The sequence below is a fragment of the Lepus europaeus genome, chromosome 5 (assembly GCF_033115175.1).
Source record: "Lepus europaeus isolate LE1 chromosome 5, mLepTim1.pri, whole genome shotgun sequence".
NCBI classification, from domain to species: Eukaryota; Metazoa; Chordata; class Mammalia; order Lagomorpha; family Leporidae; genus Lepus; species Lepus europaeus.
Window position 1 is genome coordinate 150,079,259 of NC_084831.1, and position 288,358 is coordinate 150,367,616.

Genomic DNA, 288,358 nt, shown 5'->3' on the forward strand with positions numbered 1-288,358 from the left:
CCCAGGTGGCGGCTTAGCCCACTGAGTCCTCACGCCAGCCCCATGGTGAGGAAAATTACCTGAAATTAGATGGCGATGGCAGTCGCACAGTCTTGTAAATTCTAAAAAGCCACCCAATTGTATATTTTAAATGGGCAAATGTTGTGATGTAAAATTGCATCTCAGTAACGCTTTTATTTAAAAATTGATCTGCAGATGTGCCACACTGGGGATCTGGATTGTAATTATCCAAGAGCGGGAGAGGGAGCATGGGGGCAGATGCACGTGACTGCCTGCACAAGTGATGAGACGTGGAAGAGGTTTGCCTAACATCTGGGGCAGCATGAGCCACGCCCCCGGGCAGTGCAGGAGGGAGTTGGGGAGCCTTCGTGAGGGCAGTGATATTTAAACATCATACAGCAGTAGCATCAACCCTTAACACACACTAGAGTAACCAAGTTCCTTATTGCAAACAAAAACCCTAACGTGGACCCTACCCCAGATCAACACAGTCATGACCTGTGGAGGAGGCTGGACAGTTTGAAGTCCTTCAGCACAGTAGGGAATGTTGAGAAGGGCCCTCGTGCATCATGAGGAGGACAGCCACACGGCAGAGTGGGTGTGGGCAGCACAGTCACCAGACCCAGGTGCCAGCGCCCAGGGATCGCACCAGGAGACTGGAGTTAGCCAGTTGAAGGACAGTCTAGCGCGTTTTCAGAACAAGTGTGACACATGTGGGTTCTTTGTCCTCAAGAAAACCCTGGGGTCTACGCAGAGATACCAAGGACAGGTTGGTGCTGACAAAGAGGGACCCCAGCCAGGGGCTGTGGCTTGACTTGAAGGACCCTCTGCCGGGAGCATCTTCTTCAGATACCGCCTTGTTCAGAGAGCTCACACACAGCAGAGTCTTCTAGCTGCTGGGCCAGCTGGTTGAAACAGCCATCAAAAACTGCCTCATATCGGGGAGGCTGGGCATTTGGTACAGTGGATAAAATCCTGCTGGGGATGCCTGGATCCCATATTGGAGTGGCTGGGTTCAAATCCTGGTTTGGCTCTTTTTCCTGCTTCCTGCTAATGTGCTCCTGGGATGCACAATGCGATGGCTCGGGTAGTTGGGTCCTGGCCACCCACATGGGGCATTCTTGGCTCCCAGCCTTGTCCTGACCCAGCCCGGGCTGTTGCAGGCATTTAGGAAATGAGGCAGTGAGTGGGAGAGGTCTCTCTCTCTCTCTCTCTCTGCATATGTATATCTCTCTGCCTTTCAAATAAATAAAATATAAAAAAATTAATGCCTGGTAGTTCTTTAACTTAGGGTTTTAAAAAAAGATTTATTTATTTATTTATTTGAAAGGCAGAGTTACAGAGAGAGAGAGAGAGGGAGGGAGGGAGAAATAGGGAGATTCACTTCCCAAACAGTTGCAATGGCCTGGCTGAAGCCAGGAGCCAAGGAGTTTATCTGGGTCTCCCCAATGGGTGCAGGGGCCCAAGCACTTGGGCCATCCTCTGCTGCTGGTCCAGTCATATTAGCAGGGAGCTGGATCAGAAGAGGAGTAGCCAGGACTCAAACTGGCGCCCTTATGGGATGCCTGCTTTACAGGCGATGGCTTAACTCATTATGCTACAACATTGGCCCCAATTTAGGGTTTTGTTTTGTTTTTGACAGGCAGAATCAGACAGTGAGAAAGAGAGACAGAGAGAAAGGTCTTCCTGCTGTTGGTTCACCCCCCAAATGGCCGCTGTGGCCGGCACTGCGCAGATCCGAAGCCAGGAGCCAGGTGCTTCCTCCTGGTCTCCCATGTGGGTGCAGGGGCCCAAGCACTTGGGCCATCCTCCACTGCCCTCCTGGGCCACAGCAGAGAGCTGGACTGGAAGAGGAGCAACCGGGACAGAACTGGTGCCCCAACCGGGACTAGAACCCAGAGTACCGGCACCACGGGCAGAGGACTGGCCTAGTGAGCTGTGGCGCCAGCGTCAATTTAGGGTTTTAAAATACAACTCATGTGGCCTGCATCGTGGCACAGTGGGTTAAGCCACCATCTGTAACACTGGCAGCACTGGTTTAAGACTCCACTGCTCCATTATCTATCCAACTCCCCAGTAATGTTCCCAGGAACGCAATGGAAGATGGCCCAAGTGCTTGGGCCCCTCCAACCATAAGGGAGATTTGGATGGAGTTCCGGTTTCCAGGCTTTGGCTTTTTTGACCATTTGGGAGTAAACTGGCAAATGGAGACTGTGTGTGTGTGTGTGTGTGTGTGTCTCCTCTCTGGGTTGCTCTGCTTCTCCAATAAATCAGTCTTAAAAGGATGGGAGGCTCTCTGTGCGATGAACCCCTGTACTGTCCTTGAGTCATCGCGTCTCCCATTTTCCATCAGCTGAACCACACCTCCCCCTCTCTGAGGCCCAGCCCCATCTCGGCTCACTTCCTCACATCCTACTCCCTTATCACATCTCAGCTCACTTCCTACTCCCTTGTGTGTGATGCATCAGGCCAGTGTGCAGGAGGCAGAACACACAAACCTGGGAGCAAGTTCCAGCTCCACCATCAGCCAGAGAATCTTGGACATCTTTTTTTTTTTTTTTTAACTTGATTGATTGATTTGAAAGACAAAGTAACCCAGAGAGAGGGTGACCCAGAGAGGAAAAGACATCATCTATCCAGTGCTTCATTTCCCAAATACATGCAACAGCAAGGGCTGGGCCAGGCAAAACCCAGGAGCCAGGAACTCCATCTGGGTCCCTCATGTGGGTGTCAGGAACCCAAATACTTGGGCCATCATCTGCTACCTCTCAGGGTACATACTAGCAGGAAGCTGGATCAGAAGCAGCGGTGGGACTCCATCCCAGGCACTGTGACGTGGGATGAGGGTGTCCCAAGCAGCCGCTTAACCTGCTGCACAGTATCGACCCCTCTGGGCATCTTAACAAAGACCTTCTGTTTCTTTTCATCTTTAAGATAAGGGATTTTTTTTAAAAACCAATATGATGGGACCATTGCAAAGATTAAATGAAATCTGTTTTATCATAAAACTAATAAAGCTTAATGATAGAGCACTCAAGAGGATCCTTACAATGTGTTCCAGGTGGTCATGTTTAAGAAAAATTTGCAAAAGATCATGTCACTGCAATTTCTTGAGGCTTCTGTCTCCTTCTGCTTCAACTTCCTTTCTCCACGCGCCCATCCGGCCAGTGGTGTTGGTACTGGAGGGTTGAGTCAGGAATACATTTAGTATGGGTATACTGGGATACACTTAAATAGTTTGAGGTCACTTCTTTTAAAAAAAAAAAGATTTTATTTATTTATTTGAAAGAGTTACACACACAGAGAGAGAGAAGGAGAGGCAGAGAGAGAAAGAGGTCTTCCATCTGCTGTTTCACTCCCCAAGTGGCTGCAATGGTCAGAGCTGGGCCAATCCGAAGCCAGAAGCCAGACGCTGCTTCTAGAAGGGTCTCCCACGTGGGTGCAGGGGCCCAAGCACTTGGGCCATCTTCCACTACTTTTCCAGGCCATTAGAAAGGAGCTGGATCAGAAGTGGAGCAGCCAGGTCTTAACTGGTGCCCATAAGGGATGCCAGCATCGCCATAGAAACAGGCTTGACCTGCTGTGCCACACTGCCAGCCCTCCTTCCTTCCTGTCATCCCTTTGTTCTGAACAGCGCGCCTGGAAGGACTTGCTCTTCATGTGACCCTCTCATCGTCACCTCTCATTTAAAGCCCATCCCTGCTCTCTGCCTGCTTTTGGCACAAATACAGTGACAGCCACTCGTCCTCCCAGCCCTCCATGCCTGGGCCCTGGGCTTCCACAGCCTCTGCTCGTGCCACTTTGTTCAAGTCTTGAACATCTATCCTCTTCTCTAGGTGAACCTCATGTGCCCTCCAAATGTTGGCTGAAACATCATCTCCTCAGAGACACTGAGTCCCAGATCTCAGAACCCCCCACTGCCACCCACCTGCCCTCTGTGTGCCCAGGAATTCATCAAGACACTTTTTAAAAAAATATATTTGTTTATTTACTTGAAAGGCAGAGAGAGAGAGAGAGAGAGAGAGAGAGAAAAGGAGAGAGAGAGAGAGAGTGTGTGTGTGTCTTCCATCCACTGGTTCAATTCCCAAATGGCCACAGTGGTTGGGGCTGGGCCAGGCAGAAACTAGGAGCCTAGAACTGCATCCAGGTCTCCTGCTTGGGTGGCAGGGTCCCAAGCACTAGGGCCATCTTCCAGTGCTTTCCCAGGTGCAATAACAGGGAACTAGATGGGAAGTAGAACAGCTAGGACTCGAACCAGCAACCGTAAGGGATGCTGGAGTCACAGGTGGTGGTGTAACCTGCCATGCCACAACACTGGCCCCAAGGCTTGTCTTTTTGAGCATCCACAAATATACCATTTATGCTTTATTAAATCTGCTAGCAACGTCTATTAAACATGTGACCCCTGCCCTTTTCATAATATTCTTCTCTCCACTTAAATGTCAGACTTGCCTTCCATAACTTTTTCCAGGACTATTCAAGAGCATCTGTTATACACAGATGCTCAGAGGTTAGTCTTGTTCCACCCGAGTTAACGAATACCACCTATCCTCTGTAACTTTACACCATATGTTAAACCTCTCCTGTATTCTTTTGCCCACTTTTCCATAAGTTCCTTTATGAAATAGTAGAAAAATTATTGTTGGCTGCTACTGAATAACTAAATTCAAGATAAAGTCCAAATGTTTTAGTGTTACTGAGATCCAGTTTAGTAAAATAACTGAAGTCAATGGGCCATCAACCTAATTAACTTTCTTAAGGATGATTTCATGTAACCATTTTGTTGTGTTTAGATTTAGTCATCCAGAGAGTTTAGAAGGAAATTTTTGAAGACATTTTGTCATCCCAGTACATCTGTAAAGCAGGCTGGTGGGATTGTCACACCCAGCTTTACAACCAGCTGGGAGACCTTGGGCCAATCCATTCCTTTAAGAGCCTGGTCCTCACATGGAAAATGGAGCTGGGATAACTGGACAGCACCTTTCAACTCTAGAGTGGCACACTGCTACACAGAAGGCGTGGATGTGGTTCCCGCGGAGCCTGGAAGGTTGCAGAGCCAGTGTCTCAGTTGTGACTGTAGCACCACCTGGTGGAGTGAAGGGTCCTCCTGAGGTGAGGACAAGCTTGTCACCTGCACAGCGAGGTACTCAGGTGACTTCTTACTGGACGCTCTGTCCTCGCACAGACAGGTGTTCAAGACGTGTAGTAGCGCAAGGTGGCCCGAGTGCATGGGCCCCATCACACACCTGGAAGACCTGCATGAAACTCCTGGCTCCTGGCTTTGGCCTGGCCCAGCACGGGCTGTTGTGGCCATTTGGGGAGTGAACCAGCAGATAGAAGATATCTCTTGCTCCTTCTCTCTGTGTGTATTTCTGCCTTTAAAATAAATAAATCTTTTTTTTAAAGTCAGACAGTAAAGAGATTTAAAAAATAAGTCAATATCTATGGAAGATAGATAAACAGAAACCCAAAAAGAAACAGAGCATCCATGGAACAGAAGTGCAGAGAGTACAGTCCTGAGGCTATGGATGCAGCCAGATGGTTTCTCAGGTCCAAGGAAGGGCGTAGTGTGCTCGTGAGGAATGGCGATGGGGATCTGGCTCAGGCCAGCAGCAAGGGCTGGCTGAAGCTGCTTGCTTGGGAGAGGAAACTGAAACTGTCGTCAGCCTGCTGCCTGCAGTACAGTTTTGTAAGAGCGGTTGGTGGGGAGAAGGACCGAGACACACCCTCCTGACCAGCATCCAAGCCCCTCTGGCTTGATCACAGGAACTGCTACATCAAAACCTCGGTGCCACCAGAGAATGGGAGCCTCAAAATGTCCTTTACTAGCTGGCTCTAGACCAGAGGCTAGCAATGCAGTGTGTGTGTGTGTGTGTGTCTGTGGCGGGGCTAGGGAGAGCAAGGACCATCTATGAAAGTCCCTTTTTGGTACTCTCTAGCCAATATTCAAAAACACATGAACAGATAGCATACCAGCACACAAATAGTAAACATCACGTGAGCCAGGAGGCCCCAACAAATAATTTGAATAATTACATTTAGAATATGCTGAGAAGGCAAGAAATTATCCTGCAAAAATAGCCAGGAATAACATGAGAACAGGTAGCTAGGAAATATATCTATAACGAATTTTGAAAATCAAAAATATAGTCTTATAATACAAGGTCAATAATTGAAGTAAACTTTAGATTGGAGAAAAATGGAAGAACAAAGTAATGAATCTAATACTGAAGACTTTGGCCAGAGCTCGCTGCAGAAAAATTTTTTAAAATTATATTTGTAGGGGCCTGTGTGGTGGCGTAGTGGGTAAAGCCACTGCTTGCAGTGCAGGCATCCCATATGGGTGCTGGTTCAAGTCCCGGCTGCGCCACTTCCTATCCAGCTCTCTGCTGTGGCCTGGGAAAGCAGCAGAAGATGGCCTAAGTCCCTGGGCCCTACACCCACATGAGAGACCCAGAGGAAGTTCCTGGCTCCTGACTTTGGATTGCTCAGCTCTGGCTGTTGCGGCCAACTGGGGAGTGAGCCATTGGATGGAAGATCTCTCTCTCTCTCTCTCTCTCTTTCTCTCTCTCTCTCTTTCTCTCTCTCTCTCTCTCTCTCTCTCTCTGCCTCTCCTCTCCCTGTGTAACTCTGACTTTCAAATAAATAAATATATCTTTAAAAATTATATGTGTAAAAGAATATTTAACAGACATGGAAAATAAGTTGAGGAGCTCAGATGTACTCTACAGGAAATTGTACAAAGAGTAAAACAAAAGGCTGCTGAAAAAGATATCAGTGAAATACTGGCTGAAGATTCTCCAGAACTGAAAACGCTGTGCTTTTTAGGGTTGTAAGGATACTCCAAGCAAAGGCAAGAGTTAATTAAGAGAAATTCGTGGCTAAGTACATGGAGGTAGAATTGTAGGACATCAGGATTTTTTTTTTTAAACCTAAAACCTCCCATAGAAAAAAAGATAATGACCTGAAGAGGTGTGAGGTTTAGACAAACAGAATAATCATGAATGGTGAAGACCAAGCGCAGGTTGAACGCTGCTGACATCTCATTTTGGAGGCTGGTTCCAGTCCTCCCTGCTTGGTTCCTGATCCAGCTCCCTGCCAGTGCACCTGGGAAGCACGTGGGTCCCTGCCACCCTGTGGGAGTGCAGGATGCCGTTCTTGGCCGCTGCCTTTGGCCCACAGCTCTGGTTGTTGCGGCAATTTGGGGACCGGGTAAGTGTATGGAAAATCGCTTCTGCCTCTCCATCTCTGGCTGTTGCTTTGCATTCCAAATAAATAAGTAATTTTTAAAAAAAGATTAGTAAAGACTAGAAGGGAAGTGCTAAAGAAAATTAATTGTACAATTATACTTTTATAACCTGCCAACCAATCATTCAAGCAAAAGGGCAAATAAAGACATTTTCAGTCTTAGCAAGACCATGATGGGGCCGGCGCTGTGGCTCACTTGGTTAATCCGCCGCCTACGGTGCCAACATCCCATATGGGCACCAGGTTCTAGTCCCAGTTGCTCCTCTTCCAGTCCAGCTCTCTGCTGTGGCCCTGGAGGGCAGTGGAGGATGGCCCAAGTGCTTGGGCCCTGCACCCCATGGGAGACCAGGAGGAAGCACCTGGCTCCTGGCTTCAGATCGGCGCAGCGCCAGCCATAGCAGCCATTTGGGGGGTGAACCAATGGAAGGAAGACCTTTCTCTCTGTCTCTCTCTCTCTATCTATAACTCTGTCAAAAAAAAAAAAAAAAAAAAAAAGACCATGAGAGTAACCAAAGAACCTCAGTAAAGACTTACTAAAGAAGAAATGTTAACTCAAAGGAAAGTATGGAATTCAGGAAATAAAAATTGACACAGAAATGTTAACATGTATTATAAATATAACTAACAATCATTATAAAAATTGTAATAATGTCCCTTTTTTGCATTGAAAAATAATGATACTAAAATGCTAGAAGAGAGAGATTGAGTTGTTACAGTAAAGTATTTTATGTTTAGAAAGAGGAGGAAAGGGGCCAGCGCTGTGGTGTAGCAGGTAAAGCCACTGCCTGCAGTGCTAGCATCCCAATATGGATGACAGTGCTAGTTCCGGCTGCTCCACTTCCAGTCCAGCTCTCTGCTATGGCCTGGGAAAGCAGTAGAAGATGGCCCACGTCCTTGGGCCCCTGCACCCACATGGGAGCCCTGAAAGAAGCTCCGGTTCCTGGCTTTGGATCAGCACAGCTCCAGCTGTTATGGCCAATTGGGGAGTGAACCAGTGGATGGAAGACCTCTTTCTCTCTCACTCTGTCTCTCCTTCTCTCTGTGTGTAACTCTGACCTTCAAATAAATAAATAAATCTTTAAACATAAATTTTAAAAAAAGAGGACAGATACCGAATAGCTTTAGTGTAATCAATAAAATAACATAGGGTTTTCAAAGCACCAAGAAAAAAATATAATAAACAATCTAAGGAAGGTAGGAAATAAGAACAAAAAAGCAAAGGAAAAAGTTAAATTAAAAAAAAAAATAAGTTCAAAGAAATGGATGTAAATATACCACTAATTATAACTAACAAAAGATTAACCTCTCATTTAATCTTATTACTTTTTAATTTCATGTTTTGTGATTTTATTTTTTTTTTCAAGATTCATTTATTTGGCAGGCAGAGTTACAGAGAGGCAGCGGCAGAGAGACAGAGAGGCCTTCATCCGCTGGTTCACTCCTGAATGGCCACAACAGCCAGAACTGGGCCGATCCGAAGCCAGGAGTCAGGAGCTTCTTTCGGGTCTCCCCAAAAAGTGCATACTGGGGCCCAAAGAGCTTGGGCCATCTTCCACTGCTTTCCCAGGCCATGGCTGAGAGCTGGATTGGAAGAGGAGCAGCCAGGACTGGAACCAGCGCCCATATGGGATGCCGGCACTGCAGGTGGCAGCTTTACCCTCTATGCCGCAGCGCTGGCCCCTACACTCTTATTTTAAACAGAAGGTTGAACTGGGTTTAAAAATAACAAATGCAAGTGTGTGCCTCATATTCATGATACAAACTGCACAGGATGTTTAGAAATAAAGGTGTGAAAAAATTACCATTCAAATACTAACCAAAAGAAAGCTAGTGCAAAAATATTCATGTTAGACAACATAGATTTAAAGCAAAAATATCTACAGGAAATAAAAAAGGGTATCATGTAATAAAAGAAAAGCACCAAGAAGATATGTCAATTCTGAGCCCATATGTCCCCTTCAATCAAATATGAAAATGTACAAAATAAAAAATGAAAAACTCTCAAGAAGAAATAGACGACTCCTTGCTCAACACACTAGTTTTTAACACACTTCAATCAGAAAGTGAACTTTGAAGCCACAAAGATTAGTAAGGCTAAGGAAAAAATGAGTAACACAATTAGCTTGATATACAAAATTGTATAGCCTCTAGCTGGACTAATCAAGAAACAAAGGGCATCACAGTTATTAATATCAGAACTGGAGGAGTAAACATACAGACCCTATGGACATGAAAAGGAATACTTTGAAAAATTCCAGGCCACAGAATTGGTAACCAAAATGACATAATAAGTTAATCTCTTGAAATATACAATCTGTCAAAACTTAAACAAGAATTAGATAATCTGAATATGCATATCTAAAAGTGAAATTAATCAATAATTAACAACCTTTCAAAATAAAAAGTAATAGGTCCAGATGGGTTCACCCACTGATGAAATTGCCAAATGTTTAAAAACGAAATTTTACTTGTTATCTATAACTTATTTCAGAGGCTAGAAGCAAAAGGAATACTTCTTGTTTATTTTTTTGAAACGTTTATTTATTTATTGAAAGGCAGGAGAGAGGGAGAGCGAGAGGGAGGGAGAGGCATAGAGAGATATCTTCCATCTGCTGGTTTACTCTCCAAATGGCCACAAGGACTGAGCCAGGTCGAAATCAGGAGCCAGGCGCTTTTTCCGGGTCTCCCATGCGAGGGCAGGGGATCAAGTACTTGGGCCATCTTCCACTGCTTTCCCAGGCCATTAGCAGGGAGCTGGATCAGAAGTGGAAGAACCAGGACATGAACCAGCACCCAAATGGGATGCCAGCATCACAGGTGGTGGCTTAACCTGCTATACCACAGTGCCAGCCCCAGGCATATTTCTTAACTTATGAAGACAGCATTAAATTAATTAATCTCTCATGAACATAGATATAAAATTTCTCAACAAAATATTACCATATCAACAGGCTAAAGGAGAAAAATCACATGATCATACCAACAGATATAGTGAAAGCAACTGAGATCCATAAAAATTGATAAAAATTATAAAACTTGGGGCTGGCACTGTGCTGTACCAGGTAAACCCACCTCCTGTGATACTGGCATCCCATATGGCCAATTCTAATCCAGTTCCCTACCTTGGAAAAGCAGTGGAAGATGGCCCAAGTACTTGGGGCCCTGCACTGATATGGGAGACCCGGATGAAGCTCCTGGCTCCTGGCTCCCACCTGGCTCAGCCCTGGTCATTGCAGCCACTTGAGGGAGTGAAGAAGCAGATGGTTGACCTCTCTCTCTCGGTCTCTCGCTCTCTCTCTCTCCCTTGCCCTCGCTCTCGCTCTCTTTCTGGAACTTTGACTTTCAAATAAATACATAAGTCTTTTTTAAAAATTGTAAAACTTTCAGTAAAGTAGGAATAAAGAGGAACTTCCTTAACTTGTGCTGTGGCTTAGTGAGTACAGCTGCCGCCTGCAGTGCCGGCCCCATACGGGCACCAGTTTGAATCCCTGGCTGCTCCACTTCCGATCCAGCTGTGTGCTGTGGCCTAGGAAAGCAGTGGAAGATGGTCCAGGTTCTTGGGTGCCTGCATCCACGTGGGAGACCTGGAAAAAGCTCCTGATTCCTGGCTTCGGATCGGCCCAGCTCTGGCAGTTGTGGCCATCCGGGCAGTGAATGGAAGACTTCTCTCTCTGCTTCTGCCTCTCTTTAACTCTGACTTTCAAGTAAATGAATAAATCTTTGTTGTTGTTGTTTATTTGACAGGTAGAGTTGAGAGAGAGAGAGAGACAGAGAGAAAGGTCTTCCTTCCGTTGGCTCACTCCCCAAATGGCCACTATGGCCGGAGCTGCACGATCCAAAGCCAGGAGCCAAGTGCTTCTCCTGGTCTCCCATGCGGGTGCAGGGCCCAAGGACCTGGGCCACCCTCCACTGCCCTCCCGGGCCACAGCAGAGAGCTGGACTGGAAGAGGAGCAGCCAGGATTAGAACTGGCACCCATATGGGATGCCGGTGCCGCAGGCGGAGGATTAACCAAGTGAGCCACGGCGCCAGCCCCAAATAAATCTTTAAAGATTTTAAAAAAGAATATCTACACAAACCCTGCAACCAACAACATACTTAATGGTGAGAAACTCAGAGCTTTCTTAGTAATATCAGGAGCTAGGCAAGGATGTTCTCTTATTCTATTCATGTCATCTGGAAATTGTACTAGAAGTCCTCTTTTAAAAAAAAAAAGATTTATTTTATTTATTTGAAAGAGTTACAGAGAGAGGTAGAGACAAAGAGAGAGATCTTGCATCCACTGGTTCACTCCCTAGATGGCTACAACGGCTGGAGCTGCACCTATCCGATGCCAGGATCCAGGAGCTTCCTCTGGGTCTCCTACGTGGGTGCAGAGGCACAAGGACTTGGGCCATATTCTTTTTTTTTTTTTTAATTTTTTTTTAATTTGATAGATAGAGTTAGACAGTGAGAGAGACAGAGAGAAAGGTCTTCCTTCCATTGGTTCACTCCCCAAATGGCTGCTACAGCTGGCAAGCTGCGCCGATCCGAAGCCAGGAGCCAGGTGTTTCCTCCTGGTCTCCCATGTGGGTGCAGGGCCCAAGGACCTGGGCCATCCTCCCCTGCACTCCCGGGCCACAGCAGAGAGCTGGCCTGGAAGAGGGCAACCGGGACTAGAACCCGGCGCCCCAACTGGGACTAGAACCCGGGGTGCCAGCACCACAGGTGGAGGATTAGCCAAGTGAGCCATGGCGCCGGCCTGGGCCATCTTCTACTGCTTTACAGCAGAGAGCTGGATCAGAAGAGGAGCAGCTGGGACTAGAACCAGCGCCCATATGGGATGCCGGTGCTTCAGGCCAGGGCTTTAACCTGCTGCACGATAGCACCAGCCCCTAGAAGTCCTCTTAATACAATAAAAACAGGCAATAAAAAATATAAGGATTGGAATGAAGAAATAAAACTATTGTGTATGGATGACATGATTATCTATATAGAAAATGCGAATAATCAACAAAATCTGGAACCAAGAAATAATTATAGCAAATTTGCAGGATACAAGATTAATAGACAAAGTCAACTGCTTTCTCATATATAATCAATGAACACATGGAACTGCATTTTTAAAATGTGTTTTTATTTATTTATTTGAGAGTAAGAGAGAGTGCCCCATCTACTGGTTCAGTTTCCACATGCCCACAACAGCTCTAGGCTGGGCTGGGGGCCAAACTGGGAGTGGGGAGCTCTGGCCAGGTCTCCCAAGTGGGTGGTAGAGACTGAATTACTTGAGCCATTGCTGCTGTCTCCAGGATTTACATACCAGGAAGCTGGAGCCAGGAGCTGGAGCTGGGTGTCAAAACCAGGCACTCTGATTTGGGACACTGGGGTCCCAAATAACCAGTGTCTTAACTGTTAGACCACTGACCCACCCAAACAAGTGGAGTTTTAACTTAAAAACACAATACCATTTACATTAGCACACCAAAAATTAAATACTTACATACAAATGTAACAAAATATGTACAAGATCCATATGAAGACTAAAAAACTCTAATGAAGGAAATCAAGTAACTATATAAATGGAGATACAATATATTCATCGCTTCTCGGCCTTTTGGCTAAGATCAAGTGTGAGATACAATATATTCATGGATAGGAAATCAGTATTGCGAAGATATCAATTCTTCCCAACTTGATCATTTAGATTCAATGCAATTCCAATCCAAATCTCAGTAAGTTACCTTGTGGACAAGGACAAGTGGATTCCAAAGTTTCTATGGAGAGGGAAAAGACCCAGAGTAACCAACACAGTTTTGAAGGAGAACAGAGTTGGAAGACTGACCTACTGCAGTACTTACTATATAGCTATAATAATTAAGACATTGAGCCGGCGCCGTGGCTCACTAGGCTAATCCTCCGCCTTGTGGCGCCGGCACACTGGGTTCTAGTCCTGGTCAGGGCACCAATCCTGTCCCGGTTGCCCCTCTTCCAGGCCAGCTCTCTGCTGTGGCCAGGGAGTGCAGTGGAGGATGGCCCAAGTGCTTGGGCCCTGCACCCCATGGGAGACCAGGATAAGCACCTGGCTCCTGCCATCGGATCAGCGCGGTGCGCCAACCGCAGCGCGCCTACCGCGGCGGCCATTGGAGGGTGAACCAACGGCAAAAGGAAGACCTTTCTCTCTGTCTCTCTCTCACTGTCCACTCTGCCTGTCAAAAAAAAAAAATAATAATAATAATAAAGACATTGTTGTATCGGAAAAAAAAAATAGAAACATCAGTGGAACAGAGAGTCCAGATATAGGCCTGCTTAAATATACTCAACTGATCTGACAAAGGGGCAAGACAATGCAATGGAGGAAAGATCATCTTTTCAACAAGTGGTGCTGGCACTGGACAGCCAGATGCCAAAACAACAAAATCCAGACACAGACTGTACACCCTCCACAAAACTAACTCAAAACTGGTCCAGAGCTAGAAACTCCTGAACCTAATATAGAGAAAACCTGGATGACCCTGGGTGTGATGATGAGGTTTTAGACACAGAACCAAGGGCACAAATCCATGAAGGAATACATTGATGAGCTGGACTTCATTAAAATGGAAAACTTCTGTTCTGTGAAAGACAGCATCAAAATGATGAGACAAGACACAGACTGGGAGAAAATACTAACATTATCTGATACAGGACTATTTTCTAAAATATACAAAGAACTATTAAGGCCGGCGCCGCGGCTCACTAGGCTAATCCTCCGCCTTGCGGCGCCGGCACACTGGGTTCTAGTCCCGGTTGGGGCACCGATCCTGTCCCGGTTGCCCCTCTTCCAGGCCAGCTCTCTGCTGTGGCCAGGGAGTGCAGTGGAGGATGGCCCAAGTCCTTGGGCCCTGCACCCCATGGGAGACCAGGATAAGCACCTGGCTCCTGGCTTCGGATCAGCGCGGTGCGCCAGCCGCAGCGCGCCTACCGCGGCGGCCATTGGAGGGTGAACCAACGGCAAAAGGAAGACCTTTCTCTCTGTCTCTTTCTCACTGTCCACTCTGCCTGTCAAAAATAAAAAAAAAAAAAATCCAAAGAACTATTAAAATCCAACTGTAAGGAAACAAACAACCTAATTAAAACATGTGCTAAAAATCTTACCGGACACCACACCAAAGGAGACATACAGATGGCAAAGAAGCATATGAAGAGGTGTTTGGGATCACCATGTTCAGGGAAATACACATTAAAACAACACCGAGTTATACCACTACACACCTGTTAGAATAATGACCAAGTATGGAAAATAACTACACCCAGGGCTGGCGAGGCTGTGGAGCAATAGGAAGTCCCATTCACTGGTGGTGGGAGCGCACCATGGTACAGGCATTCTGGAAGTCAGTTTGTCAGTTTCTTTAAAATATACTTACCATACACTCCAGCAAACAGCCACACTCCTTGGTATGTGCCCAAAACAATTGAAAATGTTGTGTCTACACAATCTGAGCACAAATATTTAAAGCAGCTTTACCCACCGTTGCCCAAACTTGGAAGTAACCAAGATGCCCTTCCATGAAGTGAGTGGAAAAACAAACCGGTTCAATGCAGTATCATTCAGCTCAAAAGAAATGAGCTATCAAGTCATGAAAAGACAAGGAAGAATATCTTTTTTTTTTTTTTTTTTTTTGGACAGGCAGAGTGGACAGTGAGAGAGAGACAGACAGAAAGGTCTTCCTTTGCCGTTGGTTCACCCTCCAATGGCCGCTATGGCCGGCGCACCGCGCTGATCCAAAGGCAGGAGCCAGGTGCTTCTCCTGGTCTCCCATGGGGTGCAGGGCCCAAGCACTTGGGCCATCCTCCACTGCACTCCCGAGCCACAGCAGAGAGCTGGACTGGAAGAGGGGCAACCGGGATAGAATCCGGCACCCCGACTGGGATTAGAACCCGGGGTGCCGGCGCTGCTAGGAGGAGGATTAGCCTAGTGAGCCGCGGCGCCGACCGACACAAGGAAGACTCTTAAACGCATGTTACTAACCAAAAGACATGCATCTGAAAAGACTCCCTACCATACAATTCTAACTATATGACATTCTGGAAAGGGCGATCCTACAGAGACAGTAAAAAAGATCACTAGTTTCTAGTTGTTGAAGGGGGAGGATGAACAGATGGAGTACAGAAGGTTTGGGGGGCAGTGAGACAGAACTCTGAATGGTACAACAATGGTGGATACATGTCCTATGTAGTCTAGTTGTCAAAGCCATAGATGGTGCAACAAGAGTGAACAGAATGTAATTGTGGACTCCAGCGCATTGGACTGGGTCATGGTGGGCTCATCGGTGGTAACAAATGTACCACTCCACCTTGATAATGGGGGAGGGGGTGCATATGAGGGAGCAGGGTAAACCGAGGGAAGTCGCTGTACCTTCCTCTTAATTTTGCTATGAACCTAAAACTCAAAAACGCTTATATTTACCTACATATAAATCTTGCACCCAGCCAATAGAGAAGGTGTAGAAATTACAAAATTCAGACAGATTCTAAAGACTGACCACAATCTATGTCATAAAGGCTCAATCCCCCAGACCCAACAAATCAATACCATGTAGACTGACTGAAAAGTTAGAAGAAAAACATATTCTGAATCGTTTTTTTTTTAAGTTTTATTTATTTGAATGGCAGAGTTACAGAGAAAGAAAGGGACAAAGGGGACTTCCATCTGCTGGTTCACTCCCTAAATGGCCAAAACAGCTGGGGCTGGGCCAGGCGGAAGCCAGGAGCCAGGAGCTTCATCTAAGTCTCCCACAAGGGTGCAGGGGCCCAAGCACTTGGGCTATCCTCTGCTTCGTTCCCAGACACTTTCATAGGGAGCTGCATTGGAAGTGAAGCAGCTGGGATTTGAACCGTTGCCCATATAGGATGCTGGTACTGCAGGTGGTAGCTTAACCCATTGTGCCACAATACTGACCCCATGTTCTGAATCTTTAAACTGTTCTTCTATGTAACTCATGGAATACAGAATTCATCCCAATGGAAATTATAACACACTTAGATCTAATGACGAATGTCATTTCGTACTTTCTAAATGAAAGTACTTATTAAATTTGAAGCATGAGGGCTGGCGCTGTGGCTCACTAGGCTAATCCTCCGCCTGTGGCACCAGCACCCGAGGTTCTAGTCCCGGTTGGGGCACCGGATTCTGACCCGGTTGCTCCTCTTGCAGTCCAGCTCTCTGCTGTGGCCCGGGAGTGCAGTGGAGGATGGCCCAAGTGCTTGGGCCCTGCACCCCATGGGAGACCAGGAGAAGCACCTGGCTTTGGATGGGTGCAGCACGCTGGCTGTAGCGGCCATTTGGGGGATGAACCAACAGAAGGAAGACTTTTCTCTCTGTCTCTTTCTCTCACTGTCTAACTCTGTCAAAAAAAAAAAAATTTGAAGGATGAGACTACAACAATATGTAGGGTAAAACTATAGCCTTCAGTACATTTATCTTAAAAATAAAGATGGAAAACTGAAGAAATTCTGAGAAGAAAAAGAGCATAAATGTAATGTAAATAGGAAAGCAAGAAAAGATTTTAAGTACAATGGAAAAAGAGAAACAATTATCATATCAAATTCCAGTGCCCATATGGGATGCTGGTGTTGCAAGTAGTAGCTTTATCAGTCACACCACGACGCTGGCCCCACGTTTACGTTCTTAAAACCAGGGAATATAAAAATGTGAAACAAAAAATTCCCAAACCTTATTTCCTACACTTGACCAGAAAGAAAGAAAAGACTTGAGGACATATTTTGTCAGTCACTGTTGCTAGTATTTAGGGCATTCACATAGTTAGATACTTATGATGACACATTTTTAGTGTGCTATCTCTGGGCAGGTTTTTGGAAGAATTATTGCATAATAAATGATCCAAGAAGCTTATAGGCGTTATGTTTTAAGTTAAAATATTCATAAATAAGAAGCCTAGCTTAACTGAAAGTTGAAGCAGCTTGCAAAGCCAAGGACAAGAAAAAGGGAATCTTGAGCAAAACAAATAAATTATTTGGTATTAAATATTTGTTATAAAGTTAAAGAGACTTCAACAAAAGAGAAGCAAAATATCCATCACACTGAGGTGGGGTCACCTCCCTAGCAACAGAGAGGGCCACGTGAGGAAGAACATTTCACTTTTTATTTTTAAATAGAAAAACCGCCACCCACGGCTCTACCTTTTACTGTAGAGATTAGAATTCCACTTTGGTACCCTGCCCTTGTCCATATCTTCCTGCCATATTCATGTCCATCAAATGCCTCTTTATTACTGTCAGGTTACCTGAGGCGCTGAAGTAATCCAAGACACAAGAGGACTGATTGACCATCCTCCACTGCACTCCCTGGCCACAGCAGAGAGCTGGCCTGGAAGAAGGGCAACCGGAACAGAATCCGGCGCCCCGACTGGGACTAGAACTCGGTGTGCCGGTGACACAAGGCGGAGGATTAGCCTGTTGAGCCACGGCGCCGGCTGGTTTCTATTCCTGAAAAGTGTGTGTGTGTGTGCACTCATGTGTTGTGTGTGTTGTGCTGTGTCTTGTGAGTGCTATGTGTATATTGCATCCATGAGCTGAGTATATTGTGTTTGCGTGTGGTGGTGTGTGAATGTTGTGTTTCGCGTATGCATCTGGGGCGTGTCGTGTTTATATGAGAGACGGCGCTGACGTCTGATCCAGGTGATCTGCACATGGGGGTGCCGTCATCACACATTGGAGAGAAGCCTGTGATGGAAACCTGGGTTGTGGATGCTGTTGCGTCACCTGGCCTGGTCCAGGTCCTCATATGGAGCGCCTGAAGATGAAATGAGCCGGGGTGCAGGACGTGTGCTTGCCATGGCGACAACAGAGCCTGAGCATACGTGTAGGTTGCTGGTAGAGGCCTCCCCTCTGACGAGGGCTAGTGTTTGAGGTTACTTCTGGGCCAAGGAGAGTTCTCTCTTTAAGCCTAGAAGTCCTTGCATCCATAAGGCTGGATTCTTGGTCAGCGGAAGCCAGATGCCACCTTTTTTTTTTTTTGACAGGCAGAGTGGACAGTGAGAGAGAGAGACAGAGAGAAAGGTCTTCCTTTGCCGTTGGTTCACCCTCTAATGGCCGCTGCGGTAGCGCGCTGCGGCTGGTGCACCGCGCTGTTCCGATGGCAGGAGCCAGGTGCTTCTCCTGGTCTCCCATGGGGTGCAGAGCCCAAACACTTGGGCCATCCTCCACTGCACTCCCGGGCCACAGCAGAGAGCTGGCCTGGAAGAGGGGCAACCGGGACAGGATCGGTGCCCCGACTGGGACTAGAACCCGGTGTGCCGGCGCCGCAAGGCGGAGGATTAGCCTTTTGAGCCACGGCGCCGGCCAGATGCCACCTTTTGACAGTGGGTGTGGACATGGAGATGGGCTGGATGCTGAGCCAGGAGGCGGCCTGATTTGGGCTTCAAGGGTCTCAAAGGAGGCCACTTCAGAATTGATCGTTACCTCTATTTCATGCTTTTTTTTTTTTTGTAATTAATTTATTTGAAATTCAGAGTTACACAGAGAAGGAGAGGCAGAGAGAGAGAGACAGAGAGAGAGGGAGGGAGGAGAGAGACAGAGAGAGAGGTCTTCCATCTGCTGGTTCACTCCCCAGTTGGCCGCAACAGCTGGAGCGGGGATGATCTGAAGCCAGGAGCCAGGAGCCTCCTCCGTGTCTCCCATGTGGGTACAGGGGCCCAATGGCTGGGGCCATCTTCTACTGCTTTCCCAGGCCATAGCAGAGAGCTGGAAGTGGAGCAGCCGGGACTCAAACCGGCGCCCATATGGGATGCTGGCACTGAGGTTGCGACTTTTACCTGCTACACCACAGCGCCGGCCCCTCCAAACTTGCTCTTGATTGGTCCCAGAAAGGCCAGGCTCTACAAACATGAGTTACAATTTACCCTGCACTCTTAAACCCCTCCAGCGCTGGCCGCCATGCTTTTCCTAGGTCCCAGTCTTCAGTCAAACCTTGTTAAAAGGCACTGTGTTCTCTCTCACAAACATATGCTGAGTAAAAGAAGCCAGGACCCAACGTGTGGTTCCATTTATACAGAGCTCAAAATCTGGCAAAGCTCATAAATGGGAATTAGCATTGCTATGAGGACACGGGTTGCTCCTGCAGAGGTGGGGACAGTAAATAGCAGTGGCACACCTGGGGACTCAGGACACTGAGGTTCTACTGCCGAAGTTGACCCTAGCTACACAAGTGCGTTCAGTTGTGGAAATGTATCAAGGCAATAAAGTTAAGATCTGTGCACATTTCTGTATATATTTTATGCCACAATGGGTAAGAGTAATAAACTCTATCGCCTCGCTATACTATGGAGAACAAAGGAAGCCACGTGCCCTCCACAAGGCGAGGTGGATCCCGGTGGAAGTCACCCTCTGAGGAACACATAGGCCCAGTGGATGCAGGACCTCAGCAAGGTGGGGTGGAAGGGGGAAGTCAAGGGGCTCCTTCTTGGACAAATGAATGAGAATACCCAGGAATCTGTGAGGAGATGGGGGGTTGGGGAGGAGGGAGACACCTCCGACAATCTGGCTGGAGGTTCATACTTTAACTTGGGTATAAAAGAAAAGCGTAATACAATATGACTATAGTCCTGAACCGGTGGAGGGGCAGAACAGTCGCCGCAATCTGCTTTGATGTTGAGTAAAGATTTTGGGCAACTTGGTAGCTACCTTTGTCCCAGTACTGTGTGCTAGGTGTTGTCCCAAACAGTCTGCAGGAGTTAATCTCCCAGAACCACTGGGTAGCTGTCTCGCAGCTATTCCTGCTCTGCAGTTGGATGACTTGTCTCAGCGCCCGGCGGGGCAGAAGTGGGTCTGAACACCACTGGATGACACTGCTTCCCCGAATTGAGGCGACCACAAAACAGAAACAGCAGGGGAAGCCTAGGAGATGCTTCTTTTTAGAGATTGGTTATAAATATGTGCAGACAAAAAAGAGATATATATTTCTTAGTATTTCTTGGAGGATGTTAGCTAGCAACCCATTTGCTAAAAAAAAAAAAAAAAAAAAAGAAAGAAAGAAAAGAAAAAAATCTAGGAGGGCCAGCATTGGTGCAGCAGGTTATGCCACTGCCCACAACAATGGCATCACATATGAGCGCCAGTTCGAGTTCCAGCTGCTCTGCTTCTAATCCAGCTCCCTGCTAATGCGCCTGGGAAGGCAGCAGCAGATGACCCAAGTGCTTGGGCCCCTGCACCCATGTGGGAGACCCAGATGGAGTTCCAGGCTACTGGCTTCAACCTGGCCCAGCTCTGGCTGTTGAGGCCATTTGGGAAGTTAAACAGCAAATGGAAGATTACTTTAACTCTGCCTTTCAACTAAATTTTTTTTTTTTTTAATCTGCCAATGCTTTAATTTCCCTTTTAATTTTTGGACAACTGCTGGAGACCGGATTCCTGGCTTGCTTTCAGAACTTGCATCTCTCATCCCTCTGCTAACGGGCTGTGGTTTCTCAGAGGTGTTTGGCTGCTCTCTTACCCAGGAGTATGTAGTCTTTCTCCAACAGCTTCGTCTCTGACTTTGAACAGCCTAGGTTACGCCTGGGTGTGGCCCCCTTTGGCGTGTCCTACTTAGAGTTACTTGAACTTCCTTCATGTGTAACATTTTCCATGCCAGTGTGTGAGGTTTTGCCCATTATTTCATCCCCTTTGCTTTTCTGGAACTCCCATGTGTGCTGGTGCCCGGCCCATTTTCCTTCATTCTTTAAGTTCCTCGGCGTAGATCACCTCCATTGACGTAGTTTGTTGATTCTTTCCTCTGTCAGCTCAAATTTATTGCTGAACTCCCCTAGTGAATTTTGCATTCCATTGACTGTACTTCAAACCCCAAAATTTCTATTTATTATTTTTGTTAATTTTTCTTTATCAATAGCCTCAATTATGGTTAAACATCCTTCTAATTTTCCTTTAATTCTTTATAGTTTTATTTTTTTAAGACTTACATGTAATAGCTGATTTATGATCTTGTTTTGCTTTAACTCCAACATCTGGACTTTTTTTTAAAAAAGATTTATTTATTTGAAAGAGCTACACAGAGAGAGAAGGAGAGGCAGAGAGAGAGAGAGAGAGAGGTCTTCCATTCGCTGGTTCACTCTCCAATTAGCCACAACGGCCAGGGCTGAGCCGATCTGAACTAAGGAGCCAGAAGCTTCTTCCGGGTCTCCCATGTGGGTGCAGGGGACCATGGACTTGGGTCATCTTCTACTGCTTTCTCAGGCCATAGCAGAGAGCTGCATCGGAAGTGGAGCGGCCGGGACTTGAACCGGCACCCATATGGTCTGCTGGCACTGCAGGCAGCGGCTTTATCCGCAAAGCCACAGCACTGGCCCCTATCTGGACTTTCTTAGAGACTGTTTCAGAATGTTCCCACCCCATCCACTCCCTGCAAACCCCTAGCCATGAATGATCTATATTTTATTATTTACTACTTATACCATTTTGCTATTACATATCGTGATTTGGGGGTTGAAAACTAGACAGGTGTTTGGCTAGAGACTAAGATCCCTGCATCCCATTAACATTGGAGCACCTAGGTTTGTTTTCCACCCCTGACTCCTGATTCTAGGTTCCTGGTAACACAAAGCTTGGCAGGCAGTGGTGATGGCTCAAGTAGCTGGGTTACTGCCAACGATGTAGATCTGGGCTGAGTTCCCAGCTACCAGCTTTAGTCTGGCCCAGCCAGACTTGTCATGGGGTAAGGAATCAGTGGGTGAGAGTTCTCTCTCTGCCTCTCAAACAAGTTAAAATTAAAAAAAATTATATATAGTGTGGTAGCTCTGTAAATAAGATCCCTCTTCTTCCTTCTGGGCTTTGTTGTTGGTGAGGTTTGTTGTTGCTGCTTTTTTGTTCAACTTTCATGGATTAATTCTCTAAAAGGTGTATACTTTGCCATAGGCTATCTCTGAGGTTTCACAGATTTGTTTAAATATTCTGACCAGTTAGTTTTCCGTGCTTTACTGAGGGACTCTGTGTGCGTGTCACGGTATGCCTTCAACATTCCAGCAGGCAGCTCGCACCTCTGCCTTAGCCTTTACTTCCTGCTTGCCCAGAATCACCACACCAACCAGTGATGAGACTGGGAGTCCTTATAAAATTCTTATTATTTTACTTATTTGAAAGGCATGCATTCACACATACAATCTTTCACCCACTGGTTCATCCCCAAATGACTGCAACAGCCAAGTGTGGGTCAAGCTGAAGCCAAGAACCTGGAATTCAATCCAGGTCTTTCCTGTAAGTGGCAGGTGTCCAGCCACTTGGACCATCACCTCCTTACCTCTCAGGGTACACATTAGCAAAAGGCTGGTTTGGAAGCATAGGGCCAGGAACTCAATCCGGGTGTCCCAGGTGGGTGGCAGGAGACCAACTCCCTGAGCCATCAGTGCTGCACTAACAGGAAGCTGGAATCACTGGTCAGAGGCGGATACTGAAGTCAGGTGCTGTGTGGTAGGAGATGCAGGCATCCCAACCATCACTCTAAATGCTAGGCCACACGCTTCCCCTTAGCAGTATTCTTTGTTATGCTCACCAGCACCTTTAGTCTTCACTAAAGACTGTCAATAAGCATCTTTGAGAGGAAATCTATTAAAATCAATGAATGGTACTTTTTATGGTCTGCCAAACTTCATGCGTCATTCACTTAACAGATGCTTGGCTCATTAACTATGTGCCAAGAAAAGCCATCAGCAAAAAAAAAAAAAAAAAAAATAACTCTCACATAATCTTTGTGAGTTTATGGCTTAGGCAGGAAAGTTAAAAAAAAAAAAAAAAGTGCAACTACGTGAAGTGTGATGACTCAAAGTCACTGGTGCTGAGAGCTATGGCGGGAAGACCAGATCTGGGTAGTGGTGCTGGTGAAGACACTGAGGAAACCCCTGGAGGCTGGGAGGTGCAGTGGAGTGGAGTGGACGTGAGCCAGCTGATGGGAGCATGGGGGAGTCCGAGGAACGCAGAGGAAGATCCTGGAGCTGAAGCAGAAGGGGGAAGAGGTACAGTGGGAGGAAATATGGCTGGGGAGGTCTCAGGGCCTTGTGACCCCTGTCCTTACTCTAAGAGCCATGGAAGACAGTGGGGTGATGAGTTAGGATCTGCGCACAGAAACGCCGCTGGGAGGCGGGGGAGCAGGGGTAAAGGCTGGAGACCAGGCGCTGACTGCTGGGAAGCAGAGACTTGGACTCAGACAACAGGTGCAGGGGAGATACTGTACTCCCAGAACTCAGAGGCGGCTCAGGCGCTCCCGGCCTCCAGCACACACACAGACAGGGAGTAACCAGTGCTAAAGCTGAGAGGCCAGGAGAAAGCGGACCAAGCGCCGGCTCAGGTCTACCGCGATCACGAGGAATGGACTGAGACAGTGATGAACGCCTCTAGCTTTCCCCCTCCATCTGCTCAAGCTTCGGACCCGGACGGCGGCAGCAGCTTGTCTCCCGACTTCTCCGTGCTCTGGTTACAGTCTCCTTGAAGTCCGGCTGTTGTACTCATCATTGACCCTCCAAGAGCGGTTCTCAAAACCCCAGCCTGAGGGGCTAGGCAGAGTCACACTGAGATGGGAACAAAGGATCTGTATCAAGTGATCTGATGTAGGTGCTCTGAAACATGGGAGAATTCACACACAACAAGTACAAATAGTATACTGTACCTGTTTTCTAAATTATCTGGTTCCACACTAAAAATTTCATTTTTGAAAGACAAAGGAGAAACAAAGCACAATTGAGCTAACATAAAAGTTTTATTGAATAAATACGTGCACTGTCATGTAAAATTAGTTGACCAAAAAAGACATTCTATAATTAAAAAAAAAAACAAAAAACAAAAAACAACCCTCTGCTGTTCTCCATGTGCAGTGGGCGATCCAGCAAGAACTGGATTTAATGTAGCAACCGGAGAATAAACGCACAGCTATACACAATGATTCGCATTTGGCTTAGGTTCTTGAAAAAGGACTGACAGCTTGACAAAGAATATCTGTAAAAGGAATTATAGTACAGAATATAAATTGTGGCAAATAGAGCTACAAGGCTTCTTCTGTTTTAGTCTGACACTTGAAAACAACACCTTTGGACTTTAAGGCACAGGAAAAGCAACCCACACATACGAGCTAACAGAGCTGCCCTTCCGATTTGTCTCAGTTAATTTTCCTCCATTGGTTTGGCTTAAAGTGACAAGTTAAAGTTCTCTTTTCCTAGATAAGTTGGTTATTAAAACTAAAAATCAGCATTTTGAGAACAACTTGAGAGTGTGTTCACCATTAGGATCCTGGAGTGCTGAGAGTATGGCCTTGAAGGTAATTCTAAACCATCCCCACACAATACAAAGGGAGGGCTCATCTGGGAGGGCTCCAGTGCCTTGGAGTCATCCCCTTTCGTTCCTTCTGTTCAGAGAACGGAGAGAGCCACCAGAGGCCTCAGACCTGCAGGTGGGAACCTTGTGTGCAACCCCTGAGAGGCCCTCCCAACCTCGGAGTGTCAGAGGTCAGTGCACTGTGCTACTAAACTGGCTTCCCGTGGGCTTCGTACCTGCAGTTGTATTTGTTTTGCCTGATTGCGTAAGTAAAGCATCCCTGTAAGTAGAATACACACTGAACAGATTAAGTAGAGGGGTGTCAAACCCAGATGTTTGGGATGCTGATAAGTACTGGCATGGTGAAAGTCTAGCAAGTGTTTCTCCGCTTTTATAGATAGTGACTGAAGCCCTTCGAGAGACCTCATTAAAAAAAAAAAAACAAACCTTCAAAAAGTCCAATAGCGTGGGTAAGCAGTTAGATTTGACAAGCTATTACTTGTCTTTCTCATGCTACTGAAATACCTTAAATGTTTTGTGTGCATACAGGTTCATATGTATGTGCAACAAATCCACCAACTTCCCCCTAGAATGATCAACTCTATACACTTATAGGAAATTATTTAGAAAGTGGCCTCAGGATAAAGTGTCATTAAACAGGAGACGGTGAGATTGTACTGGTCTTTATGATTAACATGAAATGTGTTGTGAAGCTATCAACTGCCTATAAATAAACACATGGTTCAAAGTGTAAGCTAGAAACTGACATAAAATGGAAATCTGCTGCCAGGGAGGAGAGTGTAGAAATAACCACCAGCATCCACCATAGGCACTTTGGTATGTTTGGTCATAGGAGTGTCCCTCAGTTACATCTCCAATTTCAGTTACAAAGCTACATGTTCCCCGGGACGTGGATACATAGTTTAGAATGTTCTCATGGCTATTTTCATCACACAGCTTAAAACAGACACGGAAAAACCTTCCTGCATATGTGCACACTTTGTTTATAGACATGCATAGCTCACGACACTGCCAGGCAGCCTCACCTCACAAGAGGTCTGGGGTATTCTTAAGTATACAAAACATGCTGTTAACAGTCTAGAAAGGAAAAACGATCTCAAAATAAAAATTGTATAACCACACCCCATTATTAAAGTCAGTCATGGCTTAAAGTGAGGAATCCCATGAAGGGTTACTTAAAACCCTTGGCCGCTGGGTCAAACCCCTGGGTTCTTGCAGGGGCCCATGCATCGGCAGGATGGCACCACGCTCCACTTCAAAGATGACACATCCTATGTATGATGTACAACTAGGTTCTCCTCACAGTAGCAGGGGAGTGAATGAGCTATTAGTTTGTAGTGCAATATCCTATCCACTCGCCCTGACCCACTTCGCCTTCAGAACAACATCATGCAGCTCTCTTTCTGGGTTGGAAAACACTAGAAATGAACACAGCTCATGACCGACAATAGCTTAATTGCTAACATTGAAAGCCTGTTCCCCTATATTTAAGGAAAAGTATAATGTGTGTATCTGTGCACTATTTCATGAATAAGTTACAATAACCAATTAAAAATAAACTTAAGACATTTCATTGTATGTAAGAAATATCAGATTAGTACATTAAGGTTTATAAACCATGACAACTCTCTTAATACTTTATATTACTCAGTTATTAAACATTTTCCTTAGAAGCCCTTCAACTGATTTCTCAATAATACATCTATATATTTATGAAAATGTTAATATTTTGAATACTTTATCATTCATAATGGGCAGAAATATACGAATATTAATAATCTTGAAGTTTTTCTATTTAGAAAGAAACACCACAAAATAGGTCACTGTCAGAGAACTTTTTGTGCAAAGATGAAAATGATTATTTGTCACAAGAATTTAATAAGTTTTAGAAGAAAATATATATTTCCTTGATCCATTTTCTTCTGAATTCAAATCAGCATGTAGAGATTATAAAAAATAGAGTCTATTTACATGGCATAGTACACCTCAGTGATATACAAAACAAGGCAACAATAAAGCGTGTACATATATACGTTTCCTTAGATACAACGGACACAGTTTACATAACACAAGTAACTACTATCCTATTGCACAATGTCATAACTGGTGAAATCATAAAGGAAATTTAACAAACAAAATTTCATGATAATGTTGGCCAGATTTGCCTCGTATGGCAACAGTTCTATAAAACTATTAAGGTATGTATAACTGAATACATGAAACTATAAAAATAATGTTGGTTTGTCTGTGAGAGGGCTGTGTTCTGAGCAGAGGCGCGCAACACACCAAGGAGGGTGCCTCACGTCCGGTGCGGCTACGTTACCACCTGTGGTCTCCCCCCGTCTTCTGTGAGGTCATACCTGTGGGAGCACAGAAAGATGGTGGCAGACACAGGGCAGGTTTGCAAAGTGGTCCGGCATTCGCCAGGGGGTGTCTGTCTTTATTGCTGCACAGACCTGGGGGGGGGGCACTCACCATCGGGTCCAGCCTTTGGCAAGGTCTTCCGATGCCAGGGCAACCAGCACCTGTGGATTATTAAAACAAACAAAAAGTGGTTTGGGAAAGCAGGCTGAAGTGCTTCCCTTAGATCTTCTACCACTTCCGATCTCTCTGATCTCTTCCTGCTCTACTCTGGCAACGTGGACTCTGCTTTCCTGTGGCTCTCGTGTTTTGAAACTTCTTGCCCTATGATTCAGCTATCAATGATTACATCTAAAAGATCCCTGTCTACGCAGCAATCTGAAAACCCAGCATGAACATCGCTGAGACTGAGGGGCCTGGGCTGAGCTGCACATTCACGGCGGCGTGGCTGCTGACGAGGAGGAGCCTCCGGCTGCTGCCGCCGAGCGTCGTCTGACGTCACAACTCCTCTGCCCTCGCTGAACCTGCGTGCACGCCACTGAGGGAGAAGAAGCCTATGCGAAAGTTAAATGTGAATACGGACTAAGACTAGAAGAAATTCAGAGCAACAAAATCAATGATTTGTCAGAAAAAGAACAGCGTGGTAGGCTGAAGAGGTGGAACTGTAAGAGAATGAGTTTCCTTTCTGTTTTCCTTCAATGTAATATTTGAACAAAAATCTAAAAAAATCTACCTTTTCTCCACTAAGAGTCCATAGCTTTAGTATGATATAGAAGCCAGTAATAGGCCAGCGCCCCGGCTCACTAGGCTAATCCTCCGCCTTGCGGCGCCGGCACACCGGGTTCTAGTCCTGGTCGGGGCACCGGATTCTGTCCCGGTTGCCCCTCTTCCAGGCCAGCTCTCTGCTGTGGCCAGGGAGTGCAGTGGAGGATGGCCCAAGTGCTTGGGCCCTGCACCCCATGGGAGACCAGGATTAGCACCTGGCTCCTGCCATCGGATCAGCGTGGTGCGCCGGCCGCAGCGCGCCTACCGCAGAGGCCATTGGAGGGTGAACCAACGGCAAACGGAAGACCTTTCTCTCTCATCTCTCTCTCACTGTCCACTCTGCCTGTCAAAAAAAAAAAAAAAAAAAAAAAAAAAAAAAAAGCCAGTAATAGGAGTGTGTGAAAACAATGACAACATCTGCAGACTACACCCACGGCTGAGCCGGGCGCCTTCTCAGCCCACTGTCTTACACACACGCAGCCTGCGAGCTCTGCTTTCCACATAGGCAGGTATGATCTAGAGAGCCTGACAGTCAGCACAATGCCTACTTGTTACAAACAGTAGGGTACAGTTAAGGATGTTTTAAAAACTTACTTTGCCAAGAAGCCCTTTGTCTTTGGACAAGAAGCCGCCACTGTTCTTCACAGCCACGTCCAGGGTTCTCCTCTGCACCTCGGGTAACGAGACGCTGAAATCAAAGCTGAAGCAGAAACAGAATCCACTTTACTTCCTCCGTACTTTTCCTGTACTTTTTTTTTTTTTTTTTAAGATTTATTTACTTACTTGAAAGTGAGAGTTACAGAGGAGGAGGGAGGGACAGAGATCTTCCATCTGCTGTTTCCCTCTCCAAATGGCCACAGTGGTCTGGGCTGGGCCAGACCAAACCCAGGAGCCTGGAGCTTCCTCCGGGTCTCCCACACGGGTGCAGGGGCCCAAACACTTGGGGCCCTCCTCTGCTGCTTTCCCAGGCACATTAACAGGGAGCTGGATGAGAAGTGGAGCAGCAGGGACATGAACTGGCACCCACATGGGATGTCAGCCTTGCAGGCTTTACCTGCAACGCCACAGTGCTGGCCCCAAACTTTCTTATAACTAAAAATGGCATTTCTTCTCCTGAGACTATTCCAAATGTTATTTTTATTGTAAAATTGAGCTCTTCTGGTTTTGATCTAGCATTTCATGAAGACTCAAAAGCCATTTTTTGCCTGTTATTTCCAAAACAGAAGAGAAGACTCTGGCATCCTAGAAACGTCTGGATCCCTCTGTGCATGGCTCCCTGACTCTTGAGTGAGGAGTGTTTTTGGAACTTGCGTGTCTGATTCTTCATAGGAGTCACACTGTGGGACGGAATTCTCAAATCCAGAGTAGTTTCCTCACCTAGGCTTTACGATTGCTCTTGCCTAATCTTTTTTTTTTTTTAAGATTTATTTTATTTATTTGAAAGACAGAGTTAGAGAGAGAGGTAGAGACAGAGAGAGAGGTCTTCCATCTGCTGGTTCACTCTCTAGATGGCCACAACGACCGGAGCTGAGCCGATCTGAAGCCGGGAGCCAGGAGTTTCTTCCGGGTCTCCCATGTGGGTACAGGGGCCCAAGGACCTGGGCCATCTTCTGCTGCTTTCCCAGGCCATAGCAGAGAGCTGGATCAGAAGAGGAGCAGCCGGGTCTCGAACTGGCACCCATATGGGATGCCGGCACTTCATCTTGCCTAATCTTTAGGCCATATCCTACTATCTCCAATTCAAAACAATTATCATGTGACAGTAGCTTCACAGAAAGGTAAAGGTCCTCTGAGACCTAATTTTTTCTTGAATTTTTTAGATAGAGAACTTCTATCTGCTGGTTCACTCCCCAGATGCCTGCATTGGTTGGAGCAGGAGGGGCTGGAGCTAGCGCCAAGAACCACAATTCAGGTTCCCCATGAGGGTGATGGGAACCCAAGCATGTGAGCCATCCCCTGCTGTCTTCCAGGGTGCACATTAGCAAGAAGGTGGAATCAGAAGTAGAGCCTCGACGTGAACCCAGGCAAGAAGGTGGAATCAGAAGTAGAGCCTCCACGTGAACCCACACTCTATCTGATGCAGGCATCCCAAGGAGCATTTAACTGCTGCATCAAATGCCCTCCCCAAAATATATGTATCCTTAGATTCTCAGTTTCAATTTATAACAAAGTATCGGCAGCCATAACTCCCTAAAATGAAAGTTCTTCAGGGCGACCAATAATCTGATCTTTATTTAATCACTAGCCTACCTGTCCACAGTTTACATTTGGAATGTTTATTTTTATTACTTTTTTTTTTAAAGATTTTATTTACTTATTTGAAATGCAGAGTTACAGAGAGGCAGAGGCAGAGGCAGAGGCAGAGGCAGAGAGAGAGAGAGACAGAGAGAGAGAGAGAGAGAGAGGTCTTCCATCCGCTGGTTCACTCCCCAGATGGCCACCATGGCTGGAGCTGAGCCGATCAGCTGGGAGCTTCTTCCAGGTGCAGGGCCCAAGGACCTGGGCCATCTTCCACAGCTTTCCCAGGCCACAGCAGAGAGCTGGATCAGAAGTGGAGCAGCCAGGACACGAACTGGCCCCCGCTACGCCAAAGCACGGGCCCCCATTTGGATTTATCATGTTTAGCACTTTGACAAGAAATTCAGAATGCTTACTTATTTATCTTAACGAGTACGTGTTTACTAAATGTGGAGTTTTCCACTTATATTTCTCAACAGCGCATTGATTTACACACTTTAGTCACTCAAAGGTACTGCGTGGAGCTTTCTTAATGTATTTTACCCATGCCACCTCTTCTGCGCGGGATGAAACATCGTACCTTTGATCAAACACTGGGTTTAATGTCTTCTTCGACACGTGCGTTTTCCTCCTGCCTGACCTCCTTTTGTCTGGTAATAAATACATGCGAACATATGGATCAGAGCCATCTTCAGAAAAGGCAATGAGGTTTCTGATAACACAAACCAGAGAAGACAGATGTTAGAGAATTAGCATCACATTCAAATGTACTTTATCAAGTTTGACTTTAGAGTCATCTTAACGCCGAGAAGCCAAAAGGAGTAACAAATGAACAGCAAATACTGTGAAGCATTTTTTAAAAGATTTATTTATTTGAGAGGCAGAGTTAGAGAGAGAGAGAGAGAGAGAGAGGGAGAGGGAGAGGCAGACAGAAAAGTCTTCCATCTACTGGTTCATTCCCCAAATGGCTGCAACTGCTTGAGCTGGGCAGATCCGAAGCCAGGAGCCAGGAGCCTCCTCCGGGTCTCCCATGTGGGTGCAGGGGCCCAAGCACTTGGGCCATCCTATGCTGCTCTCTCAGGCCACCAGCAGAGAGCTGGATTGGAAGAGGAGCAGCCGGGACTTGAACTGGCGCCCATACGGGATGCCAGTGCAGCAGGCCGAAGTCCAACCCACTAAGCCACAGTACCAGCCCTGTGAGGCATATTTTTGTCTCCCTACATTAGCTTGCTGGCAACTCAAATTTCTCTTTCACCAGCTTTTGCCAGAGGCAACTTTTGCCTCCATTTCTTGATTCCAAGAACATTCTAAGTCCTCACTTTCTGCTTCTAGTATAGAAATTACTACGTTACCTTTCCATAATACTTTTTTTTTTTTTTTTTTTTTTGACAGGCAGAGTGGACAGTGAGAGAGAGAGACAGAGAAAAGCTCTTCCTTTTTGCCGTTGGTTCACCCTCCAATGGCCGCTGTAGCCAGCACATCTCGCTGATCCGAAGCCAGGAGCCAGGTGCTTCTCCTGGTCTCCCATGCAGGTGCAGGGCCCAAGGACTTGGGCCATCCTCCACTGCCTTCCCGGGCCATAGCAGAGAGCTGGCCCGGAAGAGGGGCAACCGGGATAGAATCCGGCGCCCCAATCGGGACTAGAACCCGGTGTGCCGGCGCCGCAAGGCGGAGGATTAGCCTGTTAAGCCATGGCGCCGACCCCACAATACTTCTGTTTCCTCCCAATAAGGGTACAGAAGGGGTCCACGCACACAATGGGTTTCCAAAAAGTTCATGAAAAATGTGTATTATGAAAAATACTATGCACAGATTTCAACATTCTTTGCACCAAAAATAAATTATCTTTTAATTCTTTTTTTCCACAAACTTTTTGAAGTCCCTCATGTATTTTTTCTTTAAGATTTATTTCTTTATTTGAAAGGCAGAATGAGTGAGAGAGAGAGAGAGAGGTAATGCTTTTCCATCTGCTGGTTTATTCCCAAAATGACTGTAACAGCCAGAGGCTGGGCCAGGCTGAAGCTAAGGGCCTAGAACTCCTTTTGCATTTCCCATGTGGGGTTCAAGGGCCCAGGCACTTGGGCCATCATCCACTGATTTCCCACATGAGTTAGCAGGGAGCTGGATTGGAAAAAGCATCAGATGGGGTGCCAGCATTGTAAGTGGTGGCTTAACCTGTTGTGACACAATGCCTGCCCCATATATTCATATATAGACAGTGAGAGAGAGAAACCGAGAGAAAAAGGTCTTCCTTCCGTGGGTTCACTCCCCAAATGGCCGCTATGGCCGGCACTGCGCCAATCCAAAGCCAGGAGCCAAGTGGTTCTTTCTGGTCTCCCACATGGGTATAGGGGCCAAAGCACTTGGGCCATCCTCCACTGCCTTCCCGGGCCACAGCAGAGAGCTGGACTGGAAGAGGAGCAGTCGGGACAGAACCTAGCACCCATATGGGATGCCGGCACCACAGGCGGAGGATTAACCAAGTAAGCCATGGTGCTGGCCCCTCCATATATTCTTTAAAAGACTAGGGAGGCCAGCGCCACGGCTCACTAGGCTAATCCTCCACCTGCAGTGCCGGCACACTGGGTTCTAGTCCTGGTTGGGGCGCCAGATTCTGTCTCGGTTGCTCTTCTTCCAGGCCAGCTCTCTGCTGTGGCCCGGGAGGGCAGTGGAGGATGGCCCAAGTGCTTGGGCCCTGCACCCGCATGGGAGACCAGGAGGAAGCACCTGGCTCCTGGCTTTGGATTGGCGCAGGGCACTGGCCGTAGTGGCCATCTGGGGGATGAACCAACAGAAGGAAGACTTTTCTCTCTAACTCTACCTGTAAAAAAAAAAAAAAAAAGACTAGGGCAATACCTGTCATGAGCATATAAACATTCTGGATCTTTTGAACCAATAAATTTATTCCTGGAAACAACCCAAAAAATAATTCAATAAAGAGAAACCTGTTCATTATGTTACATGTAACAGAATCTAAACATCCCACAACAGAGAGTGTTATATAAATTATAATGGTCAGAGTATCATAAAGCAAGTAAAATAGTTATTCATCCAGTAGAAAATATTGATGACATAACTTAAGAACAAAACAATTATATCCTAGGATTATAGTAACAGAAAATATAGCCTTGTAGAGATAGACTAGAACATAATGCAAAACACAGATGTACATGCATGTGTTTAAGTTATACGTATGGTTGTTAGGGTGGTGGAACTATAGATGCTTTTCTCAGAAATTCTCTTCAGTGTTACTGCATTTCTTTTTTTTTTTTTAATTTATTTGACAGATAGAGTTAGACAGTGAGAGAGAGAGAGACAGAGAGAAAGGTCTTCCTTCCATTGGCTCACTCCCCAAATGGCTGCTATGGCCGGAGCTACGCTGATCTGAAGCCAGGAGCCAGGTGCTTCTCCTGGTCTCCCATGGGGTACAGGGCCCAAGCACTTGGGCCATCCTCCACTGCCCTCCCGGGCCACAGCAGAGAGCTGGACTGGAAGAGGAGCAACTGGGACTAGAACCTGGTACCCATATGGGATGCTGGCGCCACAGGTGGAAGATTAACCAAGTGAGCCATGGCGCTGGCCCCTGCATTTATTTTCAATACTTCAAACAGTTCATCCTAGATTCTTAAGCTTTCTTGTTAGACTGAATTCTCACCAGTCTCTTGGGATCCTTGCCATATTTGCTTTCTTTGGTACTTGGAGATAAAACCCATTCCTCCCAAACACAAAAGTCAAGACAATTCGCAGATTCAGGCATAATGACTTCAGGCTCTGGTACGCGTTCTCAGTGCGGGGAGGGTATCCTTGTATCCTGTACACTGCTCAGAGAACCGGGCACGTGACAAATCCTGGGGTACGCGTTCTCAGTGGGGGGAGGGTATCCTTGTATCCTGTACACTGCTCAGAGAACCGGGCACGTGACAAATCCTGGCACCCTTCAGCAGTGCCATTTGTAATAGAAAAGTGCAACCTAAGCGATCAGGTTGGTAAGCCGAGAGGGAGGTATTTTTTGGTCTTCTTAAATGTTCACGCTCAGCACGTCGGCAGCGGCCACTCACCTGCACGAGTGGACGACCACGATGAGCTTGTTTCTCTGTGAGCTGTGTCGGATGGTCAGCTGGATCTGCCCCAGCGGAGACTGCCCCAGGGTCGTCCCACTACGCAAACAAAGCAGAGGTACAGCTCAAAAAAGCTGCGGTCCACTGGTATGATGGACATAGTAAGAGAATTCAACTCATGTGGACAAAAAAGAATTCAGTTACCCAAGAACTTGAGCATAATTTGAAAATTCTGCATAAAGCTGAATTCAGATTTCACGTGAGGATTCGATATAACTGAATCATTCAAACTGACAGCTTTGCATTGAGAGCGCCAAGTGGAAAAGAGACGCAGTGGTCTGCTCCATGCAAGCGTCAGTTCTGTGGCCCCTGCTGGGCGGCTCCTGCCTGACACCACCTATCTTTGTGTTCTTTCTCAGTCTGCTAAGTCGCCGTTGTGTTTTCATTCGGTGAGCGCATCACCCCTTCCTTTAACTTCTCTTTGCTCAGGGTTGAAGCACAGGATCTTAAGACAATGAACTTTCTTGCTCTGTGTTCCCCAAGACCACGTCAGCTACTCCCCAAATCTAGGTCTCCTGTTTCAGTTCTATTTCCTTCAAGAAAGTGAGAAGGAAGAGACTGATTTCTCTTTTCCAAAATCATGGACACAAGATTGTATGAAAGAAGAAAGCCCCGTGTGGATCAAAGGCGGCCTCGCAGGTGCGCGCCGCAGACCCTGGTGTGCTGTGTGCTTTTCTAATTGCCAGGCTTTCAGCTCTGCCTGATTCTTTGACTATTTTTATTACTCAACACCCCTCTTTTGACAACTAATAGGATGGTCAGTTTTTGTCCTTCTACCTAGAGGAAAAAGTGAACATGGGATGCTTGTGATGAACACAGATTGTTTCTTCCCTCTTTATCTGAAGAATTCATTAACAGGTCTGTGGATCATGGGATTTAAATAAGACGTCAACACAAACATCCAAAGACAAAAAGGGACTGGGTAGAAGTAAGGGATGTTGATCAAACATGAACTAACAGGGCCTATTGTACAACAAAGAGAAGCCACCCCTCTGCCAGCCTTCGTGCCACACAGTTAAAAGGCAGCAGGTCGGCCCTGTGGAGTCCCTGTTCCTAGCAGGAGCAGAGGTACACAGTAGCTTCACAGCTCTCAGCTTCTTGCCTTTCCTGTTGGTAAAATCTGTCACTCCATCTTTTTGTAATCTTTAAAGGATTGGGCCCTAATAAAATGGCAAGTTCTATTTTGAAAGTCAAAGACTCGGCAAAACAGAAACAGGACCCTAAGTTCTTCTGGCTAACTTAAAACCCCATTTTCCCCCCTGCGGTACACAGGATGCATACTCTGTATTGACCCACCCCTGCAGTAGGCTGGGCACATATCCTAGTTTTGTTCAACTACACAAAGAGCATTTACTTTTCGAGCTGTCGCAGTCTTTGCCGCAGCTCCTGGGTGGCGATGGGCAATGATATATCTGAGGCTATGCTAGGGGTGGGCTCCTTCGCTGAGACATGGCTCGGAGAGGCCAGGAGGCTGGAGGAGCTTCGGCCCAAGTCACGTGGGGCCGTTGGGCTGGCTTCAGGGGGCTGGGCTTTGTCTTCCACACCAGGCTTATCTCCACCCCCAATGACTGGAGTGGAAGGAGCCGTGCTGCTGCCACCGGTGCCGGAGGATACAGACACCTGGGATTTGACAGGCATTTTCCTCCCTTCTTTGGAAACAGAGGGTCGTTTTACTTGAGCCGAATGTTGGTAGTCTGGAGACCTTTCTTGCTTTTCAAGATGGAGTACCTAGAAGTAGAAATAAAAAAAAAATTAGTGACACTAATAATATTTTGATACTTGAATAGATTTAGATGTGTTCATTTGCAAACATTTCTTTAAAATTTGGCTGAAAATACTAAACAATTTAGTCTATCTGTTCAGTTATCCGGTTATTACAGAAATACCATATCACAGTAAGTTCAAAGGACAGTTTAAGTAATCAAAATGCCACTTCTGTTCATCCATCCACCATGTCCACCACTTTCGTGTCTTCCCTTAGTCTCTTCCATTCGCATGTGGGAGAGTGTTCTTAAGGGAAGAGCACGTTTAGTCACGTGCTCTTTTCAGGAGACTGGATTCCTTATTTTACTTGGATGGTTTCTGTAAACACCCCCAGAGAAACGAAGCAAGTCCAGAGCTCCTATTACCCAGCAAGATCAGCCCCCAAACAATGACGCATTAGTATAGAGTGGGGGTGCCTGCACAACCCGCACAACCCACACGTCTGAGATATGATGCATGTGAAAGCCGTCGTGAGTCTCCACCACACGCCAGTGAGCAGGGTCTCCACTCTTAGGTTATTGTGATAGCTTGAAGATTTTCTCTGTTTTTATGAAAAAAAGCTGCAGCAAACATCTTTCTGTTCATTGTGTCCCTGTGTTTTGTATTATTACCAACTGTCAGCTATCTGGAAGACGGCCCATCGATCTAAGCGGCCTTTGGATTTACAGCTTGCAGAAGTTTCCTTGAAGGGTTATGCCAATACCACCTGTCTTGGCCAAGGACATGGAGACCATTTCCACTACATGCTTGACAGATTAAATCTGTTTAAAATAGCTTTTTCAGGGGCCAGTGCTGTGGTGCAGTGGGTTAAGCCACCATTTGCAGCACCAGCATCCCATATGAGTGCTGGTTCGATACTTGGCGGCTCCACTTCTGATCCAGCTCCCTGCTAATGTGCCTGGGAAAGCAACAGAGGATGGTCCAAGTGCTTGGGTCTCTGCACCCACATGGGAGACCCGGATGAAGCTCCTGGCACCTGGCTTTGGCCTGGCCCAGCTCTGATTGTTGTGGACATTTGGGGAATGAACCAGTGAATGTAAGATACCTCTCTCTCTGTAACTCTGTCTCTCAAATAAATAAATGTTAAAAAAAAAAAAAAAAACACCAAAACCAAACCAAAACAAAAGGTATTATAGAGGGAAACAATGTATTTCAGTATAATTAAAAATTTTTTTCAAAGTTGGCTCATTTTCTTTTGCATTTTTTTGATCAGTGAGTTTTAGCATTTTTCAATATTTTTGCCAATTTTTATTTCAACATTTCCTTAAATATTTACAAATGAACTGTGATCTATTTTGGACAAAGAAGTATTTGTAAGTTTCAACTATAGTAGAGCTTTGTTAAATTCTCTCTTAAACAACCTTTGAAAATTCAAGCTTGGTAGAAAACTCTGGTAATATATAGTGACATTTTCTGGATCAAAAGATGAAACACAGGGGATGGCACTGTGGTGTAGCAGGTAAAGCCACTGCCTGCAGTGCCAGCATCCCATATGGGCGCTGGTTCGAGTCCTGGCTGCTGCACTTCTGATCCTGCTATTGTGCCTGCGAAAGCAGTGCTAGATGCCCCAAGTCTTTGGGCCCCTGCACCCATGTGGGAGACCCAGAAGAAATCCAGGCTCCTGGCTTTGGATCAGCCCAGCTCCAGGCATTGTGGCCATCTGCACAGTGAACAAGTGGATAGAAGACCTCTCTCTCTTTCAAATAAATACATCTTAAAAAAAAAAAAAACAAAAAACAAAAAACAAACAAACAAAAAACATAGTTGGGCAAAAATAGTGAATAATTTGGGGCCTATTCAAGCAACCTGGAAATACTACTTTTGTTTTTTGAGTCCAGCCTTTATCACCTCTCCCCACATTCTGATAACATTCTGCTGCAGTTCCTAGTCTCCGAAACAGAACCACTGAGTTGGTGACAGTAACCACACAGCACCCTGTCCTGGGGCGGTATCTGCCACACTGGATAGCATCCACAAGCATTGCTTCCAGCAACCTACTTCCTGCCCATCCATTACGTATTTATTGCAAAAGACTATACAATACCCTGAGGGCAATCTTCATTTTTATAGTGCTGTTTGGACCTGAATTACTGAGCTGGAATCGCTGATTCACGGTCATGTCATCGCTTGCAAGGAGCTGGCTGAGAGGGATCTTCAGGTTCCCCAGAGAACACTGATGCTGTTCATCTTTGACCTGCAAAACATGGGACAGAAGATAGATTCACTTGGAAACAAAGGTGCAGAAATTACAGACAACGTAGAAAGGGTCACAAAATTAACCATCAAAATCATATTTTAAAAAAAAGCCCCGGGGCCAGTGCTGTGGCACAGCGGGTTAATGTCCTGGCCTGAAGCACCGGCATCCCATATGGGCACTGGTTCTAGTCCCAGCTGCTCCTCTTCTGATCCAGCTCTCTGCTGTGGCCCAGGAAAACAGTAGAAGATGGCCCAAGTCTTTGGGCCCCTGCACCCATGTGGGAGACTCAGAAGAAGCTCCTGGCTCCTGACTTCAGTTCGGCACAGCTCCGGCCATAGCGGCCATTTGGGGGGTGAACCAATGGAAGGAAGACCTTTCTCTTTGTCTCTCTCTCTCACTGTCTAACTCTATCAAACAAATTAAAAAAATTAAAAATTAAAAAATAAACAATCCATGGGCCAAAGAAATAAATCAAAAGAGGAATTAAGAAAATAATATTAAACAAGAGAGTAATTACTAAAAATAACAAAAATGAAGTCAAGACAAATCAAAATTTGTGAACTGTAGCTAAAATAGTACTTAAAAAGAAATACACTGGATTAAATGCCTGTATTGTAAAAGAAGAAAGATCTCAAAGTAAGCTTTAAGAAGCTAGAAAGAGAGAAGCACATGAAACACAAATTAGGCAGAAGAAATTAAGTCATTATCATTGCAGAAATCAATGAAATAGTAAAAAGTAGTGATGCTAATGAAACCAAAAGTTGGCTCTTCAAGAAAATAAAATTGATAAATCTCTTACCAGACAGATTAGAAAAGAGAATACACAATTCCAATCTCAGGAAGGACTAAACTGGCATTGCAGTAGGACATTAAAGGAATGCTATGCATAATCTTATGCCAAAAAATTTCAACAACTGAAATGAAATGAACAAACCCGCTGAAAGACATACATACCAGGAATCATTAGGAAGAAATAAATAACCTGGACAGACCTTTATCTGTTGATTGAATCGAGCTTGTATTTTAACACCCTTTCACAAAGAAAACTGCAGGCCCAGCTGGCTTCATTTGTGAATGCTATCAAATAGATAAGGGGGGAAAATACGAGTGCTACACAGACTCCTCCAGAAATCCAAGAGGAGGGGATATTCCCCAACTCCTTCATGAGGCCAGCACTGCCCTGCTACCAAAACTAGAAAAACATTATTAGAGGACAAACCAGCAAGCGACAGGCCAGTATCCCTCATGAGTAACCTGCCAACATTTTAAACTAAATTTTAGTAAACTGAATTGAACAATATGTGGATAATATATCACATCATAATCAAGTAGGGAACTGTTTGCAAGTTTTTCTTTTGTAAATTTTTTAAGGTAAACAAATTTCATGTAATTCATATACACAGATTTAGGAACATAGTGATGTTTCCCACCCTCCCATCCCTGCTCCCACCCTTCCTCCTCCTTCCTCTCTTATTCTCTTAGTTTTTACAATGATCTACTTTCAGTTTACTTCATACTCATAAGGTGAACCCTACACTAAGAGTTCAACAAATAGAAAAAAAAAAACTGTTCCTCAACAGTAGAGACAAGGGCTATAAACAATCATCAAATCTCAAAATGTGAATTTCATTCCTATATATTACACTTGTGGTACTCTATTAGTTACCACAAATCAGGCAAAACATATGGTATTTGTTTAGGACTGGTGTAAGGTTTTCAAATGTTAAATCTTGAACCAAATTAATCAAAGTTTTTAAGGTTTAACATTTGAAAATCATCGATGTAGTTCATATTTAAATGAACTAGTGGCAGGGGTAGAGGGACACCTTCTCTACCAGATAAAAGGCATTTAGGAGAGTTCCAATCCGCAACAGCCTCCACAGTGAGACGTGATCAGGAGGCTAAGGAGCCCACTCACCACCACACGTGTCAGGGGTTCTGAGCAGGGCATTGACACAAGAAAAGGGAGCAAGATGTCCAGAAAGGAAATAAAGAGGTGGAGATATTATTAGCAAATAACACGATTGTCCACTTATGAAATCCTAACATGTCTACACTACTAGAACTAATAAGCCAGTCAAGTACAGTGGTATAAGATTATATCAATACATAAAATCAACTGTATTTGTGTATATTAGTGAAAAAATAAAAAATCTAAAATTTAAAATACACCACTTGCAGGGGCCGGTGCTGTGGCGCAGCGGGTTAATGTCCTGGCCTGAAGTGCCGGAATCCCATATGGATGCCGGTTCTAGTCCCGGCTGCTCCTCTTCCAATCCAGCTCTCTGCTAAGGCCTGGGATAGCAGTAGAAGATGGCCCAAGTCCTTGGCCTCCTGCACCCATGTGGGAGACCTGGAAGAAACTCCTGTCTCCTGGCTTCGGATCGGTGCAGCTCTGGCCATTGCAGCCAACTGGGGAGTGAACCAGCAGATGGAAGACCTCTCTTTCTCTCTGCCTCTCCTCTCTCTGTGTAGCTCTGACTTTCAAATAAATAAACAAACAAACAAAATACCACTTGCAGTACCATCAAACACATGAGCTAGCCTCGGAAAATTTGACAGAAATACACAAGATCTGTACTGTATAGAAATTTTACAAAACGGGGGGCCGGTGACTGGCATAGTGGTGAAGTCGCTGCTTTGGGCACCTGCACTCCAGGTCAGAGTGCTGGTGAGAGTCCAGCCTCCCTGCTTCCAAGCACTCCAGATCAGAGTGCCTGGTGAGAGTCCAGCCTCCCTGCTTCCAAGCACTCCAGGTCAGAGTGCTGGTGAGAGTCCAGCCTCCCTGCTTCCAAGCACTCCAGATCAGAGTGCCTGGTGAGAGTCCAGCCTCCCTGCTTCCAAGCACTCCAGGTCAGAGTGCTGGTGAGAGTCCAGCCTCCCTGCTTCCAAGCACTCCAGATCAGAGTGCCTGGTGAGAGTCCAGCCTCCCTGCTTCCAAGCACTCCAGGTCAGAGTGCTGGTGAGAGTCCAGCCTCCCTGCTTCCAAGCCAGCTTCCTGCTCATGCGCACCTTGGGAGGCAGCAGGTGGCAGCTCAAGTACTCGGGTCCCTGCCATCCAAGAGGGAGATTTAGGATTGAGTTTTGGGCTCCTAGCTTTGCCTGGCCTAGACCTGACTGTTGTGGGCATTTTGTGAGTAAACTAACGAACAGAAAATCTCTCCATGTCTGTCTCTGCCTTTCAAAGAAAATGAAAATAAATAAAAATTAAACCCTCCTCCCCAAACTATAAGACACTGATGAGGGGATTTTTGAAAATACCTAAATAAATTCATACAATGTTTCTATGGAACAGAAGGCTGAACACTGCCGAGATACCAATTTTGATCATTAGATCTACAGTTTCAATGCGATTCTTTCCAAACTCTCTCAGAAATGGGCAAACTGATACTAAAATTCATACGGAAATGGAGACTAAGCATAACTAAAATAATTTTTAAAAATAAAGTTTGAAGGCTTACATTATCTGATTTTAAGGTTTATTTATAAAGCACCAGTAATAAAGACAGTGTGGAACTGGCATAAAGACAGACATATAGAACAATGAAAACAGAAGGCTTTCTTGAAATAGACCCTCACATATGGCCACTGAAGTGCTACAAAGATGCCAAGCTAATTAAGTAGGGCAAAGAATAATTTTTCAACAAAAACTGTTGAACAATTGTATAGCCAGCCATACATTAAAAAAAAAAAAAGAACCATAATCTTCCCTTATGCAACAAATATATTAATGCAATATGAATCACAGACCTCCAGAAAGAAGAGATGAGAAAATTTTAGAAACTCTAGGTCTCACAAATATTTCTTAAATGGGATACAGAGTAGGAACTAAAATGAAAAAAAGTGTTAAATTGAACTTCATCAAATTTTAAAACTTCTGCTGTGCAAACTATGGTTACAAAATGCAAAATCAAGCCACAGATTGAGAGAAAATATCTGCAAAATGTGGAATAAAAACCATTTGTTTCTAGAATATATTAAAACTTCTTACAGTTCAGTATTAAGAAATCAATCTCACCAAAAAATGGGCAAAGTAATTGAATAGACATTTCACCATAGAAGACGCACAGATGGATAAATAAACACAGAAAGATGCCCAACATCCATAGTAGTCACAATTAAATTATCATGAGATACTAACAGTAGTTCCCTGTTATCCACGGTTGACACTTTAAGATTTACTTTGAAAGTCCGAGTTGGAGAGACAGAGACATAGATCTTCCAACAACTGGTTCACTCCTCAGATGGCTGCAATGGCCAGTGCTGGGCCGAGCTGAAGCCGGGAGCCAGGAGCTTCATCTCTTTCTCCCATGTGGGCCATCCTCTGTTGCTTTCCCATGCCCTTAGCATGGAGCTGGACCAGAAATGGAGCAGCCAGGAAGTGAACTGGCACCCATGTGGTCTGCTGGCATCACAGGTGGTGGCCTTACACCAAAGTCTATATACATATGGTTTCTCCTATACAATCATATATGATAAAGTTTAATTTATAAATTGGGAACATTGATAACAATAATAATAAAACAGAACATTTATAACAATATATTGTTGTAATGAAAGTTATCTGAATGTGGTGTCTCTTTATTTCTCTCTCAAAAACACCACCTTTCTTCTCGTGATACTGAGGCTGAACTTCAGAACTGAAACTGTGGAAAGTGAAAACCATGGACCGGGGGAGTTGCTCTACCCACTGCCTACCCACGACGCAGTGTTGGCGAGCTGTGGAGAACGGGCACGTCTCACACACTGCTGATAGGAATGCAAGACGGCGTGACTGCTTTGGAAAACCATCTGGCAGCTTATTAAGAAGTTAAACATGCACCCACCACCCTACTGCTAGCAATTTACCCAGGAGAAATGAAGGCATAGATTCACCCAAAGACTCTTGTGTGAATACTCATAGGTTTATATGTAATAGGTGTAATTTGGAAAGAATTCAATCTTTTTCCAAATATTTATTTATTTGAAAGGCAAGGTGAGAGAGAGAGAGGGAGAGACAGACTCAGAACTTCCTTCACTGGTTCACTATCCAAACTGATACAACAGTCTGGTCCAGGCAGAAGTCAGGAGCCAGCAATGCCAGCCTGGTTGCCCTCGTGGGTGGCACAGATTCAAGTACTGGGAGCATTTTCCAGTTCGCCCAGGCACATTAGGAGGGAACTGGACAGGAAGTGGAGAAGCCAGGATTCAATCCAGTACTCCAGTCTAGGATGCCAGCATCCAAGTGATGGCTTGACCAGCTGTGCCACAACACAGCCTCAAGAATTCACTCTTGTATTGACGGGGGAGTGGACATGCAAATTGTGATACATTCATATCATGGACATATCACACACACACACACACACACACGCAAACGAAGAACAGCTGCCACTTGGGACACCTGTATCTCACATGGGAGCGTGTGAGTGTGAGTGAGTCCTGGCTCCACTCCTAATTCCAGTTCCCTCCTAGTGTGCATCCTGGGAGGCAGCAGACTGGGCCCCTGACACCCACGTGGAAGACCTGGACTGAGTTTCTGGCTCCTGGCTTCAGCCTAGCCCAGCCTTGGCTGTTGTGAACATTTAGGGAGCGAACCAGCGTAAAGGAAATCTCTGTCTGTCTAGTCTCTCTCTTCTGTCTCTTTGGCTTTCAACAAATTAAAAGAAAACACGTAAAGGATAAACTATGGATATTAAAAACACAGGTGAACTTTAAAATAATTATAAATGTACAGATAGGGGTCTATGCTGTGGCATAGCAGGTATAGCCACTGCCTGCAATGCTGTTATCCCATATAGGTGCCAGGTCGTGTCCCGGCTGCTCTATTTCCAATCCAGCTCCCCACTAATGGCCTGGGAAAAGCAGTGGAAGATGGCTCAAATACTTGGGCCTCTGCACCCACATGGGAGACATGGAAGAAGCTCTTGAATTCGGCTTGGCATAACACCGGCTGTTGCGGCAATCTGAGGAGGTAACCAATGGAAGGAAGATCTCTCTGTTTCTCCCCCTCTCTGTGTGTAACTATGATGGTCAAATAAATAAATAATTTTTTAAAGAAAAGTATATAGACAAAGAAGTATACATATTGTGTTTCTATTTATATAAAATTCTAGAAAAAGTGAACGATAATGTATAGTGACACGGCAGAAGCAGATGTGCGCCTGCCTACAGGAGGGGCGATGAGTACATTCATTACAGGGACTGTGGTCTCGGGTTGGTCCACGAATATATCCATAGATCACAACTCATCAAACTGTACACTTTAAATTCATAGAGTTTGCTATGTGTCAATTACATTTCAACTAATCAGTTATAAAATGCAAATAAAATACCTCAATTTCAAGGTCCTGGCGCTTGGGATTGTGAATGAAGAAGGTGAAGTTTTCCTCCCACACAGGTTCATTTGTTTTGTACCGAATCTGGAAGATATATGCCAATGTCAGTTTTGTAGCATTTTCTGTGGACATGGGCTACCAGCACCATGCTTATTTCTTTAATGTGTTTGGAAGACACATATTATGTATTTACTGAGTATATACTGTTATGTGTTAATCATGGAAAGAGTTCAAAAGATGGAGAGACAGTCTAAAGCTCTTAGAGTATCAGGAAATTGTTAGGAAAATCCATCCTGTGTGCCCACAGACAAAAATATTATGTGCTTGGACTTGGTCCTCCCAGTCCCCCAGTGCTTAGAATGGTGCTACGTGTGGGCATGTGGGCATGTTATTAACATAACGATTATTATGTTCATAATTAAAAGTGAGCAATGCCTGTAACTCTAACTCCTGAAATGTTTTATCTCATACATTCTCTGTAACCTGCATGGTCCATCCACATTATTTTCATCTTACAAAGGGAAAAATAACTTGGGCTGATTTCTTTTTTTCCTTTCCTTTTTTTTTTTTTTTTTTTGTTATTCAGTTTTACAATGTCCACTTTAATTCTTGGATCTAATTGTATTTGTTGAAATTTCTTTTAAATTAAAATTTTATACAGTGCTAAAAAGAAATCTAAGAATTTATTCTTACTATCTACTCATAAAATCAAGCAAAAGCATATTCCTGTTATTTCTTAATATTAACTGTTACTAAATTAAGTAGGTGGCTGTTTGTCAAATGACTGATTAAAGGGGGGGGGGAAGATAAGGAAAGCAATGGTTTTAATGTCTATTCTTTCACATAGAGCAATTCAGCACCCTCCACCCAAGAGTGGAGATAGTAGCAAACATGACTGGATGAAGACAATCAGAAAATTCACTACCTGCAAGTAACTTACCTTGCTCTCTTGGGCCCTGTGCCCAACTGACATTTGGACAAGAGGATTTGGGTTGCTGTTTATTTTCTTCCCTGACTATCAAAAGAAAAATAAAGACAAAATGAATAAAAACATTTTAAAGTCAGTTTTACAAAAAATGAAATTATTGGCTTATATTAATAGTTATTTCTATTTATCTCTGATATTTCACATACAGAGGATATCTGGGACCAATTTAAATGGAAAATAATTGCTAAGCACAACCCAAGCCAATATTTCATCTAACACAAAATAAATTAAAAGAACATCAATTTGCACACAATTTTCAAATGTTAAAGTCTTTCATTTTTAAAGCAAGTTACTTGGGGAAAATTGAATTCTCTAAGTATCTTTGATGTTAACTATAGTTCTTAGCTTATTTTATTGACTTGAATAACAAAAATGTATAAAATGCAATGAATGGAAACAAAAAAATGAGAAAAGACAAATGTAAAAGAATGTATAATTCAGAATATTTCTCTGATTGGAATAATAAAAACAACACAGTGTCTAATACATGGTTTTACATTTTTTAACTTATCATCCTCTGTTCAAGCATGTGTAGGTATCAGATATCAAATCTTGCTTACCAAGTGCTACATAATTTTGACTGGAAGAATAACCATCAGTTTAGAAGTGCACTACATTAAACAGATATAAATACAATGAAAAAAACTTCAGGAATAAGAAAAAAAAAAGAAAAGCATAGTTTAGCACACAGTTGATAGAAGAAAACGTAGTAAAACACAACAGATATGTGACATGAGGTTTATTTATAACTTAGCCCCACAGGGAGATGCAGTTAAATAAATATCTGTTAGTGGAAATTAATCAGAAGGTCACAAAAATGCTTTTTGAGTTAAATAATTTTAGAGTCAATCTTCAACACTACAACGATGACAGAAATAGGTGTCAAAATCGCATGATTATTTTTTTAAAAAAGTATTACTAGCCCAAACCTACTGCGACAATCTATTTTCTGGTTCATCGTTTTTGATGTGAATGACTTCTGCAAAATGAAATAAACACTGTTAAAGAATATCCAAGGCTGCAGGCTATTGTGGCAAAGAAAACTAATTTTCCCTTTAAATCAAGTTTCTTCTTCCTGACTGTTACAATCTGTGAGTTTTAGCTGAGCACAAGCCTGTAAGTAAAGATCTCATTTCCAAACTTCCCTTGCAGCTGAGCGTGGTCAGGTGCCTGTGTTCTGGCTTGGAGGGGGGCGTGTCCCCCTAGCTCCCCATCCCTGAGATGGGAGCACACTCTGAGCATGGCAGACCCTCAGGCCAGAATTCTGTTATATTAGAGGGAAATGAACTTCTTTCTTGTTTAAGCTACTGCTACTTTTGATACAAGCGTTGAGCTTACTGCTTAGCTAATATAAAGACTGCATCTGCAAAGGAGGCACTCTTTCTTAGGGATTTACTGCATCGAGGTTGAAACACACTTTCCAGCTTCTAGTACCTCTGTAAACAGAATGAAATTCACAACTGTTTTTTGGGCAGTTTGCTGCAGTGAAATGGTTGTCATTGCCTTAACCAATTTATTTGGCTTATATTTGCGACATGATAAAAATCTGTTTTTCAAGTAAGAAAATCCTTTTAGAAAGTATAAAATAAATACTATAAAAAAGTTAACTGACGTTTTATAATCTTTCTTTGTGGTACACCTTAAAATGGCTGATGCTTGGGGCCAGTGCTGTGGTATAGTGGGTAAAGCCTCCATCTGCAGCACCAGCATCCCATATGGGTGCTGGTTCAAGTCCTGGCTGCTCTGCTTCCTATCCAGCTGCCTGCTAATGAGCCTGGAAAAGCAGCTGATGGCCCAAGTGCTTGGGCCCCTGCACCCACATGGGAGACCTGGAAGAAGCTCCTGGCTCCTGGCTGAGGCCTGGCCATTATGGTCATTTGGGAAATGAACTAGCCAATAGAGGATCTCTCTCTCTCTCTCTGCTTCTCTGTAACTCTGCCTTTCAAATAAAATAAATCTTTTTAAAAAATGGATGATGTTTTAAATTCTATGAAACAAGGTTAAATCACTATGCTTTCTACCAGGAAGCAACATTCAAAATGCATCAGCACAAGTTAAAGGCATAAACGATAATGAAAATATAAGCTTTGAGTCAGATCATCCTGCACGTTCATCTCAGCTCCTTATCATGTGACTACTGGAACAACATCCTGTGTTTATCTGAACCTCTTTTCCTGTCTATCAAACAAACATGATAGCACTTCCAGACCCTTGCTGTTTGGCTTCAATGGCTGACAGTCACATAATAACATAACAACTACAACACACACATCATCTTAACTACATTGAGTACTTTTATATTCATTTTTTTAATATTCTGAATAATCCAATGAGGAAGGAATTATTTCCATCCTAAAAAAGACAAGTTAATTAAATACAAGTTGTGCTGCTGACGAGGCATATTGGATTCAAATCCAGTCTGATTTTGGAGTCTCCCTTTCTAACCATGGTGCTGTATTGGTCAATAGCCTTCATATAGCAAAGAACTGAGTGAGCAAAGGATGCTCATAAAATCCTTTCAACGCTCCCGCAGGCACAGGGACGTCAGCCGTTGTGCTAACCAGTACTCAAGAGCAGTGATCCTGGGCTGGCGTGTGGCCCAGTGGCTCAGGCAGCTGCAGGGCATGCTGGCATCCTATATTACAGCGCTGGTTCAGGTCCTGCTGTTCCACTTCTCATCCAGCATTTATGCTACTATGACTGGGAGGACAATGGCAGATGGCCCACGTGCTTGGGTCCCTGCTACACATGTGGGAGACCAGGATGGAGTTCCTGGCTCCTGGCTTCAGTCTGGCCTGGACCCAGCTGCTGTGGCTATTTGAGGAGTAAACCAGCAGATGGAAGATTGATCAATTGATCAGTTGATCTCCCTCTGTCTCGCCAATTGTCACTCTACCTTTCAAATAGATGAATCCTAAAAAAAAAAGATTTTGCCACTCTCTTTCACTTGAAAATTAACTTATTTTTTTCCAGATGAAACTGGATAAAATCATTCCTGTTTATTTGGAACAGAATTCTCTTTAAACAATTACATATACAACTCCCCCCAACCCCGCTCCAAAATTCTTAAACCTAAAATAGTCAAAGAAATTAGAGAAAAAAATAGCAAAACTCTGTAAGTCATAGAAAACTTATAGCAATTTAGTCAGAAAATGCATGCTAATGTCATATTTTAGGGAGTGGAGCTTAGTTTTCAATATACCTCATTTAATGAAATTTAAAAGCTTCTTGAATGATCTTTCACCCAAACCCAGCAGCACCAAAAGCCATGAGGTTGTCGATTCAGAGATGATCCTACTACAACATATTGGAAGAGGTGATTTTTAATGCATATTTACAGTTCACAAGGCATATCCTTCAATCTGAATTTTAAAATAGTTAAAATTTCACATAAACTTCTCTACCACCATTTTCACAATTTCCAGTCCAATTAAAATCTAGTTATTTAAGTCACCTTAAAGATTGCTGCCTAAGGCCAACAGGAAAAAAATCTATTTTATCATATTGGTACTGTATAAAATTTACCTTCAAAGATGACTTAAATTCTAACTGCTAGTTCTTGGGGAATACAAGTAGGATTTCTCCCAATAGACATTCGATTAATATACTAGTGTGAGTGGTTTTCTGTCAACACACTTAGGAGAGTTAAAGGAATCATCTCTTTCAATATGTGTTTAACACTTTGCAATCGTAGGGAAGCCATTAGTTTACCTTCAAAGCTTTCTGAACTGCAGCCTTCTTCAAGACATCGGGATTAAATTCTAATGGGTTACTCTTTCAAGTCAGAAGAAAATGAATATACCAAGGGTTAATAAATCATGCCATGAGGAATTTATGTAAGGTTAATGATATGAAAATTCATGGGAACAAACAAAAAGTCTTTAAACAAAAACCACTAAGATTACACAAACAACCATAAGAGCCATCTATGAAATTCTTATTTCCCGAGATTTTTATCCTAGAATGAACCTTTAATCTAAGCATATTTCCTTACCCAATATAATTAATTTCCCCACCCACCCCTGTTCTTTGGAATTTGAAAAAAATAAAAGAGTGAGACTTTAGGAAAGAGTTCTATTTACTATCATTTGCCCAAATAAATTCCTAAAACATCAACCATAATCAAAGGTTTTGTCTGAAGTACAAATTAATGGACCGTAGTTTCCCAAATTGCTCTCAAGCCAAATCATATCCTATTTACTTTCTTAGTGCAATGGCACAGGAGAGACAGAGCCAACTTCTCTCTACTTTGTCCTCACCCTTTTCTAGGTATAAAAGTAGAAACTGGCTAGATCATCTTAAAAGCCTTTCTGGCTTTAAATAAAGTTCTATTATTATGGATTTTATGTCCTACTTTTATTCTTTTTTCCAGTTCATTACTTTCTCACCCTCAGAAGAGCAAGGATGAGTTGTTTTGCAAGCTCCTTCTAGGACTAACATTTAAGATAAAATATTTTTATCATTTTAGTTGCAATTAACTTCAAATGACAAATTGAACTTGATTTTTAATTTAAAAAAAATTAACCAGCAGACACTGTAAGGAAGAGAGACGGATGGCAGCGCCCCAGTCTTCCTTGGCCAGCAGACTTGGCCAGGTAAGCAGATGGATTTTCTGCTAGGCAGGAATTCATGCAATACCAAAACCAGTCCTCAGCCTGTCTATTCAGCCTGCAGAGCTCTCAAAAGATCCTAGGCCCACAGCATCCACTGCTGCGTGGAGCCAGAACAGGGGTAATTTTTAGCAGCTTCCCGATGTTAACACAGGAAACCATCACCCTAACGCATGAGGACTGACCCTTCAGAAATCACCAGAACCTTTCTCGAAGCTCACTTTTATGGCCTATACTAAATATACTTACTCTTCTAACATGCTCACTTTTATGGCCTATACTAAATATACTTACTCTTCTAACATGCTCACTTTTATGGCCTATACTAAATATACTTACTCTTCTAACATGCATCAATTACAGAAAAACAAGGAGACAGGCTGTGGTGTGGGGTTAGGGGGTGCAAGAGAAGCTGTGTGAGCTCATGGAGAAGTACACAGGCCTGTGGGTGAGACAGACTGGATCATTCAAGTGCTCCTGGTAGGCACCCAGTTGTGAGGCCTCTGGACGTTATGAATCATGCACCCTTGGGCTACTCACAATCAATGAAAGCAGTACTAGCCACCTGCACACTTTTTTTTTTTTGAGAGCCAAAATAACTTGTACAAAGCCCTATCATCACCCCTCAGGGTCTCCACAGTGGCAGCTATTATACAGCTTAGCATTGTTATATTTAAAGACGGCAACCACTGTACCACCACACACCTCAGATGAACTCCATACACAGGCTTCTAAGCCTACACATTTAGTAAAGGGAAACAAATCCACTTTACTAGGCCAGAGTCATGGGGGCTGAGAGGGTTCAGGAATGTGGCTGTGGGTCACATGGCTGAGTTCCAGTCCCAGCTGTTAACCGGTGGCCGTGGGCCTCTCGTCTCAGTGATCTGTGTTCTCTGTGCTGTTCCCTTATCTGTACAGTGATAATGACGCTCTGTGGATTAGATGAGGCGTAAGTGCAGAGCCCTCGGAACTCTGCTGCTTACGGGAAAGTGCTCAGTAAGTACGGGGCCTCACGGAAGCCTACGTTCCTAAAGCTGGTCACTGTGAATCGGAGAACATCCTCATTGTTCCGGCCTGAAATCCACGCCCAGCGTTTGAGTAAAAGCAGGAGGCCACAGTTCTAAGGGTTAACAATACAAAGGGTGCATTTTCAGCACAGAGGACAGTTCTGTTGTTTGAAGTTTTCAGATGGGGATCCTTGGTGGTAACGCACTCACGAGACTGAAAACTAAAGTTGTTTTTTAGAGAGCTATGAGACGGCAGCATCTAAAACCTCTTCCAGTCATAGTGATGGTCTCAGCCCACTGGGGAAGATGGAGAAAACACTGATCATCTTGAAAACAAATGGGTCAGAAACACTTCAAACTTATTTGACAGAACTGTGTTCATTTTAAACAGTTACAGGATGTGATTTTGATAATGCATAAGGAATGTTAATTTTGATAACCCAGCAATGTTATAGGCTAAAAATTATAAAGCCGTTTTTAAAATCCTCACACGGGGCAAGCGTTTAGCCTAGTGCTGATGACTCTGGTGAAGATACCTGTGTCCCACGGTGGAGTACCTGGGTTGGATATTTGGCTCCGGCTCCTGACTTCGACTTCCTGCTTAATGCAGGCCCTGAAAGGCATGGTGACTGGTTTCTGCCATCCTGGTGGGAGACCTAAATCCAGCTTTGGTCTGCCTGAGCTCTGCAACTGTTGGCGTCTAGGGAGTAAACCAGTGGACAGGGGCTCTCTGTCTATCAAATAAAATAAATAAGTAAATATTTAAAATCCTGACACAAAGAAGATTTTCTTTCTGCAAAAAGGAAGCAGCTGTAGAATGAGAAAAAGCAACTTAAAGTTATTGGAAACAGATGGGCAGAATTTAGACAGCAGAGCAATCTCATCTTTTGTGTGTTTACAATGAACTTCTCCACCAAGAAATACAAGAAGCAGAATTATTTTTCATAAAAAAGTGACAGAATATGCTGAATTATGTATTGCTGACATCCTTTTGACTTTTAAAAAGACCTTGAACAAGTGTGAGCTGACACAGCTAGGGAGTTCATGGTTACAACATATTACTGTTGTGACTGAACAGCACACGGAACCTTTGATGATCTTGATTTTCCTCATGTAAAAAATGGGGTAAAATATTTATTCTTTTAAGTACTGGCCCCCAGCCCCTCCTCTCTCTTTCTCTTTTTTTAAGAATAAACTGGGGGCCGGTACTGTGGCGCAGTGGGTTAACGCCCTGGCCTGAAGCGCCAGCATCCCATATGGGTGCCGGTTCAAGACCTGGCTATTCCACTTCCCATCCAGCTCTCTGCTATGGCCTGGGAAAGCAGTAGAAGATGGCCCAAGTCCTTGGGCCCCTGCACCACGTGGGAGACCTGGAAGAAGCTCCTGGCTCCTGGCTTCGGATCGGTGCAGCTCTGGCCGTTGTGGCCAGTTGCGGAGTGAACCAGCGGATGGAAGACCTCTCTCTCTGTCTCTCCTTCTAAGTGTAACTCTGACTTTCAAATAAATAAATAAATCTTAAAAAAAAAAAAAAAAGAATAAACTGACGGTGTATGTGGAAATCCTTTGAAAACAGAAATGGAAACTACAAAAATGCAAAGCACTAGCAGTATGAGATTCAAGGGACAAACGTTAAGAACCTCACCAATCATTGAATTAAACCTGAGGAGTGATTTTCTCGACCAATGACTAAGCCACCAGGCTTTCTATGACCCCAAAACAAGTGAAAATGGCTATCTAGGGAAAACACCAAGAACAGCACCAGAAATGAAGGTCCCGGTTATAAAGACTAGGCAGAAAGAGATGTAACGAGACCAAAACAACAAATGCTTAATTATCCATGCCAGGAAAATATTTAAAAGAAGCTGAATCATAAACTCAATATAGTTTTCTTCTCCCGTAGGAGCTCTGGTTAAACCATGCCAGAGAAGGCAAATTTTCATTTAAAACAGATGGACTTCCATCTTCCTATGACCATTCCCTTGGGTAACTGACAGCTGACTGCACAGGGTATATTTTAAAGAAAGCTGGAATTCTGACACTTTTATGTTTGATCAGGAGGAGAAAGTAGATTTGTGAAAGTTTTGTCAAAGTTTAAAAAAATATTTACATCTCACATTGAGATGAACTACAAGAAAATAAATTTTAATCATTCTGGCTTCATTTCTTCCACAGAACAATTTTTATTATGGTTTATGGGCCAGTAGCAATTTAGGAATCTAAGGCAGCTTGCTAGGTTTGTTCATCTCATCATCAGATGTACTTTTCAGTATTAAAGCAGTGTTACACTTTACAAAAGAAACATAAAGTAAATACATGGTAAACATAAAGTAAATCATGCAAGAAAATGAAAAAAAAAAAAAAGCATGCCACATCATTCCACCACGGAGCAGATCGCATTAGAAGTGCCACACTCTGGCAGTCTCCATTAGAAACAAAAGGAAGAAGGAACACTGAAGGACTCACAAATAGTGCTCTATAGACTGAGGTAGTATTTTCACAAAACACTAGTCCCGAAGCTCGCCTCTCCTTTAAGTAGCCACACCCAAAGTTTCCCTCGTAGACACTCTTAGGAAAGTGGAGACGGGAGGAGAAAGCAAAGAACGGTGGATTGTGGTCAATGCGCGCGCCAGCAGCACAAATAAACAGGAGTGCAAAGGCAGAGGCAAAGACTCTCGCAAAACACAGTGAAACCAGTCAGCAAATGCTCCCATGTGAAATAAACACCCAACAGGGCCGTGGCTTTGCCAAGATCCTTTGCCTCTGATGGCCATAAGCATACTTCATGCACAGTGCCCTCTTATAGAAAATTATACATTCCCTTTTCTTGCTTATGTGACATCATTCAAATTTCAGTATCATGTGATAAAACACACAGCTCTGAAGAGAGGCCTAACTTTCTTGCCAATTCACTGACACTACTCTAAATCCTGAAATATACAAACAATTCACTTTGATCAGGCATTATAAAAGACTCTATAAGAAACATGACTGTAGTTAAAAGCAAAAAGTTTTACCATATACTAAATTCTGTAGAAAGGTTAAATAATTAGTAACTTTTCCCAAATTGAAATTATAATAGATACAGTCACAGACTTTAAACTGGAAGATTGGACAAAAGGTTAAGGTAAATACTTTAAGAGAAATACAAAAATTTATTAAATTAAAATCAGTCAAGATACCATTATTGAAAGAAAGAGTACATTTATATGCAATCATATACAAAGTAAAATTACATTCCCTCAGTAAGAAAATGATGGTATTTTAATTATTAATAACTGTAAATAAACATATTAACATGCAAAGTACATTAACTTTGCTTTTGGGTAAAGCCAACGTAAATGCACAATTTTCAAACCTTGAAAGTCACTGACTGAAACAAAGGGTGTATGAGTATGTTTCATGAACTCGAATGCAAAGTGAGAATACCCTGCATGAAACACTTACAACTGGAGTGCAGACTGCAGTACTGACAAAGGCTGGGTTAAGGGCCTCTTCAGTTTTTGTCTATCTCCACCAAATAAATACCGACAAAGGGAGACTATATACTTTAAAACACACTTAAGTGAAAAACACTTACAGTGCAGGAAGAGTTATGCAATAGACAGTCTTGGGAGGAAAAACCATGTATTTGGGAGCAGTAATCTTTCTTTCAAAACACTGGCCATGACACCATGACATGAAGAATGACCATCTCGTGAACAAGTGTACTGGTGCTCAAAAAATTATCAAACAATAGAACACTGATAGTGATGACAACATTACCTTAAGGAGCAGGTGTCAAGGGTCACAGTGGCAGACCACACCATGCCTCGCCTGACTGAATTAACAGTATTCTCCCTGGTTATAGTTATTACTTACAAAATTGTATTTTCTAAGAACAAAACAATTCTGATGTAGACAAATAAAATCATATGCTTTTAGGCTGTAGCACATCACGTGTTGGACAGAAGCTTATTCAGAGTCACTGCTTTTTCTTTTGACTGTTAGAAATATCCTGGGTACCTGAGGGCTCAGCACAACCTGCCCAGTGGCACCTTCTGCCACCATGTGCCCTGAGGACCGCCGGGCCCAGTAGCTCATGCATTGACATGCTACGGGGTGGGGACGAGTTTGGAGTTTCTCGTCAGAGCTCTTTTATTATCTCCCACTCCAAAGACACAATTCTCATCTTTAGGCAACAAAGTTTTAACAAGCGGGATGTCCCTCTAACTACTAGTCACATTATTTTTCTGTGTGCTAGATTTCTTCATAACATATGCCAGGATAAAGGCAATTCTGAAAGCCCGGACAAATCCTGTAAGATGCATCAATGTGAGATGCACGCCTAAAGCCAGTGCTGACTTTTCCCTCTCCGCTGCTGCTGTCTTGTGCTGGAAGTGAAGTGAAAACACAGCCAGACAAGAGCAAGTGACATACTGTGGTGAACAAAGCAGTGGCTCCCAAACAATGTTGCTGCTAGGAAGTAAGCTCCCAAATCAGTGACCACTACGCGACCTACCGGAAGGTTCCTTGCTGAATCCAAATACAAGATCAGCAGTGCAGAAGAAAGACCATCATTGGCTTGGTCTTTATCAGCTCGGATGTCTGTTAGCACCTGAAAGGGAAGGGAAACAGCCTTACCAGGGGTGTTTCCACGTGACCGTGAAGTAACTACCCGAGTACGTGGGTCAGTCATGCTTGGGAGAGTCAGAAAGGTGACAGTAAACCATCTAATACATACAATGCAAAGAGAAGAAAAACAATAAATAGCTTTTAAGTGCAACACTACTGTTCCATACTAATTAATTAAATGAAACAGGTGATACTTAGCCTTCCAAATCCCTGCACTATAGCAAGTATATAATACAGGTGTGAGTGTAAACTCCATTTAACAATTTTTCATCTACTTGAAAAGCACAGCAATAGAGAGACAGACAGATACATCACACACATACAGTCTGTGTGTGAGAGATGGGGAGGGGAGAGAGGGAGAGAGGAGGAGGGGGGAGAGCGAGCGAGAGAGAGAGAGAGAGTGAGAGAGCGAGAGAGCTTTCATCTGCTAGTTCACTCCACACATGCCTCCAATTGCCAGGACTGGGCCAAGCCAAAGCTAGGAGCCTAGAAGGATCTTCCAGGTGGGTGGCAGGGACCTAAGTACTTCAGCTATCATCTGCTGCTTCCTAACGATGCATCAGCAGGAGGCCGGACTGCAAGCAGAGAAACTGGGTCCTGAACCAGCACTGTGTTATGGGATAAGCCAAGCGGCAGCTTAAGCTGCTGTGCCACAATGCCTGCCCTGGTATATTTCAATTTTTAAAAGTTCCATTATCTGTCATTTATCCCTTGACCCTGCTATAGTGAGTTATAATAGCAAAATAAAAATTACTGCTATAATTATAAAATTAAGTAGTGACACCATTTCAATAGGGTAATCTTAGGTACTAGAAGTGGCCGGTTATCAAGAGAAAACACTTGACAGTACCTTATCAAGGTTTGAAGCGTTTGGCATCAATGTGAGCCACTCCAGTTTCAAGTGCAGCTTTCCTTTTGGCACCTCGTCCAGCGTGAACCACTGAAGAGAAAATGTGTAAGTTCAGCAAAAGTTCTCCTGAATCAAAAATTCAAATCACCCCATCTCCACAAGATTACAAAGTATTCGTTAATTGTGGGGCATTAGTAGTTCTCAGTAATAAATGGCTGAATCTCGCCACGCATAGCTTTATGCTTTGTGAAGGTCTGATAATCTTATGTATGAGGATAATGACGACGGCAGGGAGAGCTAGCACTTACACAGTGCTACCTACCAGCCAGAGACCATACTAAATGCCTCAGAAATACAACCCATTTAATCCCAACAAAACCCTGTGAAATCTCTATTTTAATTTAAGGTTTGAAATGTTTTCTGGAACTCCCTTGTATTGGAGAAGCTGTCTGCATATGGTTGTAAATGGAAGTTATAGGCCAAGAGATAATATAGCATTGATCCAAAATGCTGAATTTTAATATCAAATTACTATTTTTATCACTAGATACCAATTAATAAAATAGCGTGCAATTGTTTTAGCTTAAAAACCACAAAACAATCAAAGGTGGCTCCCAATTGCTCAGTGATTAAAAAAAAAAAAAGACTCCCATGAGGCAGGATTGTGTCTGTTCTGTCCAACACTATATACTCATAATGCTTTCCTTTTAGAAGCAGCGAAATCCCAACACTGATTCGGCTAATTGTGCTTCATTTATCTGGGTCTTACCCAGCATTTAAAAGCTACCCCAAATGTTTCATTTTATATACTTCTCATTCTGGCAGAAATATCCCTGCTTCAAGTATTGTCTGTTTGCTATCAATTACCATGGCATTTACTGACACTGCTCATGTGACCAGTCTCAGTGATGACACTATGCCACCTCTTCTATTAGCTATTAATAATTCCATATTATCTAATTTCCATGGAAATTTCCATTTAGTGGGCCTTTTAAGCATCTCTAGCCTTACTTCTACACGGATCACATTTGTCTGTAATAAAGTCAGTTTGATATTTTATATTCATAGGAATGTCTACGGTAGATACTCAATACACGCTATCTAATACAACTCTTAATTTCTTTTCATTTTGCCTAAGTGAAAGGCCTACATTTTTAATGCTGGCAAGTCAAATTTGATTATACAGTGTTAATTAGGATTCTTCTATTGTGTGGGTGGGTGACAATGGTGGTTAATGACTCCTCTGGCACACAGTAGGTACTCAATGTTCATGAAATAGACCAATACTCAAAGAAAACTTACTTCATCTAAAAGGCGCTCCTTTTCAACTTCGATAAGATCAATCATAAGACTATAGAAATAACAACACAACAACTTTAGAACATAGAAACACACGTTCTTACTACTGAAAAATCCTTAAGCATTTGTCTATGAAAAAGGATTCCAGGAATGCAACAAAATGCTATGATTTATCAGGAGATAGACCATTCTTCCAGAAGCGCCCTCGGCCTCCAGCTTCTTATGGAGTGTTAAGAGAAAGAAGGAAAAGATCAGTGTCTGTGAGGTCAAAATACTGAGTTTGGCCCACTTAGGCTAGAACTATTATTAAAAAAAAAAAAAAAAAAAAACTAGTCTTCCCCACCACGTGGTATGCTTGAAGAATATTTAAAGATCCTTCAGCCCTCTTATGTCACGTGTTCCCCCAGCACTGTCACCAACACGAGGACTCAGAATAGTGACGTGAGCAGTTACAATTCATGTCTCGAGTTATAAACTCTTTCATCCTTTCTCTTCTTGCTCCTGAGCTCTAGACCCACACTAAATAAAGTCCATAGAAGACTCTCGCTCAGCACATCCAAGAGCAAGCTAATTCTATTTCCCCTAAAACAATCCTGCTGTATTGCAAAGAATGGTAACCCCCCCACAGCAGCCAGAAGCAGCTGGAAATGACCATCCCCTGCTTTTTCTTGTCATCTCCCCTGCCCCTGCCCCTGCAGTCAGTGTTTATGCTCACATCTGGTCCATGACAGCAGTCTGATTGCTCTGCTGGCCTTCAATGTCAGTCTCCAAGAATCCAATCCATACCCTTGTTTCACTAGCATGTACCTTGATCTCATCACTGTCCTCCTTAAAATCTCTCACTTGCTCTCTGTTGCCTATTTAAGTTTTATGAATGCAACATACAAGACCATTCTTGATGAGGCACAAACCTCTCCAGTGTCATCTAATCCTGTATCTTTTTTGGCCACAATAAATTCTGTTAAATAATAACTAGTTAAATAATGCATTAGGTACAGTGTATTTTTTAAAGCTAGTTTTTCCAGCTATACTAGTTCAACTGAAGTAAGCAAATCAGTATTTGTTTTCTTGGTGTGTAGACACCATTTAAACTATCTCAACAAATTGAAAATGTTAAAAAAAATATGCTTTTGCCATCTACAACAAAGCTGTTCATAAGAACTCTCTGCACAGGGTGCAGGTTTTATATGTAAAAATTGAGCACTTTTCAGGGCCAGCACAGGTTAACACCCTGGCCTGAAGCGTTGGCATCCCATTTGGGTGTGGGTTCTGGTCCCAGCTGCTCCTCTTCCTATCCAGCTCTCTGCTATGGCCTGGAAAGCAGTGGAAAATGGCCTAAGTCCTTGGGCCCCTGCACCCACATGGGAGACCGGGAGGAAGCTCCTGGATCCTGGATTAGGATCAGCTCAGCTCCGGCTGTTGCAGCCAGTTGGAGAGTGAACCACTGGATGGAAGACCTCTCTGTCTCTACCTCTCTCTGTAACTCTTTCAAGTAAGATAGGTCTTTAAAAAAAAAAAAAAAGATCCTTTAAAAAAATATTGAGCACTATAAATTAATAAAGGGTAACCATGAAAAATATTTTTAAATTTGCTGAATTGTAATTAACTCAAGTACCTACCCATGACCAGAGGCTACCAATGGACAACATGGATGTAGACAATTTCCTTCTCTTAAATGTGAAATTTTTTAGGAATAAAAATATTTTAAAGAAATCTAAGGTAAAACAAATGCTGTATATCTATTAAAATATATATGTACATAAATATATCTATAAATTTTTAAGAATAATTATTAAAGAAAAAAAATGAGATCCATTGTTCTCCAAGTAGCCAAAAAGAGTTCTATTTACCTTCCTAGAAAGTCATCCTTGTCTGGATCTTCATCAAAGAGCTCAATCTCTAATTCTTGTCCAGGATGTTCATATACTAAAGCCTGGAAAATTAAGGGTTAGTAGATATTGCATTTTTACTAACATAGCAACATACTGAGTCCACTGATTATAGTAAATACTACACGTATTTTATCTAGCAGTGAATAGTTTTTCAAGCACTTAAATTTTGTTATTGTCAAGTCATATAAACTTTTGAGAGTTGGATCATTCTGAAATACTTGCCCCCACAGTAACAGTATATTGTGTTTGTTTCCAGTCACCTGGGATTAAATCTCAATGGTTCAGGTTCAATCACTCTAAGTCAAGGTTACAGGAGGTCAACCTACAAGCCTGGTCTAAGGTTTGGAATAGATCAAAGATGTAGGATCTATAACTCTAGTCTTGAAATGGCTCCATTCAGATGCCAGGCTTGGGATAACTGTAAGTTATCCATTTTTCACCATTTAGAGAGTAAGAAATTGAGAAGGGACCAGATTGAAAGGAGTAGAGAATGGGAAGCTGGTGGAGTATAAAATACATCCTGTTGTGAAGAGTAATTCTACAAAAACCTTTCAGGTCTTTAAACCTCATAACTTTGACATAACAATTCTATTCTGAGGAGCTTTATCTGGAGAAAACTTGGTCAAGTGCGGGAAAAATACATTCACATTGTACTTGTATAGCACTATTTATAATGCTGAGAATGGCCCAGGCCTCTCCAGATAGCTAAATGACAATATCCATTCAGTGAAATGGTTAGGAAAAACCATGTAGAACTCTTATCGACACAAAACGTTTGCAGAACAGTACATAATTAATCCCATTTTTGTATGTGTCTATGTGTTAACATAGACATGTGTAACATAATTAGTAAAAGACAAGCTATCTATAATATTAAAATATTTTGCCAATTATTTATTGTGACAGAATTATGTAATTAAGGTTTAAAATCATATGCATTAGCAACACAAGAATGTTGTAGGGTAGGAAAAGTAGGTATAATCTCTTTCAAAGATGCACAATTAAAGTAAGGAAAATTTGAATGATATCCTAAATTAGCCACACTTCCATGTGACAAGACTGGAATTAGATTTCAGATGCTCTACTCTGTGTCCAGTCCACTATGCCAAGAACACAAGTGGACTCAACACCTTACCTCGTACACTTCGTTCCACTTTGGACTAAGGTTCTCTTTGATGACCTTGCTTTGGAAGATCTGGTTGCCAACTCGAATAATCCCATAGGGGTCTGATTTTCCCTTGACAAGTCCCTTAAGGTAAGTATCCTTCCCCTGAAGATCCTGAGCTTCAAGAAAATGTATCCTTAGAACACCCTGAACAGAGGAACAAACATTTAGATCATTCGTTAGTTTACTTAACAAAATTGGAAGTCAGCTATGTGGCTGATCCCATCCTAAGAACTGGGGCACAGAAACCCTCTTCTCACACAGTGTATATTCCAGCAATACAGTAGATGTGTAAAAGCCAGATGACAAATAATAATAAAAAAAAGTCGGGCAGGGCAAGGTGACAGTGCCACATGGGTCTGTTTTAGATAGTAGACATTTTGTTCTTTATTGTTGTAGAGACACCTCAACAGGGACGTGACAGAGGGACCACACAGACACCTGCATGTGGTTTTCCTGAGAGAGGGAACACTAAGGACAGAGGTCCTGCTAGGGCACTGGGCTTATTCCAAGGAGGTTGATGATCCCGGATTCTGGTACCATAGTACGCAATAATTAACATGAGAAGATCTATCAGATCTATTACTAGATGCTTGGTATGCAGTAGCTACACCACTTAATTTTTAGAACAATCTTATAGAATGTCATTAAACTTACTTTCCAGAAGAAGAAACTAAAACTTTGAAATATTTTTTTATAAATGTTGTTTTACTGATAAAGAAGAAGTATTCATTCACATTTCTTCCAAGGCAAACAAGGGTAGTTGACGTCACCTCTCAGAATGGTAGCATTCTGCGCTACACATACTTCTTAGAAAGTTCCAGGGATATTCCCCACTGAATCAGCAAGGAGGACATGCACCTCTACAGAGGCACACGTTTTAAAAAATCTTCATGTTTTCATATGTCTAAAGCTTGATGTGGCAACAGCTGTTTTTTTAAGCTTTATTTATTTATTTGAAAGGCAGAGTTAGAGAGAGAGAAAGGGATCAACCTTCGATCCGTTGGTTTACTCCCCAAATGGTTGCAATGGGCAAGGCTGGGACAGGCAGAAGCCAGGAGCTTCGAACTCCATCCAAGTCTCTCATGTGAGTGGCAGGGGTCCAAATACTTGGGCTACTTTTGCTGCCTTCCCAGGTACATTAGCAAGGAGCTGGATTGGAAGCAGAGCAGCTGGGACTGGAACCAGTACTCATACAGGTTGTGTGTCATGGGTTGCGGTCCAATCAGCTACACCACAATGACGATCCCAACATTTTCAGAAAGTTTGGCTTTATAATTTTTTTTTTTTAAATCGACTTATTTTGTACTTTACTTTAAAGGCAGAGAGACACTGAGAACACTCATCTGCTGGTTCACTCCCCAAATGCCTTCTATAGACAGGGCTGGGCCAGGCCAAAGCCAGGAGCTTGGAACTCCATCTGATCTCTAACGTGGGCAGTGGGAACCCAAGATCATCATCCATTGCCTCCTGGGATGCGTGTTAGCAGGAAGTGGAATTGGAAGTAGAGGAGCTGGGACCCAAACCAGGCCCTCTGGATGGATGTAGGTGAAGGGGGATGCAGTGTCCCAACAGCATCTCGATCACTGCTCAATCCCAAGACTGGCTTTTCAAGCCCACATAATCAGGTTGAGCTCTGCTGTTCACTCCCACTTAGGGCACAAAAGGCTCAAGTGGCAAAGGATCATGAGGGTTTCGACATGTAAAAGGAAGTCTTTCCTTTTCAGAGGTGAGAATGATAAATTAAGGAAATAAGACGTTCCTTTCTAATATGCACATTAAATCTGTTGAATGCCAACAATATATTTAGTCTGGGTACAGAATTAACTGGGTGCCTTTACTCTTAAAAACTGTAAGAAGGGGCCAGCGTTGTGGCATAGTGAGTAAAGTTGCCCCCTGTGACACTGGCATCCCATATGAGTGCTGGTTCATGTCCCAGCTGCCCCACTTCCAATCCAGCTCCCTGCTAATGGCCTGGAAAAAGCAGTGAAAGATGGCCCAAGTGCTTGGGCCCCTGCTACCCATATGGGAGACCTGGAAGAAGCTCCTGGCTTCTGGCTTCAGTCTGACGCAGTGCTGGCCATTATGAACATCTGGGGAGTGAACCAGCAGATGGAAGATTTCTCTCTTTCTCTCTCCCTCTCTCTAACTCTGATTTGCAAACATAAAAATATTTTTTCAAAAAATACTATAAGGATGGGGGCCAGTGTGGCATAGTGAGTTAAGACACTGCTTGAAGCACTCACATCCCATTTCAGAGCACTGGTTTGACTCCTGGCTATTCCACTTCTGATACAGTTCCCTGCTAATGCGCCTGGGAAGGCAGCAGAGGATGGCTCAAGTGCTTGGGCTCCTGCCACCCACAAGAGACCAGGATGGAGTTTCTGGTTCTTGGCTTCACCTGGTCCAGCCCTGGATGTTGTGGCCTTCTGGGGAGTGAACCAGCAGATGGAAGGTCTCCCTCTCTCTCTGTAGCTCTGCCTTCCAAGTAATAAGTGAATAAATACATCTTTAGGTATATATGCAAGGATGCTGAGGCAGCACTGGGTGCAGTGGTTGGGACACCATTTGAGAGGCTTGCATCTTGGCTCCATTTCCAATTCCAACTTCCTGCAGACAACACCGTGGCCATCCTGCTGACCCGCCTTCTGCAGTACAAAGTCCAAACACACTACACAGATATGAGAGCCAACACTCAGGTGGCGGAGAGCTCTCACCAACCTACGGGCGCTCACCCACTACAACATCGTTTCCCTGCCAAGAAGAAGAAATCTGATGCTCCTGACTAGGAAGTCCTCACAACCTTCGAATGCAGTTATTTACTTTGCTCCGACGAAGGGGACTTCAGTACTTCGATCAGCTCTGTGCTATGTAACATCTCCATTTTACAGGTGAGGAAACTGAGGCCCAGCCGTGCTAAACGACATGCCGACAGAAGTGAAGCTGCCGCCACACTTAAGGGCTGTGACTCAAATTAGTTTTGCTCTTTCCATTTTACCTAGTCAGCTGTTATGTAAGTGTTTCTCCTGCTAAGATACTCATTTAAATGACTCTACAGGCAACCATATGCTAATATCCAAGGGAAAATCTATACAAACCATCACACAAAGTTCTTTTCATAATCACCAGGAAACTGGCGCTTGTTACTGAGAGCTGTTAGATTTTAATAAAAACAAATGTAAATTGTGATTTCTGAGATAAGTCATCTGTGCTGCTGACAATCATTATTTATGACTTGTAATAACATATGCAGAATTAAATCCCTATTAGCACCCGTCAGGAACATGACTGAGGTGTAAGAACTAGCCGGAAGTCTCTGAGACAAGTTCCAGGATCTAAGCAATGAGGCAGGACAAAGTATTCTTACTGTATCAAGACATGAGGCAAGTTCAGCTGTTAGGAGCAACACAGGAAGTGACAACACCTGATATAACATCCATTGGAAACGTGTTTACTATCTATTTTTAAACATTACTGGATGCTAAGACATGCTTACCTTTGGTATAGGAAACCGTAACTGAGCTATCTGAACTTCACTGACAAGAGGAACAGTGATTCGATTAGGAAGCACCAGATAGTTTGATATGATATCCAGAATGATAGTATCTGATAAACCACTGTCAGTGGGGAGAGAAAAAGAACAATCAATCAAACACACCAACACTCACTATCCCCTTTAACAACAAATGTAATGTGACACAATAACACATTCACAGGGTAGGAGTTGTCTCAATATAATTTCTCCAACAATATGTTTAAATGCAGTATTTCAATACTTAAGCTGATATTTCTATAGTAACTATGATGTAGAATTTAGCCTCAGAACACAAAGTAGGATTCTAGCAACATTTTATAATTTCCTAAATAATACTTGTATATTCCTATATAATTTGATCATAGATTTAATACTAAATAAGATGCCTCTCATTAAATTTTTTAATATAAAATATTCAAACATTCATAAAAGTACAGAGAATAAGACAACATTAATTAACCCATTCCATGTTTATAGACACGTTAAAATTTTCTCTATTGCTGTATATCGGCTCCCAGTGAAGTAGAATTTAGTGTGCTCTCTCTCCACACATCATCAAATGCTTTCTTTGGGTATTAACTTTTTAAATTCTCCACACAACTACATGTAAACTCAGTAATATGGATAAAGTTGCTTAGACTAAAGGAACAAATGTACTTTTAACGTATTTTCTGCCTAGTTTTTAGGATCAATGTGAGCATGAAATGTCCATGTGGAAGCACTTTGGAAAGCATGTATGAGTGCAAGTTTCATTGCGCCAGGACACCTGTACTGTGAAGTGAAGAGCTTCTGAACTGTGTGAAGTTTTAGAAGAACTACATGTCCCATCAGTACTTTTTAGATGCTAGAATCACTAACATACAGAGAATGACGTCATCATCACTCAGTGAGTAATTATTGAACCGCACTGCAATACACGCAACAACAAAATGGAGTGCTTTGCTTTAAGGATCTTTCAGGTTAATATGGAAAAAGACCTTAACAAATCTTCAAAACACAAAGACACATATGGCGCTGCTCTGTGCTTCAAGGAGAGCCCAGGGGTAGCAGCTTGCAGACACGGATAGGTAATCTCGAAGGAAGTGACCAGCTGGTCCGCAGTTCTAATACCAAGCATTTTCTTGCTTCTGCTGTTCTCCCCTGGCCCTAAAATACTGGCTTTGTTTATACTGAAAAGTCTTTTTTTTTTTCTTCTTTCTTTTAATTTGTATTTATTTTATACTGAGTTTATTCCCGAGCCATAAGTCTTTGCTTCTTTAGTTTCTTCTGGGCTATCTTTTTCTTCTGTGCCACCTCCTCTTCTGGCTTAGGAACAATCTGTTCCTTCTCAGTGAGGATCATCTCCATGTGGCACGGGGAGCTCATGTACGGGTTGATCTGGCCGTGGGCTCTGTAGGTCTGGCGGCACATCTTGGGGGCCTTGTTCACCTGGATGTGCTCAATGACCAGAGAATCTACACCCAAACCCTTCAGCTCAGCAGTACTCTGCATTTTTAAGCATGTGCAGCAGGAAGTCGGCACTTTTTTTGGGCCAACGACCCTGGGTCCAACCCCACTGCTTGGCCTGGGCACATCTACCAACTCCACCATTGTACCGACGGAACGGCTCACTGCTTCTTTACTGTGACGTCTTTCAGGTATTTGGTGGCTTTTCGGATATGCATACCCTTGATGGCCTGGGCAGTTTCTCCAGTGTTCTTAAAGTGAACGCGAAGATTTGAGCCTCTTGATTTGCATGATTTTGTGGGGTTTTCTGGGTCCAGTGAGTAGCGAACCATTTTCGCAGGTCACCTAAGGCCGCTTACAGTTAGAGTATACTGAAAAGTCTTTGGAAACCGCAAACCTGTCTAGTGACTGACAAGTTTTGAAGAATCTCCTCCCAGCATTGGTCACTGTGGGGTCACCTGTCGTCCTCGGCTCGTGTGTCCATCAGAACCATTCCTGTTCATCGCCCTTCTGTTTCTGTCACGGTTCTCATCGTTTCTTATACCTTCAACACTCAATTCAGAGTTCTTTGAAACATGATACTGCTATAGGGATGGCCAACATTTGTGTTATAGTGAAGTAACTTGAGCAGTTTTCCTACTTTACTTGTGTAATATCCGTGGTTCCTTTTTCTAAGCAATGAATACAGCATGTGGTGCTCAATCTATAAAGCCTGGGGCAAGATTTCATTATGTTAGCTTCATAGTGATTATTCATCTTTTAAGATCAAGCTTGTTACAGCTGCAATTTACCTGACAGAAAGTCTGAGAACTGGTGACCCTAACTTCAAGAACATATGAATATTTTATCATATAAAACCTATATAAAGTTTGCATAATTATATATGAGGATGCTTCAAGCTTGTGGAAAAAATGAAATTAAAAGATAAGGTTAGTTTGATGCAGCAATTTGAAACCCATGCATACAAGGCATCTTCAAAAAGTTCATGTAAATTGTGTATTATGATAAACCCCGCGTATTTAAAAAAATTTTGCACAAAAATAAAGTTCTCAATTCAATTTTCCAACTTTTTGAAGTACTCTCACATAAATTATACATAGAATATAAATAAATTTTAAAGAGATAGCTTTACATTTTCTTTTTATATCAGAGATCGCTTAATTCTGAATGGTATATGTGCATCTCTCTTTATAATGTATATTAAGCATACATAACCATATATTTTTATTTTAATGATGATTCTGTGTATGTGGAATATATAGGGATATACACTTTTATGCATCACATATATAAGACTATATATAAAACAGTAGGAGCTACTACTGTATAAACAGAACCTACTTACATATAAATTATTAAATAAAATGGAGCTATATATGTGTGTGTGTGTATTTGTACAGCCCTTTTTGAATAAAATGACTTGGGATTGCCTTCCCCAAGCTGTAGTCTTGCCAGAGGCAGACGCACTGTGTTTGATGCTACCTTTTCAGGTAGCTAATACAATATAACTTACAGTGCAAATGCTCAGTCACCCATGTTCTATTTCAGTCCTCCCAGGTACTGAAGGGAGGCAAAGCAGAATGGAAACTCTCCCCACCAACTCCCAAAGATGTTGTATTTATTATGAAAGCCAGAGTTACGGGAGTAGTGGAGACACAAAGTGAGAAAGAGATCCTCCATCCGCTGGTTCACTCCCCAGATGGCCACACAGCTGGGGCTGGGTCAGCCGAAGCCAAGAGCCAGGAGCTTCCTTTAGGTCTTCCACGTGGGTGCAGGGGCCCAAGCACTTGGGCATCTTTAGCTACCTTTTCCAGGCCATTAGCATGGAGCTGGATCAGAAGTGACATTGCAGGTGGTAGCTTTACCCACTATACCACAATGCTGGCCCCAAACTTTCTTTTCTATGCTTAAGTGTGTGCAGACTTGTTTCACTTGGGTAAGCAGCATCCATTCTCCCAGTTTCCAGTGAAAATTTTTCCTTTGGGAGATACCCCAATTCATTGTTTTGTTTTGTTTTTCATGCAAGTGACCCATTTCTCTGCTTTCTCTAGGACAAGGTGGGAATCTTTTTTCCTGCCAAGGGCCATTTGGTTATTTATAACATCATTCACAGGCCCTACAAAACTATCAAATTAAAAATTAGCTTGCTATAGACGTATTGAATTTCAAATCCTGCCTGTGGTTGCCTCGACAGGGCCAGACCAAATGGGCTGCACATTCCCCCGGCCCCGTTTTAGGGGTACACAAAGACCCAAGGAGGATCACAAGAATCAAAGGAACCTGACCAAGGATGGGTGGACACACACAAGTGAACTCTGGAGCTGTTGTGGCACTGGAGGAAAAGGTTCCCGCTCGACCACAGCGGCCGAGTTTGCAGAACAGATGCTAGCAAACTGCTACTTCACGGCAAGAGGCAGCCTGTGGAGACTCGACTCTGCTGAGTCAAGAGCGGGATACGGAGCCGTTACCGCATGATTTGGCATCAGCACCCAACTATGCATGAGATCCCTCAGAGATCCCTCAAAGAACAGTCCAGCTTTTAGCTACATGCAGGAAGCAAGCCACCAGAGGGGAGATCATGACAGCAGCCACGTGACTGCTCTTTTCTGTTCGTGGCTGTGTCCGAGCACTAAGAGCAGCTGGCTCAGGGCAGGCACGTAATGTCCAATTGTTGGATAGGTGGCTAAGCTGTCTTCAAAAAATTATTTATTTACTTTTACCACTCAAACACCATTTGAGCTAGGTTTGTTGGCTGCAACCAAGAATCCTAAAGAATAATAAATCCTTCAAAGTCACATTTTTTTCCCAGAGATCTTTTAAAGGTAACAGTAGTTTTCTGTATCTAGTAAATAACACTACCTGAAAAAGGTTTTTATTATGACTATGCCTCCGATTATTCAAGTTCTAATTTTTCCCTTATAATGATAGAAAATTCTAATGGCCATTTCAGAGGCATAAACAAAAACTCAGGAATAGGAAAAAAAAAATTGCTTGAAACCAAGCTCTCATAATTTAATGCCAAGCTATTTTAGGAGGAAAATCCACTACAACATACGTAACTTTTAACTAATAAGTAATGCATTCTTTCACAAGTGAGTTTAACCTATAATAAAACTTCCCATTTGGAAATAACAGGTCTGCCCAAAGCAGTCACCATGCACAACTTCATTTTCTTTCCTTCTTTGCTTTTGCTTTTGGGTGCATGGTATTTTTTATTTGGGGAGGTTGTGTTGTGCTTGCTTGGGTACATCGTCTGTTATCCAAATCTCTGACTCTGTACAGGACTCAGGCTACAGCCTTCAGGGATGAGCACAGAGCATAACTGTTCCATCATTAATGAGGAGGCGTCATGGGGAGCTGAAGACAAGACAAGGTAATTTGGAGATTCAGCAATGCTATGATCTGGTCTCGATCGATATGAAGAGTCAGTCTGCTGTTAACATTATCTGATAGAGGAAATGAACATGCCAAGGTCTTGCACCCAGCGTGATCTATGCATTAATTTTTTTTTCCAGGAGCAGGCGTATCCATTCCTTTTTCTTCTTTGTAGTTGGTGGACACAGGACTTTGAATTTGTGGCTCAGCGGGGATGCTTCCTGAAGGCCACACGGCGCATGATATAGAGCCAGAACGAGGACCCGCTCTTCTAAGATAGGTGGTATGGAGAAGCCTGAGAGGAGGAGGGCCCTGCAGCTGGGTTACTGTGTGTGCTCGCTCTCTGGTCAGGCCGCTTACTGTTGGCCTGGGGCAGGGGTTTTGTCCTGGGTGGAGACAACTGAGGCTACTTGAAGTCAACATTTCTTCTGTTCTTCTGTACGGCCTAAAGTCACCAGTGCCAGGCGTATTAGTCTGAGAAGACAAGCAGAGAGACGCTGTCCCTTCTGTTGCAAAAGGGGAGAAGAGAGGAGACATTTCTCCAGGCTTTCCTCACAGGAGAGACTGGTGGGGGCAGGGGGGTGGATGGCAATGCGCTGGCCCACACTTCTGATGCTGGATGTCACTCACCCAGAACAGATCCACTTCCCTCAGAGGAGGGATTATCCTTCATGGTCTCGGATGCTTGTTTTGGGACATTTTTCTTGCCTTTTAGATACTAGATTGCTACAGAATTCTGCACAGACCGGTCCACACTGACCTGGCACTCACTCCTTTCAAGGAAGAAGAACGAAGGTAACAAAAGGCACAAGGGGAAGGGCTATCCATGGCTTGGGAAGAGCATGGAAAGGTTGGCTTGAAGTATACACATATTTTCAAAGTTTTCTTTATTGTTTAAGGGAAAACAACAAGAACTAAATTTAAAAATTAATTTATTGAATATTAAAAGGTCTCTACTTTTCTAACACACCAGGACTGTGAAGAAGCCTTGCCATGAACAAAAAGCAAATAAAGGGTAACTCAGTCTAAAGCGCTCCTAAAACCATCACAGGTTAGCTCATTGGGACTCAAGTAGTTTCTTCACATGTGGTTAGGAGAACAAATTCCAAATATGCTGTCTCTATTCCTTGTTCTGTGACAGTCTACTGAGAAGGCCTAATTCTACCTGGCACACATGGGTCTAGATGATTCTCGTGTTATTTTATGACACTAAAAATGTGCATTACAGCATCAACAAGCTAACTGTAATAGGACCCCGCAAAAAACTTACTTTAATCCAGGGATATCCAGCAGATTAGTCAGTCCTGTCCAGTTAATTTCTAAAAGCTGTTTTTAAAAAAGGGCAAAATATTAAATATCCAAATCACTTCCAGTCATCAGATCAAATGCACACAAGTTTGTTTCTTTCTAAGCAAAAAGAGTTCATACACAATACTGTGCTAATCTTTCTTCCTCCACCTTGTTTTATGGTGAGGACGTCTTTGCTGGTTGGTACACGCAGACCTGCTTCTGCTTTTGGTTTTCTCCAGTAAAATCATACAATAACTTATTAACCTGTGCTTCACAGGTGTGTCCTCAGAGTAGTTACAATTTCTCTTTTATTATGAATAATGACTTGTCTGTACATACAAGTTCTTATAGATAAATGCATACTAGCAATCAAAAATGGGATATTTGGTTAAAGAATTATGTTTATTTTTAATACTGATATATAGTATTTAACTGCCTTCCAAAAACATTATAATAATATACATTCCACCAAAAGTGTGTCATTTTTCCATATTTTCACCAAAAGCAGATATTGAAAATTAGTCCATCTGGCTATGGAAAAATGGTACTTTATCACTGTTTTAATTTGCATTTTCCAATTAGTGGAACATGTTCTGCCCATTCATTTGACATTTATATCTATTTATCTAAGAATAATCTCTACACAGTTAGCTTACATTCTATTAAATGGATGTAGACCAGTTAAAACTACTGACTGGAAATATAAGTACTGTTTTTCCTATCAAAATGGGTATCACAAATAATAAAATTCCTTGTGTTTTATATTTGTATAAGAAATATTACATTAAACTGACCTCAATTATCAACACAGAGCAACAGAACTATCCAAATCCCTTTTGGGAGTAAGCGGTTATAAATAAATATGAACTGTGAGAGTCAAGATTCTTTAGGATAGACCAAAACGAAAAACAGAAACAAATTTTTCAAAATCCTGAAAGACTGTGACTTTTCAGTATAAGAGGAATGAGATACAAATATAAAAAACGGGAAGAAAAAAACGGGTAATTAATCTTTTTTTAATAGTGAATTTTTTTAAGATTGATTTTATTTATTTGAAAGGTAGAGTTACAGAGAGAGGTTTTTGTTCTGCTGGTTCACTCCTCAAATGGCCACAATGACTGGGACTGGGCCAGGCCAACGCCAGGAACCAGGAGCTCCTACTGGGTCTCCCACGTGGATGCAGGGGCCCAAGCACTAGGCCACGTTCAGATACTTTCCCAGGTCATTAGCAGGGAGTTGGATTGGAAGAGGAGCAGCTGGGATTCAAACTGATGTACATATGGGGTACTGATGCTATAGGCCAGCAATGAGCCACAGCACCAGCCCTGGTAATTAATCTTAAATTTGTGTTGTAAATATCAATATGAACTATTCTTTTTTCCTTTTTCTTTAAAAGAAATGTCTATCCTGGGTCTGTCCACCATTTTTGTTTTTGTTTGTTTCTTTGAAATTTATTTTTTTTTAACTTTTATTTAATAAATATAAATTTACAAAGTACAGCTTTTGGATTACAGTGGATCCCCCCCCCCCCCCCCGCCCCCATAACCTGAAAAGCATAGTTGGAGAGACAGAGACAAAGAGACAGAGAGAGATCTTCCATCCACTGGTTTGATTCCCAAATGGCTGTAATGGCCTGGGTTGGGCCAGGCCCAGGCCAGGAGCCTAAAATTCCATATGGGTCTCCCATGTGGGCAGGGGCCCAAGCAATTGGACCATCTTCCACTGCTTTCCTAGGCACGTTAGCAGGGAGCTGGTCAGAAGCAGAATAGGTGGGACTCAAACAGGTGCTCATATGGGATGCCAACCTTCATAGGCGGGAACTTAACCTGCTGTGCCACAATGCCAGTCCCTGAGAGTTATAAACAGGAATATAAAATTAAGTGAAACACTGGATATTCAAAGTATGTGGCTGAACACATATTTTATATCATATGGATAAACTGATACACACTGTGATTTAGAGGCTGACCGCCCTTTCTTTTCTCTTACACCACTAGGCCAGAGACTCTTTTCAGAACTTAGAAAGGAACAGATACTCCCACCACAACAAAGTATTCTGATCCTACAAAAACACCTATATATCAGGAATCTTTTACATTTAAGACAGCACTGTAACAGGATTTTATAATTTAGCATGGAAGGTTCTTTCCTCCCTTTTTTCCTCTCTTAATATTTACCTATCTATTTATTTGAGGGACAGAAAAAACAAACGACCTGTACCATTCACTGGTTCACTGCCCAAATGCCCACAATGGCTGGGGCTGGGTCAGGCTGGAGCTGGGAGTCAGGAATTGGATCCGGGTCTCCCCAGTGGTAGCGAGAACCCGATTATATGAATCATCACTGTTGCTTCCTAGGGTTTGCATTGCAGGAAACTGGAGTCAGGAGCTGGAACTGGGTAGGGTGCCCAGGACTCTAATGTGGGATGCAGGCATCTTAGTTGCCAAGCTAACCACCTGCCCCTGAAGATTCTGTCTCTTGATCACAAATGTACTTCAGGAAAGAAGAACGTGTTAGAGATACAGCATGAAGCTTTGCATGTGACTTGAGTTAAAATGCAAGCACTCTACCTGCTATTACATCAAAAGACACCTAAGCTTCACCATCTGCAGGGCTACGAGATAGAAAAGCCAAACAAATTCCAGGAAAGGGACACACGTTAAGGAAGGAGACAGGGAAGCTTCTCAGTAAAATTAGGTGCGGCCACTATAGCCACGAGGACAACGAAGGGGGTGAAATTCAAAGGTGCAGCGTAATGAAGAATTTTCCTATAAATACACTTTCATTCTAAGCATCCTGCTTTTTACTTGTTGAATATTATGGTTAGTGGTGCATTAAGCCTGTGATTATAAGTGGATTGAAATAATGTTCTTGCAAAAATCAAAGAAGGAAAAGAAAGGAAAAGAGGAGCGGGGATTGTGGGAGGGAGCAAGGGAAATATGGTTATTTTACAACTGCACCTATAAAATCTGTTCTTATATTAATACTTTTTTTTTTTTTTTGGACAGGCAGAGTGGACAGTGAGAGAGAGAGACAGAGAGAAAGGTCTTCCTTTTGCCGTTGGTTCACCCTCCAATGGCTGCTGCGACCGGCGCTCCGCGCTGATCCGAAGGCAGGAGCCAGGTGCTTCTCCTGGTCTCCCATGGGGTGCAGGGCCCAAGCACTTGGGCCATCCTCCACTGCCTTCCCTGGCCACAGCAGAGAGCAGGCCTGGAAGAGGGGCAACCGGGACAGAATCCGGTGCCCCAACCAGGACTAGAACCTGGTGTGCCAGTGCCGCTAGGCGGAGGATTAGCCTATTGAGCCACGGCGCCGGCTGATATTAATACATTTTTTAAAAAACATAGCATTCATATTTTATACTTTTATGTCACAGTCTTGTCACCTTAAACATCTTCAGTGTAGTCTCAATAATTTTTTAAAAAATATTTCTTTATTTATTTGGCAGCAGAGCATCTGAAGGAGAGGGAATTAGAGAGAGGAGGGAGAGAAGACCTCCAGCCTGAAGCCAGGAGCTCCTCCCAGGTTGGGCAGGGACTCGGGTACTCGGGCCATCATCTGCTGATTTCCAAGAGTATTAGCAGGGAGCTGGATCGGCCAGGACTCAAACTGCCCTCTGCTTTGAGATGCCAGCGTCCCAGGCAGAGGCTTAACCCACGGTACCGCATGCCAGCCCCTAGTCTTACTACCTTTAAGGTAGAGCTGTTTTATCCCGGCAGCTTTTGGAAACAGAATTAACAATTCTTTTAATAGTGTTTGTTAATACAGTCGTCTTTCAGAGACAGCGTAAAGCAGAAGACTCGAGACTGGTGTTAGAATGAGATTTTACTATGGTTCCAAGTAGCTCCGAGGTATTTCTGGACTTGTTAAAATACTTGGTGAGACAGGACTGACTTTAGAAAAGCCAGAGTAAAGCTAATTTTAGTTGGTTGAGAAGCTTTGACTGCCCAGTGAATTGAACTATAAATAAAAATGCAAAAAGCAAAAACTGGCCAAATGGAACGAGTCACAAGTTATCAAACAAAAAACATGTATGAAGTGACAGAAGGAGACAAAGGAATCTTTTCACTGTCCTATTTTCTAAAACGCCACGTGCCCCACGTGATTATTCCATGCAGTAATCCGAAGCCGCTCGGATCACCAACATGACATCCTGCTTGTCTGACCGAAATTATAAGGAACGAAATGTCTAATCACACTGAATCATCAGCTTTTTCTCCAGATGTGTCACCAGTCCTAAGTTAGACTGGGACTGGCAGGGAGTATAAGATATACCCACAGCTCAAGCACGAGGCTCACTACCATTTTTTTTAAAAAAAAGGTCATTTTAAAAATAGTTATTTGTTTTCACCTTGTTTGAAAGACAGGGAGACAGCAAGAGGGACAGAAAGACAGAGAGAGACACAGGGACAGACAGAAATCTTCCATTAGTTGGTTCATCTCCCAAATAACAGCAGTGGTCAGGCCGCAGCCAGGAGTCCAAAACTCTACTGGAGCCCCCCACGTGGGCAGTAAGAATACAACCACTCGACGCACTTCCTGGTGCTTCCCGGGGTGCTCTTCATTAGGAAGCTGGAGTTGGAAGCTGAGCTGAGACTTGAACCCCTGCACTTTGGTACTGGATGTGGCCATCCCAAGCAGTGTCTTACTTAACCACTGTGCCGAAAGCCTGCCTCAGAAACCTGTTTTCTTACCTCATGTACAATAGTGCTATATAGAATTGACATCATTAAGTATGACCTGGCTGGTCCACACCTTCCTGTTTTGGTTTAAAATGCATGTTTCAGTTTGCACAAACAAGAAGTGTCTTTACCAACTGATACTGTGGAGCCTGCCACTGCATGAAGATTTTGAACACCTGATATGGCACTGACATGGAATATTTTGCTAGAACTTTAAATGATAAAAACTGCTCAAAGCTGGCAAGTCAGAGCTCCACAAACGAGCAGCAGTAATGCTGATTGCTTTTTTCTTTTGTATTAGAGAGGTAGGCAGAGATGGGGGGTACTTTCGGGGGTGGGGGTAGGGACTGCCTTCACTGGTTCACTCTTCAAATGCCCTGAGCGGCAGGGGTTGGACCAGGGAACTGGGAATTCAATCTAGGTCTCCCTCTTAGATGGGAAGGACCCAACTCTTGAGCCATTGTCACCTGCTGCCTCCCAGTGCTTTAGAAGGGAGCAGCAATCAGCAGCAGAGCAGGACTTTCCAGTGTGGGATGCAGCTGTCCCAAGCAACATCCTAGCCCCCAGGCCAAACGCCTGTTCCCCAAAATCTGCACAAATAGGTGGCAATTCTGTTCTTGTGGGCTTAACACCCAGAAAAAAAAAAAATCTCTAAAAACTACCTAGACACCGGACAGATATCTTTTTGCCTCTCAAAACTAAAAATGAAAGGCGCCAAGACAGGAAAACGCTTCCACTTTCTGCACTGAGGATAAAAGTTTCATGCAAGACTTGCTGGACTGAGCTCAAAAAGAAAACAGAACAGATACACGTTTGAAGGTCACGTAAAAAGCTGGCTTACAAAGCAGTAGCTATTTGAACTGAGGACTGGTCACAGACTCAGAAGAACCATTCTCTTCTAGTTTTACAGGTGGGAAAACTGAGACCTGGAGGAAGTGATCCTATCTGTAACTGTCTGATTTTCACAACTGGGTAACAGGACAGAGGGGAGTTCTCATCTTCCCACTCAGCCCCCAAGGGAAGAAATGGCAGATCTGCTGAGCAGGGTTTTGCTCTGAGCCATCCATCCTCTCACCCGTCTCTGAGGTGCCTTCTCCCCTCCCTGACTTCTCCCTTACGCTGAGGTCCTGCTCAGTGGATGCACCAGCAGACAGCTGGTCTAAGTTTTGCTACCTGACTTAGATGTCACTTTCTTATAGATATGCAGAACTTAAACACGGGGTTCTTGGCCTCCTGCAGGGCATTCCTTTGTGGCAGGAGATCTACACACCAGCATGGGATGTTAAGCATCTTGGTTTTTTCCACTAAATGGTACTAGGGAACTTGGCCCCTATTATCACTACAATCGAAATACTCATTTCCTTAATACCTATCTCTCTTTTTTTTTTTTTTTTAATTATTTTTTAAAGTCAGAGCTACAGAGAGAGAGGGAGGAAGAGGTACAGAGAGGGAGAGAGGGGAAGAGAGGGAGAGGGAGAGAGGGGAAAGAAAGAGAGAGAGAGAGAGAGAGGGAAAGAGAGAGAGAGAGAGTCATCCATCTGCTGGTTCACTCCCTAGATGGCCACAATAGCCAGGGCTGAGACAGACTGGAGCCAGGAGCCAGAAGCTTCATTGGTTCTGCCATGTGGGTTTAAGGGCCAAAACACTTGGGCTACCTTCTGCTGTTTTACTGGTGTCCATATGGGATACTGGCATCACAGGTGGCAGCTTTACCCAAATGCCAAGCTATGCCCAAATGCCAGCTCCCTAAAGAAAATTTCCAATTGCTAGAGAAAACCATTGAAATATAAATTACAATGCTTTGAAGTTTTAAAATATAATTTGAGATTTTTTTTTAAAACTGATTTTTAAAATTATATTTATTTGCAAGGCAGACAAAGACGGGAGGGAGAGACAGGGGAAGAAGGAGAGAATGAGGAGGTAGTACGGGAGAGAGAGCTATCTTTCATCCACTGGTTCACTCCCCAAAAGCCCACAACAGATAGGGCTGGGTCAGGCTGAAGCCAGTAGCTGGGGACTCAATACATGTTCCCATATGGGTGGCAGGGAGCTAATGCTGCCTCCCAGAGCATGTGTCAGCAGGAAGCTGGACTGGAAGCACAGCTAAGACTTTAATCCAGGGACTCCAATATGGGATGCGGGCATCCTAAGCAGCATTCTCACCACTGAGCCAAACAACTGCTTCCACGTATGAGATTTTAAAAATAAATTTCAATACTAGAAATATTCCTACTGAAGTTCCAATTTAAAAATTACTATCTCTGAGCTTTGTTTTCCATAGGATGGGAGGGCCATGAGGCCTGAGTAAGACAACGTGTATAGATGGCACGTGGCTCTAAGTCATCACCTGGTGGGCTGTGGGAAGACAGAGCTGCAACTAGATAGTGTGTGTGTGTGTGTGTGTGTGTGTGTGAGAGAGAGAGAGAGAGAGAGAGAGGGAGAGAGAGAGTGAGAGGGAGGGAGGGAGGGAGGGAGGGAGGGGAATTACAGCCACCCTCTCAGGGTTCCTCGCCTTGGGAATGCCTTAGAGCAATCCAGATCTTCCTAACCAAGCCAAACATACGTAAGCAGCACAAAGCACATTTAACCTCTCACTTCTGAAGCAGTTTTGTTCCATGTTAACTTCTGGTGAAGAACTACCTAGACTCGAACAACAATTGACCAAACCATCAGAGACCATTTCTGAAGTCCTAACAACCATTTTAGAAAAACAGGTTCATTACTCTGTCTAACACAAAAGTTTCCAAAGAATATTAACCATCATCTACGGAATATGAGAAGTCTAAAAGAAGGCAGTTTTAGTTCAAGAGATTTTTAAGCCACAGAGGGCACACCCTTGTAGGCCTTGCTGAAATGAACAGTGTACATGGAAGTCCTGTTGAAGCGCAGAGAAAAACATCATCAGGGGGCTGGCATTGTGTTGTAGCAGGTTTAGCCTCTGCCTGCGGTGCCAGCATCCCATAGGGGCACCAGCTCATGTCCTAGCTGCTCCTCTTCTGATCCAGCTCTCTGATAATGGCCTGGGAAAGCAATGGAAGACAGCTCAAGTGCTTGAGGCCCTGCACCTGCATGGAAGACCCAGAAGAAGCTCCTGGCTCCTGGCTTTGGATCAGCCCAGCTCTGGCCGTTGAGGCCATTTGGGGAGTGAACCAACAGATGGAAGACTTTTTTCTCTGTCTCTCCCTCTCTGTCTGTAACTCTGCCTCTCAAATAAATAAATAAATCTTTTTTTTTTTTTTTTTTTTTTTTGACAGGCAGAGTGGACAGTGAGAGAGAGACAGAGAGACAGAGAGAAAGGTCTTTTTTTTCCATTGGTTCACCCTCCAATGGCTGCTGCAGCCAGTGCACTGTGCTGATCCGAAGCCAGGAGCCAGGTACTTCCTCCTGGTCTCCTATGCGGGTGCAGGGCCCAAGGACTTGGGCCATCCTCCACTGCACTCCTGGGCCATAGCAGAGAGCTGGACTGGAAGAGGAGCAACCAGGACAGAATCCAGCACCCCGACCGGGACTAGAACCCAGTGTGCCAGTGCCGCAGGCGAAGGATTAGCCTATTGAGCCGCGGAGCAGGCCAAAATAAATAAATCTTTAAAAAAAACCATCAGGAGGCAGGCACAGGATTGGTGGGAGGACAGGGCTTATCTGGGATTTGAAAACAGAAGAGGTCTGAGTGTAAAAAATAAGGTCCCTGGGGCTGGAGCTGTGGCGTAGCGGGTAAAGCTGCCACCTGCAGTGCCGGCATCCCATCTGGGCACTGGTTTGAGTCCTGGCTGCTCCACTTCCCATCCAGCTCTCTGCTATGGCCTGGGGAAAGCAGTAGAAGATGGCCCAAGTCTTTGGGCCCCTACAGCCACATGGGAGACCAGGAGGAAGCTCCTGGCTCCTGGCTTCCGACTGGAGCAGCTCCAGCCATTGTGGCCATTTGGGGAGTGAATCAGCAGATGGAAGATTCTCTCTCTCTCTGTGCCTCTGCCTCTCTCTAATTCTGCCTTTCAAATAAATCTTTTAAAAAAAAATAAGGTCCTTGTGTCAAAGGGAGGGGGTACCTGGCTGTCCCTGAGCCCAGAGGAGGGCTGGGGAGCAGAAGGAGACCAAGTGCATAAAGATAGAGGGAGAAAGAATGGGTGTAAAAGTGACAGAAGCAGTGTGTGAGGGAATGAGTGTGTGTGAGAGAATGAGAAAATGAATATGTGAGTGTGCAGGTGTGTGTGCAGAGGAGGACACAGGCCAGGGCTAGCGTGTGAGAGAGCAAGAGGCTTAGAAGCTCAGTCGCGAACCTGTGCACACAGACACCCGAGACACTAGCAGGAGGGACCTCATCAAGGCGGTGCTCAAGAAAGCCTTTTGGAAAAGCAACTAAAATTAGTGTGCTCCCTGTGCCCTAGGAGAATGGGAACCACGGGCTCTGGATGACTAACATCTCTATTTCAGGAAACTGAAGAGTAAGTGGAACGTGTATTTCCAAAGGACAGGAAGTCAACTCTGAGCTGCTGTGGCGCTCCCATGAGAAACAGAATGTGTAACGTGGTCCAGGACTGTATTTCTGGAAAACACGGAGGTACTTTCTTCTCCCTACTGATCTATAATGCATCACTTGACAGATGTAGTAAGACAGCACAGTTTGACCACAGCAATTTGGTACCTGAGTATTTATATATGCCATGCATCCCAGGTGCACTAATTGCTACAATTCAGAATAAGAAATCACCAAGACGTTTGTTTAAAATGCAAACCCTGGTGCCCACCATTCTCTAGGATCCTTTATTTAGTAGATTTGGGTTGGTGATAAGGGTCAAGAACTTTTTCTTATTTTGCAAAGTCCCAGGGCTTCTGGCTTTCACTTGGGACATGGAAAACTGGAAAGCGCATCGCTCTGAATCACATGGGAGAGCCGAGGCCCAAGGCCACCAGCCAGCCTGCGATCCTTCCTAACAGGCAGCTTTCAGGGTGGAGGGGCAGGAGAGTGCTGAGCTTGGAGGAGGCTCCCAGAGGAGGGGAGATGACTCCAGGAGACAGACCTCTCAGGATGCGTGCCTCAGGCACACGCTACAACCATGTTAAAGCCATTCCTGGGACACATCCAATGGCGAACACCAACTGCCCTGCTTCTTATCACATTTATCTGAGATTTTCTCCTTACCAATAGCTCATCTCTAGTGTAAGGACCACACTACAATGCTAACATGTACGAAAATATTTAATTTCTTAAAAATCTGAAGACTCAGGGGTTGGTGTTGTGGTATGGTGGGTAAAGCGCTGCCTGAGAAGCTGCATCTCCTAGGGGTGCTGATTCAAGTCTTGGCTGCTCAGTTTCTGATCCAGCTCCCTGCTACTGGCCTGGGAAAGCAGAAGATGACACAAGCACATGGGCCCCTGACACCCACGTGGGAGACCTGGATGGAGTTCCTGGCTCCTGGCTTTGATCTGGCTGAGCCCTGGCTACTGTGGCCACATGGGGAATAAACCAGCAGATGGAAGATTTCTCTCTTTCTCTTTCTCTCTCTCTGTCTCAATCTCTTACTCTCTTTCTCCCTCTGTAACTCTTAACTTTCAAATACATAAAACTTAAAAAAAAGAAAAACATAAACTAAAGGTTTAACAAGTATGTGCCAGGCATTATACTAAGTGTTTTACATTCAGTGACATTTTTAAAAAAGATGTATTTATTTATTTGAAAGTCAGAGTTGCAGAGAGAGGTAGAGACAGAGAGAGAGGCCTTCCATCCCATAGTTCACTCCCCAGATGGCTGCAACGGCCGGAGCTGGGCCGATCTGAAGCCAGGAGCCAGGAGGTTCTTCCAGGTCTCCCACGCGGGTGCAGGGGCCCAAGGACTTGGGCCACCTTCTATTGCTTTCCCAAGCCACAGCAGAGAGCTGGATAGGAAGCGGAGCAGCCAGGACTTGAACTGGTGCCCATACCCACTACACCACAGTGCCTGCCCCTCACTGACATTTAGGGTTCACATTTAATTGTATGAAGTACTATTCATTTTCATGTTACAAATAGGGAAACTGATGACTGGAGAAATAAGCTGTTCAAAGCTCACAGTGAGAAGAGAAAGAATCAGGAGAGGAAAACCAGGCTGTCCCACAGCCAAGAGTGTCACTACCTGCTGCCCGGACTGTCTCCTGCACTCAACCCCTTAATCACTGCAGGATTTTTTTAGTTTTTGTTTTTTCTCCCAACAAGTACCATATTACCAAAACTACACAAATGAACAAGTCTAAAAATGTGGAAAAGTTTCATGAGTGTCCAGCACTACTAAATCACCAGGGTTATAAAAAAATTATCAAAAACAAAACTAAAAATCTTTCTAGCTTTATTTTTCACCAGAGGGAGGAAGAATTACTTGGCAACAAGCAATGAATTCTGGCCTCATATTTTCCAGTCGAAAGTAACTTAAAAAAAATTTCCTTTTCCCTGAAGCATATGGTTTGGTCACTAGTTACCATAGAAGGAAATGAGTGATTCTGAACTCTTCAGCCTGTCTTTCTTTTCTGGTCACTACACTTCCATGTGGAAGTTAACATTATGATGTTATTTTAAAGGTAAATTCAGCTGTGAAGAGTTTAAATTAAGTAAGAGACATACTAAGTTTTGAGGAAGATTTAAAGACCTGGATTGTTAAATTCTGAACTGAAAATAGAAAAAGACCTTTATTTATCTATTTACTTGAGAGGCAGAGAATGAAGACAGAGCTGCCATCCACTTGTTCACTCCCCAAATGCCTGTAACGGCTGGGGCTGGGCTGAGACCACAGCCAAGAACTGGAAACACAATCCAGTCTCCCAAACAGGTAGCAGGGGTTTGACTGCTTGAGTCAGCACTTGCTGCCTCCCATGTACATGGGCAAGAAGCTGGAATTGGGAGCCAGAGCCGGGCACTGAACCCAATTACTCCAATATGGAATGCAAAGTGTCTTAATCAGTGTCTTAACCATGAGCTAAAATTCCTGTCCCAAGATTTTTCTTTAAATTATTAAAACATCTCTGTATAAACAAGCATAAGTGAAAAATATTTAGAAATTTGTTAAAGATTAGTTTTTCTTTCTTTTTTTAAAAGATTTTTATTATTTATTTGAAAGTCAGAGTTACACAGAGAGAGGAGAAGCAGAGAGAGAGATAGAGAGAGGAAGGTCTTCCATCCACTGGTTCACTCCCCAGCTGACTGCAACGGCCGGAGCTGCACCGATCTGAAGCCAGGAGACAGGAGCTTCTTCCGGGTCTCCCATGTGGGTGCAGGGGCCCAAGCACTTGGGCCATCTTCTACTGCTTTTTCAGGCCATAGCAGAGAGCTGGATTGGAAGTGGAGCAGCCAGGTCTCGAACCGGCGCCCATATGGGATGCCGGTGCTTCAGGCCAGGGCATTAACCTGCTGCACCACAGTGCCGGCCCCATAAAGATTAATTTTTTAGACATTAATAAAGTTGGTTTCTTAAATGTACTGGCTTTTAAACAACCAGTATGTGAGAAAAACATGTATTTTAAATCTTTTGTAGATTTTCTCCTTTTCCACAATTTTAATAAAGTGGAATTGACAGAAAAAAGTTCTCTAATAGCTCTTGAATTTTGTGTATTTAAAATGCCATCATGGGAGTGAGCTGTGGCATAGCAGGTACTTAAAATGTCATCACAGGAGTGGGCATGGTGGCACAGGGGGTAAAGCTGCAGTCTGTGATGTTGGCATCCCATATGGGCACCAGTTCGAGTCCCAGAAGCTCCACTTCTGTTCTAGCTCCCTGTTAATGGCCTGGGAAAAGCAGCAAAAGATGGGTCGAGTGTCTGGGGATGCTGCCACTCATGTGGGAGACCTAAAAGAAACTCCTGGCTCCTGGCATAGGCCTGGCCCTGCTCTGGCCACTGTAGCCATCTGAGGAGTGAACCAGCAGATGGAAGACCTCTCTCTCTCTCTCTGCCTCTCCCTCTCTAATTCTGACTTGCGAATATAGTATTTTTAAAAATGCCATTAAGTAAGCAGTAAGAAAAGGAGAATAATAATTTTAGTGGTAATACAAAGTGATGACAGTAAATGTTTCTTATACCTTTGTATAGAAATAGTACCACTGGTGGTAAACTCAGTTTGGTCTAGACAAACCCTTATTTTAAAAACCAAACAAAAATACTTTTTACTTTATTCAAAGTATAGAAATTAATATTTCTGGAGTAAATTGTAGACGATGGGATGGGAGTTCAGCCTTTAGGGTACCATGAGCCATAGCAAAGTGCCCAGCTTTGATGCCTGGCTCCGGCTCTTGATTCCAGCTCCTGCTAATGCAGGCCACGGGAAGCGGTGGTGACAACCCCTGCCCCCCACATGGGAGACCTGGACTGAGCTCCCGGCTCCCAGCTTTGGTCCAGCTGAGTCCTGGCCACGTGGGCATCTGGGCAGGGAACCAGAGGATGCAAACTTTGTCTTTCTGTCTCTTGGCCTCTCAGATAAAAATAATAAAACCTTTATTCTTAACAAAATAAATATTTTGTTAAATTAAACATGATGTTTAACAATACCTCCATAAAGGACTCATTGGGGGCCACAGAATGGCATAGCTTAAGAGCCATTTAAAAAGGCGTGGGGAGGGAAGGAGCATTTTAGAAACAGACCAATTCATCCACAGACATTGAACTTCATGGAGATAGGAACATCCCTGGCTTTTTAAAAAAAAGTTAACAGTACTACACAGAACTATAATGGGACCTCTCCCTTAGGAAGGGACGTGTAGCAATTTGCCGGAAATAATGAACCAAAAGGGCCAAAGACGACATTCTGGGGAGAAGGAAAAGATACCGAGAAGTAGTCATGGAAGACAGGGCTGAAGTGTCTTTTAGAGTTTAATGGTTCCCCCTTGTTGGGAACCTGGATGCTCGTTTGGGGCCGTGGAGGGAAGTACAGCTGGAGAACCCATGATCTTGTCTGTAAGGGAAGGAAAATCCTAGCGGATTTGTTTGCACTTGGGAAGATTATCCTAACGATGCTGAACACTGAAGACAGACAGAGGAAGACGCCAATCTGAGGCCACAGAGGCCACGTAAGGAGGAGCCCAGGCAAGGAGGAGAGAGTCTGTTCAGGAGGAATCAGTTTCACTGTCTTGTTCTTGTGGCTAATAAGAACTTACTGCTTATCACAAGGAATGATAGGAGATCAGTCAAAAAAGGTCTGTACAATTTTCAAAAACTGTATGTGTAATTGATTAAAACTGTATGTGTAATTGATTAAAACTGTATGTGTAATTGATTAAGCACAGTGGAAAAAATGCATCCAAATGATGGTAGCGCTAATATCTGGAAGGTGATGGAGATTTACTGGTGAGTCATGACAACAGAGTTTAGGAACATGAATTATGCATCAGACTAATCTGAGTCTATGTGTAGGCCCCAATATTTATTGCTTGTGTGATCTGGACAAATAAGACTCTCAAAATCTCAGCTCCTGATAGGTAAAAAGAAACAATATTTAATAATAGAGCTATGGGGATTAAGTAAGCAAATTATGTAAATTAAACTCAGTGATTACGCTTACAAAATGTTAGCTAAAAAAATAAAACATTAGGCCGGCGCCGCGGCTCACTAGGCTAATCCTCTGCCTTGCGGCGCCGGCACACCGGGTTCTAGTCCCGGTCGGGGCACCGATCCTGTCCCGGTTGCCCCTCTTCCAGGCCAGCTCTCTGCTGTGGCCAGGGAGTGCAGTGGAGGATGGCCCAAGTGCTTGGGTCCTGCACCCCATGGGAGACCAGGATAAGCCCTGGCTCCTGCCATTGGATCAGCGCGGTGCGCCGGCCGCAGCGCGCCTACCGCGGCAGCCATTGGAGGGTGAACCAACGGCAAAAGGAAGACCTTTCTCTCTCTCTCTCTGTCCACTCTGCCTGTCAAAAAAAAAAAAAATAAATAAATAAATAAATAAATAAATAAATAAAACATTAGCTATAAGCTACACTTACAAAATCTCAGAGCAGTCAACAGGCACGGTGGTTAAGACAGCACTTAGAATGCTCACATCTCATATCAAGTGCCTGGGACAGAGCCCTGTCTCCACCCCTGCTTCTGATCCAGCTTCCTACTGGCGCATCAGGGAGGCAGCAGATGGCGGCTCAAGTTCAGAGCCCCTGCCACCCATGTGGAAGACCCAGACTGAATTCTCAGCCCCCAGATACAGCCTACCCCGGTACTGGCTGCTGCAGGCATCTGAGGGAATGAACCACCAGATGGAAGCACTCTCCTGCTCTCTTTCTGTCAAAGAAAATGAAAATAAATAAACTTTAAAGATTCTGCTGCTATTACCAGGTCACTTGCAGGGAGCTGGATTAGAAGTGGAGCAGCCAAAACACAAACTGGTACTCATATGGTATACTGGAGTTGCAGGTGGTGGGTTTACCCACTATGTCAAATGCCAACCCCCAAACCTTGTTTTCATAATTAATAAAGATGTTTCTCAAGAGATGAAGCCCTTAGTTAAGGCAAAAGAGGCATAAAAACTCATAGGATTCATGAATCAGAAAGGGACAAGAGTTGAGGATAACATTTTCTTTCTCCACTTTGTATCATTCTTCTATATATATATAGTCTTGTCAGTGAATGGAACAGTAAACTTGAAATAAATGTTGACTTACTGGTTTCCTAAGGAAGAATATAGATAAAGCTCCGACTAAAGGCATGTCTCCAATCAGTGGCTCCAAGATCACTCGCATGGTACCATGGATCTAAATTCAAACAGGAAACCAGATAGGTAACAGAATACAACACTGCAGGGCCACTTCCTTGGTTAACAAGATCACATGAAAATCTAGTGTCTTATACACTTGACTTACTTGTTTTCAACTGTGACCTACAAATACAAACTTGAGTTCACGGAATTTCTGAGCGAATTAAAACTGAATAAGTTTCTTTTTGAACATAGCTTAGAGAACTTCAGAAGACTAAAAATTTTTAAGACTTACCTGTATACTTTTCACACCAGCTCTACAAAAATATCGCTTAATCTCCAAATCAATCTCACAATTTCCTACAAAACTAACAAAGAAAGAATTTTGCATTACATAAGGTGAGTGCAATTAGCCATTCTTTTAATAATCACAGGCCTGAAAGGTATAGAACCTAAATAAAATGACAGCAAAGCAACCAAAATAAAATTGAAGGCAAAAACTGAAAACGTGGCTCACACCATGGTATTCTACTGGTCCTGGTCATAGGCTTGTGGTGTTAGCAGATTCACCATTACCACGACATCTGTGAAGAATCATGTATACGTGGTGTGTGTGTGTGTGTGTGTGTGTTCTGGTGGTTTTATGTTGAAATCCTAAACATAAATGTCTATTTTCAAAAGGAAATGTAATTACAGTGCTACTTCTAGAGCAGCCTTTTGATGAAATGTACTTCCCATTTGTGTTACAACTCTTGTTTGTCTAAAACATAATAATGTTTACATTTCATTTCACCACAGGTAAATTTCAGATCACTGTCTTCTCATTCATGAAAAAACTCACTTTGCCTCAGGGCTCTGTGACATCAGAGGTCAGAAACAGAGTGCCTGTCGGGGTCTCAATGATTAAGTCATTTCAAACAGTAATGTCAAACAGGCCTGAATCTACCATGATCCTGCACATAAAGTTTGCATCTACTTTCAATATAAACATGCACTGCCGAATATGTTTTACATGTTTGTGCATGCCTGATCTGTACATACACATTTGTATATGGTTTGATCCCTATCTTTCACTCCTGGAAGTGGGACATCGACCCCTGTTTGAGAATATTTGTGGAGAAGTTTGACAAACACTGGACAGGTATCTAAGCAGCTAAGTAAAATACTAACTAAGTATCTAACTAAGTATCTAAGCAGCTAAGTAAAATACTAACAAAAGGGATCTGGGATGAAATTCTTCCAATATCTATTACCCCGGCGTTAAAGCCCATACCTACAGATTCTTCTCATTGAGAATTACCCTCTACTTAGAGAAATCACTGATAACCTGTCCCAAAGCCATCATAAACTTTTCTTTCCACTCCAAGACTTGATAATTTTATTTCCTAATACTTTTCAATTTCCATTTAATTTCCCATTTAACTGCCAATGTAGTTAAGGCCCTGTGTGGAATACACATGTTTAGAGACATATTTGAGCAGGATATTTTGCATATGTTATGACTGTCAAAAACCTTTTATGATACCCAGTCTGTATTCTAAAAATAGCATCCATGACCTGACTGATTCAAATATTCAGTTTTAAATTTTTATTCATTTATTTACTTACTTAAGAGGCATGGAAGCAGATACAGGCAGAGACAGACAGACAGAGACAGGCGGAGAGAAGAGTCCCCATCTGCCAGTTTACTCCCCAAATGCGGGGGCTGGGTCAGGCTGAAGCTGGGAGCTCGGACCTCATGGGTGGCATGGGTGGCAGGGAACAACGACCTGGGCCATCACCTGCTGCCTCCCAGGGTGCACATTAGTAGGAAGATGGAATTGGGAGAGGAGTCAGGAGTCCAAACCTAGACATTCCAATATGGGATGTAGGCATCCCAGTAGGTATTTTAACTGCCAGGCTAAATGCCTGCCCCAAAACATTTATTTATTTAATTTATTTTTAAAGATTTATTTATTTTATTTGAAAGGCAGAGTTACAGAAGGAAAGAGAGCTCCCAGCTGCTGGTTCACTCCCCAAATGGCCACAACGGTCAGAGCTGGGCCAGACTGAAGCCAGGAGCCAGGAGCTTCCAGGTCTCCCAAGGACTTAATCCATCCTCTGCTGCCTTCTCAGGCACATTAGCAGGGAGCTGGATCAGAAGTGGAGCAGCCGGAAATCAAACTGGTGGCCACATGGGATGCTGGCGCTGCAGGCAGTGGCTTAACCTGCTATGCCACAGAGCCAGCCCCCCAAAACATTTATTTAATAAAACTATAGAATATTCAGTGCTGGAAACACTGAACAACAGAACAAGGTTTCCACTTTTGTGGAGTTGTCAGCAGCCTAGTGGACAGCCAGTCCTCTGGGATACAGCCTAACCAACCTGAGAGCCTAGTGGACAGCCAGTCCTCTGGGATACAGCCTAACCAACCTGAGAGCCTAGTGGACAGCCAGCCCTCTGGGATACAGCCTAACCAACCTGAGAGCCTAGTGGACAGCCAGTCCTCTGGGATACAGCCTAACCAACCTGAGAGCCTAGTGGACAGCCAGTCCTCTGGGATACAGCCTAACCAACCTGAGAGCCTAGCGGACAGCCAGCCCTCTGGGATACAGCCTAACCAACCTGAGAGCCTAGTGGACAGCCAGTCCTCTGGGATACAGCCTAACCAACCTGAGATATCAACAGATCTCCTCTTACTTCTATGCTGATGACAGTGTTTGCACTAGTGGCAAATGTTTTAAAGACACATTTTTTTCACTTTAAAAACATTCTATGTTGCTTTCTAAAATAAACATAATTGGCACCAACTCTGTATCTTTACTACATTAATGTACTTTGGAAACTCAAAAATGACATAAAGTCATCATCAGTGAAGGATCAACAAGAGAAACCATGCGAAACCACTAAAAAACAAACAGCTGCTTTTGAATCCACAGCAGACAGCATTCACCATAAACGTTACATCATTAGGCCCTAGACAGAATGCAGGAAGGAACAAGCAAGTTCAAATAAAAATGAAGACAAGAAAGAAAGAAACACACCTTTGTTACACCAGACGTGAAACCTGGCAGACTCAGTTTCTTTTTTCCAATCTTTTTTTTATTTATTAAAACACACATAACATAAATTTGCCAACTTCTTAAAAAAAAGATTTATTTATTTAAAAGTCAGAGTTACAGAGAAAGAGAGAGAGACACAGAGAGAGATTTTCCATCTTCCAGTTCACTCTCCAAATGGCCACAATGGCTGGGGCTAGCCCAAACTGAAGCCAAAAACCAGAAGCTTCTTCCCAGTCTCCCATGTAGTTACAGTCGTCATCCAAGAACCAGAAGCCTCCTCCCAGTCTCCCATGTGGGTACAGGCGTCCAAGCACCTGGGCCATCCTCCGCTGCCTCTCCTAGGCCACCAGCAGAGAGCTGGATTGGAGGAGCAGCAGCTGGGACTTGAACCGGTGCCCACATGGGATATCTGGGCTGCTGGCAGTGGCTTCACCTGCTACGCCCCAACACCAGCCCCAAAATTTATCATCTTAATTTTTAAGTATACAGCTCAGTGGTATCTGTAATGTTGTGTAACCAACACCATCACCCATCTCCAGAACTTTTTCATCTTGCAAACTGAAACTCCATCCACTCCATTAAACACTAGTTCCTTGCTGTCTCCTCCCCTAGACCTTAGCACCCACCACTCTACTTTCTGTCTCTGTAAGTTTGACTACTCTGGGTACCTCATGTGAATTGTCAGTGTTTATTTTACTTAACACAGTGTCCTGAAAGTTCATTCATGTTGTAGCATGGGTCAGGATTTTCTTCTTTTTTAGGACTGCATAATATACATACATATTACATTTGCTTATCCATTAATCCATCCAAGGACACCTGGGTTGCTTCTATGTATTAGCTATTATAAAAATGTCACGGCCACCTAACAGCATGGACACCTTCTGAGAAAAGCACTGTTAGACAATTTTTGTGCAAACATCAAAGGGTGTATTTATATGAACTAGGCAGCTACAATGTCATTAGATGACGTAATCTCATATGACCACCACTGTATACACAGTCTATAGTTGACCAAAATGTTGCACGGCACATGACTGTAATGATGCTATGAAAACGGGTATGCGAGTATCAGTTCAAGTCCCTGCTTTCAATCCTTTTGGCTACATATACGCAATGGTTTGAGTGTGTCTCCCAAAAGTTTATGTGCAGGAACCTTAATTCATCAGTGCAGTAGTGCTGGGACCTGGTACCTAGTGGAGGTTGTTTAGGCAATGAGGATGGAGCCCTCACGAATAGATTAATGCCTTTCTGGCAGGAATTATTCTCGGGGGACTGGTTTAGCCACTGGGAGAGCAGGCTGTTATTAGCAAGTCTCTCTCTCATGATCTTTCACATGTGCCTACCTCCCCTTCCACTTTCCACCAGGAGTTGAAGGAGCATGAGGAGTTCACCATATACAGATGCCTAGTCTTAAACTTCCCAGCCTCCAGAATGAAGAGCAAAATAAACCTCTATTCTTTATAAATCATCCTATCTCAGGTACTCTGTTACAGCAACAGAAGATGGACTACGACAATACAACAGGCGTGGAATTGCTGGTAATTTTATTTTTAAAGTGTGGAGAAACGGTCAAACTGTTTTCCATAGTAGTTGCACAACTTTACCTTCCTAGCATTAGTGCACAAGGGTTCCACTCTCTCCATATTTTCACTAACACCTGTTAATTTGGTTTTTCCGATGGTAGCCATCCCAATGTATATGAAGTGATATCTCACTGTGGTTTTGATTTGCATTTTCCTAATAATTAATCCTGTGGAGCATCTTTTCATATGCTTATTACCTATTTACATATCTTCCCTGGACAAAGTCTATTTTTTCAAAAGGGTGCCTTTTTAGTCGTAAAATTTCAGGAATCCTCTATATATTCTGCATAATAATCACCTATGACTACAGGGATTGTTATAAATTGGGTAGAACTGACAATGTACCAATTTTAAGTTTTTTAATCCATGAATAGGTATCTTCTTTAACTTCTTTCAACAATGTTTTATAGTTTTCAGTATACAGTCTTTCACCTCCATAATTAAGTTTATTCTTACATATTTTAATATTTTTGATTCTATTATAAATGGGATTGTATTCTAAGTTTTCTTTTTGGGTTACTTGTCATTAGTGTATAGAAATACAACTGATTTTTGTATGCTGATTTCCTATCCTGCTACTTTAGTGCATTTATTAGTTCTAATAGGTTTTTTTTTTTTGTAGAATATTTGGGATTTTCTATTTATAATGTCATATAATCTGTGAACAGAGATAATTTTATTTTCTCCTTTCCAGTCTGGATGCCTTTTACTTCTTTTTATCTAAGTGTTCTAGCTACAACTTGAATAGCTCCAGCTTGAACACAAGTGGTGAAAGTAAAGATCTCTGCCATGTTTATTTTTTTCCTCTAGGAAAAGCTTTCCGTCTTTCACCATTGAGCATGATGTTCACTGTGGGTCTTTAATTCACTGTTTTATTACGTTGAAGGAGTTTCCTTCTATTACTAGTTTGTGCAGTATTTTTATTATGAAAAGGTATTGAATTTTGTTAAATGATTTTTCTTGTCAATTGACAGTCCTATGGTTTGGGCTTTTCTTCCTTCCTCCAGTTAATGTGGTGACTGATTTTCATATGTCGAACCACCTGTGCATTCTGGGAATATATTCACGAGGTTATGGGGTACAATGGTTTTAATACGCCGTTAGTTTTGGCTTGTTAGTATTTTGTTGAGGACTTTTTATGCCCATGCTCATAAGAGACACTGGTTTGTAGGTTTCTTATGGCGCCTTCAGTTTCTTTTATTTAAAATGTTTTATTAATGGCAATTAGGAACTGAAATCAAGGAGACAAATTATACCTGGTTCTCAAAAAGGAATTTCGTCAAATTCCAACAAACAGCAGGTAAGAAGCATGGTGATTATACATCCCCCTCTGGGTATAGGTAAGTGACATTATACTACATCAGCTACAACACAATTATAACGCCAATAAAAACTTACCTAATCTGGAGGTCCAGAATGATTTGCCTTTTGTCTACATTTTCAGTATACACCTTAACACCGTTGATCCGAAGAGGCTGAAAAAAGAAGTAGCTTGTTTTAAAATCCAGAGATTTTTTTTTTTTTTAATCTAAACTTGTAATATAAGACAGAGGTTTAGCATAAGACTACATGATTTAAACATCTGCTTCACAACATAATGGCTGTTTGAAGTCTGGCAAATTACTGAACCTCTGTTTTCTCACCCATATGCTGCAAATCATAATGGCACGTATCTCATGAGGTTACTGTCAAGTTAAATGACATAATGAAAGAAAAGAACTTGGTACACTGCCTGGAGGGACTAAGTACTCAATACACACTAGGCATTACTGTTGTCAGCACATATAAGGATACACATTTTCACCCTTTTTCCTAAGCTCCTTAACCCCTTTGTCTCTTACAATTTAATTTGCTCATTTTCCCCTATTCCATCCTTACTACATTGTTTGAAAAATATTTTTTAAATTTTTATCTCTTATAATTCTTCCTTTCTGATGATTTTCACAAAACTGGGGTTTGCAAGTAAAGAAAAGATGTAAGCTGTAGATATAAAGCAACATCTAACATATGAAAGAGGTACACTGTAGTGTAAACTGAAAAAGATTATAACAGATCTTGTACTTCAACGGCCCAATGAGAACATTTATCAAAATGCAATATCCTTGAAAATCTCAACACAGGGCTCCAAGATGGCGGAACAGAAAAGGACGTACTGCTTTAGGCTAGGGAAAATAGCAGCACACAGTGAGGAAGTGCATCCCCAGGGCAGAGGTAGAGAGAACTCTGCATGGAAACGCTACAGAAGGCAGAGGGACACCATGGGTCAGCAGGCACGCTGCGGACGTGCAGCACGAGTGAGGACACAACACACGGCCTCCGCGGCTGAGAGCCAGAGGAAGCACCGGCTCCGGACAGCGAGGTGAGCACAGACTGCAGCAGCCCCCGACGCTGGTGAAACAGCTGGAGGGAGACCCTGGCAGACCACCATGCCACCCTGGCGATACGGCTGGAGGGAGACCCTGGCAGGCCACCATGCCACCCTGGCGATACGGCTGGAGGGAGACCCTGGCAGGCCACCATGCCACCCTGGCGATACGGCTGGAGGGAGACCCTGGCAGGCCACCATGCCACCCTGGCGATACGGCTGGAGGGAGACCCTGGCAGGCCACCATGCCACCCTGGCGATACGGCTGGAGGGAGACCCTGGCAGGCCACCATGCCACCCTGGCGATACGGCTGGAGGGAGACCCTGGCAGGCCACCATGCCACCCTGGCGATACGGCTGGAGGGAGACCCTGGCAGGCCACCATGCCACCCTGGCGATACGGCTGGAGGGAGACCCTGGCAGGCCACCATGCCACCCTGGCGATACGGCTGGAGGGAGACCCTGGCAGGCCACCATGCCACCCTGGCGATACGGCTGGAGGGAGACCCTGGAAGGCCACCATGCCACCCTGGCGATACGGCTGGAGGGAGACCCTGGCAGGCCACCATGCCACCCTGGCGATACGGCTGGAGGGAGACCCTGGCAGGCCACCATGCCACCCTGGCGATACGGCTGGAGGGAGACCCTGGCAGCCAACCATGCCACCCTGGCGATACGGCTGGAGGGAGACCCTGGCAGACCACCTTGTCTTTGAGCCTGGCCTGGAGCCCTAGGGGGTACAAGGTACCTACCCAACCCAGAGAAGAAAGGGCCTGTTTTCTCTCCCCTTCTCCCTACAATGGCCTCCGGCAACCAGCTAGTAGAGGGTGCATCTTGACACCAGTAGCGGCTACAGGGGTCAACTGGTGGGGACAAGGTGCTATATTGACACCAATAGCGGCTGCAGAGGCTCATGTGCGTGCACTTGGCAGCAGGTGGGGAGAAGGCGCCATTCTGAAGTGAGTAGTGGTTGTGGCGGCTCTTTGCACCCAGCGATGGATGGGAGAAGGCGCATTCTGAAGTGAGTAGTGGTTGTGGCGGCTCTTTGTGCACCCAGCGATGGATGGGAGAAGGCGCCATTTTGACACGAGTAGTGGCTACTGCAGCTCTGGTGCGTGCATGTGATCCGGGGATTTTACCAGAGGGAAAGATCCGCATTTCCCACTGACTTTGAGTCTGGCTGGGAGGACTGCCGGGGGCTGGGCACCCATGTAGGACAGTGAGGTGTCCCCAGCCCTTCAACATATCACAGGCTCCAGGGTTCAAATTGCCAAGGCGGTGCACCTACAGGCAGCTAGTCGGCTCTGGGTCCGTCTCTGCCTTTCCGTGGATGGGACAGGCTAGCAGGGTGGAGCGGATCCTCTGCACCCCGTGACTGCGGGAGCCTTGTGTGCTCAGACTGTGGGAACTCCGTGACTGCACGATAGGGTGCAGGGTGTAGCCAGGTCACTGTGTGTGGCACCAGAGGCTCAACGCTCCCCGATTTCCTGGGGTGGGTTACTGTGGTGGGATCTGTGATCACATGAGGACCACACAGATCCTTGGTGTGGTTCATGTGGCAGCACGGTGAGTGCTGCACCCACTGTGGGCTAAACCAGGGCATTGGTCACCTTGGAACAGAGGAGGTGAGGGTGTGATCACAGCAACAGAGGTGATCATACACTCTCCCCCCTGACAATAGAGGAGATTCACCATGTTCAACTAGGGCGTCACCCTGGATACTCACCCCACCCTGCAGCACTGACCAGAGCTCCCTGGTCTCACCCAGCACTCTCTGCATGGAGGAAATTGGCTTTGATGGGAAAAGCAGCCTGGAGAGTGTGGAATGGACACGTAGCAATCGGTCAGACGCTCCCTAAGCCACAACCTTGAACAGTACTGAGTAGTGACATGTGCCTGCTATCTGCCTTGGCTATATGGGCACTTATGTATAAATTGTGTATGTTTTAAAGTATTATTATTTCTGAGTTTTTATTAGGGATACAAAAATGTAAACTTGAACTGTTGTTAATTATTGTAACACTTTTAAAAATAAAACAAAAAGGAAATTTGCTTCAATCAACTAATTTAAATGTACTTGGGACTTTCATGAGAAGTACAATTAGGGGGGCTGGAACTGTGGTGTAGAAGGTTAAGCCACAGCTGGCAGCACCGGGTGCCAGTTTGAGCGCTGGCTGCTCCACTTCTGACCCAGTTCCCTGCTGATGTGCCTGGGAAAGCAGGGGAGATGGCCCAAGGACGTGGGCCCCTGCTCCCACGTGGAAGCCCAGAGGAAGCTCTTGGCTCCTGGCTTTGGCCTGGCCCAGGCCTGGTTATTATAGCCATTTGGAGAGTGAACCAACAGAGAGAAGATCTCTCTCTCTCTGTTTTTCCTTCTCTCTGTAACTCTGCTTTCAAATAAATAAATCTTTAAAACAAAAAGTACAATTAAGCTTTCCTTTTTATATAATATGATTCTATTATCAAAATCTCTCTCTCATCTATGTAATTACTGGGATGCCAATATTAGAACCCTTAGCTGTTGTTTTTTAACATCTCGAGAGGGGTGAATGCATTCGGCTTGCTGTCAGTTACTGGACCTTTAGTGCGGACTCACATATCAACTCTTTCTAACACGACAGATTTCTTCTGACAAGCCAGTTCTCACAGGAGAATATGGGGTAGAAACACAAGCTCTGTAAATACCACATAACACAGGTAGAGGAAATACTAATGGGAAACCATGCAATAAAGACTGAACTGGCACACAGCTCAGCAGGCAACATGAGGCCACACCCACTGGAGACAGGTAACACAGTGTGAGGAAGACCCCGGGCAGGGGCTGTAGAGACACATGTCAGGCCTCCTGGTGAACAGCTTTTCCCAGAACACAATTTGGGGTGGGTTAAAATGTTTTAATGTTTGCACAGAAGTCCTACTGCACGCGGTGTAAGGACCTGCAGAAGGAACTCACCTGTTCACCCACATCGACCTTCGTGAAACTAAAGGTGCTAAGGTGGGTGTTCGCTCCGCGCACGGCTGGCTCAATCGTTTCTCGAAACAACTTCTCTATAAACTGGCAAATAAAAGGCCACATGTGTTTTACAGTCTGGAAAGAAAAAAGAACTCATGTTAAAGAGATGTTATAATAATATACTTAAATAATCATAAAAAATTATGCGCCTATGGTTTTACTAAAATCTGGTTTTGAAAAATAAAAGGGGGAAAAGCAGGGTCTTGTTATACAAAAATCTAAATTTTAAAAACCTATTAATAATAAACTACTGATTTGCCCATGTGTTACAGAAATTAGTTATTTTCATTAAATATTCTGTTTAAGCATGTGAAAGTATTTAGTAATTGCTAAAAATCCTCTAGCTCCAAACTTCTAACTGTACAGACCTTAATAAGCACCCATGAGGGGCTGGTGTTGTGGCATAGCAGGCTAAGCCTCCACCACTGGTGCCGGCATCCCATATGGGCACGGGTTTGTGTCCCAGCTGCTCCTCTTCTGATCCAGCTCTGCTATGGCCTGGGAAAGCAGCGAAAGATGGCCCAAGTGCTTGGGCCCCTACACCCACGTGGCAGACTTGGAAAAAGCTCCTGGCTTCTGGCTTCGGATTGGCCTAGCTCCAGCCATTGAGGCCATTTGGGAGTGAACCAGCAGATGGAAGACCCCTCTCCCTGTCTCTCCCTCTTTCTGTCTGTAACTCTGCCTCTCAAATAAGTAAATAAATAAATCTTTACAAAAAAAAAAAAAAAAAAACCCACCCATGAATCTTTTTTTAGCACAAACTTCCAGTGTCATAAAGTGAACATTATCTACACTAGTGTTTACTACAGAGTGGTATAAAATATGAATAAAAAATCTGTTTCAAAGTATACTGATAGAAAAACATGTCTTTTACAAAATTACTATCAATAACTAGGCTTCCTCAGAGTTATTTCCCTCTTCACAGTGTTTCCAGATTTTTCTCCTATGATTATATTACAGGTGAGCATTGGACATTCAGGAAGGAAGACACGAGGCCAGAGACATGCACGAATATGAGCACAGTGTGATTTTTTCAGGTGGAAGCCTCGGTTCTCACCCCTCAGAAGGGAGTGTAACATACTAGTCATGACTGAGTTCTCTGGGGAACAGAAGTTATCCTACTGCGGGCTATCACAGCTCCAATGTTGCCAACACTCAGGTTCCCAAATATGGAAAGATGGTCTCTCATCCTCTAATTCCCACTGTTCTCTGGTATTTGGGATATTCTAATCTTACCTTATTTAGCCATTCTGCTCTTTCAGTGTCTGGAAAATGAACCTAGAAGAGAAATAGACACACACATGACTTACTGACTCCTGGTAACTGCAAATACCGTGCCAGGCAGGCTGTTTGTATTCTGTGTGCATCCTGTGTTTACATAACACTTCCCTAACACGTTACTCTAATGCTATGGAAAATGGTCTTGAGAGGGAGACTGCCGTGTGTGGCCCCAGGCCCTTCTCGGCACTTGGAGGCAGGAACCAAACGCCGCCAGAGCCTCCCCTCCTTCCTGCCGTCCAGGAAAAGTCACTGGTCCTTGAAACATCAGCGAATACAGAGCTGATTGCTTCCTTTTTAGCAGAATCACTTTTCCTACTTGCCACTGGCAGTGTCTTCATTATGTCCTACAAACCCAGACTTGCAGCCTTCAAAATTCGCCTCTCCTTGTTGCTTTTTTCCTGCAGCCCAACCTAGGGCTGCAGTCGCCTTTGCTTAGCTGGCTCTTCTTCACATTCTCTCGCAGCCTTTCCTAAGTGAGCAGTATAATTATAGCTCTCCATGCACAGGGCTGCATATTGCAGAAGCGTTTGTAGAAGCAAATAGAAGCCTATTTAGAAAAACAGTGGCGGATATTTTCTCTGTTGGAGGAGCCAAAATGAAACATCCTTGCAAAGGAAGGCTAAAGCTGTTTTTGGCCACAGATAGGGAGTTTTCAAAGAGTATACAGACCACACTAATGATCTGATAACAACATTTTTGGCTCAGACATACAACGGATCACAGGCAATTTTATGCTGGTGGCTGAGATAGTCAGAAATGTTTTGATGTCTAGAACTGCCACAGTTCACCCTCCTAAGTCACAACAGTACTGGAGTCTGACAATCCTTTCCCCCATGCCCTGGCTGGGGAGTGGGACCAGCAGGTGGAGGATGACCACTAGAATGGCTGAGAGGGACTGGGCACGGAATAACGCCATAGGGGATGGGGGTTCCCAGAAGATGGCTTCTTTGACATCCACCTCCACCCATCATATGTTAACAAGAGAACAAACAACTGAAAATGGGACGCGGCAGCAGCCAATTCCAGGCCAAGCCCTCCACCACGGCCACAAGCAGCCTACGGAAGCCCTGGGGTGACTGTTCACCTTGAGGCCTCGGAAGGGGCACAGGAGGCAGCAGCGGCAGTGTCAGCACCTGCTCCTCTGTGTCCGCACGTCTGAGCAGGACTAATTCCTTTACACCACCCGCCACGAAGTAGTTTCTCTGCTTGAATCATGAGGTGAGCTCGAGTGAAATGAGCTGTTTCTAAACTAACTTGAATCATTCTAAGGAAAAACAACAATGAAATGGTACCTTCCAAAATCGAGAAATTGGCTTTAAAGTTGAGAGATGCAATACTCAAAGAGGCAAAATTAGAGAAAAAAAAAAGAATTGTTAGAGATGCTTGCTTAAACCACAGGATCTGTTTCTGTCACTCTTGAGAGGCCAATTTTGACCCATCTGGAATGAGGGTACAATAATGGTGTGCCTTTTCCCCCAAGGAACAGGAAGATACTTGGAGAATAGGGTGAGGAGAGCTGGAGGGGTTGTCAGACTCACCAAACTAGGTCACAAAACTCATCTGTAATTAGCATTCTGCCACTTGTGTGACAGGGAAGTGGTTCTATACTCTGAAATTCAAAGCAGCGATGGAACGGGTGGTTGCCATTGAAGGGTGTGCTAGACGTCAGAGCAGATATGAAGCCATGGCTTCTCCCAGCTTCCTGGCAGGCTGTCTCCCTTTCTGTCCCTTCCTTCTACATGCAACCAACCACTGGTGGCAAAGACAAAAGGCAAACATGGAGCACCTTCTATTTGGGGACAGCCAGAACCAGTTCATTATAGCTGTGTTCCATCTTTTATTATAATTACGGAGTCAACGCACCTCTGCAGGGCTGAAGTGCTGTGGCCTTGGGGGAGGCCAGGTCTGGGCCATGTGGCGTGTGCGAAGACCCATCGGGACATCGGAACGCACTTGCCCTTTCTGGTGCTGCGTTGACTGCTGACACCTGCTGCTCTTGGATGGCCTCTCCTTTCCTGGCTTCCCAACCACACTAAATTTAGCTACCAGAACAATCACTCGAGAAAACAGGAATCTTGTTTCAATCTACCTTCCTCAGGATCCTGAGTTCCTACTTACTAAATAGACCAATATTCTCTGCTTGACCTTCAAAGGCAGAGCTCAACTTACAATTTCTAGAATTCACAACTCATAAATTTCACTTTTACCACACTCCTGTGGAACTGGAACAATTATGGCTTGTAACCCAGAAATGTGATTTTTCTCTTACCTGCTTCTTTTCCTACTTTGTACTTTCTGCTAGTCTTCCTTAAATATACTACCAACTCAACTCCGTCTAGACAACTTCCTACATGGGACAAGGTCCAAATCTAATCACTCCTCCACATCCCACTGTACGTTAGCTCACACTTTCCAAAAATCTACACTGTCACAATCCTACTCTGTGAATGCCCCTCAATAGTATTAGGGTTGGAATTCTTACTTCCTGCCTGCTAATCCAAACCTTAAAGTCATTACAGGGTCTTTCTTCTAATCTTTTCAGTATCACAGAATTCCTATTTATACAGATTCTGTAATTTAATTCACCATCTGGACCCATAGGTACTGGAGCCTATATTTTCCGATCAATAAACTGGACCAAATTCAAATCTGCAAATACCATCAACTGAACTTCTACTAAAATCTTCATGAATTATAAGAAATTACTATGCTTGATAATATAAAATATAACTATATTTTCAACCAGCAAATAGTTACTAGAGGCTACATATTCTTAAAAACACATGTTTGTATATAAACACCTACTTTGTAGTTGTATATTTATAATGGTACAGAATAGAGGTTTGCAAGAACACACACCAACTAATGAGAGTGAAGCATTTACTTTTTCTTGTATACTATTGAATTTCTATACTACTGAATTCCTTATGAAAAGCATAAATCACTTTTCTAATTACTTCTATAATTTAAGATTAAAATTAAGAAAATGTTTCTAATACAGAAGTATTCTTTTTATACAATAAATGACCAAGATTATATGAAAATGAAATTTTCATAAATGAAAGATTTTAATTATATTAGAAGAGAATGCTACTTGGAAACATGATTCTCTTACAAAATAAAAAAATCTATTACGAATTTGATTTGAAAAAAAATTAGTACATCAAGTTTTTTTTTTTTTTTTTTTTTGACAGGCAGAGTGGACAGTGAGAGAGAGAGACACAGAGAAAGGTCTTCTTTTTCCTTTGGTTCACCCCCCAAATGGCCACTACGGCCGGCGCACTGCGCTAATCTGAAGCCAGGTGCTTCTCCTGGTCTCCCATGCAGGTGCAGGGCCCAAGGACCTGGGCCATCCACTGCACTCCCAGGCCACAGCAGAGAGCTGGACTGGAAGAGGAGCAACCAGGACTGAACCGGTTCCACAACCGGGACTAGAACCTGGGGTGCTGGCGCCGCAGGTGGAGGATTAGCCTAGTGAGCTGTGGCACCGGCCAAGTACATCAAGTTTTAAAGGCAAAATATAACTATACCGACCCACTTCATTGATTAAATATGATAAAATGACTCCTGCTAATGTTCCAAAGGGAAAACATTCTTCCTTCCCTAACATTATTAGATTTCTCTAAGTTCACTGATAACTTCTCAAATTGGGTCAGCCAGCGTGCTAGTAAATTCATGCTCCTCCTGTTGTCTTCAATGGCAGCATAACACCATAAAGGTAAGCAGACAGCAGGCCCATGACTCTCCTAAGGAATTACACATGAAATAATAACGTTTCTCTACCTACAGTCATGCACCAGGAAAAAAAAACAAAAAACTTTGAAAGTTGTGAGTGCTCCTGTTAATTACTACATTTTAATCTCTGGACCAAAAATACTTCAATCTAGTGTGCATGTGTTGATTGTTCTTTCTGAAGAACACATTCACTCAGCACTTACTAGGTCTGCTCTTGTGCTTGGGAAGCTCATGGCTGGAGGAGGGGGCTGGTGTGGAGGTGTGACACCCCCCTCGCCACCTGCTAGCCAAGAAGGGAGCACAAGGAAGGGTGTAAAGAAGACAGTATGTGAGAGTGGGTTTGAAAGGACTCACTGTGTTAGATAGGTGTGAAATAACATAAAAGGTCACTACTTCTGGTTCCTAATGTAGAGCTCCTAAAACCTTTGTAGAAAGGGGGTGCTAGGGGAATCTTTTGTCCTAACATTTGTTCTTTGACCTCTGGTTCCTGCTACAGAGTTCCTAAATCTCTCAGAATTTCCTGAGTAACAGGAACATCTTTTGTTCTAAGGAGATGACTCTTGGTGGGATCCTGGTTAGCTTCAGGATTGAGACTGCTTGTCAGGGACCCAAGAATGTGATTAGAAGGTTGGAATTTCAGTCTTCCCCACACCCACCCACCAGCCCCCCACCTCTGAGGTTGAGTTGGTCATCAATGGCCAGTGATTCAATCAATTATGGCTGTTTAAGCACTCTGGCCTCAGAATCAGCCCTTAAGGCATTTGGATCTGGCTAAAAAGCCCATGAGAGTATTTCAGGTGTGGAAAGCCAAGACACTGTGGCAAAAAAATGACCTGAAAGAAGGAAGCATCTTTCTCTGAAAGGAGGAGAGAACCTCCACTTTGACTATGACCTTGTCTAAATAAGGTCAGAGTTTGTGAACTCAAGAGGCTTCCATAACCTTGGCAGCTCATGACAAGAGTCTCGGGTGATTACTGACGTCATAAATAAGAGTGTCAATTGTTAAATCAAAAACAGGAGTCACTGTGCACTTACTCCCCATGTAGGACCTCTGTCTTTAATGTGTTGTACTATGCAAATTAATGGTATAACTAGTCTTTTTTTTTTTTTTTTTTTACAGGTAGTTACAGACAGTGAGAGAGAGAGAGAGAGAGAGAGAAAGGTCTTCCTTCCATTGGTTCATTCCCCAAATGGCCGCCATGGCTGGTGCTGCGCTGATCCGAAGCCAGGAGCCAGGTGCCTCTTCCTGGTCTCCCATGTGGGTGCAGGGCCCAAGCACGTAGGCCATCCTCCACTGCCCTCCCGGGTCACAGCAGAGAGCTGGACTGGAAGAGGAGCAACCAGGACTAGAACCTGGTGCCCATCTGGTATGCCGGTGCCGCAGGCGGAGGATTATCCAAATGAGCCATGGAGCCGGCCCCTGTAAAACTATTCTTCAAACCGTACTTTATACTTTGTGTGTCTGTGTGGGTGCAAACTGTTGAAATCTTAGTAGAGTTGATCTTCTGTATATAAAGATAATTCAAAATGAATCTTAATAAAGAGTGGGACAGGAGAGGGAGTAGGAGATGGGATGGTTTATGGGTGGGAGGGTGGTTATGGGGGGAAGAACCACTATAATCCAAAAAGTTGTACTTTTGAAATTCATATTTATTAATTTTTTCTAAAAACAAAAACAAAAATTATAGCTGGTTAATGAAGCCTCCATCTAAACCCAAAAGGCTAAGGTTTGCTGAGCTTCCAGGTTTCTGAACCTGTGGGTGTGTCTGCCGAGCGCAAGTCTGAGGGGGCATGGCTGCTCCACATCCCTCCCCTCTTCCTGGCCCTATGTATCTTGTCACCTGACTACTCATCTGTATCCTTTGCAATATCCCTTCCGATAAAAAAGTAAAGCTAAGTGTTTCCCTCAGTTCTGTGAGCCATCGTAGCAAATTAGCTGAGTTGAGGTGGGGGCCACGGGCACCTCGATTTACAGCTGTTTAGTCAGCAGCATGCATGACAAGCTACTGCTCGCCTTTGGCATCTGAAGTGGAACAGGGCAGTCTCGCGGGACGGAGCTCAGCCTGTGGGATCTGACACTGTCTCCCGGTACTGTCAAAATCAAGCTGAATTATAGGACACCCTGTTGGTGCCTGCTGGTGTGTGCTTGGTGCCTGTGGAGAAACCACACGCGCTTTAGGGACAAGAGGTGAAATGTTGTACCAAATGTGACAGTAGGAAGAACAGTCTGATTCTACCTATTTCTTATGCAGACAAAGAAAAGAGAGTTTTCTGTGCAATTTACTGTGGCCGGACTGGGAGATGGGAAGAACAGTAAGTGACGAAAGCTGGAAAATGCGGCCAAGAGCAGCCCGTGAGTGTGTTCCGTGCCACACAGGGGAGTGTTGATTTCACTCCACAGGCGGAGATCAATGCTCACATTCCTGGAGCAATGAGGCTAATACTCGAGGTGCTTTGTCTATTCTGGAACTAACAGAGAAGCCACCTGTACAAATGAGCTTCCAGAGCAAGTGAACAGGCTTACGTTGTCAGAATTTACACAAGGGGATTTAAAAAAAATCCACCCATTTCCCAGTAGTAGCATTCCAAGGCATTTAATAGTTCTCAGGTTTATAAGTTTTAAGTGGTTATTTCAAAGTGCCAAATAAAATGACAATGAATGTATCAAATTCGAAGAAAGTAAATCTGTTACAAAATTTTAAATTCTGTTCACCAAGTCAAAAATCTGCTTCTCACTAATACATATTCATAAGCATTTGCTTATGTTGCACAAAACAGAATTTTTAAATCGCAAAAACATCACAGAGAAAGAATGAGCTATATTGGGATAATATAAAACATGTTCCCAAATAACACAGGAATGTATAAACACGTACTATTTGCTATTGAATTCATCTTTCAACTGAACAAAAAAACTCCTTTGTGTTTATTATTTTTATTATCTTTATGAACTAGAAATAATCACTGTACAATTATTCAAGTTTCTATTATATTTAAGAGTTGACACTACCCAAAACTTGTTATGTTTTTAATGTTATCTTTAAAAAGAACAAAGGCATATTTTAGATTCTAATATGCTATTACTATCACCAAAGTAATTTTGTTTAAAAAAAATTAAGCCAAATATACAAAGAATATTTAGCTGCATGCCCGGAATTCTACACACAATACCTTGTTTAATCCTCAAAAGACCCTTTGAACAATTAATGACTCCTTCTAACAGATAACAGGACAGACAGGGGGGAATAAGTAGAATAAAGACCTCCAGTCTCAGAGGACTCTACAGTCCTTCCCATGTATCTTGTTAAAGAATAAAGAACAAAATGAATCCGTAAAACATGGTCAAAATTTCCTCTCTAATTAAAAATATTTCCCATCTCTAAATGTTAAAAATCAACATTTAGAATTGAAATTACGTAAAAGAAATCTTTCTGGGGCCGGCACTGGTAGCACTGGCCTGAAGCACTGGCATCCCACATGGGTACCAGTTCGAGTCCCAGCTGTTCCACTTCTGATCCCGCTGTCTGCTACAGCCTGGGAAAACAGCAGAAGATGGCTCAAGTCCTTGGGCCCCTGCACCCGCATGGGGGACCCAGAAGAAGCTCCTGGCTCTTGGCTTCGGATCGGCACAGCTCTGGCCATTGCGGCCATCTGGGGAGTGAACCAGTGGATGGAAGACCTCTCTCTCTCTCTCTTTCTCTCTCTCTTTCTGTCTATTCTTTGTCTCTTCTCTGTCTCTCATTCTCTCTGTGTAACTCTTTCAAGTAAATAAATGAAACTTAAAAAAAAAAAAGTGTGGTACACACAGATTTAAGAAAAACAATTTAAAAAAAGAAAGAAATCTTTCTTCAAATAACTCTCCTTGAAGACCAATATTGAAAATTAACACTTGTATAAGATTTTATAGTTCATGAATTCCACACCCTAAGAATTATATAAACAACTACAATTACAAGAAAAGTACAACAGGCACTTCATGGAGAATGTAGAGAAGTAATTTCGAATTCCATTAGCTGGGCCAGCATCGCAGCACAGCAGTTAAAAGCCACTGCCTGCCACACTGGCATCCCATATGGGTGTCAGCTGGAGTCCCGGCTGCCCCACTTCCAATCCAGCTCCCTGCTAACACACCTAGGAAAGCAGCAGAAGATGGCCTAAGTTTTTGGGCCCCCGTACCCACGTGGGAGAACTGGAAGAAGCTCCGGGCTCCTAGTTTTCACCTGGCCCAGCCCTGGCCATTATGGCCATTTAGGGAATGAACTAGTAGATGGAAGACTTCTCTCTCTTGTCTGTCTCTCCTTCTCTCTCTGTAACTCTTTCAAGTAAATAAAATAAATCTTAAATTCTGTTAGCACTAGTAGCACTGAAATATGTAGTATAAATTAATTCATTGACTCATTCCTATTTTAAGATAGAATTCTAGATGAAGTTTAGACATGTAATGTCTAGGAAAATATGAAGAAAGATACCATGTGTAATTCTATTAACATTACTGATTGAATACTTTCAAGTAAAATTCAAAATACATGGATAAAATGGTCATTTTAGAAATCAAACACCATTAAACATCAAACAACAAGCTGTCAAACCACATTCATTTATTCATTATTTTTCCTCATCCCAAGAAGGATTTGAGTTTTGCTCAACTCTGAATTGTCCTCTAGGCACTATCTCAAAGAAAAACAAAACAAACAAACAAATAAACCATGAAATTCTTCTGCTATCTCGGACTACAACTGAAGACAGAAGGCACTGAAGTCTAAGGCACTGGTACAGCAGCTCTGAGTGTGCCCTGGAGCCCAGGGGCAGGCGCCAACCTGTACAGGTGCCTGTTGGCAGAGCCCCAGGCATTCACGGCCCCAGCTCCCACCACAGCTCTGAGTGACAGGGTCCACCACTCATCCACCATCGAAAAACACCAACATTCCTATACCATGCAGTGAGTCCTACGTATGTCTACAAATCAAAAAATCTAAGCAGGTATTTTTGTTTCCTTGTCTACAATCACCACGATCTCAAAAACTGAGATTTAGGGACGTCAGAACAAGGACAACAGAACCATGAGTCCCAAGAAAAGTATGTTCTTTATTACTTGTACCACAAGACAAACTCTTTCCTCGGGAAAGCTTGGAGCAATCAACACATACTTTCGCTTGGCACTGTACACTGCAGGTTTACTTAGACATGGCCTGCGTTCAAAGAATTCAGTGTGGGGAGATACCAGCTAAAGATCTTTAAATATTTAAAATGTTTAATACTGTTTCGTCTGCATACGAAATATATCTTAAAATCTGTGCAAATGGGAAAGAAGACTTGCAGAAAGCTAAAGTTGCCCAGAACATTTTGGTTTGCATACAAAACAAGAGAGTCTAAGGTTCCAGCATACATAGAATGCCTTCCTAGATAGCCCGGGACTCGGAACTGCCATTATGAAGGCAAAAGTCGGGGATATCAGCACTAGAGACATGAGAACCCCCTTCCTCTTCATTCCTGCCTGCCGGTCCCTATGCCAACTCAACACCTGCAGCTTCCTGTTCAGCGCCTTCAGCTGTGATGGGCACAGCAAACAATACACGTGGGTTTGGCTGCTGAGACACACTGAGGGGATCAAGAAGCACCTACAGGAGGCTTGGTGAGAAACTACTCAGTACAATCTCTTCATACTATCGAATCATGATGTAAAAAAGGCATTAGGGGTATACTAAATACTGACACTGGACAAAATATATAAATAGAAGGCATTAGGGGTATACTAAATACTGACACTGGACAAAACGTATAAACAGAGGGTTTCTAAAGTTTCAAAGCTTTAAGCTGTACTCTGCAGAGAACCCGTTACTCTGCTCACCCACAGGGAATCCTGCGCCTCCTACAGCTTGGCTGGTGAGCTTTGCAGGAGGAACTCTCTTACACCTAAGTTGGTATCAACACAAATTTGTCACTTCTGATCTTTTTATGTTCAAATTTCTCCCAAACTATCTGTCTTATCTCAAGATTCCCAATTCCAATCTGTCCCTTGCCCATCTTTTCCATAGACTTGGGAGAATATTCACAAAAGTGGGTATTCACAGAAGCAGAAGAAAACAGGAACAAGAAACCGTAATCTTAAATGTTTTTTTTTTCTAATACACTGAAATGTATTATCCAGATAGCGACAGTTCTTTACAAAGAAAGGAGTATTCAATGTAAAAAAAAAAAAAAAAAAAAAAAATTGTAGAACAGCTCTCTGAAACATCTACCAGGGCCACCACTGTGGTGTAGTAGGCTAAACCTCTGCCTGTAATGCTGGCATCCCATATGGGCACCGGTTTGTATCCTGGCTGCTCCTCTTCTGATACAGCTCTCTACTAAGGCCTGGGATAGCAGTGGAAGATGGCCAAAGTCCTTGGGTCCCTGCAACCATGTGGGAGATCCAGAAGACGCTCCTAGCTACTGGCTTAGGATGGGCCCACCTCTAGCCGTTGCAGCCATTTGGGAAGTGAACCAGTGGATGGAAGTCCTTTCTTTCTGTCTCTCCTTCTCTCTATATATAACTCTACCTCTCAAATAAGTAAATAAATCTTAAAAAAAATCTACCAATTGTATAATAAATTGTCACAGTATGGTCAAATTACTATTTTGGATAGTAAAGAGAAAACAAAAATAACTTTTATCTATTTCTAGTCAACATAAAAAGCAGGCAATCAATTACTTCACATAGTAAAAAAAAAAACAAAAAACAAAAAACAACCAACTGATCTTTTCAAAACCCTTAAGACAATAATATTCTCAGAGGTTTCAGCCAACTTCATGTAGACTTTGATTACTCAACAGCGTAACCTGAACCTCCAGAGGGAACACTGCAGAACAATGACACTGCTCAAAACTCTGTTTCAGTCCAGTTCCAGGAAGCATTTTCAAAATTCCTTCCTAGGTGCTGTTTACATCAATGAGAAATTTCCCCAGGGAATCTCACACAGCACCAAAATCCTTCAAGGCTTTACCTGAGATAGCCGTTACTTCTTTACATTCTCACCACAAATCAAGCGGTACTGTCTGCCAGGGTTAGGGCAACACTGTTGCTCTCTTATGTCGTCTCAAACTCTGTTTGAAATACGGACTAGCTGCTGACAAAGGGAACATGGCTGAACCAAAGCAGAGAGCCACAGTTTTGGCCAATGTCGGCTCCAGAGCGGGAGACTCCTGGCTAAAGGAGTGACGATGCTGGCAAAGATCAAGTGTACGAGCGCCACTATGAAGTGTCTGTGTAATTCATTACTATTTCTTTGTTAGAAGGGTAACTATAGTTTTGTAGATAAGGAAATAGTGTAAATAGTGTGGCACAGTGGGTTAAAGCTCTGGTCTGCAGTGCTGGCATCCCCTATGGGCACGGGTTTGAGTCTCAGCTGCTCCACTTTCAATCCAGCTCTCTGCTGTGGCCTGGGAAAGCAGTAGAAGACGGCCCAAGTCTTCGGGCCTCTGCACCCTTGTGGGAGACCCAGAGAAAACTCTAGGCTTCAGATCAGTGTAACTCCAGCCCTTGAGGCCATGTGGGGAGTGAACCAGTGGATGGAAGACACCTCCCTCTCTCCCTCTCTCTCTGCTTCTCTGTAACTCTGCCTTTCAAATAAATAAATAAATATTTTTTAAAAATACATAAAAACAACTTTCATTCCAGCATATTTTGTATAACAAAGCTGTCTAAATTATTTGAAAATCAATTCCATTTGTAATTTGCTGAATGTACTTTGAATTTTATGTTGTATCTCACATATGCTATTCATCCATCTGCTTATTTGTAAAGGGATCTTAAGTTTCAGTGTTCGGAAGGCGTAACAGGTGAGTTCAGGCCAGGACGATATTCAGTGGCAGAGTTAGAACATGAACAGCTCCTCCAGAGAACCGGAAGCTCTTCTTTCACCAAAACACGGCAAGAGATTCAGTCAAAGCCTCATATATACACAAATGCCTATGGGAGACATCTCTCAAATGTTTGAAGCATACTGCAACCAGATTCTGAAGTCCTTTAGACATTCTTCCGTTGTTGCTAACAGGAAGTAAAAGCACACAAGTAAATCATTTTAGAATCTTGATTTAAGTTGAGATTTGGGCATGAGTTACATCAATCTCTCAAAATGAGTCTAAGAGTTGAAAACTGTCTTCTTATCTCCTTTACTAAAGCACATAAAACAATCTGGTTGCTTTTTATTTTAAATTCAAATCAAATGCCACTATTCAATTTACATATCTGTTGACTGGAATGGATTAGAAGATATGCAATTGTAGTACTGAATTAATTGCATATGTCCTGTATTGTCTGAAATAAATAGCTTTGATCTCTTATTTTATTTATTTTCGAGATTTATTTTATATTTGAAAGGCAGAGTTACAGAGAGAGGAAGAGAGAGAGGTCTTCCATCTGCTGGTTCACTCCCCAAATGGCCACAACGGCTGGGGCTGGGACAGACCGAAGCCAGGAGCCAGGAGCTTCTTTTGGGTCTCTCATGTGGGTGCAGTAGCCCTAACACTTGGGCCATCCTCCACTACTTTCCCAGGCACATTAGCAGGGAGCTAGATCAGAACTGGAGCAGTTGGGAATCAAACCAGTGCCCATATGGGACGTTGGCACTGCAGGGGGTAACTTTACCTGCTATCTCACAGTGCTGATTCCTGTTCTACTATTTTATTTTATTTTTTAAGATTTATGTATTTATTTGAAAGAGTTGCAGAGAGAGAGAGAGAGAGAGAGGTCTTCCATCCAATGGTTCACTCCCTAATTGGTCACAATGACCAGAGTTGTGCTGATCTGAAGGCAGGAGCCAGGAGCTTCTTCCGGGTCTCCCACATGGGTGCAGGGGCCCAAGCACTTGGGCCATCTTCTGCTGCTTTCCCAGGCCATAGCAAAGAGCTGGATTGGAAGTGGAGCAGCCGGGACTCGAACCGGTGCCCATATAGGATTCTGGCACTGCAGGCGGTGGCTTTACCTGCTATGCCACAGTGCTGGCCCCCATTCTTCTACTATTTTTAAAAAAGAAAAACTATATGAGATTGTGAAGACAGGGTTAAAAACTAGAATTATGAAAGTGATAGAATGCTACACATCTACTTGGATTCAAATGTAACACTAGGTTTAAAATATGACTGTGAACTTTTCAAGAAGCAGGTTTATATATTTCCTAAGAGCTCAACTTTATTCTGTCATTTCAATTTGTGAGATTAATGTCACTCATGCCCAAATCTGAAGAGTAATGAGAAAGAAGTCAGAGGAAAAACTGCACAGGTTAGGCTGTCTGTGCTGCTGGCATCTCGTATCAGTGTGGGTTCAACTCCCAGGTGTTCTGGTTCAGACCCAGCTCCCTGCTAATGCACCTGGGAAAGCAGCAGACGATGGCCCAAGTACTTGGGTCCGTGCCACCCGTGTGGGAGACCCAGAAGGAGCTCCAGGCTCTTGTCTTCAGCCTGGACCAGTGCTGGCAACTGCGGCCATCTGAGGAGTGAACCAGTGCATGGAAGATGGATCTCTCGCCCTCTCTGTGTCACTCTGGCTTTAAAATAAAAATCCCACAACTTCAGTATTAAAGTCAAAATCCAGAGACAAACAGGATGATGTACTTTATTTTTTTGCTCTCCATTCAAGATACTGAATAATGACAGGCGAGATCAGAGCAAGAAATTTCAAACAGTTTTGTATACCTCTTGATCAAATTCCAAAATTATACCTGGAAAATTCAGTAATTTACCCATTAAATAAGCATAATCACATACAGAAACCAATAACTGGATTACAAGACTGCTGTGATATAATAATAATTAAAAAAAAAAAAAAGTTGATCTTTGCACCCGACACAGAGATCCCAAATTCCTTGAAATTTCTGGAGTGCTAGAAGCTTCTTTTGTTCTAATGCGGCAAGTATCTGTGGGCCCCTGGACGGCTGCAGGATGGGGCTGGTCACTAGAAAGACCAAGGCAGGATTGAGGACTGGCACTGCTGGCCCTGGTTCCCCCTCCACAGCTGGAGGGCTGGCAGTGACGTCATCAATCATGGCTACGTAACGAAACCTGCACAAAAACTTCTGGGCTCAGAGGCTGCCAGGTTAGTGAACTCATCAGGGTGCTCAGAGTGTGGAATGCAGAACAGGCAGGGAGCTCCCCGCGGCACCCTCCACACCTGTCCCTGTGTCTTCCGTTTGGCTGTTCCTGGCTTGTATCCTTCTAACGAATCTGTAACAGTAAGTAAAGGGGTTTCCTGAGTTCTGCAAGCTATTCTAGCAAATTATCCAACCTGGGGTGGGGGTGCTGTGGGAACCCTCAAATGTGCAGTTGGCCGGGCAGAAAGATGGTCACCCTGGTCACCCAGGATGAGGAATTGATATCTGAGGTGGGACTGAGCTCTTAGACTGATGTTCACTCCAGCGAGTGTCGGAACTGAAGTGAACTGTGGGATGTTAGGTGGTGTCCACAGAGTTAGAACTGGTTGTTGGGTGGAGGAAGACACTCTCATACACATTTCGTGTCTGAAATGCTAGGGGTAAAAACAGTCAAGGGGGCCAGCACTGTGGCATAGCAGGTAAAGCCGCCGCCTGCAGTGCCGACATCCCATATGGGTGCCAGTTCGAGTCCTGGATGCTCCACTTCCAATCTGGCTCCCTGCTATGGCCTGGGAAAGCAGTAGAAGATGGCCCAAGTCCTTGGGTCCCTGCACCCACGTGGGAGACCTGGAAGAAGCTCCTGGCTCCTGGCTTCGGATCGGCACAGCTCCAGCCGTTGTGGCCATCTGAGGAGTGAACCAGCACATGGAAGACCTCTCTCTCTGTCTCTGCCTCTCCTCTCTGTAACTCTGCCTTTCAAATAAATAAATAAACAAATCTTTGAGGGGTGAAGTTCCCAGAGCAGTGAGGCACAAAGCAGAGGGCTCTTACAGGTCTTTCACAAGAACAACCTCCTAAATTCTGAAGCTACAGAGGGCAAACAGTTCACTTCTACAGAACAAAACAGAGCTTCAGGCAGACTAATCACACTGAGAAAGCATAAACTGTGTTGAGATGGACAGAGGAGGGGATCGAGGAACACTGCAGATGCTGCTACCCTTTGGAGAGCTGCACCCCAGAGTGGAGGGAACCACAGGTGGACAGAGCTTCCTCTGCGACCCAAACACAGCTCAGAACCTCACTGTTCCCATTCTACCCTTCAGAGGGCAGGAGCACCTCTCTGGAAGAGAGCACCACTCAGGGAGACTGGCCCACCGCTGCCTACCTCCTTTGAGATGGCTCATTGACTCACACTGGGTAAGTATTCCATCATGGCCAATTTCAAACTCCGACTGATCTCAATGACTGGAGCTGAGAACACACACACACACACACACACAGTTCTACTCCCAGGTACATACCTAAAGGAACTGAAAATGGACATTCAGGCAAAATTTACACACAAGTGTTCATAGCAGCACCAGTCACAAGAGTCCAAGAGCGAGGCCAGTGCCGCGGCTCACTAGGCTAACCGGCACCCTGAGTTCTAGTCCCGGTCGGGGCGCCAGATTCTGTCCCAGTTGCTCCTCTTCCAGTCCAGCTCTCTGGGGAGGCCCGGGAAGGCAGTGGAGGACGGCCCAAGTGCTTGGGCCCTGCACCCGCATGGGAGACTAGGAGGAAAGCACCAGGCTCCTGGCTTCAGATCGGTGCAGCGCCGGCCATTTTCGGGGGTGAACCAATGGAAGGAAGACCTTTCTGTCCGTCTCTCTCTCTCACTGTCTAACTGTGCTTGTCAAAAAAAAAAAAAAAGAGTCCAAGAGGGAAACAACTCAAATAGCCATCAATGGATGAATGGATAAACAAATTATGCTGTATCTATACAGTGGAAGATTTGGCCTTAAAAATAAATGACGTACTAATGCACATCACAGCAGGAATGAAGCTCACAAACTAAACAAGGGGCAGTTGTTGTGGTACGGTGGGTTAACCTGTCTCTTGGGATGTCTCCATCCATATTGGAGAGCCAGTTTGGATTCTGGCTACTTCACTTCCAATCCAGCTTCCTGCTAACGCAGCTGGAAAGGCAGTGGAAGATGGTATGAGGACATGGGTCCATGGGGCCGGCGCTGTGGCGTGGTGGGTAAGGCTGCCTCCTGCAGTGCCGGCATCCTGTGTGGGCGCCAGTTCAAGATCCGGCTGCTCTACTTCTATCCAGCTCTCTGCTGTGGCCAGGGAAAGCAGTGGAAGATGGTCCAAGTCCTTGGGCTCCTGCACCCATGTGGGAGACCCAGAAGAAGCTCCTGGCTCCTGGCTTCAGAACGGTGTAGCTCCGGTCATTGCGGCCAACTGGGGAGTGAACCAGCGGATGGTAGACCTCTCTCTCTCTCTGCCTCTCCTCTCTCTGTTTAACTCTTGAGTTTCAAATAAAAATAAGCAAACCTTTTTTAAAAAAATGCTAAGTGAAATAAGCCATATACAAAAGTCACATATTATATGATTCCATTTATATGAAACATCCAAGGTTTGGCGCTGCGGGGTAGGCTAAGCCTGCACCTGCGGTGCTAGCATCCCATATAGGCGCCAGTTCATGTCCCAGCTACTCCACTTCCAATCCAACTCTCCACTATGGCATGGCAAAGCAGTAGAAGATGGCCCAGTGTTTGGACCCCTGCACTCACATGGGAGACCTGGAAGAAGCTCCTGGCTTCAGATTGGCCCAGCTCCGGTCATTGTGGTCATTTCGAAATGGGAGTGAACCAGTGGAAGGAAGACCTTTCTTTCTGTCTCGCCACCTCTCTCTAACTCTACCTCTCAAATAAATAAATAAAATCTTAAAAAAAGGAATATCCATACTTGAACAATTCAGAGGGCCAGCGCCACGGCTCACTTGGCTAATCATCTACCTGTGGCGCCGGCACCCCGGGTTCTAGTCCCGGTTGGGGTGCCACATTCTGTCCCAGTTGATCCTCTTCCAGTCCAGCTCTCTGCTGTGGCCCAGGAGGGCAGTGGAGGATGGCTCAAGTGCTTGGGCCCTGCACCCACATGGGAGACCAGGAGGAAGCACCTGGCTCCTGGCTTTGGATCGGCGTAGCGCACCGGCCGTAGTGGCCATTTGGGGGATGAACCAACGGAAAGGAAGACCTTTCTCTCTGTCTCTCTCTCTCACTGTCTAACTCTGCCTATCCAAAAGAAAAAAAAAAAAATTCAGAGATAGAAAGCAGATTAAGGGTTGCCATAGGCTGGGGGAAAAGGGAAGTAGGAAATGACTACTAATGGGTATGAGGCTTTTTTGGGATGAAAATGTTTTGTAACTAGAGGTCACAGTTGCACAACACGGCTAAGGTATTAAATAGCATTGAACTGTACACTTTAAAAGTGGTTAGTTTATGTTACTGGAATCCAATGCAATAAAAATATAGGAAAGAATGAAGTGAGCTAAAAACACTGAAAACAGAAGAATCTTTAATGCTCATTAATGTGTACAGCTAAGTGAAAGGAAACCAATCCGAAAAGGTTATGTGCTTTATGATTCTACCTGTATGGCATTATGGAAAGGGCAAAACTGAGGAAGAAGACTAGGTGGAGCTCACAGGAGTTTTATGTCAGTGAAACTACTCTGTATGATACTGAAATGGTACATACATGATATTTTGCACTTGTCAAAACCCATAGAATGTGCATCATCAAGAGGGAGCCCTACTCTTGTTCCAATCTCAGCTGCTCCGCTTCTGATCCAGCTCCCTGCTAACGCCCTGAAAAGAGCAGCAGAGGATGGCCCAAGTGATCGGGCCCCTGCACCCACAGGGGAGACCCGGATGAGGCTCTTAGCCCCTGGCCATCCGGGGAGTGAACCAGAAGATATTTTCTCTCTCTGTCTCTTCCTTCCTCTGTAACTGCCTTTGAAATACACAAATCTTTAAAAAAAAAAAAAAAAAAGAGGGTGCCCTAATGTAAACTGTGGATTTCAGTTAATAATGTATCAACACTGGTTCATTAAATGTAACAGATGTATCACACTAATATTAATCATACTAATACAGGAAGTTATATGGAAATTGGGAATGGGAACCCTGTGTTATCTGCTCATTTTTTCTACAAATGCAGACATATTCTAAAAAATGAAGTCTTTTAATTTAAATCAGTTAATGTGGGCTGGCACTGTGGCATAGCAGGTAAAGCCGCTGCCTGCAGTGCCGACATCCCATATGGGCGCCAGTTCGAGTCCAGCTGCTCCTCTTCTGATCCAGCTCTCTGCTATGGCCTGGGAAAGCAGTAGAAAATGGCCCAAGTCCTTGTGCCCCTGCCCCTGCACCCACATGGGAGACCGGGAGGAAGCTCCTGGCTCCTGGCTTCAGATCGGCACAGCTCCGGCCGTTGAGGCCACCTGGGGAGTGAACCAGTGGATGCCGGCACCCTGGCATCTCCAGGGTCTTAACCAAGCACAGGTGTTGCAGGTGGGCCCAGCTCTCAGGGGATTTCAGGCAAGGACACTTGACTTCTAGGGGTAATTGTGGAGCCTGTTGGGGCTTAGTTCCTCCTCTGAAAAGTGAAAACATACAAGTTTCTCAGAGTTGTCAAACTGAATGAATCAGACAATGTCATTCTCAGTTTCTTCTTCACTGCCATTGAGAGAGTTCCAGTTCTGCGTCTGTGACCTCTAGGTGGCCTCTTTCCTTACCTGTAAAATAGGAGTGGCAGGTCGGCTCTGAAGTGCCAATGATGTTTCTATGTAAAGGGCTGAGAAGAGAATCTGCGCTGAGCGAGTGCAAAACGCTTTTCCCGTTTTCCATGTTTTCCCACCCAACTTCTGCAGAAGGCAGAAGACCGGCCATCAGCTCCCCCTAAGCGATACACAGTCTTCTTCCTCTGTCCACTTCCAGCCCAGGATTTCAGCTGCCCATTGTTTATGCAGAGATGAGCAAACAGGACTCTTCCAGATCTCATCTGGAGTGCTGACTGCTGTCTGGAGGACTCCTGGCATTTCTGTGGGCTTCTTACTCTCAGCGTTTATAAACTAAACTCACACTCTCCCATCCGTGGGACTCTGCCTGCAAACTATGCTCGTATTGCTCAGCTCTCTTGGTCCCTGGAGTACCATCATTTCTGCACCTGCAGTCACCCTTCACTTTCCTCTCACTCATCTTCTTCTCGTCCTTCCTTCCCAAGGCTACTGCCACAAGATTACTTAGATCTGTCAGAGTCCCCTCAGTTCACCTGGATATCACTGCCAAATTATCTTGCTAATCCCCCCTTTTAAATAGAAACACATCACTCTTGCCAACATTTTGATGTTCGCCCAGTGTTTGACAGATCAAGCTGAAACTCCTCCACTTATTGCTTCGTGAGCTCATTTTACAATAGCCACCCTGCTTCTTTTGTTTTTTTAAATTATTTTATTTTATTTGAAAGACAGAGTTACAGAGAGAGGTAGAGCCAGAGAGAGAGAAAGAGAGAGAGAGAGAGAGAGAGAGAGAGAGAGAGAGAGAGAGAGGTCTTCCATCCACTGGTTCACTCCCCAAATGACCTCAATGGCCAGAGCTGAGCTGATCCGCAGCCAGGAGCAAGGAGCGTCTTCTGGGTCTCCCACGTGGGTGCAGGGGCCCAAGGACTTTGGCCATCTTCTACTGCTTTCCCAGGCCATAGCAGAGAGCTGGATCAGAAGTGGAGCAGCCAGGACTTGAACCGTCGCCCATATGGGATGTCGGTGCTGCAGGCTGGGGCTTTAACCCACTGCGCCACAGCGCTGGTCCAAGCCACCCTATTCTAATTGCTCAGCTCCTCTTTATTCCCTGTGGCTTTGCTTTTTGCATCTCCAGAAGATCACATGTAATTCTAAGATAGTAGGGTCACAGTAGAAAACGGGTGTAAATACAGCATTGAACATATTCTACACCACCACCTTGGGCATCACTGTTGCAAGCGCTCTGTTGATTAAACACCAGCACACCAGTGTGAGTGAGTCTGATGTCAGTGATGTTAAAGCATGAGGGAAAATGGGTCTCAGAACCGATGAGCTATGGCTAGGCCATAATTACAGCTAGTGAGTCATACCGGCTCCAGAGTATTCCAAAATATACAGCAGTACGGTAGGGTGAATAACATCTGCCTCCCCTCGCCCCCGCCCCGCCTTTCTCCCCAGAGATAGCCAAGTTCTCTAATCTCTGAAATCTATAAATGTCACCTTATATGACAATAAATAAATAATTTATGTGATACAGTTAAAAATCTTGAGTTGGGGAGACTACCCCAGATTATCTGTGAGGACCCTAAATGCCAGCACTTGTGTCCTTACAGGCTTGGCTGCTGACTCCAGCTTCCTGCCAGTGTAGACCCATGTGGAAGCCCTGGATTGCATTTCCAGCTCTTGGCTATGGCCCTGCTCAGCCCCAGCTGTTGTGGGCATTTGGAGAGTGAACCAACATGGATGAGAGTTCTCTGACTCTGTCTTTTTGCCTCTTTAATAATAAAAATTATGTATAAAAACATTTTTAAGGGAGGATAGTGAGATTTGGCAGAAGGCCATGTGACGATGGAAGCAGCTACTAGCTGTGAAAGTGGAGGAAGGGCCGTGACCCAAGGAATACAGCGCAAGAAGCCAGAGAAGACACGGGGATGGCTCTGCCTCCGGAACCCCGGGGGGTCATGGTCCTACTCACACCTTGGCTTCAGCCCAGAGAGGCTGGTTCTGGGCTTGTTTGTTTGTTTTAAAGACTTATTTGAAAGGCAGCATGGCAGAGAGAAACAGAGAGAGAGAGAGAGAGAGAGAGAGAGAGAGAGAGAGAGAGAGAGAGATCTTCCATTCACTGGTTTACTCCACAGTGGCCTTAACAACTAGGACTGAACTGGAACTCTATCCTGGTCTCCCATGTGCGAGGCAAGGGCCCAAATACTTAAGCCATCTTCCACTGCTTTCCCAGTGCATTAGCAGGGACCTGGTTGGAAACAGAGCAGCTGGGACTTGAACCCAGTCTTTGGATATGTGATGTCAGCATTGCAAAAGGCAGTTTAACCCACTGTGCCACGATGCTGGCCCTTGATTTTGGATTTTTTGCATCCAGAATTGTAAAAGATAAATCTGCACTGTTTTAATCTACTGATTTTGTGACAATTATGTCACAGTGGTCTAATGCAGGCAGCAAGCAAAGAATCTTTATCACCGTGCAATATTTTATACACAGAGCACGCTCCTTTACTTCTGCCAATAAAAAAATCACAACTGGACTCAAACAACTAAGTAAAATCAACACTTTCTACTAGGTACTAGATAAATTCTAAGATCTTTATGTACCTGGAAAAATTAAGGAGAAACTGTACTGTCCTTTTTGTATCAGATTGTAAAATACCAGTACCCAGATACCAATGTAGAAAGTGGTAACAGATTTTATGCACTGGGGATGGGAGTTTGGTGCAGCAGTTAAAGTGCCACTTGAGATGCCTGTATCCCACACTGCAGAGCTTGGGTTTGAGTCCTGGCTTCACTCTCTAGTCTGGCTTCCTAATAATGAGCACCCTGGAGGCAGCAGATGATAACTCCAGTAGATAGGTTCCCACCTACATGGGACACCCGGATTGAGTTCCCAGCTATTGCAGACATTTGAGGAGTGAATCAGTGGACAGAAACTCTGCCTTTCAAGTAAATAAAACAAAAGCAAAATTTTAAAAATTTATGAGCACAAAACTATACACAAATGCATGATGCTAGATACTATACAGGATATACCTATTAAACAAAATTCTTTGATAAATAAAGTTTTATAAGAAAATGAAAGTGGGGCTGGTGTTGTGATGTAGAAGGCTAAGCCTCCATCTACAATGGTGGCATTCTATATGGCACCAGTTTGTTTCCTGGCTGCTCCACTTCCGATCCAGCTCCCTGCTAATGTGCCTGGGAAAGCAGTAGAAGATGGCCCAAGTACTTGGGACCCAGGTAACCCACATGCTGGACCCTGGTGCTGGCTCCTTGCTTCTGCCCAGCCCAGCCCTAGCTGTTGTGGCCATTTGGGGAATGAACCTGCAGACAGAAGTACTTGTGCTCTCTCCCCTCTTCTCTTTCTGTATGTCTACCTTTCAAATAAGTATACCTTAAAGAGAAAGAGAGAGAAACAGAGAGCAAGCCTGGCATATTGGTTCAGCTGGTTAAGCTGCTGCTGGCAACACTAACATCCATATTGAAGTGCCCCAGCTGGAGTGCTAGCTACTCTGCTTCTGATCTAGCTTCCTGCTGGTGCACCTGGGAAAGCAGCAGAATACGTCCCACATGCTTGGGTCCCTGCCACCAATGTGGGAGATCAGATGGAACTCCTGGCTTCAGTCTGGCCCACCCTTAGCTGTTGCAGCCATTTGGGAAGTGAACTAGAAGGTGGAAGACCTCTCTGTCTCTCCCTTTTTCTTTCAAATAAATTTTTAAAAAATCCTAAAGAGAGAGATAAAAAAACAGAAAGTAAGAGTATTATTCAGATCAATAACTTTGGTAATTTGATGCTGGCATCTCAGAATGTAAGCAGCATAACCAAAAACTAGAATATAATGTATTCTGCAATGTGATATTTCTGAAGTTGGATAATATACTCCCATATCACTGCATTTATTTTCTATAGATCTAGCTTACTCTGGGAAACCTAACATATCAATCAAACAAGTTAAGACTCCATTTAGTATAAAACTGAAATTATTACTACTGACCCAGAAAGAAGATGGGAACTTTCAAACCTTTATTTCAGTCCCTGCCCAATACTTATTCAAAGAAGGAAATAAATATTAGATTAAAGTTTATAATATGATAATACTCAAGACACAAATTTAACTGGCATTATTTATTTTATCAGGGAGGCTGCTGGAAGTAGAACCAGCAAAGATTAACAGTGTTTGCTTTATGGAAGAAGACGCAGGGCAAACCAACCCAAAGCAAGGACGTAGGTTCTCTGGGTGATATTATTTCAGGGTACACAGGGAAACACAGAAAGCGAAGATACAAGGCACACTTTCAAGTGTTAATAACAAAGTATTATGTAGATAAATTCTTAGCAACGAAAAATAAACAAACACAGTCAAACAGAAACAAAGAAAACCTCCAGAGTTCATCTGTTGCACTCCTGTTGAGTGGGGGAAGAAGCGGGAAAGGCCACTCTTTGGGTACGAGAAGTGACTTGGGCCCCAGCAAGGCCACCCGCAGGGCAGCACCAGTCACAGCTGTGCGTGTCTGTGCCTCAGCGTGCCCACTGCCCGCCTGTGTCCAGCATTTCACCGGGCCCATCCCCAGTCCAGCCTCAGCACCACAGCACCAGGTCAGGCTCAACCGCATCGTATTAGTGAGGAAAGGCAGGGTGTAAGAGCTGTGACTGGCTCACCAGGGCAGAGTTAGGAAAGGGTGGGCCTCCGAGCAGAGGCCACATCTTCCAGACACACAGCCTGGGAACTGTCAGCTAGCCTGCTTCCAGGGACAGCCAGGCATCCCACTCACTGCTCAGTGCGAAGGCGTGCCAGACGACACTGGTTGGCAAGACAGTCCAGGGTCTCCTCAGAACTCTCAAAGTAGCCATCACTGTTGTGCTATACAAAACTCCTACTTCGGTCAAAAACATTTGTGTTCAGGAACTCGAATACCTCAACACACACAGGAAGAAAAGCAATCTCAAGTTGTGACTCATTTCAGAGCCAATGCTTTTTTAAAGGTCATTTACATAAGAAATTGGAAAAACCTACTGTGTCTTCTAACACAGCATTCAAAACAAACACTGCATTCCACAGCTAGCCTTTGCTTATGGAATTATCCTACTACTGATGAGTTCAAAAACGGTATATACACCCCAGAAACAGAACTAATAACTCAATAAGCTGTTGTAACTCAAAAAAGGGCACAAAATTAAATATATCCATTCTGCTTTTCTCATCATATTATAACAATCTTTTTTCAAATGTGTCCATTAGACATCATTTAAATAAGCATGTAACTTCCATAAAGAGATAATATTACAATCATCAAAGTCATAGTTCTGAGGAATGATATAATATCCACAAAAGGACATTTAAGAAGGAAAGAATACCGAACATATATCCACACACTACATGGTTAATCCTTGAACAATGCAGGGGTTAGGAAGCTGAAACTTTTGTCAAAAATCGGCATCCAGGGCCTTTTGGCACGGTGGTTACAGATTCAGTGCCAGCATCTTGTACGGGAATACCTGGGTAGAGTTTCAGTCTCATTTCCTGCTAATGTGCCCTGTGGGAGGCAACAGTGACAGCTCAAGTAGCTGAGTACTTGCCACACATGTTGGAGACTTGGATTGCGTTTCTGGCTCCCAGCTTTGGCCTGGTCCAGTCCTAGCTATTGCTAGCATTTCTTCCAATAGCAGCAAGAGCTAGCTATGAAATTATTACAGTAGTACAATACATACTACAGCTAATTTTATGAAGTTATCATTTAAAACTGCATGATTGTTTGTTTACATTACTCTCAATAGTGAATGCAGCCATGTATGGATTTGTATTTGTTTCACAAGTTTTAATAAATTTTAAATTTTTTAACAAATTTGTAAATATTTTATTGTAGCAAATGACCAGTAGATTATTTACACATATTTTATATATTCAGACATATCTAAGTTTTTCTTAAATTTTTGGGGGGTTTTTCTAGGCTATGTGGTTTGTGAGTTTTTCAAATTTTCACAAATCTCTCAAAAGAATCCATGTGTAAGTAGACTCACACAGTTCAAACCCATGTTGTTCAAGGGTCAACACCCATCCAAATGTATCATTAAATGACTAAGAAAAATTCATAGGGGTCGGTGTTATGGCACAGTTGGCTAAGCCCACAGCCTATAATGCTGGCCTCCTCTGAGTCCCACCTGCTCCATTTCTGATCCAGTTTCCTGCTAATGCACCTAGGAAAGCAGTGGAACATGGCCTAAGTGCCTGTGTCCCTGCCACCCACATGGGAGACCAGATGTGACTTTCAGGCTCTTGGCTTGGATCTAGCCAAGGCCAGCTGTGGGGGTGAGTCAGTGGATGAGAGATCTCTTTCTCCCTCCGCCTGTCTCTACCTCTGTCTTTCAAATAAATTTTAAAAATCTTAAAAAACAAAAAAAGGGGCCGGCACCGTGGCTTAACAGGCTAATCCTTCGCCTTGCGGTGCCGGCACACCGGGTTCTAGTCCCGGTCGGGGCGCCGGATTCTGTCCCAGTTGCCCCTCTTCCAGGCCAGCTCTCTGCTGTGGCCCGGGAAGGCAGTGGAGGATGGCCCAAGTGCTTGGGCCCTGCACCCACATGGGAGACCAGGAGAAGCACCTGGCTCCTGGCTTTGGATCAGCGAGATGCGCCGGCCGCAGCGGCCATTGGAGGTGTGAACCAACGGTAAAGGAAGACCTTTCTCTCTGTCTCTCTCACTGTCCACTCTGCCTGTCAAAAAAAAAAAAAAGGAAAACCCATGAAACATTACTAATGGTTATCACTAGTTTTTAGGATTACAGGTAGCTTTTTGCCTTTTATTCTTCTGTGAAATTTGAAATGTTCTACAACTAAGGTGCATTCTTTTCAAATCAGAAAAACTTTTTAAAAATTTGCCTAGGCATAACACATGAAATTTAAAAAAATACAATGGCACAGTCATTCAAAGTAGAAAGATAAAAAGGGGACTTCAATGCATGAAGCATAATTAAAGCACAATAAAACTACCATGTTAGTATTTCCACTCCTACTGTTGTGCAGTTATCACTAACTCTAGTGTGCAGTCACCAGCGGCAAAACTAACTGTTATTAAAGAGGACACAGCTGCTGCTGACAAAGGTGATGCAGTTAAGATGCTCTTGGGGCTGGCACTGTGGTGGACCAGGTTCAAATCCTGTATGCACTGCTTCTGACGCAGCTTCCTGCAAATGTGCCTAGTGTTTGGGCCAGTCACCCTTGTGGGAGACCCACATATATTCCCTAGCTCCTGACTTCAGCCTGGTACAGTCCTGGCCGTTATAGCCATTTGGATAGTGAATAAGCAGATGGAAGATGTCTCTCTTTCTCCCACTGTCTCCTTGAGACCCTACCTTTCTAATAAATCATACAGATGTGCATTGATACTTCCACCTGTGCACCCTGCTGTGATCCATTAAAAAGACACCTCACTGAATCTGACAGCTCTCAGAGGCATCCAATATAAAAGTAATCACAAAATTGCCCATCAGTAAAGTAAGAAAAGATGACATGGCATAAAATTAGACCTATATGCTTAGCTAGATCAACATTTTTTTTAAAAAAATGTGTAACCGTCATTAAGAAAAATCTGTGTTTTAAAATAGAGTGATTTGGGGCTGGGGATTTGGTGCAGCAAATCCCTTCTCAGAGTGCCTGGTTTGAGTTTAGGCTACACTGCTTCTGATCCAGCTTCCTACTAGTGCATACCTTGGAAGGTAGTAGATGACCGCTTAAGTGCTGGGGTCCCTGCCACCCATGTGGAAGGTCTCAAAGAGTTTCAGGATCCTGCCTTTGGCCTGGCCCAGCCCTGGCTGTTGCAGGCTATCTCTGACTTTCATATAAAAGGAAAATGTTAAAAAAAAAAAAAAAAGCCTTCTTAATCATTTAAAAAAATGATTTATAGAGTTGATTTATTACCTGAGTAAATTTCAAAATGCCCTAATGTTTACAAAATAAACACAACTATTTCATCAACTCCAAAATCTAATAAAATTAAGTCCTAAGCCAGATTTTCCTGAACAAAATGATTTTTAGTCTAGCTGATCAACACAAAGCAGAAAGATTCAAAATAATAATCCCATTTAGTTTGTAATTTTTCACCAATAATGGGTGATTTAATATTACAGATGATGTTATAATGTTAATATTTTTCCCAGAAACTATTACTTTTTACTAAAAAAGTGTGTGTTTATGTCTGTGTGTGTGTGGGGGGGGTTTGAGGAGATATTAGTTAGAGGATACAAAATTTCAGTTAGAAGGAGTAAATTCAAGAGATCTACTGTGCAACATGGTAATATAATAGTTTATAACACTGTAATCTATTCTCGAAAATGACTAAGAGAGTAGATTTTAAGTGTTCTCACCACAAAAAAAGACAGGTATGTGAGGTAATGGATATGTTAAGCAGCTCAATTTAGTCACTCAGCAACATATATATATATAATATATTTAAAACAAGTTGTACATGAAAAATACACTTTTTTGTTAATTAAAAATAACTTCTAAAGATTACCAATGCCTACTGTGACCAAAACTAGGATTATACAAAGATTTGTGTCATTGACAGATGGTAGGTTCTTGAGCTGAAGGCTCTGTCTTACTCACGTTTGTGCTGCTAGCACCTTACACACCTTGACCATCTGTCTAATAATGTTGGCTGTGTGATCAGGTGACTTCATAGAGTCATATTCAGTCTTCACACATGAACTGGCTAGTCCCTTAAAACGTGATGGACTCTAGAAAAAGCTCGCCAAAATATGTGGTTTGCATTGAAAACGGTTACAAGAAAGTAAGTGAAGAAAAATTAATGACAGGGAGAAAAGCCTCTACAAATAAAACATTCTTACTGGGAAAGGGATCCCACGCAAAAGACAACTACAGACAGATTAACTGTTTGTACAAGAACTAAGCCCCACCCAACTCCACAAGAATACGCGGTGACTCAGTGTGGAAGGCACCATAAGATAACTGAGAGTGAAAGAGAAACGTCTATTTGAAGGTGTGGTGAGCACTAGGCACTACCGAGGCACTGAGCACAACCTGGTAACAATTCTGCCCGTAAGTTCTGCTAACTAGAACAAGAACTACACAGCATTAGTAGCTTTTTCCTTTTCTGATTTCCCACGCTCACATCTGAACACAGCACCATCTCTCCCTCCTGCCACGTCCATACCCTCTAAGTCTCAAGAGGATAGCAGTGTTTATGCCCAAGACCCTGCTCCCTCGGGGCTGGGGAATGTCCAGCCAGGGAGCCGCAGAAGGCACACAAAATCATTCGGTGGGGCCCTGCCAAGACATCTGCAGGCAGAACTTGACACTCAACGAATCTATAGCAGGATAATTTTTAAGCTGATAATTTGTGTGGCCTGCAAATAATGTGATAAATATCCAAACGGCCCTTGGTAGAATAAAAGTTCCCCTGGCCTGTGTGTAAATTATGGTAAGTGCCCTGGAAGCCCACACCGGGGTCCAGCAGGAGCACCGTGTGTCTGCTCCTTCACTTAATGGCCCTGAGTAAGTCAGAAGCTCAGTTCAATCTCCTGCCCCACGAAGGAATTAAAACCACAACAGACCTGCCGGAGAACTCCCTACAGACAGGACAGCCCAGAAATCCACACTGCACTGTCCTCCCCCACAATGCTGCTTCACTGTGCTCCGGTGCTTCTACGCCGTGAATTATGCCCGTGTCCTCCCACTCATGCACTGTTTATTTTGCTGTTCCCACAGTGCCAGGCCCCTCAGTTCTTCAACGTCCATACATGTGCATGTGCATATAAGCCCTTCCTGATCCATTGTTTTTTTTTTTTTTTTTAACATGCAGGAACACAGCACATGATTGTTGATTTAATTTTTAATTTTTTTAATTTTTAATTTTTCTAAGAAGATGTATTTACTCATTTGACAGAGTTACACAGAGAGAGAAAAGGCAGAGAGGGAGAGAGGTCCTCCACCTGCTGGTTCACTCCCCAAATGGCCACAATGGCTGGAGCTGCACCGATCCAAAGCCAGGAGCCTGGGGCTTCCTCCAGGTCTCCCAGGCGGGTGCAGGGGCCTAAGGACTCGGGCCATCCTCTACTGCTCTCCCAGGCCATAAATGGATCTCCCTGATCCATTCTTACGAACCACATGACATCTGGGGTGATCGCCATATCTGCTTCACGTGAGTTTGTCACACCTACACTGAAGAGTATAAATCTGAAGGTGGGATGGCCTCTTAGACTTTTGTAGGAGTAGGGCGCTGCCAAGTGTGTCGTCAAATCTTTAAAGGAAAGAATAAAATTCCTCTGAGACAGAACTGTCACAGAAATTTATAAAGAGGCTTGACAGACTATTAAAAAAAAAAAATCAGCCGGCGCCACGGCTCACTAGGCTAATCCTCCGCCTTGTGGAAATGGCACTCCGGGTTCTAGTCCCGGTTGGGGTGCCGGATTCTGTCCCAGTAGCCCCTCTTCCAGGCCAGCTCTCTGCTGTGGCCAGGGAGTGCAGTGGAGGATGGCCCAAGTGCTTGGGCCCTGCACCCCATGGGAGACCAGGAGAAGCACCTGGCTCCTGCCATCGGATCAGCGCGGTGCGCCGGCCGCAGCGCGCCAACCGCGGCGGCCATTGGAGGGTGAACCAATGGCAAAGGAAGACCTTTCTCTCTATCTCTCTCACTGTCCACTCTGCCTGTCAAAAAAAATTAAAAGACCACAAATGTACATCCTAAAATTATGCTCTAATAAACATATATTTCATATCCAATATAAAGTAATCTCTAGATTAAATTTCTCTATTTTACATAACTATATGCTGACATACTAAATCAGAGTTGAATTTGACACAACTCACCAAAAAACAGACTCAGGCTGTTTATATCTTTGAAGAATGATGTTTATCATTCCACAATTAGAATCTATTTGTTTTAGCTGAAACAGCAACAAAGTTTAAATATTAGGTTATAAAAATATTTAGCTACTTTTTTCATTCATTAGCCCATTTCTTTCATTAAGCACCTTTTAAAATGTAATACCCCCAAAATTTAAGTTGGAACAATATTCAAAAATTTTCAGTTTTAGCCAGAATTTTATAAGCAAAGAGTTATATCTCATTTTGCACACTAAGTGATCACACTGTTTCACTTCTTTTTTTTTTAAAAAGAAATTCTATGCCTTGGGGCCATAGCGCAGCAGGTTAAAGCCCTGGCCTGAAGTGCCGGCATCTCATATGGGCACTGGTTTCAGTCCCAGCTGCTCCTCTTCTGATGCAGTTCTCTGATACGGCCTGGAATAGCAGTAGAAGATGGCCCAAGTGCTTGAGCCCCTGCACCCACATGGGAGACCCAGAGGAAGCTCCTGGCTCCTGGCTTCAGACTGGCAGAGCTCCGGCCGTTGTGGCCATCTGGGGAGTGAACCAGCGGATGGAAGATCTCTCTCTCTCTCTGTCTCTATTTCTCTCTATAACTCTATCTTTCAAATAAATAAAATAAATCTTTAAAAAAATAAGAAATTCAATGCCTCTATTTTTTAGCAATGCTATCGATGCATAATTCATATATCACTCATTTAAAATTTATTAAGACATTCATTTAAAGTGAACAATTCAGGGCTGGCATTGTTAAACAGGTTACGTCTTTCCTGCAATGCTGGCATCCTATATGGGCATTGGTTTGAGACCCGGGTGCTCCACTTCTGACCCAGCTCCCTGCTAATGGCCTGGGAAAGCGGCAGAAGATGGTCAAGTGCTTGGGGCCCTGCACCCGCGTGGGAGACTGGAAAGATGTTCCTGGCTCCTGGCTTCAGACTAGCCCAGCTCTGGCCGTGGTGGTCATCTGGGGAGTGAAACTGCAAATGTCTCTCTCTCCTCTCTCTGTAACCCTGCCTTTAAGTACATAAAAAATAAATCTATAACAAAATAAAGAAATAAAGTGAACCATGTTTTTAGTACATTCACAGTACCTGTTTCAAGGTTAAATGCGATACCCATTGTAGAAAACATAAAAACTTGTGGAAAAAATTAGAGGTTCATTACACTTAATGACAGCACCAAATTACTAGTCAGTTTTCACAGGATTGAGATTTGTATTGACAAGTATAAGATAAAATGCATATACTTTAATGCACATAAATTATTTATATTTCAGTTCTACCTCCACATTCTCCTATCTTTAAGTATATAATATCCAGATGATTGAGAAGCTAATTAAAAAAAAATGGTGCCAGGTACCACGACAGTAATAAAACTTTGCTGTTTTCGGGGTTTTGGTTTTTTACCTTTTTTCTTTTTCTTTTTTAATGGAATGTGCTAGATGTCTCTATAATTTTGTTCAAATGACTGCAGAACCTGGAAAAGCTGTTGCTGCTACTGATACATAACATACTACTATTACTGGTCTTTTTATATATAAATATATATATACATATATATAATTGAATTTTTGGAAACTTTAGCTGTGCTGTCAACTTTGAGAAAAGTATCCCAGTTTACCGTGTTGAGTTGGCATTGTACAGAAATTAACAGCCATATTGGTCTAGAAATGTTAAACTTAATTTTTTTTCCATTTGTACAGGGGTAACGCACTGTATTAAATATGTAAGGTCTTATCTACGTGGGTTTGATTACAGAACTAATAAAGTATTCTCTAAATAATGAAAAAAATAGTATACAATAATGATGACACTCATCTGAAATAGAAATATTACGAAAAGCAGAGCATTACAGGCTGGGTGGATGCATACATTCTAAATTTAAATGCATTTTCCAGTTTAAACTAAAAGCCAGATATTTATTGCTGTATTTTATCGACCATGGGGAATTATGTTCTAACTTAATGAAGCATTTAGACCATATAACGTAAAGCAATGCAACTGTCACCATTCTTCCCCCTCTGTTAAAGCTGTAGTGTGGGTGTAAACAGGAAAACTCACCTACAGTCCATTCACAGCTATGATAAGGGCTCTTAAGATTTTTTCAGACCACACAATCACTGTGGGATTTAGGTGCTAACGTTAAACTGTGGCTCCTGGACTAGCTGTGCCACCATTTTCCATTCTAACTCTTCACAAAATTTTATTTAAGTATTAAGTCAATAATTAACACTGAGGAAAAAAAGCAAATATTTACTATCTCTCTACCAGAGTGCATTTTTTTCTTTTGTTCACTGGGTTCTCAGGTTATACATACTATAGTTTGGCTCCAGTTGCATTCTCTGTATTTCCCAGAAGAACAATGAGAAGAAAGCTCCCTTCAATGGGAAGAAGAAAATTGGTGCACCAACAGTATAGAAGAACGTAACCAAGAAAGCTAAGTTTGCTTTCATTTTCTGCCATCTGAGTATCAGAGTAACAATGGGCCAACTGTCAAACAGCTCAATACCACCATCCATGAAAGATCTGGCTCTCTGCTGGCTCGCAGCCTCCAAGTCAGCCTTCACTCAATGGCAGAGGCAAGGAAGAGTCGACTTCACCCCACCAAGTTCTAACTTTTCAATAAATAAAACATCGCTGGAAAACTGTCCACACTCATCTCTGTAAGAACTCTTCAAGAATACTCTTCACCTGGAGGCTAGCCTTCTTCAGGACCTCACCAACACAGGCTAGACACTCACACAACAAAACGCCCCACCCTCAATCGTCTTTCAGCCATGCCTTCTTCCTGCTTATGGAAAAAAAGAGTGAAGAACGAACAACACCACGGTTTACAGTAAAGCTGTAGGGCCAGACTCTTACAGAATTATCACCTGCTAAGTGAGAGCTGTTTCTCACATTGTAGTAGCCTCGATTCAGGAACCACATGTGTTTTTTCCTTGAAGTATCACTATTTTTAATGATCTCAATTCCATATCAGCAAACATTTTTACAAGATCAAAAGCAGAGAAGCCACCCGTGAGCACAGGCAAAGGCGGAGTCAGGAGGTTGGTGCCACGTTGGTATACGTCTTCCCATGCTTCCCCTCTACGATGACTCAGTCATCAATGGCATGCTATAAACACATGCACACTATTTAGGTATACCAGTAAGTCTCGTTCCGAGTGAAATGACAGCCCAAAGTTCAGAAATTCAAAGAACGTACAGGTAAAAATCCAAGTGTGAGTAATACTGAAATCTTAACTTTTCTTATGCATGGCTTCTTCTTTTGTTGATTTGCCTTGGTAACTTCTGCAACAGAATTTCAGGCCCACTTCTAGACTGTGCAATACTGGTTTTATTAGAAAAACAAATGGTGAAAACTAAAAAAACCACAGTTCTATAAAACCTTGGATAGGATCTCTGTCAAATGTCATGTGAACCCTTCTAGAAGTCTTCTAAGCAATACAGCATGTTTAAGTGCACACAGGTGTGATATAAGCTCAAGTTTGCAATAAAAAATAAAAAATTTTGGAGAAAAGGTAAACTCTTTATGAGATGAACATCATGGTTCATCAGCTTAAGTCACATAAATAAAAACTCTAATAAAAATCCTTGTATCTATGAACTACATTAAATCTGTTCTCTTTATGTTAATAAAAATATAAATAAAGAAGGAAAAAATGTTGGCTAGTCACTTTTCATTCTGTCAGAAAAAAGAATTTGAGTTCTTCAATATGGCACCAACTGTATTAGTCAATCTATGAGAGAAGAGCCTTCACGAAGATTTTTCCAAGCTCATCTGACATTAGTTATTTGCTCAACTAACCACGTATCAGCTCTTCCTGCAAATCTTAGCATTAATTACGATGCTGTTTTGGTAATATATCTATTCTCTGCTCTTAGCTACTTTTTAGCATTTAACTCAGCCTAATACAGACGGCCACAAGACGCCAATTTTGCCTTTCCAAATGTACCTTTGTTCTTGGTTCTTTCCCTGGCCTGGTACTCTAACTTGCTGTTCACACGTCCCTTGGTTCTTTTTCCCTGCTGTTATCTAAAAGCTGCATCACACCAGTTATTTTGACTCTCCAAAATACCACCATTCAGAAATTCACCCTGCACTGACAGAATTTTAAGGTACACTCCTAACATCCCTTAGCATTTTATTTGTATTCCAATTGCCATTTGTCATTACAAAGTGGCATCTGCTATGCTCCTCTTGGTCTTTGCCATTTGCGTCATACGTTCCATGTCTTACATCACAAGTGTCTCATGACTGGAACAGGGACCATTCTCCACGCCCTTTTCTCCACTAAGCGAAAATGACCGTCCTGGAACTCCCAGCTGGCCATCTTCACAGAGTTTACATCAAGCCTCACACGAGCATCATTTATCTTCAAATAAGCGCTACTCCCCGCGCTCCGAGGCTGTGACGGCTCACAGCTAAGAATGAGGGAGGAGAAACAGAGCATGAAGCCGACTCCAAATATATCATGTAGAGAACTGCCCGAGGTAAAAATAAAATAATCAATACCATGACTCTTGTAGGGCAACTGCTCCAAAACTTCCTGCGATAGAATTCAGCATGTCATTTTTAAATTCCATTTTTCCCACTAACTTTTTAAAAATATATAAAGTATCTTCATATACACACTCAGGTTGATCCTATATAAAAATGTTCAGTCTCACAACAGTATACGCCAGGGAAAAAAATTTCATTTATTCTACCAGAGCCAATTTTCCGGGGGACACTCCTACTCTTCGATTGTGTCAGAAACAACCAAGAAATGAATGTGTGTTCTCAGAGCAGGAGAAAGGATCCACTTCTCCCCCGGCCAGCTGCCACCACGCGAGAGAAGGAAACGCGGGCCACTCCCGGGTCTGCAGCGGAGCCGGGAGAGGCCACGCACGACCGCGCGGCAGAAGCAGCCCTCACCCCGTGCATACCACAGGCACGAGTCACTCCACCGCGCAGAGGGGCAAAGCCAAATTAGGCAGCGCGCCCCGCAGACTACCTGCCGCGGGAGCGGGGGTCCCGGGGGGTCCGGGCACGGTCAGCAAGGGCAGCGGCTGGGGCGGGGACTGGGAGGACCCCGGTGGGCAGAGGGGCTGTCGCACAGCGGTCGGGACCCCGGCACGGGCACTGGTGGGCGGGGAGGAGGCGTTGACAGCGGCGCGGACACCGGGAGACGGTGGCTGACTCGGACTGCGGGCCGCGTGCTGCAGGCGCGGGGGTTCCCACGGCGCAGACCCCCGACTCGGGGCGGGGATCCCGGAAGTGTGGACCTAAGGGGCAGCGTAGGGGTCCGGCCGGGGGCAGGTCCTCCCCCCCAGTACCTCGGCCCGAGTCTGGGGGGTCAAGGACCTGGGGGTGCGGCCCCTGACCCCGGGAGGCTGCAGCTCGCACGCGGGCCCCGCTCGGGCAGGTGTCCGGCTGGGGGCAGGACCCCCCCAGTACCTCGGCCCGAGTCTGGGGGTCAAGGACCTGGGCCCCCGACCCCGGGAGGCTGCAGCTCGCACGCGGGCCCCGCTCGGGCAGGGCTCCGGCCAGGGGCAGGTCCCCCCGTACCTCGGCCCCTGACCCCGGGGGCTGCAGCTCGCACTCGGGCCCCGCTCGGGCAGGGGTCCGGCCGGGGGCAGGTCCCCCCCAGTACCTCGGCCCCTGACCCCGGGGGCTGCAGCTCGCACGCGGGCCCCGCTCGGGCAGGGGTCCGGCCGGGGGCAGGTCCCCCCTCCCAGTACCTCGGCCCGAGTCTGGGGGGGTCAAGGACCTGGGGGTGCGGCCCCTGACCCCGGGAGGCTGCAGCTCGCACTCGGGCCCCGCTCGGGCAGGTGTCCGGCTGGGGGCAGGTCCCCCCCGCCAGTACCTCGGCCCGAGTCTGGGGGTGCGGGCCCCCGACCCCGGGAGGCTGCAGCTCGCACGCGGGCCCCGCTCGGGCAGGGGTCCGGCTCCGGCCGGCCGGGGGCAGGTTCCCCCCAGTACCTCGGCCCGAGTCTGGGGGTGCGGGCCCCCGACCCCGGGAGGCTGCAGTTCGCACGCGGGCCCCGCTCGGGCAGGGCTCCGGCCAGGGGCAGGTCCCCCCCAGTACCTCGGCCCCTGACCCCGGGAGGCTGCAGCTCGCACGCGGGCCCCGCTCGGGCGGGGGTCCGGCCAGGGGCAGGTCCCCCCCAGTACCTCGGCCCCTGACCCCGGGAGGCTGCAGCTCGCACGCGGGCCCCGCTCGGGCGGGGGTCCGGCCGGGGGCAGGTCCCCCCCAGTACCTCGGCCCCTGACCCCGGGAGGCTGCAGCTCGCACGCGGGCCCCGCTCGGGGGGGGTCCGGCTCGGGCCGGCCGGGCCCGCGCGGCACTCACCCAGGCCGGCAGGTCGCAGGCGCGCACCCCGAGGCGCACGGCGCGCTCCTCGTCCTCCAGCAGCGCCAGCGCGCGGCACAGGCGGCTCGCCTTGAGGCCGCGGCTCCGGCGGCACCAGGCCAGCAGCCCCAGCGCCAGCAGCACCCAGCTGAAGCTCAAGCCCAGGTAGCCGAGCGCGTACACCGGCAGCAGCAGCGCGAAGCTGCGCGCCAGCTGCGCCAGCAGCCCCGGCACGTCCACGCTTAGGGCGCCGCCGGCAGGCTCGGCCGCCGGGCGCTCGCCGGCCCGGCCAGCCGCGGCCTCCGGGCTCTCGTCCTGGGCGCCGCTCATCGCCGCGCCGCCCTCCCCGGCTGAGGCGGGAGCGCCGCTACCGCGCCAGCGCCCCTCTGAGGGGGGACGGCGGGCGCCGTCGCTCACACGCCCGCCCGCCCCGCGCTGGGTGGGCGGGGCGTTACGTCATCACGCCGGTGGGCGGGGCGCGGCGCCGCGGGCAGGCAAGCGCCCGCTACCTGAGGCGTGGGCCCGGAACGGGGCGTGGCGCGGGTGGGCGGGGCCGACGTGTGACGTCATCGCGCGGAAGGAAAAGGGCGGGCTCCGCGAGGGGGCGGCGCCCTTCCCTGGCCGGCGCTGGCGGGCGTGGCGGGCCGCTCCCTCGCCGGGCGCTGGGCCTGCGCGCCCGCCGGCCCGACAGTCCCGGGCTGTGTCCTTTGAGGATGAGAAAAACAGAAACTGGAAAGCCTTCCCCGGGGGTTCTGATGGCGCGGGGCCGAGAAGCCGCCGTGCTGTTCGTGCTGTAAATTGCTGTTTGCCAGCCCCTCAGCTAAGATTTGCAAAAGCCCGCGGCGGGACACGGGATGTTGGCTCAATTCTCGGGGGGCTTGGGGGTCCCCTTTGAGACGCGCGACCCCAGCGCCGCGCCGCGCGCCTGTGACTCAGCACTGGGGTCCGGCCTCGCCTGGGACTCCCGAGACCGGCTTCCCCCGACTCACAGGAACACGACTGTGGATCGCTTTTTTTTTTTTTTTTGACAGAGTGGACAGTGAGAGAGAGACAGAGAGAAAGGTCTTCCTTTTTGCCGTTGGTTCACCCTCCAATGGCCGCTGTGGCCGGCTCATCACGCTGATCCGAAGCCAGGAGCCAGGTGCTTCTCCTGGTCTCCCATGGGGTGCAGGGCCCAAGCACTTGGGCCATCCTCCACTGCACTCCCTGGCCACAGCAGAGAGCTGGCCTGGAAGAGGGGCAACCGGGACTAGAACCCGGTGTGCCAGCGCGGCAAGGGGGAGGATTAGCCTGTTAAGCCAAGGCGCCGGCCTGTTGATCGCTTTTTAATGTTACCAGCAAATCCCATCAGTGCAGTCACCGTTGTTTTGCGTTATTCTTGAAGCCAAACACAGCACCAGCGGGGAACATCCTGTTTGGATGCTCTTGGGCTTATCTCATGCCTTCTGAGCAAATCTGGGGGCAACTGGGAAAAAAAATGTAAAAGCCAGGCCATGGGAGGTACTGAATGAAGAAGGCAAGTGCGGGAGTGCCTGTGCCTCCCCTCGACGTGTGCCTGCGTGATTGTGTGCGGGTAGATTGTATCATGGGTGATACAGCCACGGTTGCTCGGGAGTCGGAACCAACGCCAGGCAAGTGTAGGAAACCCAGCAGGAGAAGGAAGTGCCGAGGAAAGTGAGATCAACCCCTTCCCCACGCAACAGGCCAGTGCTCTTAATGCTCTCATCCAAGGTCGAGTTTCAGGCCTGTTCGGTAACTGCCTTAACACAGGGAGGAGCGTGAGCCCTGTCTTTTGCAGCCGTCGCTCTGAAGTGGAATCACATCCTAGAAAGACCTGTGTCGGCACAAGGATCCTAAGAGATCCTGTATGGTCTGCGATCGCGCACTTGACCCAGGGACCCCGGGAAGTGTGTCATTGCGAGCCAGTCAGCCCCCGCCTTGTGACTCCCCGCTGAACTCGGTCCCCAACCCTGTGCAGTCTGACTCCGTTCTCTGCCAATATTTATGCCCCAAAGTGTTCCCTCTGTCCTCTCTTTGTGTAGACAGAACTCCAAGCACAGGTGTGGCTCTCTGGGAGGAAGCCGCGTACGGCTAGGAAGTCTCCTTCCTTGTAGTTTCAGAGAAAAGTGCTGCTGTTCTGCCCAACTCCAGTCCTCTCTGCTTCGTTCAGATCTCGTTCCCTGACATCTGCGCACAGCGTGGCATGCAGGGGCAGGAGTACCCACTCTGCATCTTTTGTGCTACCAGCCAAAAATGTTTGGCCCATACTGGGGCTCAGAAAATGATACCCTAGCGTGAAGGCCTCAGAACCAGAGTTTCTCTGAGTTTTGTCCTCTCTCTCTGTCTCGTCTTGCCCCCCTCCCCAACAAACAATGGACTAAACTAGACTTTCTCTTTGCCAAAGTGGGTCAGAGAAAGATAAACGCCTTCTTCCCAAAGCAAGCCATAAAACCCAACTGTGTTCACTTTCTCCCAGCTTTCTGCCTTGGAGCTGGCCATAAAGAAATTCTCTGACACACCTCATCTGATAGTACATCGTAAACCACGTTTCAGGAGTCCTGCCCCTCACCTGGAAGAAAGGAGTCCTGTGAATGAAGAATCTGGACAGACAGGCCTTACTGGGTCTCCCCACTCAGGCTGTTAGTTCTGGATCATACCCTTTTTCTCTGCACAAATGTCCATGCTTCTTGGAACCTAAGCATGAAAATATATTGTTCACTCTATGTCCTTATTCTGTCATGTAAAACTATGATCCAATAAGGTTGTTGTGCTTTTCTCTTATTAACCTGCCTTTTGGAAAAGGGGTTGGCCATGACGCTTTATGACGGTAAGGCAAGGGATCACCCCCTTTCCCTCTCCTACACCCAAAACCACCAAGGCTCCTCTTTTTGCATTTCTGCGATTCTCCTTTTGTGGTACAAGCAAACATTCTTATAGTAAACATTCTGTATCTGAGCTATCCTGAATGGGTCTCTCTGTCTTACACCCAAAAAAATTAAAAAAGGTCTCCCTCCCCCAAGATTCATTTACATATTTGAAAGGCAGAGTGACAAGGAGAGAGAGACACACACACAGAGAAATAGATATAGAGTTAAACAGAGAGACATTTTCGATTTGCTGGTTCATTCCCCAAATAGCTACAACAGACAGGACTGGAGCAGGCCAAAGTCAGGAGCCAGGAGCTCCATCCTGGTCTCCCACATGTGAGTCAGGAGCTGGGAATTGGATTGGAAGCAGAGTAGCCAGGACATGAATCAACACTCCAATATGGGATGTGTGCATCACAAGCAGTCTCCTAACCTGCTTAGCCACAATTCCCACTTCTTGGTACTTTCTTACCCAGTTCATTACAAATGTATTTATTTACCTGAAATTTGGAGTGAGAGAGAGAGAGAATCTCCCATCCACTGGCTCACTCTAAATGGCTACAAAGGCAATGACTGAACCAGGCGAAAGCCAGGAGCCAGGAGCTTCATCTGGGTCTCCCATGTGAGTGGCAGGGGCCAAGGACTTGGGCCATTATCAAGGAGCTGGATGGGAAGTGGAACAGCTGGGACACAAACCAGCACCCATATGGGATTCTGGCGTCGAAGGCAGTAACTTTGCCCGCTACCCTGCAGTGCCAGCTCTGAATATAAACATCTTTAAATTGATTGGCATCCCTTTAATCCCGCCCTCTTAAAAAAGCTATCTGGAGGACCTTCCCCTCCTAGCACAGAGGAGGAAGTGGCAAAGACACCCAGTATTGACAGCATAGGGAGTGACAAGGTGGCAGGCAGAAGAGTTTGTCAGCCTGGCTATAGTAGCAAATAATTAAGTATCTTGAGGACAACTACACTCAGGTTTCTTGTTTTTGGAGAGAAGAACCTATAGACACGGGAAGGGGGAAGGCTAGAAAAAACTCTTAGTTATTGAATTAAAATGAGAGCTATTCGTACAAACTCATCTTTGAGCCATCACCTGCTACCTTCCAGGGTATGCATTAGCAGGAAGCTGGAATCAAGAGTGGAGTCAGGCCTGGCCCAACTGCAGTTGCTGGAGCCATTGGAGGAGGAACCAGCAGATGGAAGATCTCTATTCTCTCTCTCTCTCTCTCTCTCTCTCTCTCTCTCTCTCTCTCTCTCTCTGTAATTCTGCCTTTCAAATAATAAATAGACCTTTTAAAAAAAGAGTGGAGCCAGGACTCAAACACTGGCACTCTGAAGAGGGATGTGGGCATGCCGCATGGGGTCTTATCCACTGTGCCAAATGCCTTCTTCTTCCACAGATTTTCATCATCCCCAAGTGCTTGTAACTCAGGTAATGACAACCATAAAATTGATAACCAATAGTATTGAGTACTTAGGTTGTGCTAGGTGCTTTACATAATGACTCATCTAATCCCCACAGTCCCTCTACAGAGTGATTCTCATTTTTATAGAAGAAACTGAAGCATACAGTGCTGAAGTTCACACGGCTCCTGAGAGGCTGAGCAGGCACAGAGCTACTCAGGCAACTGGACGCCACGGCCAGTATTAGGCAAGCTTGTGTGCCTGCCACTTGGTGTGAAGATATTATGTAATACTGTAGGTAGGCTGGTGCCGTGGCTCAACAGGCTAATCCTCCTCCTTGCGGCGCCGGCACACCGGGTTCTAGTCCCGGTCGGGGTGCCGGATTCTGTCCTGGTTGCCCCTCTTCCAGGCCAGCTCTCTGCTGTGGCCTGGGTGTGCAGTGGAGGATGGCCCAAGTGCTTGGGCCCTGCACCCCATGGAAGACCAGGATAAGCACCTGGCTCCTGCCTTCGGATCAACACGGTGCACTGGCTGCAGCACGCCAGCCGCGGCAGCCATTGGAGGGTGAACCAACGGCAAAGGAAGACCTTTCTCTCTGTCTCTCTCTCTCACTGTCCACTCTGCCTGTCAAAAATAATGACAAAAAGGCATTATGCTAACATAACACTCTGTGATGACAAAACCTATAGGAGATAGAGGAGAAGGAAGAAGGGGTTTTGTAATAAACTGCTCATTATTGTGAAAAATAGGTCTAAAACAACCTAAATCATAATCTAGTAGATAGTCTGGTGGGGGGAGTTAGAAATTAATTGTAGGGGCCGGCGCGGTGGCACACTAGGTTAACCCTCCACCTGCGGTGCTGGCATCCCAAATGAGCGCCAGATTCTGTCCCGGCTGCTCCTCTTCCAGTCCAGCTCTCTGCTGTGGCCCTTGGAGGGCAGTGGATGATGGCCCAAGTGCTTGGGCCCTGTACCCGCATGGGAGACCAGGAGAAGCACCTGGCTCCTGGCTTCGGATCGGCACAGCTCCAGCCATGGCAGCCATTGGGGAGTGAACCAACGGAAGGAAGACCTTTCTCTCTGTCTCTCTCTCTCTCACTGTCTAACTCTACCTGTCAAATAAATAAATAAATCTTTTTTAAAAAAGAAATTAATTGTAAATATTATCTAAAATAGGATATGGGAGAATAACAAATAAGCCAGATATGGACCTGGAGTAAGAGGACGGTTTATAGTGGTAACAGTGCTGGGCCAACAACAGGGAATGAGTGTGAGCCAGCAGGGGAGGTGGACTGGGAAGAAGGAATGCACGCTCCAGGCAGGCAGTCAGCTTGCACGAAGGCTGTGTGGCTGGACACAACCTGTGGCTTCCTAGGGATCCGCAGGCAGGTCCACAGGCCAGAATAGAGGGTGATGCTTCTCAGTAGTCGTGAACCTCCTGCTCTGTTTTGGCTTCTATTCCTCCACTGCCGGCCCATCCTGCAACATGCAACTATGGCACTCTCTTCCCATTGTATTTTCTTAAAGATTTACTTATTTATTTAAAAGAGAGAGAGAGAGAGAGAGAGAGAGAGAGAGAGAATGAATCTTCCATCTGCTGGTTTATTCCCCAAATGGTTGCAACAGCTAGGTCTGGGCTAGGCTGAAGCCAAGAGCCTGGAACTCCATTAGAGTCTCCTGTGTGTACTTGGGCCATCTTCTGCTGCTTTTTGCAGGTGCATTAGCAGGGAACTGGATCAGAAGTGGAGTAGCTGGGACTTGAACCAGTGCTCCAATGTGAGATGCTGGTATTGTGAGCGCTGGTTTAACCTGCTTGTTGGTAGTCTTTGACTATTTGAAAATGGAGCAGGGCCAAGTTTTTGGCATAGCAGTTAAGACACTGGTTGAGATATTTATGTCTCTTGTTGGATTGGATGCCTTGCTCTGGCTCCCGACTTCAGCTTTCTGCAGACCCTGGGAAGCAGCAGGTGATGGCTGAAGTATCTGGGTCCCTGAAACCCACGTGGGAGACCCAGATTGAGCTTCTGGTTCCTAGCTTTGACTGTTGGCCTAACTTTGGCATTTGTGGGAATTTAGGGACTGAATCAATCGATGGGGTTCTTTGCGTCTCTTTGTCAAATAAATAAGAAAGTCATAGGGGCTGGTGTTGTGGCACAGTGGGCGTGAAGTTGGCATGCCATATCTACGTGCAGCTTTGAGACTCTGCTATTGTGCTTTGGATCCAGCTCCCTGCTAATACACATAGGAACATAGTGGGAGATGGCCTCTCCTTCTCTGTCATTCCGCCTTTCAAATAAGTAAAAACACATAAATTGAGCAAATAAAACCCTTAAACGTCCTACTAAGAAAAAGAAGTTTCAGCCATCTAAATAGGTAAACTTGTTCCATTTTCCAATCCAGCTAGTGAATTTTGAATTTTAAGATCTGAGGCATAAATTTTAAAGAGAAAACTATGAAATCTGTTTTTACCTGTGCATTTGTGACTGTCTATACATGTGTATTTTAACTGTGTGATATTTTTCTACCATGGTTATAAGAGCTGCATTTTTAATTGTCTTAGAGAAAAGTACATGCTCATAAATGAATACACGTACGTTTCCTAAAAGTGTGTAGTAATTAACCCAATGCTTTTTTTGTTCAAGTGACCCAGATAATTTTTTTGATAAGCTGGTTTTCATTTTGTTAATGGAACAAAAAATGGAGATGTTGTCAGAATGGTTAGCGTGTATTTTTGTCTGGGTTTGCTATCTGCTCTCCAGGCAGGGTTATATTTATCTCTGTGAGATGTTTAAGATCATAAAAGTGTAAGTTTGGCCCAAGAACAATTATGCAGATGACAGTGCAATGCAGCGCCTATTGCTTCCTATGTATCACATACAGCAACTTAATGTTTAGGGTTTTTCTTTGACAAAGAAACAACCTGAAATGATGACTATGTTTGTCTATACCTCAGTTTTTGTAAGTCATCTAAATGTAATTGTTAAAAAAATTAGGTAGATGAAAAATGGGATAAACACAAGTGAACTTTTCATGTGAATTTTAAAAATTATATCACGTTAAGTAATGGATGCTTGTAAGATGTCTGAGTCATTTCTAAGTACGTTAAAATAATGAAACACATTTGTATTTTGAGGAAACGTGTGTTGATGTTTGCGTTAATCTACAGAATGCTGGCTCATGTTGTGAAGAGTTAAATTCTTCTTTACTTAAAGACTTGTTTATTTGAAAGGCAGAGTTACAGAGGGAGGGAGAAACAAAGACAGAGATCTTTCATCTGCTGGTTCACTCCCCAGATGGCCTGGCTGGGCCTGGTCAAAGCCAGGGGCTGCTTCTGGGTCTCTCACATGGGTTGTAGGTCACCAAGCACTTGGGCCATTTTCCACTGCTTTTCCCAGGCTATTCACAGAGAGCTGGATTGGAAGTGGAGCAGCTGGGACTTGAACTGACGCCCGTATGGGATGCCAGCATCACACTCAGAGGCTTTACCTGCTATTCCATAATGCTGACTAAATTCTAATATATGACTAAAACTGCTAAACAGAAGGGAAACAGTTCTGTATACAAAGAGTATAAGAACAGTAAGACACATTTTTGATAAGAGACTATAAGACATAATTTTTTTTAGAAAAATAACAATTTTGTTTAAATTCGGTTTGGTATAGGTTTTTTCTTTTTCTTAAGATTTTATTGTCTTATTTGAGAGGTAGAGTTAAAGTCAGTGAGAGGGACAGACAGAGAGAAAGGTCTTCCATCCGCTGATTCACTCCCCAAATGGCCGCAGTGGCTAGAAGTGGGCCGATCTAGAGCCAGGAACCCCTTCCTGATCTCCCCTGCAGGTACAGGGGCCCAAGCACTTGGCCCATCTTCCACTGCTTTTCCAGGACACAAAAAAGAGCTGGATCGGAAGAGGAGCAGCTGGGACTAGAACCGGTGCCCATATGGGATGCCATATGGATTAACCTACAGTGCCGGCCCCTAGGTTTTTTTAAAAATTGGAGCATTCATACACTAATATAAAACCAGGATTTAATGTTCTTTATTTAAATCAATAAGCTTCTCCTGAAATATTGATCTGCTACTAAAATTTATAAAAGCCTTGATTTTAAATTCTGAAGCCTGTTTTTATAATGGTCCATCATTTTATGAAGTATAGCTTTTCCTGTCTTATTGAATCCATTTAACTTGTGATTCTCAGTCTCAACTTATTAGTCAGCTCCTGTTTGCTTCTTTCCTTCATTTCTTACTTTGCTATTGTGGTCTGATGCTAAAAATGTTTGCCGTTAAAGGCCTTGGATGAATTGATTCTATACTTGGCTTCTCTTGGTGTACTTGAATTTTTCCATATAACTGAATATGTCATGTGCTTTTACTGTTTCCAAGTCATGCATCTCCCTGCTGAAGATACTGGTTTTCTTGTTTTGCATCTTCTATGATGGGATATTCACCCATAACCTTAGACACATGCTCTTGCAGTATCTAATTCATATTCAAGTATCCTTTCATTAGGGTTGGCTTCCAGCTTATCTGAACAGGTTTCCCATAAAAAGAAACCACACTACAGAAAACTTTTCTTTACCTTTTGGTAATTGACCTAGAAAATGAAGGTTTTACACTTTATCAAGATAATTTCTTGCATCTTTTTAATTTGACACTTAGGAAAACTGAGACTCAAGAGTTTTTTCTTTAAAAACATTGATTTGCGGGGCCTTTGCTGTGGAGTAGCGGGTAAAGCTGCCACCTGCAGTGCCAGCATCCCATGTGGGCGCCAGTTCAAGTACCGGCTGCTCCACTTCTGATCCAGCTCTCTGCTATGGCCTGGGAAAGCAGTAGAAGATGGCCCAAGTTCATGTGCCCCTGCGCCCACATGGGAGCCCCGGAGAAAGCTCTTGGCTCCTGGCTTCAGATCGGCGACATTGTGGCCAATTGAGGAGTGAACCAGCAGATGGAAGACCTCTCTCTCTCTCCTTTCTCTGTGTAACTCTGTTTTTCAAATAAGAATAAATAATCTTAAAAAATTTTTTTTATTATTATTTTTGACAGATGAGTTAGGGAGAGAGAGAGAGAAAGGTCTTCCTTCTGTTGGTTCACCCCACAAATGGCCGCTATGGCCCACGCTGTGCTGATCTGAAGCCAGGAGCCAGGTGCCTCCTCCTGGTCTCCCATGCAGGTGCAGGGCCCAAGCACCTGGGTCATCCTCCACTGCCCTCCCAGGCCACAGCAGAGAGCTGGACTGGAAGAGGAGCAACCGGGACTAGAACCCAGCGCCCATATGGGATGCCAGCGCCACAGGAGGATTAACCAAGTGAGCCATGGTGCTGGCCCAAAATAGCTAAATCTTTAAAAAATATATATAGACATCGATTTCCTTTTAAAATATTTTAATCACTTGATAACTATGGTTAAATAACTCATTAAATGAATGAATATTATTTCACAAGCATTTTTTTAAAAAGATTTATTTTTTTGAAAGGCAGAGTTACAGAGAGAGAGGGAGAGATCTTCTGTCTGCTGGTTCACTCCCCAAATGGTGGTAATGGCTGGAGCTAGGCTGATGAAAGCCAGGAGCCAGGAGCTTCTTCCGGGTCTCCCACGTGGATGCAGGGGCCCAAGGACTTGGGGCTTCTGCTGCTTTCCCAGGTGCATTAGCTGGGAGCTGGATCAGAAGTGGAGCTGCTGGCACTGGAACTGGCGCCCAGATGGGATGTCGCTGCCACAGGCGGTACTCTACTCACTATGCTACAGAGCTGGCCTCGATCAAGCACTTTTGTTTTTAGATTATTTATTTATTAGAAAGTCAGAGTTACACAGAGAGAGAAGGAAAGGCAGAGAGAGAGAGAGAGAGAGAGAGAGAGAGAGAGAGGTCCTCCTTCCACTGGCCCATTCCCCATTTGGCTGTAACAGCTGGAGCAGCTGGAACTGGAACTGGAGCCCCAGTGGGATGCTGGCAGTACAGGCGGCTTCACCCACTGTACCACAGCACCCGCCCCTTGATCAAGTATGTTATTTTATTTTTGTCTCATTTGTGAACTTTTTATTTATGTATTTATTTTTTACATTAAAAAATTTCTTTCTTTATTTCCCTCTCCCCAAATAAGACTTTTATTTAAGAATACAAACTTCATGCGTTTCATAAATACACCTTTAGGAATATAGTGATTCTTCCCACCATACCCTCCCTTCCACTCACTCTCCCACCTCTCCTCCTCCTTCCTCTCCCATTCCCAGTCCCATTCTCCACTAAGATCTATTTTCGACTAATTTATATACAGAAGACCAACTCTGTATGGAGTTCAACAATTTGCATGAAAGCAAAACAAAACAAACTGTTCCTCAACAGTCGAGACAAGGGCTGTTCAAAGTCACTGCATCTTGAAATTTATTTCACTTTTTTGTTTTAGAAACTTAATTAACTTTAAAGAAGCACCCAAGAATTATAAATCTTTTGCAAGCACTTAGACTTAATTATAATACAACTCAACTCTGTCCTCAAAGGACAGAGGTCCTGCATGGGAAGTTAGTGCACAGTGACTCCTGTTGTTAATTTAACAATTAACAGTATTATGTATGACGTCAGTGATCACCCGAGGCTCTTGACATAAGCTACCTAGGCTATGGAAGCCTCTTGAGTCCACACACTCGGTCAGTATTCAGACAGGGCCATAAGCAAAGTGGAAGTTCTCTCCTCCTTTCAGAGAAAAGCAACTCCTTCTTCTGAGCAAGCATTTTAAGCATTTGATATTTGGCAAACTTCACAAAAGCAAATGCTAAAGTATGGCTTTTTGACCACAAACTTTGGACATTTCCAAAGGCTCCTGAAAATACAAAGCAATTTTAAACTAGGAGTATTTGATATATTGATGTATGTGAGAAAAATTGTCAAATAGGAAATGATGGCTAGCGTCCAGCATTGTGGCACAGCAGGTTAAGCTGCTCTTTGCAAGTTTGCCAGCATCTCCTATCAGTTTGCTGGTTCAGGTCCCAGCTGTTCCTTGCTAATGTGACTGGGAAGGCAGTGGATGATGGCCCAAGCACTTGGGCCTCTGCTACCCATGTGGGAAACTGAAGTGAAGTTCCTGGTGTCTGGCTTCAGCCTGGCCCAGACCTGGCTGTTATGGCCACTGGGGGAGTGAGTCAGCAGATGGAAGATCTCTTTGTCTTTCCCTTTCTTTTTGTTGCTCTTTCAAGTAAATACATATCCTTTTTTTTTTTTTTTGTAAATAAATGAGATTTAATTGTTTTGTGTTATATCTGTGTGAATGTATTATTAATATGGACTCCAAGATTGTATGAGGTTCCTAGAAATCTAGTATGTCTTGGTTTATGTTATCATTTATAAATGTTAAGATTCTATGCTGCAAATTAATGAAATATGCTTGTCAATTCATATGAATTCTCATCACTTTTTTTAAAAGATTTTTTATTTATTTATTTGACAGGTAGAGTTACAGTATGTGAGAGAGAGACAGAGAGAAAGGTCTTCCCTCCATTGGTTCACACCCAAATGGCCGCTACGGCCACAGCGATGCCGATCCGAAGCCAGGAGCCAGGAGCTTCCTTCCTGGTCTCCCATGCCAGTGAAGGGCCCAAGGACTTGGGCCATCCTCCACTGCACTCCCGGGCCATAGCAGAGAGCTGGCCTGGAAGAGGAGCAACCAGGACAGAATCCGGCGCCCCAACCAGGCCTAGAACCCAGGGTGCCGGCGTTGCTAGGCGGAGGATTAGCCTAGTGAGCTGTGGCGCCGAGCCCTCATCACATTTTAAATTTTATGGCCATTTTAAGTTTTTGTCAATGATAGGCAATTAGTGCCTTGCTTTGAATCCTCTCTATAAAGAACTGCAGTTAGCTATTGTCCAAAATTGTTACTTCACAAAAAAGACTGACGTGTACTCTTAAGTTTCAGATAGCTTCAGGATCACATCATTGAACTGGGTAAAAATCTCCAGATCTCAAATGGAAAATGAGACTTGTAACACGGATGGCTTCATCAGCCGAATAAGAGTTAGCAATGCAAGATTGGAGTGATAAAGGATTACGATTTTTTGGCTTTTTTGTTTAAATCATAGCTCATTCTTTTAGTTTTCCAAATTTAAGAGAACTTTTAAGTTTTCGACAATTTGGTGAAGTCTACCTTTTGGAATAGAATGCAAACATTTACATTTCTCCCAACCCGACCTCATCAGAAAGCTGACATTGGTGTTTCCTTAATTTTATGGCAGTATCGTTATTTGCACGAGTTCAGTAGGAATGTCGTCTTCTAACAGGACACAATTGAAAATACTAACTTACAAGGGTTTGCCTAAAATGCTATTTTCTTCAGGTATGACAAGACCACTTCAAAGGACTGAGTTACCCATTTAATGAAGTCAACAGGTGCACCCCGCACAATGTGACCGTTACCCCTGCCTGGCCACTTCTCGGCCTTGCGGAAACGGTAATGCAGCGCTCCCCTTCGTTCTGTGAAGTTCATGCTTGAGCCATCCTCTCCCAGGGGCCCTCCTCGCCCTCGGCTCCCGCGGCCACCAGGGCACCCCACAGTTTCCGCACAGGCCAGGCCTACCTAGGGCTAAGCTTCCTTGGCATCCAGGGATCCAGACGACTTGATCAATCAGAAATGCGTCTGACAGCAGCCATCAACACAGGCACGTGTGAGCAGAGGTCACAAACGGCTGCCCTTTGGGTCCGAGCCCCGGGAGAGGCAGGAACGAGGGCGTGGGGCAGTGCGCAGCCTCGGCTGAGTCTGGACTGGGTCAACCACAGCTTGCGGCCCTCACCGGCTCCTGCTGCGTCTGTGATGACCGACGGACCTCTGTGTGCACAGTGCCCACGGCTTCCCCAGGTCACGTCTGCGCCAGACACCTGCACGAAGCGCGGCCGCGGCTCTCGGAGAGCGGTCAGTAGCCGGCCCGGATCTGCCAGGGCGCACCTCCTCTGAGGGCCCTGGATAAATGCCTTCTGCCGCAGCCCATTTTTTTTTTTTTTTTTAAGATCTGTTGACACTTTCGTGTTTTTAAGCTCTAAGTAAATGTGACGCAGAATAACCGTCTTGATATTTCGTTCTCTTGTCCAGATACTCTGATTCCTTATGGGGTTTGCAAAGTGCAAAACACGTAACGGTCGTTTCTTCCGTTTCTTTCTCCCTGGAGGGCCAAGTCAGGGCAAAGACGCGGGCCCTCGCAGCGACTAACCAAACACCTACTTCTCTCACTGCGGCTCATGCCTCATTTGACACCATTCCGGTGTGCGCAGGCGCACTGAGAGCGGCCGCGGTGCATGCCGGACAGCGGTCGCTCGGCTCTCTGCTCTTCCTGCCTGCCGCAGCTAGGGCGTGCGTACGCGCAGGCGGACTGGGAGCGGTCGCGGGGCATGCCGGGTAGCTATCGCTTGGCTCGCGGCTACTGCTGCCTGCCTGTTGCTAGGAGTCGAGGACGCAGGCCGCGCAGCGGGCCCCTGGCCGGCCGAGGGGGCAGGCGCCAGCCAGGTGGTCTCCTGGGTGGCCGGAGCCTGGCCGGGGCCGCGGATACCCCGGCCGCCCGGGCCTGCGAGGAGCTATGGAGCCTGGAAGGGTCAGTGCAGGCCGGGATCCGGGAGCGGGGAGGTGGTGCCGGCCCTCGCCTGGGGCCGGCTCGGGATGGCGGACGTTCCCGGGCCAGGCGAGCGCGGCCTTCGCGACTGCGGGCTCCGTGTGGGAGCCGGGGCCGCGGGGCGGGGGGCTCGGAGCTCTGAGGGGCTGGGGTTGCAGGCCCTGTCAATCTGCCTCTGCCCCGCCCTCGCCCGACGCGGGGAGAAACTGAGGCAGGGCCAGGCGGTCTGGGTAGTAGGCGCCGGGAGCGCGCGCCCACGTCTGGTTTTCGGGCTCCAAACAGTGTGGAGCGGCACCCAGAGTAGCTTCTCAGGCTGTGGGACGGTAACGACCGCTCGCTGGAGTCTGCTCCGTGTCCGGTACCGGCAGGAGCCGGCCGCATGCGGCTCCTGAGCTGTGCGGCTGATGTGACCGGGCAGCAGAATCACAGTTTTTTTTTGTTTTTATACATTGCATTCCTTTCCTCCCATTATTTTTCTTGTTTACCTTTACAGTAAATAACATTGAATTTGTATTTAGAGAATGTTCAATGATACTCCCATCTGAGCTCGTGTTTTGTGTTCTTGCATCAACCGAGGGAGGCATCTCTAGCTTCCTCTTAGTTAAGTTCAGAAGGTGACACTGCGCCCCTGCCCCACCTGAGCTCTGTCATCCTCTCCTCTCTTCGCTCCCTTGGCATTTCTGTAAGTCGTTCTGTACCTCAAGCCTTCCGTGATGTGTTCACAAGTGGATACGTCGGTATTATGTAAGTAGTGTCTACTGCTGGTGGAGATGGAGCCCCTACTCATCTGCCTAAAGAACATTGTCCCTGGTGCCGGATTCAAATAGATCGTCTACTTCTACATTCCGGTAGTGTAGCTCGCTGTGGTTCACTTCCTGCTTGGACTAAGTCTTTCTTTCTTTCTTTCTTTCTTTTTTTTTTTTTTAAGATTTACTTATTTATTTGAAAGGCACAGTTACAGAGAGGTAGAGGCAGAGAGAGGGAGAAGTCCTCCATCCACTGGTTCACTCCCCAGATGGCCACAACAGCTGGAGTTGAGACCGCTTCCGGGTCTCCCTCGTGGGTGCAGGGGCCCAAGGACTTGGACCATCTTCTTACTACTTTCCCAGGCCATAGCAGAGAGCTGGGTAGGAAGTAGAGGAGCCGGGTCTTGAACCAGCGCCCATATGGGATGCCGGCACTGCAGGTGGCAGCTTTACTGGGTATGCAACAGCACCAGTGCCCTATGTCTTTCTTAAAGACTGTTTGATCTTCTGCTTGTTTCTATTTGCTGCCTTTTGTGCACAAAAGAATATATACGCTTTTAAACCTCTCACTATATATTCTAGTTTATTCATCAGTCATCTTGCCTGTTTAATGAAGTCCACTTTGGAAACCCCTTCCCAGAGCTTGCCTTCTCCCTTCTCCTCTCTCCAGAACTATTTGTTTTCTGGACCAGGGCAGAGCTGTTGTCTGCAAGCTCGTTCCCATTGTATTTCTGAGTTAGGCCTGCTGTGTCTGGGCCTCCTGGGTTTTTTTTAAATCTCTGCCCTCAAGTATATCCTCATGCCTTTTTCTTTCTCTCTCTCTCTCTTTCTCTTTTTTGACAGGCAGAGTTAGTGAGAGAGAGAGACAGAGAGAAAGCTCTTCCTTCCGTTGGTTCACCCCCCAAATGGCCACTATGGCCGGTGCGCTGCACCGATCTGAAGCCAGGAGCCAGGTGCTTCCTCCTAGTCTCCCACGTGGGTGCAGGGCCCAAGCACTTGAGCCATCCTCCACTGCCTTCCTGGGCCATAGCAGAGAGCTGCACTGGAAGAGGAGCAACCAGGACAGAATCCGGCGCCCCAACCAGGACAGAATCCGGCGCCCCAACCCGGACTAGAACCCGAGGTGCCGGTGCCGCAGGCGGAGGATTAGCCTAGTGAGCCACGGTACCGGCCTCTTTCTCTCTTTTTTAAAAGACTTATTTATTTATTTTTTTGAAAGGCAAAGTGACAGAGATAGAGAATGACAGAAAAATCTTCCATCCACTGGATCACTCCCCAAATGGTTACAATGGCCAGGGCTGCAGCATGCCAAAACCAGGAGCCGAGAACCCAATCTGGGTCTCCCACCTGGGTGGCAGGGGTCCAAACACTTGGGCCGGCTTCCGCTACTTACTGGATTGGAAGCAGAGCATCCAGGACTTGAACTGGCGCTTACATGGGATGCCAGCATTGCAGGGTGGTGGCTAAACCTGCTATGCCACAGCACCAGCCCCATAGATCTTTAAATTTTTATGCTCAGTGAAAAGCTTTAGAGATGCCTACTTTTTTACGTTTTTAAAACAAATTTACTTATTTATTTGAAAGGCAGAGTTACACAGAGAGAGAGAGAGAGAGAGAGATGGAGATTCTCCATCCACTGGTTCACTCCCCAAATAGTCGCATCGGCTGGAGTTGGGCCTGTCTGAAGCCAGGAGCCTGGACTTTCCTCTGGGTCTCCCACACGAGTGTAGGGGCCCAAGGACTTGGGCCATCTTCTACTGCTTTCCCAGCCATAGCAGAGAGTTAGCTTGAAAGTGGAGCAGCTGGGACTCAAACCAGCGCCCCATGGGATTCCGGCACTGCAGGCAGCGACTTTACCCACTAGGCCACAGCACCGGCCCTGCATTTTTTTTTGTTAGATACTAAACCATTGGTAGCATGTGAGTTTGCTATTATTGAGATGTTTATTATTCATAGGTAGAAAAATGGAAAATCTTATATATGTGTATTAAGGTTATCTTTAGGTTTGAAAAATTCCTTAAGCTTTAAATTTGATATGACTTTCTCTCTGTCTCTCTCTCTCACTGTCCACTCTGCCTGTCAAAAAAAAAAAAATTTGATATGAATATGAACTAGCAATATTGACTTGGTGTGGTACAGTGCTATTTCGTTCTATTTTTATAGAGGCCGGGTGGCCTCACCAAGAGTTGATGTGCGCTAATCCACTTGTTCGGACTCTCAGCATGAACATACATTCTGACCCCTGCAGCATGAGGCTTGACCAAACTCCAGCACGCCTTCCAGCAGCCTCGGGCTGAGCCTCTGGGGCACCCCAGCCCCTCTTTGAACTCCTTGTTTGGAGAAACTCAGGGCTGCCAAAATAATTTACTGTTTGTCCTAGCCAACACCCGAGGATAGGCCTCCGACTTGGCTTTCTGAGGGTGTTAGCTAAAAAGGCTGAAATTGTGAACCCTTCTCTTGACTGAGATGTCTGTGTGTCTCCTGCAGCTCAGGCGTGTGTTTCTCCAGGACCTGAGGGCCCTTGTTCAGAGATAGGCTCACCAGGCACAGTGGGCCTCTGTCTCCCGTGGTCCACGGAGGACAGACTCCTAATTCCAGGAATTGTCAGCTGGAAGACAGAGCTCGTGCAATCCCATTGACACTGATCAGCCTTTATCGTCTTTGGGTTGAGTTTTCCCCTGGCTGCCTCCCTCCATTCTCTTTAAAATGTCCAGACACCTCTGTGCCGTTTGGAGTGGAGCTTAGCTCTTTCCCCCACTGCACTGGTTACTGAATAAAATCTGTGTTTACCACTTTAATGCGCAGCTTTCTTCATCTTTGACATTCTCCCCACTTTTCTGTCAGCCAACTCTGGAGTGGATTGGTCAGCATTTCACCTACAAAACAGACTCAGTGCTGTCGGACTCTTAGGCGTCCACGTGCTTCGACATAGCATTTTATTCCAGTAGGTAGACAGATATTTTCTAACCTACCAAGAAGTAGTTACCATTGGTTTAAAGAGGGTAGTGGAAAAGCAGCTAACTAGAGCAACAGAATCAGTTATTTTAAACTTCAGAAATTCTTACTTTATGCTTTTCCTTCTAGAGAAGAACCAAAGATGATACTTGGAAAGCGGATGATCTCAGAAGACAACTTTGGGTAATGCCTTCTAAAGCTTTAAGTTGAGATGCGTTTGGAGCCTGTGTGATTTCCTCGGACATTCACAACTTGGGTTCCCTGTGACTGATTTCAGATATGCCTTTGACTCAAAGATGGTGCCCTGTGGTCAGTACCTCAGGAACTGGGGTGGGATAGGGCCAGGGGCAGGGCAGGATGTGTTCTGTTTGTTCGGCCACCTGACAGCCCCACTGGGTCCCTGGGCCCTGTGCTACTCCAGGTGTTTGTGTGTGTTTCCTCATTCATGGGGGCAGTGGCAAGGAGGTAGAAGAGAGGCTTGGGGACTGAGGTCATGTCCTCTGCTCCTGAGAGTTTTATAATGAGGGTCTTTGTTCTGAATATAGAACCCAGGTAGTTGCCATCTCAGCAAGCTTAAAAACACTCTCGCATCTTTTCCTTTCTAATCTACGTGGTTTAGATTTGATTTGCCAATAAATGTGCACGTCCCCACCACCCAGCAGGCAGCTGGAGAAATGCTGGTTCTCACGTGAGTCACTTTGGTATTCTAGGAACACTCATCCGGGCCCCTACCCGTCCTCTAGGATTGGACAGCTGTTGAATCCAGCGTGTGTTTAAGGTCCCTACGATGAGTATGATGATGCTCATATTCAGGTGTCAAAAAGGTAAGGGAAGTGTGCCTTTCTGGTCTAAGAGGATCCTTTTTGTTTTTCCTGTTGTCTTAGGCTGTGCAATCAGGTAGTTCCAAGGAAGAAAGGAAACACAAAGAGAAGAAGCTGCACCGAGAGTCTGAGACGGACCTTCCCGAGCACAAAGAGCACAAGTACAGGGATCCGGACCGGGAGGCGAAGCACAGAGAAAGGCTGACCGAGAGAGATGCCCAGGCCTCCAAGGAGAATCCTCGCGGGGAGAGGGACAGAGAGAAACAAAGGGAGAGGAAGAAGGACGCCAGAGACCGGGACAAGGAGAAGTCGAGAGAGAAGTACCGCGAGCAGGAGGCAGAGAAGGCTCACAGCAGGGGCAAGGACAGAGAGAAGGACAAGGACAAGGATAAGGACAGGAGGGCGAGGAAGGAAGAGCTCAGGCAGACCGTTGCCCACCACAACCTCCTGGGCCGCGAGGCCCGCGAGGCCCGCGAGCGACAGCTTCTGGAGAGAGCGGAGAGGAAGGTCCGCTCAGGTGCGTCCCCCTCGTCTCGGGCGAGTGTGTTCCGGGTCCTGCGGAGGTGCCGCGTGCCCGTTTGTTAAAACCTTTTGTTAGCAGTGTTTCTTTTTAGTTTTTAAGGATTAATTTGTTTATTTGAAAAGCAGAGCTACAGGGATGGAGGGATAAGAGGGGGAAGAAAGAAAGAGATCAATCTTCCATCTGCTGGTTCACTCCCCAAATGGCCGCAGAGGACGGGGCTGGGCCAGGTGGAAGCCGACAGCCGGGAGCTCATCCCGATCTCCCGCATGGGTGGCAGGGGTCCAAGCACTGGGGAGGTCCTCTGCTGCTTTCCCAGGTGCATTAGCAGGGAGCTGGATTGGAAGTGGAGCAGCCAGGACTCGAACTGGTGCCCATACGGGGTGCTGGTGCTGCAGATGGTGGTTTAACCCGCTGCACCAGTCATTCTGTTTTCCCTGATAGTTTTCGTGAGTGGTTTAGCATTGCATTTGAAGATACAGGCCCCTCTTCTGTGTGTCTATGCGTGTGGAGGTGTGTACTGTTTACTGTTCTTTTCTTTTTGATCTTTTTAAAACTTAATCAGTAAGGGGAGTAATCATTTCCTCATTTGCTAGAGTTTTACTGTTGGAAAATATTTTAGGTTTATATTAATACATCTTAATTCTTATTGTAAATAAGCCAAAATCATGTTCTTTGGTAGGAAATATTCCTAACAAATGTCAGTTTTCTTTTAAGCAATGTTTAGATATTATTTATGTAAATTCTGAGGTAAAGGTAATGGGCTTCTCCCCACCCCAAATGGAAGTTTCTTGATGATTTATTAGTTGTACAGACAGTGTACTCTTCTTATAAAAAAAAGGCAACTTACGTGAAAAAATAGATTAGCAGAATGTAACTTATATAGTTATATATATAACTTATAGTTAGCAGTGGTAACTCTTAGAATCAGCATAAAGGGTAAAGGAACTAGCTATGAAATTATTAATTAATTCCTCTTAAAGTTATTATTTTGATGTTCTTGGTCCTTATTTCTAATAACATATTTTGTTCTCAGGTCGCTCTTTGTTGTTGCTGCTTGCCCTTGCTTTTCCAGTACCGTATTTAAATGAGCTGTGTTAGGAAGGCAGATTGCACACTCGGGCTTTGTGAAGTTGCTCCTGTCATCACAGATAGGCTTCTTGCATTTCTTTCTCCTCCTGCTTCTCCCCGTCTGTGACATGTGACCTTGCTCTGGGCCGTGGTCCTTGGAGCACTTCACAGCTGGCTGTCCCCCCCACTGGCTGGATCCAGTCTTGAGGATTTAAATACCCTCTATCTAGTCCAGATTTCCAAATTGCCCCAGTGGGCCTCATCCCTGAACCCCGTGCTTTTACCTGCTGCACTGCTGTTGGGTAGGCTCTGTGAGTTAGTGTCCCCAGCTGGACTTCTGATCACTGTGCCAGACGCAGCCCCACCACCGCCCTCTCATTTCTGGTGATGGCGGTTGCGTCCTTCTGTTCTGTAGTCAGAAAACCTGGGAATTGCCCTGACGCATGCTTCTCTCCAGTCTTGGAGAATGTGTGGTTCTACCTTCCAAATAAACTAGACCCTGGCCCTCTCCTGCCTGTGTCCCGGGCTCCTAGCACGGTGGTTAGTGCTCCTCAAGATATTTGTCTTAGTCATCTCTGAAAGTTTAATTTTGCCCCTTTTTGAAAGGATTTATTTTATTTATTTGAAAAACAGTTAGTGGGAGACACACGCACGTGCACGCACACACAGGGACTTTCCCATCTGCTAGTTCACTCCCCAAGTGAAGACAGTGGCCTGCAGTGGGCCCGGCTGAAGCCAGGAAGCTGGCATTCCATCTGAGTATACTATGTGGATGGCAGGGGCCCAGTACTTCCACTCCCAGGTACATTAACAGGGAGCTGGATCTGAAGTGGAGCATCCTGGAGTCTAACCGGTACTCACGTGAGATGCTGGTGATGCAGGCTGTGGCTTAATCTCTTACATCACAACACCAGCTCCTGCCTTTGTTTTTACTTTTTTTTTTTTTTTTTAAGATTTATTTATTTATTTGAAAGTCAAAGTTACACAGAGAGACAGAGAGGCAAAGAGAGTAAGAGAGAGAGAGGTCTTCCATTCGCTGGTTACTCTCACTCTGAGTTGGCCGCAATGGCCAGAGCTGTGCCGATGTGAAGCCAGGAGCCAGGAGCTTCCTCCGGGTCTCCCATGTGAGTGCAGAGGCCCAAGGACTTGGGCCACTTTCCACAACTTTCCCAGGCCATAGCAGAGAGCTGGATTGGAAGTGGAGCAGCCGGGACTTGAACTGGTGCCCACATGAGATGCTGGCACTGCAGACGGCTGCGCCACCTGCTATGCCAAGTGCTAGCCCCACACTTATTTGCTTTATAAGATTTTTTTTAATTTGAAAGACAGTTACAGAGAGAAAAGGAGAGAGGGAGAGAGAGAGGGAGAGAGGGAGCACATACTCTTCCATCTGCTGGTTCTGTCCCCAAAAGGATACAATGACCAGCACTGGACCAGGCCAGAGCCAGGAGCCAGGAACTCCATCCTGGTCTCCCACGTGGGTAGCAGGGATCAGGCACTTGTGCCATCTTCCGCTGTTGTCCCACGTACATTAGCAGGGAGCTGGATCTATGGTGGACCAGCCAGGACTCAAACTGGTGCTCATTTGGGATGCCAGCATCACAGTTGGTGGTTTAACCTGCTGCGCCACAATGCCAGCTCCCTGCCTTTATCTTTTCAAGTCAATTTTCATAGCTGGAAGGCAGATGCCTTTTTTATCTGTGCAGTTTCAGAAGAGAAGATCCAGGTTTGCTTGCTCAATGGTGCTTTGGGCGACGTCAGTAACTGTATGACTGTTTGGCCCACCCCTTCCTTCCCTGGGCCTCACTGCCAAGTTGTGCTGGGCGTTGGCTCAGCACTCCCTGCCCCCCACTGATCCTTCATGCTAGTGTGTGTGGGCTACGCCTGCCTCACTTCCTTTTAGTTCGGGGACCTCTTGCCTCTTTTGTCTTCCTGGCAGTGGGGGAGCCATCAGGCTGTGGGGGCCGGGCTATGTCCTCAGCACCTCCATGAGGGCAGATATATCCTTGGAGCTTCAAGGCTGGCTAGCATGTTTGGCCATCTGGGTCAAAGTCTCTCCTCAGACTGGGCTCTGCTTTCCCCTTTTACTAATACATGGAAATCATGAGGTCAGTGTGTGTTTGGGCTGGGGCTCCTCTTGAATGTCTCATGGAAGTGAGACATTTGCCTGGTTGCCAACTAGCAAACTGCGAGAGGGGAAGAATTCTATCTGAGCCTTGGATTGCCATTTTGATCTCCCTCTTTGTTCCATTGTAGGTTTAGATGCTAGAACTTCCACTCGAATTTGGAGAGTGTGTTTTATTCAAGAATATTTAAAAATACATGTTAATACATGTAGTATGTGCAGTAAAGTCTACATCAGGATGTTAGAATATCTGCTTTATGGCTAACATTTAGGAGTGTTAAAAATGTTTTATTTTTGTAGTAAGTAAAGTAAGAGTTGAAGAGAAAGAACGGAGAGATGAAGACTGTGAGAGAGGAGAAGATGAGAGAGAGAGAAGATACCGAGAGAGAAAGGTACCAAACCAGGCCAGCACGGGGCGTTCAGTGCTGCAGGGGAGGGCGGCTGAGGGCCGGGGAGGGACTGTGCCGGAAGCATTTCTGGAAAATTTCATAACTGAGGCTTCCAGGCCTCGAAACGTTTCAAGCTCTATGCATTACCAGTCTTTCTGGGTTCCAGGGTAGTGCGTCATTATTTTAGAAAATTTAGAAGACACAAATAAATAGCAAGTAAACAAAGGCTGTCTGATCTCCACTCGGGTAATTAATTATTGACAATGTTTGTATCGATCATGTATGTATCTTACCAGGTTTTTGTTTGTATGTACAAACATGTATGCACACACACCCATACCCACATGTTTGTAGGTATGTATGTGTATGAGGGGGCTTTCAAAAAGTTTGTGGAAAGATTGAATTTTAAGAGATGTTTATTTTGGCGTAAACAATTTTTCAAGTCTGTGCCTATTTTTTTTCCCCACAAACTTTTGGAAAACCCCTCATCAGAGTATAGTTCCCCATGTCCTGAGTAGCTACTGGGCATTATTTTCATTTTCAATCTTTGCTAATTTGAGAAGACAACGGCATTTCTGCACGTTTTCTTAAAAGGATGTACTGCCTTTCTGTTAGTTACTTATTGTGTCCATTTCGTGTCTTACTGATCTGTAAGACTCCTTTAAAGGTTAACTCACAGCTAATTTTTTTTTAAAGATTTATTTTATTTATTTGAAAGACAGAGTTACAGAAAGAGGTAGAGAGAGAGAGAGAGACAGAGAGAGAGAGAGGTCTTCCATTCGCTGGTTCACTCCCCAGATGGCTGCAACAGCCGGAGCTGTGCTGATCCGAAGCCAGGAGCCGGGAACTTCTTCTGGGTCTGCCATGTAGGTGCAGGGGCCCAAGGACTTGGGCCATCTTCTGCTGCTTTCTCAGGCCATAGCAGACAGCTGGACAGGAGAAGAGTAGCCGGGACTAGAACTGGCGCCCATATGGGATGCTGGCGCTTCAGGCCAGGACTTTAACCCGCTGTGCCACAGTGCCGGCCCCACAGCTAGTCTTTTATAGCATTGTTTTGTTTTGCTTTGAATTTGGTTTATGTGACCTTTAGTCAACTTGTTGTTGTGGAACTTTTGAGGATCCCTTTCCCCATAGGGAAACATCTGTTTTGTTTTTTTAAGCTTTATTTATTTGAAAGTTATTTGAAAGGCAGAGTCTCACACACACACACACACACACACAGAAGGAGGGACCTTCCATCTGCTGATCTGTTGATTAACCATTCCACACCCCCCACCCCCCAAAACACACACACAACCTTAACAGTAATCAGGCTGTAAAAGGCCAAAGCCAGGAGCCAGGAACTCCATCTTCATCTTCCAGGGAGGTGGCAGGGACCCAGGACTTGGGCTGTAACTGCCACCTTTCAGGCCATTAACAGGAAGCTGGGTTAGCAGCAGTGTAGTCAGGACTTGCGCCAGGTCCTCCGACATGGATGCAGGTGTCCTGGGGGCAGCTTGGCCTGCTGTCCCACAGTGCCGACCCCCACAATGGTTATCTGTGTGGTCATCTGAAGTTTGATTTGGGTCTTTAACATTTGTTTTAAGACTGAAATCTTTTTATTTTTATTTTTTTTAAGATCTTATTTATTTATTTGACAGGTAGAGTTACAGACAGTGAGAGAGACAGAGAGAAAGGTCTTCCTTCCGTGGGTTCACCCCCACCAAATGGCCACTACGGCTGGCGCGCTGTGCCAATCCGAAGCCAGGAGCCAGGAGCTTCTTCCTGGTCTCCCACGTGGGTGCAGGGGCCCAAGCACTCGGGCCATCTTCTACTGCTTTCCCAGGCCATAGCAGAGAGCTGGATTGGAAGAGGGGCAGCTGAGACTAGAACCGGCGCCCATATGGGATGCCAGCGCTGCAGGCGGAGGATTAACCTAGTGTGCCATGGCATCGGCTCCAACTGAAATCTTTTATTATTTTAGAGTTTATTTTGGCGAGCGACACAGGACGTAATCTCACTTTACACCGGAGCAGTTTGGTCAGGGAGATGTTCAGTGTGTTTTTCTTCAGGGAGGTTATCCTGGCGCAGGTGAGAATCAGGGTCTGTGGGAGGAGTGAAGGGGCCACAGAGTGCAGCGATGAGGAGAAAGCTGTGGACTAGGAGTCTGCTACCCCTGGCTGAGGTTGAGAAGCCCCTCTGTGAAAGGATACAGTCAGGCACACTTTGGGGTCTGTGAGCACGTTGGCATCTGAGCCAGGCATATTCTGTCATGATAACTTGTCACACAGCTCATGAGGAACAGCACCAGTTGTTTACTGAGCGTCCACTCTGATCTTGGGCGATACAGAAATGACTGAATGGTGGTCCCTGTTTTCAGAAATCTCTCTCTGGGTAGGACTGATACAGAGTGATGTGGTACATCTTTCTGAGAGAGGTAGCAGCATTGTTCTGTGGGTGGTCAGTGAAGAGACCGTCTAGAGAGGTCACAGAGATTCCATAGGAAAGATCTTCAGGGCCAGTGGAGCTCAGGATGTGGGTGGCAAGATGAGACTTGTAGAAGACGGAAGAGGCTGGACTCTGAATGCCGTATCTGCCTCGCCAAGGAACTTGAGCATTGTTTTCTATACCTCAGTGAGGTCAGTGGGCCGTGGTGTCTTTCTGATATTGTGTAGGCTTGAGTCATCGAAGGCATCAACAGTGGAACAGTGATGTGAACAGGGCCTTTTCTTTCCAGAAGGACAGCAGATCAAGTTGTTAGGACAACCCCTAACCTCGGGAGAGAGAAAGAGGGCAGTGTTAGTTGTGTACTTTTCTCTGCATTTGTCATACTGTGTACAAAAGATAGACTACTCTTGTTTCACATGTTCATTCGTTTTTCAATATTTTGCATTTCAAAGTTGCAGTATGGTGACAGTAAAGACAATCCTCTTAAGTATTGGCTTTATAAAGAAGAAGGTGAGAGAAGACACAAGAAGTCAAGAGAACCAGATCGAGAAAAGAAACACCGGGAGAAAAGAGAGAAACATTCAAAGGAAAAAAGTAATTCGTTCTTTGAGAAAGAAGGCGAAGAAAGACATAAAGAAAGACGACATAAAGAAAGCTCTCATTTTGATGATGCGAGGCACCGAAGTAACGTGGATAAAAAAGAAAGATCGTTGAAAGAGGAGCACAAGAAAAGAGAATCCAAGGTACGAGTTTGTGATGCTTCCTTGCTTCCTGGTCATGCTCACATCAGCATCCTTGGGGAGGAGTCTTGGCTGCATGTGCCTGATGATGTTACCATTTGTTATCTGATGCCTGTCACCTTGGGAAAAACGTACTTCAAGTCTCTGGTTAGTGTATGTATGGAGATTACTGAAGTTATAAGAAACGAAGGCAAATCTTTGGATTTTATGATGAATGTACTTTTTTTTTTTTTTAAGATTTATTTATTTGAAAGAGTTACACAGAGAGAGAAGGAGAGGCAGAGAGAGAGAGAGAGAGAGAGAGAGGGAGAGAGGGAGAGAGGCCTTCCATCCGCTGGTTCACTCCCCAGATGGCTGCAATGACCGGAGCTGCACCAATCTGAAGCTAGGAGCCAGGAGCTTCCTCTGGGTTTCCCACGTGGGTGCAGGGGCCCAAGGATTTGGGCCATCCTTCATGGCCTTCCCAGGCCACAGTAGAGAGCTGGATCGGAAGTGGAACAGCCAGGACTCGAACCAGTGGCCAGGTGGAATGCTGGCACTGTGAGCGGCGGCTTTGCCCACTATACCACAGCGCTGCCCCAATGAGTGTACTTTTTTTTTTTTTTTAAAGGTTTATTTATTTTATTTGAAAGTCAGAGTTAGACAGAGAGAGATCTTCCATCCGCTGGTTCACTCCTCAATTTGCCGCAATGGCCAGAGCTGCGCCGATCCAAAGCCAGGAGACAGGAGTTTCTTCCAGGTCTCCCACGTGGGTTGTAGGGGCCCAAGGACTTGGGCCATCTTCTACTGCTTACTCAGGCCACAGCAGAGAGCTGGATGGGAAGTGGAGCAGCTGGGTCTCGAACTGGCGCCCATATCAGATGCCGGCACTGCAGGCGCCGGCTTTAGCTGCTACAGCACAGCGCCAGCCCCTAGGAATGTACTTTTAACATATATTTGAGAACCTGTTATAAAATTTTGAGATTTAGCATTATAAAGGTAGCTGATGTTATTTAAAAATTTATTTATTTTAGAGATAGACACACACACACACAGTCATATATACACACAGGGAAGGGAAGAACTGACCAGCTCATTTCTCAGGTGCCTGCAGTGAGCAGGGCTGGGCCAGGAACTGGGAACTCAGTCTGAGTTTCCCACGTGGGTGGCAGGAGCTCAGACACTTGAGCCATCACTGCATCAGCTGGAAATTGAAGTCAGGAGCTGGAGCCAGATACTCAACCCGGGTCCTCTGAGGTAGGACAGACATGTCTCAACCAGTGTCTTAATGGAAAGGCAAAATGCCTGGCCCTGATATTTTACAGTGGAAACCAAGTGAGCAGCAAAGTCATCAGTGTTCAGCCAGAGTTGGTAGTATGAATGTACAGCCAACCAAACCAAACAGAACAAACATATAAAACATTGGCTGTAAAGGATCTAATCTTCCCTCCATAGGTATTAATTTAATTACTGTATATGCTTAATATTTTCTTGGACTCATTTTAGTGTCTTGTTCTGATGTGTCCTTTTTGCTGCTCTTTACAGAATCTGTAGCTAGTATGATTTTATTCTATTATTTTTTAGTGGGATTTTCTTTAAAATGGAAGCAAACTTTTCTTGGGAGGGGTCAGGAGATGACTGAGGCAAGACGGGGTTTTAGCCAAAGCCCAGGACTTGGCCTGCTGATGCAAGTATACGTAGCTGATGCCTACTGGATGCACATGTGTTTGTTGTAGGAACCAAAAGACTTGGATTGAACCAGGACCATTTAAGCCGAGAAGCAGTTGAGTTAAGAGTAGGTTACTGGGGCAGGTTTTGTGGGACGGAGGGTAAGCCACTTCTTGTCAGAGTGTTTGTTGGAGTTTTGGCTCCTCCCCTTCCTAGCCAGCTTCCTGCTAATTCACTTGGGAGGTACCAGATGGCTCAAGTGTTTGAATTTCTGCCACACACGGAGCTCCAGGCTCCTGGCTTTGTCCTGGCCCAGCCCTGGCTGTTGTGAGCATTTGGGGGGTGAACAGAGGATGGGATCTCTCACTCGCTTTCTCTCTGCCTTTGAAGTAAATTTATGAAAAAGGAATAGCTTGCTGCCTGGTCTCATGTCACCAGTTTGCTCTTTTCACTGTCCTGTGACAATGGAGTCCTTTCTCCTCCATTGGCTTCACCCTGGTGCCTTTCCTAGAGCCGTGTTGAAACCCACCGTCGCCTACAGCCCCCTGCCTTCCTTTTGGAGCTAAGTGGCGGTCGTGTTTCTTAGCAGTTACAACACTGTCTCAAGTTTTCCATCTGTGTGTAGGCTGTTTAAGGCCTTCCTCTCTAGTCAGTCACTTGGAATGTGTGCATTGCTGGCCGTGCACTGGTTAGAAAGCTGAGTGAGACACTAGTTGACAACGGATCCCCAGGGACAGGTATGCATTTTTTACTTTGTAAAACCTCTTCTCGAGATCACAACTTTTTCATTGCTTTTTCCTCTGACATTTTATTATGAACATGTTGAGCATGAAGTTGACAGAATTTTACAATAGACACCCTTATACTCTCCACTTGGATTCTGCCACTAACATTATATAGAACTTGCTGTTGTCCATTCCATAGGTCAGGCTCAGTTGCTAGAAATGATATGCTTCGATTGCATTTGTCTAGTCCTTGTCTCTGAAACATCTTTCTGGATATCTTTTTTTTTTTTTAAGATTTATTTTCATTATTTGAAAGAGTTACAGAGAAAGAGAGGGAGAAACAGAGACAGAGAGAGAGAGAGAGAGAGAGAGCGAGAGATATCGATCTTCCATCTGCTGGTTCACTCCCCAAATGGCCACAAATGCTACGGCTTGACCAGACTGAAGCTGGAAACCAGGAGCAGCTTCTGGGTCTTCCCAGATGGGTGCAGTAGCCCAAGTACTTGGACTATCTTATTTTTTATTTTTTAAAGATTTATTTATTTACTTGAAAGTCAGAGTTACACAGAGAGAGAGGCAGAGGGAGAGAGGGGTTCTCCATCCGATGGTTCACTCCCCACATGGCCGCAATGGCTGGAGCTGCGTCGATCCGAAGCCAGGAGCCTCCTCCAGGTCTCCCACATGGGTGCAGGGGCCCAAGGACTTGTGCCATCTTCCACTGCCCTCCCAGGCCATAGCAGAGAGCTGGACCGGAAGGTGGAGCAGCTGGGTCTCAAACTGGCGCCCATATGGAATGCCGGCACTGTAGGCCAGGACTGTTATCCCACTGTACCACAGCACCATGGGCCATCGTCTGCTGCTTTTCTCAGGCATTAGCAGGGAGCTAGAAGGGAAGTGGAGCAGCCGGGACTTGAACCACCGCCTGCAGTGCCGGCATCCCACATAGGTGCCAGTTGGAGTGCTGGCTGCCCCACTGCTGATCTAGCTTCCTGCTAATGTGCCTTGGAAAGCAGTGGAGGATGACCCAAGTGCCTAAGCCCCTGTGCCTACGTGGGAGACTCGGAAGAAGCTCCTGGCTCCTGGCTTCAGCTTGGCCCATCCCTGGCCATTGCGACCATTTGGAGAGTGAACCAGGGGATGGAGGACATCTCTCTGTCTCTCCCTCTCTCTCTAACTCTGCCTCTCAAATAAATAAAACAGGTCATAGAAAAAAAGACAAAACCTCTAAGTATTTATTCTAGATTTTGCCCTGTGCAGGCCGTGAGGGTTTAGTGGTGTTACCCCTCTCCGTGAGCATTGTAGGTACTGAGGTAACGGGCTTAAGCCCTGGGTAATCCCTGGCCGTCTCCCATGTCGCCTGCCCATGTGCAGCCCATCGGGCCAGCATCACACCAGGGCTCCTCCAGTGCTGTCTGCTGTTTGTTCATTACCCAGCTTTGATTCTTACAATTAACTTGGTTACTTTTTTCTTTTTCCTCATTTATGTCTAGTTAACCATTAAATTGTAGTTTTTTCCCACCTAGCACTTAGGATTTCATTCCTTTTCCCTTCTAATCTCTTTTGTTCAACATGTAATTATATTTATTGTCTTAATGATTTTAGAAATATTTTTAAGTACAGGGAAGTATTAAAAATTACAAGTTGTGCATGACCCTGGAGTCAGATAATCCATTTTGGTATTTTGTGTGTATATATATATATATATATATATATATATCCTTGCACTGCTTTTTCTCCACACGTAAATGAACTTTGTGAAAAGCAACGTTGGAATCGTGGTATTCTCTTCTCTTTGTTCTGGGGAATCCTTTTTAATACTAGGATTTTTAATAGCCATCTAGTATTCTGTCCTGTGGCCATAACTTCATTTATTTAGCTAATAACAATATTGAACATTCAGGTTGTTAGCATTTTTTGGTATTATAAATTCTGTCATGAATAGGTTGAAAATTTTAATACATCTCATTATTTTCTTAGATTTTTTTTAAAGATATATTTATTTCAAAGGCAGAGATGCAGAGAGAGAAGGAGAGAGAGAGAGAGAGAGAGAGAGATCTTCCATCCACTGGTTCACTTCCCAAATAGCCAGAACGGCCAGGGCTGGGCCAGGCCAAATCCAGGAGTCAGGAGCTTCATCTGGGTCTCCTACATGGGTGCTGGGGCCCAAGCACTTGGGCCATCTTCTGCTGCTACCCCAGGCCATTAGCAGAGAGCTGGGTTGGAAAAGGAACAGCCTGGACACAAACCAGCACCAATATGTGATGCTGGTGCTGCAGGGCGAAGGATTAGCTCACTATATCACAGCACTGGCCCCCAAATTTTATTTTTAAAAGTTCAGTTAATTCCAGAGAAGTTTGTTTAAAGTTTTTTTTTTCCCTGTAGTTACATACAACTGTGAAAAAACGATATTCTAAATGCTTGAAACTGCACTTTTAAGCAATTTAAGGAACCAGTCATATTTATCCATAAATTATGTGTTGGTTATGTGAAATGGGTGACTAGTTCATCCATTATTATATATTATTATATGACTGGGGCAATATATAATCACCATTTTAATATACTTTTATTTATTTTCCTCACATTGTCTAATTTATTAAAAATAGCTGAGGCTAACGCTGTGGCATAGTGGGTAAAGCTGCTGTCTGCAGTGCTGGCATCCCATATGGGCTCTAGTTCTAATCCTGGCTGCTCCACTTCTGATCCAGCTCTCTGCTATGGTCTGGAAAAGCCGTGGAAGATGGCCCAAGTCCTTGGGCACGTACACCCTTGTGGGAGACCTGGAGAAAGTTCCTGGCTCCTGGCATCGGATCAGCTCTGCTCTGGCTGTTACAGCCAATTGGGGAGTGAACCAACGGATGGAAGGCCTCTCTCTCTCTGTGCTTCTGCCTCTGTAGCTCTGCCTTTCAAATAAATAGATAAATCTTTAAAAACAATTTTTTTAAAGAATAGCTAGTAAGCCGGCGCCGTGGCTCACTAGGCTAATCCTCCACCTAGCGGCGCCGGCACACCGGGTTCTAGTCCCGGTCGGGGCACCGATCCTGTCCCGGTTGCCCCTCTTCCAGGCCAGCTCTCTGCTGTGGCCAGGGAGTGCAGTGGAGGATGGCCCAAGTGCTTGGGCCCTGCACCCCATGGGAGACCAGGAGAAGCACCTGGCTCCTGCCATCGGATCAGCGCGGTGCGCCGGCCGCAGCGCGCTACCGCGGCGGCCATTGGAGGGTGAACCAACGGCAAAAAGGAAGACCTTTCTCTCTGTCTCTCTCTCACTGTCCACTCTGCCTGTCAAAAAAAAAAAAAAAAAAAAAAAGCTAGTAAAATAGTTATTTTTAAAAATGTTTGTAGATGCTATTGCTGAATTTTATATCCATACTTGTTTTATAGAGTTTACTGATTATCCTTAATTCATTATGATTTATTACTTAATTAGGTTATGTAATTTTTTCTCTTTGATAGAATGGTGAACACAGAAATCGAGGAACAAATTCAAAAAGAGATGGAACTGGCAGCCAGTAAGGAATCTATGTCATTTCTCGATTATTATGTACAGCATAGATCTCATAGAATGCTTTAAAAATGAATTTTCCTTTTTTTGCCTAATTATAACTAGTAAATGGGAATAAGTTATAGAAGTACTTAATTTTCTCTAGATTTAACCCCTCCACGTCTTTTTGTTCATATTAAATTAGAGAATGAGAACTTACTATGGGAAGTAAGACATCTGGGAGTTTCTCACTGCGTGAGAGGTGGTCTTTCCTCTGTCTAGAGGGAAAGTGTCGTCAGGTAGATGGATTACTCCTTTTAGAGACACAAGAAGACCATTCTGGGTCCCGTTCACTGATGCCATATTCCAGCAGCTGCCCCAACTCAGTATTCACAAATCATGAGCACCAGGTTCGGAAACTTCAGCCCTGGGCTGCGGCAGTCACTGTGAGAGCAGTCGCTGGGACCAGCCTAGCCTCGAGTTTGGGGTCTGACATTGGGTGGCCTTTCAGTAAAATTTTGGTGATAATACCCAGTGAAGATTGCAGGTTGGAGTTTATGTGTAAATTCTCATTTTGAATATAAGCCCTAGATTTAGTTTTTTAAGACAAAACTGCATTTTGTAATTATTTTCATAGATTAGGAAAACTCAGGTTTGCTATCTTACCCAAATTTTTACACATTTGAGCAAAAATATCACTTAAACCTGGGGTGAACTTCTAGAGTTTATATTATAAATCTGTTAGGATGTAAAGGAGGCTTTCGCTCAGATCTGTATATCTATTAAGGCCCATGTTATATTGAATTGATGTGTCTGGTAAGTTCTAAAAGTTGGGAATCAATTTGAAATTTTGAAAACCTTACTTTAGGTCCCAACTAAAGTGAAATATGATTGAAAAATAGAACATATTTCAAGGTAAATTTTGTTTTAGAAATGTAAGTTTTATAGGATACATAAAATGGTATTTGGGATAGATTAATAAAATTATAGACAACTTCTAGAACTCTTAAAGGATGTAGATTCATACACACACAAAAGGTTGTTAAGACACAGAATTTCCTCTCTCTGCCGAAGATGTCTTCTGTCTTGCATTACTGTTGCAATAGTGAAAGTACTGGGAAGTCTTTAGCATTCATAATTCTAATAAAACATGCTTTGCTAACATATAGCAGTTCTTAATCATAACAAAATATTGATAAGAACTTTCACTAAGAAGAAAAATGTTTCACTTTTTTAAGGTCATGATTTAAAATTAAATTTTACCATTGATCATGTTTACTTTCTAGGCATGCAGAGAATTTAGTCAAGAATGTTGGAAAAGATAAAGATTCAAGAAGGAAGGTAAGAATCTACATTGAGGTTATTTAGATTTTTTATGCAGTAAGGTTAGTCATGTATCTTATTTTGTATTTCCTCTTGAAAGTAGAGTTCAAGGAAAGATTCGTTTGCCTGTGGTGTGAATGATCTTCCCAGAATGCTTACTGGAGACTCACTTTATACTAAAAGACTGAGATTGAAAGTGAAAAGATGGGAGCCGGTGCTGTGGCCTAGTGGGTAAAGCCACCACCTGCATCCCGGCGTCCCAGATGAGTGCCGGTTTGAGTCCCAGCTGCTCCTCTTCTGATCCAGCTCTCTGCTATGATCTGGATAGCAGTAGAAGATGGCCCAAGTGCTTGGGCCCTTGCACCTGTGTGGGAGACCAGGAGGAAGCTCCTGGCTCCTGGCTTTGGATTGGCACAGATCCAGTCATTGCGGCCACTGGGGAGTGATCCAGCAGATAGAAGACCTCTCTCTCTCTGTCTGTCTGCCTCTGCCTCTGCCTCTCTATAACTCTGCCTTTCAAATAAATAAATTTTAAAAAGAAAAGAGAATGTGAAAAGATGGACAAGGATAAACCATTGAACAACTGTAAGAGAGTCGGATTGGCTGTACTAATACCAGTCAAAGCAGATTTTGAGACAGAAAGAGAAACATTTCATAATGATCAAATCATTAGTTCAGCAGGAAATGTGACAGTTGTAAATGAATACATCCCTAACAAGTTAGCCCCCAAGAATAGTACAAGCAGTAAAACCTGACAGAATTGAAGGGAAAAACAGTTACAACATTAGAGATTTTCGATGATGGACAGAACAATATTTTGTGCTAACACATTAGAGAAGTTAGATGAAGGGAACAAATTCTTGGAAACATAAATTACCAAACCTACTTCAAGAATAAGCAGGGGGCTGGCGCTGTGGCACAGCAGGTTAACACCCTGGCCTGAAGCGCTGGCATCCCATATGGGCGCCGGTTCTAGTCCTGGCTGCTCCTCTTCCGATCTAGCTCTCTGCTATGGCCTGGGAAAGCAGTGAAGATGGTTCAAGTCCTTGGGCCCCTGCACCCACGTGGGAGACCCGGAGGAAGCTCCTGGCTCCTGGCTTTGGATTGGCGCAGCTACGGCCATTGCAGCCAATTGGGAAGTGAACCAGCAGATGGAAGACCTCTCTCTCTGTCTCTACCTTTCTCTGTAACTCTGTCTTTCAAATAAATAAAATAAATCTTTGAAAAAAAAAAAAAACAAAACAAGTAGTCTAAACAGATTCATAATAAGTGAGGAAATTTCTGGGGGCCGGCGTTGTGGTACAGCAGATTAAAGCCCTGGCCTGATGTGCCAGCATCCCATATGGGTGCCGGTTCAAGACCCAACTGCTCCTCTTATGATCCAGCTCTCTGCTATGGCCTGGGATAGCAGTGGCGGATGGCCCAAGTGCTTGGACCCTTGCACCCACGAGGGAGATCCAGAGGAGGCTCCTGGCTCCTGGCATCAGATCGGCACAGCTCTGGTCATTGCGGCCATCTGAGGGGTGAAGCAGCGGTTAGAAGACCTCTTTCTCTGTCTCTACCTCTCTCTGTAACTCTGTCTTTCAGATAAATAAAATAAATCTTTTAAAAAAAATAAGTGAGGAAATTTCTTCAGTATTAAGAATCTTCCCACAAAGAAGCTCAGGCTCAGGTGGTTTCTCTGGCAAATTCTTTTTTTTTTTAAGATTTATTTATTTATTAATTATTTGAAATACAGAGTTACAGAGAGAGAGAAGGAGAGAGAGAGAGACAGAGATCTTCCATCTGTTGGTTCACTTCCCACATGGCTGCAACAACTAGGGCTGGGCCAGGCCAAAGTCAGGAGCCAGGAGCTTCCTGCAGGTCTTCCACATGGGTGCAGGGGCCCAAGCATTTGGATCATCTTCCGCTGTTTTCCCAGCCACATTATTAGGGAGCTGGATTGGAAGTGGATCAGCCGAGACTTGAACAGGCTCCCATGTGGGATGCTGGTGCTGCAGGCCATGGCTTACCCTGGAGTGCCACAGTGTTGGTACTTCTCTGGCAAATTCCATCAAGTACTTAAGATTTTAAAAAATTAAAAAAACTTTCAAAAATTTATTTGAGAGGCAAAGGGGACAGAAATGGACAGAAACACAGAGAGAGCTCTCATCTGTTGGTTACTTCCCAAATGTCTACAATGGTTGGAGCCGTGCTGGGTCCAAAGCCAGAAACCAGGAATTAAATGCAGGTATCCCAGAAGGGTGGGCTTGATTACCTGGAGTATTACCAGGCTTCCCAGTGTCTACATTAGAAGGAAGCTGAAGTCGGCCACCGCAGCTAGGTAGCCAACCCAGGTGCTCCAGTGTGGCATGCAGTGTCTTAATGCCTAGGCTCCATGCTTGCTCCCTAAACACTTGTTACTGGTAGTAATATACACTCGTAATTCGGCTCCTTGCTTAGTTATTTTTATGTTGTAAACTACCTTGTCTGTATGTATGTATGCATAGTGGAAATAGTGATGTGTGCTGCTGTTTTTGCTTAGTATATCAGCATTTCTCCATAGGCTTCTTTTTAATACCGTCTTCCTAGTTATCATAAGAATAGTCTTCCTAGTGATTATGTAATAACTGTAAAATGTTACATTGTGGAGTTTGTATCAAACCATATTTTTAGTTCCTTTTGTGGTTATTTCAGATAACGTGGCGAGATTATTTGTCTTCTGAATTATTTCTGAGGAATAACTTTTTGTTTGCTGTTACCTAAAACCCATCATATTTAACAATTAGATGCCGTAGTTTTATGTAACTTTATTCCACATACATGTGCAAACACATAATTTTATATAAATTAATTCTTATGGCATGTATTGTTTTGATGTGGCTATGGTCATTGAATTTTGGGGGATGCTGGTTGGGTCAACTACTATCTGGCTAAAGCTATACCCCTTACCATAGGAAAATGTTAGCCTTACAAATATTTCTCCTCATTATCTTTTACAATCACATATTGATGTTCATGTATGTATATATATTTAAAATTTATTTATTTGAAAGGTTGAGCAGTTGAGAGGGAGGGAGAAACAGAGAGAAGACCCCTTCCATCCACTGGTTCACTCCCCACATGCCTATAACAGCCAGAACTGGGGCAGGCCAAAGCCAGGAGCCAGGAGCTGCACCCAGGTCTCCCATGGGAGGCAGTGACTCAAGCACTTGGGCTATCTTCCACTGCTTTCCCAGGCATGTTAGCAGGAAGCTGGGTCAGAAGCAGAGTGGCTGGGATCAGAATCAGAGCACCAACATGGGAGGCCGGCAAGTGGCTGCTCAGCTTGCGCATGCTCGTCCCAATACGTTTATTTTTCTTTTATTGTTTACATATTCACACATACACTCCACCTACACACACAGCCCACTGTTCTTCCCCAGTTGGTTGTGGAAATCTATTTACCCCTCTTCTTTGGGAAAAAAAAACTTTTGTTTTTATTCGAAAGGCAGAGAGACAGAGATCTTCCATCTGCTGGTTTACTCTCCAAATGCCTGCAGCAGCCGGGTGCCCAGCATTTGACCTGGGTCTCCCATGCAGGTGGTAGTGACTGAAGTGCTTAAGCTGTAATCTCCCACCTCCCAGGGTGTAGTTAGCCGGGTACTGGATCAGAAGTAGAATGGCCAGAACTCCAAGCAGGCCCTCCAGCGTCCCAAACAGTGACTTAACCATTGTACTGAACATCACCTCACATTCTTTTTGTGGATGAATTTCTTGAACTGAAATTGTGGAATTTGTGGATGAAAATGTATCTGTAGTTTTTATGTTTTTCTCATGTCTCCCAATATTTTTTTCTCTAAAATTCAGATTAGCATTGTTCACTAGAATTATTATGTGAGCCACATTTTAAATTATAAGTTTTTTAGTAGTCACATTAGGGAAGTAAAAAAAAAAAAAACCACTAATTTTAGTAACATATGTAATCCAGTGCACCTAAAGTAGTATTCTTTCAACATGTAATCAGTATGGAAAATCACCAATGAGATATTTTATGTATTTTATACTTTTTTTTTTTTTTTGGCCACAAAAGTGAAATGTGTGATGGTTTTGCTCCCAGAAACACTTCAGAAGTGATTTTGAAAATTAGCTTTTTTTGGCTTATGACTAGTCTCATATATATTTTTTAAATTAAATTTATTTATTGGAGAGAGAATGAGAGAATGTGTGCCCATTTGTTGGTTCATTCCCCAAATGTCCACAATGACCAGGACTGGGCCTGGCTGAGGGTGGGAGTGTGGAACTAGATCCAGGTCTCCCATAAGGGTGATGGAACCCAGCTACTTGTGACATTTGGTCATATATTTTATAGTCTCAACACTGAATTTATGTTGATTCAATTCTTCAGAACATGGATAGCCTACTCTGTGCCACGAAAGTTCTTTGGACACATAGTAAATTCTTTTTATTTTCTTCATGAATAATACATTTACTGTCACCAGTTTCATATACTGAGTAGTTTGGGTAAGTGTCATACCTTCCTTGTATGAGTAACAATAGGTAACATTTATCAGGATTTTCCTATCTCAAGCACAAGGACCATTCTTTACGTGCATTGTTTTATCCACTCCTTTCACTGGTACTATGAAGCCCATTATAATCTAATTTTTCAGGTATGACTGTGGCTCAGAGAGTTAATTTCCCTAGTCACATAGTTCATAAACCACAAAGCTAGGACCAGGTTCCCAGACTTTTAGCTTTGCTGTCTGTGCACTGAAGCACAAGGGTGGCCCTGCATGGGAGGAGCTGGGATGCCATCGTGTCACTCCCTGGGCTGATGGTGGCTTTCCTCTCTCCTGAAGCATGGCCACGAGGAAGCCTCGTCGATGTGGACGCTGTCTCAGAGGCGAGAAAGCGAAGAAGCTGTGGTAAGCGGAGCGTGTCCTTGTACACGTGGCAGTTCTGTCCGGACATGCACTTTGTCTCCTTGCCTTCGTGTTGCCATGTTATTGGTGTAACTGTTATTCCTTCAGACAACAGGGCGTTAATAGAAAGGATGCATAAGATTTGCACATGAAATTTCTATTTTCTCTTGTTTGGAAGTCTGGTCCTGTTGAAGGCGGTCTCGGTCGTGGGGCAGAGGTCGCCGGACTGCTGCGTGCAGCCTCAGTGTTCTTTGTGGAAGGCTGAGGGAGAGGTTTGGCAAAGATGTTTGCAGGGAAGAGGATTAGGTCGGGCAGTTTAAACCCCTGCAGCTCAGCGCCAACCCCACATTAAAAAAAATATATTTTATTAGAGAAAGTATGTGGGGGGTGGGGAGAGAAAGATTCTCGAGGTGGCCTCTTGACGACTACTGCTCCGTGTTCTGCGAGCCTCCTGGTCCTTGGTTTGGTGTCCGACAGTAATTTGGGGAGATTTCCAGTCATTGTGTCAGACTTCTCTCTTGTTCCTCTGACACTCCCGTTACACACGTTACCCCTCTTGTCGGAATCGCACAGTTTGGGTCCGTTTTGTTCTCTTTGAGGCTTTGTTCATTCACCTGCGTTTCCATTCTGAAGGTTTCGGCCGAGACACCCTCACGCTCAGAGGTTTTTCTTCCTCAGCTGTCCCTGAGCTGGTTCTTCCCGGCCTGCTCCTGAGCCGTCAGAGGCACTCCTCGTTTGTGCCGCAGTGTCTTTGATCCCTGACTTTGAGGTTATTTCCTGTAGTTTCTCTTCTATCGATCTGTTATTGTGTGCTGTCCATACATCCCTGGTCTGGTGTTGCAGTATCTTTGCCATGTCGGGAACTCATGCTGGCCTGTCTCTTCAAGCTGGGCGTTGTCCCTTTCAGCGTGCCCTGTAGCGTTTTCTCGGTAGCGGGCTATGTCGTCGTGGGCAACAGGAGGAGGATGGGGAGGAGTGGGGGAGGGGAAGCACTGTCGACCTGCCTGCGTCTCCTAGTAGTTTGTTTCTTTGTCCCCTTTGGGTGGGCCAGGATGGTGAGCGTGAACTGGATGTGGCTGTTTCCCGTCCTAGTTTGCTTAGGCTCTGATGAGACCTCAGCAAGGTAGGCTCTGGCGAAGTCGGTTCTCCAAGGGCAGACCTTGAGAAGCACAGAAAGCTCTGGCCTATTCCAAAGTGGTCCCCCCCCTCCCCCCCGAAGCACAAGGGGGCTTCCCTCCTGCGGTCACGTATAAAGTTCACAAGCATGTGCCGTGCATCCGGGATTGGTGCCCCGGCATTTTCAGCTCTCAGTCTTGCCTGCCCTGGGCCACACCTGCTGAGGTTTTCCTGCACTGACACTGGCTCCAGCAGCAGGGACTCCCTGCACTTTGCCTGCTGTCTCTCCACTCTTGGGGGCAGCAGTTTGCCGTGCGCCTGCTCCTCTCTTACAGATCCTAGTCAAGTCTTGTGTATTTCCTCATTTTATTTCCTAAGCTGTTTGCCCATGAAGCTAGAAACGGAAAGTCTCAGGAGAGCACGCTGGGGGCCGGCGCTGCGGTGTAGTGGGAAAAGCCACTGCCTGCAGTGCCAGCATCCCATATGGACACATGTTTGAGTCCCAGGTGCCCTACTTCTGATCTAGCTCTCTGCTATGGCCTGGGAAAGCAGTAGAAGATGGCCTAAGTCCTTGGGCCCCTGCACCCACATGGGAGACCTGGAGGAAGCTCCTGGCTCCTGGCTTCAGATCTGTGCAGCTTCAGCCTCTGTGGCCATCTGGGGAGCGAACCAGTGGATGGAAGACCTCTCTCTCTCTGCCTCTGCCTCTATGTAACTCTGCCTTTCAAATAAATAAATAAATCTTAAAAAAAAAAAAAAAAACCTGTAGGTCCGTTTTTCCTGCAAAGTATTTGCTCACAGTAAAACTTCACCTCCTACCCTCCCATAGTGAGGTGTCCTTGACCATCCTCGTAGACACGTAGGCGTACAGGAACTTGCTTATGCTGGAAGGTCAGAATTGAACATCCAGACGTGAGTGACACCGCAGCTTCTTGGTGGTATAATCGATTGATGGCGTTGCCTGCTGCCCATCAGTTTGGTGCAGAGATGAGCATTCCCCTCCTAGATGATAGATGGTGCAGCCGAGCACTGCGCCAGCCTCCTTCCTGAGGCCCAAGTCTGCGCGTGCTCACTATGCTCAGGCCGCCCTGACGTTCCCTCTTCCCACCGCCCCCTCTGAGTGTGCTCTCGCTCTCATGTCCATGTGTTGGTTGATGACACTGGTATAGTCCAGGTTCTAAATCTGGAAACCCGGGAGAGCAGGGTCATTTTTCCTTCTTCCCCGTAAGCCCAGGTCACCCTCATTACAGATTGTTGTGGCGGCCACTCCACTCCTGTTGTGGTTTCTAGTCCTTCCCTCTGTGTTCCGTGTCCGTCTTTCTTCAGGAACCAGAATGATCCCATGGTGGGGTTCTTGCCTCCTGCGGGTGGACATGCGGGTTCTGTGAGCGGTCTGTGGCGTGTTCTGATGCTCTGCTGGAGGGCTGGGGTGTTCAGGTCCACGTGCGGGTTCTGTGAGCGGTCTGTGGCGTGTTCTGATGGCCTGCAGGAGGGCTGGGGTGTTCAGGTCCACGTGCGGGTTCTGTGACCTGTCTGTGGCGTGTTCTGATGGTCTGCTGGAGGTTTGTGGTATTCAGCTCCTTGTGTGGGTTCTGAACGGTCTGTGGTGTGTTCTGATGGCCTGCAGGAGGGCTGGGGTGTTCAGATCCACGTGCGGGTTCTGTGAGTGGTCTGTGGCGTGTTCTGATGGTGTGCAGGAGGGCTGGGGTGTTCAGGTCCACGTGCGGGTTCTGTGAGCGGTCTGTGGCATGTTCTGATGGTGTGCAGGAGGGGTGGGTTCTGTGAGCGGTCTGTGGCATGTTCTGATGGTGTGCAGGAGGGCTGGGGTGTTCAGGTCCACGTGCGGGTTCTGTGAGCGGTCTGTGGCATGTTCTGATGGTGTGCAGGAGGGCTGGGGTGTTCAGGTCCACGTGCGGGTTCTGTGACCGGTCTGTGGCGTGTTCTGATGGTCTGCAGGAGGGGTGGGTTCTGTGAGCGGTCTGTGGCGTGTTCTGATGGTCTGCTGGAGGGCTGGGGTGTTCAGGTCCACGTGCGGGTTCTGTGACCTGTCTGGCTTGTTCTGATGGTCTGCAGGAGGGGTGGGTTCTGTGAGCGGTCTGTGGCATGTTCTGATGGCCTGCAGGAGGGGTGGGGTGTTCAGGTCCACGTGCGGGTTCTATGATCAGTCTGGCGTGTTCTGATGGCCTGCAGGAGGGCTGGGGTGTTCAGGTCCACGTGCGGGTTCTATGATCAGTCTGGCGTGTTCTGATGGCCTGCAGGAGGGCTGGGGTGTTCAGGTCCACGTGCGGGTTCTATGATCAGTCTGGCGTGTTCTGATGGCCTGCAGGAGGGCTGGGGTGTTCAGGTCCACGTGCGGGTTCTGTGAACGGTCTGTGGCGTGTTCTGATGGTCTGCAGGAGGGCTGGGGTGTTCAGGTCCACGTGCGGGTTCTGTGAACGGTCTGTGGCGGGTTCTGATGGCCTGCAGGAGGGCTGGGGTGTTCAGGTCCACGTGCGGGTTCTGTGAACGGTCTGTGGCGGGTTCTGATGGCCTGCAGGAGGGCTGGGGTGTTCAGGTCCACGTGCGGGTTCTGTGAACGGTCTGTGGCGGGTTCTGATGGCCTGCAGGAGGGCTGGGGTGTTCAGGTCCCTTTCCTAGAAGGGTGCTTGTGAACCCCCCGTGAGTCCAGGGACACAGGAGGGGTAGCAGATGCTGACCTGAGGGTGACAGTTGTGACAGGAGAGACGTGGGAGCCGACTGTCAGGTTGGTAAGGGCAGGGCGGAGCCTGGAGGGTTCCTGGGATTTGGGTAGTTGTATGTTATCAGTACGTAGGAAGTAGAAGAGCAGATGTAAATAAAGGGAGGGGCAACTTTGAGGGAAAGCCTGAATTCTCCAGATATTTGCTGCATTTCTGCCATCCTCTTAGCCTGGAAACCTGCACCCACATTCCTGCTCCATTTCCCTGACAAACTCTCACTTAGCCCTTAAGGTGCAGACCAAGACCGTGTGCAGCTTCCCACCCCTCCAGGGCCTGGCCCAGCATCGCGCCTCCATTTTATCCCCTGGCGGAGTGGAAGGTGATTAGCCCGGTGCTCTCTCACCCGAGTGTCTGGCAGGATCTGAGCAGCCTGTCCATGGGAAGGAAGGGGCCGTGGTGCTGTGAGACTTCTCAGTCAGCGTTGCCATCATTTGGGATATCTGACGGTTCAGGCAGGACTGGGCTGACTCTGGTTCTTGAGCTTGCTTTTCTGTGTATGTGCTCCTAACACTGCAGATAAAACCACCAGTAGGGAATGCATTCATGGGTAAGAAATGGATTGCTGGACACTTAGGGTGTATTTATATAACACATTATTTTTGATCCTCAAAATTATAGTTTTCTTAAAAGGCTGTTTATTAACCATTTTCTTATTTTGGTCATATCTGTAAATTAACAAAGGTATTTCTTACAAGAATTCAGTTAGGCTTTGTTGGTTTTATAAATACTTACATTTAAAAATTTTCAAAGTCAAGTGAATCTCAGAAAACATATAGTTTCCCAGCCTATTTACAAATTTCAAGTTTATGATTGATTTTTTTTCATGCTTTATTTTTACCTCTAGGAAATTGAAAAAGAAGACATTGATTTAGAAAATACTGAAGCTGATGAGTATACACCCAGTTTTGAAGGTGACTTTGAAGTATGTATAAAAGTTTTTCTGCTTAAACATAATTCATTCTTAAAAGTCAGCATATGTGAAGTACTATAGCTTTTTCCTCTCTTATTATTATTTTTAATATCCAGTATCTGACTAGATTTGCTTTAGGTCTGGCTGTAACTTTTGAAAAGTTGACTGTACTTATGTCAGTGCTTACTAATATGATATAAACAAATGACTTTAAAATTTAGTCCATTTTTATGTGCACAACATTCAAACGTGTGTGTGTAACTGTATGCAAATAAACACTTTTCAGATTCTTGGCACAATGGTTGTATATTGTGCAGTTCATTTTTAGAGAAACAAGTGCAGTTTTTACAGCTATATAATTCAATGATATTAAAATCAGTGAACTATAAAAGTCTGTCTTAGCTATAATAAGGACTCTATTTCAAATTACAAATTGTAATGTTTTCTTCATTACAAGTGCTACTTAAAGTGTTCCAAAAATGTTGTTATTGTAGGACTATGAAGATGACTTTGAGGTTTGTGATGGAGATGATGATAGTAATAATGAGACCGAATCAAAAGAAGACATCGAAGAACTTCCTCTGGCCCGCAAAAAGGAAATCCAAGAAATTCACAAAGCCATTAATGCAGAAAATGAAAGGATTGGCGAGTTGTCCTTGCAACGGTCTCAGAAGCAAGGGCGAGTGGATTGTACCCAGGAGTCCAGGGCAGGTGCGTGATGGTGTCCATGGCCATGTGAGTCTGTGTAGAACCTGTGGTCGAGTGGATTGTACCCGGGAGTCCAGGGCAGGTGCGTGATGGTGTCCATGGCCATGTGAGTCTGTGTAGAACCTGTGGTCGAGTGGATTGTACCCGGGAGTCCAGGGCAGGTGCGTGATGGTGTCCATGGCCATGTGAGTCTGTGTAGAACCTGTGGTTGAGTGGATTGTACCCGGGAGTCCAGGGCAGGTGCGTGATGGTGTCCATGGCCATGTGAGTCTGTGTAGAACCTGTGGTCGAGTGGATTGTACCCGGGAGTCCAGGGCAGGTGCGTGATGGTGTCCATGGCCATGTGAATCTGTGTAGAACCTGTGGTCGAGTGGGTTGTACCCGGGAGTCCAGGGCAGGTGCGTGATGGTGTCCATGGCCATGTGAGTCTGTGTAGAACCTGTGGTCGAGTGGGTTGTACCCGGGAGTCCAGGGCAGGTGCGTGATGGTGTCCATGGCCATGTGAGTCTGTGTAGAACCTGTGGTCGAGTGGATTGTACCCGGGAGTCCAGGGCAGGTGCGTGATGGTGTCCATGGCCATGTGAATCTGTGTAGAACCTGTGGTCGAGTGGATTGTACCCGGGAGTCCAGGGCAGGTGCGTGATGGTGTCCATGGCCATGTGAGTCTGTGTAGAACCTGTGGTCGAGTGGATTGTACCCGGGAGTCCAGGGCAGGTGCGTGATGGTGTCCATGGCCATGTGAATCTGTGTAGAACCTGTGGTCGAGTGGATTGTACCCGGGAGTCCAGGGCAGGTGCGTGATGGTGTCCATGGCCATGTGAGTCTGTGTAGAACCTGTGGTCGAGTGGATTGTACCCGGGAGTCCAGGGCAGGTGCGTGATGGTGTCCATGGCCATGTGAATCTGTGTAGAACCTGTGGTCGAGTGGATTGTACCCAGGAGTCCAGGGCAGGTGCGTGATGGTGTCCATGGCCATGTGAATCTGTGTAGAACCTGTGGTCGAGTGGATTGTACCCGGGAGTCCAGGGCAGGTGCGTGATGGTGTCCATGGCCATGTGAATCTGTGTAGAACCTGTGGTCGAGTGGATTGTACCCGGGAGTCCAGGGCAGGTGCGTGATGGTGTCCATGGCCATGTGAATCTGTGTAGAACCTGTGGTCAAGTGGATTGTACCCGGGAGTCCAGGGCGGGTGCGTGATGGTGTCCATGGCCATGTGAATCTGTGTAGAACCTGTGGTCGAGTGGATTGTACCCGGGAGTCCAGGGCGGGTGCGTGATGGTGTCCATGGCCATGTGAATCTGTGTAGAACCTGTGGTCGAGTGGATTGTACCCGGGAGTCCAGGGCAGGTGCATGATGGTGTCCATGGCCATGTGAATCTGTGTAGAACCCGTGACAGACAGGATCCCTGTAGTCAGGCGGGCAGATAAGTAGCATTTTGTCCACTGGGGTGATGCTGTGCCCTTTTGATCTGTGAGATGCTTAAGAGCCTTGAATCATGTGGGTGTTAGGGACTGTCTAATGGGAGAAGTTTCTGTCTGGCACCCAAGGCCTGAGGGTGGCTGTGAGCATGTGTCAGGTGCCCGTCAGTCTGTGAGTGTAAGCTCTTGTTTTCCTGGTTGTCCTGAGTTGTCACTAAGGGAACAGTCACAGTTATCAGCAGGAGACTCAGAGATGCCAGCCAGTGAGAGTCATTGTGAGCAGGCCGCAGACGGAGGGGTCAACATGGCCGTGAAGGCTCAGCAGCGCGGCTCTGGCAACGCTGGTCACGAAGAACATTTCTCACTGAGCCTTTTGTCCCCCCAAAGGTTTTGGTTGGGAGATTGGAAATACGTTTCAACCCCCAGATCTTGGCATCTGGGTATGGTAAGTTACTTGTGCGAATAGAACAGGAAACAGTCAAATGATCCATAACAACATTTTAATCAGTGACATATTGAATGTACGACGGTGGCACCGTAGTTCTGTCACTTAGTGATACAGTGTTGAGGTTGTAGTTGTCACAGTTTGTGTCAGTGCACTCTGTGATGTGTGCCCGAAGATGAAATCGTCTGAAGAGGCAGTTCTTAGAATACGTCTTCATCACTGAGTGACGATGGCTGTGACTGTTTTAGAGTGACTGAAGGAAAAACAGCCAAGAAAAACCTAGCACTGAAAGTAAAATAGAATAACAGTGTAGGGGTACACCACTTTTATTCATCTAGTAAAATCATGATGAAAACAATGAATTACAATTAGTAATTATTAGTGGAAAGTAACTAACTGCAGGAGGAGCATCAACAGGGAGATCAGTATTCTAATTTTGTATCTGCTACAGAGGTAGTGAAACCCCACTGGCAAGTGCGGAATTTAGCGTATTCTGTAAACTTACAGCTGACAACCTTCTTTGAAGCCAGGGGTGCCCGTCCTGGCAACGTTGATGATCTGCCTTCATTTTGTCTGTGTTGACTGGCGAAGTTTCAAGGCCTGGCTGCCTGACTTCGCTGTGGAGGAGCAGTGAGCACAGAGGAGTTCTGTAGCAGGATTTCACGACCGCGTTCAGGTCTTGCCAGAGCTCAGAAGTTGCTGCGAGGGCGGCGTCTTGGTGCACAGGTTCAGCTGCCACCTGCGACTCCAGCATCGCACACTCGAGGGCTGGTGTGCGTCCCGGCTGCCTCACTTCCCATCCAGCTCCCTGCAGATGCACCAGGGAAGGCAGCAGCAGATGGCCAAAGTGCACAGGCCCCCGGCACCGTGTGGGAGACCTGGATGGAGCTCCTGGCTCCTGGTTTTGGCCTGGCCCAGCTCAAGCCATTGCAGCCATTTGGGGAGTGGACCAGTGGATGGAAGATGTCTCTCTTCCTTCTGTAACTCTGCTTTTCAAATACTTATATACATATATTAAATCTTTTTAAAAAGTTTCTTACTTTAAAAAATTTTTTTAAAGTGTCTGAGATGTAAGCAAGATGTTTTTAAAGTTCTCAATTTTCTTAGCAGATCTGTTTAATTCATCAAAGTAATGCTGAAGAGGTTATGATCATATGAGTGACTTTAATACTGTGTTCCTGCACTGGATTGTATTTCATAATTTTGTCCTTTTAATGTCTGCAATTCTAAACACTTTGGCAAATTTTAGTAATATCTAGGTTGCTAGTTCTGCTTCAGTTTCCTTTTCATCATCTTCCTTTTCTTCTTGAGATGACTCAGCAAATTTTTTTTTTTAAGGTTTATTTATTTATTTGAAAGGCGGAGGTACAGAGAGAGAGAGAGATTGAGGGAGATCTTCATCCACGGATTCACTCCCCAGATGGCTGCAGTGGCTGGGCTGGACCAGGTGAAAGCCAGGAGCCCCTAACTCCATCCAGGTCTCCACTGGGGTGCAGGGGCCCAAGCACTCGAGCCATCTTCTGCCGCCTTCCCAGGTGCATTAGCAGGGAACTGGATGGGAAGTGCAGAAGTTGAGATTCCCGCTGGCACTCATACGGGTGCTGGGGATACAGGTGGCACCTTAACCTATGGTACTGCAACACCAGACCCAGCAGATTCTTTAACTTCCTCATTGGCTAACACTTCCTGATGGCCTTCAATATGCTGTCCACTTCTCTGTCACCCCTGTTGACAGACTGTTTCCACCAGCTTGTCTTGCTGCACACATGGTTTTCCTGACTTCTCTGTCAGTCCCCAGCTGCCTTTAAAACTTCATTGTGCTCTTTAAGTCCTTCCAGTAGGAATTTAGTTTCTGATTTTAATTTATCCATTGAAGCTTTGATGAATGGCATTGCATCAGCCGTAGTGAATATTCCAGCCTTGTTTTGTGTTTAAATTGAAATCTGCATCAGTTGCTGATCCAATATGATGAAATACCAAGTATGTGTGTGTGTCCATGACAAATCAAACAGTGTCCCGCTCCTGGAGCTGCTACAGTGGGGTACAAACGCAACCTTGACGTTTTTATTCTCATAGCAGATAGTTTCAGGATGGCCAGGTGCAGAGACTTTTATTAAGAAGACTTTAAATCCTAACCCTTCTAAGCGGTTACTTGCTTCTAGGATAAAGTATTGACGAAACCATTCCATCAACAAGATGGCTGTCATCCATGATTTGTGATTATGTTGCCAGAACACAGTGAAATAATCATGTTGTTGTTTCTGAGAGTGGTGTGTCCTTCACTCAGTACCCTGTGCCTGGCTTTATCATATGCCCTGTGGGGCTACCACATGTTTTATGCTCTCATGCCTCTTTCGCAGTTTTGTGAATTTGTTTTGCACTTTGGTGGGTTCTATTTTGCATCTTCTTCCAGTGCAGTTAAAGACCAGCTTTGGATGGCATTCTCCTTACCCAGCTCGTTCAGTCTGTTAGACGTGTGGCAGTGGCTTCTTCACCGAGATAGCCTCTCAGGAACTGTTGTGTTTTTTAGTCCACCCCATTCCTGGGTCTGTTGTAACCATCCCTCACCTGCAGTCAGTGGCTTGTAGTCACTTCTTTCTGGGGATCCCTCACTGACGTCTTCACGTAGGCTCAGTTCTTTTTTTTTTTTTTTTGACAGGCAGAGTTAGTGGGAGAGAGAGACAGAGAGAAAGGTCTTCCTTCCGTTGGTTCACCCCCCAGATGGCCACTATGGTCGGCACGCTGCGCTGATCCAAAGCCAGGAGCCAGGTGCTTCCTCCTGGTCTCCTATGCGGGTGCAGGGCCCAAGCACTTGGGCCATCCTCCACTGCACTCCTGGGCCATAGCAGAGAGCTGGCCTGGAAGAGGGGCAACCGGGATAGAATCCGGTGCCCCAACCGGGACTAGAACCTGGGGTGCCGGTGCTGAAGGCGGAGGATTAGCCTAGTGAGCCGTGGCGCTGGCCTGCTCAGTTCTTTCTGCTGTGTGTTGCTGACCATGCAAATACATTTTTTGTTCATGTTGCCTACACACAAATTTAATGCCTTCTCCGTATTAACTAAGCTCTTACCATGTACTGTGGATATAATTTTTGCAGTTTGAGGAGTCACAGCAAAACCAGCACAGTTTTTTTTTCTTCACAATTTCATGGGTAGGCTTGTTCCTACTGTAGATCTGAGCAACCTCAGAATATGATTTTTTTCCCCTTATAAGGAATGTTCACCTTTTCACTTACAGGAAGTACTTTATCACTTCTCTTTGGCCTATCTGAATTGCCAGCACCTCTATTCTTGCACTTTGGGGCTTTACTAAGGAAAATAAAGTTTCCTTGAACACAAGCACTGTGATGCCAGGATGGTTGATCTGATAAAATGGCTGCCAAGTCTTTAATGGGTGGCAGGTGGGGTATACAGAGTGGGTACACTGGACAAAGAGATGAGTCACATAGTGGGAAGGGTAGGACAGGATGGCACAAGATTTCATCACACAACTCTGAGCAGCCTAAAATTTAAAACTAATGAATTGTTTATTTCTCAAATTTCCATCTAATAATGAAAGATTTCAGCTGACCATGGGTACTGAAACTATGTAAAACAAAACTATAGGTAAGGGAGGTCTACTCTCTATATAATCTTTTATATTTTGGGGATAGTGGAGGAACCTATGACTGAGTTGTATCTGTCTTAAGTATTTTTAAAGGGGCTCGCCCCTCTGCCTGCAGTGCTGGGATCCCGTATGGGTACCAGTTCTAGTATCGGCTGCTCCTCTTCTGATCCAGCTCTCTGCTATGGCCTGGGAAAGCAGTAGAAGATGGCCCAAGTGCTTGGGTCCCTGCACTCGCGTGGGAGACACAGAGGAAGCTTCTGGCTCCTGGCTTTGGATCAGCCAACGTCTGGCATTTGTGGCCATTTGGGGGAGTAAACCAGCAGATGGAAGACCTTTCTCTCTTGTCTCTCCATCTCTCTGTAACTCTACCTTTCAAATAAATACAATTTTTAAAAAGCTATTTTTAAAAGCTAGAGTAGTGTGATTGTACATACAGTAGATGATCAGTAAAGTTTGCTTTGTTGCCTGAAAGTTTTAGATGAAATAAGCAGGAACAGACCTCTTACATGTGCTTGGAAGATGTTTAGCTTTGCTGTCATTAGTTTCAATAAAGGACTTGTGGAATGTCATTGTTACATATTCTTCTGTCTTATTCTTGTCTTTTTTTTTCCTTGAAAGAAATACTTCAATATCACCTAATTAGCTCTTTCCCCCTGGTACAGATGGGAATAATTCTCCTTCCAGAGCCCCTGTCTGTGGAATTTTTGTGGATTTTGCAACAGCCTCACACCGCCAGAAGAGTAGGACTCAGGCCCTTAAGCAAAAGTAGGTATTTTGGGAAGTTTGCCAAAGGATTATGGAATTTTAACGCAGTTTTCTTCAGTGTACTTAACGAAAAGAGCTTTTTCTTTTCTTTTTTTTTAAAAAAAACTTTTAAAGGTTTTTATTTATTTATTTCAAAGGCAGAGTTACAGAGAGGCAGAGAGAGAGGGAGGTCTTGTATCCGCTGGTTCACTCCCCAAATAGCCACAATGGCCAGAGCTGGGCTGATCCAAAGCCAGCAGCCAGGAGCTTCTTCCAGGTCTCCCACGTGGGTGCAGGGGCCCAAGGACTTGGGCCATCTTCTACTGCTTTCCCTGGCCATCAGCAAGGAACTGGATCAGAAGTGGAGTAGCCGAGAGTCAGACTGGTGCTCATATAGGATGCTGGCACTGCAGGTGGAGGTTTAACCCAGTACTCCACAGTGCCGGCCCATTCTGTTTTCTCTGTTGCCTGTTTAGGTATATTCTTTAATTTGTGCCACATTTATCTTTGTGTTTAGATATTAGACTGGTAGTGCAAGTATGTGTACTGGTGTCTTGGATGTTTGACATCTGATGTTTGCTGTTAAATTTGTGGCTGGCTATTGAGGAGTTACCCTGGCAGTCTTGGCTGAGGCAGAATCACAGTCGCACTTCACTAAGCTGGGGGCCAGAAACCCCCAAGGGGACAGTAAGTGCGGGTCTTGTAACGTGGCTTCTCAGTTGGCATTGCTGTCGCTGAAGGTGCAGTTAACATCAGTCCGGCTGTAGCCTTGTGAGTTCAGTATCACTTCATCTATGTTTCAGTTGATGAAGCTAAGGCAATTAGAAATGATTAAGAATACTCATATTAGATAATACTTTGTTGAGTGCTTATGTATTTTTTTAAGATTTTATTTATTTGAGAGGCAGAGTTACAGACACAAAGGGAGAGACAGAGAGAAAGGTCTTTCATCAGCTGGTTCACTCCCCAGATGGCCACAGTAGCTGGAGCTGCGCTGATCCAAAGCCAGGAGCCAGGAGCTTCTTCCGGGGCTTCCACACGGGTGCAGGGGCCCAAGGCCTTGGGCCATCTACTACTGCTTTCCCAGGCCATAACAGAGAGTTGGATCGGAAGTGGAGCAGCAGGGAATTGAACTGGTACCAATATGGGATGCTGGCACTGCAGGCGGTGGCTTTACCTGCTACGCCACAGCACCTGCCCCACTCAGGTGTTTTAATGTGTGTGGCTTGGAGCGCTGGTTTATGTGATCACTCAGATTCCTTAGCAGCCCCATTTCAGAGATAAGAAAGAAAGGCTCAAGGTCAAAATGTAGTGACTGGTAAAGTTGAGGTTTTTCTTTTTTTAAGATTTATTTATTTATTTGAAAGAGTTACAGAGAGAGAGACAGAGAGAGAGAGCATCTGTCTGTTGGTTCACTCCCCAGATGGCCACAATGGCCAGGGTGGGGCTGAGCTGAACCAGGAGGCAGAGCTTATTACCAGTCTCCCACATGGGTGCAGGGGCCCAAGCACTTTGGCCATCTTCTGCATCTTTTCCCAGGCATTAGTGGGGAGCGGGATTAGAAGGGGAGCAGCCAGTACATGAACCGGTGTCCATAATGGGATGCTGGCATTGCAGGTGGTAGCTTTGCCTGCTGTGCCACAACGCCATCCCCTAGAATTGAGTTTTGAACCTAGGACTGCCTGATGTCAAGATCCAAGCTCCTAATTACTGTACATTTAGACATTTATACAAGGTATTCTTAAGCCAGGGGATTCTTGTGCTAATTAAGGCTTAAATGAAAAAAAAAAAAAAAAAAAAAAAAACTCCATACCTTCCAGCTCACTGAATGGCCTTGGTAAATAGTCTGTATATATTTGCTAAAGGAACAGTAAACCATTACTGATAAAATTAACAGTTTTCGCAGATTTTTGTTGACCTTATATTCTGAGAAAATGACATAACAGAATGCTTAACAGGATGCTCTTTTTTTATTGGTATTTTTTTTAAAAGATTTATTTTATTTATTTGAAAGAGTTACAGAGAGAGAGAGAGGGAGGTCTTCCATCCACTGGTTTACTCCCCAGATGGCCGCAACGGCCAGAGCTGAGCTGATCTGAGGCCAGGAGCCAGGAGCTTCTTCCAGGTCTCTGACACTGGTGCAGGGGCCCAAGGACTTGGGCCATCTTCTACTATTTTCCCAGTCCATAGCAGAGAACTAGATCGGAAGTGGAGCAGCTGAGACTCGAACCAGCGCCCATATGGGATGCTGATGCTGCAGGCCGTGGCTTTAACCCACTGCACCACAGCGCCAGCCCCCAGAATGCTCTTTTTATTTTTAATTATTTATTTATTTGAAAGAGTTAAAGAGTAATTAAATGGGGCCAGCACTGTGGCGTAGCCAGTAAAGCTGCTGCCTGCAGTGCCAGCATCCCCTGTGGCTGCTGTTACGAGTCCCAGCTGTTCCACTTCCGATCCAGCTCTCTACTGTGGCCTGAGAAAGCAGTAGAAGATGGCCCAAGTCCTTGGGCCCCTGCACCTGCGTGAGAGACCTGGAGATAGCTCCTGGCTCCTGGCTTTGCATCAGCACAGTTCTGGCCATTGCAGCCATCTGGGGAGTAAACCATCGAATAGAAGATCAATCTCTCTCTCTCTCTGCCTCTCTGTAACTCTTTCAAATAAGTTAAATAAATCTTTTTTTTTTTTTTTAAAGTAATTAAATTACTTAACAGCATAGCACAAAAATTGAAGGAAATGAAGAGGGATACTAAGTTGTTGTAAGGTCCTGACAGAGGTAAAAGTACTTAAGGGAGATTTTGATAGGGCAGGAATACATGTTAATATATGTAGGGTACTTATGAAAAGGTACTGGAAAAATCTCATAACTAACAGCCTGTAGAAGGAAAAATTCAATAATTAAAATATGTGATTAGAGGCCGGCGCCGCGGCTCACTAGGCTAATCCTCCGCCTTGCAGCGCCGGCACACTGGGTTCTAGTCCTGGTCGGGGCGCCGGATTCTGTCCCGGTTGCCCATCTTCCAGGCCAGCTCTCTGCTATGGCCTGGGAAGGCAGTGGAGGATGGCCCAAGTGCTTGGGCCCTGCACCCCATGGGAGACCAGGAGAAGCACCTGGCTCCTGCCATCGGATCAGCACAGTGCGCCGGCTGCAGCGCACCAGCCACGGCGGCCATTGGAGGGTGAACCAACGGCAAAGGAAGATCTTTCTCTCTGTCTCTCTCACTATCCACTCTGCCTGTCAAAAAATAAATAAATAAATAAATGTGATTATTTATTGGAAACATACAATTTAGTGGATAGATTTAAACTACCTAGCTAACGAACTGTACCTAACATAACATTGAAAATTATACTGGGACCAGCATTGTGATGTAGGGGGTTAAGCTGCCACTGTAGCGAAATATTCCATGTGGGTGCTGGTTTGAGTCCCGCCTGCTCCACTTGCAGTCAAGCTCCCTGCTGATGCACCTGGGAAAGCAGCGGAAGATTGACTCAGGTACGTAGGCCCCTGCACCCACGTGGGAGAAGTGGGTGAAGCTCCTGGCTACTGGCTTTGGCCTGGCCCAACTCTGGCTATTGCAGCCATTCTGGGAGTGAACCAGTGGATGGAAGATCTCTCTCTCTCTGTCAGTCTCTCCTCTCTAACCTTGCCTTTCAAGTAAATAAATAAATAAGTAAATAAATCTTAAGAAAAGAGAAACTTATACCTAACAACTGTATTTTAGAGTTATTTATCATTTTATTTATTTGACAGAGTGACAGGGAAAGAGGGAGGGAAGGAGGGATAGAGGGAGAGAGGGTGAGGGAGGGAGGAAGGGAGGGAGAGAGAGAGAGAGAGAGAGAGAGAGAGAATTTTCCATTTGCTGATCACAGTCCCCAAATACCTGCAACAGCTAAGGCTGGACCAGGCTAAAGCCAGGAGCCTAGAATTCCATCCTGGTCCCCCACATGGGTGGTTGGGGCCCAAGTACTTGGGCCATCTTCTGGTCTCCCACATGGGTGGTTGGGGCCCAAGTACTCGGGCCATCTTCTGGACTCCCACATGGGTGGTTGGGGCCCAAGTACTCGGGCCATCTTCTGCTGTCTTCCCAGGCGAGCTGACGGGAAGCTGAGTGGGAAGTGAAGTAACCAAGACTTGAACTGGCACTCTGACACAGATGCTGACGTCGCAAGCAGCGGCTTAACCTGCTGCTCCACGTGCTGGCGCCTCCCATGTTCTTTTCAATCTATATTCTTTTCTTAGTAAAAAGGTCATACGATGCTGGGATTGAAATAGTACAGAATATGTTTTCTGACCACAGTGGAATTATGCTGAAAACTTTAAGAAGCGAATAATTAGAAGATTCCCCAAAGTTTGAAAATTAAGCATTATAGTTTTTAATAAACCGTGGGTCAAAGAAGAAATCAGGAGGGGAATTAGAAACTATTTTTAATAATGGTAATAAAAACCAACATGCTCAATACCGTGCCTGTGGGATGCTGCTGAAGCTATACCTAGAGACGCGTATCAGAGAATGAAGAGGCCGGCCGGCGCCGCGGCTCACTAGGCTAATCCTCCGCCTTGCGGCGCCGGCACACCGGGTTCTAGTCCCGGTCGGGGCACCGATCCTGTCCAGGTTGCCCCTCTTCCAGGCCAGCTCTCTGCTGTGGCCAGGGAGTGCAGTGGAGGATGGCCCAAGTGCTTGGGTCCTGCACCCCATGGGAGACCAGGAGAAGCACCTGGCTCCTGCCATCGGATCAGCGCGGTGCACTGGCCGCAGCGCGCTACCGCGGCGGCCATTGGAGGGTGAACCAACGGCAAAAGGAAGACCTTTCTCTCTGTCTCTCTCTCACTGTCCACTCTGCCTGTAAAAAAACAAACAAACAAACAAAAAAAGAAAATGAAGAGGCCGTAAATCAGTGATGTAAGCATCTGTCTCCAGAGGTTGGTCAAAGAGACACAAATGGTACGTTAGAGGAGTTAACTGGCAAGAGCAGAATTTTGTAAAATTGAAAACAGTTTTAATAAATCCAGCAAAACCAAAATTGTTTGAAAAGATTTGTAAAATTTCCTTTCCTGTCTGGAATGAGGTGTTTGGATGTCTGCTGCTTTCCTTCTATGCAACCTCGTACACGACTCTAGCTACAGTAATGCAACAACAATTAATGTTACCATAGTAACAATGTAAAGTCGAAACTGTTCCCTGCAGTGTGAGTGTTTCTGCATAAATGTAGGTCTAGAGCTATGAGTTACTAGAATTTGTGAATAAATGTGAATGATGAACGACAGCAAGGGTGCTGGGTAAAAGGGTGATATACAACAATCAGCGGTATCTCTTTGTATTAGCAGTGAATTGTCACCATTGACAGCAGGATTAGGATGCATGTAATGGAGTATATGTAAAACCTCAGTACAGAAAATTGAACAGATATTACTGAAGTTCAGGGAAACCAAAATAAGGGGTAGAGATCATGTTCATGAAAGGAAGGTCTCACAGCGGCAGTGGTGTTAGTTCATTCCAACGTAAGTATGGATTCCACACCATTCCAGTCAGTCTCAGCAGAGTGGGGTTAAGTTCTCACATCTTAGAATGCTGCTTCTAGAACTCATGTGGAAATACAAAGGGTCAAGACTAGCGAATACTGAGGAAGAAAAGCAGAGTGAAGGCCTTACCTCGGCTATCGAGATTTCTTGTAAAGCACAGTGAGTAAACTGTGTTACTGGCACGGGGAGAGAGGAGCAGACCAGTGTACAGACCGGGGCGTTCAGGAGCAGACACGTGCGTGTGATCACCTGATTCGTGCGTTGCTAGAGCAGTGTGGTGGGGGAGGGGTGGTCTTTTCCGTGAAAGACTTTGGAACAATTAGACGCATGTATGGAAACAAAGGAACCTGTGCCCCCTGCTTGTACCCCGCATAGTCGGGGAGGGTGGTGAGAGACCATGGAAAGTGGTAGGGTTCTTTTGTGGGTGCCATGTGGTTGAAGGATTTTTTAGAGACAGAAGATTGGGGGCAATAAGCTGGAAAGATAGGACATGGTGGCCAGAGAGTAAGATTCTGGACACGTGATCGTACTCGAGAGGAAGGACAGGGGGAAGGGAGGGGAGAGCAGATCAAGTTGTTAGATAGCAGGTGTTGGAAGGAGCGTTCGCTTGTGCAGTGTGTGTTTATGAAGTTACAGTAAATGAAAACAAGAGAAGTCTGTGCCCGTGCAGAACGCACGTTCTGCTGGGGGGCCATGGCTGATTATCACACGGGTTGAGCCCCGGGCATGCTAAAGAGAGGGTGTCTGGAGGAGAAGGAGAAACCAGCACGGGGGTGCAGAGGACCGGTCTGTGAGCAAGAGGAAGCTGAGAGGCTGTGGCGTTTCGGAAGGCGTGGGCCTGTATGTCAGAGTCCTGTGGGAGACAGAGGTCGGCTGTGAACTCGGGAACGAGTGTGACTGACCTGCTCGTGTCACACAGAGGTCGTCCCTCCAGCCCAGACAGGATAGTGAGTGAAGTGAGCTGCTGCTCTTGAAAATCCCAGTGGGAAAGAGGCACAGACACATGCGCCCGGTCCAGCTGGGGGCACACTTGGTCCCACATAGTTATTTTAACAGCTGTTTTTAAAAAGGAGGGGGGAAAAAGAGAGAGAGAGATTGTGATTCACCTCCCATTCTCTGGTTCTTTCCCCAAATGGCCACCAACAGCTAGGGCTGGACCAAGCCAAAGCCAGGGCCCTGGAACTGCAGCCAGGGCTCCCATGTAGTTGGCAGGGGCCCAAATACTTGTGCCATCATCTGTAGCCTGCTGGATCGGAAGTGGAGGAGCCAGTACTCCAACTCACACTTCAATATGGGAAGCGGGTGTCCCGTGTGGCGGCTTAGCCCACCACAGCACAGCACCTGTCCCTGTGCACCAAGTATTGGATACCTGGATTAGCCCACCACAGCACAGCACCTGTCCCTGTGCACCAAGTACTGGATACCTCAGGCTCACAGTCAAGCCCAAGTTGAGCCTTGCCCGGGGCCGACACCCAGCCACAATGCTCCCCTGCTCTTGCTGACTTCCTTATGTGAATCACTCACTTTCATTTTTGTCTTATTTCCATTTTCTTTTAAAGAACACGGAGTACAAAGCTGCTTCGGCTTATTGACTTAGATTTTTCCTTCACTTTCTCTCTCCTGGATCTACCACCAGTAAATGAATATGACATGTATATCAGAAACTTTGGGAAAAAAAATACCAAGCAGGTTAGTACAAGTTGTTTGAAGCAAGTGGCTAAACGTAAGTAACTTGTAAGTCTGTGCCTTCCAGTGTCTTGTTGCAGAATGTTAGAATTTGGGACTGGTCAGTGAAGGATATAGGTACTCATAAACCTGGGTAGACTGTGCAAATGCAAGGTTTAAAGAAAGTCCCAAAGCCTTGGGGAGCATGGGAGTGGTTCATGTGTAATGGGTTGCAGGTGGTGGCACAAGGTTTTGAACTTCTGAGTACAGTCTTGTTAGTACAAATTTTTATTTAAAGTCACGCACAGTGTCAAGTTTGGATTCGTTTCTTGGGGTTCAGATGACATCGTAATGTTCATTCTTGTGTAGATAAAACCCTTACCGTTCACGAGCCTTCAGTAATGCTGCCTGAACTCCCCGTAACTGGACTTCTAACACTCAAGCTTCTCTGTGTATTCTGTCTTCTTGTGCCTCCCTCCTCCTCTCTGTCCGGAACATCTGTGTTCGTCTGCAGTGCCCAAGGCCCATTCTCTGTGCGGATCTTTCCCAAATGACCTAACACAGAATTCTCTTTCTTTAATCCATACTCAGTGCAATACAGCCCACATAGTTTTATACTTCTCTGTAGTGTTCCGGTCATTATATAATGGTCAAACTGAACATCAAGGTTATAAAACTTTAGAAGTCAGTCAACATATCTTGTGTTTTTCTTATGTCCTTGACCATGGTACCATCTATTTTAACATTAAGTATTTGGACCATACTCTTTTAAAGCAAAGTCATGGCATAGAACTGAAGAAACAAAGTTTTAATCCTTGCTTATCGACAAATTCACTCTCAGTGTGAATTTTCTAACTTCTTTGCTTATGTTTCTTCATTTCACAGCAGTTGGCAACAAAATTGTCCTTATTGAAACATGTTGCCTTTTGAAATACAGAAATTATATTTGGTTTTGCAAAGCCAGTAAATTCTGGGTAGGCTAAGTATTGGAGTTCTGAAACTCAGGTTAAATTGTTTGATGTGGTTGTTTGAAAATCAGGCCTATACACTTCAAATGTTTAAGACATAAGCAGTTTTTGCATGATTATTATATATGCCATTATACCTGTTTTGGACATAAGCAAGAAGGACAGGCATTGTTAACTTAAAAAAATTTAAATTATTTTCATTTTCAATAATGATGGATTGCTCTGATACTTAGACTAAATGTTAATTCTAATTCTAACATGCCTTTGCTTTTTAGGCATATGTTCAGTATAATGAAGATAACGTTGAAAGAGATATTCAAACTGAAGAAATAGAGACCAAGGAAGTGTGGACCCAGCATCCAGGAGAGAGTGCTGTTGTATCTGGAGGTAACATCATTTTGCTCTTCAGTGTTGAATGTGACTATGGGAATGAATACCATATATTGTTTTGAAGAAATAACATTATAGCAGCTGAACTACAAGGTGATTAAATCTGCCTGTGGAGACCAGTCAGGGCCTTTTGTTCCTAATCACACAGGGAAGGATTTCACATTCCAAACAGCCACTGGAACTGGACTTCCGGGATCCACTCTGCTCTTAGGTTGAGGATAGTCTGTTCTCACCAATGTAGAATCTTTATGTTTCAAAGTGCAGTTTGCACATGTGTTCCGTAGACACGGGCTGAAGAGCCCTAGGACACATGGCTTCTTGTAGGTATACTGCAACTGTTTACATGTTACATATTTTGCTGGTTGATTGTTTTTCTTGAGGAAGTCAGATATGGAGGGAAATGATATTAACTTGCTTTCCTCAGATAAGCCTCACCTTAAGGAATTACCTAAACTTAACACTTACGTAATAGTTAAATTGAATCTTTTAACTCTCTTTCTTAATACATTTAAATAGAGTTCTGTTTACAGACCTCCTATAAAACAAAATGTAGTTTTTTTTTTGTTTTGTTTTGTTTTTTAAGACTTTTAAATTTCATTTGAAAGTCAGAGTTACACATAAAGGAGAGGCAGAGAGAGAGAGGTCCTCCCTCCACTGGTTCACTCCCCAATTGGTTGCAATGGTCAGAGCTGTGCCAGTCTGAAGCCAGGAGCCTGGAGCTTCCTCCAGGTCTCCCATGTGGGTGCAGAGGCCCAAGGACTCAGGCCATCTTCCACTGCCTTCCCAGGCCACAGCAAAGAGCTGGACCAGAAGTGGAGCTGCCAGGACTCGAACCGGTGCCCTATTCCCATTCTTTTTGTTTTACAAAGATCTATTTTCAGTTAACTTTATACCCATAAGATTAACCCTATAGTAAGTAAAGACCCTAAATAAACTCTTCCTCAATAGTCAATACAAGGGCTGTTCAAAATCATTGCATCTCAAAGTGTCAATTTTACTCCTATAGATTACCTTTTAGGTTACTCTGTTAGTTACCACAGTTCAGGGAGAACATATGGTATTTGTTTTTTGGGGAGGTGACTTATTTTACTAAGTATAATGGTTTCCAGTTCCACCCATTTTGTTGCAAACGACAGGACTTCATTTTTTAACCGCTATAGTACTCCATAGTGTATATATACCATAATTTCTTTATCCAGTCTTCAGCTGATGGACATCTGTGTTAATTCCATGTCTTAGCTGTTGTGAATTGAGCTGCATGTTTTTTGAGGGGAAAAATCAGTTATAGATGAGAGAATATGATGCGAAGTTTTCTGACTTTTCAATCTAGGACTTTTAATGTTCATCTGTAACATCTCTTTGAACTCTTAAGACGTGTTTGCATGATTGTTTTAGAGTCAATTTAGTAGATGTTATATAACCTTTTTTTTTTTCCTTTAGGTAGTGAAAAAAGAGATATTTCTGATGCTGCAGTTGTACCAAAGATTGATACTCCAAGGTTGTCTAGTTTTCTCCGTGCAGCTTGTCAGGTATATTCTACATTGTGTGTTCTAGTCTATGTGTGAGTGGTTAAAGTTTATTATACACAGAGACGTAAGAACGGGCCTGTGCTGTCCCATAATGGGTTAAGTTGCTGCCCACAACGCTGGCATCCCAAATGGGCACTGGTTCAAGTCTTATTTGCTCTACTTCTGAGCCATCTTCCTGCTGATGGCCTAGGAAAGCAGCGGAGGATGGCCCAAGTGCCCTGCCCCCACGTGGGAGATGCAGATGATCAGGGGAGTGAACCAGCAGGTGGAAGATCTCTGTCTCTTCTCTCCTTTTCTCTGTCTCTCCTTCCCTTTCTCTCTCTCTGACTTTCAAATAAATAAAATCTTTAAAAAAAAAAAAAAGCATGGGGCTGCTGAAATCTTGGAGCCTTTTATAGCTTGGATAAGAAGCAGCTACTCATTTTCAGTTTCTTTTTCCCTACAAATGTCAGTGATATTTTCATTAAGCTCTTGTATGCAAAATGGTACTCAGAAATGTTTATCACTAAAATACTAAGTATGTATTTGGATTCTAGTACATTCTATACTTTAATATTAGTTTCTTATATTTTAAAATAACTATAGACTAAGACCTAGACATACTAGTTGATAAGACAAACATAAATTTTGTGTATTTGTATAATAAACTCACGATTTCTTTTTAGATTTGTTTTTAAAGTTTTTTTTTTTTTTAAATTTATTTGAAAGTCAGGGTTACAGAGAAAAACACAGAGAAAGAGAGAGTTCTTCATCTGCTGGTTCACTCTCCAAGTGACCACAACAGCCTGGGCTGAGCCAGGCCAGAGCCAGGAGCCAGGAGCTTCATCCAGGTCTCCCACATGGGCAGCAGGGGCCCAAGCACTTGGGCTATCTCCCACTGCTTTTCCCAGGCCATTAGTAGGGAGCTGGATTGGAAGTGGAGCAGCCCGGATTTGAACCCATTTTCATATGGGAAGTCCATATTGCAGGCAATGGCTTTAGCAACTGTGCCACAATGCCAGCCCCTAGATTTTCATTTTTTAAAGATTTATTTATTTATTTGAATGGCAGAGTTACACAGAGAGGGAGATAGAGCGAGATTCTCCATCTACTGGTTCTCTTCTCAAATGAACCTAAGGGATGGGGCTGGGCCAAGCCAAAACCAAGAGCCTGGAACTCCCATTAGGGCCTCCCACATGGGCGGCAGGGGCCCAAGCGCTCAAGCCCTCTGCTGCCTTCACAGACTGAATAGTGAGGAGCTGGATAAGAAGTGGAGCAGCCGGGGCCCAAACGGCCTTCACGCGGCCTTCACGCGGCCAGCACTGCAGGCGAGAGCGTAACCACACCACAGTGCAAGCTCCAACTCATGACTTCTTAAACCGAGTATGGAAACTTTTCAAAATCCATACAAAGGTAAGGGAGCAGAATGGTGAATTCTCATGTGCTTCAGTATTCCCTGCCTCGTGGCCAGTTCATCTCCTCTGACACGGGCCCCCACCACCCCATCACCCACTCATCTTTAATTATGCTGAAACAAATACCAGTCATCGTAGCTTTTTCTCCATTAATAGTTCAGTGTGAATTTCTAAAAGAAAAACATCACCAGAAGAATTATTAGTTACAATTTCTAAATGTCAGCAAATATGACGTCAGTATTAAGATTTCATTAGACGTTGTGGGACTGGCACTGTGACACAGTGGGTTAAGCTGCCATCTGCAGTGCCAGCATTCCTTACTGGTGCTGGTTCGAGTCCCAGCTGCTCCACTTCCAGTCCAGCTCCCTGCTTATGCACCTGGGAAAGCAGCAGAAGATGGCCCAAGTCCTTGGGCCCCTGCACCCACGTGGGAGACTCGGACGAAGCTCCTGGCTCCTGGCTTCATGTTGGCCCAGCGCTGGCCATTGTGACCATTTGGGGAATGAACTAGTGGATGGAAGATCTCCCTGTGTGTTTCTGTTTCTCTCTCTGTAACTCTGCTTTTCAAGTAAATTAATAAATCTTTTAAAAAACTTACAAAAATGGATTTGTCTTATAAATATATTTTGTAAGTTAAGGATTTAAGGAAAGATCAGCAGTAAACACATAGTTGTTAAACCTTGACAGGTTGACCTGGATTCAGCATTTTCAGACTGATCTGAACAGGTGGTGGTGTAGGGATCTGTGGTTTTTGTGATATGATGGTGCTCCCTCACAAATTGTTATTTTTATCAGATTCCATTTAGCCTAAGTACATGGGAACTAAGAAGGGAGGGCATTCGGGTGCAGGGTGAGGTGGAGAGTGGAGATGGGGTGGGTGGGAATTGAAGGGAGGGCAGAAGAGGCCATCCCTGATCTGTCAACCGTCCTCTGTCTTCTAACCCATCTTCCTGAAACACGGCCCTGTCAGTTCTCAGTAGCCATCCCCTCGTTTATGCCTGCCTGGTCATTCTCATGAAGTATCCCTAGTCTTCATTCCCATGTTGTCATTTCATACTGAACATTGCCTTACACCCAACCTTTTTTAATTTTTTTAAGATTGATTGATTGATTTGACTGAGTTAGATGGGGCCGGCGCTGTGGCGCAGTGGGCTAAAACCCTGGCCTAAAGCACTGGCATCCCCTATGGGCACTGGTTCTAGTCTTGGCTGCTCCTCTTCCGATCCAGCTCTCTGCTATGGCCTGGGAAAGCCATAGAAGATGGCCCAAATCCTTGGGCCCCTGCACTCACATGGGAGACCTGGAAGAAGCTCCTGGCTTCTGGCTTTGGATTGGTAGAACTCTTGTCATCTGGGAAGTGAACCAGCGGATGGAAAGACCTCTCTCTGTCTCTACCTCTCTTTCTGTAACTCTGTCTCTCAAATAAAAATAAACAAATCTTCAATATATATATATATATAATATAAAAATGTATATATAAAATTTATAAATATGAAAGGCAGAGTTAGAAGCAGAGGTCTTCCATTCACTGGTTCACTCCCCAGATGGGTGCAATGGCCAGCACTGGGCCAGGCTGAAGCCAGGATCTTCGTCCTGATCTCCCACATGGATGGAAGCACTTAGCCATCTTCTGCTTTCCCAGGCCATTAGCAGGCTGGTGGATCTGAAGTGGAGTAGCAGGACTCGAACTAACAACTAAATGGGGTGCTGGTGTTGAAAGGTGACAGCTTAACCCTGCTGTGTCACAGTGCCGGCCCCGTCTGACTTCTCACAGCCACTTTCACTTACCACTCCCTCACTTCCTCGCTCCCAGCCCGACGCTGCTCACCAGATGTTCCCTGGCTTCCTGACACTCGCCCCGTCAGATATCACCAGACACCATGTGCCTGCTTCACGCCCAGTCTCTACCCGTCCCCTGTCAGATCTAAAGATGCTCCTCTAAGAGCGAGACATGGATTTATCGCACACGCTTGGTCGTCACCAAAGCCCAGGGAGGTCGTGTGCACCAGGTTCCTCAGGCTGCCTTGCACATAGGAGTGTGTTGAATACTCAGCCTTTGTCCTTCCCCTGTGATTTTTATTATTTAGTGAATAAAATGATGTGCGAGGTCAAGTAACGGCCCTCCTGTGGGGTTTACTTGACCTTTTCCCATTGGGTGCTGCTCTTGTGTGAAATGACCTTGGAGTTCCCTTTTTATTTATTATGTGGTGGGGCCAAATTCTTATTTGTGGAGATGGATAGAATGAGAAGACATTCTTAAAATTATAGTACGTTTTATATATGTGTATACGTGTGTACGCACACGCACGCACACACGTCTGTTTTTAACTAGACGCCTGATTGGTTTTTCACAGGTGATTTCCGTTCTGCTGGAAGAGGATCGTTTGGCAGCTGAGCCCAGCTGTGATCTGAGGGCTCAAGACCACACCCTGCATTGCAGTGACAGCTCCTCTCAGCTGAATACTAAGCTGCCGTTCCTTCAGAGTAAGAGACGGCCCTCGAATGCGGCGTTGAACTTAACTACTAACACGTATGCTGACATAGCGACCTGTAGTTTTTCATTCTACTTTCATGTGATGGGATTTTTCGTATACAAAAGAAAGACTCAATTTCTGCAGAATGTGAAAGTGGTTAAATTTCTTTTTCTTAAATGTGTTAAATTTATGGTTAACAGCTTTCATAAAATGATTAGAAGAGGGGCACACAGTAACTTAAATAAATGAGGATGTTTAACAGTTTTTTGTATTATTATATTATTTTTTAATGGTTTTTAAAAGAAATGTATTATTTGAGGCAGAGACACACAGAGATAAATAGAGAGACAGAGAGAGAGCAATCTCCCATCTAGTAGTTCACTCCCCAAATGCCTGTAGCAGCCAGGGTTGGGGCAGCTGAAGCTGAGAGCCAGGGACTCAACCTGGGTTTCCCTTGTGAGTGCAGGAATCCAGGAATCGAGTCATCTCCTGTTGCTTCCCAGGGAGTATATCAGCGAGAAGCTAGAATCAGGAGTGGAGCCAGGACCCAAACCCAGGGACCCTCACATGGGATGTGGCGTCTTAACTGCTAGGCCAAATGCTCCCCTCCTATATTTGCTTAAATCCTTATTTCTTTTTCTTTCCAGTTATTCTCCTTTTTGATTTATTGAAATAGAACAGAGGAAACAGTTGGAGCAGCATGAGAGAGTTTGGGTCAGAGTTGCATTAGTTTGGATATCGTCTAAGATGCCCAGCAGTTACCATAGATATGCTTCGAGTTTTACGTTGATCTTGGTTACAGAGCAGAAAATGCTAAGTAAATGAAGCACGTAACATCAAACATAAGATATCATTGCATACAGTTGCTTTCATGGTTGAAACAAGTTACATTTGCAAGACTGAATCTAGATTTCTTAAGCTGTTAGCCTCCTTGCTTTGAACAAGGTGCTAGTGAGGTGGCATCGGGCTGTTGCAGGTCCTGGTCTGTATGAGGAGGTGACAGGAATCGGGGCAAGCCCAGCAGTTGCTCTCTCTTCAGTAGGTTACGGTAGAAATGTGCTCAAGGGCAGGTGTGAAACCAGGACCATTGGTGCCCATTGGTCTTGGTGTGAATAGCTAGTAGGTAGAGGGAAGTGGCCTGTCCTGGGCCGCACTGTACCATGTTTGAAGGAGTTCTCTTTAGTGAAACCATAAGATCAGCTTCGACAGAATGTTTAGCTACAGGCTATGGCCATTTATCAGATCCCAAATTTGAAAGGCCATGTTTGTTTCTTTATTAAACTGAAATTCACTTGGATATTCTGAAGTGTGTTAATTTAACATGGATTCTGGCAAATCACTGAAATACAAAAATAATCTTATCCCCAGATCGGAAAGTATCCGGCTTGCATGCCTCTCAAGTTCAGAGGCAGACCGTCGTCTCTGTTCATGACTTACCTGAAAAGGAGTTTGTCCATCCACTGGACGGAAGATACATCCTCTGCGTGTGGGATATCTGGCAGCCTTCAGGGCCCCAGAAGGTTCTGATATGTGAGTCCAAGGTACAGCTGAGGGAGTCGCGTGTTTGATCATTTGAAGGGTGATGGACTCTGAAGCTGCAGGGGAGAGAGGGAGCAGGCACAGTGAGGGAGAACGAGAACTTAGACCATTCCTTTCTCACAGTCACGCCTAGCTCTGTTGCAGCAGTGGCAAGACACATGTTTTGACAATAGAAATTCCTGGTTCAGAGGACTAACTCAGACTAAGAGGCCCAGAATTATTGTTGGGCGGCTTCTGTGGTCCATTGAAAATTAGGTAACGGGTGTCGTTTTAGGCTCAGTGAAAACGTTGGCCACCCTGGACATGGCTGTGGGAAACCTTGCACTGTTTGGGTCGTTCTTAGTATTGTTGAGGTTTCTTAAAATAGTTGGAAATGCTTCTGTCCCTCAGAGTCCTCCCTCAGTTTCATGCGTCCGCCTCATTGTTGATGCCTGGCTTTGGTGCCTGTGCAGGTCCAGTGGGAGACCTGCCCTTTTTCGTTTGCTCCCTTTTTGACAGGGGACATACATGAGGTCATCCCCCAGATACCCATGGGCAATTGCTTCCAGGACTCCTGTGGATCCCCCAATCTGAGGATACTCAAATCCCTTGTATAAAGTACATAGAGTTTGTATATAACTTACACAATCCTCCTATGAACTTTTAGTCATCTTCATAGTATAATACCTCATACAATATAAATATGTAATTGGTTATTCCTTATTGTTTATAGAATAATAAGAACAATGTCTGTTCCTGTTTAGTACAGACACAGTTGTTTTTGGAATATTTTCCATCCATGATTGATTGAACCATGGATGTGTGAAATAAGGGATATTGCATGGCCAGCTCTATTTGTATTTTCCTATTTATAAATTTCTTGCCCTCAAAAACACTGATTTCCACCGAAGTTGTTGAGAATAATTTTTGTCGGTATAGGGGACTTGAAAATTGCAACTTTTTGCATTGCAATGTAAATAAAAGAACAAAGTATATAATTGCCATTTTTGAGGTCCAGGTAACTGAGTTCAATTGAAGGGGGTCACTCCATACTTGTTATGTGCCCTATGTGTGCAAGCATCTTTTGTGTCGGTTATAACAATCTTATGAGCTAGTTTTGTTATCCCTATTTTCCATTTAAAGCAACTGACACTCAGACAAGTTAAATTTTTATGTGCAGAAAAAAAAGTACACAGACTATTTACTACACGTCACAGCTTCCTGGTGGGAAAGGTTTTATAGCGACACCTATGTAAAATAAAAAAGCGCCAGATGCCGGAGTCAGTAAAGCTAACTTCTGTGAACATGGTTTTCCTGGTTTTTGGCCATCTTTTCTGTGTGCCTGTTTTTAGGTCACCTGTTGCTGCTTTAGCCCTGTTAAAGCATTTTTGCTGTTTGCTGGCACAGCGCATGGCTCAGTAGTTGTGTGGGATTTAAGAGAAGACTCGAGGATACATCATTATGTGAAGCTGAGCGATTGCTTTTGGACCTTCAGGACAGCAACGTTTTCTACTGGTCAGTGTCATGTATGTGCTGGTGATGTGTCTCCTAGCAAAGCCATGGCAGATCCGAAGACTGAGCTTTTGAATTTATTCACCTTTGTTCATTCAGATCTCAGGGGATGGGATCTGACCCATGGGCAAAAGAGACAAATAGAAAAAAAAAAAAAAAAAAACCAGACAAATAGAAAAAACCAAAATCCATTCAAGGAATGCTTATCTGGTAGCCAGCAATGATTGGAATTTTTGTTTTCTTATTAAGGCTGTAGCAACCAAAAAATCCTCCAAAAAATAACTTTAAATCCTAAGTTAGCCCAAAGTGTGTTACGTGTGTACTGCTATGGCATAGTTAACTAGTGCTTGAAATAGTCACCTCTTGGGGGGTGAAAGACACCAGAACAGTGCGACCTCCTGGGACCCACAGCCTGACTCGGGTGAACAGGTGGTGCCATGCTGTACCGCAGCCACCAGTAGGTAGTAAGGAAGCATTTCCCCTGTTTGAGGACTTTGCCTAAGTGCTTTGTGTATCTCTCCTAATTTAAATTTCTCATGTCGTCCTGTGTTACAGATCCTCAGGAATGAAATATTTGTCAGGGTCAGACTGACTCCCTGGGCCAGGCCTGCACACGTGCCCAGTTTTATGGCTTATGCTGTGCTGTAACACCTTACCTTTTGTGACCAGCTGCAGGGGCTGGAATCCTGCTGACCAAATGCATACTCTCTCTCTGATGGTTTTTTTTTTTTTTTTTTTTTGCTGTTCCTGCTCACAAGCAGTGACCCTTGATTTTTATCTCTCTCCTTTCCCATAGGCTGCTGATCTGTTTTCTGACCCTATAGTCTGCCTTACTCCAGGGGTCAAATAAAAGGAATCTTACAGTTAGGGTAATGCAGTTGCATGTTGCAGAAGTTCGTTCCTGCGCCAGGTTCTGTCCCGGTTACTCCTCTTCCAACCCAGCTCTCTGCTGTGGCCCGGGTAGGCAGTGGAGGATGGCCCAGGTGCTTGGGCCCTGCACCCGCATGGGAGACCAGGAGAAGCACCTGGCTCCTGGCTTCGGATCAGCGTGGTGCGCCGGCCGCAGTGGCCATTGGGGGGTGAACCAATGGAAAAGGAAGACCTTTCTCTCTGTATCTCTCTCTCTCACTGTCTAACTCTGCCTGTCAAAAAAACAAACAAACAAAAAAAAACCTTATTATAAAAAAAAAATAAGCATGTAATAGTACCTTGTATTTTTAACTTCCATTCCCTAATGAATGTTTCTCCCAATCTGTGGTCTCCTTTCTCTTAACTGTTTTCAAATAGAAAGTTTTACATTTAATAAAATTCAGTTTATCTTTTTTATGATCATACTTTTGGAGTCACAAATAAGCAGTCTTTGCTTAGCTGAAAATTATAAAGCTCTTCTCCTGTTTTCTTCTAGAAGTTTTATGGTTTTAGGTTTCTAGTTAATTTTGTGCATGGGGAGAGGTATTGGGTGAGATTCATTCTTTTTGTATATGGATATCCAGTTATTTAATAATATTGTGTGTGGAAATGTTCATTCTTGAGAGATAGTATGGAGGACATACAAGTGGAGTGTCGGGGTCTCAAGCCCTAGGCTGGCCGCTGACCAGCAGGGGCCACTACAGACACTCCCCAACAAGGCGAACGGGAGAGGTGAGGTCGACGGGTGAAGAACACAGCAAGCACCCATGAGTTCTGTCGAAGCAGGAACCGCTTTATTGAGGAAGTGTGCAGGCTTATAAAGCTTACAAAGGACATGCACGGTAGGGGAGCCAATCAGCGAAAAGGTCACGCAGGCCTGGGTGGACCACGCACAGGGGCACCTTGAGCAAAGTATAGGGATCACGCACTGTCCACGTGACCAGAACCAAAGCGGACCTATCCCTGCAGGCGGTCCAATCTTACGTAGCTTAACAGCAGCAGCCACAGACACGCCCCTGGAACATCCGCCAGGCACCATACTGTAGTGGAGATCTTAGGCAATGCCCAACAGTAGAGGTTTATAGTTCCTTTTTCTTTCTGATTTTCTGTTGTTCTACATCTGACTTCCACAGTTTCTGTTGAGAAGTCAAATATTAATCTGTTATTTTTTTTCTTGCTTAAAAAGGCATTTGTTTTTCTTACTGCTCTGTGCATGTGGCTTCCCGTAACTTGATTACGATTACATCTGAGTGTGGTTTCTCCTGTACATCCTTCTCTCCCTCCTAACTCCTGGCACCCACTTACCTTTTACTGTTTCCTTACTTTTGCCTTTTTCTGCATGCCATCTAGTTGGAATCATGTAGTATTTTCATTGCCTTCTTTCACTTAGTAATGGGCAGTTAAGGTTCTTCCATTTCTTTTCATGTCTTGATATCTCACTTTAAAGTTTATTTCATTTTATATTCTTTTTTTTTTTTTTTTTTGACAGGCAGAGTTAGAGAGTGAGAGAGACAGAGAAAGGTCTTCCTTCCGTTGGTTCACACCCCAAATGGCCGCTACGGCCGGTGCTGCGCTGATCAGGAGCCAGGTGCTTCCTCCTGATCTCCCATGCGGGTGCAGGGCCCAAGCACCTGGGCCATCCTCCTCTGCCCTCCCGGGCCACAGCAGAGAGCTGGACTGGAAGAGGAGCAACCAGGAAACAACCAGTGCCCCAACTGGGACTAGAACCCAGGGTGCTGGTGCCGCAGGCGGAGAATTAGCCTAGTGAGCCACGGTGCCAGCCTCATTTTATATTCTTTAAAATTCTGCTTACTGAACAATATTCTGCTGCGTGGATGTGCCTCCATTCATTCATTCATTCATTCACGTGTTGAAGGACAGCTTTGTTGCTCACCGTGATGAGTAATTGCCAACCCGTGACATTTGTGTGTGTGCTTAAGATTTATTTATTTATTTGAAAAGCAGAGGGATAGGGAGAAAGAGAGAGAGGAAGAGAGACAGACAGATACCGATATCGATCTCCCATCTACTGGTTCATTCCCCAAATGCCTGCCATAGCTGGGCTGGACCAGGCCGAAGCCAGGAGCCAGGAACCTGCATCTGGGTCTCTCAAGTGTGTGGCAGAACCAAAGTACTCGCACTACCATCTGCTGCCTCCCGGTCTCACGAGCAGGAAGCTTGATTGGAGTAGAGGCAGGACTCCATGTCGGGCACTCAGATATGGGATGCAGGCAGTTTTGATACGGGATGCCGGATTCCCAGGAGGAGGCTTTACCTCTTGAGCCACAACACTTGCCCCCTCAGTTTCTTTCTGAAAAGATTTAACTTGATTTGGAATGTTGAGTTTTGCTAGAGTTCTGCTTTGTGGTTGTCTTTTGGGGGTGGGGTGTGTGTGTGTGAGACTTTTCATCAGCTGGAATGCTTTCACTTGTATTTTCTATTTTCTTTCTATAGTAGCTTTGTATGGAGTTTGCCTGTTTTTTTTTTTTTTTCCTACTCCTAGACATTTTCTAGACAAGTAATCTAATTTGCAAAATGTGTGTCTTTAATGGAAAGTGTTGCTCGTGGTGATGGTGGGTGGGGCTGGTGTGTCTTTTAGCTTTGGGTTTTTTTTGTTTGTTTTTGACAGGCAGAGTTAGACAGTGAGAAAGACAGAGAGAAAGGTCTTCCTTCCGTTGGTTCACCCCCAAAATGGCCCTACGGCCGGAGCTGCGCCGATCCAAAGCCAGGAGCCAGGTGCTTCCTCCTGGTCTCCCATGCAGGTGCAGGGCCTAAGGCCTTGGGCCATCCTCCACTGTACTCCCGGGCCACAGCAGAGAGCTGGACTGGAAGAGGAGCAACCGGGACAGAATCCGGTACTAGAACTTGGGGTGCCGGCGCCGCAGGTGGAGGATTAGCCTAGTGAGCCGCGGCGCCAGCTAGCTTTGGTTTATAAAAGCCTGGGTTTCTCTCTTGCTCCCTGGTGTCCCTGGCACTGCCCTGTCTCCAGTGGCACCTTCCTTTTCTGTTGGCCTCCTCCTTCCTAAGCTGCATCACTTCCTGGTGGTCCCTTCACTTCCCGGTAGCTGTTGAGAGCCCACGGGATCTGGCCTCAGCGTTAGAGTCTGTCTGTCTGAGGGCGCTGGCATTGGGATTTGCTTCTCTTCTTCCAAGCACTTTGAAGTCCATGGTCTCTGCTTCCTGGGAATGCTGAGAGTGTCACTTTACGTGTGGTCCATGTTGGTCTTGTGGTTTTCTGGGGGGGAATCTGTGGGGGAGAGTTGGATCTCTCAGACCCAGAAGCACCTCCATGTTTGTCCATGCAGGCATCCCTTGTATTTCTCTGATTTGCTACTTACTTGTGGTACTGTGGGCTTTCATCTCTAGATGGAATCCTTCTGTCAGTAAACCATCGAAGTCCCATTCAAGCAGTGGAACCGATCTCGACGTCTGTTTGCAAGAAACCGAGCTTTGTGCTTTCACCCTTCTCTACTCAAGAAGGTACCCGAGCCTGAGCCCTCATTTTCTTTGTATTCTTAAATCAGTCGCTGGGTTTGTGGTTTCCTTGTCTAAACCTTTTCTTTGTCCTCTTTGTTAGAAATACTAGGTTTGTCATTCCACGTTGCTTCCTTGGATGAGAGTGGCGTGCTCAATGTGTGGGTAAGTGCGAGCCTAGGGCCCTGTGCAGCAGGAATGAAGGGATCTGGGTGGATAAAGCACTGTGCGGGGGCAGGGCCAGGGCAGTAACAGGGCAGCAGTGTGGTGCCTGCCCTGGGGAAGTCAGCAGCACGCCTGGGTTTTCTAGTTCTGGGGGGAGGAGGTGTGACGTGTTATGTGCAGCAGGTTTGGGGCCCAGCGTGACTCCTCAGTGTGGATATGTGGTTTGACAATTGGAACAGAATGTCCAGAACTACAGGAAGGCATCAGGACTCGTCCTAGAGCGTGAACGGAGTTTGGCTATTAATGAAGTTCCTGAGCAGCGTTTAAAATATTGTCCCTACAAAAAAATGACCTAAATGAAAGATCTCTGCGAGTGAGATCCCGGGGGAAAGCAGAGACCATCAAAGGAGGTACCTTTCTCTGAAGGGAGGAGAGAACTTCCACTTTGATTATGGCCTTGTCTAAATAGGGTCGGAATTTGTGAACTCAAAAGGCTTCCATAGCCTTGGCAGCCCATGACAAGAGCCTTGGGTGATCACGGACATCATAAATAAGAGTGTCAATTATTCAATCAACAACAGGAGTCACTGTGCACTTGCTCCCCATGTAGAACCTCTGTCCTTAATGAGTTGCACTATGAGAATTAACGGTAAAACTATAGTCTTCAAACAGTACTTTATACTTTGTCTGTGTGTGTGCAAACTGTTGAAATCTTTAATTAATATAGAGTTGGTCTTCTATATATAAGGATAATTAAAAATGAATCTTAATGGAGAATGGGATGGGAGAGGGAGTAGGAGGTGGGACAGTTTGGGGGTGGGAGGGCAGGTATGGGGGAAAGAACCACTATAATACAAAAATTGTACTTATGAAATTTATATTTATTAAATAAAAGCTTTCTTAAAAAATCATCACTAAGCCCAAAAATAAAATAAAATAAAATATTGTCCCTAAAGTTCATGGTTGAGGATAGGTTTTTGCTGTAACAGTTAAGAAGCCCCTTGGGATTTCTGGATCCCATACCCGAGCGCCTGGTTCATGTCCTGCCTGGTTCTGCTCCTGATTCCAGCTTCCTGCTAATGTACTTCCTGGGTGGCAACAGGTGATAACTGAAGTAATTGGTTTCCTGCCACCCATGTAGGAAACCTAGCTTGAATTCTGGACTCCTGGGTTTAACCTGGCCCAGCCCTGGCTGTTGTGAACCAGTGTATGGGAAGTCTGTGACTCTCCATCTCTCTCTGTCTCTCTGCTTTTCAAATAATAAATTAAAAATTAAAACATAATGATCCATCTTTTTTCTGGAGCAGTTATATCTTTTTAGCACCTAATACAGCATGCTATCTTAATTAGCGCTATGCTTTGCTTAGATTGTTTCATGATTACAAAATACATCAATGTTCATTTTCAATATTTTGTTTTCAGGTGGTTGTTGAATTACCAAAGGCAGACATCGCAGGTTCAATAAGTGATTTAGGTAATTAAAATTAAAAAATTAATTTTAGTTGATGTTTTCTAAAACTAGTAGAAATTAAAAATACCAGTAACTGCTTTGAAAAATCTGTAATTAGCTGCCTGAAAAATAAATGCTAAAGTTGTGTGTGATACCATCTTACGAGCTATTCAGTAAGCTCCTCAGTTAACGTGAGTAATCAAAGGGTAATCGGCTTTATTTTAGCAGGTTCTGTTTGTAGCTGCTCATCGTTGTATTTTATTTATGAGGTCGCCTTTCCTAATCGTCATCAGGCGTCCAAGGCCTCGGTTCTTCATTCTGGGTCTGTGGTTTAAGTGCACTGCGGGAATCTTCCTCAGGTCACTGGAATTGGCTGAGGGCCGATACAGTCCTGTCTGGGTGCAGCAGAAGTGACGTGGAGGAGCCATAACCAGATCCCCGCAGTTCGCTGTTGCTGAGGCTGTGCGGTATGGTTTTCAGTCTTAGCTCCAAAAAGAACTCAGAAATCATGGAGTCGTTCCGTCCTGTTGCATTCTGTCGTCGAGCTTAGCCCATGTTTTATACTCGACTTTCTCATTGTTTATGAGCCTCTGACCTCTCATTTTCTAATGACAAGCCCCCCCACTTGTTTGTGTCAAGAGTGTGTCCCCAGATGGATCTTGCAAAAGGTACATGACAGGATTAATGCTGACTATCCCCAACTTCCTGAAATAGGCAGGAGGGCATCTCGTTATCTGTGGAGCAGGTGCTGTGTGCTTCATATCCAAATGTCAGTGATAAAGTTCAGTATAGACTGTAATGAAAACAAGCCTTCCTCAAATAGCATCCTTCCTGCTTGTTTTGCAACCATTGCTCGAAGGATGCTGGCACCTGAGAGCTGCAGAAGCCTTTGAGGTTCCCTAGGCCCTCCTCTGTGTGTACAAGTCACTGGGGCGGATTACAGTGAGGCCAGACTGAGAACTGACCCCGGCTTCGCACCCAGGCTTGTTCCCTGAATGCCCAGATTGCTCTTAGCCCTGAGAACGCACCCCGAGGCTGATCATGCTAGTCACTTGTTACATGGCCAAGGCAACTTCCCAGCAATTGTGGATGATGCTAAGCAGTTAAAGGAGTCTGTCCACACTTGGTTAATAACCTGCCTGTGGAGAAACGTATTTCATTGTTAAATGTTGCTATATAACAACTCGTTTGGGGGCAGGTGTTTGGTTCAGTGGTTACGCCACCACTTGGATGAGCACATCCCTTATCAGAGTGTCTGGGTTTGAGTTCCCAGTTCCATTCTCGACCCAAACTTGCTGCTAATAACGTGCACCCTGCGAGGCAGCAGATGATGGGTCAAGTGCTAGGTCCCTGCTATCCACGTGGGAGACCTGGATTAAATTCCCAGCTTCTGACTTTGGCCTTGCTTAGCTGTTGTGGGCATTTGGGGAGTGAACCAGTAGATAGATCTCCCTCTGTCTCTCTGCTTAGCAAATAAAATGAATAAATAAAGTAAAAAACCGCAAACATCTTGTGTCTACTAAACCGCTTACCAGAGCTTCGGTGATGTTCTAGCTTTGTCTTTAGGAAAGGAGAGAAGGTCACACAGCAAGCAGTTGAAGGTGATTCCGTGCTCATTGGTGTATGTTAGAGTTCATTCCTTTATGAATGTTCTGTGCACAAGCTAGTCAGTGCCAGGTGCCTGGGAAAACGCTGCTGGAGAGGTGATGACTGCTGGTGTAAGTGTTGGCACAGGGGAGGCCCGGTCACGAGACTTCCTACACAGGTAGGCATGAGCCGAGGTTCCAGGCTGAGGGCAGTCTCCGATTTGTGAGTAGCTGCTTGAACATTCTTGCATTGGAGTTAAAACTGACACGTGACATGCAGTATAATCGCAGTAGCTCTTTCCAACTGCGAAGTGAATTTATTTCTGTATACTTTATTATTTGAAAGTTTTATTTATTTATTTATTTATTTTTAATTTGAAAGAGACAGCTCCTGTCTGCTGTTTTGCACCCCAGATGCCTAGGGTAGCCTGTGGCTGGGGACGAAGCCATGAGCCAGGAAGCCAGTCCAGTTCACACGGGTGGCAGGAGCCCAGTCCCTGGAGCCACCACTGCTGCCTTTCAGTCAGAGGCACAGCGGACGTTGAACCCAGGGACTCTGATCTGGGATGTGGGTGTCCATGGCCTGGGGTGGTGGTCTAGCGGTGAAGTCCCCATCAGTTTGCCAGCGTCCCATATGGGTGCTGGTGCGGCATCCTAACCAGCCTCTTAACCTCTAGTTCAAATGCCTGCTGCTTTATCCATATACTTAAAAATGTATTTACTTTTATTTATTTGAAAGACAGAGAAACGGATATTTGTATCTGCTGGTTTACTCCCCAAATGCATGCAACAGCTAGGGCTGGGCCAGGCTGAAACGAGCAGCCTGGAGTTCAGTCTGGTTCTCCCAGGTGGGTGGCAGTGACCCAAGCACAAGAGACGTCACCTGCTGCCTCCCGGGGTGTGCGTTAGCAGGAGTCTGGTAGTGGGAGCAGAAGCGGAACTCAAACCCAGGCACTCAGTGTGGGAGGCAGGTGGCCCAGGCAGCACCTTAGCTGCTGTGCCAATGCTTGCCCCTACTTATACGTTTAGTCCTACTCCCAATGTTCGAGGCACTTCCTTGGCCCAAATTGGGGCTGCAATGTATATGAATTTCCACTTTTCCTTCTGCAATAATTTTATTTTAAAGTGGGATTGATGCTGAAAGAGGCAAAGCTGGTCAGTGGTCAAGGAGTTACCGTGATGGCCGCAGACGTTTTAGGAAAGTGCAAGGAAGGAAAAATAAAGTCAGGCCTTAGAATTGTAGCCTTTTTGTTTGAGAGAAGGAAGTTATAGAGGCTGATGCTGCAACAAATGGAGCTAGAGGAGCCCGAGACCTCTGTCCACTGGCTGCACGGCCTGCAGCTCTCAAAGGGAGGCTTTGAAGTGAGGAGGGAGGTGCGGAGGGCCCAGCCCTTGCGCTGCTGACTTTAAGGGTGAGTCATGTATGTCTGCATGAATCAGGGCGTACTGCCCTCGTTTTAACAGATCTGAAGCTGAGCTCTTAACCCGAGGCAGTGTGTGAACATCCCTCAGAATCAGGAAGGAAATACTGTTTGTTGATTTCTATTTTGATACTGTTTCCTAACAGACGTATTTAAGAAATAAAAAATGATTCCAGGCAACTGTAATGAGCACTTACTTCTGGTCTGTGTTTAGGTCTGATTCCTGGAGGGAGGATAAAGTTGGTGCACAGTGCTACGATCCAGCTGGGCGACAGGTAAGGCTGCGGCTTTGTCTCTCAAAGACGAGTTCCCACAGAGAGACAGATGTGTAACTGCACAGATAATGAGTGCAAAGTTTCCAGTGGACACACTTTTTCTCACACTGCATTTTTGCTGTTTAGTCAGTTCATTATTCATGAGTTACCGTGATAAATATAACTTCCAGGTACAGAACTACCGTTTTTTCTCTGATGAAATATTTCCTGTCTTATAAGTTGATTCTCTTTGGCCATTTTTAATCCACTTGTAATGCTTGAGTAAGGCTTCAGGAACTAGAAACCCTAATAGAACATTTTTTGTTTTTGTTCTTGTTTTCCACAGCAATTTGGATTGGGATTATTGGGGCAGTGAACCAGTGCATGGGAGCTTTCTGTCTGTCTGTCTTTGTCTTTCACTCATTTCAAATTAGTTAAGTAAAAACTTAACAAATCTAGATTTTTACTTTTACTCATATCACTTAAAATGACATCTATGTTCTTAATAAATACACAAATATCACTTGTGATATTAACATATTCTGTGTTAATTTATTTCCTAAAGATATCTTTTCTTGTCATTTATTGCACTCAGGCTAAAATTTTTGAAAACATTTTTGAGCCTGGTTCCTCTATCACACAGAATACCTCTGGGTTATGTTAATGAATTCATGGACATTACAGCTGATTTAAAACATAACACTGAAAGTAACCAGTGTATTTTAAAAGGCCATCTAATGTGTGAGAGGTCATGGAAAATGTGCTTATCTTTTGCTTCTATTTTTCTGTGAACTTTTTGAAGTACTTTTGTGTCACAGTCGGGCACACATGATTTCTAAGCAGCTCTGTGTGGTTCCCTTGATGAGCTTCTTTTAAGACTTTTTGTCTTTCTTAATAGTCTTTCTCACTTCCTAGCATGTGTTCCATTTATTTTTTGATAGATTTTTCCTGGACTTAACTAGGTACTCTCTGAAGGGAAGTGTCTAATGTATCTGAGGTCATGTTTTCTCCATAAAACCTCCTGAGGGTAATCAGACTTGATACAACCGGGCTGCATATATTCTGCTTGTCGGGCTTTGTGGCTCCAAGAGTAGCATCTTCCCCCTGTAGCTCTGTTAAGGAGGCAGACAGCTGAACACAGCAACTATTGCAGGTGAAGGTCCTGCTTCCAGAGGGAGGAGACTGTGGGGTGGAGCTTAGTGTGGGGATGTGTCCTAGGGAATTCCTGGAGTCAGCACCTAGGAAAGGGAGGGCAGGAGGCAGACTGCTCCAGGAATTCTCCCAGGACAGTCTCCGGCCCTGGGGACTTGGGAGCCGGAATGGCTTTTCAGAATCGATATTGCCAGGCCCTCAGACCCGCTTTCCCGTCAGTCATTGAAGGTGGGCGTCCTTGGGAGGTTGTGTCCCTTGGATGAAGTAGCTCGTGTAGCTGTCTGCCTGCAGCACCCCCACCTCTGGGCCAACAGGCTCTCCACTGAAAGGGTGTTCAGGGCACATGTGCTCATCCATTGTGGTTGTAACACACAGCATGAAGTACTTGCTGGGGCAGCCACAGGGCCTGTGGGAGCTCAAAAGAGGGAGCAGTTTAGGGGATGGCGTGAAATGGTGACTTTGTGGAGAGGTGATCATGGAGCCATGCCTTTACAAGGTGCCTGGTAGGTAGACATGGGAATGTGTTCTGGCCCAGAGGCACGAAGGTGCATGGCGCATTGGGAGATGCCAGCAAGGCTGACGTTGAGAGATGGGGATGAGTCAGCGGCCAAGACCCTGATGCTCTTTGCTATGGCTTGGGAGAGCAGTAGAAGATGGCCCAAGTCTTTGGGCCCCTGCACCCATGTAGGAAGACCCGGAGGAAGCTCTAGGCTCCTGGCTTTGGATTGGTGCAGCTCTGGCCATTGCGGCCAATTGGGGAGTGAACCAGTGGATGGAAGACACCTCCCTCTCTCTCTCTCTGTAACTCTTGACTTTCAAATAAATAAATAATTAAATAAATAAATAAAACTGCAGAGGCTGTTTGCTGTGCTGAGGAGTTGGGAGGTTACCGTGCAGGTGATAGGGAATCATTGCACGATTTTAAGCAAAGAAGGGACATGTCTAACTTGAGTTTCAGAATGACAGACTTGGAGCAGTGTGAGTTGGTGGCAGAGGGAAGGAGGCTGGACTCAGGGAGATGGTGTGCGAGGCTGCTGTGCCGATTCCTGAGGCAGCATGGCAGACGGAGCAGCTGCGGGCCCTCTCCCGTTACAGGTGCATGTATGCCTAAAGGAAAAAAATAAAGCCAGATGCAGCTTTTTAAAAAAGTCTAAATCTGTTTAAATGACAGAAACAAGGAGAGAACTTAGGTTGGTGTAATAAACTGTTTTTAAAAAAAGATTTATTTTATTTCTTTGAAAGACAGAGTTACAGAGAGAGGTAGAGACAGAGAGAGAGGTCTTCCATCCGCTGGTTCACTCCCCAGATGGCCACAACGGCTGGAGCTGAGCCGGTCTGAAGCCAGGAGCCTTTTCTGGGTCTCCCATGTGGGTGCAGCGGCCCAACGGCTTGGGCCATCTTCTACTGCTTTCCCAGGCCACAGCAGAGAGCTGGATTGCAAGAGGAGCAGCTGGGACTCAAACTGGTACCCATTTGGGATGCTGGCGCTTCAGGCCAGTCCTTTAACCTGTTGTGTCACTGCGCCAGCCCCTAAACTTTTTTTTTTTTAAAGGAGAACTGTTTTGTTTTTTTTTTTTTTTTTTTTTTAAAGGTATATTTATTGGCTGACACTGTGGCTTACTAGGCTAATCCTCTGCCTGTGGCGCCAGCACCCTGGGTTTTAGTCCCAGTTGGGGTGCCGGGTACTAGTACCGGTTGCTCCTTTTCCAGGCCAGCTCTCTGCTGTGGCCCAGGAGGGCAGCAGAGGATGGCCCAAGTGCTTGGGCCCCTGCACCCGCATGGGAGACCGAGAGGAAGTACCCGGCTCCTGGCTTCGGATCAGCCTAGCACTGGCCGTGACGGCCATTGGGGGAGTGAACCAAAGGAAGGAAGACCTTTCTCTCTGTCTCTCTCTCTGTCTATAACTCTCTCTCTGTATCTCTCTCTGACTGTCTAACTCTGCCTGGCAAAAAAAGAAAAAAGATTATTTATTTATTTGAAAGTCAAGAGTTAGAGAGAGACAGAGAGAGAGAGGTGTCTTCTATCCACTGTTTCACTCCCCAATTGGCCGCAACGGCCAGAGCTGCACCGATCCAAAGCCAGGAGCCTACAGCTTTCTCCAGGTCTTCCTACATGGGTGCAGGGGCCCAAAGACTTGGGCCATCTTCTTCTGCTCTCCCAAGCCATAGCAAAGAGCTGGATTGGAAGTGGAGCAGCTGGGACTTGAGCTGGTGCCCATCTGGGATGCTGGCACTGCAGGTGGCAGCTTTACCCACTACGCCACAGCGCCAGCCCCAGTAATAAACTTTTTTTTTGACAGACAGAGTGGACAGTGAGAGAGAGAGAGAAAGGTCTTCCTTTTGCCGTTGGTTCACCCTCCAATGGCCACCGCAGCCAGCGTGCTGCGGCCGGCGCACCACGTTGATCCGAAGCCAGGAGCCAGGTGCTTCTCCTGGTCTCCCATGAGGGTGCAGGGCCCAAGGACTTGAGCCATCGTCCATTGCACTCCCGGGCCATAGCAGAGAGCTGGCCTGGAAGAGGGGCGACCGGGACAGAATCTGGTGCTCCGACCGGGACTAGAACCCCGTGTGCCGGCGCCTCAGGCAGAGAATTAACCTAGTGTGCCACTGCGCCGGCCTCTATCCTGAAGTCTTAAATTTAATGGATTAGACGTAGCTGAACAAAGAATTGGTGATAGGATGACAGCTGAAGAAATTACCAAGAATGCAGTAATAGAAAAAGTAAATAAGAGCAGTAAGACCCCAGAGACAGTGACGTGGCCTGTTGCACATTTGAGTTTGTGTGGTAGTGCTGAGTACGTGTTCAGTGTCATCACTGTCCCTCAGGTTTTACAACAATTCATTGTTCATCTTTGCTTTTGTGTTTTCAGTCTTTGTCCTAGGAGCAGTGAATTTTGGGGAAACACACAAACACTGAATATTAAATTTCTGCCTTCCGATCCAAATCACTTTATTGTTGGCACAGACCTGGTGAGCAGTATTGTAAATTTTATTCTATTACTCATTCTTCTTTTCTAGAGTCACCTGGTATGTCTTTAGTTACCATTAACTTAGTACTTGCTTTTATTATGATTATTTTAATAATGAAAGCTTTATCCAACCCTATACTTAATATTTTTCTTTAATATTTTTCATCTTATTACTAGGGTCTTGTAAGCCATGGCACAAGACAAGATTTGAAAGTATCTCCCAGGCTGTTCAAGTCTCAGCAGTGTGGAATACGACCAGTAAAAGTTAATGTGATTGATTTCTCACCATTTGGAGAACCAATATTCCTGGTAAGAAAGTCTATTTTTTACAACAGCAATTCTTTTTAACAGTGTTGTTTGCCTACTTGGGCAGCCTAACACATCCTTTGGAAAATTTGAGAAGTTGATCATGTACTAGGCCACAAACTTATTTATTAGGCCTTGGTGGTCTAAAAGGAGAAACATGACATTAATAATAGAAATTTTTAAAACTGGAACCCACCTAGAAATTTACTTCTTAAGAAGTACTTTATTCAGTTGAAAACTATTTAGATTTTAACAGAGTATCAAATCTTGATACAACCAAAAATTTTTCAAGAAATTCTTAGTGTAGGAATTCTTGCCTTATGTACTTCTGTTATTTTACAAACATAATCACAGTCAACGTTCCGTGTCTGTAACTCCCAGAGAAAGTCTAGAGGTAGCCTGGAAGTGGGACACCAGTCTACACGCTGCACGGGTATATTGCAGGGAACATGTGGTGGAGTGTAGAGTCCTTAATCCCCTCTCCTCCGGGACCTGGTGACAACACAGCTCATCCCGATTCTAACTGACTTTGTAGGTCACTCAGGATGTGGGTTAGGTGGGGAGAAGGCAGAGACATTTTAGAACTTTAGACGATTGAATCTGGCAGTTAACTATTAAGTGTTATACCAGGATCAAGGCATGTATCCCTTCTCTCTATCCCTTTCTCTCTCTAGTCCTCACAAACCTCTCTGTGCTTGAGGTTGAGGGGAAAGATTTTCTTTATTTGTCCTACAGTTACAGCATTTAAAGCATATTATAAATTATATTTATATGTCAGCATCTCTGCCAGCGTTAACATTGTTGAAGGCAGAGATTGTATGTTGTTCATCTTTATTTTTCCCAAGGTTATACTTGGCTGTGCAGTGCAGTGGCCGCATGCGGCTGGCTGTTGGCCGTTTGGCCAGAGTCGCGGTGTGCTGTAGGTGTAAATCTACAGTAAATTGTTTGTTTTATGGAGGTGCATAAAAGAGCAGTGATGTTCCCCAGAAAGACTTGTGTGTGTCCTGGCCTTGGGCCTAGAGCTGGTCCTGATCTACAGCAGCTCTGGCTCCACAGGCTCTGGTTGCAGTGGGGTGGGGCAGCCTCTGGAAGGGCCCCTCCCGCTTCACTGCTGCGTGAGCCACTCACCTGCATCTTTGGTCCTGGGAGGTTTGCTTGTGTCTGATGTTGCACACCTTTTCCTTGGCTTTCTAAGAATCTTTTTATTTTTAAAAAAAATTTTTATTTGACAGGCAGAGTTAGACAGTGAGAGAGAGAGAGAGACAGAGAGAAAGGTCTTCCTTCCATTGGTTCACCCCCTAAATGGCCACCATGGCCGGCGCGCTGCACCAACCCAAAACCAGGGGCCAGGTGTTTCTCCTGGTCTCCCACGCGGGTGCAGGGCCCAAGCACTTGGGCCATCCTCTGCTGCACTCCCGGGCCACAGCAGAGAGCTGGCCTGGAAGAGGGGCAACCGGGACAGAATCCGGCGCCCCGACCGGGACTAGAACCTGGGGTACTGGCGCCGCAGGTGGAGGATTAGCCTAGTGAGCTGTGGCGCTGGCCGATTTTCTTAGAATGTTAACTGTACAGTCAGTACAAATCATTACACATGGTTGTCAAGTGGATCTTTTTTTAAAAAAATCTTTTTTTTTTTTAACCTAATTCAGGCTTTTATTAAGAAGCACAGGAATAGTTCAAAGGATTCCTGATGCCCTTCACACTGGTCTCACCCTTTTTCTTTGTGTATGTGTTCATATGTTTTAACGGAGAGGAGAAAGTTGTATGATTTTCCACTTCTGCATGGTTAAATGAGATGCTCTTATTCTAAAACCAAGAGCGCTCTCTCATGTTGCCAGCATGATGATAATCACCAGGAAGTCAGCCCTGAAAAGATCCCGTTATCTAATGTACAGACCTCACTGAGTTCTCGTAGTGTCCTGTATAAGCAAAACAACATCCTGGGTCATACATCCCAGCTACTGTGTCACCTCCGTCTTTTTTGATCTGAGTTTCTCAGTCTTTCGTGACCTGGACGTTTTTGGAGGGCATTGGCCAGTTTTTTTGTAGAATGCTCCCCAGTGTGAGCTTGCCTGATGTTACCGTCATGATTACCCTTCTGCTGGGGTGGCTCAGAAGTGACTTGTGTGCTGGGAGGGACTGATGATACTGATGGGTCGTCACTGGTGGTGCTCATTGTGACCACGGGTGGTGGCTTCCTCCTCTGTGGCTCTCCTGCCGTCCCTTCCTAGTGAACACGTGTCTTAAATGTGGACACAGGTGGACACTGTTACTACCTGAGGCTCACGCTCACCTGCTCATTGAATCGTCCGTTGCTGCTGCTCGCCTGACTCTGTTATTGAGATGATTGGCAAATGCTGGTCTCTAATCCCTGTGGTTTGTCCTCCGTTTCCTAGTTGGCTTTCTACTTCCAGGAAGAACTTCCCCCTTTCCCTGTGGATGTATGTGTGTATTCATTTATTACGGGAATTTGCACATGTGGCCTTTTGTTTCACACAATGGGCTCTACTCATTTACTGTCAGTGTTTATTTTGCTGCTCAAATTGTCCCGGTTAGGCCAGTAGATATCTTTTTTTTTTTTTTTTAAGGTTTATTTATTTACTTGAAAGTCAGAGTTAAACAGAGAGAAGGAGAGGCAGAGAGAGAGAGAGAGAGAGAGAGAGAGAGAGAGAGAGAGGTGTCTTCCATCCACTGGTTCACTTCCCAGTTGTTTGCCACAGCCGAAGTTGCACTGATCTGAAGCCAGGAGCCAGGAGCTTCTTCTTGATTTCCCATGTGGGTGCAGGGGCCCAAGGACTTGGGTCATCTACTGCTTTCCCAAGCCATAGTAGAGAGCTGGATTGGGAATGGAGCAGCCGGGACTCGAACCAGCGCCCACACGGGATGCTGGCACTGCTGGCAGTGGCTTTACCCACCACGCCATAGTGCCGGCCCCCATAGGTATCCTTTAAGCAGGCACCTATGTTCTTTTGATACAATTCTGTGAGCCCTTCATTGCTTCCTGGTGCAAGCTCTAGAACTGGCCATTTCTCTAGGGAGTTCTGTTGTCATTGGAGAAAAGTGTCCGGAAACCCAGACCTGCACAGTAAGAAGTGGTCAGTGTGCTGAGGTCCAAACAGTGAGGCAGGACATCTATCCATACCTGCTTTTACCCAAGCTGCAGGTCACAAGCAGAAATCTACCCCCATCTCTCACTCCGTGTTAACCCATAGGCTGCCTCTGACACTGAGACATTATTGACAGTACACCTGTTTATTTGTTCATCGTAGACTATGCAGAGCCTCCATGCCTCTGTGACAAGAAACCCAAGTGGGTTCAGTATTGAGGATTCTTTCTGTGCTTGGAGTCAGAAAGTACGCTGTGGATATACTGTGTTCGGAAATCAGTTGGCTGAGCTCTTGTTCTTCTCCCTTTGTGGTTATGTTATTTATTTGGCATGTAGGTTTTTAATTTGTTTGTATTTCATCTTCGAATTTGCCCCCCCAGGCTGGTTGTTCAGATGGAAGCATCAGGCTCCACCAGCTGACCTCCGAGCACCCCCTTGTGCAGTGGGACAACAGCACCGACGGACATGCTGTCACCGGCCTGCAGTGGTCCCCAAGCAGGCCTGCTGTGTTCCTGGTCCAGGATGAGGCATCCAGGGTTTATATCTGGGACCTGCTCGAGAGTGACCTGGGCCCTGTGGCCAGGCAGTCCATCTCCCCAGACAGGTGAGCAGTGAGCGAAGGATGCATCACCACATCACCACAGCTGGTTCTTAGGCAGGGGTGTCGCTGAGGATTTTCTTTTTCTTTTATTATAGTTAAAGTTCTACTTTAAAAAACTTAACTGGCACATAATATGTGTACATATTTATGGAGTACTTATTTAATTTATGTGTAAAGCCACTGCATCTTAAAATGTGGCTATTTAAATTTAATTAATCAGAGGTACTTGAGAAAGTTCAAGGAAAATGGAATGAAAGGGTCAGTTTATTTGGGTGCAGAAAAATTTTTAAATCCATGTATAATTGTTTCACAGGAAAGTTAATGGAAAATGTGTATTGTGAAAATATAATTTGATGGACTTATATCGAAACATCATCACCCAGAATCCAATTTGCATTAGGGTGTACTCTTGGTGTTGTACATTTACATAATATTCTAAAGTGCTTTTAAGGTTTTTATTTTATGTGAAAGGCAAAGAGAGACAGACACAGAGAGCTCCTGTCCATTGGTTCCCTCCTCACATGCCTCCAACAGTGGGGGCTGGGCCACGCTGAAGCCAGGAACCGGGCAGTGCAGGTGACCGGTCATGGGCAGCAGTGACCAAGTATTTGAGCGTCACCTGCAGCCTCCCAGGGTGCAGGTGAGCAGGAGGGTGGAATCAGAAGCAGAGTCAGAACTTGAATCCAGGCACTCCAGTAGAGACACGGACGTCCAGGTGATGGCTGAACCACTGCACCAAATGCCCACTGCTGGGTAATATTTTGAAAACCACTTTAAAATGCGGTTATTTTATGTTTATCCCAAAATAGTCTAATGAATTAGAGATTTGTAATGGACTGTTTCCCCATTGTCATGATTCTGTAAGTAAAAGGAAAGTTTTTGTAAGCTTCTTGGTTATATTCATGTGCCAGTTTTATAAATTCAGCATGTCTGAGTGATAGACAAAGTATTCCTTCTGGTATCAAAAACAGAATAGTATGTGAGAGTGAATAATTCACGTAATTTCACACTGCTGAGCCATTTTAGAGTCAAATCATCTCAGGTCCCTGCCGTGGCCTCTCCATCAATTCATGTGAAATTCACTAATGTGAATTTAAGACATTAAATGTGAATTAATGATTCTTTATCTTTGTTGTCTTATTTCAAAGTAGAAATATTTATATAAGCTTTCGTTATGAAGGGTTCTCTCTGGTATGAGTTTGTCTGTTCACCTGTGTTTTTTCTTGAGACTTTACATTTCTTAAAAATTCTTCTCCTGGGGAAGAAAAGGAACTCCCAAATATAACCCCTCAAATCCCTTTTGTAAAGGTAAGAGGAAGCTAGAAAACCAGATAATAGTTTGATCGAATGTTAGGAATATACTGATAAGGTGTGAAAAAATACTGAGAGTTGCGTTTATTTAAAACAAATGCTAGGCATACTGACATTATTCTAATTGTTAGAAAAAATACACCAAAAAAGTTCATCCTGTGGATACATGTAAACTCATAGTGCATCTGTAGTTTATTTTCCAGAAGGTCTGCCTGTCCATTGTTTAGTAGACAAATACCGAATTTATTGAGCTCCAGCTGTGTACCTGGCACTGCTCTAGACCCTGGGCATAACACGGAGCCAGTCAGGACTGCTCCCACTTCCTGGTTAGCCAAGATGGGTGATACATAAGACAAGGAAGTGTGTTAGAATGTATGCGATGTTGAGAATTAAATAGTATGGGGCCAGGAGTGTGGGCAGGAGGCTGTTGGGGAAGGTGGTCCTGTTGAGAGGGGACATTTGGGCAAAGACGTAGGAGATGGATACCAGGGGCCTACCTGGGCAGGAGAGCAGGCAAACCAGTCCCACGATGGACTGTGCTGGTGTGGGGAGGCCGCAGTTGCCCGTGGGTCAGGGACACTGGCTGAGTGGGATGAGAGTTGTGGGAGGCGAGCAGAACAGTGACGGGTCCTGTTTGATCGGTCCAGATACACTGTTCAGAATGTTTGCGCACGTTAGCTGGATAAGGAGCCCTCCTCCGTGGAGCCTCGTCTTGTATCACACCATGTGTGCTGGAGACCGTGGTTGCAGTCTCTGAGAACCTGATGACTCTTGGCTGGCGAGGGCCCTGTCTGCCCCTGTCCCGTGGCGGTGCTGGACACGCGAGGGACCACCCGTGCTTGTGTCCGCTCCGCGGGAGTTTGCAGGAGGGAGGCGGCAGTTGAGCAGCTCGTTTGCGGCTGGGTTTCCGTTAAAGTAGGGGCCGGTGTTGTGGTACAGTGGCCAGCATTGTGGCACAGCAGGTTTAAGCCCTCCCCGAAATGCCAGCGTCCTGTATGAGCACCAGTTCTGGGCCAGCTGCTCCACTTCCGATCCAGCTCTCTGCTGTGGCCTGGGAAAGCAGCAGAGGATGGCCCAAGTGCTTGGGCCCCTGCACCCACGTGGGAGACCTGGATGGAATTCCTAGCTCCTGGGTTCCACTTGGTGCTGCCTTGGCCATCGTGGCCATTTGGGGGAGCTCTCTCTCTCTCCCTTTCTCTGCATAGCTGTAACTCTGTCATTCAAGCAACCAAATCAATCTTTTTTTTTTTTTTTTTTTTTTTTTTTTAAATAATGTTACACAGAAAGTTCTGAATTGTTTTTCTCTGGCTATAAAGAAAATCAGACCAAGAAGAGTGCAATAGAATTTGACAGGAGTTTAGATTAAATAGAGGAGGGATTTACCACTTTTAGAGTTTTTTTAGGCTGAAATTCATGATAACAAACTTCCTGTTCTGTCACTCATGGACAGCAGACAGCTCCTCTCTAGGGCTCCTTGGGGCCAGCACAGGAGCTGCTGTAATCGGTTTGGCAAATGAATGTTAAACCTAGGCTTTGATTTTTATATTTTGTCCTGTTTGCCTGATTCTGTCCAACTCACAAATCTTGAAGACATTTCAAAAAATTCTCCAATGATAGCACTAATTCCCCAATGATAGTGTTTAAAAAAACATTTATAGAAATAGTTTATCAATGAACTACATTCTATTCCTCACCCCCACTCCTCCAGTCCTTATTCCAGGGACACCTTTTAGGATTATCATCCATTCTTTTTTTTTTTTTTTTTTTAAAGTTTTTATTTAGTGAGTACAATTTTCATAGATTCAACTTCGGGAATATAGTGGTTTTACCCTCATACCCACCCTCCCTCACCTACTCCCATTCCACCTCTTACTCCCTCTCCCATCCCATTCTTTATTAAGATTCATTTTTAATTATCTTTATATACAGAAGACCAACTCTATACTAAGATTTCAACAGTTTGCACCCACACAGACATACAAAGTATAAAGTACTGTTTGAAGACTAGTTTTACAGTTAATTCTCATAGTGCAACTCATTAAGGATAGAGATCCTACATGGAGAGTAAGTGCACAGTGACTCCTGTTGTTGATTTAACAATTGACACTCTTATTTATGATGTCAGTGATCACCCGAGGCTCTTGTCATGAGCTGCCAAGAAAACTATGGAAGCCTCTTGAGTCCACAAACTCCGTCAGTATTTAGACAAGGCCATAAGGAAACTGGAAGTTCTCTCCTCCCTTCAGAGAACAGTACCTCCTTCTTTGATGGCCCCTTCTTTCCACTGGGTCTCACTCACAGAGATCTTTCATGTAGGATATTTTTTTGCCACAGTGTCTTGGCTTTCCATGCCTTCATTGCTCTCATGGGCTTTTAGCCAGATCCGAATGCCTTCAGGGCTGATTCTGAGGCCAGAGTGTCACCCATTCTTGCTGTTTCCAGGTCTGTGGCAGTTAGACTCTACCTGTATGTTACGTGACTGATCAAACAGCAATACTGGAATGTTAAGTAGTTAGGGAAAGTTCTAATGACTTGTCATGGTCTGTCCCTGTTGTGGTCTTGCCAGAACTTAGTTCTTCTGCCTGCCCTTGCTCCTTGTAATGCTGTAGCTTCTCTCTAGCAAGAACCCATGGTGGGTGTTCAGTGAACACTTCAGGGGGACATTGTCAAGCCCCAAGTGCATTTCTCTGAGTGCTCAGGTAGGTTCCCCCAGTGCAGCTCTGGCTTCGCCTTGGCCACCATGTGCTATGGTGACAGTAGAGGCTCCTGTCAGTGTGCTCTGTGGGCTCATACCACAGGAGTCTGGGTGTTCTGGGTATTTGGATTACAGAGATAGCATTTACTTCATGTTAGTGGACAGAGCTGTTGGGCCACACAAGGGGGACTCCTTCTGGCCCTCTGCTGCCTGCTGGTGAGAGCTCAGTGCGTCCTGCTTCCAGTTGTGTGCTCCACTGAAACGGTGCAGCACTGTGTAGTGCCAGATTTCTGAGCATTGACACTGAGCTGTTGGCCATCTCCTCTGGGGAGGCAGTGAGGAGACCAAGGACGAGGCACCAGGAGACCTCATGCTGGGGCCCCCCATCAGGGACGTGGCTGTCCGACGCTCTGGGGTTGGGGAAGACCTGCCGAGGTCACTCTTGAGCTGAGCAGAGAGGAGGCACATTGAGAGCATCCTCCCACCTGCGTGAGGCTGCTGCCGAGTTCCCGGCCTGTCTGGGGTAACACGTGCTCATCAGTCACCTTCGTAAAGTCCTCGGGCCCGTAGAGCTCTAAGATGCGGAACTACATTCTCTGTAGATTTTCACATTTTTATTTCTGGTCTCACTTTTCGTTTTGACTGTTGTCCTTTTTTATTTCTCTCCCATTTCATCCTTCCCTTGCAAGATGGATTTGTGGGAGACTCGGAAAAGTCTCACACCCATGCACCAACTTCTCTGTTTGTGCTCCTTCTCGCCCGCAGGCTGGTGGCCATGGCCGTCATGGGGGAGCCAGAGAAGGCCAGCAGCAGCTTCTTGGCCCTAGTGCTGGCCAGGGCCTCCGGCACCATTGACGTTCAGTACTTGAAGAGGCAGTGGACAACCCCAGAGGAGGATGAGCCTGGCCGGCTGCGTCTGCTTTTACAGGAAACCGTGTGGAAAAAAGGAAGATTACAGATCTAGCAGTATTGTTGACAGGATGTGTTTATGTAATGACCCAAATTTAAGAGACAAAATTATAAGGTGGATAATTTTACATCTGTGTGCATGTGTATTTCTGTATATGGACCCTGTATATTCTGTACATAATTTACTTCACAAGAATGTTACTTTGATATTCCCCATAAATAAATTGCTGTTTTTGAACAGAAACAAATGAACATCATAGTGTATACAAAATTTCAAAGGAAATACAGTCATGTCCAGTATGTGCTGTTCTGACGATATTTCTAGTGAATTTTAGAACAGATTTAATACTGGCACATTACTGGATTTCTAAACAGTCCACCGTGATGAAAATGTGTTTTAATGAGCTATTTTCTTAATTGTACAAAGAAGGATATATATATATATATATATAATATGTCTAAATTAAAAGGAATGATTCCACTGATTGCATTATTTGTCATTAGAGCTCTCAGACACATTTTTTACAATGCATTAGTATTAAAAATTGTCTTCTATAGAAGTACTACGGGTAAATAAATCCTCTTGAATCTTGTAATCAAATATATGAATTGATGGTGCTTTTATAGCAAAATTCCTGGGGCTAGGTGATCTATAAAGAGTGGGAGTGGAAATTCTCGCAGTTATAGAAGCTGGAAGTCCACTAGCAACACATCAGCAGGTTCTGTGTCTAAGAGGGCACGTGGTTGCTGGGTCCTCCCAAGGCAGGAGCTGGAAGAGCAGAAATGGACAGGACACTCCTTCAGCCTCTTAGAAGACCACTGATCTGTTCGTGGAGTGCTTCACGGAGGATCCCACTCTTGGCACTGTCGCCTTGGGGGATTTCAGTTCCAGCCTAGCAACTTCACAGGGACACGTGCAGTCAAGGGTCGGGGAATTCTGGGTGTGATCACAGGAAAGCCCGGAGCGCTGTTGTGAAGATACCTCCTGCACTTCTGTTGATGGGTCTGTGAGGATATAGACGGGCGTATTGATGTCTCCTCACTGTGTCAGAAGATAGTCTCCTCTTACCCGGCTGGACCTGGAGTGTCCTAGAGCTGGGAGGCATCTGAGAGGCCACTGCCCACGTCTCCCCGATGCTGTGGGTACAGCCCACGTCTCCTGATGCTGTGGGTACAGCCCATGTCTCCCCTGATGCTGTGGGTACAGCCCATGTCTCCCCTGATGCTGTGGGTACAGCCCATGTCTTCTGATGCTGTGGGTACAGCCCACGTCTCCCCTGGTGCTGTGGGTACAGCCCACGTCTCCTGATGCTGTGGGTACAGCCCACGTCTCCCCCGGTATTATGGGTACAGCCCACGTCTCCCCTCGTGCTGTGGGTACAGCCCACGTCTCCCCTGGTGCTGTGGGTACAGCCCACGTCTCCTGATGCTGTGGATACAGCCCATGTCTCCCCTGATGCTGTGGGTACAGCCCACGTCTCTCCTGATGCTGTGGGTACAGCGCATGTCCCCCCTGATGCTGTGGGTACAGCCCACGTCTCCCCCGTTGTTGTGGGTACAGCCCACGTCTCCTGATGCTGTGGGTACAGCCCACGTCTCCCCTGGCACTGTGGGTACAGCCCATGTCCCCACTGATGCTGTGAGTACAGGCCATGTCTCCCCCGGTGTTGTGGGTACAGCCCACGTCTTTCCCGATGCTGTGGGTACAGCCCACGTATCCCCGATGCTGTGGGTACAGCCCATGTCCCCACTGATGCTGTGAGTACAGGCCATGTCTCCCCCAGTGTTGTGGGTACAGCCCACGTCTTTCCCGATGCTGTGGGTACAGCCCACGTCCCCCCGATGCTGTGGGTACAGCCCATGTCTCCCCTGGTGCTGTGGGTACAGCCCATGTATCCTGATGCTGTGGGTACAGCCCACGTCTCCCCTGGCACTGTGGGTACAGCGCATGTCCCCCCTGATGCTGTGGGTACAACCCACGTCTTCTGATGCTGTGGGTACAGCCCATGTCTCCCCCGGTGCTGTGGGTACAGCCCACGTCTCCCCCGGTGTTGTGGGTACAGCCCATGTCTCCCCTGATGCTGTGGGTACAGCCCATGTCTCCCCTGGTGCTGTGGGTACAGCCCACATCTCCCCTGGTGCTGTGGGTACAGCCCATGTCCCCCCGATGCTGTGGGTACAGCTCACGTCTCCCCTGGTGCTGTGGGTACAGCCCACATCTCCCCCGGTATTATGGGTACAGCCCACGTCTCCCCCGGTATTATGGGTACAGCCCATGTCTCCCCTGATGCTGTGGGTACAGCCCATGTCTCCCCTGATGCTGTGGGTACAGCCCATGTCTCCCCTGATGCTGTGGGTACAATCCACGTCTCCTGATGCTGTGGGTACAGCCCACGTCTCCTGATGCTGTGGGTACAGCCCACGTCTCCCCGATGCTGTGGGTACAGCCCACGTCTCCCCGATGCTGTGGGTACAGCCCATGTCTCCCCTGATGCTGTGGGTACAGCCCATGTCTCCCCTGATGCTGTGGGTACAATCCACGTCTTCTGATGCTATGGGTACAGCCCACGTCTCCCCCGGTGTTATGGGTACAGCCCATGTCTCCCCTGATGCTGTGGGTACAGCCCATGTCTCCCCTGATTTTGTGGGTACAACCCACGTCTTCTGATGCTGTGGGTACAGCCCACGTCTCCCCCGGTATTATGGGTACAGCCCACGTCTCCCCCAGTATTATGGGTACAGCCCACGTCTCCCCCGGTGCTATGGGTACAGCCCACGTCTCCCCGATGCTATGGGTACAGCCCACGTCTCCCCGATGCTGTGGGTACAGCCCATGTCTCCCCTGATTTTGTGGGTACAACCCACGTCTTCTGATGCTGTGGGTACAGCCCACGTCTTCCCCGGTATTATGGGTACAGCCCACGTCTCCCCCAGTATTATGGGTACAGCCCACGTCTCCCCTGGTGCTGTGGGTACAGCCCATGTCTCCCCTGATGCTGTGGGTACAGCCCACGTCTCCCCGGTGCTGTGGGTACAGCCCACACTTCCCTGCAGGGTGGGACAGATGCTCTCCTTCCAGCCACCTGAGTAGCCCCGGAACCTTTACTTCTGTTCCTACACTGATTTTTTTTTAAAAAAGCATCTTATTTTTTTATTGGAGAGGTAGAATTACAGACAGAGAGAGGGAGAGACAGTGAGAGGTCTTCCATCCACTGGTTTACTCCTCAAGTGGCCGCAACAGCTGGAGCTATGTAATCCGAAGCCAAGAGCCAGGGGTTTCCTCTGGGTCTCCCACATGGGTGCAGCGGCCCAAGGACTTGGACCATCTTCCACTGCTTTCCCAGGCCACAGCAGAGAGCTGGATCTGAAGAAGAGAAGCAGGGACATCCACTGGTGCCCATATGGGGGCTTAACCGCAGGTGGAGGCTTAACACTACAGCTCCGGCCCCTCTCATGCTGATTTAGATGATCAAAAATTGTGTTTGTTACGACAGTTGACGTGGGGCCCACGTTGTGCACAGAGCAGGTTTAGCTGCCACTTAAGACACCGTCATCCCGTGTTAGAGTGCTGGTTTGAGTCCTGGCTACTGTGCTGGTGACCCCGCTCCCTGCTAATGTTCCTGGGAAGGCAGGAGATGATGCAAGAACTTGGGCCTCTGCCACCGATGTGGGAGACCCCGGTGGAATTCCTGGTTACTGGCTTTTTGCTGGCCCAACTCTGGCTACGGCAGCCATCTAAGGAGTGAACCAGTAGATAGAAGATCTGTCTCTAAGTTCCCTTTCTTTGTCACTCTGCCTTTCAAATACAATTTTTAAGAAAAAGAAAAAAAAGCAATTGAAGCAGAATAGTATCCCCAGTGGCCTTCCCGTCCCCATCCATCCTGTCCAGAGAGGCTCAGCTTTGTGTCTGCTTTTGGAACTTTCCAGGCACGTAGACATGCACACACACACATGTGGACAGCCGTGGACACACAGTTTTGCCATGATCCCTAATGAAGACAGTAGTGTCTTTAGGGGATTGGCTTGCTTGTCTTTGGATGGTACTGAATCTCTTTACTCTGTCGTACTGGTCACTGAATCCGCGTACCTTCCACAGTGCCTGGCATAGACACAGGATCTTCAAGAAGACCGTGGAAAATGTGTGTTTCAGAAGAGCTCTGTATGGATTTCCAAACACGTTTGCATCAAGACACACTCGTCCTAGCTTGCGATACCTGTCTGAAGTGGCTCTAGCTTGAGGTTCTAAGAAGGACAAACGTCAGAACCACACGAGTTCTGCCACAGTTACGAAGCAAGAGCAGACATTAAATTGATGGTGAAGACTGGAGGAAGAATGGTGACATCATGGACGCTTTGCATAGCTTGTGGGGACACTGATGGATAAGTTGTTTTAAGGAGGGAGAAGCCCACTGTGGGAGACCATCCACAGCAGTTTGCAGAGAAAAAATGTTTGTGCCCTGATTGAAGAGGACCAGTGATTAACAGCAGAAACAAACGAATACCCTGGACATCTCACTGGATTCAGCTTATACAACGTCGAAAATTTAAAATGCAAAATTAAACCTTCTGCCCAATGGTGCCAAACTGTTGCTCCCAGATCCGCTCAGGAAGAGCGGAAGTTTCAGTGGAAATTTTCAACAAGTGGGATCAAGGTCTTGCATGATTGGAAGAATTGGAACAGGAGATGAAACACAGCTTGACTGGTACAATCGTGAAGACAAAACACAGCCAAAGCACTGATTGTGAAGAGTGAATGGTTGGCCGGCGCCATGGCTTAACAGGCTAATCCTCCACCTGCGGCGCCGACACCCCAGGTTCTAGTTCCGGTTGGGGTGCTGGATTCTGTCCTGGTTGCCCCTCTTCCAGGCCAGCTCTCTGCTGTGGCCAGGGAGTGCAGTGGAGGATGGTCCAAGTCCTTGTGCCCTGCACCCCAAGGGAGACCAGGAGGAAGCACCAGCCACGGTGGCCATTAGAGGGTGAACCAATGGCAAAGGAAGACCTTTCTCTCTGTCTCTCTCTCACTGTCCACTCTGCCTCTCAAAAAAAAAAAAAAAAAAAATTCCTGAAAGGCCATCCAGTTTTCCTCAATTAGAAATATTAAACAGACTGCATGGACATGGTTCAATTACTAGGATCCTCAGTTCTTTTGGGGTGAACTGAATGGATATAATCATTGCTAAGAAAAATTGGTTGAGTTTGATGGAGGTTACATTGAGAAAGTTTTAAATTATATATTTACAGATTTATGTATCTGAAAGGCAGAGTGAGAGAGAGGGAGAAACAGAGAAATTTTCCATTTGGTTCACTCCTCAAATGGCTATAATGGCTGGGGCTGGGCAAGGCTGAAAAGCCAGGAGCCCAGACCTCCATCCAGGTCTCCCATGTAGGCAGCAAGGACTCAAATACATGGGCCATCTTCCACTGCCTTCCCAGGCATAGTAGCAGGCAACTGGATCAGAGGTGGAGCAGCCAGAACTGGAACTGGCACTCATATGGGGTACCAGTGTTGTAGGCAGCAGCTTAATTTGCTGCCCCATAATTGTGGTCCCCATTTTAATGTTTTAGTTCATTTTTAGTTTTTAGTCATAAACTTTTTCAGGTCACCTCAGTCAGAGAGGTGCGTACCCAGCCTTTGTTAAGTAAATGACCAGAGTTTGGTTCATTTTCCCCTCACGTATCAACTCCATCAGAGAGGATAAGTGTTCTTCATGAATCCATCCTGGCTGTTGCTCATTCCCAGCCTGCTTGGTAACTGCCATAGAACACTTTTTTTTTTTTTTGACAGGCAGAGTGGACAGTGAGAGAGAGAGAGACAGAGAGAAAGGTCTTCCTTTTGCCGTTGGTTCACCCTCCAATGGCCGCTGCGGCCGGCGCACCTCACTGATCCGAAGCCAGAAGCCAGGTGCTTCTCCTGGTCTCCCATGGGGTGCAGGGCCCAAGCACTTGGGCCATCCTCCACTGCCCTCCTGGGCCACAGCAGAGAGCTGGACTGGAAGAGGAGCAACCAGAACAGAATCCGGAGCCCCAACCGGGACTAGAACCCTGGGTGCCGGTGCCGCAGGCGGAGGATTAGCCTAGTGAGCCATGGCGCCGGCCCTGCCATAGAACACTTAAATGAATGGTGTCATTTGTCGGTTCTGGGATTTTGGATTACACTTATTTTAAATTATTTGTTCCTCTTTTTCTTTGGACTTCTTCCCGTGTTTTAGCATCTGTGAATACTCAGATATTATTCACAGTAGTTCCACAAAAACACTCGTTTGTTCTTGCATTTGACTGTCGTTACTCATGGGGAAATTTGGGCTTTGGTATTTGAAATTGCTCTGTAAGGCATTTTGGTTTGCTGCAGTTGATAATGCCCCAGTCACAGTGATGCATCATCTAGAATTATAATGGAACATCATCTGAGAACTCGATTGTATCCCTTAGGCCCTAGGTCTTTTTTTTTTTTTTTGAGAAGCAAAGTTAGACAGTGTGAGAGAGAGACAAAGAGAAAGGTCTTCCTTCCGCTGGTTCACTCCCCAAATGGCTGCTACGGCCGGCGCACTGCGCTGATCTGAAGCCAGGAGCCAGGTGCTTCTCCTGGTCTCCCATGGGGTGCAGGGCCCAAGCACTTGGGCCATCCTCCACTGCCTTCCCGGGCCACAGCAGAGAGCTGGCCTGAAAGAGGGGCAACCGGGACAGAATCTGGTGGTGCCCTGACCGGGACTAGAACCCAGGGTGCTGGTACGGCAGGTGGAGGATTAGCCTAGTGAGCCTTGGCACCGGCCTCCCCCTAGGTTTTTATGAAGGTCAAGACTGGAAATCTAAATTGCAAATGGCGTTCATTGTAGCATTTCAAAGTCCCCACTTACCCCATTGTTAGATGCTCAGGGAAGTGTGATGGGTGAGAGGAGGTGTGTGAAAGGGGAGCTAGAGCACGCCCAGGACTGCCTGGCAAACGTGGGTGTGCCCGAGTGGGGACACTTTGCATTCTGAGGTAGGTGTGGAGGTCACCAAGCAGAAGCTATGAAGTGGGACCATGGAACTGGCCTTCCGTGCAGGTTCTCTTCTTTCTCTGTTTTCCTAATCCTTAGCTAGAGGCTGAAGGTACCCAATCCTATTGGCAGGTTCTTTCTCTTCCTGAACAGGCCTGGAGGTGTCACCAACACTAGGGAAGAGATTGTTGTTGTCAGGGACCTACAAGGCCAAGAGGGCTCATTTTTAAAGCAGGGGTTGTGTGTGAGGGTGTAGGAATGAGCATCGTGGGCCCCGTCTTTCCTGGGATGAGAGTGTGAGGGCTTGACCCTTTTGGATTGTTCTCTGTGGCAATCACATTTCTATAAGGATCACAAAGCATCCCTGACTGTAGAACTCTGAGAAAGAAAGAAACTTTGATGACCTTGCAGAGTGGAGGCTGCACAGGCCAACATGCGGCCGGGAAAGGTGTCCACCCAACAGCCAGCACCATAGTGGGAAACATGCTCAGGACTCCGCCCCCGCGCCAGCACCTGGCCGTAGGTCACAGGGGAAGCTTGTCATCTCACAGGGAGCTTTTGAGTTATTTTAGATGGAAGCGAGTCACCCCGTGTGTCTCTGCAGATGGCCATCCCTCCTGAGACTGGCTGCATTGGTCCCCGCACCCTGATGGGTTTCAGGCACATGTGTCCCCAGGGCCTTGGTGTGCTCACCCTGAGGGTTCGTGGTTACCCCATGCCCAGCAGCAACTCCTTCCCTAATAGTAACTTGCATGGAGCAGCGATAGACTCGTTCCCTCGCTGTGTGTTTGTGCAGGACAGAAACCAGGGAGCAGACAGCAGCGTTCAGCATCTTTGTAGGAGTAGCACGAAATATTACAAGGTCAACCACAAGGGGGCAGCCATGTCCAAGGCCTGTCTGGTCCCAAGTCCCCCATGCCCTTACTTCATTCAAGTTCACGGCCTGTGGGAACATGGCAAAGTCAAACATACTTGCAAGAAGCAATGAGATTATAAAACCTCTCTTTTAAAAACACAATAATCCAATCTTTTCCCTCTTCATGGGGTGGGATACATTTGATCAAAGGAACAAAATCACTTATTTTTCTAAAAGGTTGTCTATTTTTGATAGGCATTGAAGGGAACTACTTGAGAACCCACAGTTTAGGAGAAACCCTAGCCTGTTAGGTTCCTCAGGCATTCACCAAGACGCTCACAACAAACACTCACTCAATAGGACAGGCATCACAAACGACCACATTGGCCATGTAGACGTGATGGGACAGGGACTTCGGGACAAGTCGTCCAGTTTGCTGAGGGGGTGGACAGGTCCTGGGACCTTCTCCCTAACAAAGGAGAGCTGTGTGGACTCTGAATCACGATGCACAGAACTTACGCACATCACACGATGCACAATAGCTTTGAGTAAGCCAAGGGCTTTTGTCCAGCGGTGATTGACTGCTTCCCCTCTCTAAGCGCAGAGAGTTCTTGCTGTTAAGATAAAAAGTATGGCTGCTAAGGACCGATACCTAGGAGGGGGTGGCCCTGTGGTATCTGAGTCTGGGAAAGGGAGCTGTGATGATGCGGGAAGTATGAGCGCGAGTGTGTAGCTCTCCTGTCCTGTGTGGGGACTGTCTGGGTCACATGGTGGTTTCTCCGGAAGCAAGTCATGGGAGTGGGAAAGCAAGCACTCAGATCGGCAGCCTTCAAACAGAAGCAACCCCTAGGAGATTACAAATCTACCGTGAGAAATCATTTGAGGGGCAGGTGTTCAAGGCGGCGGGAGAGCCACCGCTGGGGATACCTGCTTCCCCTGGTGGAGTGCTTGGTTTCAGTCTTGGCTCTGCTCTCCATTCTGGCTTCTTGCTAGTGCACACACTGGGAGGCGGCAGATGATGGTTCAAGTGGTTGGGTCCCTGCCACTCACAATGGGAGACCTGCATTGAATTCTTGGCTCTTGGCTTAGTCCTGGCCCAGTCCTGGCTATTACAGGCATTTGGGGGAGTGAACCAGTGGGTGGAAAGATCTCTGTCTATATCTTTGCCTTTCAAATAAATGAAAATAATTTTGAGGTATTATGGTTCAACTGCAAGCTGTAATGACAATGTCCTCAAAATTATTGGAATGCACCACCTATTTGTCATGAAGCCAAAGCTGCATTTTTTTTTTTAAGAAAAAAGATTTATTTAGTTGGAAGAGCAACAGAGAGGGAGGAGAGAGAGAGAGAGAGAGAGAGAGAGAGAGAGATCTTCCATCCATTGGTTTACTCCCCAATTGGCTGCAATGGCCAGAGCTGAGTTGGTCCGAAGCCAGGAGCCAAGAGCTTCTTCCAGGTCTCCCACGTGGGTGTAAGGGCCCAAGGGCTTGGGGCATCCTCCACTGCTTTCCCAGGCCACAGCAGAGAGCTGGATCGGAAGTGGAGCAGCCAGGACTCGAACCGGCGAGCATATGGGATGCTGGCACTGTGGGCGACGACTTCACCCTCTACACCACTGCACCGGCCCCCAAACAGGCTCTTTTTCAACCCATTTTTAATCTCTTGGGCTTAAATTCCCAAGGCCGAATCCATGTCAGCTGTGAGAATGCAGCCCCAGAGCTGTGTACTCTGCACTGTGCGAGGAGGACCAGGAGGAAGCAGCCTTCCCTGAGGCTGGGGTTCATCCTCTCCTCTCGGCTGCAGGGGACACAGTGCAAGCCTGAAGGCACCTGCTCGGCCACAGGTGCTGCTCCAGGACAGAGAGGCAGGAGGAGAAAGGACGGATTGCAGAGAGCCGGCCCCGGCCGCCTTTCTCTGCATGGTTAATCCCTCCCAGTCCGTGCTGCTGCCAGTGGGAGGCTGGGGCCAGGTTCTCTCCAACACAAGAAAGCATTTGAAGATGAGACCTAGGTAAAAGCCAGCAGAGAAGCAAGATTTATTTGCATATGAAATAAAAGTACGCCCTCCAAAGGAGTCGGAGTTTCACGGAAGCTGTGGGTTTCCACTGCAGGGAAAAGGGGGGCCCTGGGGCAGCTGGGGCTGTGGGGTGGGGCTGGCGACCTCCCTCAGATCCTCCCGCTGTCTGCCTCTTTGCCTACATCACTCTCTGGAAGGTCCTGCTAAGCTTTCCTTGAGCCAACTTCACTTCTGAAAAGCGTGGAGTAAAATTAGGGAGAACATGGTTTTTGTTTTCGGGAGTAGGAAACACGAACAGTTGTCTGGGTTTTGTGCATTGCTCAGAGCCTGTTTCACTGGATCGGAAAGCCTGGAAACTGAGTGGGTAGGACAGGCTGTCCGCCTCCTAGGAGGTCGGGGACTGCTGCAGTCTTACACAGCGAACAGGTGCGAATGATTGCTCCCACCTGTGACCCACATGCATTGCAGGGCTCCTAGCCCGGCACCTGCATCATCAGACGGTAGGCTGTTGGAAGGCTGAGCGCGTATGTGATTTAGGATAAGTACTTTCCTGCCTCAGTTTACTCTGTCAAATGGGAATAAATGGTATTTCCCTGACATCTGTTGACATGTTAAGGGATTTAAAAATAACCCCTTGTTCCTCCCTGCTGATGTTTGGAATCAATTGTATGAAAACAGACACAAGAACCAGACATCTATTCAAATGTTCATTTTGCACAAATGAAGCTGTTTGAGAATGCGACTTTTGGCCACAGCCCACGAGGCTTGCTGGCTCTTAACCTGGAATTAGAGATCTTGACCAATGCCAACCGCCCAGGAGCAGGCCCCCGTCACAGCAGAGACCTGTGGAATGCCCACTTCCTGCTCGCAGGTGCCACTCACGAGGGGCTAGGATTGTGTAGCTCTGCCCACCCATTGCCAAGTTAAAAACAGTGCTTCACTCAACAGATGGCCCCTGGGACCGGGGCTTTTGATGTTAGGGACCAGGGACGTGTGTGTATTCATGTCATACAGGTGCCTGGAGCTCGCTTCTCAGACTCAAGCTGCAGATTAAAGTCACTGGGGGCCAGCGCCGCGGCTCACTAGGCTAATCCTCCGCCTTGCGGCGCCGGCACACCGGGTTCTAGTCCCGGTCGGGGCACCGATCCTGTCCCGGTTGCCCCTCTTCCAGGCCAGCTTTCTGCTGTGGCCAGGGAGTACAGTGGAGGATGGCCCAAGTGCTTGGGCCCTGCACCCCATGGGAGACCAGGAGAAGCACCTGGCTCCTGCCATCGGATCAGCGCGGTGCGCCGGCTGCAGCGCGCCTACCGCGGCGGCCATTGGAGGGTGAACCAACGGCAAAAAGGAAGACCTTTCTCTCTGTCTCTCTCTCTCTCTCACTGTCCACTCTGCCTGTCAAAAAAAAAAAAAAAAAAAAAAGTCACTGGGAGCATTTAGAAGACGCCATAGCGGCTTAGCTTCAGTTGGGGTCTCTGCTGGGACAGGGCGGTGGTGGTTTTGTTTTTTAAACATTTTAAATTATTTATTTATTTTGAAACAGGAGAGCGAGCGAGAGAGAGAGGGAGAGAGGTCTTCCATCACAGCTTCACTCCCCAAATGGCCACAACAGCTGGGGCTAGGCCAGGCTGCAGCCAGGAGCCATGTGGTTGTGGCTGGTGTGGGGGCCAGGGACCTCCCCTCCCCCCAGGCAGGAGCTTCCTGCAGGCTATCCCTTGGGTCCATCTCCTGGAGTTGGTCTGGGAAGCTACACCACAGCGTGTTTCTCCAAGCTTGTCATAAACCCAACACAGTTGCTCACGGCCTCTCGTTTTCGGGGAGATGGATGTGTTTACCCGGATGTGGAAGCGTCGCATGGTACCCCAGACAAATGCACGATTCCCTGTGTGTCAGCTATACAGCAAACTACAATACAAAAAGCCAGCTTTGCTTCCTGCTTTCAGCACCCAGCGTGGGCTCTGTGGCGTGCAGCTGAGATCTTTGGCCACACAAGGCCGCTAGGCACCGCTTGCTCTGCTGGAAGTGGCCGCGACAGCTGCTCTGCAGGCATCGTCCCCTTTGTTCCCCACTGAGTGGGATTGTCGTCTGCAGGCTGGAATACAAGCTCCAGGGAGCAGGGGGCTTGTTGGCCTCATTCACTGTCAAAGCCCCACCCCTCCAAATAGACATTTCTTGAATGAGTCTCTGAATGACTGTTTTGCCAAGGTAATTTTATCAGCATTGTTGCTTCCATATGAATGCAGGATGGTGAAAATGTTTGGCTCTCCATGCATCTTTTTTTTTACTGAATGGATTAAAGTATCTGAAGACAATTCAGTTTCTGTATCAAACCATTGGTAATTTTCCGTGTTTTAAGGAGCTGTGTTCTTTATGTTTGACAGAAAGCGAAGGAAAAATAAATGCAGATAAAGAAAATAATCCATGTTGTGATGTTTTGCAAGGCCTCAGTGCCTTTCGGGAGCTACGGTGGAGAAGGCACCCAGCGCTGGCTCATCCCTTGTCTCCAGCTGCCCTGTGCTACAGTGGACACAGCCTCAGGCCCAGGCCCCAGGCAGACCTCAAGACATCCACTTGGAGGAGAGACAGCAGGACAGCGATGCTCATCTCCCTCGGCGTGCAGATAAAATTCTGTCTCATTGTAAAGCCTTCCTCATCTCTTCACGAAACCATGTGGTCCCCTTTTACTTAGCACTTCTTGCAAACAGCTTGGTCATTTGCACACCTGCCTTGCTACGGTTTGGATGCTGTTCACATCTTGGGAGCGTGGGCCCCAGGATGGCAGTGTTGGGAGGTGCTGTGGAACCTTTAAGAGGTGGGGCCTAGGGGGAGGGCCTTGCATCCCTTTGGCAAGGGTCAGTCTAAGGAATGCAGGTTTTGCCCTGGGACCCTGGTCGGAAGGTCTGAGCATGGCCCACACAGTCTCTCCCTGGCGTCCTATGCTGCGTGGAACCGCTTGTCCCCACACGTGCTGCTGCCTGTGCCGTTGTCTGGGTGGGCCGTGGCCAACAAGGCCCTGGCTGGAGCTGAGCCCACGCCGGCCATCGCCATGCACGGTGTTTGGCCTCCTCAGTGCTGAGTCCGTTAACCCTCCTTTCTTTATTTAAAGTTGAAAATGGATGGCTACCTCTCTCTCCTCTTGGATTTGTGGATTCCTTGCATGCATATTTAATCAGTCCACCCACTCTTTGCTTGTCGTGAACCCTCAAACCTCGTCGGTGAAAACTGTTTAGGCCGTCCATTTTCCTGTACCGTCCTTCCATTTAATCCTGTGCCGTTCAGAAAAGCTGAACCCAGCAGGACATCAGACTGTAGGCATTCTGGGTCCCCAGTCCTGTCCTGCCGCTGGGCCAACTGAAAGCTGGGATGCTGCTTCTTGTGTCTCCCCTTTGCTCACATTCCCATTCAGTGTCGGCCGTTCCGCCGCCCAAGACCCGCGTGACTGTTGCTCCGAGAGTTGCAGGCGGTTTCCCTAGGTGTGGAGTATTCGCAGGGAGCGAAATGGGTCACTCCTGGGGCTTGGTGTGGCTGTGAGCTGAGAGCAAGATGCTTCCAGGACAACCCCCACCCCGCTCTGGCCCCGCCCCTGGCTGGTTCCAGACTGAAGCCAGGAGCTTCTTCCAGGTCTCCCACATGGATGGCAGGGGCCCAAGCACTTGGACCATCATCTGTTGCTTGTGCCAGGCCATTGGTAGAGAGCTGGATTGGAACTAAAGCAACTGGGACATGAACTGGCACCCATATGGGATGCTGGTGTTGCAGGCAACAGCTTAACCCCCCAAATTGATATTTTTAGTCCTTTTCTACAGAAACTACCTGAATTCTCACTAGAGGTGATGCTTTTTATGGTGTGTGGGACTGGTGTTAGTTGCTTTGATTTTCAGCTGTGTTGATGCTCAGTTGAGTTGCATTTACTCATTAAGGTACTGGTCTGGCTGAGCTCTATAAAAGCCTATAATAATAAAAACGGTAAACTGATACTTTAAGAATTTTCCAAGTGAATTTGAAAAGAGCTTCAAACTGTTAGAATGGAGGAAAAGAGTGTAAACCAAAGGTCACATTTTTAAAAATGCTTAAATTGACACACAATATTTACCCATATTTGTAGGGCATAGTATAGTAATTCAGTGCACACACACACAATGTGTAATGATAAAATCAGAGTAAACAACATTTCCATATTATCCTTGATTATTTTAATGTGTTAGAAACCTCTGGACTCTTCTAGTTATTTTAAAATAGACCATAGGTGGGCGCCGTGGCTCAATAGGCTAATCCTCCGCCTGTGGCGCTGGCACACCGGTTCTAGTCCTGGTTGGGGCGCTGGATTCTGTCCCGGTTGCTCCTCTTTCAGTGCAGCTCTCTGCTGTGGCCCAGGAAGGCAGTGCAGGATGGCCCAAGTGCTTGGGCCCTGCACCCGCATGGGAGACCAGGAGGAAGCACCTGGCTCCTAGCTTCAGATCGTCACGTTGTGCCGGCCGCAGTGGCCATTGGAGGGTGAACCAACGGCAAAGGAAGACCTTTCTCTCTTTGTGTCTCTCTCTCTCACTTTCCACTCTGCATGTCAAATAAAATAAAATAAAATAGACCATGAATTGCTGTAGTCCACAGTCATCTTGCTGTGCCCAGGACAGCAGAGCGATTCCCCCATCTACCTGTGTTCTGGTCCCCATTCCCCTGCCTGCCTCGGTCTCCAGTGACTGCTAGTCTGCCCTTCCTATGAGCTGACTTCTTAGCCTCCACAAATGAGAACAGTGGTATGTGTCTATCTGTGCTGTTTATCATTCTATCATGCGGGCTTATTTCACTCAGCATGATATTCTCCAGCTTAATCCATTTTGTTGAAAGTAACAGAATTTCATTCCTTTTTATGGGTGAATACTATTCCATTGTGTCTATTTACCCCATTGTCTTCATTCGTTCCTCTCACAATGGCTCCTGTTCTTGGCTATTGTGACTAGTGCTGCAATGAACATGAAAGTCCAGGTATCTTTTTGTTTTAAAGGCTTTTCCTGTGTATAGAGATTACTTATAGGTAATATATTACTAGATATATATAGATTATAGATTACTGTGTATATAGATTATTATTTTTATATAAAGATTTATTTATTTGAAAGTCAGAGTTACACAGGGAGAGAAGGACAGGCAGAGAGAAAGAGCAAGAGCTGGGCCGATCAGAAGCCAGGAGCTTCTTCCAGGTCTCCCATGCAGGTGCAGGGGCCCAATGACTTGGGCCATCTTCTACTGCTTTCCCAGGCCATAGCAGAGAGATGGATTGGAAGTGGAGCAGCCAGGACTTGAATTAGTGCCCACATGGGATGCTGGCACTACAGGCGGCGGCTTTACCCACTATGCCACAGCGCTGGCGCCGGTGTATATAGATTATTTATGGGGCCAGCACTGTAGTGTAGTGGGTAAAGCCGCTGTTGCCTGCAATGCTAGCGTCCCATATGGGCACTGGTTTGTGTCCAGGCTGCTCCACTTCCGATCTAGCTCCCTGCTAATGTGCCTGGGAAAGCAGTGGAGGATGGCCCAAGTGCTTAGGCCCCTGCACCTACATGGGGGACCTGGAAGAAGCTCCTGGCTCCTGGCTTTTGATTGGCCCAGTTCTGGCTATTGTGGCTAATTGGAGAGTGAACCAGTGGGTGGAAGATCTCTCTCTCTCTCTCTCTCCCCCCCCCCCACTCCCTCTCTGTAACCCTGCCTTTCAAATGAATAAACAGGTCTTTTTTAAATTGCTCACAATTTTACACTTCCTCCAGCAGTGAATGAGAAAGCCTGTTTGCTACACATCCTTGCCAGCAACTGATATTGGCAGTTGCTCTGGATTTGGGGTGTTCTTTCTCTTTTTAAAGTTTTTCTTATTTATTTGAAAGAGAGCAAGAGAGAGGGATCTCCCATCCTCTGGTTCACTCCCCAGGTGGTGGCGATGGCCAGGGCTGGTCCAGGCCAAAGCCAGGAGCTTCTTCTGTGTCTCTCACGTGGGTGCAGGGGCCCACACTCTTGTGCTATCTTCCAGTGCTTTCCCAGGTCATTAGCAGGGAGCTGGATTGGAAGTGGCATAACCAGTACTTGAACAGGCACCCATGTGGGATGCCAGCGCTGTAGGCGGAGGCTTAACCCACTATAGCCCAGCGTTGGCCCACGAGTATCTGTTCTTAGCCCTTCATTTCCAGTCTGCGCGTATATTTGCTGGTGAGTTTTTTTTTTTTTTCTTGTAGATTTTATTTTATTTGAGAGGTAGAGTTAGAGAGGGAGAAACAGAGAGAGAGAGAGAGAGAGAGGTCTTCCATTCGCTGGTTCACTCCCCAGATGGCCACAATGGCCAGAGCTCCCCTGATCTGAAGCCAGGAGCTTCTTCTGGGTCTCCCACATGGGTGCAGGGGCCCAAGGACCTGGGCCATCTTCCTCTGCCTTCCCAGGCCACAGCAGAGCTGGATTGGAAGTGGCATAACCACTTATCAGTGGATCAGAAGAAGAGCGCTGGGACTAGAATTGGCACCCATAGAGGAAACCGGTGCCACAGGCAGAGGATTCGCCCACTACACCACAGCGCAGGCCCCATAAAGTGAGTTTCTTATGGGCAGCTTGTAGTTGGATCTCATTTCTATTAATTTTCCAGTTTATATCTTTTGATTAGGAAATTTAACCTAATTAATAAGAACTTTTTGTTGGCGTTTGTTAATGTTTTATGGGTCATGCCTGGTCATTTTGTATATACTTTGTTCTTTCCTGCCTCTCTCCTTATCAGTTTTCGTTGTGTGGTTGTTTTCTGCAGTACTGTTTCCATTCTTTTCCTTTTTCATTTGTGTGTCTGTCTCTTTTCCCACTAAGTTTTAGTAATTTTCCTTTTTTTTTTTTTTTTTTTTTTTTTTGCAGGAAGGTAGCTATCATCCATTCATGTCCACATAGAGAACTGCTTTAAGCATTTCTTGTTAAGACCAGTCTACTGGTGATGCGTCACTTCAGATTTTAGTCATTCAGGCAAGACTATTTAGCCTTCATTCATTTCTTTTTTTTTTCTTTTTGACAGGCAGAGTGGACAGTGAGAGAGAGACAGAGAGAAAGGTCTTCCTTTTGCCATTGGTTCACCCTCCAATGGCCGCCGCGGTAGCGCGCTGCGGCCGGCGCACCGCACTGTTCCGATGGCAGGAGCCAGGTGCTTCTCCGGTCTCCCATGGGGTGCAGAGCCCAAACACTTGGGCCATCCTCCACTGCACTCCCTGGCCACAGCAGAGAGCTGGCCTGGAAGAGGGGCAACCGGGACAGGATCGGTGCCCTGACCGGGACTAGAACCCGGTGTGCCGGCGCCGCAAGGCGGAGGATTAGCCTGTTGAGCCACGGCGCCGGCCTCATTCATTTCTTTTTTAAAAAAAGGATTTATTGGGGCCAGTGTTGTGGTGTAGCAGGTAAAGCCACTGCCTGCCGTGCCAGCATCTCCTATGGGCGCCAGTTCAAGCCCTGGGTGCTCCACAAACTCAGCTCCCTGCTAATGTGCCTGGGAAAGCAGCAGAGGATGGCCCCAGAGCCTGGGCCCCTGCACGCACGTGGGAGACCTGGAAGAAGCTCCTGGCTCCTGGCTGGCAGCACAGGTGGCTGTTCTACCTGCTACCTGACCCCTGTAGTCCATTTCTGAAAGGTGACTTTGCTGGGTACACTGTTCTTGGCTGGCAGGTTTTTTTCTTTCAGGTCTTTGAACAGCTCATCCCACTCTCTTCAGTCTGTAAGTTTTCTTCTGCGAAATCTGTTAGTTGAATCTGGATTCCTTTACTTGTGAGTGGACCCTTGACTCTTGCTGTTTTGAGAATTCTCTTTGACTTTGGACGCGTTGACTACAATGTGCTTTGGAGAAAGTCTTCCTTTCATTGATCTACGTGGAGCCTTTGACTTCCTGGACTTGAATATCCATAGCCCTCTTAGGCAGTTTTCAACTTGTGCTGCATTGCATAGATTGTCAATGCCTGTTCCATTCTCTTCTCCTTCGGGAACCTCCATCATTTATGAAAAAAATTTGCTTAATGATGGCCCATTAGTCTTTTCTATTTTTGTGACTGGGTTAATTAAAATTAATTAATTTTTAATTTCAAGTTCAGAAATTCTTTAATTTTTTTGTAAAAGTTCTCCATTGTTTTTATTTCATTAATTGACTTTTTTTCCCACATCAAAATGTTTTTGGTCGTTTTTTAGTGATTTCTGCCTCTGTTGAACTTGTCATTCGGGTCATAAATAGTTCTCTTCACTTTGTTCAGTTACCTGTATTCTCTAACATCTCCCCCAGTTTCCTTAGGATCATTTATTTTAATTCATTTTTAGGCATTTCATTGTTCCCTTTCTGTTGCCAGAAATTGTTGTTTTCCTTTGGAGGAGTCACGGTTCCTGGTTTTCACACGCTGCTTGGGTCCCTATGTTAATGTCTGCGCATCTGCTGTGGCGGTTGCTGCTTTTCATTTCTTGGAGTGGCTTTCACAGGGGAGTAAGTTCTTGCTTAGATAAGGTGTAGATTGTCGTTTGGGAGGATGCTTTGGCTTTGGTTCTGTGTACATCCCTTCGGCCGATACAATCACATCAGCCGTGTATTTGAGGGTCCCAACAGTCTGGACTACAGGTGTTCACAGAGCTCGTTTTGTGACTTGACAGTGGATGTGGGATTTTAAAGGTACATGAGCAGAGGCCCCCCACCCCGGGGTGGTGGGTAATGTGGGCAGTGGTGGCAGCTGGGACACTGGGGGCATGGACATTGTGGGGTGTGCCGTCAGGCTCTGTGGTAGTGGCGCCAGGACTCTGGTGGTGGCAGCCGTGACCCTGGTGCTCCTGACCGTAGGAAAGGGGTTTTCAGAGCCTGTGAGGTGGGTGCTGCTGGGGCTGTATCTTCTCACAGCAGCAGCTGGGAGTCTGGAGCTATGGGTGGTGCAGGGGCCTCTCCACAGGCCCTGCAGTGAGAGCGCTGCTGGTGTGGGGCCGAAGGCCATGTTTAACTTATTTGCTTTAAAAGATTTATTTATTTATTTATTTCAAAGATATACATACACACACATACCTATATATACACAGAGAAAGGGAGAGAGAGACATCTTCTACCTGCCGGTTCACTCTCTAAATGCCTAAGATAGCTGGTCGTGGGCCAGGCCAAGATCAGGAGCCAGGAGCTCCATCCCCATCTCCTCCATGGAAGGCAGGAACCTAAGCACTTGGCCATCACCTGCTGATAGCATGAGGCAATAACATGAGGCTTGAGAGGAATCGCCGGGTAGCCAGGACTCCAGTGTGGGATGTGGTCATCCCCAGCAGTGGCTCAACCTACTCCAAGGCCGTATTTTATAAAGTTTTGGCTCTACAACCCGAGAGAATTCTCCTGTAGCCTTCCAGTGCTGTCCTCAGCGGTCGCTTTCCTTCTCTCCAGCTGCCCCTTGGCTCAGGAGCCGTCCGACGGCCTGCCGCCATCCCCTGAGCAAGGTCCGCCAAGTCCAGATGGCCACTGCCTTGAATACGTCCACCCTCCGCTGTTGCACCTGCTAGTACTTCCACGGGATCTTCATTTCTGTCTTTTCTCCCATCTGTCAGAATGTATTGCAATGACCTGGAAGGACGTGGGCTTCCTGAGGTTGTAGACGGGCCATCAAGGTATTTCTTCGCACCTGCGGTGGTCGTAGCATACCTTCCTCACTGGCTCATTAGGGTTTGCTTAAACTGAGGTAAAACGAACTGACCCAATCTCTGTGAATTCATCTAGATTATTTACTTAGTGATTAGAATACAATAATTCCCTTAAATCTGCTGGTATTATTTAAAGACTGTGAGATTATATTATATGATTTTTGCTCATAACTCTACTTAGATAGAAGTATTTATCAAGTATGTTTAAAAAATGATGATTTAAAAAGCAGAGAGATGGGGCCAATGCTGTGGTGTAGCAGGTAAAGCCACCACCTGCAGTGCCAGCAGCCCACATGGGCACTGGTTCAAGTCCTGGCTACTCCATTTCTTTCTTTTTTTTTTTTTTAATGTCTACAAATTATACATTTAATAGTTCCACAAATTTGGCAGAGTTCATGATAACACCTAGGATGTTTTCACCAAATCGTAGACATAAATATAGAAATCAGCATCAAACTTGATAAACTAGACAGATGGCTTGGCTTCTGCTTGATGGATGACCATGCCAGTCCTTTCTGAGCCATCTTCTTTGGCATATTCCCCTTGTTTGGCTACCAGGCTGTCCACAACTTCTCCTGGTTCCCTTTCTGCTGGAGGTGAGTCATTAGAATCAGGCATGATGCTACGGTCGCCTTCTCTGTAGTCATCTAGGAGCTGATACATGTACAGGACAGGGCGTTTCTCATAGGTGATGTAAAACCATGTGTTCATGGCGCCGCGGCTCACTAGGCTAATCCTCCACCTGTGGTGCCAGCACACTGGGTTCTAGTCCCGGTCGGGGTGCCAGATTCTGTCCCGGTTGCTCCTCTTCCAGGCCAGCTCTTTGCTCTGGCCCAGGGAAGGCAGTGGAGGATGGCCCAAGTGCTTGGGCCCTGCACCCCATGGGAGACCAGGAGAAGCACCTGGCTCCTGGCTTCGGATCGGCACAGCACGCCGGCTGTAGCGGCCATTGAGGGGTGAACCAACGGAAAAAGGAAGTCTCTTTCTCACTGTCCACTCTGCCTGTCAAAAAAATTTTTTTAAAAATTAAAAAAAACAAACCATGTGTTCATGACAGGTGCCCGTGCTAAGACCATCCCCCTCCACTGATCTTTAGAGCTGTCCTCAGTCTCAAACATACGCTCCACTGCTTTGCCAATCATTGTGTCTGCTAAGTGTGCATCGCTGATTCGAGATGTTGTTGTGGGATGTCCACTTCTTCATGATTGCAGACGCTCCAGCATGGCCTGCATCGGCTCTGGACCGCTGGCCAGGTGTTTTTCTGAATGGGGTCTTCATTCATCTGCATTGAAGTGAACAGCAGAGCTGCTGGACTAGGGTGAAAATTCAATATCCTCCAATTTGAAACTTTCCAAAGAATTTCAGTGTTCTCACTAATCCACTATCCAAATGCTTCCTTTGCAAGTTCAACCAAACTCCATGAAATCACAAGCACTCTGCGGGCCGCCAGGGCCGCCGTCTGTGCCTCGCCGTGGGTCTGCCCGTTGCTCCTTCTCGCTCTGGCCCCGGCTGCTCCATTTCTGATCCAGCTCCCTGCTATGGCCTGAGAGAGCAGCAGAGGATGGCCCAAGCCCTTGGTCTCCTGCACACACGCGGGAGACCTGAAGGAAACTCCTGGTTCCTTCCTTTGGATTGGCCCAGCTCCAGCTGTGGTAGCCATTTGGGGAGTGAACCAGTGGATGGGATCTCTCTCTCTCAATCTCTCTCTCTGCCTCTGCTTTGCTGTAACTCTGCCTTTCAAATACACCAGTAAATCTTTAAAATAAATAAATAAAAAGCAGAGTGGCACAGAAAGAGGGAGAGCCAGAGATAGAGACAGATCTTCCATTCACTGGTTTGCTCCCTAAATGGTTTGCAATGGCCATAGCAGGGTCAGTCTGAAGCCAGGAGCCCGAAACTTCATCTGCGTCTCCCACGTGGGTGCAGGTGCACAGGTGCTTGGCCCATAATCCACTGCTTTCCCAGGCACATTGGCAGGAAGCTGGACTGGAAATGGAGCAGCCAGGACTCGAACTGGTGCTCCAATAACGGGATGCCAGGGTCACAAGCAGCAGCTTAACCCGTTGTGTCTCAATGCTGGCTACTCACTGGCTACGTATGAAGAGCAGGTGCATCCATTTAGAACAGCAGGGCATGTGGGGCAGCTTCGGCCTTGGGGTTGAGACACCACTGGGACACACACAGCCACATGGCAGTGCTTGCCTTTGAGTGCCAGCTCTGCTCTCAGTTGCTTTCTGCGGCTGAGCATCATGGGAACAGTGATGGCTCAGGTAGTTGGGCTCTTGCCACGTGGACTGAGTTCCCAGCTCCCAGTTTTGGTCTGGTCCTGCCCTGGCTGTTGCAGGCGTTTGGAGAGTGAACCAGCGGATGGGAGTTCAGTCTGTCTCTCGAATTCCAAAATGAAACAAAAACCAGAACATGCATGGTACATCTGTTGATGGTGTGAAAATTCAGTGCCCTGTTTCTTTCTTTCTTTTTCTTTTTTTTTTTTTTTTTGACAGGCAGAGTGGATAGTGAGAGAGAGAGACAGAGAGAAAGGTCTTCCTTTTTGCCTTTGGTTCACCCTCCAATGGCCGCCGCGGTAGGCGCATCTCGCTGATCTGAAGCCAGGAGCCAGGTGCTATTTCCTGGTCTCCCATGAGGGTGCAGGACCCAAGGACTTGGGCCATCCTCCACTGCCTTCCTGGGCCACAGCAGAGAGCTGGCCTGGAAGAGGGGCAACCGGGACAGGATCCGGCGCCCCAACCGGGACTAGAACCCGGTGTGCCGGCGCCGCAAGTGCCTGTTAAGCCACGGCACTGGCCCAGCGCCCTGTTTCTTATATGGGTTGTTGTTAGAGTACATTTTGGCCCATCTTTGTGAGAAGTGGTCACTGACCAACAATACCCCGTCCTGGCTCTCCAAAGCCTGGGGGAAAAGCTCCACCTACCTCTTAGGTCTTCAGGCAGCCTTATCTCACTTAAGAGGAAGTGAATTGTTTTGTGTTGCTAATGTCCCCTATTCTAGTGGGAGATTAAGTTCTTGTGCACTGGCTGGTGTTTGGGATGATCTTAGCAGATGGGTTGACTAGGAAGGGTCTGGTCATTGAATGTGTGTCCCTTAGGATACACTGGAGAGGGGTATTGAAATGTCAGGTCTCCTCTCGGGAAGGAGGCCGTCAGTACCTCCGGGGGCACCATCAGTCACAGTGGAAGCATCTTTCCTAGAACAAAACCCCTTCATGTGCCTGGCGTGCCGCCATATTCCCATGATGCTCTCTGCTACTCATGGCTCATTCTCTGCAGCCATGGCCCTCTGAGCCGCCTCTCCAGAGCGTTGGTGGGTTTGCACAGGTGAGCTGTGCACGTGCACTCCCGCTGGCCCACACTGAGATTTCAGTCTGAGCCGGAGGAGCAGAGCTGCTCACAGCTGAGCTAACTGGCCCCGGACACGGGACAATCCTCTCTTCATCCTTTTTTTTTTTTTTTTTTTAATTTATTTGAAAGAGTTACAGAGAGGAGAGGCAGAGAGAGAGAGAGAGAGAGAGAGAGAGAGAGAGAGAGGGAGAGAGAGAGAGAGAGAGGCAGAGAGAGAGGTGTCTTCCATCCGCTGGTTCACTCTCCAACTGGCTGCACTGATCTGCAGTGGCTGTGGGTGCCTTCAGGCTATGCTGGTGGAGTTGGATTGCTGCGACACGGCGTGGCCCATGAGGCTACAGTCGTTCACATCTGGCCTTGAGCAGAGAAAGCGTCTTCACCCCTGGTCTATCAGGAACTCCAGTGCCAGGGACTCAGGCCTCTTCCATGGGGGGACTGGGCTCCACCACTCTGAGGGACAAATTCCTGGACTGTGGCTCGTCACCATGCCCACGTTTGAAGCAGCCAGGAGGAGAAGGAAGGAACGTGGAGGAGAATGGTCGATGCTCTCCCGAAGGGGCAGAACCTTGGTAGCTGGACCCTTCTAGCTGCAAGGGAGGCTGGGAAATGAGCCTGCTTAAAACCTAGAGACCTGCTACTCCTGTAGACGGGAACCTGTGTCAGGAATCTTCAGGAAAGCCAGAACTGAATCTCCCACACTCTGAGAATCGCATATTCCTTCTCTTTGCTTCGACTTTTGTGCCACACAGCACAAACGGTGAGAGGTTTTGGAGTCAGAAGACTGAGGCTTGACTCCCAGGTGCTTGCGCAGTCGCTTGCTGGCTTTGGACAGGTCAAGCCCAGTACCTCGCTTATAAAATGGGGGTTGTGAGTGTCTGTGAGTTTAAGAAGTGGACAATACAGCATGAGCTGTCAAGTGTTAGTAACGTGGGAGGGGTGGCTGTTAGGGTCACGGGCAGCTGCTCCGTTTCTCATCAGATGTTGGATGCATGCGTCTCTCTCAGTTGGAGTCTCTCTGCTGGAGATCATGCTCACTGGAGACCAGGAGGGGACAAGTGAGGCTCACCCGACTTCATACCAGGTGTCCTGAGATTGGACTTTTTTTTTTTTTTTTAATTTTTTAACAGGCAGAGTGGACAGTGAGAGAGAGAGAGAGAGAGAGAGAGAGAGAGAGAAAGGTCTTCCTTTTGCCGTTGGTTCACCCTCCAATGGCCGCCGTGGCTAGCGCGCTGCAGCTGGTGCACTGCGCTGATCCGATGGCAGGTGCCAGGTGCTTCTCCTGGTCTCCCATGGGGTGCAGGACCCAACCACTTGGGCCATTCTCCACTGCATTCCCGGGCCACAGCAGAGAGCTGGCCTGGAAGAGGGGCAACCGGGACAGAATCTGGTGCTCCGACCGGGACTAGAACCCGGTGTGCTGGCGCCACAAGGCGGAGGATTAGCCTAGTGAGCCACGGCGCCGGCTTGGACTTTTTTTTTTAAATATAGGTGAAGGTGTACATGCTTTGTGTGTGTGTGTGTGTGTGTGTTTAAGATTTATTTATCTATTTGAAAGACAGTTAAAGAGAGGGCAGAGGTTGGGGGGAGGGAGAGAGAGGAGGTGGGAGGAGGGGGGAGAGGGGAGAGAAGAGATAGATCTTCCATCCACTAGTTTATACCCCAAATTGCCACAAAGGCTGGAGCTGAACTGATCCGAAGCCAGGAGGTTTCCTCCAGGTCTCCCACGTGGGTGCAGGGGCCTAAGGACCTGGGCCATCTTCTACTGCTTTCCCAGGCCACAGCAGAGAGCTGGATCAGAAGTGGAGCAGCCGGGCCTTGAACTGCCGCCCACATGGGATCCCAGCACTGCAGGCAGTGGTTTTACCCACTACACCACAGCTCCAGCCCCAAGGGCTTCTTGACTACCACAGATTTCCTTGTTCATTTCCTCCTGCACTCTAGACCTTGGCCTGGGACCTCACCGTACTCGTGTCTGTTTCTCAGGTTCATTGCAAACTCGGGCCTTCCTCCAGGCCCTATTCTGAGCTTGTCCCATTCTGGGCCCCGGAACATCTGCCCCTCCCTGGCTGGGGTCCTGTCCTCCATGCTCCATATCAGTCACACTCGGTTGAGTTTTTACCCTCTTCTCAAAATCTAGGAAATGTATGCTTTTGTAAATAGGCCATCCAAAATTCATATCATCTTATGATATCATCCAAGCTTTAATTACACATTTTGTTTTTGAAAATAACTTCCTTTTTAAATCCCGTTTCCCATGGTACTGACCTAAGGCTCAAATCACTTGCAGAATAGAGATCAGAAATGTTTATTCTCTCTTCTGCTCCTTGGCTACGCACTGTGGAGAGTGGACCTGGGAGGTGACGTCCAGGGAGGTGCACAGGACGCAATGGATCCATGGCCCCAGGAAAACTGAGCAAAAAGAAGGGGTTTTGGACAAGCCACCCCATCTGCCCCTTCCTGCCTCATTTCCTACCCACCACCTCTACATGTAAAATTCCATTCCCACTTCCCACCCTCGCCCCCCAGACCTCACGTCTTTCCTTCAAATGATATTCCCGCCTCCATCTCCCGTAGAAATCACCCAATCGTGGGAATTCTGCATTTTCAAGTGATACATTCAATGCCAATGAGGTTCTCCATTCTTTGACCCGATGTTTTAGTAGGGATGAGTCAGAAAAGGGGTGGTGCACCATTCATAGTGGTGAAGAAATGGATCTGAAATCTCACGCGACATGCTTAATGAAAATTTAGAACAACCCATTCATAAAGCCAGGAGCATTTGTATAAAAATAAATGCATACTTAATTCAGGAGGAAAGAGGCTTTATTTGTGATTAATGAAGAAAAACACCTTTCTCTCTCTCTCTCTCTATATATATATATATATAAGATGACTGAAGTTAACATATATATGTGTGTGTGTGTGTGTGTGTGTTGGATGTCAGTGGACAGAGAAACTTCTTACCCCACCTCAAATATAACAAATATTCGTTTCTATTGGAATTCTGTAAGGAAAATGGCACTTACAGAATTTACTAGGCACACAGTTTTGGTCTGCTTTCTGTCTTGCTCCAGCACTTTATTGGCCTAAAAATGATGGAGTTTCACAGAATTTAGGAAATACAGTGGTGGAGAGTGTAGAGTGTAGAGTCGGCCACAGCTGGGCTCAGGTTCCAGCTCTGCCCTAGTCTGCCTGTAGAAGCTGCACAGTGCACTCAATGTTTCTGTGCCTCTGTGTCCTTTGTGCCTGAGATTCCTTAAGAAGTTGGGATACTGCACCTCCCTCATTGAGTTGTTATTCATGTTGAAATAATCCACGACAATATTTAATACAGTTCCTGGCATGTGATAAGAATGAAACTGACATGAACCTTAGTCTGTGTGCATTCTGAAGAAGAGTTCAGTCCATGGTTAAATTACGATTACATGCGATGATTGAGCTTGAACAAATAAAAGAGCCAAAACCTGTTAGCATGTTTTGGCTCATGGTTGTGCATAAGAAATCTTCATATTTGTCAAAAGGAATCCAGAGTTGTGTTTCCTCAGAAACAGAGCAACAAACATTGACCCAGAAAGAAGGGAAAAGTCTAAAATAAAATGTCCTTTAAAGGCGTCTTTGATTGCCTTCTCTGGGGACAGGCAGCGCAAATGCCATCTTCCCAGATGCCTGCCCTGACCACCCTAGGCAAAGTGCAACCCGTGCCCCTAACTCCGATCGCCTTCCCCGTGGACGGCCACCGCGCACATGCGGTGGCACCCACTCATGTGCCGAGTCTTTGGCCTGCTTGGCTTTGGTTTGGCTTATTTCCTGTCTCCTTTTGTGCTATAACAGTGTCTGGCATTCAGTAAGTGAACTAGCGAACAGAGTTGGGTGGGTCTGGCTGCTCTCCAGGTGCCCAGCCGGCGAGCTGAGACTTCTGTAGACACCGATCATCAGACATGAGAACAATCAGCTGTGTCAGAAAACTTAGAAAATTCCTTCTTTACAGTGTGACAGGTCAGGAGAAAATTTGTATTAAACTCGTGGCGTTGTGGAAATGTCTTAGAAATAGAAGGATTAAGGGTTGGAAGGAATCCAGACTTTTCATGAAAGTAAGATAATAAAACATCTGAAACTATTATTTCTTATAGCAAAGATTGAATTTCTAGATAGCATCTACTGGAAATCCTTTGGGATTTTTCCACTTACTTGTGGGGTGCCTTTGAGTTTCTAGAATGTACTATGTTGGCCATCTAACGTTGATGACAGCACAGTACCAACAACTGAAAACCGTGGTGCACCAAGTGCTGCAGCAGATACAGGTGTCTCTGTATCTGGTGTCTCTAGTTGTGAAGCGCTTCTGTCGTCATCATTGTGTTTATGAAGAGATCCGAATGCAGAGGACTTGGAGATTTGGCCAAAGCCAAGAGAGGCAGCCGTTAGTGCCGTGCGATTCTGGAGCCGCCCCTCACCCCTGCTTCTGTGGCCCTGGGACGTTGTAAGTGGGAGATTCCTGCTGGCTCCTGCCTGTCACCCTGCCTGACTCACCGGCTGGTCTGGCCCGCTTGGCCTTCCTAACCTGGCTGATGGAGCAAGCTGAGTGACGGAGCCACGGCAGCTTGGTGGTGTCAGTGCTTCCAGTACCGGTGGCCCACCCCACGGGGGTCTGGCCGATTGCGGTCAGCAGCTGCTCTTGGGGCTCGTGGACTTATTACATGTCCTGAACAACTCTCCACAGCGCTGGGGAAGTGTCTTCATTCCTCTGACCTCTCCCACACAGAGGTTGTGAGAGTGCCACATGTGGTTGAAAACCAGCCAGCTGCGAGAGTGCCCGCGGCGTGGCCTCGCTTGCTTGCCTTTTCCTACACTTTCCCTCTGCTTTTCATTTCCTTAAGACCTTTGGTTATCTTGCATGTGATACAGTCCTCTGTAAAGCGTGGGGGTGGGCTAGCTGTGGAGGCTGATTTAGGGCGACACATTGTATCCACTGAATAAGAGTTTCAACCCTGGGCCCTCTCTATAGACCTGTAGGCTGACTACGCTGTTTTTCCTGACTGTGGCATGATTGTATTTCTCTGGAGTTCTAGAACAAAAAGGTCATTCCCCAAAGTTATTTTGTACTAACATTACTTGGCACTCCGCACTGTGTGTGCAAGCCTGTGGCAGCCGCCTCCTGCCCCTGGCTGGCGTGGGCTCACCACTCTCTGCTGGGTATAGAAGACCACAGTGATGCCTCTCACTCGGGGGGGCTGCGGCAAGTGCCGGGTCACATCCCTGCCTATTCCCTTCCTGAACATGCTTGGCTTTCTCCTGGCTGCGTACGGAACAGCTGGTTTGCATGTGTGAGTGTCTTGAATCGTATCTGAGATTATCTTTATGTCGACTTCGTTTTTGGAAGATACTTTCCTCCAGGTATCAAATTCTGGTTGACCTTTTAAAAGTTTTCCTCCTTTTAGAGGTGTCATCCCATTGCTTTTGATAAAAGAAACTTGCCACTCTTACTTTTGTTTCTCTTCATGTCTCCCCCCCCCCGCCCCCGCCCCCGCCCCTGGTTAATTTTAGGATTTTGCCGTTTTCCATTTTCAGTGGTTTGCCATTATGTGATCAGCTGTGTTAGTTTTTGCTGATTTATTCTTGCTGGGGGCTTGTTGAGTTTCCTGGATCTGTGGGATGCTGCATTTGACCACATTTGAAAATATCTTGGACATTATTTCTTTCAATTTATTTTTATGTCTGTCTGCTCTTTCTCTTATCTCTCTGGGATTCCAATTACACATATGCAGACCATTTGATACTGCCCACAGCATAGTGGGGAACTGTTCATTTTTTTGTTTGCTTATTTGAAAGGCAAAGTTACAGAGAAGCAGAGAGAAAGGGAGAGAGAGATATCAATTTTTCCATCCACTGGTTCACTCCCCAAACGGCTGGAGCTGGGGCGATCCGAAGCCAGGAGCCAGAAGCTTCTTCCAGGTCTCCCACCTGGGTGCAGGGACCCAAGCACTTGGGCTATCTTCTGCTGCTTTCCCAGGCCATAGCAGAGAGCTAGATTGGAAGTGGAGCAGCCAGATCTTGAACCGGCACCCATATGGGATGCTGGCCCTGTAGGTGGCGCCTTTACCCAGTATGCCATAGTGCTGGCTCTGAATTGTTAATTTTTAAAAAATATTTTTCTGTTTCAATTGGTATAATATCTAGTGCCTTATTCTGAAACTCACAAATATGTTGTTTTGATGCATTTAATCTGATGTTGATTATAGTCCATATAGGATTTATATTTCTCATATTTTTTCATTTCTAGAATATCTTTTTTAAGTTTCTAGACTTCTGAAATTTTCCTTCCATTTGATCTATTTCTTCATCAACTATTTTAAAGTTGATGGAATCATCAGCTATTTTAAAAATTTTTTAAAAATTTTTATTTATTTGACAGGTAGAGTTATAGACAGTGAGAGAGGGAGACAGAGAGAAAGGTCTTCCTTCCATTGATTCACTCCCCAAATGGCTCCTACAGCTGGCACTGTGCCGATCCGAAGCCAGGAGCCAGGTGCCCCTTCCTGGTCTCCCGTGTGGGTGCAGGGCCCAAGCACTTGGGCCATCCTCCACTGCACTCCTGGGCCATAACAGAGAGCTAGACTGGAAGAGGAGCAGCCGGGACTAGAACCCGGCACCCATAAGGGATGCCGGCGCAGCAAGCGGAGGATTAACCTAGTGAGCCACGGCGCCGGCCCCGGAATCATCAGGTATTTTAAAAAGTCTCCTTCAAATGTAGCACCTTATTCATTGGGAGGTCTCTGCCGATTGGCTGATTTTCCTTTTACCTATAAGCCACCCCTTCCTGTTTCTTCAGGAACGTTATTGCACCCTGGATGCGGTGATGAGTGTATCATAGTGATCTTTAGTCTCTCACTTCCACTAGGAGCACTGAGTTATTCCAGGCTAATCCAGGAGGCAGTGAAATTATTGGTGGGCCTCCGGAACTTACGGAAGCTTGGTTTGATAGGCTGTTAGGACAATTCTGATTTTGTCCATCGTTCTAGGACAAACCCCTTAGCACTGGTTTGTAAGCTTGACGTCCAAGGCTTGGCTCTCCTGGGACCTCCAGGTAAAGTCCTCCCCAAGCACTCAGATTTGTGAGAGTCTTCCCTGTGGCCTGCAGCTGACAATGCCAGCTCTCGTTTCTCTCCCAAGCTCTCTGCAGTCACGTATGTGTGTGCACTGCGGGATTTGAGGGCGTCTCAGCTCAGCTCCCCGGGGCTCCTCGTGGTTGCCCGTGTGCTGAAATTCTCCCTACCTTGGAAGACCTTATTGAGATGGCCACCCTCCTCCTCCTCTCAGGGGGACAGGCTGGAGACAATGTCCTACCTCGTGTGGTGCCTCTTCCAAAGGTCAGACCTCCACACCCTGCTTTGTCTGATCACTTCGCAGATTCTTTTTTTTTTTTTTTTTGACAGGCAGAGTGGACAGTGAGAGAGAGAGAGACAGAGAGAAAGGTCTTCCTTTTGCCGTTGGTTCACCCTCCAATGGCCGCCGCGGCTGGCGCATCGTGCTGATCCGAAGCCAGGAGCCAGGTGCTTCTCCTGGTCTCCCATGCGGGTGCAGGGACTTTGCAGATTCTGTGAGCAGTGATACTACATTCAGAGGAAGGCTGTCGGGTGCACGCCCCTCTCGGCTGTCAGAAGTGGAACTCTGGGGCAGAAACCGCAGATCCTGATTCAAATCTAAGCTTGACTGCACGTTACTCGGGTGACTTGACTCGGATTAAATAAGCAGCTCTCTGGCTGCTCGCCCCATTCTCGTCACGTGGGTCAGAGAACTCTCTCTCGGGTTCTCATCCTTGACTAACTCGTGAGCGCTGTTCTTTTACGCTGTAGCCATTTAGTTTAATTACAATACTTGGTTCTGGAAGGACAGAATGCTTTTCATTTTTTAAAAAAAATTATTTTTTTTTGAGAGGCAGAGTTAGAGAGAGGGAGAGGCAGAGGGAGAGGTCTTCCATCCGCTGGTTCACTCCCCAAATGGCCACAACAGCTGGAGCTTGGCTGATCAGGAGCCAGGAGCTGCTTCTGGGTCTCCCACGTGGGCGCAGGGGCCCAAGCACTTGGGCCATCTTCTGCTGCTTTCCCAGACCATAGCCGAGAGCTGGATTGGAAGTGGAGCATCGGGGATTCAACTTGGTGCCCACATGGGATGCTGGCACAGCAGGTGGTGGCTTACCTGCTACACCACAGCGATGGCCCCCAGAGTGCTTTCCTGCACAGGTGGACACTCGGTCACAGCGTGCTGTCGGGAGTAGACGTCGCGTAGGGCAGTCACTTCTCTCCTGCACCGGCTGTCCTATCTGTGAACCCAGCAAACACCTTTCTCCTTCTCACCCTCTTTAGCCTCACACATTGGTCCTCTAAAAATCTCTACCAAAACATTTTGTGTGGTTTGGTGATCCTTTCCTTTTGCTGGCCTGCCTTGCCTTTTTAATATGGAATACTTAATTCTTTTTTTTTTTTTTTTTTTTTTTGGCAGGCAGAGTGGATAGTGAGAGAGAGAGACAGAGAGAAAGGTCTTCCTTTGCCATTGGTTCACCCTCCAATGGCCACTGCGGCCGGCACATCTCGCTGATCCGAAGCCAGGAGCCAGGTGCTTCTCCTGGTCTCCCATGCAGGTGCAGGGCCCAAGCACTTGGGCCATCCTCCACTGCCTTCCCGGGCCACAGCAGAGAGCTGGCCTGGAAGAGGAGCAACCGGGACAGAATCCGGCGCCCAAACCGGGACTAGAACCCCGTGTGCTGGCGCCACAAGGCGGAGGATTGGCCTGTTAAGCCACGGCACCGGCCATGAATACTTAATTCTTACACAGCATTGAACTCCTTCCTCTGTGTGATTTAAACCTATTTTTAAAAAAAACAAGAAGTTCATGTTTCCAAGATTTGACTTCATTCCTCCATATTCTGATCCTCACCACACACCTTACTCAGAGGTTCAAGGTTCGAAGTCTGTTGTACATTTTTTTTTTAAAGATTTTATTCATTTATTTGACAGGTAGAATTACAGACAGTAAGAGAGAGAGAGAGAGAAAGGTCTTCCCTCTGTTGGTTCACTCTCCAAATGTCCGCAATGGCCAGAGCTGCACGGATCTGAAGCCAGGAGCCAGCTGCTTCCTCCTGGTCTCCCATGCAGGTGCAGGGCCCAAGCACTTGGGCCATCCTCCACTGCCCTCCCGGGCCACAGCAGAGAGCTGGACTGGAAGAGGAACAGCCGAGACTAGAACCCGGTGCCCATATGGGATGCTGGCGCTGCAGGCGGAGGATTAACCTAGTGCGCCATGGCACCTGCCCCTGTATATCTTTGAGAGTAAGATATATTTATATATTTAAAAATATATTTGAAGTAGGAGCTGGCGCTGTGACATAATGGGTAAAGCTACTGCCTGCAGTGTTGGCATCCCATGTGGGTGCCAATTCGAGAGCCAGCAGCTCCACTTCCATTCCAGCTCTCTGCTAATGCACTTGGGAAAGCAGTAGAAGTTGGCCCAAGTGCTTGGTCCCCTGCACCCATGTGGGAGACCTGGAAGAAGCTCCTGGCTCCTGGCTCTTGCCTGACCCAGCTCTGGCGATCGCTGCCATTTGGGGAGTGAACCAGTGCATGGAAGCCCTCTCTCTCTCTCTCTTTCTTTCTCTCTTTCTGTGCTTCTCTGTAACTCTGCCTTTCAAATAAATAAATGAAACATATAATATATATGTGTATATATATATATTTAAGTAAAATACTTCATTCATGGCTTATGTTTTAGATCGTTTCAATATGTTCCTTGAATCAGAATATGGAGTGCCCATCAAAGTAAGCTTTCTCCTGATTTTCTCTGAATTCTAATATTTCTTTAAACAGAAAAGGGATTCATAGTGAGGATCTCGCAGGTTACCAAACCAGAAGAATGCTACAGAGAGGATGTGGGCACGCAGGCAGGAGCCAGGGGAGCCTGGGGCAGGGACACTTTGACCAGGGCATTACGGCTAGGTCTTATTTTTAGACGTCCACTTCTGCCTCTGGGTACTGAACAATTCCACACCACCGGATCCTGGACACCAACCGTGTACGTGAAAATCGGCCACCCTTCCTCTGCTTCATGAGCAGTGCCGACATCCCCCACAGAAGGATACAGATGACTGATTCCAGGTCACATGACAGCTGACTGGGGGCCGGAAGACCGGGAGAGGGACCACCTGGCCCCTCCCCCTAACTAGCCCTGTGGTTTGGGAGGAAGACTTCAACGCACAATCTGGACTGGGGAGGTGATGTGCCACGTCTTGAATATTTTAGGTTTCTGATGGATGAGCCAAGGATTAAAGGTCCTGACGGGTCTCTTCCCAGGCCATTTTTTTGGTGTGGTGTTTGCAAGGAGCGGCCCTGGGGAAAAACGATATTGTCTCCCTTTGGGCAGAGAGCAGGCCACCGACAGCTCCCTCTGCACGCCTTGGCTTCTCCAAGCTCCGTGCATCTCGGCTGCAGCGCGGTGCCCTGTGTGTGCAGCCTCCTCCTGGGCTGTGCCGTGTCCTGCCTGCGGGGCTTGGGGGCGTGGGGCCAGCCAGTGTCCATAGCGTGCTTACGCTATTTGCTGCACCGTGAGTGATAGAGTCCTTTGTCTCTGATTGAGGCGTCTCACGTCTTCTACCCCTGTCCGGGAAACAGTCACAGGTTAGCGCACTGGCTCCTAAGTCAGGGTGAGCCTGAACTCTGAGTGCCTTTTGGTAGATCTCAAGTATAAACAGCCTACTCGCTTGTCTTATCCGTTTCTCAGGACGGTAGGCTCAGTTGAGCCTATTTAAATACTCGCTTGTCTTATGTGTTTATCAGGACTGTAGGCTCAGTTGAGCCTAAGATCTTCTAGTTTTCCTGGAGATTTTTTAACCTTGAATGCGTGCACCGTGAAGAGGCACCTTAAGAAAAAACCATGAGGTCTGGTGCAGGAGGACGAACACAGCCCTGCCACCGCCGAGAGCCTGTTGCTTTACGGAATGACTGTGCTGCTCCTAACCAGCAGGAGGACTCTCCAGGGCAAGCCGAGCAGTTTGCCTTAGCAGGTGCTGTTTTTGACGGATATACCCTAAGCAAAGCAGAGGCTTCAAAAATGTCAGCACGGTGAGGCCTTCCCTCCTCGGGCTACGTCTGGAGCGCTGAGACCACGCTGGGAGAACCGGGAGTCTGTCTCCTGGGGGGGGCACATGGAGAGCTGCAGCTCCTCCCAGCTTCCTGCGGGCTCACTGACAGTCAGGCGAGGGAGGCCTCTTCCACCAGTGGTCTCCAGCTGAGCGGAGTCTGTCCGCGGTTGTGAGGATGGTTTAGGCCAGAGTGCGAACGAACCGCACAGTTGAGCCCAGCGCTTGATTGGTGATCCGCAGAATTAGAAGACAAGCAATGGTTGTACTGTGTTTTTGCAACAATGCATAACCGAGGCACGTGGTGAATTAACATCTCAGTAGATTCTAAGGTGCTCCTTGGAACATTTAATAGTTTTAAAGTCATAATGTGTCCTAAAAGTCCATGGTGTGTTGTAGTGTCACCAGCCATGACTGTTTGCTTGTTGTTACTTGGCTCACAAAATAGTCATGTGCGTTCCAGTCAATGGTTTCTTAGCGTCAATGAAATACAATGGGCTTTGGAAGTAGTGGGCTAGAGCTAAAGAGCTTATTGTATTGTAGGTCTCAGAGACCTTAGTAGGTTAATGTGACGTGTGAGTCTCTAAAAATAAAGTAATAAATACTATGGAACATATATGCACATTACATAGATGCATGCTTTGTGTAAGCAGTGCTAATGTGAGTAAGATGATTAAAATGCCTCACATCCCATGACCTCCCCGTCCCTCTCCCGTGTGTCACTCTGACTCAGCAGAGACATCCAGTTCAGGAAGTAAGGGCCTAATATTTGTTCTCCAGAGTCAAACCAACCAGTTATACTGGTTTTTTGACTGGGCTTAAAATGTCAGACAACACATTCTGAGTATGGAGCAGTTAAAAAAAAAAGGAAAGAAAAGAAAAGAAATAAAACTTGAAATGGGAAGGCCACGCCTTCCTTGCTTAGAGCTAAGATATCAATATACAATTTTTAGAAAATATTTACTTATTTTAAAGTCAAAGTTAGAAGGAAACACACACACACACACACACAAGGACAGAGGAATCTTCGATCCACTGGTTCACTCCCCAGGTGGCTGCAATGGCCAGGGCAGGATCCAGGTGGAAACCAGGACCCAGGAGTTTTGTCCAGGTCTCCCGCGTGGGTGCAGGGGCTCAAGCACTTGGCCATCCTCTGCTGCTTTCCCAGGAACATTCTGGGAGCTGAATTGGAAGTAGAGCAGCCAGGACTTTTTTTTTTTTTAAAAAGATTTATTTGTTTATTTGAAAGGCAGAGTTACAGAGAGGCAGAGGCAGAGAGAGAGAGAGAGAGAGAGGGAGAGAGAGAGAGGTCTTCCATCCACTGGTTCACTTCTCAGATGGCCGCAACGGCTGGAGCTGTGCTGATCTGAAGCCAAGAGCCAGGAGTTTCTTCTGGGTCTCCCATGTGGGTGCAGGGGCCCAAGGACTTGGGCCATCTTCTACTGCTTTCCCAGGCCATAGCAGAGAACTAGATCAGAAGTGGAGCAGCCGGGACTTGAACCGGTACCCATACGGGATGCCAGCACTGCATGCGGCGGCTTTACCCGCTATGTTACAGCAGCCAGGACTTGAAGTGGCACCCATATGGGATGCTGGCATCACAGGTGGCAGTGTTACCTGCTATGCCACAAAGATGGCTCCAATATATGAATTTTAAAGGGGGGGATACAAATGATTAGTGATTTTTTGTTGCTAATGTTCTAAAATATGCTCCCTTCTGCAAACAAAAACCTAGACTTCTATATTAATCTAGGCTTCTATATTAATCTAAGCTTCTATGTTAAACTAGAATTCTATAGTAATCTAGACTTCTATATTAAAAATGGCACCCAGACTCCTACATTATAGGAGTCATCCTCAGAATTCTGAGATGAAGCCTTTACTGTCAGTTAATGATAAATAGGCCAGAGCCGCGGCTCACTAGGCTAATCCTCCGCCTGCGGCGCTGGCAGCCCGGGTTCTAGTCCCAGTCGGGGCGCCGGATTCTGTCCTGGTTGCCCCTCTTCCAGTCCAGCTCTCTGCTGTGGCCCGGGGAAGGCAGTGGAGGATGGCCCAAGTTCTTGGGCCCTGCACCCACATGGGAGACCAGGAGGAAGAACCTGGCTCCTGGCTTCGGATCGGCACAGCTCCAGCCGTAGCGGCCATTAGGGGATGAACCAACGGAAGGAAGACCTTTCTCTCTGTCTCTCCCTCTGTCTAACTCTGTGAAATAAAAAAACCCCAATCCGATCCTTAGTCACACGGGCATTCTTCCCAGGCCTTTAACATTTTAGACCCATACTCTTTCTTCTGTTTGGAGTCCCCCTCATCACGCACACACATAGGCACATAAACACGCATACCTATGCACACATGGACACACATGGACATGTGCTCACATTGACATATGCACATAGCCACACAGATGCATACATGCATACACATGCAAATGAACACATACAAGTGCAGATACTCATGCATGTGTATGTTTGCATACACAGTCATAAACATGAACACACACCCGAACACAGGCACATTTCCATACTTGCAAGGCATGTGTAAGCACGTATATGCACTTACATGCAATGTATACACAGTAGGCACACATGCCCACACAAGCACATACATGTACGTGACACACACATGCACACACACAAGAACAGGCATGCACACACTTGCACACACAAGCAGTCTGTACATGCATGGCAATCTACACACATGGCACATATGCACACACATGCAATAACACACACATGCACATACAGGCACACACAAAATCCTATGCATGTGATCACAGGCACATATCACACACACATGCATGCATACGTAGAGGACACATCTTGTTTGCAAGACTGGTTCCTTGGCCTCCATCAGCTCTCGGCTCATCACCTCACATGAATCTCTTTCCCCAGTCACTCTGTCCTGTTCATTTTTTCATGGCACTGTTCCCTTCTCTTTTTTTTTGACAGGCAGAGTGGACAGAGAGAGAGAGAGAGAAAGGTCTTCCTTTGCCGTTGGTTCACCCCCCAAATCGGCCGTGCTGCACCGATCCGAAGCCAGGAGCCAGGTGCTTCTCCTGGTCTCCCATGGGGTGCAGGGCCCAAGCACTTGGGCCATCCTCCACTGCACTCCCGGGCCACAGCAGAGAGCTGGACTGGAAGAGGAGCAACTGGGACAGAACCCGGCGCCCCGACCGGGACTAGAACCTGGGGTGCTGGCGCCGCAGGCGGACGATTAGCCTATTGAGCTGCAGTGTGCCTGTTCCCTGCTCTTGGTGCCGTAAGCCCTGTGAGGTGGAGCAGGGTCTGGGTCTCTGTTCTTGCTGACCTAGCACCTTGGTGCCCCAGCGCACAGGAGAATCTCAGTGTTGATTGCTTGAGAGTTTAGCATGCAGAAGGCAGACAGTTGTACCAACAGCATTAAAAACCATGCATCAGGCAGGCAGCGGGCTTTGTCTCTGTAAACAACAGGTTCCAGCAGCAGCTAACATGCGATTTCATTCCTCAGGGACCGGGATCTGCGGGATGAGAACAGCCCTTTGGGAGCCCAGTCAGAAGCCCTCGCTGACCGCCACGTTCCTGCTGTTATTATTACTGAGTGCTCACCGCGGGACCGGGCAGCTATACCCTTTTCCAAGCCATCTGGTCTTAGTCTAAATGTCTTTTCAGGTCTATTTTTTTTTTTAACACTTTAGATTAATTGTAAACACAAAGTTTGGCTTTTCATAAGTCTGAAGAGCCCCTGAAAATGACAGGATAGAAATCTGGGTCCAAGGGAGTCAACATTTTATAGACTGAAAGCAACCGGGACAGAATCCGGTGCCCCAACCGGGACTAGAACCTGGTGTGCCGGCGCCGCAGGCGGAGGATTAGCTTAGGGAGCCGTGACGCCGGCCCTGGCTTCTGCTTTTCATTATTGTCCTGCTATCAACATTGATCTACAAGTCCTGGAGTCCTTGGTGAATTGTTGAGTTGTATGGTAATTTTATCTTTAAGGCATTGTTAAACTATTTCTATAATAGCTGCACCATTTTCCATTACTGCCAATAATGCACAAGGCTTTTAATTTCCTCCGATCCTTGCCAATACTTGCTACTTTCTATTTCAAAAATATTATGTATTCTGATAGATGTGAGGTGGTATCTCATCGGGGCTTGATATGCACTTTTGTTTCCTTTTGTTTTTGAAAGATTTATTTGAAAGGCAGAGAGAGAGAGAGAGAGAGAGAGAGAGAGATCTTCCATCCACTGGTTCACTCCCCAAATGGCTGCAACAGCTGGGCCTGGGCTGATCTGAAGCCAGGAGTCCCATCTGGGTCTCCCATGTGGGTGCAGGAACCCCAGGACTTGGGCCATCTTCTGCTACTTTCCCAGGCACTAGTAGGGAGCTGGATTGGAAATAGAACAACTAGGATTGTAACTGACACCCATATGGGATGCCGACATGGCAGGATGTGGCTTTACCCACTATGCCACAGTGCCAGCCCCATGATTTGGGGTTTTTCTATGTTTTAATGTGTTTATGGGCCATTTGTATATCTGTGTTGAAGACAGTATCTATTCAGGTCTTTTGCCTGTTTTTGAGCTGGGCTGTTTTTGTTGTTGTTGAGTTGTAGGAGTTCTTTATCCACTCCTAAAGGCTTACTTTTTTTTTTTTTTAAGATTTTATTTATTTACTCGAGAGGCAGAGTTATAGACAGAAAGAGAGAGAGACAGAGCAAGGTCTTCCAATTGTTGGTTCACTCCTTAAATGACCACAATGGCTGGAGCTGGGCCGATGCAAAGCCAGGACCCAGGAGATGCCTCTGGGTATCTCATGTAGGTGCTGATGCCTAAGCACTTGGGCCATCTTCCAGTGCTTTCCCAGGCCATAGCAGAGAGCTGGATCAGAAGTGGAGTGGCTGGGACATGAACTGGCACCCATATGGGATGCCGGACGCCTTGGGTGGAGGTTTAGCTCACTATGCTAGGTTTATTTTTTGTGGTCCAACATTTGTTCCAGTACTAGGCACTAACTAAGCTGGTGCTAGGATTGCTGTGGGCAGCGTCATGTTCTTATTTGATGGCTTAACCGATGCCTCTCGTTCCTGTAACCTGAGTTCATCTTTTTAAAGGCCAGAAGATTTGCTTTACTCTTCCTATGGAAGATTCTAAAACTTCAGTCAAATTTCCAGCTTTAGTGTCTCCAGGGCTAAGCACTGTCCCCTGGTGAAGCGGTCAAGCTCAGTGAGAAATCCCCGGATCTAGAAGTTGCCTATCAAAGGCTGGACCCCTGGCAATGGCAGAAAAGCAGTGTCGCAGGTGACAGCACTGTGTTATATAGTTGATAGATCCAGTAAATATTTGCTAAAAGCCAGGAAAACCCCCTCAGTAATAGGAGAAATGATGTTCATCAAAATGACAGCAGGGCCGGCGCTGTGGCACAGCAGGTAAAGCCGCCACCTGCAGTGCCCGCATCCCATATGGGTGCCGGTTTGAGACCCGGCTGCTCCGCTCCCGATCCAGCTCTCTGCTATGACCTGGGAAAGCAGCAGATGGCGCCCAAGTCCTTGGGCCACTGCACCTGCATGAGAGACCAGGAAGAAGCTTCTGGCTCCTGGGTTCAGATCGGTGCAGCTCTGGCCGTTGTGGCCAACCGGGGAGTGAACCAGCGGATGGAAGACCTCTCTCTCCCTCTCTGCCTCTCCTTCTGTCTCTGCGTAACTCTGACTTTCAAATAAATAAATACATCTAAAAGAGGAAAATGGCAGCTGTTTGCTCGGGAATTAAGCATCGTTAGCAAAGGGATCAACATTTGCACGTGCTCTCAAGGCAGAGCCATGCAGTGTAGAGTCGACCCGAGAAGGTCAGGCTGCCCCGACATCCATAGGAAAATCAAGCTGCAAAGTGCTTAGGCCCTAGAGCCTCCACACACGAGGCACCCAAGGCCCGGAAGCCCATGGAAGATGCACATTCACGGTCCTGTGTAGGGGCAAGCGGAACCAGACCCTCTCCATTCTGCTGTAGTCAAAGTCAACACGGACTTTCCATGAGGTTCTCTGAGAATCGTCTTGGAACATTCCCTGAACCCAGTCAACATGCAGAGAAGTTGTTCTCCCTTCTGCCGCCAGAGGCTCCATGGCTCAGTGCTCTCCTCCTCTCCCGGGAGCAGAGTCCTCGCCTGGGCTTCCTTCCACGCAAGGTGCCTGTACCCAGTCTGTCTGATCCTTGGTTTTCAGCCTTTTCAAGCCCCTGTCCTTTTTCACAGCTTATCAAAGCCACCCCGGGAGCTACGCAGAAGAGAGAGACACTTTAGTGACCTGGAGACACCCCCATCTACCTTCCCTTGGTGCTTAAAGATTTGGAAAGGATGGTTCATAAATTGGCAGGTGCTAGGATGCTTTTTTTTTCTGGCTCCTGTGGAATGACTCAGGTCTCTCTCTCCCTCTCTCCCTGTCTCCCTCCTCCTCTCCTCCTCTCCCCCTCTCTCCCTCTCCCTCTCTCTCTCCCTCTTCCTCCCCCTCTCCCCCTCTCCCCGTTTCCCCCTCTCTCCCTCTCTCCTTCTCTCCTTCCTCCTCTCCCCCTCTCCCCCTCTCCCTCTCCCTCTCTCCCTCTCCCTCTATCCCTCTACCTCCCCCTCTCCCTCTCCCTCTCCCTCTCCTTCTCTCCCCCTCTCCCCCTCTCTCTCCCTCTCCCTCTCCCTCTGCCTCTCTCCCTCTCCCTTTTCCTCTCTTTCTTTCTCTCTCTCTCTCCCTCTCCCTCTCTCCGTCCTTCTACCTCTGCCTCTCCCTCTCCCTCTCCCTCTCCTCTCTTTCTTTCTCTCTGCTGTTGCTCCCTGGGTCCTTCCTTCATCCAAAGAAACCAAAGAGGAGCCAGTGCACTCTTTCCCTGACGATCCTTGCTGGGCTGGGCAGCTGAGACCTCTCCGTCTCCTCTCGATCAGAAGCGGTGGCGTTTCAGCCTGCCTGGGTCCCTGTTATGAACCCTGTGGCTCTCTTAGGCCAAAATTTGCATCAATTTTTCTAAAAAGGGCTGCTGGCTGCCAACCGATAGAGCATTTAGGATCAGCTCAGTGATCTTGATGTTTTCATTTGCAAATTAACATGAAAGCCACGAGTGAGTATTCCGGAATCCTTATCCCAGTTCCAGGCAGGAATCATGTTTGTGAATGAAGATACCAAAGAGAAAATAAAGGAGCGTAAAGAGGTACCCATCAAGGTCACAGGGAGACCCTCTCCTTTTGTGTTCTTAGAACACAGATCAGGCATGAGAATCAGAGCCCCCAAAGCCTGCCTCTCGAGTGGGCTTGCCGATGGGGTGAGGGACCAGGGCTGGGGCCCTGAGAGCCTGAGATCAAAGGTTGCCCTCCATTCAGACCCTCCCAGAGCAATACACTTTGCTTGAAGGTCACGGGCATTGACCTTCCCACCTTCATTCAGTGCATTTATTCATTCACTGAACAAAGACTGTTGACCTACAGGGTACCAGGCACCTTGCTGGGCTCCACGAAAAGGAGATGAGACTTGCAAGGTCCAAGTAGGCTTGCCTGTTGGATGACCCTGCACACTCTGTTGGGGTGGCTTGGCCATGGGCAATGTGGGCTTTTGTCTAGCCAAAGGCATTAGTCTAATTTCCTGTAGGACGCCCAGGGATTCACCTGAGCTGCTGCCTCAAGCCTCTGTCTGGGTCCCCTGCATCTCCCCCCCGTGGGGCTGTGACCATGCTGCCTGCCCTAGGGAGCAGCCCTGTACCTCCTCTGGGAGATGGTGAGGGCACAGACCCTGGGCCTTGCCTTCCTCACCTCTGCTCCTAGGCTCCTCCCGTAAAACTCGTTCCTTACATCCTAGCCCATGATTGGGGGCACTGTCTGCCTCCTCTCCTCCATACACCATGGTGGAGGCTCTCCAAAGGATGGTCATCACGGGGAGGAGGTGGACAGAGGCAAAAACACAGCAGGGCTTCTGGGTGCTGGGGAGACAGCAGCATCGGGTGAGGCACGGGGTGTGGTGGGTGTGGCCTCTGTGCCAGGGAGACATTTCTGAAAGTGAAGCTAGACCCTGGAGTTTCTGGAGCTGAGCGCCTGTGAGGAGGCAGGGGAGGGTGAGGGGCACCCGGCTAGGCTCAGGGCCGCCGTGTTATCCTGTGGAGAGAAGGGGGCCACAGAAGATGCTAAAATCGGGCAATACCGTGGCCTGACGTGTGTTTGTCTTGAGCTGCAAGAAGGTGGGGCCCCGCCCTCATTGCCGGGGAGTTGCTTGGGGAGGAGCCTCCGGTATAGACGTGTGGTATAGACATGTGGGTCAGCCATCCGGGAGGGCATTATGACCATGGCTGGGGTGATGATAACTGAGCCCCAAATGCACTTGAAGCCTTGGAGCACAACAGCGGGGCTGCCACTTTTGTGATGGTAACTAATGTAAACGAAGCTACTGCGATGCTGTGCTTGTACCCCTACTTACAAAGCTGTTTGCTGTAAGATAGGGCATCCGCTGACACAGTTTACCTCCTGGCTGTGTGGAGAGGCCACATGGAGGGGCTGCTGGACTGTCTAGGTTCGGACGAGGGCGCTCTGTGACGTTCTGGGATGACAGACTTGCCCAGTGTCGCGTCCTTAGAACGCATCGCCATCGTTAAGGGACGCACTTCCCTGTCCGAGTGAGGAGCTTTCCTTCTGGGAGACCTGTAGCCTGGGTGACACCTGTCTCCCCTCCTCAGAGAATTGAAGGGGGAGGTGGGCACTGGTGGCAAAGCTCAGGCAGCTCTGGGGCCTGCTGTGCTCCTTTGCTGTGTTGGGTGTCAGGGACCCGGGGGGCCAGGGAAGAGGCTGTTTCTGTTTGGCAGAGATGAGGCTGAGCACAGACCATCCGCCTGAGCCCGTCCCAGGGCCACGTCCTCTGGATTCTGTGCAGGAATTAACAATGGTTTTTTCAGAGTCCCAGGACAGAAGAGAGTTTTAAGCAGTGGTCCACGTAGCTGATTTTCTCCAGCGAGGAAACTGAAGCCAGATCCGTGGCCAACTCTGAGGCCAGGTCCACCCACTCGGGGCCAATCGAGGCTGCCCCACAACTCTCCAGCTGCCCTAAAAGAACCCCAAGTCCCACTTGAAGACATTGATGGCTGCCTGGTTTATTCCAATAACACTGAGGACAGAGTGAAATGGTGATGCCTCCCTCTGTGAGGTATGCCTCAGGCCCTGGAGTCGGTGGGAGCACTCCAAGGAAGAAGGGCCTGTTTGCATGTAGACACAGCCCACATGCCTCACACAGACTGCCTGCTCGGTAAGGCTGCTCAGTGGATAGTCACTCAGATGATGTTGGGAGAAACTCTCTGGGTACTGCATCTCCCTCCCCCTCTCCTTCCCACCCTCCCTTCCTGATTTATTTATTTGAAAGGAAGAGAGAGAGAGAGAGAGAGAGAGTGAGACAGAGAGAGAGAGAGAGAGAGAGAGACAGAGAGAGAGAGAGCGAGAGAGATCTTGCAGCCACTGGTTCATTCTCCAAATGGCCACAACAGCCAGGTCTGGAACAGGCTGACGCCAGAAGCCAAGAACGCCATCTGGGTCTCCCATGTGGGCAGCAGGGACTCAAGCACTTGGGCCATCTTCCTCTGCTCTCCCAGGTGCATTAGTAGGGAGCTGGCTCGGAAGCAGAGCGGCTAGGTCTGGAACTGGTGCTCTGGTACAAGATGCCAGTGTCACAAGTGGAGGCTTGGCCCGCTGAGCCACATGCCTGCCCCTGGTAGGGCATCTCTCAAGACCCCAAAGTTCGAAAGGAATGGAAGTGGTGTGGGTCAGAGCGCCCTGTATCTCCCCCTCTCCCATATCAAGTCCCACTTCTGCGCAGCATGGCTCGCTACACGGTCACCACTGCCCTTTGGAGAGTGGAGAGAACAGGTAGGGGAAGCCGAAGGGAGATCCTGGGAAGCTGCCGAGTGGAACGGGTTCACGTCCCCAGCGGAAGAGCAGGGCCCTCGCTTGGGCATGACCCCAAACTTCAACTTCTGTGCTACTCCAGGCCCTGCCACTGACCCTCTGTTCACAACGAGAGCTGACACTGGCTGCTAGCTGGGGGGAGATGTTCCACCAGGTGGCGCTGGGAAGCCCCTGGCACCTTCGATGGTAATAGTCATCTTCCCCTGTCCTCCGAAGGACGGTGTGGTGCAGTGGTAAGGGACGACCAACAACAACCAACCACCTGCTGGACTGCCTGGGGGTCCTTTGAGACATATTCCCCTCTTATAAGGTGGCTCTCAATGGCAATTTTTTAAAAAGATGCATTTTTAAAAATTTATCTGAAAGTCAGTTACACAGAGAGAGAAGGAGAGGCAGAGAGAGGGGTCGTCCATCCGATGGGTCACTTCCCAATTGGCCACAATGGCTGGAGCTATGCCAATCCAAAGCCAGGAGCCAGGAGCTTCTTCTGGGTCTCCCACATGGGTGCAGGGGCCCAAGGACTTGGGCCATCTTCCACTGCTTTCCCAGGCCATAGTAGAGAGCTGGGTTGGAAGTAGAGCAGCTGGGACTCGTACCGGTGCCCATATGGGATGCCAGCACTGCAGGCAGTGGCTTTACCTGCTATGCCACAGTGCTGGCCCCTAAAAGATCCATTTATTTGAAGGCAGAGGTGCAGAGAGAAGGGGACACACACACACACACACATTCCATCTGTTGATTCACTCCCCAAATGGCTACAACAGCTAGCAAGAAGCCAAGAGCCAGGAGCTTCTTCTGGGTTTTCCACATGGGTACAGGGGCCCAAGCACTTGGGCCATCTTCCGCTGCTTTCCCAGGCCATTAGTAGGGAGCTGGATCAGAAGTGGAGCAACTGGGACATGAACCAGTGTCCATATGGTATGCTGCTGTTGCAGTGGCTTAACCCACTACGCCCCAACACTGGCCCCTTAGTGGCAATTTTTAATGAATTCTGTCAGGTTGATCATGTTGACAATACAAGGCCTGCTTTGTCCTTGGCCTCAGAAACAGAGAGGCCAGCACCAAGTGGCAGATGGGTTTGTGCGGGGGCTGTGAGGGGTCAAACCCCAACCGGGCACTGCCTGGGAGGTCTCCAAGCGGAACCCATCTCTTGCCAGGCACAGAAGCTTCTTGGTTCCTTATATGTCGTGTCACTGTCAGGATTGTCCTGCCTCACCCTGTCTATGGACTGCATTGCATCCTTGTGGGCCAGGGCCAGATTTTAATTACTCAGGCTATGTGCACATGGTTGCCCAGGCACCAAAACCTTAATGTGCTCCTCTAATTAAAAATTAATGCTACAAGTTTAATTATGGATTCACAATGAATATGCAATTAGAGAAGCTCTTGGCGCGTTTGGGGAGTGTTGGCTCAGAGTCACACGCTCCGGCGCCTCCTGCGCTCCCTCTGAGCCACGGGGGTGGACGGTTCAGAGTTCAAGGTCTTCCGTTAGCCAGCGAGTGCTCTGGTGGTTTCAGAAATGGCCCTCTGCTGTTCCCTCGGCAAAGGCGGCATCGATTGAGTCGCGCGGCATCCTTTCACCAGAAGAATCGTGATTATACTGGAGCCATCATCTCTGTTAAAGGGCTTAACTACGTTTAAATTAACTTGGTGAGAGTTTGAAATTGTTGGCTAGTAATGTTCTGAGGGAGTATTTGGACTCTGGTTGGGGAAAGAGGCTTTGCCTTCGGTATACAGCTTAGAAATAGACACGATCAGTTTACACAGAAGCGAGGAACTAGAGGATTATTTCTTCTGCCCGTCTGTCCAGCCAGCCAGTCCACCAATCTTTAAGGCCACAGTAAGACAGGAGGACTACAACCTGCCACCCCGGAGCGTGCCTTCTAGTAGTAGGAGCTGGACCATTATAAGACAAATACGTGAACTGTGCAACTCGCCAGTTGGTGGTTGGAATGGGGAGGATGAGGGAGGGAGCAAGCTGGGTGAGCTCAGAGAAGACCTCCCACGATGTCTGAGCTGAGAGCTACAGACAGCGGAGGGCATTCGTGCACGAGGGTCTCTCCCTGGCGAAGTGGGCAAAAGCCAGCCTGAGGGACAGCAGAGCCCGGGCACTCAGCGCAGTCCCCTCCTCCGGGTTGGGTGTCAGGTTGCACTGAGCAGGGAAGGTTCCAGCCGCCTCCAAACCTGGGGCGGTTAGGAGACTCCTTGCTCCCTGCTCTGGCTCTGAGCAGCCGTTCTCTGGTCTCTGCTGCAGACTCCGTGCCTGGAAACGCAGCTCCAGGTGCAGCCCCGGGGTGGGCACCTGGGGTCTGCAGCGTGTGTGTGCCCGCCACGACTCAAGGTGACAAGGAGGCTTTGGGGCTGGAGTGGAAAGGGTTGCATGGGATGGAGAGTGGGTCAGGACGTGTCGCTGAGGGCGCGAGCCCAGGAGCAGCAATACACAGAACCTACTCCAGCAATAGAGTTCATAAAGAGGGGGAAATGTGTGAGTGGTCCAGATAGTCACTGACTCTTTAGAGCTCCTTCCATCTGCAAAAGGGAGTCCAGTGGGTGGAAAAGACCAGCCGCTCGGAGCCATTAGGGAGAGGCATTGTCTTTGATGCTGGTGGTGGGAGAATCTCTTTGGAAACAGTCTAGCGATGTCTCTTGAGAAAAAGAAAACACATATTTTGTGGGGTAGGCTTTTGAGGCAGTGGTTAAAACAACACTTGGGATGTTTGTATCCCACATCAGAGTGCCTGGCTCTCTGCTAGTGTGTATCCGGGGAGGCAGCACATGAAGTCTGGGCTAATCGGGTCCCTGCCACCCACGAGGGGAAACCTGGATCGTGCTCTGGGCTCTTGGCTTTGGACTGGCTCAGCCCTGGCAGTTCGAGGCAGGCATTTGAGAAGTAAATCAGCAGATGGAAGATTTCCCCCACCCCCTTTCATATAAAATGGAAACCAAATACATTTTTGATCTATGGGTCTCACTTCTGGGAACTTGTACCATGGAACGGAAAGTACCAATGCACAAAAAATAAAGTCTAGGAAGAAAAACCAGACATGCAAGATATGATATGATTTATATAAAATTATGTGCGTATTGGGAAGGTCTCTGGCTCTAGAAATGATGTAGTTCACTTTCTCAGGAGAAAGAATTGCTAACAAATCGGGTTAAGCATCACACCCACACACACCTGCCTGGATTCCAAAACCCCATCCAGAGAGCGCCAAGCTGAGCCCTGTGTAGGGATCTTGCCTTCCACACGTGAAGACAGCTTGACCTGGAAAGAGGTGGGAGATTCGTTACATCCTGTAGAGGCGCTGTTTTCTTATTGGTCTTGACTTTTCCTCTTTGGACCCATATAACTACAGTGAATGTGATGGGGCCGGCGCTGTGGAGTGGTAGGTTAAGCCTCTGCCTGCAGTGTTGGCATCCCATATGGGCCCGGTTCGAGTCCTGGCTGCTCTACTTCCTATCCAGCTCCCTGCTAATGCACCTGGGAAAGCAGTGGAAGATGGTCCAAGTGCTTGAGTTCCTGCACCCTTGTGGGAGACCCTGAAGAAGCTCCTGGCTCCTGGCTTTGGATCAGCCCAGCTCCGGCCATGGCAGCCATTTAGGGAGTGAACCAGTGGATGGAAGACCTCTCTCTGTCTCTCTGTAACTCTGCCTCTCGAATAAATAACTTCTTTTAAAAAGATAATGTGAATGTGAGCCCTAGAAGGCCAACATATGAGGAGCTGCCCCAAGGGGGCCCTCTGTGGAGTGAGCTCCCATGGGAAGGCAGGGGCGACTACACAAGAGGCCACTGGAGCTCACAGGGCATTGGCAGCCATAGCCATGCCAGGGCCGGTTCCTGCTCACCAAGGCACCCGCAAAGGCAGAAGGCAGTACCCTCCTCGTTTCCTGATTGTTAGGGAGGGAGGCAATTGGAAGGAGCCGTGTGGGTAGCCCACTTTCTTTCTTTTTCTTTTTTTTTTTAAAGATTTATTTATTTGAAAGAGTTACACAGGAGAGGCAGAGAGAGAGAGAGCGGTCTTCCATCTGTTGGGTCACTGCCCAGTTGGCCACAACAGCCGGAGCTGCGCTGATCTGAAGCCAGGAGCTTCTTCCTGGTCTCCCACGCAGGTGCAGGGGCCCAAGCACATCTTCCACTGCTTTCCCAGACCATAGCAGAGAGCGGGATCAGAAGTGGATCAGCCGGGTCTCGAACCAGCGCTCGTATGGGATGCCAGTGCTTCAGGCCAGGGCGTTAACCCGTTGAGCCTCAGCACCGGCTCTGGGTAGTCCACTTTCAAGGATGCTCGATTTCTTTGTCCTGGCTAAGCTGGTGTATTAAGAACTCACACCAAGAATGTCAAAGCCCTCGGTGATACTGCTCTCCTCGTGCTACCAATGCCTTCTCTCGGCTGAAATCCTCTCCATCCTCTCTAGTCCTCGCCGCCTACCGAGGACGAACACTCTATGCCTGCAGGAGAAATCTCTTTAAAACGTCCACAAGTGTAAACCCTGGCTCAAAGCAGCCCCTTGGATCTGTTTCAGGGGCTTATGGGGATCAAATGAATACTTCAAGGCTTTGCTGTTCATATCCAAGAGCCGTGTCTGCCTCATTTATTTACTGCCTATGAGCTGCAAGAGCCAACTGCTCCTCCAAGCCCTGCCTGCCTTCTGTGAGGTCCACTGCTGTCCACTTGCAGGTGCTTGCTGAGTGACGGAGGAGCCCCTGGGTTCTGCAAAGACCCAGGCAGAGGGTGGGGCGCTGTCAGGTACTTCCTGTTTCCCACGGGTTCTGCTCTGTGGCTTCCGCCTTTCAACCCTCCGAAGCCCCCAGACCTTGGTCTCTTCAACCCTGCACAGCCTCTCAGATCCCTCTTATGAGGCAGCGGTAGCCAAACTTTCCTGAACACATTACCTGTTAGTTAAAAAAAAAAAAAAAAAAAATGGGGACTGGGGCTGGCGCCATGGCACGGTAGGTTAATCCTGCGCCTGCAGGGCTGGCATCCCATTTGGGCGCCGGTTCTAGTCCCGGCAGCTTCTCTTCCAGTCCAGCTCTCTGCTATGGCCTGGGAAAGCAGTAGAAAATGGCCCAAGTCCTTGGGCCCCTACACCCACATGGGAGACCAGGAGGAAGCTCCTGGCTCCTGGCTTCGGATGGGTACAGCTCCGGCCATTGTAGCCATCTGGGGAGTGAACCTGTGGATGGAAAACCTCTCTCTCTGTCTCTGCCTCTCACTGTCTGTAGCTCTACCTCTCAAATAAATAAATAAAAATCTTTAAAAAAAATTGGGGCGTATATCCCCCCAACAGACATAAATTTATTTTTAAATTATTCATTGGTACTACTGTGTGATATCTACAAGTGTAATATCTACACACATTCTGGATAGCAAAAGACATACAAAACACAGAAAACTCAAAAAAGCCATAACAATTAAAATAGCTTAATTTGTTATTGATGGGAGAATTACTTGCTATGCCAAAGACAATTTGTTGTGCTTCTTCCCGGGGAGCTTTGGGAAGGGAGAATGTTCAGACCTGCAGAGCAAGAGCCCTTGGATGCCTGTACCGCTGAGCTGCTGGGTGTGGACTCTGGGCAGGTGTGGAGCCAGCACCACGTAGGCAAGAACAGGCAGAGGAATTGGCTGATCAGCGGGAACACGTGAACGTACAGTTGGGCTCAGGGAGAGAGTTGGGAGAGCGGGAAGAAGACATAGATGGAAGCACAGGGCTGCTGTTGGCCTCCTTCAGAGAGACAACGTGAAGAGCCGTGTTCTGTTGCAGAATAGGATCCAGTCTGGCAGCAGAGAGGAGACAAATGAGGAGCAATGCGAAAGGCCCAGAGCTACTTACTACAAAAACCAGGGTTCCAAGGGAAAGGGGTTTTTCAGTGATACGAGCAGCAGGCGGAGGCACAGTGGGAAATCACTTCTCTGAAGACTTCCATGGCCCGTGTGCACCCCAACATGCTCCTCACCCATCCCTTGGGATGTGCCCCCTGCCTCTCCTTCCCACCCCCTACCCCTCATGCCTTAAAAGCCCCACCCACACTCAGCCTCTGGGAGCATCATCTGTTGGGGCCATAGCCCAAGGGCTGGAGTTGGGAGGAAGACTGTGCACAGGAGTGTGGCTTCCCCCTGCGGTGGACAGACCGCCGTGTGTCCCGCTGCCCCCACCTTTCTCAAATGCCATCTTGACTGTGCACAGGACCTGGGACTATGAATGTGGTGGAGGGATGGCATGTCGCTCCCGGGATGGCAGCACCTTCCAAGAACCCCATCTCGCTAGCAGGCTCGCGCCACAGCCCAGCAGCTCTGTCGCCAGCTTTGAAGAAGCAACCCCGCAGGAGCGATGGATTCGGCCCCAAACCAAGTGCGCAGGGGGGCAGGTGCTTCCCAGCCCTGCCTCCAGGTGGATGTGCAGACTGGCTGGCCATCTGTGGGTTTGTAGGACCCAGGGGAGCCACGCCTGGACTCCCGACCCACAGAAAGTGTGGGATATTAAATACGTGTTATTTTGAGCCACGAAGCCTGTGGGAATTTGCTATGAGCCATGCATACATGCTCATACATGCTCCACGTGGCTTCTGGGCTTGTGTTTCATTCCCTTCTCCCCTCTCTGATGCTAGGCACACCCAACTCCCCAGAGTGCATTCTTGATACTAAATGTGGCTTTGCTGGAACTTTTCCACCTCCGTGTGCTTCCTGAACCACCACCTGTAAGCTTTCCCATAAAAACCCAACCAACAGGTCTCGTTCAGCAAGGATCTGCTTCTCATCCAGTTGCTGGTTTGCAGAGTTTCTTAAAAATGTGTTTAGATGAGAATACTGACGTGTGATAGATTCAATTTGCTGCCCTTGCCAAGGGTATGTGCACTGTAAAAGATATTCTACTCAAAATCGCAGTTCTAGACGGGAACGTCCGTGCTCCATGACGGTAGCTAACTTTGGGCCGTTGCTCTCCCTGGTGCTCAGACCCTGCACCTTGCTGGACAGCTGCCTGCTTCCAGGCAGAGCTACCCTTCCACCTGCCTTCTCCCCTCGGCCTCTGAAGAAAACAAGAGCTGAAAGAGGCTATACATAACCCCACCCACTAAAAAATGCCAGGGAGGCAGAGAATGGGTTGGGCAACTGTCGGGTCTGTTTAGAAACAGTGTTTTGCACCATCTAGTAGCTGGCTGGAATAGAAGCTGGGAGACCAAAGTTTTCTTGTATCTCAAGGATAACTTTTACAATAAGCAGGTTTATCAGGAGAGCGTGGATGGCATGTACCCGCAATGATTTAATCAAAGAAAGAGTTAAGAAATATGTCAAACACTTCAGCCAGCTCCTTGTTAGTTGTTGGGGGTGGGTGGTGGCCCACCAGGCCAGGTAAATGCCGCCTTGGAAGTGGGTGCGTAAGCTCACACCCCAGACTTCACACAGAACCAGCAAACACTCTCATTCTCCCTAGTGAGATTAATGAGATGGGACATGTGAGTGGGCCCAGGCAGGATTTTGCTGTCCGCCTTGTTTCTATAGACCTGCCTTCATACCCCTGGGTGTCTAGCTCTCTGGGTGCTTGTCCACTTGGACTTCCTTGTGGGTGGGCATGATTTGGGGTCCTGTTTCAGGCCAAGCTGTCCAGGACATGACCGTGGTTCTGTGAAGCCCTGCCCAGTTGAGGTCCATAAGATCCCGCTCCAGGGACATCGGGCATGGAGAGTAGAGCATCTGCACCCTCAGGACCTCTAGCCCACTCTGCTTCCTGGATGGCCTGATTGCTCTCTGTCACATCACTGTGCCCCTACGAGGATAAGGACTGTAGCCGCATTGTCGGAACGAGAATCGTGTTGCGTGCAACTTCATGTAGTAAGGCTTTGCCCTCATAGTCATAGCGGGCACAGATTTTGTGGGATCTCCTCTTCTTCCTTTGCTGCATGCTTCCCCCCTCTCATTTCCTCTCCCTCCTCTTCTCCTCTCCTAAGCTCCAGACCAACAAGGAGACTTTAAAAAGTTCATGGAAAATGCCTATGATACAAAAACTATGCATGGATTTGAATTTTTTTTTCAGTACCGGAATAGCATCTTTTAATTCCATTTTCCATGAGTTTTTTTTAAGTACCCTCATATATTTTCCATTGCTAGCTTTACAATTGCATTAAATGTTCCAACGGCTCCCCAGACTCAATTTGCCCCAGGAGAGCCAATGAGCTCCTCCAGTACTGGACTCTTGCTCTAAGATTCCCAGACTTGAGGAATGGCGCTCATTAGCCCAACCTAAAGGGCAGGAGCGGTCCTACACGACGTCTTTCTTCTCACCCGTGCCAAGCCTTGCTCATTCTACGTGCTCACTTTCCAAGTCTGCCTTCCCCACTGCCATGTCTGAGCCCGAGCCCTCATTGAGCCTAGAAGTCCTGAAGCAGCTTCTGTTACGTTACTCACCTTGCTTAAAATCTCCAATGGTCACCAGCATGAAATCCAGACGCCTTGGCACGGGTCTAAGTTGCTTTGTGAACTTGTCTCCCTGTGTACCGACAGCTTCAATTCTCACCACCCGTGTGCACATTCCATGATCCATTCATTCGCCTCTCAACAAACGTGTTTTGAGTCCAGGCCCACTCACATGTCCCATCTCATTAATCTCACTAGGGAGAATGAGAGTGTTTGCTGTGTTCTGTGTGAAGTCTGGGGTGTGAGCTTACGCACCCACTTCCAAGGTGGCGTTTGACCTGGCCTGGCGGGCCACCACCCACCCCCAACAGTGAGCATCAATGAACAAGAGTACCCCTTCCTACTAAGGGGTCACCATCCAAGACTGAGCTGCTTGTGTTTTTCAAATATCCCTTGGAATTTTTCTGCCATGTGTTCCTGGGACCTCTCTTTCCTTTTTCCTTTGTGTAGCTTCTGCTTGTCTTTTTTTAAAAAAAATTTAATTGAGAGGCAGAGTTAGAGAGTGGAGGAGAGAGACAGGGAGAGAGAGATAAAGAGAGTGATATCTTCCATCCATTGGTTCACTCCCCCAAAATGGCCACAATGGCTGGGGCTGAGCCAGGCCAGAGCCAGGAGCCAGGAGCTTCTTCTTGGGACTCCCACCCGGGTGCAGGGGCCCAAGAACTTGGGGTTTCCTCTGCTGCTTTCCCAGGTGCATTAGCAGGGAAACTGGGTTGGACCGGGTCTTGAGCCGGCACTCATATAGGATGCTGGTGTTGCAGGCAGAGACTTAATTTGCTGTGCCACAATGCTGGCTTCCTGCTTGTCTTTTTTTTTTTTTTTTTTGACAGGCAGAGTGGACAGTGAGAGAGAGAGAGAGAGAGAGACAGGGAGAAAGGTCCTCCTTTGCCATTGGTTCACCCTCCAATGGCCGCCACGGCCAGTGCGCTGCGGCCGGTGCACTGCACTGATCCGAAGCCAGGAGCCAGGTGCTTCTCCTGGTCTCCCATGCGGGTGCAGGGCCCAAGCACTTGGGCCATCCTCCACTGCACTCCCGGGCCACAGCAGAGAGCTGGCCTGGAAGAGGGGCAACCGCGACAGAATCTGGTGCTCTGACCGGGACTAGAACCCGGTGTGCTGGCGCCACAAGGCAGAGGATTAGCCTGTTGAGCCATGGTGCCGCCCCCTGCTTGTCTTTTAAGATTCAGTTTCACAGGCTAATCCTCCGCCTTGCGGCGCCGGCACACCGGGTTCTAGTCCCGGTCGGGGGCACCGATCCTGTCCCGGTTGCCCCTCTTCCAGGCCAGCTCTCTGCTGTGGCCAGGGAGTGCAGTGGAGGATGGCCCAAGTGTTTGGGCTCTGCACCCCATGGGAGACCAGGATAAGCACCTGGCTCCTGCCATCGGAACAGCGCGGTGCGCTGGCCGCAGTGCGCTACTGTGGCGGCCATTGGAGGGTAAACCAACGGCAAAAGGAAGACCTTCCTCTCTGTCTCTCTCTCACTGTCCACTCTGCCTGTCAAAAAAAAAAAAAAAAAAAAGATTCAGTTTCACATTCCCTTTTTTGGCATGTTAGCTGCAATTCTTGTTGCTCCTATGACCTTGTGTGCATCTGACTCCCATAGCACATAAATCCCCAATATTGACATTCAGAGTTTGTTTATTTTTTTGTTAAAGATTCATTTATTTATTTGAAAGGCGGAGTTACAGAGAGGAGAGGCAGAGAGAGAGAGGTCTTCCATCCGCTGGTTCACTCCCCAATTGGCTGTAACTGCCGGAGCTGCGCCTATCCGAAGCCAGAAGCCAGGAGCTTCCTCCAGGTCTCCCACATAGGTGCAGGGGCCTAAGGACATGGGCCATCTTCTACTGCTTTCCCAGGCCACAGCAGAGAGCTGGATTGGAAGTGGAGCAACTGGGACATGAACCTATATGGGATACTGGCACTGCAAATGGCGGCTTTACCCACTATGGCACAGTGCCAGGCCCCTGAATTTATGTTTATTAGATCATATCAGGACATGGCTTCTCTTGTGAGGGAAGCTGCTGGCCCACTAAGATTTAACTGGAAACCTGTCTTAGAGTGGTTCAGGACAAAGATACACCAAGTGACTTCAGAGACAGAATGTCCCTAGCAAAGATTTGTCTGTAACTTGATTAAAGTGGACATCCTCAACTAAAGAGCTCACTTGTTAGAAAAGGGGAGAGGCGAGAAAAGAGAGGTGTCCCTGGTGCCTTGCACCATTCTTGGAGAGGGGCTGTGTCTGCCAACCTGGCCCCTGGTTCTTGGATCTAGTGTGTCCCCTGAGGGGCTGGGGTCTGCAGGCTGCTGCAGCCCGTGCCATGAGTCATCAGTCATCTGCTGGTCCAGGCTTACCATCCTTGTTCACCATCCTCAACCCTCAACCCTCAACCCACACTGCCTTCCTGGAGGAAGGGGGTGCCCTGATGAGAAACGCAGAGTTCTTAGCCCCTGGCATTTTCATTAAGACATCGGTGGCTTGGTTTGAGAATAAGCCTCTTGTGTGCATGATCTGATAACCTCCCTTGGAGGACAAAAGCCAACGAGTGAATGCTTTGGAGTTGCCAATTCAAGCTGGACGGTCCTAGTTTGGGAGCTGCCCACTTCATGTATTCTCCACGTCTCCCTACTGCGTTCTCCTCGGGTCTGGTTTTAGGCTCAGGGGCATCGCAAATGCTCCAGGTCCTCCTAAGACTCACCCAAGTGCTTAGCACTTTTTCCTCGGCTCTTATCTATAGCACCTGGCAACTTCCCACCCATCAATAATACATGCAGAATCACTTCTGCTTTCAGGAGTCCATTAGGGGCCTGCCATGACTCATTGGTCTGGGCTCCTCTCGTGGGAAGGACATTCAGTGTTTCCTAGACCAGCAAAGGTATTTGTTTCCCCACATTTTTCTTAAGTCCCCGTGAAAAATTCAAGCCTTCATCTTGGCTTTCTGCTGGTAACAGAAAGAACAAATTCACTCAGTATTTAAGACACTTGCCTGTTTATTAGCCTGCAAAGTCTTTCCAAACACATACACATGAAAAGAAAACTCTTCTTTGGCCTGGGCTCACAGAGCAGTTAAGCTGCCTGACATTTCAGGTACTAGTCACGTGTGAAAAGTTGTCTTCATCCAACAGTGGTCCCCACTCCCTCCTATATTTGGATTATTAGCGGGTCATCTGCTGTGTGTCTTCTACCACTGTGTGTACTGTGAACACCATGAGCCTTAGAGTTGTGTCGTCTGCCTTTGAGAAATTTGTAGAACAATTTCCAGGCTCTGGAACCACACTGTTGGGACTCACCTTCCATCAGGCAGCTTTTCGTGGCCGTGCCTGGTCTCTCCATCCTTAAAGTCAGGATGATAGTAGACCTGCTCCATGATACGCTTGTAAGGGGCCCCTAAGATAATGCCTTTAGCAATATTTCTGATCAAATAGCCCGAATTGTCTCTGCTGGCTTTTTAAAATGATACCAGCAAACCAAGGACTGGGAAATTTCAGTCCATTCAACTTTCCCTGTCTTGTCTTCATCAACAGCAACCAAAACCTTTTGTCCTTCAGAGCCAATCCCAAGGTGGACTTGTTGCTATAGGTTTCTGATTATTTCATGTTTTTAGATGAAAACTAAGAGACACTCCTTTTCCTGCCTGGCACGCTCATGAATCATATTTTTCAAATAGACTCTTGGGAGAACATAACTCCTGGGAAAGTTTTTTGCTGAGCTCAAATGTCTCACTCGGACTCTTGTCCGTTCACATTTCCAGTTTGGGGAGCTGTTACTTTTCTGATTTTCCTTCAGGCAGCTTGATCCTCTGTGTTACAAACACTTGTTGAGAATGCACTATGTGACCAGTGCTGTGGACAGACACTGTGTTAGGAAACAGAGAAGCAAGATCGACTCTCAGGGGTCTTGAGGGTTCAGAGAATAGAGTTCGGAGTTGGTGATCATGACACTTGCTATGGTTTGGTTGACTTAGAAAGGGTCCAAGAAGGGCTGGCTCCTTGGGCACACGAGAGCGCCTGGGTAGACAGGACACCGAGAGGCCCAGCCCCTCAGCTGACGGAAGGTGGAGGTGGGACAGCCGCTTTCTCTGAGGTTAGGGTTACAATGCCCAAATCCGCATGGGTGCACACCACAGACAGCAGAACCTGTGACTGTTGACCAGCCCCAGCCATTGTAGCTATTTGGAGAGTGAACCAGTGGATGGAAGATCTCTTTTTCTCTCTGTCTCTCCTTCTCTGTCTCTATAACTCTGCCCTTTTTTTCTTTTTTAAGATTTTATTTATTTATTTGAAAGTCAGAGTTACACACAGAGAGAAGGAGAGGCAGAGAGGGAGAGAGAGAGACAGAGAGGTCTTCCGCCTGCTGGTTCACTCCCCAAGTGGCTGCAATGGCTGGAGTGTGCCAATCCGAAGCCAGGAGCCAGGAGCTTCTTCTGGGTCTCCCACATGGGTGCAGAGGCCCAAGGACTTGGGCCATCTTCTACTGCTTTCCCAGGTCATAGCAGAGGGCTGGATCGGAAGTGGAGCAGCCGGAACTCGAACCAGCGTCCATATGGGATGCCAGCCGTGCCAGGCGGTGGCTTTACCCGCTACGTCATGGTGTTGGCCCTTGCTCTGCCTTTCAAATAAATAAAAAACATCTTAAAAAAAAGAGAGATGGCAAGTACAGATGCCATACTTTTAAACGAAAAAAGAAAATCCAAGGATGTGCAAAAGGAATCTCTTCCTAAAAAGACATGCGTGTAGGGACCAGCACTGTGATGCTGCAGGTTAGACCAGTGGTGACGATGCCAGCATCCCATAAAGGAGCACCACTTCGAGTCGCGGCTGCTCTGCTTCTGATCTGGCTTCCTGATAATACACCTGGGAGAAACAACAGAAGATGGCGCAAGTGCCTGGGCTCCTGTATCCGTGTTGTAGACCTGAATGGGGTCTGGGCTCCCGGTTTTGACCTGTCCCAGCTCCAGCTGTTGTGGCCATTTGGAGGATGAACCAGTAGACCAACGGTCTCCCTCTCTGTCTCCTCCTCTTTCAAATAAATAAATCTTTTAAAAACTCATGCATACAAATTCATCGATGAAAGACTGTATAGATACTAAAATCATAACTCAATCTGTCATGGAGCGGCTGGGTCCAGGTTCTCATCTCCACCACAATAAAGAACTGGAGGATGAGTTGTAGGTAAAGATCAGCAGAGAAACAAGATTTATTTACACCAGCGTGAATCCACACCCAGAAAGGAGTGGGGGCAGGCTGTGCTCCACAAGAGACAGCTGTGCGCCTCGAGTTTCAGTGCCTTCCTTTACGATCTGCAGGCACAGAGGGTGGTGCCTGGGGTGGAGCTTAATTGAATATTCAAGGATGGTGGAATTTAGGGCGGGGCTTGAGTAACACTCATTTCCTTGCCCTTTTTGGAAATCTCAGAAGTGTCATGGCGTCAGGTACATGATGAAAGTAGGCACATCAACAATAATTATCTTTCAAATAAAAAACAAATTTACAGAGAGAGGTAGACAAGAGAGGTCTTCCATCTGATGGTTCATCCCTTGGTTGGCCGCAATGGCTGGAGCTGTGATGATCCAAAGCCAGGAGCCAGGAGCTTCTTCCAGTCTCCCACGCGGGTGCAGAGGCCCAAGGACCTGGGCCATCTTCTATTGCTTTCCCAGGCCACAGCAGAGAGCTGGATCGGAAGAGGAGCAGCCAGGACTAGAACCGGCGCCCATATAGGATGCCAGCACTTCAGGCCAGGGCGTTAACCTGCTGCGCCATAGTGCCGGCCCCAACAATAATTGTTTAAATATTTTAAAAATTAATTTTAAAGGCAGAGTTAAAGAGAGAAGGGAAGAGACAGACAGCCAGAGTGTTGTACCTGAGCGAGTATGAACAAAGGAGCTCCACACATTGATAAAATTTGATGGTCCTTTATTTGCCGGCGGTGGAGAGAGGGCTCATGCCCTAAAGAACTCTCGACCCTGAAGCCTGAAGCAACAGGGTTTATAAAGGCAAAAACCACAAAATCGGGAGGGGAATTCATGGTTGCTAGGAGCAGGGGGGAATACATGGTTACCGGGGTCAAGCTGACCTAACACCTATGTGAAACTAGTATCAATTATAATCTTGACAATACCAGTTACAATCTTATAATCCTGACATTAATCCAGGTATTGGTTTTAATTATATGTAGGACATAGACAAATTACATTTTTATCATTAACTCAGGTGCAACCTTTCTACTTTCAAGCTTGAACAATTATGCTAGGGGGTTCCTATGCTCTGCCAAGTGTGATGTAGTGGACTGCTTTGTTCTACTGTTTTAGATGATAGTTTCAGACCAGAGTCTCACAGTGGGGGGGCGTGCTTTCCCAGAGTGGAGTCTCAAGTGCTCCAAAATGGAGTCCCTACTGTCAAGGTGCTACTTCAAGAGAGAGATCATTTGCTGCTGGTTCATTCCCCCAATGGCTGCAAAAGCGTGGCTGGGTCAAGTCAAAGCCAGGAGCTGGAAACTACCTCTGTGTCTTCCATGTGGGTGTCTGGGACCCAAGCTCTTGGGCCATGCTCTGCTGCTTTCCCAAGTGCATTAGCAGGGAGCTGGATCAGAAGTGGAGCAATTGGTACTTGAACTGGTGCCCATATGGGACGCACCAGGGGCTCTTCCTGGGACCTCCTGAAGAGTTTTGTGAGATGATCTAAACTTAAGCCATCTCATCACATATGTAAAAGAATAAAATCAACATTGACCAAATGTTTCAATGTAAAAAGTGAAACCAAAAAGAAAACGAGGGTAATTAAATTTTGTGGCAAAATCATTTCTGAAAATGATAAAACTCTGAAGCCCCAAATACACATCCGGGCCAAATTTATTTATCTTTAAAGATTTATTTATTTATTTGAAAGGCGGAGTCACAGAGAGGCAGAGGCAGAGAGAGAGAGAGAGAGAGAGAGAGAGAGAGAGAGAGGTCTTCCATGTGCTGGTTCACTCTCCAGATGGCCACAACAGCCGGAGCTGCATTGATCTGAAGCCAAGAGCTTCTTCTAGGTCTCTCACGCGGGTGCAGGGGCCCAAGGACTCGGGCCATCTTCCACTGCTTTCCCAGGCCATAGCAGAGAGCTGGATCAGAAGTGGAGCAGCCAGGTCTCAAACCAGCGACCATAAGGGATGCCAGCACTGCAGGTGGAGGTTTTATCCACTACGCCACAGCGCCGGCCCCATATTTATTCTTTTAACAATAAACTTGGCTGGAGTGAGCATTTGATCTCGTGGTTACAATACCAGTCAAGACTCCTGTGTCTCGTATCAGGGTGCCTGAGTTCCGTGTCTGACTCTGGCAGCCATTCCCAGCTTCTCGTCCGTGTAGAACCTGGGAGGCAGCAGGTGAGGGCTCAAGCATTGGGGTTCCTGACACCCGTGTGGGAGACTCGGATTGAATTCCCAGCTCCTGGCTTCAGGCTGGCCCAGTTCTGGCCATTGCTGGCTCCTGGGGAGTGAACCAGTGAATGGGCACTCTTTCTACCTCTGGAGTAAATTTATTTTATTTTAAAGATTTATTTATTTATTTAAAAGAGTTGCAGAGAGAGGGACACACGCGTGTGTGCACACACACACATATCTTACGTTTGCTGGTTCACTCCCCAAATGACCAGTAAAACTGGGGCTTCCTCCTCCTCTTCCTCTTCCTCCTCCTCCTCTCCCTCCTCCTCCTCTCCCTCCTCCTCTCCCTCCTCTTCTCCCTCCTCCTCCTCTCCCTCCTCCTCCTCATCTTCCTCCTCCTCTGCCTCCTCCTCCCTCCTCCTCCTCTTCCTCTCCCTCCTCCTCCTCCCTCCTCCTCCTCTTTCTCCTCTTCTTCCTCTTCCTCCTCCTCCCTCCTCCTCCTCTTTCTCCTCCTCCTCCTCCTCTCCCTCCTCCTCCTCTCCCTCCTCCTCCCTCCTCCTCCTCCCTCCTCCTCTCCCTCCTCCTCATCATCTTCCTCCTCCTCTCCCTCCTCCTCTCCCTCCTCCTCCTCTTTCTCCTCCTCCTCCTCTCCCTCCTCCTCCTCTCCCTCCTCTCCCTCCTCCTCCTCCCTCCTCCTCTCCCTCCTCTCCCTCCTCCTCCTCCCTCCTCCTCCTCCTTTCCCTCCTCCTCCCTCCTCCTCTCCCTCCTCCTTTCCCTCCTCCTCCCCATCTTCCTCCTCCTCTCCCTCCTCCTCTCCCTCCTCTTCTCCCTCCTCCTCCTCTCCCTCCTCCTCCTCTCCCTCCTCCTCCCTCCTCCTCTCCCTCCTCCTCCTCATCTTCCTCCTCCTCCCTCCTCCTCCTCCTCTCCCTCCTCCTCCTCCTCTCCCTCCTCCTCCTCTCCCTCCTCCTCTCCTCCTCCTCCTCCCTTCTTTTTTCAGATGAATCTGAGGATTTGTTGTTATCTAGGGTATGCCTGTGTGGCCCCGCTCAGTTTCTCCCCCTACTCTCACAGTGTTTGTCTTTGCAAACAGAAAGCTTTGCAGTCAGAAGCTCCTCTTCAGGCTAACTGGCCAGCACCAGCTGATCTAAGATGACCACCTCGGCGACCTCCAACAGAGCTCAGTGCGTTGTGATGTAATTTCCTTGCTAAATAGCACACCCACTCTCTGCCAGGACTGGAAACATCAGACCATAAAAGGACAAAAAAAAAAATGGCACCCAAGTTCTGAGACAGCCCCACCTATTCCAAGAAAAACGTTTCGTTAGCATGTTCTACTCTCCACGTCCTTTTGCCCTATGTCTACATCCCCTCTACCCTCAGTGAGCTGAGATGTGGATTTGTGAGCTAAGCTCCCACTTCCCCATTCTTTGGCTATTGAATAAGCGTGTTTTCTCTCTGTGACCCTGAGCAGATAAAGAAGCTTCCCCTTTGAGAGTCTTCCCCCACACGGAGCACTAGCATCGTGCTAGTAACAGAGCGATTTTTGAAAACTCTGAAATAATTTTAGATTGACAGAAAAGTTACAGAAACAATGCAGAGAATCTGTACACACTTGAATGTTAACATCTTGCGTAAGCACCATGCAATGATCTAGACCAGAACTTAGGAGGGCTACAATACTGTTAACTGAGCTGCAGGCCTATTTAAATATCATCAGGTTTTTAGTGGCACCCTTTCTCTGGCTCAGGAGCTGACCCAGGACCCTGCACTGCATTTAGTTGTTCAATCGCCTTGGTCTCCTCCGAGCTGTCGCATTCTCCGATCTTTCCTTTACGGCACCGATATGCTTTTTCAAATAGTGCTGACCAAATAATTTGTAGGCCCTCCTTCAGTGTGGGTTTGTCTGATACTTGCTGAGGATTAGACTATATTAATATTAAAAAAATTTTTTTTTAATTTTATTTGAGAGGCAAAGTTACAGTGACAGGGAGAAACAGAGAGAAAGGTCTTCCATCTGCTGGTTCACTCCCCAGATGGCCACAATGGCTGGAGCTGGGCTGATCTGAAGCCAGGAGCCAGGAGCTTCTTCCTGGTCTACCATGTGGGTGCAGGGGCCCAAGGACTTGAGCCATCTTCCACTGCTTTCCCAGGCCATAGCAGAGAGCTGGATCAGAAGAGGAGCAGCCAGGACTAGAACCAACACCCATTTGGGATGCCGACACTGCACGCGGAGGATTAACCTACTGTGCCACAGCACTGGCCCCCATTAGATTTGTTTTAGGAAGAGTACTTGGTGGGGCTGTTTCTTTCCTAACACGTCAGTGCCCCGTGGTGTGGAGTTGAACTTACATCCTCTAGGTATCGGCAGTTAGGTTGCTGTCAGTATTTTGCAGTTCAGATAGTTCTTTAATCAATTTTTTTGTGCCGATGGAGGCATATTTGAAGGGTGGAATCTTAGAAGTGGGGTGGCTGAGTCCAAAGGTCATCGGGTGAGTGAATTTGTTCGGTGTTGACAAGACTCCCTCCTGAGGGGTTGATCCAATTCACATCTCCACAGGCCTCACCAACAGCATGCGTCACCACACGTTTTAAACACACGCCTCAGGACCATTTTGATATCTCTTTGGCGAATTGTTCGTCTTGTCCCATGTTTCTGCTGGATATCAGGTCCTTCAATCTTTCGTTTTTAAGTTCTTGATATGTTAGATTATCAGCCCTTCATCTGTACTGAATGTTGAAAATATTTTTTCCTCAGTTGTCTGTTGCCTTTTGATTATTTAAATGTTTTTAAAATGGAATTCTTGCCATTCAAATAGAAAAGGGTGTGTTTTTTTTTCCTAGTCAAGTTTCTCTCTCTTTTCTTACATTGCTTCTGGTTTTTGAGTCATAGTTACAAAATCCTTTCCCCATGGCTAAAGAGGAATTCACTCACATTTTTTCTGGGATTTGTATGACATTTTTGTTCACATTTGAGTCTACCCTTGTGTATGGTATGAAATATGTTATGAGTTATTTACCTCCTGGCTGACTAGTTGTTACAGCGTCTTTTATGGGAAAGTTTATCTTCGTTCCAGTAATTGGACAACCGCCTTTGTCATAGACTAAATTTCCATGTCTGCCTGGGTCTATCTCTGGGACTTTTCATCTATTCCACTGGTCTGTTTGCCTAGTCGTGTGCCAGTTGGACACTGTTTTAATTTTAGAAGCTTTAAAGTATCTTTAAAATATTTTCTAATGTATGACTGGGTGCGAGTTTGGCATGATGGTGTTTGCATGTTTGTTTAGTATCAACTTCTTTGACTTTGGAAGGTGATTTTTTTGGAATTGTATTACATTTCTAAATTAAGAGAGCTGACATCGTTATGTTGTTGAATGATCCTGTCCAAAAAGAGGGAATACTTTTCTATGTGCTAATACCACCATCTTTTCATTAGCAAATAGGATGATTTTACTTCTTCTTGACTCATTCCTATGCCTCTTGTTGATTTATTTCATTGGCTAATAGTAGTAGAGACTGTGACCATCACTGCTTTGTTTTAAAGGGTGGATTTTTACAGAGCTAAATTCTGTGTTATTACTGTATTGAGTTCAGACATATTTGGTTAGGCACTGCAAATTTTCACAAGATAAAATGCAATGCAAATGCTGGTAGTCATAAGGCAGTAGAAATTGGGAAAATTAGTAGAATGACAGTTCACTATGGCCCTGAATGGTCAGAAAAAGCTATATGAAGTATATGGAGGAAATGAGAATGTAAAATAATGGAATTCTTGCTTTGGAAGAGGACTTACAACTCAATTCATCTAAAGGTCTGCCTGAGGCATAAATTCCCATCCATCTTTCAGGAGTAAATCCTCAAGAATGCTCCTAGCTCCATTAAGAGGATGTCGGAGAATTATTAAGAAAAATACAGACTCAATGGGATGATGGTATCAGGTTGGCAACGCTCAACAACTGGGAAAGAATCTGAGTATTTGGGAGTTGAAGGGCAAACTTATTTCAGAAGTAGCATTTTTGTTTTGAATTTATTATAATATACATTGCTAAAATTGACATAATTCTATGTCACAATGTCAACTTTACTGTATAAATTAAAGGTTATTAAAAATGAATATACAGAACAATATGTTTTACAATGTATTAAAACTTTCATAGGTTTGTCCGGATCATGTGTATGTCTTTGTATATGAATTAAATCATTAACTGAGCTTGATTATCTTTGGAGAATGGCACTATGAAGGACTTGTGATTCTTCTTATTAAAATTTTTATATTATTTGAGTTAAGCAGGCACCACCAGTAAACACAGAGTCACAAGTTAAAACTTAACTAAGGGCTGGAAGCCGCCTGACCTAACAGCCTTTGGGAATGGTGTCACTTCCCCATCAGCAGCAGGGCTTGCGTTCTGAGTCTTTGTGTTCCCATTGTGTTGTAGGTCGGCTTCCACCCGTCTGCAAACTCTCATCTCTGCTACCTTGTAACGCACAACTGCCTGCCATTGCTTGTCAGAGTTGTACGCAGACAGGGAACCATTTCCACCTGTCGATGTGGAGTCCACAGGCCACGGTGGTCACCCAGTAGATCTAGTTTTGTCTTAGGACCTGTGTTTTACTAGGCGTGGTTATTTGGGCTTTTAAACAAGCAGGCTCATATGGGTGTTTGGAGTATGTGTTCATTTCCAAATAGCTCACTACCCTCTGGAAATTTAAAAACAAAACCCAAAAAACCAAAAAAAACCAAAAAACCAAATCTCCCAAACCAAAAAACAAGATGAAGACTCAAACCACAAAACCTTAGTAACCAATGTCTGTGTTCATTTTGGGGTAGGATGAAGAACTAAACTCTATCAGGTGTCTCACAATTCCTGCTCGCTGAGTTTACAATTTACAATCGTGGTGGCATACTGATCTGTATATATTCTCTTTCGCAAGTGAACCCAAATAGTTAGAGTCTCGTTGTAATCCTTGCATACTAACCAATTAAAAAAAAAGCACCTGAAACGTGTAGAACTTCACATCACACAATGGCAGCCAAATATTGATATGATTAGGAGTTTGCCATGCACTGTCTGCTGTGTTCCAAACTCTGTTGTTTTTCAAATTTTTATTTATTTATTTTATTTTGAGACACAGAGAAAACAGGCAGAGACAAAGGGATCTATCCTCTGCTGGTTCATTCCCCAAATGCCTGCAGCAGTTGAGGCTGGGCCAGGCCGAAGCCAGGAGCCAGGAACTCCAACCGGGTCTCCCACACGGGTGGCAGGGACCCACATACCTGAGCCATCACCCACTGTCTCCCAGAGTGCACCTTGGCAGGAGGCTAGAATCGGAAGCAGAGCCGGGACTCAGCTAATACCCTCCAGTATGGGCTGCAAGTATCCGGTGGCATAGTAACTGCTCTAACACACATACCATGTTCCAAGTTCTTAAGAGACTTCTTTGAATGCTGTCACCCTGAACCTCGTGGGCATCCTTCCCACCACAGAGGTATTTGGGTGGCAGTTGCTTTTGTCCTAGTTCCTCCTAAGAAGAAATGTAAGCACTGCGTTAAACTATGGAAAAGAGCCTCTCTACAGTAGAGCAGGGCTGTGTGGCTGTGGACCAGCGACGGGTCCAGGAAGCTGGATCTGTGCAGCACAGCCCTGCAGGGAAACCCAGGGAGCTCATGGAGCCCTGGAGGGGCTTTGTCCAAGGCCCCTCGGTGAGACTAGGAGAGAGGAACGTGGGTGCTCCCGCATGACCTTGACCACAGAGGGGCACAAATTGTGGTTTACATAATTTAAAAATAATGCCGTTTGAATGCGTTTTAAAAAGAGAGAATAATGTTATTTGTATTCAAAATTAAAAGGCTAATTTGCTCAATAGAACCCATCTCCTTTCCATGGCAAGGAGAGACAGAGTAATAAGAAAATGAACAAGGGAAGGGAGAGGCATGAAAACAGAAGGGAGGAGACAGATACAGAGTGGCCAGGAGGGGGAGAGGTGGACGAGCATCCTTGGGCCCCCGCACCCACGTGGGAGACCTGGAAGAAGCTCCTGGCTCCTGGCTTGGGATCAGCCCAGCTCCAGCCGTTGCGGCCGTTTGGGGAGAGAACCATCAGGTGGAAGACCTCTCTCTCTCTCTCTCTCTTACTCTTTCTGTAACTCTGCCTGTCTGCAACTCTGCCTTTCAAATAAATACATTTTTTTTAAAACAAGATTTACATCCTTAATTTTGCCCTTGGCTCCTGGGGACAAATGCGTGCTGTTGAGAGGGCAGAAGGACTTCCCTAACACTGTTGCAGGACACAGATGTCAGGATATCTGGGCAATGGCACAGGGCCCGGAAGAGTTAGGACAATGGGTAGGCAAATCATGGTACAAACGTTGAGAGTGGAATGGAGGAGAGATTAAGGCACACACAGGGCCAGTATGCTGTTTTCTAGGGTGCACCAAGTGCAGGCGTTACAGGTGAGATGGGGACTGGAAGTTGGTGCTGGTCTTCTTAGGATCAAGGAACCAACTTAAGGCACATGGTTGTAAACGTAAAGATGCCTATTAAAAATTTCTTGATTTTTAAAATTAGAGAAATCTAGACACTTGGAAGGTATTCCCTGTACAAATTGTTGTGGGCCTGGGGGCTGGTGCCATGGCTCACTATGTTAATACTCTGCCTGTGGTGCTGGCATCCCATATGGGTGCCAGGTTCTAGTCCCAGTTGCTCCTCTTCCAGTCCAGCTCTCTGCTGTGGCCCGGGAGGGCAGTGGAGGATGGCCCAAGTGCTTGGGCCCCTGTACCCGCATGGGAGACCAGGAGGAAGCACTTGGCTCCTGGCTTCAGATCAGTGTAGCTCCGGCCGTAGCGGCCATTTTGGGGGTGAACCAATGGAAGGAAGACCTTTCTCTCTCTTTCTCTCTCACTGTCTAACTCTATCTGTCAAATAAAAAAATTGTTGTGGGCTCGTCCTGTGAGGCCCACACACTGTTGGGATGGTGGGGAGACAGTTTTGGTGAACATGTCCATTTATTAACAGTCGGGCACAAGCTTTTACAGGGCAGGCAAAGGGGAGTAGCTAGCTCAGGGCAGCAACATTAATTCTATAAGACAAAGCAGATACTGGCACCGCTATGCTTCTCCAATCAGCTTGAAGGTCACATAGCCTAGGTAGCCTTCCAGGTGGTCTTATGGGTCTGGGCCATACCCGGGAGCTATGTCACAAGGCCCCTCAACAGGAAGTGGGGGTGGGGAAATGTGCCTGGGGTCCCTGCTGCCTGCCAGCAGCCAGGTCATGTGTGGGTCTCAGTGTGCCAAGTGCCCGACCAAGGTCTTTACTGGGAGGCATGGTGTGCCATGCCCTCTTAACCTCCTGCCTGGGTTAGGCAGTCTCCCGGCCAGGCATAGAATCACCCACAAGTGCTTGGGCCCTGCACCTGCATGGGAGATCAGGAGGAAGCACCTGGCTCTTGGTTTTTGATCTATACAGCGTGCTGGCCATGGCGGCCATTTGGGGGGTGAACCGATGGAAGGAAGACCTTTCTCTCTGTCTCTCTCTCTCTTACTGTCTAACTCTGT

At 46.3% G+C, this 288,358-nt stretch overlaps 2 protein-coding genes and 1 pseudogene across 2 annotated transcripts; 1 reads left to right on the plus strand and 2 right to left on the minus strand.

Moving 5' to 3' along the window:
* Positions 1 to 24,412: 24,412 nt before the first annotated feature.
* ESYT2 (extended synaptotagmin 2) lies at positions 24,413 to 132,835 on the minus strand. The gene is made up of 22 exons (XM_062192936.1): positions 132,506 to 132,835; positions 96,921 to 96,962; positions 95,625 to 95,759; positions 91,705 to 91,781; positions 85,974 to 86,046; positions 85,647 to 85,736; positions 70,345 to 70,400; positions 64,215 to 64,335; positions 60,689 to 60,865; positions 59,512 to 59,594; positions 57,665 to 57,713; positions 56,363 to 56,452; positions 55,400 to 55,495; positions 45,237 to 45,311; positions 44,294 to 44,380; positions 37,827 to 37,976; positions 35,373 to 35,746; positions 33,959 to 34,057; positions 30,481 to 30,612; positions 28,257 to 28,362; positions 27,012 to 27,061; positions 24,413 to 26,896 (listed from the first exon to the last, which is right to left on the minus strand). The coding sequence occupies exons 1-22, from the start codon at positions 132,833 to 132,835 to the stop codon at positions 26,851 to 26,853; spliced, it is 2,538 nt and encodes an 845-aa protein (XP_062048920.1). The 3' UTR covers positions 24,413 to 26,850.
* Positions 65,466 to 66,084, minus strand: LOC133761171 (large ribosomal subunit protein uL22-like; annotated as a pseudogene).
* A 13,380-nt stretch (positions 132,836 to 146,215) lies between the features above and the next one.
* DYNC2I1 (dynein 2 intermediate chain 1) lies at positions 146,216 to 221,750 on the plus strand. The gene is made up of 25 exons (XM_062192937.1): positions 146,216 to 146,339; positions 150,188 to 150,241; positions 150,943 to 151,396; positions 154,896 to 154,987; positions 157,864 to 158,154; positions 163,977 to 164,032; positions 165,291 to 165,345; positions 170,148 to 170,213; positions 174,909 to 174,986; positions 175,469 to 175,685; positions 181,814 to 181,916; positions 188,976 to 189,105; positions 190,325 to 190,436; positions 191,880 to 191,968; positions 195,717 to 195,846; positions 197,205 to 197,377; positions 198,707 to 198,869; positions 203,142 to 203,255; positions 203,353 to 203,414; positions 204,837 to 204,888; positions 208,086 to 208,146; positions 212,147 to 212,246; positions 212,423 to 212,554; positions 216,038 to 216,261; positions 221,030 to 221,750. Exons 1-25 carry the CDS (start codon positions 146,325 to 146,327, stop codon positions 221,226 to 221,228), a joined length of 3,222 nt encoding a protein of 1,073 aa, XP_062048921.1. The 5' UTR covers positions 146,216 to 146,324; the 3' UTR covers positions 221,229 to 221,750.
* The last annotated feature ends 66,608 nt before the right edge of the window (positions 221,751 to 288,358 follow it).

What these genes read in the sequence shown, in the direction of transcription:
- ESYT2 (XM_062192936.1), bottom strand. Translation starts at nt 132,835, where the DNA reads ATGAGCGGCGCCCAGGACGAGAGCCCGGAGGCCGCGGCTGGCCGGGCC. An exon ending in CTGGTGTGAAAAGTATACAG is followed by an intron (nt 85,737 to 85,973) that starts GTAAGTCTTAAA and finishes GTTTGAATTTAG; the next exon opens with ATCCATGGTACCATGCGAGT. An exon ending in AAGGATGACTTTCTAGGAAG is followed by an intron (nt 57,714 to 59,511) that starts GTAAATAGAACT and finishes TTATTTCTATAG; the next exon opens with TCTTATGATTGATCTTATCG.
- DYNC2I1 (XM_062192937.1), top strand. An exon ending in ACTCAGGCCCTTAAGCAAAA is followed by an intron (nt 181,917 to 188,975) that starts GTAGGTATTTTG and finishes TTTCTTTTAAAG; the next exon opens with AACACGGAGTACAAAGCTGC. An exon ending in AGGTTCAATAAGTGATTTAG is followed by an intron (nt 204,889 to 208,085) that starts GTAATTAAAATT and finishes GTCTGTGTTTAG; the next exon opens with GTCTGATTCCTGGAGGGAGG.